General features: G+C 32.7%; 31 protein-coding genes, 3 long non-coding RNA genes and 2 pseudogenes across 57 annotated transcripts; 19 read left to right on the top strand and 17 right to left on the bottom strand.

The window, feature by feature from the left end:
• Positions 1-3,825: 3,825 nt before the first annotated feature.
• LOC123220817 (transcription factor MYB108) lies at positions 3,826-5,666 on the bottom strand. The gene is made up of 3 exons (XM_044643399.1): positions 5,348-5,666; positions 5,130-5,259; positions 3,826-5,049 (listed from the first exon to the last, which is right to left on the bottom strand). The coding sequence occupies exons 1-3, from the start codon at positions 5,559-5,561 to the stop codon at positions 4,449-4,451; spliced, it is 945 nt and encodes a 314-aa protein (XP_044499334.1). The 5' UTR covers positions 5,562-5,666; the 3' UTR covers positions 3,826-4,448.
• A 13,116-nt stretch (positions 5,667-18,782) lies between these two features.
• LOC123220836 (E3 ubiquitin-protein ligase UPL6) lies at positions 18,783-32,486 on the top strand. The gene is given in 27 exon segments (XM_044643429.1): positions 18,783-19,276; positions 19,863-19,960; positions 20,096-20,223; positions 20,589-20,700; positions 21,500-21,671; positions 21,794-21,976; positions 22,284-22,466; positions 23,821-23,893; positions 24,073-24,191; positions 24,282-24,574; positions 24,723-24,819; positions 25,124-25,267; positions 25,492-25,575; positions 25,658-25,744; positions 25,891-26,031; positions 26,139-26,264; positions 26,620-26,718; positions 27,705-27,772; positions 28,439-28,505; positions 28,900-29,002; positions 29,005-29,069; positions 29,155-29,244; positions 29,755-29,835; positions 30,465-30,538; positions 30,673-30,744; positions 30,863-30,952; positions 31,952-32,486. Coding segments are annotated over 27 exon segments (3,075 nt in total). The 5' UTR covers positions 18,783-19,117; the 3' UTR covers positions 32,019-32,486.
• A 1,245-nt stretch (positions 32,487-33,731) lies between these two features.
• On the top strand, positions 33,732-41,934 carry LOC123220749 (nuclear export mediator factor NEMF). Of its 3 annotated transcripts, XR_006503140.1 has the most exons (16): positions 33,732-34,186; positions 34,299-34,411; positions 34,633-34,729; positions 34,810-34,934; positions 35,238-35,775; positions 35,967-36,152; positions 36,748-37,041; positions 37,501-37,653; positions 37,892-38,046; positions 38,317-38,422; positions 38,550-39,470; positions 39,701-39,788; positions 40,015-40,377; positions 40,511-40,720; positions 41,101-41,193; positions 41,705-41,934. XR_006503140.1 is itself a non-coding variant. In XM_044643323.1 (15 exons), the coding sequence occupies exons 1-14, from the start codon at positions 34,082-34,084 to the stop codon at positions 40,705-40,707; spliced, it is 3,441 nt and encodes a 1,146-aa protein (XP_044499258.1). In that variant the 5' UTR covers positions 33,732-34,081; the 3' UTR covers positions 40,708-40,720; positions 41,101-41,560. The 3 variants fall into 3 exon arrangements, 2 of the variants coding, with proteins under 2 accessions (XP_044499258.1, XP_044499257.1); XM_044643323.1 differs by lacking the exon at positions 41,705-41,934 and having other exon boundaries at positions 41,101-41,560; XM_044643322.1 differs by lacking the exons at positions 41,101-41,193; positions 41,705-41,934 and having other exon boundaries at positions 40,511-40,919.
• Positions 41,935-45,651: 3,717 nt separating this feature from the next.
• Positions 45,652-47,465, top strand: LOC123220563 (galactinol synthase 2-like). Its single transcript, XM_044642821.1, has 4 exons — positions 45,652-46,044; positions 46,118-46,438; positions 46,515-46,652; positions 46,998-47,465. Exons 1-4 carry the CDS (start codon positions 45,721-45,723, stop codon positions 47,229-47,231), a joined length of 1,017 nt encoding a protein of 338 aa, XP_044498756.1. The 5' UTR covers positions 45,652-45,720; the 3' UTR covers positions 47,232-47,465.
• A 782-nt stretch (positions 47,466-48,247) lies between these two features.
• On the bottom strand, positions 48,248-48,734 carry LOC123221577 (annotated as a pseudogene).
• A 1,032-nt stretch (positions 48,735-49,766) lies between these two features.
• On the bottom strand, positions 49,767-50,466 carry LOC123221904 (pectinesterase inhibitor 2). The gene has a single exon (XM_044644878.1). It carries the CDS (start codon positions 50,430-50,432, stop codon positions 49,890-49,892), a length of 543 nt encoding a protein of 180 aa, XP_044500813.1. The 5' UTR covers positions 50,433-50,466; the 3' UTR covers positions 49,767-49,889.
• A 2,121-nt stretch (positions 50,467-52,587) lies between these two features.
• Positions 52,588-55,083, top strand: LOC123220054. 2 transcript variants are annotated; one of them, XM_044642049.1, is made up of 6 exons: positions 52,588-52,778; positions 53,209-53,256; positions 53,405-53,529; positions 53,618-53,812; positions 53,904-54,089; positions 54,469-55,083. In XM_044642049.1, exons 1-6 carry the CDS (start codon positions 52,742-52,744, stop codon positions 54,829-54,831), a joined length of 954 nt encoding a protein of 317 aa, XP_044497984.1. In that variant the 5' UTR covers positions 52,588-52,741; the 3' UTR covers positions 54,832-55,083. The 2 variants fall into 2 exon arrangements, with proteins under 2 accessions (XP_044497984.1, XP_044497985.1); XM_044642050.1 differs by lacking the exon at positions 53,209-53,256.
• Positions 55,084-55,932: 849 nt separating this feature from the next.
• On the bottom strand, positions 55,933-56,789 carry LOC123220529. The gene has a single exon (XM_044642777.1). The coding sequence runs from the start codon at positions 56,576-56,578 to the stop codon at positions 56,039-56,041; it is 540 nt and encodes a 179-aa protein (XP_044498712.1). The 5' UTR covers positions 56,579-56,789; the 3' UTR covers positions 55,933-56,038.
• Positions 56,790-57,498: 709 nt separating this feature from the next.
• LOC123220100 (4-hydroxybenzoate polyprenyltransferase, mitochondrial-like) lies at positions 57,499-61,142 on the top strand. Its single transcript, XM_044642112.1, is given in 8 exon segments — positions 57,499-58,178; positions 58,181-58,350; positions 58,544-58,665; positions 59,101-59,178; positions 59,267-59,408; positions 59,894-60,029; positions 60,105-60,201; positions 60,561-61,142. Coding segments are annotated over 8 exon segments (1,149 nt in total). The 5' UTR covers positions 57,499-57,844; the 3' UTR covers positions 60,631-61,142.
• An 831-nt stretch (positions 61,143-61,973) lies between these two features.
• LOC123221807 (F-box protein At5g49610) lies at positions 61,974-63,891 on the top strand. The gene is made up of 2 exons (XM_044644722.1): positions 61,974-63,384; positions 63,483-63,891. The coding sequence occupies exon 1, from the start codon at positions 62,318-62,320 to the stop codon at positions 63,377-63,379; it is 1,062 nt and encodes a 353-aa protein (XP_044500657.1). The 5' UTR covers positions 61,974-62,317; the 3' UTR covers positions 63,380-63,384; positions 63,483-63,891.
• Positions 63,892-65,032: 1,141 nt separating this feature from the next.
• Positions 65,033-65,913, bottom strand: LOC123221576 (polygalacturonase-like). Its single transcript, XM_044644400.1, has 3 exons — positions 65,671-65,913; positions 65,228-65,328; positions 65,033-65,156 (listed from the first exon to the last, which is right to left on the bottom strand). The coding sequence occupies exons 1-3, from the start codon at positions 65,911-65,913 to the stop codon at positions 65,033-65,035; spliced, it is 468 nt and encodes a 155-aa protein (XP_044500335.1).
• Positions 65,914-67,590: 1,677 nt separating this feature from the next.
• On the top strand, positions 67,591-73,186 carry LOC123221220. Of its 2 annotated transcripts, none has more exons than XR_006503240.1 (11): positions 67,591-67,767; positions 67,898-67,970; positions 68,961-69,858; positions 70,131-70,260; positions 70,341-70,786; positions 71,044-71,124; positions 71,224-71,322; positions 71,816-71,977; positions 72,162-72,271; positions 72,411-72,482; positions 72,694-72,709. XR_006503240.1 is itself a non-coding variant. In XM_044643991.1 (11 exons), the coding sequence occupies exons 3-11, from the start codon at positions 69,088-69,090 to the stop codon at positions 73,012-73,014; spliced, it is 2,169 nt and encodes a 722-aa protein (XP_044499926.1). In that variant the 5' UTR covers positions 67,597-67,767; positions 67,898-67,970; positions 68,961-69,087; the 3' UTR covers positions 73,015-73,186. The 2 variants fall into 2 exon arrangements, 1 of the variants encoding a protein (XP_044499926.1); XM_044643991.1 differs by having other exon boundaries at positions 67,597-67,767; positions 72,162-72,248; positions 72,694-73,186.
• A 1,940-nt stretch (positions 73,187-75,126) lies between these two features.
• LOC123220068 lies at positions 75,127-77,718 on the top strand. Its single transcript, XM_044642066.1, has 5 exons — positions 75,127-75,425; positions 75,874-75,928; positions 76,012-76,068; positions 76,414-76,491; positions 77,107-77,718. Exons 1-5 carry the CDS (start codon positions 75,159-75,161, stop codon positions 77,595-77,597), a joined length of 948 nt encoding a protein of 315 aa, XP_044498001.1. The 5' UTR covers positions 75,127-75,158; the 3' UTR covers positions 77,598-77,718.
• A 996-nt stretch (positions 77,719-78,714) lies between these two features.
• On the top strand, positions 78,715-80,037 carry LOC123221825 (desiccation-related protein PCC13-62-like). The gene is made up of 3 exons (XM_044644748.1): positions 78,715-79,034; positions 79,124-79,349; positions 79,451-80,037. Exons 1-3 carry the CDS (start codon positions 78,736-78,738, stop codon positions 79,838-79,840), a joined length of 915 nt encoding a protein of 304 aa, XP_044500683.1. The 5' UTR covers positions 78,715-78,735; the 3' UTR covers positions 79,841-80,037.
• A 1,996-nt stretch (positions 80,038-82,033) lies between these two features.
• On the top strand, positions 82,034-83,081 carry LOC123221575 (annotated as a pseudogene).
• A 670-nt stretch (positions 83,082-83,751) lies between these two features.
• LOC123220938 lies at positions 83,752-84,373 on the bottom strand. The gene is made up of 2 exons (XR_006503169.1): positions 84,290-84,373; positions 83,752-84,191 (listed from the first exon to the last, which is right to left on the bottom strand). It is a non-coding gene; the product is annotated as an uncharacterized LOC123220938 (long non-coding RNA).
• Positions 84,374-84,460: 87 nt separating this feature from the next.
• Positions 84,461-86,843, bottom strand: LOC123220936 (pentatricopeptide repeat-containing protein At3g48810). The gene has a single exon (XM_044643555.1). The coding sequence runs from the start codon at positions 86,658-86,660 to the stop codon at positions 84,654-84,656; it is 2,007 nt and encodes a 668-aa protein (XP_044499490.1). The 5' UTR covers positions 86,661-86,843; the 3' UTR covers positions 84,461-84,653.
• Positions 86,844-86,911: 68 nt separating this feature from the next.
• On the top strand, positions 86,912-90,369 carry LOC123220937 (ER membrane protein complex subunit 6). 2 transcript variants are annotated; one of them, XM_044643557.1, is made up of 5 exons: positions 86,913-87,051; positions 87,770-87,894; positions 88,741-88,936; positions 89,271-89,290; positions 90,081-90,369. In XM_044643557.1, exons 1-5 carry the CDS (start codon positions 86,947-86,949, stop codon positions 90,109-90,111), a joined length of 477 nt encoding a protein of 158 aa, XP_044499492.1. In that variant the 5' UTR covers positions 86,913-86,946; the 3' UTR covers positions 90,112-90,369. The 2 variants fall into 2 exon arrangements, with proteins under 2 accessions (XP_044499491.1, XP_044499492.1); XM_044643556.1 differs by lacking the exon at positions 89,271-89,290 and having other exon boundaries at positions 86,912-87,051; positions 90,055-90,369.
• A 660-nt stretch (positions 90,370-91,029) lies between these two features.
• On the bottom strand, positions 91,030-95,658 carry LOC123221726 (protein REDUCED WALL ACETYLATION 2). 2 transcript variants are annotated; one of them, XM_044644628.1, is made up of 16 exons: positions 95,431-95,658; positions 95,255-95,346; positions 95,026-95,172; positions 94,882-94,938; positions 94,687-94,759; positions 94,178-94,336; positions 93,688-93,837; positions 93,351-93,606; positions 93,158-93,273; positions 92,935-93,021; positions 92,741-92,829; positions 92,596-92,658; positions 92,408-92,464; positions 92,175-92,271; positions 91,920-92,078; positions 91,030-91,409 (listed from the first exon to the last, which is right to left on the bottom strand). In XM_044644628.1, the coding sequence occupies exons 1-16, from the start codon at positions 95,461-95,463 to the stop codon at positions 91,404-91,406; spliced, it is 1,641 nt and encodes a 546-aa protein (XP_044500563.1). In that variant the 5' UTR covers positions 95,464-95,658; the 3' UTR covers positions 91,030-91,403. The 2 variants fall into 2 exon arrangements, with proteins under 2 accessions (XP_044500563.1, XP_044500564.1); XM_044644629.1 differs by having other exon boundaries at positions 95,026-95,169.
• Positions 95,659-97,484: 1,826 nt separating this feature from the next.
• Positions 97,485-100,232, bottom strand: LOC123221342 (phosphopantothenoylcysteine decarboxylase subunit VHS3-like). Its single transcript, XM_044644182.1, has 2 exons — positions 99,661-100,232; positions 97,485-98,019 (listed from the first exon to the last, which is right to left on the bottom strand). Exons 1-2 carry the CDS (start codon positions 100,024-100,026, stop codon positions 97,780-97,782), a joined length of 606 nt encoding a protein of 201 aa, XP_044500117.1. The 5' UTR covers positions 100,027-100,232; the 3' UTR covers positions 97,485-97,779.
• Positions 100,233-103,945: 3,713 nt separating this feature from the next.
• Positions 103,946-104,384, top strand: LOC123221838. Its single transcript, XM_044644761.1, has one exon. It carries the CDS (start codon positions 104,038-104,040, stop codon positions 104,284-104,286), a length of 249 nt encoding a protein of 82 aa, XP_044500696.1. The 5' UTR covers positions 103,946-104,037; the 3' UTR covers positions 104,287-104,384.
• Positions 104,385-106,205: 1,821 nt separating this feature from the next.
• LOC123221837 (nuclear poly(A) polymerase 3) lies at positions 106,206-110,163 on the top strand. Of its 3 annotated transcripts, none has more exons than XM_044644757.1 (10): positions 106,207-106,675; positions 106,767-106,844; positions 106,954-107,061; positions 107,171-107,233; positions 107,323-107,484; positions 107,701-107,814; positions 107,991-108,068; positions 108,187-108,489; positions 108,814-108,978; positions 109,455-110,163. In XM_044644757.1, the coding sequence occupies exons 1-10, from the start codon at positions 106,469-106,471 to the stop codon at positions 109,845-109,847; spliced, it is 1,671 nt and encodes a 556-aa protein (XP_044500692.1). In that variant the 5' UTR covers positions 106,207-106,468; the 3' UTR covers positions 109,848-110,163. The 3 variants fall into 3 exon arrangements, with proteins under 3 accessions (XP_044500695.1, XP_044500692.1, XP_044500694.1); XM_044644759.1 differs by having other exon boundaries at positions 106,210-106,675; positions 108,006-108,068; XM_044644760.1 differs by lacking the exons at positions 106,767-106,844; positions 106,954-107,061 and having other exon boundaries at positions 106,206-106,675.
• A 4,604-nt stretch (positions 110,164-114,767) lies between these two features.
• On the top strand, positions 114,768-115,357 carry LOC123219933 (cell wall / vacuolar inhibitor of fructosidase 1-like). Its single transcript, XM_044641906.1, has one exon. It carries the CDS (start codon positions 114,790-114,792, stop codon positions 115,297-115,299), a length of 510 nt encoding a protein of 169 aa, XP_044497841.1. The 5' UTR covers positions 114,768-114,789; the 3' UTR covers positions 115,300-115,357.
• An 811-nt stretch (positions 115,358-116,168) lies between these two features.
• On the top strand, positions 116,169-116,793 carry LOC123221892 (cell wall / vacuolar inhibitor of fructosidase 1-like). The gene has a single exon (XM_044644862.1). It carries the CDS (start codon positions 116,210-116,212, stop codon positions 116,738-116,740), a length of 531 nt encoding a protein of 176 aa, XP_044500797.1. The 5' UTR covers positions 116,169-116,209; the 3' UTR covers positions 116,741-116,793.
• Positions 116,794-117,904: 1,111 nt separating this feature from the next.
• LOC123221574 (cell wall / vacuolar inhibitor of fructosidase 1-like) lies at positions 117,905-118,432 on the top strand. Its single transcript, XM_044644398.1, has 2 exons — positions 117,905-118,136; positions 118,236-118,432. The coding sequence occupies exons 1-2, from the start codon at positions 117,905-117,907 to the stop codon at positions 118,430-118,432; spliced, it is 429 nt and encodes a 142-aa protein (XP_044500333.1).
• Positions 118,433-122,929: 4,497 nt separating this feature from the next.
• LOC123221573 (cell wall / vacuolar inhibitor of fructosidase 1-like) lies at positions 122,930-123,454 on the top strand. Its single transcript, XM_044644397.1, has one exon. It carries the CDS (start codon positions 122,930-122,932, stop codon positions 123,452-123,454), a length of 525 nt encoding a protein of 174 aa, XP_044500332.1.
• Positions 123,455-125,571: 2,117 nt separating this feature from the next.
• LOC123220214 lies at positions 125,572-127,997 on the bottom strand. Of its 4 annotated transcripts, none has more exons than XM_044642286.1 (4): positions 126,746-127,997; positions 126,262-126,397; positions 126,019-126,123; positions 125,572-125,922 (listed from the first exon to the last, which is right to left on the bottom strand). In XM_044642286.1, exons 1-3 carry the CDS (start codon positions 127,251-127,253, stop codon positions 126,063-126,065), a joined length of 705 nt encoding a protein of 234 aa, XP_044498221.1. In that variant the 5' UTR covers positions 127,254-127,997; the 3' UTR covers positions 125,572-125,922; positions 126,019-126,062. The 4 variants fall into 4 exon arrangements, with proteins under 4 accessions (XP_044498221.1, XP_044498220.1, XP_044498219.1 ...); XM_044642285.1 differs by having other exon boundaries at positions 125,572-126,123; positions 126,746-127,606; positions 127,817-127,996; XM_044642284.1 differs by having other exon boundaries at positions 125,572-126,123; positions 126,746-127,606; positions 127,822-127,996.
• Positions 127,998-130,647: 2,650 nt separating this feature from the next.
• Positions 130,648-134,876, bottom strand: LOC123220204 (galactokinase). The gene is made up of 13 exons (XM_044642262.1): positions 134,327-134,876; positions 134,043-134,227; positions 133,912-133,958; positions 133,548-133,642; positions 133,332-133,414; positions 133,127-133,195; positions 132,763-132,948; positions 132,252-132,386; positions 131,953-132,087; positions 131,799-131,869; positions 131,374-131,451; positions 131,130-131,271; positions 130,648-131,048 (listed from the first exon to the last, which is right to left on the bottom strand). The coding sequence occupies exons 1-13, from the start codon at positions 134,535-134,537 to the stop codon at positions 130,938-130,940; spliced, it is 1,548 nt and encodes a 515-aa protein (XP_044498197.1). The 5' UTR covers positions 134,538-134,876; the 3' UTR covers positions 130,648-130,937.
• Positions 134,877-135,649: 773 nt separating this feature from the next.
• On the bottom strand, positions 135,650-145,229 carry LOC123220205 (GPN-loop GTPase QQT2). 9 transcript variants are annotated; one of them, XM_044642263.1, is made up of 8 exons: positions 144,906-145,229; positions 139,790-140,027; positions 139,141-139,301; positions 138,737-138,878; positions 138,381-138,607; positions 136,799-137,089; positions 136,154-136,359; positions 135,650-136,045 (listed from the first exon to the last, which is right to left on the bottom strand). In XM_044642263.1, exons 3-8 carry the CDS (start codon positions 139,234-139,236, stop codon positions 135,766-135,768), a joined length of 1,242 nt encoding a protein of 413 aa, XP_044498198.1. In that variant the 5' UTR covers positions 139,237-139,301; positions 139,790-140,027; positions 144,906-145,229; the 3' UTR covers positions 135,650-135,765. The 9 variants fall into 9 exon arrangements, with proteins under 9 accessions (XP_044498198.1, XP_044498200.1, XP_044498202.1 ...); XM_044642265.1 differs by having other exon boundaries at positions 139,141-139,297; XM_044642267.1 differs by having other exon boundaries at positions 139,141-139,262.
• Positions 145,230-146,362: 1,133 nt separating this feature from the next.
• Positions 146,363-156,732, top strand: LOC123220166 (flowering time control protein FCA). Of its 5 annotated transcripts, none has more exons than XM_044642203.1 (19): positions 146,363-146,993; positions 147,289-147,359; positions 147,769-147,847; positions 151,525-151,607; positions 151,686-151,737; positions 152,215-152,282; positions 152,398-152,464; positions 152,705-152,784; positions 152,899-152,963; positions 153,230-153,289; positions 153,394-153,556; positions 153,749-153,814; positions 153,904-154,458; positions 155,229-155,432; positions 155,554-155,748; positions 155,825-155,863; positions 156,097-156,162; positions 156,241-156,289; positions 156,387-156,732. In XM_044642203.1, exons 1-19 carry the CDS (start codon positions 146,642-146,644, stop codon positions 156,425-156,427), a joined length of 2,355 nt encoding a protein of 784 aa, XP_044498138.1. In that variant the 5' UTR covers positions 146,363-146,641; the 3' UTR covers positions 156,428-156,732. The 5 variants fall into 5 exon arrangements, with proteins under 5 accessions (XP_044498138.1, XP_044498137.1, XP_044498136.1 ...); XM_044642202.1 differs by having other exon boundaries at positions 146,385-146,993; positions 153,946-154,458; XM_044642201.1 differs by having other exon boundaries at positions 146,386-146,993; positions 156,244-156,289; positions 156,407-156,732.
• Positions 156,733-156,837: 105 nt separating this feature from the next.
• On the bottom strand, positions 156,838-158,586 carry LOC123220169 (peroxidase 40). Its single transcript, XM_044642206.1, has 4 exons — positions 157,839-158,586; positions 157,577-157,768; positions 157,332-157,497; positions 156,838-157,262 (listed from the first exon to the last, which is right to left on the bottom strand). The coding sequence occupies exons 1-4, from the start codon at positions 158,088-158,090 to the stop codon at positions 156,862-156,864; spliced, it is 1,011 nt and encodes a 336-aa protein (XP_044498141.1). The 5' UTR covers positions 158,091-158,586; the 3' UTR covers positions 156,838-156,861.
• Positions 158,587-161,575: 2,989 nt separating this feature from the next.
• On the bottom strand, positions 161,576-163,076 carry LOC123220168 (probable WRKY transcription factor 48). The gene is made up of 3 exons (XM_044642204.1): positions 162,545-163,076; positions 162,288-162,431; positions 161,576-162,207 (listed from the first exon to the last, which is right to left on the bottom strand). Exons 1-3 carry the CDS (start codon positions 162,982-162,984, stop codon positions 161,829-161,831), a joined length of 963 nt encoding a protein of 320 aa, XP_044498139.1. The 5' UTR covers positions 162,985-163,076; the 3' UTR covers positions 161,576-161,828.
• Positions 163,077-170,756: 7,680 nt separating this feature from the next.
• On the bottom strand, positions 170,757-175,296 carry LOC123220097. The gene is made up of 5 exons (XR_006502981.1): positions 174,959-175,296; positions 174,808-174,865; positions 173,889-173,959; positions 172,019-172,138; positions 170,757-171,928 (listed from the first exon to the last, which is right to left on the bottom strand). It is a non-coding gene; the product is annotated as an uncharacterized LOC123220097 (long non-coding RNA).
• A 9,251-nt stretch (positions 175,297-184,547) lies between these two features.
• Positions 184,548-185,641, bottom strand: LOC123220027 (transcription factor bHLH147). The gene is made up of 2 exons (XM_044642019.1): positions 185,484-185,641; positions 184,548-185,387 (listed from the first exon to the last, which is right to left on the bottom strand). Exon 2 carries the CDS (start codon positions 185,348-185,350, stop codon positions 184,682-184,684), a length of 669 nt encoding a protein of 222 aa, XP_044497954.1. The 5' UTR covers positions 185,351-185,387; positions 185,484-185,641; the 3' UTR covers positions 184,548-184,681.
• Positions 185,642-193,897: 8,256 nt separating this feature from the next.
• LOC123221873 lies at positions 193,898-195,711 on the bottom strand. The gene is made up of 4 exons (XM_044644836.1): positions 195,562-195,711; positions 195,366-195,476; positions 194,750-195,181; positions 193,898-194,103 (listed from the first exon to the last, which is right to left on the bottom strand). The coding sequence occupies exons 1-3, from the start codon at positions 195,646-195,648 to the stop codon at positions 194,765-194,767; spliced, it is 615 nt and encodes a 204-aa protein (XP_044500771.1). The 5' UTR covers positions 195,649-195,711; the 3' UTR covers positions 193,898-194,103; positions 194,750-194,764.
• Positions 195,712-213,555: 17,844 nt separating this feature from the next.
• Positions 213,556-214,233, top strand: LOC123219942. The gene is made up of 2 exons (XR_006502958.1): positions 213,556-213,637; positions 213,737-214,233. It is a non-coding gene; the product is annotated as an uncharacterized LOC123219942 (long non-coding RNA).
• The last annotated feature ends 9,880 nt before the right edge of the window (positions 214,234-224,113 follow it).

The raw sequence follows: 224,113 nt of genomic DNA, 5'->3' as shown, positions 1-224,113 counted from the left end.
TCAAATATAAAATATAAAACTTAATTCTTATATTAGAAAACATATATTTCTAGTGTGAGATTTATATCATTTTAGACTCTTTAATTTTAACAATTAGTTTTTACGGTATAGTTTTTCTATAATTCGTTTTATTTGTTATTAACATTAATGCATGACTGGCTTGTGTGAATGCTAGAATTGTAGAGTTTAATGATAACTTTATTACTTTGTAATTACTTTTTAATCAAGAGGTTTAATTGTTTTTTCTTTAGGATGAATTCCTAGTTGTTTGATTTGTGAAATTGTCAATTATTGATATTGGTATACAACCTAAAGCAATTAAACTATAATTCAATTCATGTGTTACGATCCTAATTGTTTGAATCATGCATATTCTTAATGATCGAACAACATGATCAATCCCTTTCAATGCCTAACCATGAATTAGCAGAGGTAGTTAGCACTAGTCCATACGACTTCACATCTAAACAAGGAGTCCCATGTTGGTGTTCATGCAATCTATTTACTCATTTTTACCCGAAAAGGTTATGGAGATTAGGAAGAAGAAACATCAAATAATACATCATCAACCAGATTCATGAATTCATATTCATATTATTGAGCTAGCTGGTATGATGGAGGAAATGGTGCATGTGCTTGACCCCAAATATTTTGGAGAATGCAAAGCCTTTATTAACTAATTTCTATTATTCAGCAGGAAAAAATATAATTTATATTGAAGATTTACATTAAAATGATAGATTTAAAATATACAAAGAAATTTCGCGATATTCTTAAATAATTATTTTATAACCTACAATAATTAGTTAAGGCATAAAATTTAAAGTCTGAATCTAAAAGATTATATTTGACTTTATACTTCTGAAAATAAACTTGAGTTTTGTATTTAAATAAAAGGACTTAGTGATAAATTGTTGGATTAGTCTCCTTATGAAATCTCACAACCTCACCTGAACCTTAGCAGTATTCTACAATTAAAATATAAATTTATGAACATGTATGCAAAGGATTCAAACAAAAGTGTTTCCACTTTCTTCGCGTGGATAAGCATGATCTAACGAATACAAAAAGGAATATGTAGTTGCTCATAGTGGAAGGCTAACATGAGCACTTATTTTATTTATTGCGGGTCCGAAAGATCTTCTATTCATTTTCGACCATGACCAAGAAGCTGAAAGAGAAGCAAATTGTGGATGATATTAAAGGCTTGAATGAAGAAGCCTGGTTAAAGACATGCACAATAAGGAAATCTCGCTTTCAATTACAAGTTACAACAACACTTCACGCAAGTGATAAGGATTATTATTTAAATGGTGGGCATTTCCACGTCAATCAATTTTGCTTCAGGTGGTAGTAAATAGAAAAGCTGAAAGAGCATCCGGCAGCTAATTAGGGTTTGGATTTACTATCAAATCACCAAAAAAACGTGTCATCATTATTATAATTTATTGATTTTGTATTAAAAATAATTAAATATCTAATTATCTAATAATATGCCAATTTATTTATATTTCTTAGTATTATCGACCTCAACAATATGAAGTAATATCCTCCTGTTTATACGTAACCATTTTAGCAAGCCCTTCGGTTTAGCTTCAATATTCAGGAGATTCTCTTAATTTATCATTTGGGTTTTTTTTTTTTTTTTTATACATACCAAGTTTTCCTTTTCATATGGTACAATATCCCTATTTATGCCCAGTTATGTGCTTACACACAGTCAAAAGCGCCAATTGGCCTCATTCACCGTGGAAAATTGTTGACCTAATTTATGTAAAATATTAATAAAATCTTTAATATTCATTTTAATTTTTTTATATCCAATATTTTTACTCATAGACCACCATATTTATTACAATCAGAGGACTATATCTCAAAAACTATCATTTGAGTTCAAAAATTTTTAAATCACATAAGACTAATATTATATGTATATATTTTTTAATATATAATTAAACATACATATATATATATATATATATATATATATATATATATATATAGAGAGAGAGAGAGAGAGAGAGAGAGAGAGAGAGAGAAATCGTTTTTCAATTCATTTCGGCCATGGAAGTAAAGACACATGCATTTCACAAATTAATTTTATTACAGCACGTGCACATCTTTGAGCCTGATAATCAAATAGATACATACAATGTAACAAACACAGCTGTTGTGTTGCCTTCTCATTGTGGAAACCCACTCGAACGAAGACAATGAAGATGACAACCGCTAGCCTTCCACTTTTCATCTAAATTTACGGGGGCCCAAATATCAAAAAAGTTCCCCCATAAATCCCGATCAGCCTAATAGAGCTTCAATTTGGTTATTGAGTTTCAGTTCACCGTTTTTGTCTTATAATAATATCGCTTATCTAAAAAATGATTTTTTTTAATTATATTATTTATTAGTTCAAATGAATTTGATCTGAGAGTCATATATTTGAATTAAATCAAATTGGTAAGTCAATATTTCTTTATAAAATTTTGCTAGTAGAACTCAAACCCCACCCACAATTCTATGTAGATAAAATTTTGCTAGTAGAACTCAAACCCCACCCACAATCTTCAATCTAAATATCATCCTTTTAAAAAATTATTAATTTCCGTAAAACAACAAATGTTAGTCAAATTTGGAAAATAGATATTATTATTTTATAGTATAAATGTATAAAAGATTTGTATGTATACGTAAGTCTTACGTGGAGTTCTTTCATACGGCTGATTCAAAAGTTGCGGCCGATGTGTTTGAGTCTAGGAAGCCTAACCAAAGCCATTTAAATATCAATATTTTATCTTTCATAGATGCCACCTGTCGTCATTTCAACACCTTACGACTTGGGACCACCTTGGTGGCTTCTCTTAAAGGCACGCGGCCTTTAAAGATTCTTCTCCGCCGCCGTACCCCTCTTTTTCTCTCAACTGTTCTGTCACATGCTTATTTATCCCTTTTAATTTTTTCCTCTTCGCACGTGAGAGCCTTCTCCCGAAAAGACTTTCAGTTCCCTTTAAGAACTTCCACAATCCCACCAACAAAAACACCATCGTAATTTAAAAATATATTTAAAAAAAAAACAAAGCATATTATATAAAAACTTAAATTATTTTTTTACACGAAAAAGCATGACATAGTCGAAATGGTATTGGACAGCTGTGATCCGGCAAAATCACACTTCTCTAAATATAATTCCAACAATTTTAATTATGGTTAAGAATAATATAATTATTTATTTTTTTGACATTATATCATACTTTCTTTTTCATTAATAAAATTAGGTTGTGAGTATTAATTTTCTTCACACCTTAGCTAGGAAATAATAATTTACTCTATTATAAAATGAATAGATGTATTATCGGTTATAAATAAATTGGATTTGAATTAATTTAAATTAAATCAAAAATTAAATTATTTTTTAAGTGATTTCAAATTTTAATTTAGTTATCATGAATAGGTTAAAAATTGAATTTTTTAATTTTTAATTAAATTTTATTTAAATTCAATTTACATCAAATCAATTTTTAAATACAAAATTTTACTTACGTGATCAGAATGACGTGAAAAAATTAGAGAAGGATGAGATAATAGCTTGCAACTTTTGTAAGATATAAGTTAAAATACATGAATCCTAGAACTCCACGTCTCAAAAAGCTAAATGAAATAATGTTCACTTTTTATGATCTAGAACGCTTTGGTACTTCAATCTCTAAGTTCATGCCCCATGGCCATGCTCAATTATATTAAATGGTGGAACCAATTATTCACATCTTATTATTATTTTGTTTTTTTTATATAAACATGATTGTACCATGTGAGTCACCAACATTAAAATGGCTAATTAGAAAGAGTCGATTTCTTCAATTTTCAAAGAATGAGATTAATAATAATCTCAAATTACAATTCACCCCCCAATATAAGAAAAATACATTTATAATCCACAATTAGACTTTTAACTGTCTAGCTCACTCTCATAGTTATTATTAAATTACTCTACACTGAATCTTTCTTTTGCTCCCTATGGACAAAAAAACAAAAAAAAGTAAAATGATAACAATATCTCGAGATGTTAAACTATTATCATTCTTCTATTGAAGGGACTAAATTTTATAATTTTTTTATTGAAGTGATTAATCTTTCAAATTTTCTAATAAAATAAATCGATCTTTTAATATTTTTTATTAAAAGTATTTAATAAATACATTATTAGTTTTGTTTTTGAAACAAGTTGATTAGTTTGATACATTTAATAAAAAATAATAAAATTTTATTTTTTTAATTGATAAATATGAAAATTTGAAACCTTCAACAAAAAAATTTAAAAAAATGAGTCCCTCAATAAAAGAAATGTTCAGTTCTTTAGAAAAAAATAATGTCATATTTCCATGCTTAAAATAAAAATATACCACTACAGCCTAGAAATTTTCACTTTCACCCCCTTTACTTCTGTTCATTTCTCACATGTTGCTGTTGAATTGTTGCTGTAAGGACCATATGTCCTTTACATTCCAGAAATTGTCCACCGGATCGACCTCGCCGTTGTCCAGCAATTGATAATCGGTTGGCTCCATCTCCTGGAATTCTATTCCGGGATTAAAGTAAGCCGACGGGCTAAAAAAAGACTCAGAATAATAATATTCCAGGTTAGGATTGTCACTGGCCGGAAAAGCGTAATAATCAGCCAAGTCCGAAATCGGGGTTCCGAACGACTCCGATGTGGCCGCTGTGCTTGAATTGTCGGGAGTGTAACTTGGTGTAATATTGTTGTGTCCGATACCTGCGGTCGCCGCCGCGGCAGCCATCGTGGTTGTGGTGTTGGGACCGGTGGAATTAGACCCGGTGGTGGCGGCAGCAGCAGCCGTCCTGTCTGTAGCATTATTTGTGGCTTGAATTCTTTCCATTAGCCTTGGCATCCATAAATAACGCATGGTGTCTTTGAATTGCTTGCTGTTGACGTCGCATTTAAGCTGCTTAGCCTGCTTCTGGACACGGGTTCTCCAGTAGTTTTTGATCTCGTTATCGGTTCTTCCGGGCAAGTGTTGGGCAATTTTTGACCATCTGTAAAGAAAATGATCGTCAGGGCTTAAACTTTAGGCTATAAATCGCGTAAAGAAAGAATAATTCAAGCAAATCTTCACCTGTTGCCCAAGTGAGAGTGAAGTTCAAGAATCAAAAGCTGTTCTTCAAGCGTGATGTTCCCACGTCTTACATCCGGGCGGAGATAGTTCAACCACCTTAATCTGCAACTTTTTCCGGTTCGTCTGAGACCTGTTTCATTGATTTTAATTTGGTAAAGTTGGGTTCAATTTGTCAACTTCTTCTTTGGCATAATAAAAAAATAAAGTAAAATGATTACCGGCAGAGCGAGCAAGAGAGTTCCATCGACCTTCACCATGATTAGCAATGTAATTGATGAGCTTGAAATCTTCTTCCACCATCCATGGACCTCTCCTCACGTCCAAAAGATCTTCATCAGTACAAGTTTGAAGGGTTGAAGAAGAAGAAGAAGATGATGAGGAGGTCTTGCTGTAATTATCAGCTGAAGAGCATCTAGTTCCTTTAACTTCCATTATTTTTCCTGAAATGGACGAACTGATTGATTGAAAACAGAAAGGGGTTTTGAGAAAGACACAGAAGAATGTGAAGATGAATGTAAGAGAGTTCAGATTTATATAGGGAACATAGACAAGGGTGGGTTATTAAGCATTAAATTCAGCTTCGGCTTGAAGAAATCAATTTTGAATTGGTGTTTTGAGTGTATAATTTAATTTAAAATAAAAAAAAAATTAATAAAAATATTTATTCTATTAATAATTTTTTAGTGATATTATATATAAATTAAAACAAAATTAAATTTAAATTCAAGGTTTATATTATAACTTTGATATGAGTTAAAACCGAACCTATTTTAAATTAGACTAGAATCAAATCAACCATATTCTTATGGATAGATAGATAGGTTTGAATATTTAGAGACAGCCGAGCCGCAATAGTAACTCATGGTTTCCATTTTAATTAATTAAGTTTTTGCTAGTAATTATGGCAACTTAGCGATAAGGGCTTTGAAGTTTGACTCATTGACTTTCTAACTCTTCTCCGTGTCTCTGCGAACCAGTTCACCGTCAAGTCCACTATGTATTTGGCTTTTTCCCCTCCGTGAAAGAGCTTCTCTTCTTTCTAATTTCCTTTTTTTTTTTTTTTTTTTTCATATTGACAATGTAATGAGGAGAGGATCCGACTAGGGATAGACTTAATTCGCTCGAATTGGTGTAGCTAGTTTTGGCTAGATTTGAATTTTTTTAGGTTAAATTTAAACTGAGTTTAAATTAAAAAAAATGATTCATTTTTTAAATTGAGTCAAACTCAAATTAAAAAGAATTCGATTTAATTCAACTTATAAATCAGATAGATAATTCAATTTGATTTAAGCATGATTTATAACTTAATTCGAGTCATTTCAAATAATTTTTAAAATTATGTTATTTTACCAATTATTTGAACTTATTTTCTCAATACCCCACAAATTTAAGTCATGAATACAAGTCAAATTTTGAACTTGGAACTAATGGATCAAGTTGACCTTGAGTTACTTTTAATTTTGACTCAATAAACTCAAATCAAACCATATCCACTCTTAGATCTAATCAAATCCACAACTCTACTCTAATAAATTGATTTAGAGTTGAAACTGTAACCCATATTGAAATCAACTCGTTTTTTAATTGATGATATTATTCATCTCATCAGTGATGTCGTTTATTCTTTTAACAATATTGTTCACTTCACTTGTAGTCTTACATTGGTATCTTGCACCAATTCGAACAAACTCAAATTTATGTTAAATATTTTGACTTGATTTGAGCTTCAATTAGTTCTATGCTCACTTGACTCATATCGAATTCACCCTAAATAGAAATGGATACAAACCAAATCAAGTACGAATACTTTTTTTCTCTAGTTTAGTTTGAATAAAACAATGGTTTGTCTTAAGTTTGTCTAAAATTTGTTAAGTCAAAATTAAATATTGCTCAAATTTGATTTAAATGAAAAATAGTTAAACTCAATTTGGTTTAAATTTAATTTAAACTCAAAGTTCGAATTTGTAACTTAAATTTATAGTTTGAGTTTTTCATTGCTTGCGTGGAATTTTCACTGTATTTTTAAGTATTTTTTGTTGGTGAATTTTTGCTATGAACACCATATATTTATCCTAGATGCATGTACCCTTACGAGCACGGTGACGCTAGGATGCCTTAATCAATTTTGAGAGCTAGGGGGGCCATTAAGCACCTAAATGAAGGGAAGTTGCGGCAAAATTTCCCCCAAACGAAGGCACTTTTAATTGAAAGTTGACTAGGTACACTTTGAACAATTCATGAATGTTGTTGCCGATTTTAAGAACATTTTGGATGAGCATTGTAATTGATTGTACTTGGTTTGTTTCAATTTCATTAATAAATTTGAAATATGAATCGGATTGGTTTTTCATGGCCTCGAAGCTATTTTTCCAAGCTCTTCATAGAAAAAATCTTTTTTTTTTTCATTTTCAAAAGTTCTATAAAAATCAACCGTTGTCAATATGAGTATAGAACATATTCGATCAGAATAGCTCATGCTAGTAATAGTCACTTGTTTTTTTTTTAATTATAGTTGTTGATTGTACACTCGAACTAATTTTGATAAAAACCGAATTAAGTTGGTTTGGTCTTAGTTTGATATTTGGTTTAAATAAATCAAACGTTAAATTGTAATACTTTATTATCATATTTTGAGTTGAACTAATTTAAATTGAATGTCTTTAATAAATTAAAAAAGTTATAATTTACTGTCAAATTAATCAAATACCATTGTTGAATGATAAGGTATTATCAATTTTATCATTAACCTTAAAAAAAAAAGTCTTGCAAAGGAAAAAAAATATAATTAATTTATATTGATCCAAATCCCCTCAACTCTGACTGATATTGGATGTTGACATCATCCATATGTGGCCATTTTTTAAAAACATGTTGCATGTCTTTCTCAAGTTTTAGAAATTAAATTGATCATAAATATTATTAATTATAAAATCCAAACTAGAGGCTGCGTGAAAAATGCTCACACGCTATGTGCAAAGTGTCACACTTAATATTATTTCTTTAATATCAGCATGTTGATAATTAACAAAGTGCAAAGTCTATTTTAATTATTTATTTTATACTTGTCGTGCCCAAAAATAAATAAATAAGTAATGTGTTTCTTGGATATCATCAATACTTCCAATTCGGTTATTGGGTGCTGGGGTCTACGAGAAATTGATATCTTTTTAATTTTGAACAATCCAAATTTAAAGTATAGTTTTATTTTATAAAATATTATATGAGTACATACTTTAATAAAGATGAAATTGATATTACTCAGTGCATGAAGATCACGTGTATGAAAAAAAAAAGAGTTTTTTATTAATTATAATATATTCTAATTAAATTAAATCGAGATTGAATAAATATCAATTTAAATTTGATTTGAATCTAAAAAATATAATGAAAATATTGATGAGATGGTTTAGTTTTTCAGAATATTTGGATGGTAATTTTTTATTATACCCTTGTTTTTTTTATACAAATATAATTTTTGGTTGCATGTGTAGAAGAAAAATATTTTTAAACTAAACTTTTGGTGAAAAAATATAATTTACTTTTTCTATAAGTATGCATATTCTAATAATGAGTATTAATTAAAAATTAATTGATCATATATTAATAGATTTTAATTAATACACAAATTAGTTTTCATTATTTTTTATAAATGTTTTTATTACCGTTTAAATTAGAAAATCCAAATCTTAAACTGGGGATTCCATTTTCTTATATTCAAAGAATAATTATGGAACCAAATGGAAGCTCTAAAGAGATCAATATTTGACACGTATCATAACACGAAACTCATCCTTGCTTGCGGGACTTAAACACCGCCCATCATCATTTATAATTAATTATAATTAACTAAGATCTAATCTCCACTTAATTATATATATGATTCTTTGACCATAGAGTAAAATTTGTGACAATATTTGGGGAAAAAGAAAGTAGTTAGCAAATGTAAACTTGGACAACTAAGTTGAAGTTGTATTCTACTGTATTTTTACTCATCAAAGAATATTTTAATTAATCAACTAATAACTAATTCAAATATAAAATTTTAAATATGTTGTTAGATAACTGTTGTTCAATTCTAGACTCTCTTAAATAGATTTTAGTGCATTAAATTAGTTTTTTTTTTTAATTATTAGTTTGATAATGAATAATAATCTTAAAGAAATAAATCATCGACAAACAGTTAAAAATTTATTAATTTTGTGGTAAACAATAACATTAAAGAAATCAATTTCTAAAATTAAGGTTCTAATTAATTTGGGTTCTAACTTAAAATGAGTATAAATTTGAACCAAACTAATTTTGACCATTTATATCATTGTTATTCATCTAAATCTCTTTTATCTTTGTTGTTGTTTTAACTTTGGCCTCTTTATATATTGAGAACATTCAAAAGCACCAAATTATTATATTTTTATTAATGAAATAATCCAACTTTGTCTTTTTCTATAAAAATATCGAATTTTATAATTTTTTTAAAATTAAAAACATTAATACGATGACTACAGAAGAAGAATCCGGGCTGCTGAGAGTGACAGTGCCAACTGTTTCCAAGCGTATTGTCAAAAGCTAGCCAGAAATGTAGGGCTCATGGGGCTGAAATTTTCCTTGGACGGTGTTCAACATGTCCATATGCAGGAACCTTTTCTCACTTTTACACAATTATAAGCTTAATTAATTAATATTAACACTGTTTATAACTATAATTAACTTTATTATTGATAGGCTCATAAATTAATCTTTCTCATCAATTTCACTCTGAAGCGTCTTTGACCCAAACTAGATCAAATGCTTTAAAGCTACATATTTTATATGTTATTCTCACCATTTTTTGACCTCTTTGAGGCATGCGTATATTTCTTTTTCCTGATATTTGAAATGTTGGGTATTAAAAAAATTTATCAATTGTTTGACTAGCGTATTTCCTATGAAGAACAAAGTCGACTCAAACTCAATTTAGTATTTGACTTTAATGAGTTCAAATTTGATTTTATTGAGTTATCAAAAAATTGTCAATTGGTTTATCTTTTTTGACGATTTTTCTTTGACAATTATAATAGATTAATATTTTCAGGTAATTTCTCTCTTTCATTATTTCTGATTGACAACTTATTCAATAACTTATTGCCAATTCGATTTAAAGCCAAGTTAACTTGATTTTTTGAATCGGCACATAAAGAAGTCAACAAATCTATATTTTCTATAATTTTTTATCTTCTCCATCAATATTTATTTCACAACAATGATAAATTTATATTCTCTAAAAATTCATCTTTTTCTTTAACTTTGATGACTTTCCAACAATTTATCTGTTAACTAATTGCTAGTTTTAAAAAAATGGACTTTTCGGATTAAAGTTAACTCTTGTTTAGTCTCGATATAACTTAAATCCACCCCTAATTATTGTAGTCAACGAAAAAGAAATGTTGCGCTAGCTATGATCTTCAGTGTATATATGGATAACCCATTGAATCTTACGTGGTATTTCTACATTCATAATCAAAACATTTCAATTGAGTTAGCTTAAAAAGTTTGTGAGAATGCCATGAAATAGACATCAATGACTTCGCATTTTATCAACTTGATTAACTGTACATCACCCCTCAATCTATACCGCCAACAGCAGAAAAACTGGTATCCCTAAGGTGAGTTGTATACCATAATAACACGTATATTTATTATAATAAATTATCTATTTAAAATATACAAAGAACAGGTTATTTTGATATGTATTTAAAAAATTTTAAACTTATATCCTCTTATTTGGGTACCCCGCCTTTATATCTCAAGCTAAACCTTAGGGTTGTTTTAGAGTTTCTGGCTTATGTAACCATGTACATATTATATTCCTGCACCATACATTATACATTTCTCATGTGATAACTTGTTCAAGAAAAGAAAACGATAAAATATTTATATTCCAAAAAAACGTTCATAATATTTTCTTAAAAGGGAATATTTTGAAGCTGGTTTTAATAACTTTATTATTTTATTAGGCGTCTTTTCTGTTTTTTTCAACTAATAGAGGTAAGTTAACAATGAAAAGATAATTAATCAATACTTATTTTATATAGAAAAAAATGATTATTTTCCACCCAATTTTTAGGCTATTTTTAAACTTATACTCACGGGAGATGAAAAACTCTTATTCTCATTTATGACCAAAATTCTGTTAATTTTTTCTGTTAAAAGGAGGGGTAAAATAGTCATTTTATTGTTTATATTAAAAAATTATAAATTTTATTACTCTTCACCCTCTAGGTTTTAGAAATTAACATTTCACCTTAAATTAAAGTTTTTAAACTTTAAAAAGTAACATTTTCACCCTCAAGCCAAAGGTTTCTATATTTTTTAAAACTCAATCGCCCCCTATATCTTTCAAAAATAGCAGTTTCACCCCCATTATTCAACTGCATCCTCTGACGTCATTTTCGACCTTCTTCTTCTCCTGGTGCAACAACGATGGTGTGATGAAGAGATCTTCATCTCCTATTCGCACAGTGTGATGAAGAGACGGAGATCTCTTTGTCACACGATGCGATGAAGAGGCAGAGATCTCTTCGTCGCACCACCGTGCGACAAAGAGGTCTCTCTTCGTCACTCCACCCAAACGACGAAGGATGAGGCTTCGTCGTCCTTCGTTGCTCCACCCAGACGACGAAGGACAATGTTTCGTTGTCCTTCATCGCTCGTCACGCCATCTATACGCGACGACGAGCGTTGTCCTTCGTCGTCCTTTGTAGTCAGAGATGAGAGATCGGTAAAATGCGTCAGCTGTCGGTGGTGGCTGGAGAAGGAGGCAAATCTTAGGAGTAAAATCTAAACTTTTCAAACTTTGAGGATGAATTGAGGTGTAGTTTTTAAAACCTGAAGGGGGGAAATAGTAAAATTTTAAAATTTTAAAGTGTATAGATAAAATAACGATTTTACCCTTATCCTTAACTGAAAATTTGGATCACAGCTTGATTATAGGTGGGAATGAAGGTTTTTCATCTCTCGTAGATATAGATTTGAGAATGACCTAAAAATTGGGTGAGAAATAGTCCTTTTTCCTTTTATATAAATCATTTATAATGTCTAATCATATCATTTATATGAATGAAAAACTATTTATCGTTCAATATAAATAAATAACAATTTGGCCAAATAATAGGAATGAAAATTCTTAATAATTTTGTTTATTTTTTACAACCTCTTAATTATACAATGATAATTAATATCTATTATCATATAATCAATTTCCATAAAACTTTAACTATGATTGAAAAACAATAAATTCTTATCAGAATTTGATTATACAATTACTCATATAACTTTATCTTTTATCCGGTAAATAAATAATCACAAAAACTTCAATGGCATTTTTTATTTATAAGTATACGTAGGTATGTTGGTTTCTAACTCTACAGCTTTCAGCTTTGATTCGTTTATTAACTAATCTCTAAGCGTCTTTGTTTAATGGGTTTTTATTATTTGTTTGTTAACTCAGTTGGACATTCTTAGTCAGAGTTCACACAATTGGTCAACCTCCCTATTTAGCTGGCTTAGACGACACCCCATACGGTGGATGATGTGGCGGTACCACGTGTTCGCTGACGGCTCGGCCTTTTGACACAGGGTCATCTTCGTCGGTGGTCTTGACAGGGACAAAATAAACAGCCGCACTTGGGGAATAATCGGTGACCTTCCAATGGATAGTTGCGGCTCTTTCTTTTCAAGATGCATTGAAATCATTCCTCTGGTTGGTTTTGAGTGGGGTCGACCCCAAACACAGGCTGGTTGAAATTTGCTTCCAATCCATTAAAGCTAATTTGATTCGAATTCATATAACATAAATTATATTATTGATAAGATAAATAATATCATTGATGAAATGATTTAAGTTAAATTTGAATTGAACTGTTGAACAAAAACTTTAACTTAAATTTAATTTAAATCGAATCAAAAACTAATTTGAATCAAACCTTTTTGATTAGAATCTATCTCTAAAATTCTTCGACAAAGCTTATTTTAAATAATAATAATAATAAAATTTAAAATATTTGTGTCATGTTTGAAGTTAAAAATATAAGAGTAATATTATTATGTATAAATATAAAATAATATAGATAATTATTTTATTTATATTTTAAAATAAAAATTTTATAAACGTTATAAATGAAATAAAAGCGATGAGAAAATATTGGTAAATTTGACGAATTTGACAACTTCGATGATAAGGATCGAAAAATAAAATTTAACTAATTGTGACAAAAAACATTGATGGGAACCAAAGGCGTTGTACTGTGTAAAGATTGTGATGTATACACGACAGAACAAAAATTAAAAGAAATTAGTGAGCTCTAGTCCAGATTCAATGGCGCACACATCTTATTAATATTAAGTCCAGTCTAGAAAACGACTTCTCCATTGATAACTAACAAGACATCCACTTCTGCCTTCTGCTTTTCTTGAATAAATTGTGTTACATATGAATTTGCTTAATTCTCCACCCCCCAATTATGCCATTTTTAGTCTCACGACCGTTATCCTATTTTTCTCTTATTATAAGATAAACACATATATTGGGATGATAACTTCATTAAAAATATCAAATCTTTTTATCTTTTAATAATTATTTAAAACAAATAAAAATAAAATAACGATAAAGACACAAATATTAACAAAGATAGACATATTTTAAGAGTATAATTTATAAAATTATACATACTTTTAATTATTTATCACAATGTTATACTACGATAATATTTAAGCAAAGAGATGAAGAGAAGACAAAAACTATAAGTGGATTATTCTCTACAGGTAAAGGATAAGGATTTTTTGCAATATTTATAAAGGGTGAGGGTTTGCCCACCATATAAGGACAAAGATGAGGATATCTATCCCTTCCTTGACATCCTTATCTCGTTTCATTGTTACTCCTACACATATACATACATTTGATTTTTATTTTTTTGATAAGAAACTCCATTTGGTGAAACTTGATTATCAAATTAATAAAACTTCAAATAGACTAATTTACTAATATACCATTTGATTTTTTAACTTCAATATAGATATTTTTAAAACACTCAAATTGATTTGTGGAAATAGAGATTTGGATCCACTTGCTTGTTTGGCTTTCAAAACATAAATTACCAAAAAGAAACACACTATTCTTTGTCAAAGTAAATTTCCATATAGTTTTGATCATCTAGACTTGATTAGGGTTAATTGTTAATCCTTATCTTACAAATTAAGTTGAACCATTGGACTTACCAAAAAGCAAACAAAGGTTGAATCATTGGGTTGGGACTCACAATGACTTCACAAAGTCAATAACAACCATAAAGAAACGCACAATATTCTTTGTCAAGCTCACTTGCCTTTCTTTCCACGTTGATCGTCAAGAGAAAATAAAGAAATTTCACATTTTTTATGGGCTTCTAGCTAGTACGATGATGAAAAATTTGACTTCATTTTGTTATTATTATGCATATTTTATATATCAATGTATACAATGTATCTATTGATGATTAAAAAAAAAAAATTCAATAAGAGGTATGTGAAATTGGGAGTGTAATTATTCCCATATAATAAAAAACACAATGAGATTTTATAAATAATTCAAGTTATAAATAAATAATCTATCGTCCAATATTATATTATTAGTGATATAGAGAAAATGTTTGATAGTAATAATATGAGATTAAGAAATATTATCATTTTATTTTTGTGTAATCTTATATTTATACGATAATACGAAGAGATAATAATATAATTACATTAACATATATACTTAATTATTATTACATTAATTTAGAAATCTAAATAAATTTATTAATTATACTATTTCGTAAAAATTATAAGATAATTGTTATCTTGTAAAAATATGAGATAAAGATGAGATTTGATTGAACAATAATAAAACAGTCATTATTCCCATTGTTTTCGAGCAAAATAATTTTTATTTGTATTTTGAGTCCACACGTATACGAAATGTTTATTCGTTACATGCTATTTACTCTACTAATTGTTGTTGGCTCTGTAATGACTACATACTTCTTTAATCAAATTGGCGTATATATTTTTTAAAAGGAAAAACTCTCATCACACATCAATCCTCATCTAAGTTTGCTCTCCTTTATTACTTTTGTTATCGATAAACAATTACAAAAAGGTGATTAAAAAAGAATTAAGAACCCTAAACAAAGCCTCGTCGTACAAACAAGTCGATCAATGCGTGCATGCACCTACACCTGCATCAATGGCAGCAGGAAACATTCTACATTTTCTAAGACTTTCAAGTTTCAGGAAGCTGAAACATATTCTCTTTTTTGTTCTTTTCACAGAGGCTTTTGAGACATATTGCTGGTTAAAGTCCCTGCATTATAATTTGATTATTATGGTAAATCAATCACCCAGCCCATCTCAGTGTGAACTCCACAAGGCATTATCCAACAACAATTATATTATATAGTTTTTATAATATAAAGAAGAAGGCTTTGCTCATTTTTTTTATTTATAGTGACCTAAAGTTTCAACACCTAGCTATCTTAGTCTAAAAATATAAAGCCATCGACAAAACCATTCATGCGCGCCTTGTTTATGTTTGTTCCTTCTTATTGCTTCGGTGACTCATATTTGTCTCAATTCAAATAATTAAAGTATTACCTAAATCATAGCAAACGTGTTACTTACAAAGTTTTCCACGGTTTTGATTACTATTAATGATAACGTATCGTTATGTAATTAAATATTACTTTATTTTCAATTCAAAATTATAAAATCATATAATAATATTCATTATTTGCATACAAATTAGTATTTATTGTTAGTATATATAATTTTTATTACAAAAATAAAATATAATGAAATGAGACTCGAGTGAAAGGATTTGGCCACTAGCAAAGAAGGTTAGCAAGTCAAAATAGAGAGTTTTGCTTAGGACAAATTTAAAACTGTAAGTAAATAGACATGAAGTCGAGAATGTGATGTTAGGGGTCAAAGGGTTAGAATAACAATAAAATATAAAGGGTTGGTTGTTCCTATTTAGAGCTTGATACATGCCCAATTGAGTTGAGTTTGAGAACAAAACTATTCAACTCGACTCAATAACATTAGGTCGAGCTCAAAAAAGTCAGCTTAAAATTAATTCAAATCTTAAAGAGTCGGTTCAAGATTGAGGAGTTGTGACTCAAACTCAATTAAGAACTACTTTAACTTTGAATTCAACTTCAAATGAATCAAACTTGACTTATATATGAAAATGACCCCAATCCTTAGTTTGACTTTGACTCATTGTGTCATAATTAAAATTTAAGTTTGAATAATCTAGATAGAATCCAATCTCATTATAGATTTCTCGCTCATTGAATTGGAATGAAACACTGAGATGATCAATGTGAATTGCAGTAACACCTAATCTCTTTTGACATTCAAATTTAAGGTGGATTTGCATCTAATTACTTAATTTAATGTCAAAGTTATGGATTTTTCAAATGATAAACAATGTGTAGGGTGCAGCATGATTTTTGTTGATTCATATTGATGGGCTCGGTTCACCTTCAGCTGGGTCACTCATGAACAATGGGCCTTTTGAATGCTATGGACTAGAGACAGACCCCTCTTTGTTCTGCACCCAATACTGGGCTTTGCTTGTTTCTCTTTTGCAACCAGTCTAATTCTCGGGCAAACCCTCCGTGAAAACTATGATGGAACTTGAGTTAAATTAAACAAAAATATAAATAAAATTGGCCTTAATTTGAATTCATAATAGTATGATCAAACTTGATTGGGTCAAAAATTGCATTAAAAAGTTTTTGGGGAAAACGACTATTTCCCACCCATCTTTTAGCCCATTCTCAAACTTATACCATAGGAGATCAAAAACTCTTTTTCCCACTTATGACCAAACTGCTGTCCATTTTTCCAGTTAGGGCAAAATCATCATTTTGCTATTTAAAACCTTAAAACTTTAAAATTTCACCATTTCCCCCCTCTAGTTTTAAAAACTAATAACTAACCCATCCTCAAAGTTTAAAAAGTTTAGATTTCACCCCAAGGGTTTGCTTCCTTCTCCAGCCACCACCGACAGCCGACACATTCGATCAATCTCCCATCTTCGACTACAAAGGATGATCTTTCGTCGCCCAGATCTGGATGACAAAGCATCGTCCAGATCTGGAAGAACAAACGAAGGATGACGCTTTATCGTCACGTCGTCCAAACGCGACGAGCAACGAATTGTTGTCCTTCGTCGTCTAGGTGGAGTGACGAAGAGATCTCTGTCTTTTCGTCGTATCGTGCGACGAGGAGATGAAGATCTCTTTATCGCACCAGGATAAGGAGGAGGTCGATGACGACATTGAAAGATGAAGTTGAAGAATGGGGATAAAACTACTAGTTTTGAAAGTTATGGGGGGGGACTGCGCTTTGAAAAATATGGAAACCCTAGGTTTGAGGGTGAAAATGTTAGTTTTCAAAGTTTAAAAACTTTAGGTAAAGGTGAAATGTTAGTTTCTAAAACCTAAGGGGGGTGAAAAGTAATAAATTTTATAACTTTTTAATATAAATAATAAAATAACGATTTTGCTCCTGTCCCTAACTGAAAAAATGGATGACAGTTTGGCCATGGGTGGGAAAAAAAAGTTTTTGATCTCTCGTGAGTATAAGTTTGAGAATGAGCTAAAAGATGGTGGGAAATAGTCATTTTCCCAAGTTTTTGATAGTAATGAGATAAATAATATCATTAAATGATGAAGTGTCATCATATGAGATAAATAATATTATCCGATAAATATATTGAGTTTAAATTTTAATTTCAATTCGATATGAATTAACCAAACATTAAGTCAAACCAAACTAGCTCGAATGAGATTAAACTCAAATGAAAACTTGATCCTTTAGATTGAAGTGATATTCATTGACTAGACCCCATTCCGATATAATATAAAACACAATAATCTACAAACATTGAAAGTGATTTCTACTAAATTCCATGATGATCCATTTCTTTTTTTTTTCAATTATGGAGAATATGTCTAAAGTTAATTCAATTTGAGATTGATTTGAATTAAAAAAAATTAATTTAATATGGATGAACTAATATTTTAATTATACTTGAAAATAATTTAATTTGTGTTGTATTCGGACTTAAATATTTATATCAATTTAAATTCAAATAATTAAATTTCAAATTCAATTTTGGTCAAGATAACCTTCATTGGAGAGGCCAATTTGTTTATATTTATTTATCAACTGAAATGATTTATCTTTATAATAAAAATGATAATCTCTTTCTGTCTTAATTGATAATAATTTTCTATTTAATAGATTTTAGAATTTTTTAAATCTAACAACAATTATCGTGTTAGTTTTTGCCAAGCTTGTACAAAGACAAATTCATTATATATATATAATTATATTTATGTATATTTACAAAGTTTTAATTATATTCCTTTATGCTATTATGCTATCCTTTCACTTTGAATTGATTCTTCAACTAGATCAATATATAATAGAATTTGAAAATATTAATTACTAGTAGAGATAAAGAAAGAAATGTTTGAGGGCAAATTTATGTATATTTATAATGCATATCATGTCATTTAAAATATCGATAATAATGTATCAATATATATTTTTTAAATATAGTATGAAACGGGGTTAACTTTGAATAATTGTCACGAAAGTCCACATTTACCAATTCCCTTTGGTTGCTTAGCAGTTTGGCTTTTTCCTCACCTTTTCCGTGGTTCAACCAGAAGAAAAAGCGCGAGAAAATAATCATCCTAACTTTCCTATCCTTCCCTTCCTTTCATCCGGAATTTTCTTTCCATCCAAACACATCACTCACCCACTCTCCCTGTGTCACGCGCGTGAATTTATCATTTAATTTTGTTTATTTGTAGGGCTAGAATATAACAGTTCTAGCAGTGCTTGTTTTTCAATAAAACGCGTGCGTTTTCAGCTAATTAGGGTTTCAATTGGCCAGAGTTGTCTAGTACGACATGTTTTTCTCCGGCGATCCAACCACTCGGAAGCGAGTCGATTTAGGAGGTAGGAGTTCCAAGGAGAGGGATAGACAGAAGCTTCTTGAACAGACGAGGTTAGAGCGTAATCGTCGCCTATATTTGCGGAAGCAGAACCAGGCGGCGATCAAAATTCAGGTCAGGTCAATTGCATGAGGACTCTTAAATAAACAATCTCGATCGCTTTTGAGTGTGATTTTGTGTTTGTACGTGGTCTTTCGGTGACTAGTTTAATACCTACATTGTCGTTTTAAACACAATATGCTGCGTTGTCGTTTAGTGAATTTGGTGTAATTATGTGAGTTAATTTTATAGCTGAAGTTAGTGATTGGTAGGCCTTAGGAAGATAGATGTTTTCATGGTAATTATTTTTAAGATATGAAATGTAAGGTCAATGTAGTGATTGTGTGTTGGTATTTAGAAAATTAGAAATAATTTATGCTGTAAAATGCAATTCTCAAAAGGAGAATGAATACATGGAAGGTTTCAGATGGTATATATTTACAAGGCTAAGTTTGTTTGCATTGTGAATTAAAGATTTTTCCCTCTTATTTTGAATAGTAAGAGTTAAAAAAAGTTGAATTAATGATAATCACAGTAAGTTGATTTCTCTTGGTGAAATTTGATCTAAATAATTTGCTGAGTGAAACTTTTCTTTGGAGAGGCAATTAAAAACTTTTCACCATACATTATTGCAAATTATTGACTTAAATACTAGCTACAGAAATGCTTCAGAGGGAGGAAAGCTATGGAAATTGAACATTCCAAGGTGCGAGAGCAGTTTTATTCAACCTTTGGGCGTTATCTCCAGAATGTGGACAGGTAGAACAGTAGACCCTTACATTTGATGTGGTGGCAAGTGTGGTATATATTATGGGGTTTTCATCATTTTATGAATGGGCTCTTTGTCTACCTATCTGTTGATTTTTTGGTCAAATTTTGTCTTTGTGGTTTCAGGAATTGTTTTGGTCCAGATTCAGGGTTCCTCCGTCAATTATTCTTTTTCTTTAATGCACGAAATGCCAACGATATTACTGTCCTTGTGGAAACATGTCGGTTACTTCAGCATTTTGTTCAAGATAGTGGTAATGTTGATCAGTGTTATTTATTAAGCATCTTATTATGAATTTTTTGTGGTTCATATCTTTTATGAACTGAAAGTATACTTTTTTTCTCCTGCTCTCCTGCCTCTTTCTTATCCTATTTTATTTTTCAACTCTCGTATTTGTTTCATGATCTTGTCAAGTCAAAAAATATTAATATTAATTAGAACAACAAATTATAGACTCCCATTGTAGGTAGGCGTGCTTAATTATTTCTATTTGTCTGCAAATAATCCAGTTTGAAAGTACGCCCATAATTGGGTGCATGTTTTGTTTAATTCAGTTTCTGTATTTCACTTTGTTCTTAGGATTTAGTTTTGTATTATTAACATTATATTTCTGCACAGGTAATATTGTGGGCCTCTTTGCTGGCATGGACTACTCATCCAAGTGTGCTTTGATAGATTACAGAGTTAAGAAATTCGCATTCGTCTGTATTCAGGCTGTACATCAGAATAGGCGAGTGAGCTGGAAACCCTTTTCTTTAGATCTTTTATTCTAGATATCATCACCAATTTGTTGTTGCATTCAGATTTGATGAATTTGATTGCTAGTTATTGTCCAAGCCTGTATGGTTAAGCTACTATATCTGGGAGGCATGCTATATTTTTTGTGGATTTTACTCTGTTTGAAAATATTACTATGTTATTTTTTTTCTTGACTTTGTCCTGCACCGTTTGTGCTACAATCATCTTTATGTTACCTTGTATGGTTCCAACTTTGGTTGCATTGCACTATGTAGTAAAGTAACCACAGTCTTCAGAGATTTAAAAGCTTCACTGGCTAGGAATGATTTTGTGATATCTTAATCTTATTCCTTGGAACTAAAATTTGATGAGCCTCTCAAACTGGGGTTTAATAAATGAGACTTTGGTGGAGAAACGTAATTATTAAGTAATTTTGTACCATTTTTTGTGCTAATGTTGACAATATATCATTACCAAGGCTTTAGGTTTGTTTGTTGTTTGTTACAGTAAAATATGTATTTCCAATGAAGGTTTTTTTTCTTCCCTGTTTGGGTTTCTGTTGATGCCTGTGCTGCTGGAATGGTTATCATAGTATGTTCTTTTGTGTAGTTGATGAAGCTTCTTTTCCTTTTATTGAGTTATTATTGTTGGACTGCTGGTCCACATTTTTTCTTATGCTTTTTGCACTAATAATGCTTTGTTTGTTTCTAATAAAAGATATTTTCAAAATTTTTTTTCCCCTTATCTTTACTTTAAAGCTATGGTTGCTTATTTAATCGTTCATTGGACAGAAATCAGCTAAAGGATAAACTTTTAGTGATTCCTGAAGACTCTGGCACTCTATTGCTTGAATCAGTAGTTTTGTTGATTGATCCTAAACTTCCATGGGTTTGTAAGATAGTTGGTTATCTCTTGCAAAGGAATGCGTTTACTCTGCTTAGGGATCTTGTTCATACGGTGAAGGTATTCATTTTCATCAGATCCTACAAACACAAATTAAACATAAATTAAGCACTTGGTACATTGCCTTTACTTGCTAGTGCTTCGACTCTCAAGCTTTTTGTTCAAATATTTGTGTGATACAGGAAAGTACAATGACTTTCGCTCTCAGTTCTAAAAATTTTTCATTGGAGCATGCGCTGATCCTTATGGTTCCTCACATTGGTCGAAGTCCATGTATTTGCCCAGATATTGATCCACGGTGGAGTTTCTCTTCGCAGATTCTCACGATACCATTCTTATGGCATCTTTTCCCCCACCTAAAAGAGGTAAAATTTCCTCCAACGCATCCTTTCTAAGTATAATATATCTTTTTAAGGTTATTTGAGAATCTAAACAGTGGTGTAATGAAGCATTCGATTAGGCTGGGAGCTATTCTTTTGAAGTTTACTATATGTGCTTTCTTTTAATATCTGTTAGTTAAACAAGTTGCACATTTTGCCAATGTCTTTTTGGCTATGCCACAGAGACATCAAGTTAACTTCATCCATTGTCAATTTTATATTTCAGTACTGTTGTCTTTCATTATTATGAAGGTTTGTCCATTTGTAATAGGTGTGATCTTTTGCTATTTAGGTTTTTGCAACTGGTGGAATGAGTGAACATTATGTACATCAGATGGCATTGTGTGTGCAAAATCATGCTAATGTACTTCCAAATGATAATTCAATTGAGTTACCTGGATATGCGTGTCTTCTTGGCAACATATTGGAAACTGCAGGAGTTGCTTTATCTCAGCCTGACTGTTCATTCGAAACGGTAAGTCATCAATTTAGATTTTAGTTTAGTAGACTGCCCTATTTTCTTATATTCATAACTGTTACCTTGTTATACTTTGTTAGATGAATATAGTCATGTTGTGCTCATAAGCTTCAAATTTAACCTTTTTGGTTAGATTGAATATTGTATTTCGTGTTCTATAGGTGCTTTAATTATATTTCAGATGTAACATATACGTAGCATGACATATGTAAGATGTGTTTGTCAGAGTGCGCTTACCGTTACTTTCCTCTTTAGTTTACATTTCTATCTTCATTATAACCATAATTTATGCCTTTTGTAATGTTAGTTTTATTTTTCTTGTGTTGGAGTTTCGTTGCTTTACATTTCGAAAAACATTGGGCTTACTGATGATGCTCAAGTACCGTAGGGCTGGACTCGCGCCGAGCCAGCTGGAGCTCGGCTTGGTCGAGCCCGAAACGAGCCGGGCTTGGCCGAGTTCGATAGCTTGATCGAGCTCGAGCTGGCTCGACAGATTTTTTATTAAATTTTTTTATATAAAACGACGTTGTTTTAACCAATATATATTAAAAACGATGTCGTTTTGATAACGAAAAATGAGCCGAGCCGAACTCGAGCCAGCCTTAGCCGAGCTCAGTTGAGCTCGAGCTCGAGCTCAAACTCGAGCTGCTCATATATGAACCGAGCCGAGCTCGGCTCGGCTCGAATCCAGCCCTAAAGTACCGTAGTTAAACATAATCCTTTATCTGCTATCAGCGTTTACATTAGTGCATAATTTATAAGCTTCTACTTTCACTGCCCTTGAAAGAGATTTAACCATAATCCTTTATCTGCTATCAGTGTTTACATTAGTGCATAATTTATAAGCTTCTACTCTCCACTGCCCTTGAATGAGATTTATTTCAATGGATAGACATGTTCATTGGTCGGGTTGTGCTGTGCCTTATTTGGTGCGGCTCACTAGGCTCACAGGTTGTGTTGGGCCAAGGCCCACGAAATTGTGGGCCTTATGAGCTGTGCCGGCCTGTCAAAAAGCAAGGTTTGAGGCATGGCCCATGGTCTCTTGAGCAGTGCCTCCGTGGGCTGGCCAGCTAGCCAAAAATCAAATTTTTATATACTTTAATTTTTTTATTTTTGCGGGCCGTGCTAGACCCGCCCACAGGCCATTCCTTCAGGCCCCGACACGACCCACAATTTTGTTTTAGCCCATGGGCTGGTGCGGTCTATTGGCATGTCTACTAATGGATGTTTCTTCTTCTTCTTTATTGGATTGTGAGACAATGTTTTTTTGTCATTCTATCTCCTCACTATACTTGTTTTTCTTGCCGTGGTTTAATCAGAAATCTAATCTTCAATTGTTTGAATTTAACAGGCAATTGATCTTGCTGCTGTTACAACAATCTTGATGGAGGCACTTCCTTCTATAAAGTCATCGGGCAAAGAGAGTATGCATCACCACGTTTTATGATGATATGATTTTTTAATTTCACTGATTTGTTTTCCTTGTTTCATTTGGTTATGTATTATACCATTTGATGTACTTGATTACTTGTTTTAGACTTTTGTCTCAATTTTCTTGTGAACTGCTTGAATGAAATGTATTCATGTGGCTATTCTGCTTCAGGTTCCTCAGTCAGTGAGGATGATATGATTTCTGGTGATGAATTGACGGAAATAGTTTTGAATAGGGATTTGGAGCAGCAGATAACCAATGCCATAGATTCACGTTTTCTTTTGCAATTGGTATGCTGTCTAAAACATTCTTGTTTGATGTGAAAGGTATATTTCCAAAATGTCAAAGCACAATTCATGATTTTCTTCTGTTTGGAGCAGACAAATGTATTATTCAAAGGGATGCTGTTGGTATCTGGTTCACATGATGAAGGACCAGATGATAAAGAGGTGGCTGCTGTTGGTGCTTCTTGTGCATTTTTGCATGTCACCTTCAACACTTTACCTTTGGAGCGAATTATGACTGTCCTGGCTTACAGAACTGAACTTGTTTCTTTACTTTGGAATTATATGAAGCGGTGTCATCAGATAAAAAAGTGGCCACCCTTGGCGTATCCCTCAGGAGATGCACCTGGTTGGCTAGTACCTCTGGCTGTTTTTTGTCCAGTGTACAAGTGAGACTACTACTTTGTTCAATTTCTGTTTTTCTCTATACGTGGTTCTTCTATGATATGAATTGTTGTTGCTATAACTTAATGAAAAATTTTGAATTTGTTTGTGTTGGGTAGATATAATTAATCTAATAATGTTTTGGTTGATCAGGCACATGCTGATGATAGTTGATAATGAGGAGTTCTATGAGCAGGAGAAACCATTGTCATTGAAGGATATCAGACATCTAATTATCATTTTGAGAGAGGTATGGTTTGGGGATAAATTTATAGCTAAGTATCTGCGAAAGGAGATGCTAAGCATTCCATAAATTTTTTTTCATGGAAGACATCTTAAATTGCATGATATTGTTAGATTTTTGAAGGGTATGTTAAGTGTCCTTAAACCAAATGCTGGCATTGGTTGTTTGCAGCTAATGTGTAGTACTAAAATTTATTGTCATTAGCATGGGCTGGCAACCATTTACTTGTAGAGGCCAGCTATTTGCACGTATGTGGTCTTTGGCAATACCGAATACAGTCCAATTGATGGTGTTTTGATTCTTTATGCAGGCCTTATGGCAGCTCTTATGGGTGAATCCTACATCGCACACTAATGTAGGAAGATCTGTCTCCAACCCCTCTGCTCTTAAAAAGTTACCATATGAAGTCATTCAACACAGGGTCAGCATTGTGGCCTCTGAGGTCCTTTCACAGGTACATAGCAAACATGAGTTGTTGAGTTTTAGGGTATTGTTCAGTGAATTCATTCTGCCCTTGTAAAATCACATATTTTGTGATTTTGCATGCTGTTTCAATTATGTTTTTTGTGCTATTGCTGGTGGTCTTCTCTGTGAATGGAGATTTCCAGATGCTTGTTAATTGATTGATGTTTTCTGTCTGGTTTCTTCATCTAATTTAACATCCAATTATTTCTGTAGTTGCTAGATTGGAACAATAGACAACAGTTTACACCTCCAAGTGACTTCCATGCTGATGGTGTCAATGACATTTTCATCTCTCAGGTGATCGCTTCCTCAATTGCATGTTTAGGTTACAGAACTAAAAGTGTCCTTGTTGCTTGCTATAACATCATTATATTTCCAGGCTGTAACAGAAGGTACCAGAGCTTCTGAAATATTGAAGCAAGCTCCTTTCTTGATTCCATTTACAAGCAGGGTCAAAATATTTCATGTTAGTGATGATCAAATTTTGCTTTTACTATCCAAATATTTTAATGGAATATCCTTTTTCTTGGGGTACTTAATTGAACATGTTGAAATTCTCTTTGCTGTTTTTTCTGAACTTGATTGCAACTAATTTATAATTCTATTTACCAGTCCCAGTTAGCAGCTGTTAGGCAAAGGCATGGCTCTCATGGTGTTTTTACAAGAAATCGCTTCAGAATCCGCAGGGATCGTATTCTGGAAGATGCTTATAGTCAGATGAGTGCATTGTCTGAAGAGGATCTCCGAGCAGCAGTATGTCTATAAACATTTCTTTGCTCTCTTGGGGTTTTGTAGAAGTAAGTACATCTTTTTATCTTTTACCTGAAATTTTTTTCCCTCTCTTTTGATGTTCACTGCAGGTTCGTGTAACATTTGTTAATGAACTTGGTGTTGAGGAGGCTGGTATTGATGGCGGTGGAATTTTCAAAGACTTTATGGAGAATATAACTCGTGCAGCTTTTGATGTGCAGTATGGGTTATTCAAGGTCTCTCTCTTCAACAAACAAATACATCCAATTCTATATGTTCTGATATAAACTCTGCTAGTTGACTCCTGAAACTATTTAGGTCTTTGGATAGTCGGATAAGCTTATTATAGGGTGGTGTTTTCATAATCCTATCTTTCAGTATGTATTGTATATGCTTCTATTGTCATTATTTTTTGAATGATTTAGGTTAAAGATAAAAAGCTTGGGCTTATAATTTCATATTAAAACGTGGGATCTTTCTTATTATTTAGTGATAATACATCCCAATTTACCAATCTTATACTGATTTGCATGCTTATAGTGTGCCTGTACCTCATGTTATATTGGCTTTCTGCTGTTATGGTATATCTAGGAAACAGCTGATCACCTACTCTACCCAAATCCTGGATCAGGAATGATACATGAGCAGCACCTCCAGTTTTTTCATTTTCTTGGAACTCTTCTTGGGAAGGTAAGATTTGATATCTTACTATCTGATCTTTTTGTTCAAGTGCATTGCGTGTTTCTGGTTGAAGTTGAAGAGCATCACCCTGCTATGATTTGATGCTTTATCATTTTATCTTTGTACAAATCAAGGAGCGCATTATTCTATTTTTATTCTTTTGAGAAGAAACATAGAGAATACCTATGGTTTATAAAATAAATTATGAACAGTAGGCAAGCAATCCACAGAGGGCATGATTCATATAAGGATCTCAAGAAGAGCTATATCCAATAGGTGTTGAATGTGACCATATTCAGTTTTCTGCAATGCTGGAGCACACTTGCTATATACCAACCATCTAGTCTTTTCTTAGTCTGAGATTTCAACCTGATAGTAATAGAAGACTGAAGGATGGAGGCTTTTTTTTATTTAGTGTTTGCTGTCAGATTCATTCTAGTGACAATTGAATTTTAAAAGGTACACATGGTAAATATTTCATTCATAAGGGAAATACTGCTTATTCTGGTATGTGCAATAATATTAAGCTTTTATGAACTCGTGTTTGAGGATTCTTGGCAAAGTATTTGAGAGCAATTGCTTCTGCTGTAAAAGTACTTATTGTGTGAGTTGGCATCATATTTTGATGAAGTTTTTTTGGTTTTTGGAAAGTTATCCACTAATAAATCCTGAATTTGAGCTATATTGCAATTGTTGTTATTTTTTTTTTCTACTCTCCTTTTTGCACTTCCCCTGGAGAGCTCTTGCTTTCCTTGTTACCTCTCCCATTTGCTACAATCTTTATTGTGGCCCAGTTTTTTATTACCTTTGTTATTGGAATCTACACGTGCATATGTAAAATTTGCTTCATAGTCAATTTATTTTTGTACTTGCGTTTCTGAACATGCACATGTTGAGTGAATTTATTTATTTATCTTTTTTATTGTCTCAACTTGCCATCTGAATATCATCTTTTGTGCTTTTGATGGGATAGCTTGTTGCTTTTCTTCTTGCAGGCCATGTTTGAAGGGATCCTTGTTGATATACCATTTGCAACTTTCTTCTTGAGCAAGTTAAAACAAAAGTAAGGTTTTGTATGACTATAGCCACTATAAACTGTTGGGAAAATTGTTCTAATTGAACAAACAAATTTTTGGCTGTGGTGTTGGCAAATGCTTGGTGCATTTTGTAGTGTTAAAATATTTAGCTATATATATAGACATTGTAATGTTAGGCAAGGATCTGTGTTTTCTAGCAGGCATTAGATTACAGTGATTACTTGGTCATATCTGCCCTAGCTGTGGTTATCTGTACTGAAGAAATTGTAAGACATATCATCTTGATTATCTGTAAATGAAGTGAAGTTATACGCATAGCTGATAGTTGTAGACTGAGGGTATTGCATGTGAGTTAATAAATCAAAGGCCTCTGGGTTTAATAATTCCTGCATTTTAAATGTTTGTTCATGGGGAACACCAAGAGTGGTTAAATAAATGTGATCCCTGCTGACCTGCTCTGCCTTCATTAATGCTCTTGATTCTGGTTTCTGTGTTGGTTTGTGTCATTAACCACAGTTTGTATCTTTATAAACGAAGAGATATTCTTTGAGAAAATAAAAATAAAGAATCAAGAGATGGTAGTACAATCATATGTATAACGAGCATGCCAATAATGTTGTGTAACACTTGAATGACATATTTGACACCTTCATTGCGATTTTTTATTACTAATGTGTTCCTTTGGTTTCTAGGTACAACTATTTGAATGACTTGCCCTCATTGGACCCTGAATTGTATCGCCACCTTATTTTCTTGAAGGTGATACTTATATCTTTTTTTATACAATTTACATTGTTGGTTTTAACTTGTGCTTTTGGCTATTTGATTCAAATTGGAACTATGTTTCCTTTAGTATTTAGATCAATATAGGACCGGAGCCTAGATTTTATTTTTTTTTTAATTTTGGAACCATTTGAAAATAGTCCAATCATACCCTATGGTTGGGAGTTTTGTTTCTTTCTTTCAACTTATCTCAATGTGCATCAATTTTCTCTGGGTTCAGGTGGTTGAGTGGAGGGTTGGGTTTTAGTTTTCATCAGTAAATTAAAAAAAAATGAATGCTTTTGTTCATAGACATTTTGTCCTCCATTGGCACTTATCATATTATTGTGGTTCTCACTTTTCTTTTCTATCTTATTGCTATGATCTACAGCATTTTGAAGGTGACATTTCAGAGTTAGAACTCTACTTTGTTATTGTAAATAATGAATATGGAGAGCAAACAGAGGAAGAGCTACTTCCAGGAGGGAGAAATATCATGTTACTAATGAGAATGTGATTACTTTCATTCATCTCATCTCCAATCACCGCTTGAATTTTCAGGTATGTAACCCGCTTTCAGTCAGTCATATTGCATCTTGAATTACATTTCTGCAATGATGATAACATGTAATTGTATCTCTTTCAGATACGTCAACAGAGTTCTCATTTCTTGAGGGGTTTCCAGCAGCTTATACAGAAAGATTGGATTGATATGTTTAATGAGCACGAACTTCAGGTGTGGCATATTTTTAGCATTTGCAATTATTGTGCTTCTGCAATTCCATTTTTTGAATTGATTTATATAAAGTAATTAATCCGTAATTACTGTGGATTCTGGACTCCTTTTGAAGTTGTGGTTGCTATCTTTAAGTTTGTTGAATTATTCTTAATGTTTTTAAATCTCAGCAGTAACACTCTCTTAATGTAAACTAGCAATTCTTGGTTGAAATGTTTATCATTTGCTTGTAAAGAAGGAAATAATTGTTTTCTTATTTCATAATGCGAAAAAAATCAATTACAATATTTACACATGATTACAATAAATTTAACTGAGAAACAAATGATAATGAAAGAAAGAAAAAGGAAAGAAATAATTAGAGAAAGAAAAAAAGGAAAAAAAATAATAAAATCCAATTCAATCCTAGAAACGAGAAAATGAATTCTAGAATATCTCCTTAGAGAAAAAGGGATTCTGCAGCTTCGTTTTGTAAAATTCCATTTTTTTGATGTGTTTGTCTGTTTACAGCTTCTAGTATCAGGTTCACTTGACAGCTTGGATTTTGATGACCTAAGACAGCACACCAATTATGCTGGTGGCTATCATGGTGTAAGTGTTTCTACTTGTCTGTTTTTTGATTGGTACAGGGTGCAATTGGAAATGTTTTACTATATTATTACTGTTTTCATTATTGAACATCTTTCAGATGTATGCCTCATCACCTGCAATCGGCCATGAGATTTTTTCTCTCCCCTTCAGCAACTTAAGTCTTAGATGTACCTTCTACCCACCTCATTAAAGCCTTAAATTAAAGGCCTGAAGACACCATGTCATTTTATTCATTATTGAATGCGTGCTTTTTCAAATGGGTTGCGGTGACTTCAAATATTTTGATCCTAATGTACACTTTCTTTATATTTTTAAAATGGGGCAAAACGTGCTTTGCCTCAGTGATATGTACTGTAATGAAAACTTTAAATTTTGCTGCCACTTCTGACTGGTAACTGGACAACTGGATTTATGAATGAAGTGAATACTGAATTCTCATTATGAGTTACAATGGGCTTTGAATATTCTTTGTTTTACTCTGATGGGGAAGGGAGATAACTCTTACAAATTTCTTACATGGTATGCTAATGTGATGGCCACTAACTGTATTTGCACTGCGATTGAATTTTTTTGTTCATATTATTTTTGCACTGCGAATGAATTTTTTTGTTCATATTATTTTTTGACAGGAACACTATGTCATTGAGATGTTTTGGCAAGTTCTCAAAAGCTTTTCATTGGAAAACCAGAAGAAATTTTTGAAGTGAGTTGCATTAACTGTCTTGGCCTTTTTGTCTATCCATTTTTATTTTGGCTCCATAGATATTTGTGGCTAATTTAATTTCAGAAGATAATGTACACTAAGAAAGGATACTGACGAGAGGTTTTGTACTCTAGGTTTGTGACTGGCTGTTCTCGAGGACCGCTTCTGGGATTTAGGTATCTTGAACCTTTATTTTGCATACAAAGGTAAAGTTTATTTCAAATAATGTGACAAGGCACAAGATATTTGTTAGTAGTTTAGTGGATGAAAGTTCTTGACTTGACTTTTTCGCTATACTGATAATTGAAAGTAACATTCATGCAGAGCTGCAGGTGATGCTTCTGAAGAAGCTCTTGACCGCTTACCAACATCAGCTACCTGTATGAATCTTCTAAAGCTTCCCCCATACAGGAGGTTTGTACCATCTTACCATACTTTGACTGGACAAAGCAAGATTTCTTTAAAAGTTTCTGAACTATCCTGGAAGAAGGCACATTACCATTAGTGAAGTGTAAATGTATAAGCAAAGTTAGAGCTGAATGACATGAGCTTTGATGTTTGTGACATCGCAAACTGTTAGGATCCCAACAAACTCTACAAACAACTAATACTAAATTGTTAGGTACCAACAAATAAGAAGCAAATAAATTTTTGGAAGAAGAGATTAACAGTAGAAATAAGTGAGAATAGACAATGCATATGCAATAATTCAACCAATTTTACAATGTATAAGAGTGCTATTCCTTTACACACAAAATAGCAACAAAAGGAGAATGAACGATAAACAATTTTCCCTTTCTGGTCTGGCTTTTGAGAGGTCATATTATTTCCCAAATTTGTCTAGCTATTCAAGAGGCTAAACTCTCTCTACTTCAACTAGCTTTCGAGAGGCTAGTTCTCTCTCTCAATCAGTCAAAGGCTGACTAAACAAAACCTAATTTTCTTCTCTCTTCTTTCCTCTATCATTTTTATGCTTGCTCATTCTATAATTATCTGTGTATGTTTTTGCCATGTTCCATATTTCCTTTTCGCTTACTTTAATCTCACTCATATTCTTTCCATGTTGCCATGTTTTCATAACTGCCGAAAACTGTTCATGCTTTCATGACTGCCCTTGTGTGCTACCAGTGTTTCTATTCCCTTCTTCTGCAGGTCATCTAAATCCTTGGCTCTAACACAGACCCTAATTAGGGGCATAATTTAGTACTCAGAATGAATTTAGCTGTGGCTCATTTAGTTCATATTTCTGACTTTCTTGTTATTGTTGAGCAGTAGCTTGTGTCGCTGTTAGACAACAACACAGTGATATCTTCTGTGTTCTCTGTGGCTTGTTCATGTTAATTTCTCTTTTCCATCTTTCCAAAATAAGCTTTTGAAGACTCATATTTCCCGTGTCAAATGTCTGTTATGCAGCAAAGAGCAAATGGTGACAAAACTACTATATGCCATAAATGCAGAAGCTGGCTTTGATTTGAGCTGATGGGCCTTGTGCTTCCTGAACATCAATTTTATGCTACCACATCAAGTAGACAGAACTCCAAAGTTATTGTACAAATCAATGTGCAGCCATTGCATTCCGATAGTGCTGGTGCAACTGGCTGCAAAGATGGCGAAGCACGGTGAAAACAAGTAAGTAGGGTTGATATACAAAGACAAGACCAGCCTTCTGATTGTGTTTACATGCGCATAAATGGAGACATCTCCAATAATTTTCAAAGGTTGAGCTTTATACGTGCTGGAATCTGCTATAAATATTTGGACCCAATTGCAAGTGGGTTCTTGTGAAGGCAATCATCTTGCAAACTTACTTCCCCAAATAATGTGTGCTATAATAATGTAAATTGTGAGTAATAGCCTATTATTGTAAGTAGTCGTTTGCACTTTGTAATTGTAGATGCTAAGTATATTTGTAGATGAAAACAAACAAACAAAAAGGCTTTCTTCTCTATCGACTTTTAGCCATTTTCATTATTAGTAACAGTGGGAATGGGGACTTGTTCCTCGACCTCTGAAGTTCTTTAAAATCAAATCCATTTCAAAGAACAAACAACGTTTCTTTCTTATGTAACAACGGTGTTACCCTGTTAACAACGTTTCCAGATTTGGGTTAAGTATTGGCTTAGTGAAGGGGTTCTGAATTACTAAAAACTATAAATTGAGGTTTAACCTCCCCTTTTGCATGTACACGAATTTATTCACAATTTTAGGTCCCTCTACAATTTGGGTTAGATTTGATCTGGGTTGAATTAGAATTTGGTTCAATTCAAATTGATTCCAATTTAAAAGTGAGTCATTTGAAAACAATTCAACTAGCTCAATGGGGCAGATAAAAATGACAAGCAATATGATTTGCCGTTGGGAAAAGGACTATTTCCCACCTAACTTTTAGCCCAATTGCAAACTCTCACACCCACTGAAAACCCAAAACTACTACCCATGATCAAACTGCTGTCCAAATTTTCAGTTAAGGATATGGATAAAATTGTCATTTTATCTATAAACTTTAAAACTTTAAAAATTCACTATTTCCCCCTCTAGGTTTTAAAAACTAACACCTCAACCCATCCTCAAAGTTTGAAAAGTTTAGATTTCATCCCTAATTTCTCCGATCACCATCGATGGTTGACGCATTCTACCGATCTCCCATCTCTGACTACAAAGGATGATTGTCGTCCAGATTTAGAAGAACAGACGAAGGATGACACGACGAGCGATGAAAAAAGATGAAGCGTTATTCTTCGTCGTTTGGGTGGAGCAATGAAAGATCTTTATTTCTTTGTTGCATTGTGCGACAAAGAGACAAAGATCTCTTCATCGCACTATGCGATGAGGAGATGAAGATCTCTTCATCACATCACCATCGTCGCATCAGGAGAAGGAGGAGATCAGAGACGATATCAAAAGATGAATTGAAGAATAAAGGTGAAACTGCTATTTTTGAAAGTTATGGGGGGTAGCTACATTTTGAAAAATATGAAAACCTTATGTTTGGGGATGAAAATGTTACTTTTTAAAGTTTAAAAACTTTAAATAAATGTGAAATATTAGTTTCTAAAATCTAAAAGGGTAAAAAGTAATAAACTTTATAACTTTTAATAAAAACAGTAAAATCCTTCCCTTTAACCGAACAAATTAACAAAAGTTTGTCTCTGGAATAATAGTTTTTCACCTCCCATTAATGTGGGTTTGAGAATACCCTAAAAGTTGGGTGAGAAATAGTCCCTTTCCCTTTGCCGTTTGCTTCTATGTTGCTACTCGCCGGGTCAGGGTGACGGTCTTTGTCTTCACCATATTGTGAAAATTAAAGTATATAATATATAAATAAATAAATATAATTAGGCAGACAAGTATAGCGAAGAGGCCGCCAATTGCTGCCACCGTCCGTGTATCACAACTTCGAATAACGACGAGAAGAAGAATCTGGAAGCTCCGCTGAGCACTTTGTGTCTCTGTTTGTGGCTAGTTCTTGTTAGAAGGAAATAATTTTCTCTATCCCTCTCCTCTTTTCCTGACAATTGAATCAACAACCGAAGCCAAAACGACATGGTGAAGGTGCGTATGAACACGGCCGACGTGGCCGCCGAAGTCAAGTGTTTGCGGAGTTTAATCGGCATGCGTTGCTCTAATGTCTACGATCTCTCTCCCAAGGTCTCACACTAATTCAATTCGATCCTATCAAATCCTCATTTTCTTCTTTTTTGATTTATTACTATTTATATATTTACAGAATAACAGATATATATTCTTCTATTTCTCGCAGACTTATGTATTCAAGCTTATGAATAGTAGTGGAGTCACTGAGTCCGGAGAGAGCGAGAAGGTTCTTCTGTTAATGGAAAGCGGTGTTCGTTTACATACTACTGCTTATACAAGGTATTCTTCATCATTTTTTTTTTTTAAATAATACCTTTTATTATTTTAAATTTATGAAATGTTTTTGATGTTGAATTCAGAAATTATTATTTCCAGAATTACAAATTATAGAAAACTTGAAAACAAGTTTATTTTTTTGTTTTGTTTTTGTTTTTGTTTTTCCATTGATTTCTGTATTCAAATTCTATTATTGTTTTAGCTTCATTGTTAAATGCTTATAGGGATAAGAAAAATACTCCGTCCGGCTTTACTTTAAAATTGAGGAAGCATATACGTACTAGAAGGCTTGAGGATGTGCGCCAACTTGGATATGATAGGGTATTGTTTTTTTATGCTCTGTGAGAGTTTGTTTAGTTTTTTGTTTATTGTTTGTCTAATGTCTCGAATTTTTTTGTTAGATCATTTTGTTTCAATTTGGATTGGGTGCGAATGCGCATTATGTTATATTGGAGCTGTATGCGCAAGGAAATATCCTGCTTACGGATTCTGAATTTACTGTCTTGACTCTGCTTCGGTCCCACAGGTTTGTAATTTTGCTCAATCTATTGTTCATTTGGTTTGACTTGAAAATGGGCAAAAACACATGCATACATCAGCCAATTATTCGAACATATGGAATGAATGTTTAGTAGTATCTCAAAGATGGGTGCTGTAAGGATGAAGCTCATTAATATGTAGTTTTATTTGCTAGATTTGAATGCATCTCATTTGTTTGTGGAGAAAAAGAATGAATCTAATCTGTTTGTTATGTAGAAAACTGCACATGGTTTTTCTATTGTTCATTCAAGAACTTTGACCATGAATGGTATAAATTCATTGATAACAGGGATGATGATAAAGGAGTTTCCATCATGTCGCGCCATCGTTATCCAACAGAGATTTGTCGGGTTTTTGAGCGAACTACAACATCAAAGTTGCATGAGGCCCTTACATCTTCCAAGGATCTTGACAATGATGAATTCGATAAGGCTAATCAAGATGGAAAAAATGCATCTGATGCACCTCAAGGAAAGCAGAGTGACAAAAAGGGTGGGAAGTCTTCTGAGCCTAGTAAAAATACTAGTGATAGTTCTCATGTCAAACAAGCCTTATTGAAGACTGTTCTTGGGGAGGCATTGGGTTATGGGCCTGCTCTCTCTGAGCATATCATTTTAGATGCTGGTTTGGTTCCAAATACTAAAGTCTCCAAAGATAAGAAGTTAGATGATGATGCAATTCAAGTTTTGGCCACATCTGTTTCAAAGTTTGAGGACTGGCTGCAGGATGTTATATCAGGTGATAAAATTCCTGAAGGATACATCTTAATGCAGAAAAAAACCTTGGGGAAGGACTGCTCTACTTCTGAGCCTGGAAGTTCTAGTCAGGTTATTACTTCTTTGCTTCATGTGTTTTTGAATGTGTTGTGGAACATAGTGCATTATCCTTTCTTTTTTTCTGTTCTCTTGTTTGATTATGTTAAGAAGCAAACATGGAGCAGAACTGTATAAGTTACTTAACTGGTTACCAATTGAATAGCGAATATTGGTTTTGATATTTTGTATGTTATTCCTTGCAGATCTATGATGAATTCTGCCCCCTATTGTTGAATCAGTTCAAGTCAAGGGAATTTGTGAAGTTTGAAACGTTTGATGCAGCTTTGGATGAGTTTTACAGCAAAATCGAAAGTCAAAGGTCAGATCAACAGCAGAAGGCAAAAGAAAGTGCTGCCTTTCAGAAACTAAATAAAATCCGTAAGGACCAGGTCAGCATTATTAGCTTGATATTTCATATCTAGTGCAAAGAATAATTAAATACTGTTGTGGTTATTGAATGACCTGAATATTAATGGATCTCTTTCTTGCGTGTCTTTCACACTTTTTTTTTTTAAATTTGTTGAGGTGGGAATGGGGTGTATGAAGTTGTGGGTTCTGTTGTCCCAGTTTACTTATTATGTATTTGTATATATGAATACCAACCTATCTTGACTGCCATGCCAGGGTTCTTTTTATATAAATATGACTCTGGGAGCCAGAAACATTGCCTTTGATTGTTCAGAATACAAGCAGAGAGATGGATCATATATTCTCTTTAAGTTTATCTATCACTTATTTCAGTTTTCTAGAAATTCTTTGGGACAAAAAAGATCAAGTCATATAACATGAAAGCAATTAGTGATGCAGAAATATTGAGACTTGTCAGTTATATCGTGTGTCAGGGTATGCTTAAGTTTTTTCAGTTGATTATATCTTAGCTTTATTTTGATGATAGGAGATTTAAGTTTTTAGGGCTATTTGTATGAAAATAATTATTTTATACTTGTTTATTTACATGTTTTCCTGTGTAACTTTTACATACAGGAAAATCGTGTCCAGACACTGAAGAAAGAAGTTGACCGTAGTGTAAAAATGGCAGAGTTGATAGAGTACAATTTAGAAGATGTTGATGCTGCTATATTAGCTGTTCGCATGGCTCTTGCAAATCGCATGAGTTGGGAAGATCTTGCCCGAATGGTGAAGGAAGAGAAGAAATCTGGGAACCCTGTGGCTGGCCTGATTGACAAGCTCCATCTTGAGAGGAATTGCATGACTTTACTGTTAAGCAACAATCTTGATGAAATGGATGATGATGAGAAGACACTCCCTGTGGAAAAGGTGCTACTACTCGCTGAACTAGATTTATAGTTTTGGGAAGCTCCTTCTACTATTTAAACAATTAATTCCACATAGCATTGCCACCTTTCCTCATTGATTAATATGCCTGTAGTTGGCTTGCTTGGTCCTGAAAATATGTTGGTTTTTATTTGTTTCCTTAGTCTCCGTTATTTTGGTGATATGTGTGTCTTAGATTATGAACAATTATGGTAGGAATGTGGAAAAGTTATTGATTATAGGACCATTAAACATCTTATGTCTTTATCGGATGTAGAGAATACTTTCTTATTGTCGATAGGAATGTTATATACTCATTATCATCTTCGTTTTTCTTCCATCTGTAACTTCTCTTTTGGTTAGAAAACTTATTTTCTTTTTGTGAGTACAGAAAGAAATTACATCAACAAATTTGGAATATAAACGAACCCTAATTACTTATTTTTATGCTTCCATATTTAGGTTGAAGTTGATTTGGCACTTTCAGCTCATGCCAATGCTAGGCGGTGGTATGAACTGAAGAAAAAACAGGGGAGCAAACAGGAAAAGACCATTACAGCCCATGAAAAAGCTTTTAAAGCAGCTGAGAAGAAGACTCGTCTCCAGGTTCTGCAGGTAGCTTTATATTGCTGTGATATTTTCCTTAACATAGTGCATTTTACTAGTTTCTTTTATTCATGATTCTCAGCACTGGTGAGTTCCTCTGTTCAGGTATCTGTGCTGTACTAGTTTCTTTTATTGATAAATGACAATGCATTTCAGTGATTTAGTTTTATATTATTAATTACAGCTCTGTTGAGTTCATCCTTTCATCTTTCTAACTTAAAGTCTCCCTCCCCACCCCACTGTGCAGGAAAAAACTGTTGCCACAATTTCACATATGCGCAAGGTTCACTGGTTTGAGAAATTTAATTGGTTCATCAGCAGTGAGAACTACTTGGTTATTAGTGGACGTGATGCCCAGCAAAATGAGATGATAGTCAAGCGTTATATGTCAAAAGGAGATATGTAAGTATCTGTCTGATAAATATAGATGCACGTATACTTATGTGTACTAGAGAGGAATAACAGTTGATTTATTCTGAAGCTAAATGCCCCCTCTTAAGCTGTGTAATCCTATGGATAAGAAATTTTAGTAAAAGTTGAATTTATTTAGTAATTTCAGCTTTTAAAAACAAATATGCTGATGTCTTTGATTGTTAGCTTCAACTTCTTGGCTGACTTTTCCAAATTTTGCTTCCGACGTTGACTTAAATAAATTATTACTGAATGTAACAGTTATGTCCATGCTGATCTACATGGGGCTTCTAGTACTGTAATCAAGAATCATAGGCCTGAACAACCTGTATCTCCACTTACTTTAAACCAAGCTGGATGCTTCACGGTTTGTCTCTTCTCACATCATGTTAATGTCAAAATTTTTTTTTTTTTCTTTTGTATACAATAGAGTAATTATAATAGATGCAGTGTGGTTCATCACTGCAAGTTAATAATAGAATCTTGTGATGTAGGTTTGTCACAGCCAAGCATGGGATTCAAAGATGGTCACTAGTGCTTGGTGGGTTTATCCTCATCAGGTTAGTAAAACTGCACCTACAGGGGAATATCTTACAGTTGGGAGCTTCATGATTCGTGGGAAGAAGAACTTTCTTCCTCCACAGCCTCTTATTATGGGCTTTGGATTGCTTTTCCGCTTGGATGAGAGTTCTTTAGGATCACATTTTAATGAGAGGAGGGTTCGAGGAGAGGAGGAAGGGATGGATGCTGCTGAAGAAAGTGGATCTGTTAATGAAATTTCCGAGTCTGAATCAGAGAAAGACGCCATGAATGAAGAACTGGCTTTAGAAGGTGTTTCAGTGGCTGATTCTGCTCATACTGGATCAACTGATTCAAATGCAAGAGCTACATCTTCTCATGAGTCTCCTGTTGAAGACAAATCAATCCAAAATGGTGTTGAGAAGGAGGTTTCTGATGCTGCTAGAACTGGTGTTCTACCAGTTACTCCACAGCTTGAAGATCTTATTGATAGAGCTCTTGGTCTTGGATCTACTTCTGTATCAACTACAAAGTATGGCCTGGAAACAACTCATGTTGATTTGGCTGAGGAAGATAACCATGAAGAGAAGAAAGCTATAGTTCGAGATAAACCATATATTTCAAAAGCTGAAAGAAGAAAGCTCAAGAAAGTTCAGGACAGTATAGTTCCAGATGCAGAGGCTGACCAGGAAAAGAAAAAACCAGAGGCTGACCAGGAAAAGAAAAAAGGAAAAGGAAATGATAAATCTGCTTCCCAGACTGAAGCAAGTGTTAAAAGTAAAAAGCCTGATGGTGGAAAAATCATTCGTGGGCAGAAAGGTAAACTCAAGAAGATTAAGGAGAAGTATGCTGATCAAGATGAGGAAGAGAGGAAAATTCGGATGACATTACTAGCTGTGAGTACAAAAACTTCAACTATCTTACATTTACTATCTAGAAGGGCTGAAGTATATATATATTCAGCTCTTAGATCATATTTGATGTTATTGTTCACTTTTGATCTCTTAATTTTGTTGTTCATATTTCCCTGGTTCTGGGTCTTGATGCCTTGTATCGTATTGATTAAAGCATATTGTAATGTTGTACCGATCCACTAATAGAAGTGACGATTTATGAGAATTTGCAGTCTGCTGGCCAAGTTCAAAAAGATGATGGGGAGTTGAAAAATGGAAATAGAGATGCAACTATAGATGAAGTGATGAAACCTGTTGCTGGTATGTTTCCAATTATAAAGCTTTTTATTTGTAATTTTTTTATTTGGTTATACATTTGGTACTACAACACTACTACTTGATTATTTTGCTTTTGCAAGACTCATTACTGAATGGTTAAGTATCTCATACATGGACCAAAATGACACATTCTAATTTCAAATATTTAACTGTTATTAATGGGCCTTTATCGTCTCTGGTTTTTTTTTTTTTTTTCTAAAACTTGCAGGTTCTGAAGATGCTCCAACAAAAGTATGCTACAAATGTAAAAAAGTTGGTCACTTGTCTCGGGATTGTAAAGAACATCCAGTAGATGCCTCAAATGGTCGTGCAAATAGTGGAGTTGAACTCAATTCCCATGTAGGTACTGATGATACCACTGAGACAGACAGAGTGGCCATGGAGGAGGATGATATTCATGAGATAGGAGAAGAAGAAAAAGGGAGATTAAATGACGTGGATTACCTCACTGGTAGTCCTCTGCCTAATGATATTCTTTTATATGCTGTGCCTGTTTGTGGCCCTTACAGTGCAGTGCAGTCATACAAATACCGTGTGAAGATAATTCCTGGCACAGCAAAGAAAGGGAAAGGTATCCATATGTTTAAATTGCTTATGGTTAATGCCTTTTTAAGCAAGTCCTGTTTTGCACCAGAAAAATAATATCTGTTCTGTGCTCAGTGCTGTATCTTGAGTCTGACTCTTCTTTTTATATATTTTTATAGCTGCAAAGACTGCCATGAATTTGTTTGCCCACATGCCAGAAGCGACACAGAGAGAGAAGGAATTGATGAAAGCATGTACAGATCCTGAGTTGGTTGCTGCAATTATTGGAAATGTTAAGGTCACTGCTGCCGGCCTTACTCAATTGAAGCAAAAGCAGAAAAAGGGCAAGAAGAACAACAGCAAAGAGAAAAGTTGACAAGCTGTGAAAGGTATGATAATTACCAGAGAAGAAAAACTTTCATGGATAATATTTAATTTTTCAGAAGAGATATTGTCAAGATCATACCAAAATGAATATTTTCTAGATGCTATATTGTAGAAAAAGTAGAAACGACATGGGCTTTCTGAAAATTACAATTTTGAGGATATTTAAGGAATATACTGCTATGCAATTCGCTGTTGTATTAAGATACAGAGTCTCATTGGATAATATGTTTAGATGAAGCTGCAGCTGATAAAATTTATTTAGAAGAGAATACTTAAGTTACATATTTAGCTCAAAGGTGATTGCACCAATTTTTACATAGGAAACTTGTGACTAGGATTACAAAAGTGGTTAACGCTGTATATATTATGAATCTTCCGCCAGTGGAACTTCGCTCATGTCTAAGCCCTCTGCTGGCAAGTCGGATTGGAGTGGACCCAGAATTCCATCAGAGCTGAGAGTTATAGAAATAGACAGGTGAGTTCTCTACTCTTGGCAACACATTTTTACTATCCTTTTAGTTCCTTTGGAGTAGCTATAGAAACAATAAGAGAATCAGAAGCCAATACCTAAGGCTGGAATCTAAGCATGTCTTGACGAGCCATAGCTTCTGCTAGAGCAAGTCTCTGCAATCTCCTCAACCTGTTAACAGAACATAAATAGGATTATATCAATGGCTTTAGTTAAGACTACAATCGAGCCAATACTTGGCTTGTCTCGATTGTAATTAGACAAAGTTTGAGCTTAATTAGTTAAAAGGTTGCAGGTTTAAGCTTGAGATAAAAACAGTTTAACTCTAGCTCGAATAAAAAATTACAATAAAACCCTATCAATTACCCTGATATATTCAAAACCACAGAGTAAAATTTTAGAAATGTAAGTTGATTTGAATTTAAATTTTCGGATTGGTTTAAATTCGGTTTATTTTATAAAAACGAGTTTAATGGTTAACCTGAACTCTGCTTGTATAATACGAGTTAAAATTCAGATTCCAGGGGCTCTATCCAATTGAGCCTTTAAGCAAATTGGGTGAGAAAACCAATCGAAGGTAGCGGTAAGAAGAATAAAAATCCACGGGGGCCCTCCACCTCAGCAACCACTTTCGCACTAACAATATGAGCGTTTATTCCACTATGGCAGCGAAAAAAGTGATATTAATTGTATTTATTTTTAATATATAATTTAAATATATAGATGATTGATTATTAAATGATTATATATTATTTTATTTTTAATTTAAAATTATTTAATTATACAATAATATATTAGTTATGTATATGAATTATATACTAAAAATGAGTAAATATAGTTTTATTATCTGAAAAAAAATGGTAAAAAATTGGTAAAGAGTAATATTATATGTACACATTTTTAATACACAAATGTGTATGTATAAAAATATGTCATTATATAATTAAGTGTTATTTTATCATTAATTCAAAATTATTCAATCACATTAGAACATATTTATATGTGTATATATTTGTATACTAAAAATGTATATATCTAATTTTATTGATTACAAAACTTCGTTCATGCATGATTAAAAATAATTTAATTTTAAATTTGATTCAAATTTATATGTGAATAACTAAGATGGTATTCAATTCCATGTGAAACTGTCATAGATACTATAATATGATATTGATGTTGTTACTCTCCTAAATTTCATCTAACAATTTAGGAATTTTAGTCCGGTAGACTAATTAATTATGTGTAATTGTTTATCAATTCTTGAGGTGTATAATATGAATAAGGGGCACCGGATCAGTGATGTAAATATATCATAATATAAAATTTAAAATAAGTTTAGTTACAACAATGTCATACTGATATTTGAACTTTATTAACCTAATGTATGATCCGCTCATCAATCAACCGATTTAATGATTAGAATAAATTTTAACTATAATTTAAATCAAATTTGTTGACGGCTTTTATCTTACTCCAAAGTTAGGAATAAACAATAATTTTATTTTTAATAAAATTATGTATATATATTTTGAATATAAAATTAAATATTTATATAATATGATATTATATGATTGAAAATTTTTAAATTAAAAATAAAATAATTTTTAATTATATAATGATATTATATATATATATATTTATATTTATATATTTAAAAGTATATATATATTTTTATTTCTATCACTCAGTTGTGCATAAAAAAAAAAAAAAGACATATTTTAAATATGAAGAAACTGTTGGCAACAAGTAAATTCAGCCATACTATAATTATTTTCTTGTTTTGCCTTCTCAGGTTTCATTTTTATTATATTCTTTCAAAAGATGGAATACAGATATCATCCTGCTGGATTCCAATTCTTTAATTGTGACCACTATTCTTTTTACACATGTTTTCTTCATTTATACGACTAGTATATACGTGAACAAACTTCATTCGAATAGGAATATTTAAATTTGAAAATGACTTTCACTTTTTCTCTTGTCGATAAACTCTCTTCTTGCGAAGAACTTTTAACATTTTATAGAAAGGAGACCTGTTACATCAAATTAGTAAATCACTCTAAGATTAACCTGATAATTAAAGATGGATTTGATTTAAAAGGTTTAATTCAAATAAATTGATCATGATCTAAAGTTTTAATTTAATAATTTAGATAAGGTTAGTTTATTTGTCTATTTAATTATATTATTCATTTCATCTATAGACAATATTTTAGTAATTTGCTTATCATTTTGAATGAATTTAAATTTAAATCGAATATATTTTTATCAACAACTGATTATCAAAATTCTTAAAATCTCACTTTAATATGAGTGTATCAAAATATGTTAATAAATATAAGTTTATTTATAAAAATATAAAGTCAAATTTGAATTTTGTAACTCTGTAATTAAGATTTAATACTTGAATAGAAGGTTGATGTTTGTAGTTTTGAAGTATTCATTTCGTATAAAAAAATTCCTGTTGATATTGATTTATACAAATCGTTTTATTCATGTGGCTTGTCATCTTGTGTCGTTTCGGGTCTTTGTAGAAATAGTATTTATGTAACACAGGTGATAGTGCGTGCATGAGGTGTATCAAACGACATGGAACGTCTCCATCTGATGTACTGCAAGAATTCTTCCGATTCAATCAACAATGTACGTACTCAATTTAATGGCCAATTGATTGAACGACAATTGTATGCAATTTCGAATTGAAGGCATCCTCTACAATTCTAGTGTTTGACCCGTATGGTGAACAATCTTTTTATCCGATTTTATTTATATATATATATATATATATATATATATATATATATATATATATATATATATATATATATATATATATTATGCTATCCAACTTCCTTTCAGTCATCTCTATGCAGTTAGTGTACAGTTTTTTTTTGTATAAATTTTTCTACTCTATCTAGAAATAGCTCTCGACAATTTCGATTGTTTTATAATTATGAAATGACATTTCATCTTTCTCTACCGAGTTACAGAATTACTATTTATTTCAACTGGATAATTAATCAATAATTTCTATAGTTAGATTTAATATAATAATATTTAAATATATATTATTATATAATTAATATAATATTATATATGACAGAAGGACAATAATTTATAATCTCTTATTCTCAACTTATTATAACTAATAGACCAAATCAATTTAAAATTATCCTATTCATCATAATTTTTTACAAAAGATTACACCTTGATCTTATGTCTTTCTCATCCGTAAAATTTTTATCATCAACAAATGTATATAATTATTCCATTCTTTTGGATTGGATTTCTAATAAGAGACACCATCTCAACTTTATTCTCATTCTATCTTGTGTAAACTTTTGAACAACTCTTCTAGTTGACACATAATCTAAGTGACATACTCAAACTAAATATATATAGTTTAAGGGTTTGACACATCATTATTAAAATTTAAATTGATTTTAGTAAATGATATTATACATAAACATGATGGTTAGGTTAACCTATCATGATGATTCAATTATTATTATATATTATTTATCTAACCTTAACCAATCTAATTCTACAACTAAGTGAGATTTTAATATGATTCAAGTAAGATTTGACATCAAATTTCAATCAAACTGATAGATTCGAGACTACTAAAATGCATGTCAAATGTAAATGTATAGTTAAAACTGCCTTCTAGTTAACTTAATCATCATATCTACTCCGAAGAAAGGCAAAAAGATTTGCCTACAAAGATCTTGCCATATGTCTTCGATAACATGAGCTCATTGTTCTATTCTATTTACTTTCATTACTTTTTTAGGTCATTACTAATTTTTATCTTCTCATGAGTTATCTACAGCACCTATTAGCGATGGGTCAAATTCAATCAAAATCAAATTTAGAGTGACTAAAACTTATTGAAATTGAATTGATGATATCTTATTTATATTTGAACTTATTTAAATTGTGTCAATAGAAGATCATTGACTATATGAACATATTATCGATAAAATTTTCAAAATGGTAAATAATAGATAAATGAGCCGAATTTGATTTGAATTGTCAAACTGTAGTTCTAACTTTTATCAATGGTAATCTATAACACCTATTTTTTAGGTCTTATTCAAATTGAACGATATATTCAAATCAAGCCAATTCAGATAGAACCACCCCTACTACCAACTAGCATACAAAGTTGATAAGGATCACATACAAAACTCCATCACAGCCCTACCTTGATCAAATCAGAAAATTTGCATGAATGTATTATCTCTAGTTCTCAAAAAGGAAACCGGCCACCTTTCTTATGTGTTTTGCCATGAAACTGGCAAGTGTAACATCTTCACATGAATAACACTTATCATTGACATGCCACGTTTATAATTTTTGAAAGCAGGTTCACAAAATTATACAATTCCCCACAAATCTTCTTCTCACCAGTTTCAATACCCTTTCTTTCAATCTCTATATAAAGGAGTTGAATACTTCTCATATTTCATCACAGAAATTAATAACCTTGCACTTCTTTCGTTTGCTTTCTTCACTCTTGTGTTAATCATGTCTCCTTCTGAGATAACGACCGCCAACGCCACCATAGAGTTGATAGAGATGCCGAAGAAGAGGGCTTATGTTACTTTCTTGGCCGGCAATGGAGATTATGTGAAAGGTGTTGTGGGTTTAGCCAAGGGATTAAGAAAGGCTAAATCTGTCTACCCCCTTGTTGTTGCTATTTTGCCTGATGTCCCCGAGGACCACCGCCAAATCCTCAAGTCTCAAGGCTGTATTGTTCGTGAGATTGAGCCGGTTTGTCCTCCTGAGAACCAGACAGATTTCGCCATGGCATATTATGTCATCAACTACTCAAAACTTCGTATTTGGGAGGTAAATAAAAGCATCAACTTTAAACCCACTTCTTGGGGCCTTTAAAATTAATGTTGTTGGTTTTGTTTTGTAGTTTGTGGAATACGAGAAGATGATATATTTGGACGGTGACATACAAGTTTTTGATAACATTGATCATCTTTTCGATGCACCCGACGGCTACTTTTATGCTGTTATGGACTGTTTCTGTGAGAAAACCTGGAGTGATTCAGCTCAGTACAAGATCGGATACTGTCAGCAGTGCCCAGAGAAGGTCCAGTGGCCGGAGGAGATGGGGTCTCCTCCTCCTCTCTACTTCAATGCCGGGATGTTTGTGTTTGAGCCTCATCTTTTGATTTACTTTGATCTCCTGGATACCCTCAAAGTCAGTCCTCCAACTTCATTTGCTGAGCAGGTAATTAATGAATTATTAATTAATCATGCTTAATAATTTTTTATCAACATATATAATTAATTATATATTCATGCAGGACTTTCTTAATATGTACTTCAGAGAAATTTACAAGCCAATCCCTCCCATCTACAACCTTATTTTGGCGATGCTATGGCGCCACCCTCAGAATGTAGACAATCTTGACCAAGTGAAAGTTGTCCACTACTGTGCTGCAGTGAGTGCTAAAAAAAGTATTATCCACACAAATAAAGACAATTACAAAAGATTATCTAATTATATGATAATATATTAACTTTTTGTATATATATTTATACTATTTGTTAGTGTATGTAGTATAAGATCAAACTTCAATAAGTATATTAAGTCACATAACAGGGTGAATATAACAATTTTAGACAAATATTATAACAATAAAGAACATGATAGATATTGAGTATATATGGATATTTAACTTTCTTTGTGAATATCTTAAAAGTGGGTTAAACTATTAGACAAATATGTTATATACAACATTACTAAAATCCTGTTTAATCAATATAATTTGTTAAAAATTCTGTAGGGATCGAAGCCATGGAGGTACACAGGAAAAGAAGAGAACATGGAAAGGGAAGACATAAAAATGCTTGTGAAAAAATGGTGGGATATTTATGAGGACGAGTCTCTTGATTACAAAAACGTTAATTGCAGTGCCATGGCCAACAATGAAAAGCTTGGAAGCTTGTTAATGGAAGCCCTGACGAAGGATGAAGAAGAGGATTTGGTTCACCAAAGGAGTGCACCATCAGCAGCCTAATTTATATATTGGTGTTAGTTATAATTAGCAACCAATAATACAATATAAATACAATATAGCTAACGTACTATACATATATATGTTTCCGTATGTTATAAGCTGGTAGTGCAAGGAATAAATCAAAGTACCAATATTTGGGTTTAATTTGTGGTTGAGTTTTTGTCTCAATTTCTGGGAAATTGTGGACTCAGAAAATTATATGTTTTATCTTTGAATTCAGTTCCAGAGTCCTCATGCTTGAATATTTAAGGTTTGAATTTATTTGAATTCAACTCATTTTATAAAAATAAATCCGATTCTGGGTTTAAACTTGACTTATTCAATAGAAACTCAAATTGTCAAATCAAATCCAACTTTAATTGCTAAAAATTTGTATTATTTGTTCAAAATGATCAATCAATTAATTCTTGGAAGTATTTACTAATTATACATATATGTACAATTCTAGTGTAAATTACTTTTGTTCAATTAATTAATCTTACATATTTGTTGGACAGTTTCTCCAATTATGAAAAAAAGAACAAATGGCTACTTTGAAGCTCTTATTATATATTGTCAATGTTATCTAAGATATGGGAGAAAAGTAAATTATAAATTCTTAGAATATTTTTAGACTATAAATTGAACTGTATATTATGAAGACGATGAGTATCCATATGCACTTACTTGCACTTTTGCTCTTCAAAAATTATTCATAGTTAAAACTGATTTTGATCCAATATGCTGTTAAGATGTTATCTTAAATATGGTCAACATATTGTACTCTTTCTTAGAATGATCATACTTCATAATCCTTACTGCTAAATGAATGACTAGGTGGATTCTGCACATAATGTTTTGTCAAAAAATTATACTTAGATACACCTACCCGTGTGACTAAAGCAATTGGTGTTATCTTAAAAAGATAGAAAAGATAAAATATTTGGAGTCAATTATTTTCATAAATTTTTATTGATAATTTGATTTCTTTTTTATTTTTATTTTTTTAAATTTGTTAGCAAAGCAACAAACTCATTTTATCGGGGCAGAAGGTCAGAAATAACCTAAATAATATGACAAATTTTACTTAGATCCTTGTTACCCTTCAGGATTGAAGGATCTGCTGGGAGCCCTTCTAATTCATCATCACAGTCACTGGCTTCGTCCATGCAAGCTGAAGCTACTGCACTGACACCCATCGAATCACCATTGTTGAGCATCAACAAAGTCACCAATAATATCATCATAATGCTCGGAGCAAGAGGCGTATGCCTCCTTAAGTTTAGTGTCGGTTGTTTTTAGGACAAATGATTTGATCAGCTTAAGAGAATTTGTAGCATTAGAACTTGCAAAGTTAGTGGTGATTTTGGCTAGTCCTGGAATATCTGCACTACTTACTCCAGGAATTTGATTAAGAAGCCCCAAGCAGAAAGAATGGTCATGCGTCTTGGAACAAATATCATTAACAACACCGGTTGTCACCTTCACATCCAGCCTTGCTAATGAAGGTGCCAAGAATAACATCACTATTAAATTGAAGCCTGAAAAAAATAGCATTTCAAAGAAACCATTTTGTGCTTTTTGTTTCTTCTTAAACCCTGTTATGGAGTCATTGCAATAATCTATACATAGTAATCCTATTTATGGTAAGATTAGTATTACTAAATTAGACCTATTTTACACGGAAGTGTAATTATATTTCTAGTTCTAAATAAGGGAAATCCATGCATTTATTGTATATAATTACAGTAATTAATGATATACCAATAGTAAACCTGGTTATGGTAAAATATAAAACAAAATATCTATAAAACCATCTTAATTTTATAATCATCGTTTATTCGTTATATGTTTTGAGAGACTAAAATATCTTTGGTATTTACTACAAAGTATATCTCGACTTTCAAGGTATGTGATGGTTGTTGCATGCTTATTAGCTTGAATTGTTGGATACCCAATCTTCGGTTCGAGGTAGGAACCAAAGCTAACCTATTTGATTAAATTGTGATTCCCATTCTTTGAAATTGATAGGTTGTGATTCTGATTCCAAACACTTAGAGAGCGATTATAAGAGAATCTGATTCTGGTTTTGATTTCAAACCTTTAAAAACTGATTGTAAGAGAATCTAGTTTGGGTGAGAATTGATTACAAGAGGATTCGGCTTCGGTTTCTGTTTTTAGAAACTGATCAGTTTCATTTTTGACTTTAGGTCATTGTTTTTTAATAGGATATCTGAAATTGTTCATCGACCTTTATCATATAACATCATCAAGAAGGTAGCTAAGATTCCCACGTAAACTCAAAAAAAAGTAACTAGCATGGTTTACAAGTGGCCAAATTGGCAAAAAGCAAGCATGTGCTATGGACATGGTTCATTACATATAGATTTCTTTTCGATAGACTCTTTGTTGTTGGTTCTTATTGGTTGTCAGGTTTACATCTTTGTATTTGATTCGAATTATTGGTTTCATATTTATTTAATGTGTTTTTAATAAAGATAGACTTGTGCTCCTTTTTAGGACGATGATGAATGGATAGTGGAGTGTGGACATAATTAATGTTGGATCAAAATCTGTGTATAAAATTAAAATCTAGACTTGGATAGAATAGCCACTGTAACTCAAGCAATTGGTACATTTGGAGTCGATTATTTCCAGTAATTTATCAATAATTTGATTTCATATATTTGATTTAGAAATAGCCAAAATAATATCACAAATCTTATTGAGATCCTGGTTGGCCTTGATGATTGAAGCATCTGCTGGGAGGTCGTTTATTTCATCATCACAATCACTGGCTTCATCCATGGCAGCTGAAACTGATAGATTGACACCATTTGAATCACCTTCTGTCAAGTTTTTTTTAGCATCATCAAGGTCACCAATGGCATCATCATAATGCTCAGAGCAAGAGGTGTATGCCTCCTTAAGTTGTCTCTCAGATGTTTTTGGGATCAATGATTTGATTCGTTGAAGAGTTTTTGTAGCATTAGAAGTTGCCAAGTTAATGGTGATATTGGCTAATCCTGGAAGATCCACACTACTTACTTGAGGAATTTTATTCAGAACCCCCAAGCAGAAAGAAGGATCCTGTGTCTTGAAACAACTATCTTTAACAACGCCGGTTGTCACCTTCACATCCAACCCTGCTAATGATGGTGCCACGACTAGCATCGCCATTAAGATTGAAGCCTCAAAAAAGTAGCATTTCAAAGAAACCATTTTTTGCTTTTTGTTTCTTCTTAATCTGCTTCCAGAGTTGATGCAATAGGCAGATTACTATTTAAAGTAGTTAATAATATAAACATAGTAACCCTATATTTATGGTAAAAAATAGGATCACCATATTTGACCTATACTTTCCATGTTTAATACAATCCACATGGAAGTGGTGTTTACACGCATACACATTGAAAGGAGGTTGGTTCATTTAATGCAACGTAAATAGTCTTATGTGTCCCAATCACTTTGTATTTAATGTGCGGTTGGAATGATACATATCTTTTTGCATTACATGTGCCACATCTAACATTTTCTTGCATAGATATATGATTATGAGTGAATAGTTAGAACATTTTCTTAGTCAGAAAAATTATTCTTTCTTGTTACATCGAGTGGAAATTCATATATTTGTTTATATATATAACTATATATGTAAATTAAGACAAAATTATCTACACGTTCTTAGTGTAAGTTATCTATGTTTATGTGATAAGGTGCTAGACAATCATCATGTATGTGCCACTTGGCAACTAGATACACAACTAGAAATACAAGACCCATAATCCAATGTATTTTACATAGAAAGTATAGGTTTAAAAAGCAATATATGCACAATGCATGAGAAATCTGAACATACCCACATCTGCAATTCATGACATCTCTCTCTCTAATTCATTTCACTGATCAATGGGAGGGGTGAAAACATTTCAATTTGATGCAGACAAATAGAAGGGGATAATATAAATGATATTAAAAAGATTTTTAAACTCTTCATGCACTGATGATGGTGCATTAGGCAGTGGCTCTTTCAACTCCCCTCTGCAACTATTGACTTTCTCACTGGCATGCCGTGCTTCGAGGCCAAGCTGATAAAAAACATTGGAGTTTAAAGCTTTCTGACCATTTTCAACTTCACCAATGGCCCTGTCAAAGTCTTCAGAACTTCCCTTAAATCAGGATCAGTTGTTTTCTTGATGAGTGAAGAGATTAGACTGAGAGTGGTGGTGGCCTTATTGTGAGCTAAATCTAGGGTTTTCAGGGCTAAAGTAGACTCAGGATTCAGCTTCAAAACCGCCAAACAGAAACTTTTATTGTTGGTTCTTGAGCAAAGCTCATTCAACAGATCAATTGTTACCTTACTTCTATAGACTGTCGCATGTGATTGTGAGGGAGCAAAGACGAGAAATGCTAGTAAAAAGCAACACACACGAAAGAGAAGATTGGCCAAAGAAACCCACCATTATTGTTCTTTTTTTTTCAATTTTTGGTTGAGTATTTGCATAGATTAGCATTCTTTATATGGTATAATTCATGGGGTTCATGCATTATATTTTTAGGGTTTTTTCAATGTTATAATCAAGATTTTAACTTCAAACACTAGATTTTGAGATTGGATTTTAATTGATTACTTGGTTATGGAATTTGGTTCATTCATACATATGTCCTAGTGATTGTTGAAGACTTACAAAAGTGATATTATATATAACTGATGTTTTTATAACCAGATTGAACATTGATTTAATTAAAATGTCGATCTTTATATCGATTATTTTAATTGATCGAACGAATTGATGATAATAATATGATGTATTTATAATTCAAAAATGGTTTTATTACTTAATATTGAACAATGAATGTTTCTAATATAATGATTCTTATGTTTAGTCATCATTCTGAACCAAGATTCAATTTGTATCTTTTATAATTAATACTATAAAAAACAGTAATAACTCAAAGATATTAGTTAGAATTGATACTCTCTCCAAATAAGTTGGAGTTTCTTCATCCTTAATATCAATTTAGAAGAAGAGTTTTATTAAGTTCATGACTCCAACACAATGGTTGAATTGGTTCAATATGATAGTTGAATCGAATTTGATAATTAAACCAAATTTTAATCATCGAACTAAAACCGGATTTATCATTGATTCCTTGGTAGATCAGTCGATGTGACGCATGACTTAAAACATTGGCAATAATTGAAACATTTATGTTTTCATTTGTATTATTCTATCAACTTACGCTAAATTTCATTGGAAAATAAAAAGAATATTTAGAAAGCTAATGTGAACCATTTATGTTTTATTGTATTGAAGATTGGGAAACTGCCAAAGCGTCCAGACCAGGCCCGGTCCATCGCGCATAAAAGGAATTTGGTTTATACGACGACGTTTAATTCAGAGCAGCTTCTGCGTTTCCCTCTCCCTGTTCTCCTTTTAGTTTTCAGTATCTCTCTAGGGTTCCTTCCTAATTCCAGTTCTTTTCAAATCCACTTGTCTTACTTTTATTTTCTAAAGGTTTTAATCTCGATGGCGGAAACCAAAAGCGGTGGAATCGATGTTTCAGGTGTTATTTTTTCTTCTTTCCTATCAAAATTCAAGTAATTTCATTTAATTTGAATTTGTATTGCCTTGTTCTTCATATTAACTGCTAGCGCTTCAAGTTTTTAATAAAGAAAGAAGATATAGGAATTCTTGTTTATGTATGACTATTGAGTAGATTTTTGAGATTAGGGATTTGGGATTAAGGCTTTAGGGTTTGACTGTTCAATGCTACCACTTGGAAAAATGTTCTGAGTTTGCTTGAATTCTTTATACGGGTTCGGGCGATTTTTTCCTTTTTCTTTTGGGGGGCGGATTAAAATGCTACCTGGATTGTCAGATAGATGGGACCTTAATTGGAAATTTGGTGGTCAAGATGGATTAGTCCATTCACTGGAAGTGTGCGTGCAATTTATGTTTTCCTGCAGTTGATCACGTGGACATTTGTGTTTCAGGCAATGTCGCTAGTGGTCGAAGCTTGGGGTCTCAACCTGAGGGTATTGGTGAGGATTTAGGACTTGCTGCTCTTCATTTTTTCTTCTTGTTCATTTGTTATGATGTCATAGTGTCCATATTTACCAAAGTTAATTTTTTAAATGAAGGATTATTGATGCAAAATAAAGGGGCTAATGTGTTCTTTTATTGTGGTAGAGTTGAAAACTCGAGTGGAAGCCATGTGGGAGCAAATGAATGGAGGGACTTCTAATAAGACGCTCAAAGCATTTTTTAACAGTCCTAGTTCAACTGTAAATAAAACTTCATCACAGATGTCCAATGTGAGGATTTTCTCATTATTTATTTTTAGTGGAGTTACCTTCAAAATTAGTTGGCTTTTTAAGTTTCAATCTTGATTTTATTTTACAGAGTTGGATTACATATCTAGGCTTGGCACAAAAGGGCACACCACAAGGTGGATCTATTGTTGAGCAAAATGGTACTAATAATTATGATAAGAAGATTGCTGCCATATGGGAGGAGATGAATAAAGGAGTACCTAAAAGGACATTCAAAACCAAGCCTAGTTTATCTGTGAATACAACTGTGCAGACAAAAACCAATGTGAGGTTTCCCCATTTTTTCTTTTTGCCGTGGAAATAATTTGGACAATGAACCTTAATTTTATTTGCTTTCCCTTGACTTTGCTCTGCAGAACTTTAAGCAATATTTGGGATTTGCATCAATGAAGAAACAATCCATTGAGCAAGATGTGCAGGATGGCATCTTGCCACAAACGAGATCTAGTGACATCAGTGATGACACCAAGAGAATTGCTGCTGCTGCTCTGTCAGCAGTCAGGGATGCTGCATCTGCTGCAGCAGGCAGGGGGAAAGTCGGGGTGATCGCAATTTTTCCTTTTTTCTTTTATCTCTTCAGAATTTAATGAGTTTCTAGTAATAAGAACGTTTTTCCTGGTATTGACAATGACCTTGTGGGGTATATGAACAAAAAGATGGTCTTTTGCATAGTAGGTTATTTTTTTCCCCTTATATTTTGGAATTGATTTTCAAGAATCATTTGAATATTGATGGGCAAGGGTTGTTTCCCCATTTATTCCTCCATAATCTAATGTTTAGGTCGTTTAATATTTATGTGAACTGTTTTTAGCCTTGAAGATAGATTTAAGTTCTTTTTAATCGGTTGGTGGTTTGAAAACCTGCAATGGCTTTCTTTGAACATTGTGCTCATAATGATTCACTGTTCTATTTTTTGTCCAGATAATTGAGGTACGGGAGTTTGCTGGTCAAGAAATTGAAGTTAAGAAGCTTGTTGATGCTGATTCAAAGGAGGCATCTGAAAAGGCCAAAGGTCCTGCAACTTCTGCTGTTGATGCTGTTCTCGAACAGATTAAGAAGAAACCAAAGCTGAGTGTGCTTGATAAGACGAAGAAGGATTGGGGAGAGTTTAAGGAAGAGAAGGGACTGGAGGAGGAGTTGGATGCTTATAAGAAGAGCTCAAATCAGTATCTGGATAAGGTTTCCTTTTTGCAAAGAGCTGATTACCGGGAATTTGAGAGGGAGAGGGATGCACGGTTGGCGCAACAGGCCAGGAGGAGGACAGATATGCGGGAGGAGCCATGATTTATTGGTTACTCATGAATTGTTCTTCACTAGATAATTCTTAAGATCATCGTATGAAAGTTTTCATAGTGGAAGACCCGCACCAAGCCACTAAGACTAAGTACAACAAAGCCTTGTTTTACCATAGTATCTTGTTCTTGGAATGCGATGGCTTTAAGTGTTAGTTGGGATATTCCAAATGTTTCGGGGATCCTTTTTCGGTATTTGTTAGAGCATTGATGAAGGAATGGGAAGATAATCTTAATTGTATAATAGCAATGTTAATTCTCCTTCCATACAAATTATATATACACTAATAATGAATACTAAGTTATGTATTAATAATGACGTATAACTATATGATTAAATGATTTAGAAATAGTTTTAAAATAACATTCAATGATATTGTGATATGTGATTATTAGTATAAAAATTAGTGATTATTATTAGTATACAAATTTTAGAGAAACAATTTAGATGTTATATCTTTAAATAAATTTCTTATTTCCAAATTTTGCCTTATAAAATGTATTAAAAATAAATAGAAAAAAGAAAAATTAGTGTTAAGGTTAAATTCAATCCATATTGAATCTTAAGTAAGGTTTATCTTAATATTGGTTTGAAACTTTTAATCCAAAAGAATCAATGAATTTGAAAATAATATTTGAATTTTTGAATAAGTTTGAATTCAATTCATTTATGAAAGTACTCTTATCTCGAGCGCAATGAATTTAACCCTATAAAATAAAGTACAATCAGTAAGAGTGGGCTGCATAGAATCTGTATGGAATTGGAATATGCTTGCTGGGTGTAAGTGTAAATAATATTAAAGAGAAAAGTGGTTTGTTTCTGGTAACCAGTTGGATTGTTTTCGTTTGGCCAATATTATTGGTTGCTGCATGAGCATGACAGCAACAGTTTCTCAAAGCTCCTGTGACCTGTACCTTTGGTTGCGTGGAAGACCGAAAGAAAATAGAGAACATAATTGCCATTAAAAAAGCATATTCCAACTGAACAAGCATTATTTTTCAGCATATTCTGCTTCTAATTAAGTACTTCCACTACTTCAAGGAAGGAACCAAGCCAACGTAATTAACCTTCCAAAACCATATAAACCTAGAATAAACATAAATTAAAATATTTTCAATATATTAAAATGCATACATTACAGTTGATGAACAATTTATTTGATAATTTTGTTATACAATTATCTTCAAGTGAAAAATATTTACAGTGCAAATATCCTCCTCTTCGAGTTCTTCACCTCCTTGAAATCATGGCTGCTTTGGAACAAAGACAAGGGAAAAGACTTGGACAAACCAGAAGGGGTCCTGAAGGTAATATTGGACCCATTTGGAGAATTGTTGTTAACATAAATTTCACGCAAAGAAATCCAAATCAGGAACTCTCTGGCCTTGACACCGGTGAGGTTCTTGATCCTGTTCTGTTCAAAATATGCAGTAACTTCAATGTCAAACACCACATCTACATTATCAAACTTCAGCTCTCTTTTCTCCTTGTGTTTGAGCCACACGAACCCTAATTCTTTCACATACCCGCATTCTTCAATGTCTTGATGATGAATCGTTAGGAGACCAAGGGGCAAACCATTGTCAGCTAACAACAGCATGAACTTATCTCTGCAAGTTTCAGCTCCGTAATAAACTTCAGCCTTGGCTTTCATCTCTTCTGTCACCAGAGACTTCTCCTTCATCGTCAGCCTGCTTGAAGTTGATTTAGTTGGCTGAAGAAGATTTGGAGACAACATGGGCGGGGAGGGAGGGACTCTTGAAGAAAATATGGATGGCTTGAAAAGTTTTGTGGTGCCTTAAAAAAATAACTTTTTATCATCAAGCGATGGTTTGGTTTAGAGTGTCCTATTTGTAGTCTCGTTTCGTTAACAAGGAATGAAGACAATATTATGGATTTTATTCATGGAACTATCAATGTTTTTAGAAACGGGTTGGCTCTTATCTCATCAAAGAGCCGTCTAACGATTTTATATCATATCGGTTGAAGAGATTGATAACATAAGTATGACAAAATTAAAAATTAAAAATATATTTATACCGAATGAATGGATATTGAATTATAATTATTTTTAGTTCAATTGTATTTATGCCTCCTTAATTATTAATCTTTTTATTCTTAGTTTTAAACAAATGATTAGCATCAAAGTTTGATCAAATTGATTTGATAGTTAAATCATAAACAAGTTTTAGTTTTGACACATATTGAATTAATTATTAGTTACTGATTAAATGAATTAATTATTAGTTACTGATTAAATGAATCAATTTAGTTTAAGTTTTAAAACATTAAGTATAATATGCAATGAAAATACGAGGATTATATTGACAAGTCACGAGGTATTATTATAATTAAATTATATTTTTATTTGATTGAATATTATTTTAATATTTATTTATTATATCATTAGTTTAACCACTTATTAAGATTTAGATTAATCTCTTGATTGATTGGGTTAAAAACCAATCTAGATATAAAAATATTATAACTTCAACTTTTTTTACAAAAAAATCAAATTTCTTTAAAATTTACAAAATTATATATATATATATATATATATATATATATATAATAACAAATATTGATTGAGTAATTTTAAATTAAAAATAAATTAATATTATCGCATTGAACACTTTATAGTTTGATCAAACTTTTCTATACCTAAATGTTTACAAAATTTTATAGTTTGAGCAAAATTTAAAATTAAAAAAAATGCAGGTTCCTTTTTATCGAAGTTCATGTTTTAATTTAATCTGTGATATGTCAAACAAGTGTTGGTTTTTTATACTTCATCTTCTTTGCTTCTTTTTCCTTCTGTAACCTGATGATAATGCTTAATTTAGTAGGTTCTTTTCCTTTTGACATCAAAATATTTGTTTTAATTTGCAATTCTAATTTATTTTCAACGCCGCTCTTTATTCTTTGAATCCATTCTTTCGCAAGATCCATCAGACACAGGCACCACCTCAAGAACAAAGAGGCCCCAGTTAAACAGTTCATCAAAATGGCGAATTTTTTACTTTCTCGAGCTTCACGTTTCAGACTATTAAAACCCTCTTTGTCTCTCTTGGCCAACACGGCTAAATCAACAGTTATCTCTCACGCTCATCCCGTATTAAACCCTAATTTAAACCCATTTCGTCCTTTTCAACGTTGGACTCCGAATCTCGAAGAAAGTCTTAGATTCGTCTCCATTGCTAGAATTTATACTACACATACAGGTATAGCCAAGAAAGGAGAGAAAGAAAGTGGTAGTAATAGCAATGACATTTCATGGATTGACTTGTTTCTACCCAGAACAGCCAGGCCTTATGCGAAGCTTGCCCGCCTCGATAAGCCATTGGGACTTGGCTGTTGGCTTGGCCTTGTATGTGGTCAATTACAATGGCGGCAGCCCCTGGACACCTCCCTGATTTGAAGATGTTGACTCTATTTGGCTGTGGCTCTCTGCTTTTAAGGGGTGCTGGATGTACTGTTAATGATCTCCTTGATAGAGGCATTGATACAAAGGTAATTACTTTTGCATTCCAACTGAAATTATACAAATTACATGTTCTTATTGTTATTGTTGTCAGGAACTTATAGAAGACTTGTTTTGATTTTTAAATTATTTTGTGAAACCATTAGGAACATGTAGTAATAAGTTGAATGGTTTTGTGTTGCACTCTGGGGGCTTGATTAGATTAGATCATTCTGAATGCAGGTGGAACGTACAAAGTTGAGGCCCGTTGCTAGCGGTCTTTTGACACATTTTCAAGGACTTTGTTTTCTTGGATTTCAATTGCTTTTGGGTCTTGGGATTCTCCTTCAATTGAATAATTATAGGTTGGTGTTGCATTAACTTAACAATATACGTGCTTTTGTGATTATGAACGTCTGCAACATTTTTCTAATCTTATTTCAAATATATATCGTTACTTTCTTGCAAATGAGATCCCACTTAAAGAATGAATGGAATTTATTGCTTACTTTTAATCAGATATATGATTTCTTTTTTATATGCATTGAATTACAAAGCTACAATCAGCTAAGATAAGCTACGTGAATATATGCAAATCTAACCCCTGGAATTAATAGGTAGTGTCACAGTTACTTTTCCATGGTAAAATTATAACACTATATTCTGATAGAATGTTTCTGCTGCATAGTTTTCCTTTTCTTTCAGCTGTTTTAGTTTGCTGATCTTGTTAAATCAGTGGCAACTGCATTTCTATGAAGTCTGTGATCCTTAGAGCTCATAATCAATCTTTTCTCTAACAGCCGTATTTTGGGGGCGTCATCCTTGTTGCTAGTCTTCTCTTACCCCCTCATGAAGAGGTTCACCTTTTGGGTAATGGTGTTTATATACCTTTGTTGTTCAATGAACAGTCTGCCGAGGTTTGACTAATGTATTTGTAAAATAAAACTATTCTTGTTCAGCCTCAAGCGTATTGGGCTTGACCTTTAATTGGGGAGCCTTGTTAGGGTGGGCTGCAGTAAAAGGGAGTTTAGATCCGGCTGTTGTGTTTCCAATGTACATATCAGGAGTTTTTTGGACACTTGTGTATGATACAATATATGCACATCAGGTATAACAATAATACATTTAATGAAGCTTATGGTTACTTTGGGCTGCACTAATGCTTTGTAGCCTTTTGTGGAATTAGACTATTAATCTGTCGGAAATTTTTTGCAATGGAAGATTCATGGGTTATAAAATATCATTTCTCTTTTATCATCTGTTTACTTAAGGGGGAAAAAAAAAAATAAAGACTTTGAGGGAAATTACAGAATGTTTTAAGAAATCTTTGCAATATTTTTAACTAACTTGAAGTTCACAATTTTATTGATTTGGGTTTCTATACACCCTTATTTTCACAGGGTTTATCCATTCTCAATTTATGCTATGTTTATTGTTAAATATATTTGTGCATTAGGTTTTGCAATTTACATCAATTTATGCAGTTTTATTGTTTAAAGATTTCATGGTTGCAAGATCAAATGGGATGAGGAAAAACCTTTACATCACTCTTGGCTTGGTATAAAATAAAAGATCTTGATGCCTTTGATACAGGATAAAGAAGATGATCTGAAAGTTGGTGTGAAGTCTACTGCTTTAAGATTTGGGGATTCAACCAAGAAGTGGATTTCTGGGTTTGGAATTGCTTGTGTTAGTGGTCTTGCCCTCAGCGGATTCAATGCTGATATTGGTATGTACTTGCTTTTTGTTTGTCATGTTACTAATAAACTTCTCTTTTAATCTTTTGAACTCTATTGTGGGGCAGGGTGGCCATATTATGCATTTTTGGCAGCAGCATCCGGGCATTTAGGTCGGCAAATATGGACAGTTGACCTTTCAAGCCGTGCTGACTGCAATAGAAAGTGCGTATTTGCTTTAATCACATATGCAGTTTTCCCAACCATAGAGTTAACATCTTTCTTTCTGCGAAGATGAAGATTTTTTCTATCTTAATTAGCCTCTAGAGGAAATACTCATTCAACCATCTTACTCCTTCTAGTAGTTGAAACAGCTTAAAAAAGATATATATACGTATGTGCATATATATATATATATAGAGCACTTTTCTTTTGGAAACATGGTGGAAGCAGCCCTTACGTTGAAAATGACTTAATAAAGAAATTGGGTTTTACTTATCTGAGTCTCGTATGTTTTCAAGTTTGTTCTTCTGTAGATATCAATTGGCTAACTCCATTCAATGTTTGTATTTTTCGGATCGCAGATTTGTGTCCAACAAATGGTTCGGTGCTCTTGTTTGTGGTGGGATTCTATTCGGAAGATTTGTACAATAACGGTAGAGGTCCTTCTGACATGATAGAATTGATAACAGAATTGAATAAATTTCCTGATTCAACAATAGGTACTCTTTGTTATGGTTGCTTGATGATATGCTGATGCCGTCGATTGATCAGTCGATTAGGACAATCTAAACTCATTATTTCGTGTGTTCTGGAGCAGTCATCTTCCTTTGTGGTATTGTTGCATAAGCTAGTACTTGTTGGTGCTTCAGAATACATTTTCATTGATAGGCTTGTGCTAGGTAATTTAAACGTTTCTCGGCAGCCTTGGCTCCGTGGCTCGATTGTTAACAACAGTAATGGGGAGATTCAGTGGTGGTTTGGGTTTTAGGGGTGTAAATGCAAGTTTCGAAACCTATTAAAAGGCAAAACTGCAAGTTTTCTAAAGGATGTATTGTAGATTAGGACATTTAGAGAGTCAAGATCATCTTTGAATGCCAAGTGAATTGATGTTGGTTACAAAGAAAAATATTTGGAACTTCTTTAATATCATTTTTGTTTAGCCTTATGGTACCCTGAAAGAAAATGCATGATAAAAAACTTTTTCATATCTCTTATATTGGCATAATCATATAATTTAAAATCAACAAAACTATGTATACCTAATTTTGAGTGTTCCGATAATGTATCATTATGTGATTTGATAATTTTAAAATAAAAATAAAATAATATTTAATAAAATAATGATGTATTATCTAAATATCTAATTAGATATTCATTCATATCATCAGACATCGTCAAAATGATTTATATTGCTGTACTGCTGCCTTAACCTTTCATTTGGTAAGTGCATGAATTCACTAACGATGGTTAATCAAAACCAAAATATTGACAGGGTACAGCAAAGGAGTATCCAAGGTTTTTAAAGTTTGGAACAGCTGATCTAACCGGTCGATCTGTCATCTGTTAAGCAAAATGACAACCATTTACAGAATAAGCATTTTAGCAATTGGATTGCTTGATTGCACTCTGACTTGAACCAAACATTTCATCCACTAATTTAAAGTGTATACGCAATCAAATTATGTTTATTTTTAGGTAAAATTAATTTAAATCTTATATTTAATAATTAATAATATAAAATTAATTTTAATATTTATTTAAGCAGTCCATTGATTTAACCACCGGTTAATCGGTCCGTGTAAATGTTGAGCCGGACTGCCTTCCTACTGGGTTGATGTTTGGACTTTGAATATCAATAGGCTTAAATCCACTCCCATTTGGCAATTTGTCAACATGGGCTGAACTAATTTTTGTGTGGCCCAGCATTCAAATTGGCATGGGCCCTTGATCTTATTCCACAAACTAATAATAGCCGTTGATATTATCCTCCGAAATTGCTAAACCGATCTCTTTCCCATCGTCAAAATTTACAGAATTTAATCTCTTGCAAATCCCTGATCGGCGATCGCTCTTCGCTAAACCTCACAAACGCCCATCTTCATTTGCTCAAAATTAGCTTCACAATCCCTCCTCGTTTCGATCCTTGATCTATAAACTACAGAAAAATCCATTTTAATCTCTAAAAAATGATGTCTTTTATAGCCAAAACATTTTTAGAAAAAAAAAAAGAACTTTCATCGAACGCCCATCTCGAAATCTTCATAAGGTAAACAAATCTGAGTCTTTTTTTTAATTTTCTTAACTGGGTATTTGAGATTCTGAGTGATGAATTGAAAAGATGAGTCCTTTTCCCGATGAAGTTTTACTACAAATTCTTGCGAGATTGCCAGTTAAGTCCCTTTTTAGGACAAAAACAGTGTGCAAACTTTGGTATCGATTAGCTTCTGACAAGTATTTTGTTCAACTGTACAATGAAGTGTCTTCCAAGAATCCAATGTTATTAGTTGAGATCTCAGATTCAACTGAATTAAATTCTAGTCTTATATGTGTTGATAATTTAAGGGGCGTCTCTGAATTTTCCTTGGATTTTTTACATGATAGAGTTAAGGTCAGAGCTTCATGTAATGGCTTGTTGTGTTGCTCTAGTGTCCCTGATAAGGGTGTTTATTATGTATGCAATCCTATGACTAGAGAGTTGAAGTTGCTCCCCAAGAGTAGAGAAAGGCCTGTGACTCGATTTCATCCAGATGGTGAGGCCACTTTGATTGGTTTAGCTTGTGATTTAACTATGAATAAGTTTAGTGTTGTGTTAGCTGGTTATCACCGAACGTTTGGTCATAGACCTGATGGGACTTTCATATGTTTGGTTTATGATTCTGAATTGAATAAATGGAGAAAGTTTGTTTCATTTCAAGATGACCAATTTAGTCACATGAACAGAAATCAGGTTGTGTTTGTGAATGGTGCTCTTCATTGGTTGACTGGTAGTTCTTGTATACTTGCACTTGATTTGGATTGTGATGTTTGGAGGAAGATTACATTGCCGGACGAGGTCTGTTATGGGTCTGGGAATAGGTTTTATTTGTTGGAATCAGATGGATGCTTGTCTGTGATTCAAATTTCTGATGTGTGGATGAAAACTTGGGTGTTGAGGGATTACTACAGAGAAAAATGGCATACAGTTGATAGGGTGAGTCTTAGGTGTATAAGGGGAATGATTCCAAGCATTTTTCCAATTAGTCAAACTGATGAATATGTCTTCTTAGCATCTCATAAGCAGGTATTAGTGTATCATCGGAAGAGCAGATTGTGGAAAGAGATGTATTCTGTCAAGAACAACTCTACCTTCCCATTGTGGTTCTTGGCACATGCATTCCGGAGTACAATTTTCTCTGTGTAAATAAGGTTTGTTCTTAAATTCTTATATGCATGTGCTGCTTATATGCATATTCTGCTTATACGGATGATCATACATTTTGTTTTATTATTTGACATGTCCGCAGATTAAGTTGAATTGAAATGGAGTTGCTGTTTTACATATTAAGCTTGGTAATTTTCATGCGATGTGACCTTGGTCATGCGCTGAGCTTGTTATTGAATTCAAATTTTATTGCTCTGGAGTTGATTATTGTTACTTGCACCACAGTAAACTTCTAATACAGACACTATTGCCTCAAGCTTGTTATCAAATTTAGATTTTAGAAGATGTTTATGAGTTGTAGGTCCTTTATATTGCATACAATTCATTTAATCTTGATTTGTATGGTATGATAGAAACTTTAGTCCTGGTATGCAGTTTTTCAATTTGCAAGTATTGGTTCAATTGTACTTATTGACTGTAAATCTGCTGTGAATCAAATTATGAATAAACCCTTTTCTATTTCTTAAAGAAAAGGAAATCATCTTTGGCAACTAGCAACACTACATGCACTAACAATAGGTACAAACGCTGATGGGTGTTTTATATCCATTGTTAGTGCATGAAATATTATTGTTTGAGAATATGTTCCCTATTATATTTCAGCAAATATCAGTTCATGTGAAAGATTACAGTTTATCATTGTTGCTTTTGTAAGAATTTTGTTAAAGTAGTACATGTGGTTTTGAATGAAATTTTTTTATTAGTCAGTAAACATGTATCATATCATGAAAGAGCTTAATCTGTGCTACTTTTAGGAGGGCTCAATAGCAAAAAAATTCTGGCATAATAGATTAGAATGCAATCTTTTATAAACTTCCAAGGATGAACTAAACATAGATTAGAATGCTAGTGAGTTGTAGCATCAAAGATTTATTTTCTCAAGAGTAATACCACCATAGAGAAGCAGTTCTCCAATAATTCAGTGTTTCAGAAAGTTCCATTTTTCTCATGGTAAGATCGGCTGCTAAATTTCTTCTAAAAAAATTCTTAAGAGTGGTTCGAATGTTCATATGGACTTGTTTACAAAAATGAGTTCAATCTTTCAAATTGAACTTAGCTTATTTGATATAGGCTTTAACAATGCAGATCGAATCAAAGACCTACTAAGTCGGGATAGTATTAAAACTTGATTGTAATACATAAAGGGGATAAATAGAAAAAACCTACAAACTAACAAAGCTAAACACCAACTCTAAGCTAAAAAATTAACCTACAAATAAATGAATATAAAAGTGCTCATGCTAGACAGCTCGGGGGCATGAGTATGAAGCCACTACTTGTTCCCTCAATGTTGTTGCATGAAGATTTCGAGTTTTCATTCTTGTAAGTAAGGTTGATATCTCGCAAATGGATTCTTTTGCATGGATTACTGCGACTGCACTCAAATGTCACAGAATTTTTATTAGCTGAAGTTCCTTGTATGTTTCTGTATGTCACTTCACTGATCTTCACACCCGAAGCCTGATACGGTTAATGGTGGAAAAATTAAAAAAAAAATCAAAATCACCTTTGAAATCTCCATGTCATCATGTACCTGATAAGGGCATCCAAGCTTGTGGGGGCAATAATTTTGATCTATTATAATGGGGTTCTTCACGTTCTCCATTAAGATGTTTTCGAAGACAACATTTCTCACAAAACCAGTGCTAGGCCTTCCCCATGACTTGATTCGAACTCCGAGGCTGTGAAAACTGCATCTGTCAGTCTCACGTTTTCGACTCCATCTTCTTTGAAGCTCCTTGCAAGACTGCCAATGCTGTTAAAACCAAACAGCAATGTTAGCATAATAATAACATAAGCATGTAATTTTGTTCAAGTTTTTAGTACCTTACACCATGTCCAGGGGCCACAGTTGATGTTGCTGATGAGCAAGTTCCTGGTACCTGGACCGATTGATATACAGTCATCTCCGGTATGGAAGGTGCTGCCTGTGATTAAAATGTGGAGGAGGACTGAATATGAATGCCATCTGTGTTGGGACTATCAGCCGGTGCAATAAGTTTCACATTTTGGACTAACACATTGCTGCAACTATTGATCACGAGGTGAGCCAGCTGACTGTTGATTGATGTCAAGTCCCTTATTTCAATATTTTTCACCCAGTTTAATGTTATTGACTGCATCCGATAAATTAAATCTGATGATCAAGGTTGAATAAAAATAAAGGAACATATATTTAACTGAAAAATCAAAAAAAGAGGGGCAGATGACCCCCTGGGTCAGGCACTGCTTTTATGAATAAAATCAACCAGTGCACTTCAAGAACTCACTCTAGCACCAACTTGGCAATATATCTGTCCAGATTCCCTGGTAACCTTGGCATCAAGCCGGCCACCGTGGATATTAAGATTATCAACTTTTCTAAACAAAATCCAATTCTTCAAGTTTCTGAGCGCACGGCCGTGATCTGAAGGAGCTACAATGGTTCCATTTATCTGAACTGTAATTCTATTCATGCATGGTCCTCTAAACTCCACTGCCCTGATCAAATACCTTCCTCTAGGGATAAACATTGTGGAGGAGGCCTCAGCTGAGCCACATGCAGCCCTTTATTCGTCAAGGAAAGACTGAGTTGAGTCTGTTCTGCCATCTGGTATTGCACCATAAGTGATCACATTAATGTGAGCGGCACCTGTTAATTGAATAAAGAAAATGATAAAGAGAGAGATTACAGAAGAGCCAATAATCTCGGTCGCCATGTGCTAGCAGACACTAGTAACTTTTCATTTCTTCAAGATCATTAGACTCTTATTATATAGATGTAAATTTGGGTTGAGTCATTTGCATGACACCAAATTCTTCAATGAAAATCTCCATTACTAGGATTAACTTATTGATAATTAGCCATTGATATAATTATAATTTATGAGACTAATTATAAAAGCATTACATAAATTTATACTTAAAAATTCTATTATTCTACACGAGATTGTTGGATGAAAATATTTATTAATAAATACATGGATTAACTTATTGATAATTACAATTAATATGATTAATTATAAAATGGAAAGATTAATGTCCATTATTCATGAAAAATTGCGTGCCCTTGAAATATACAGTCCAACCTGTTTATATTAGATATCCATAACATAAATAAATGTGAAATTATAAGATAGAGATAAATAATAATTATTATTATTATAAGATAAAGCTAATAAAAATATTATCTAAAACTTTAATGGGTCAAACTATGAAGCCCATGTGAAAATCACTTCCAAAACATTTTAACTGGGCCTGTCATGAGATTGAGAAGTGTCATTTGAAGCCCACCTTCATAGGTTGGGGCATTGGACATTATTCTTTATTAATTTGAGGGCTTAATTATGTTTAAGGTTGGACACAATTAATATGTTCAAATTTGAATTCGAGTTTGGATCGAATAAATTGAGTTTGAGTCAATAATCAAACTTATTTTATGAGCTCAAATCAAATAATCGAGTTTGAATCAAATATGAGATTTGCTTTCATAAAACAAGTTGAGTTTAAAGTGAAACAAACATTTAAATTTAAATTTACTTAGAGCAAATTAACAATTGAATTATTTTCTAATCAAACTTAAACCTCGACTCATTATTCTTGAATTGAATTCAATTAAAACTGTTTGAATTCAAATTGATATTTATTAAACCTTATTGAGACAAACTCAAATATAATCCAACCCTATTTGTTTTTCTACAAATTTAATTTTATCATTGTGCTTCATTAGTGATATAGATTTGGAGAAAGATAATTTTTGAAAAAAGATTTGATAAGCTTTCGTAAGATTAGATTTGAATTGAATTAACTTAAATTCAAATAAAATTAACTCATATTCAAATTTATTTAAGTTAAATTTGAGTTAAATTCGAATTAAAATATCAACTTATTTTTTGAAAATAAGATAAACTTGAGAGCTCAACTTAATTTGGATTAGGGTAGGGTAAATAACTTAAATCAATTTAGATTTAATTCGTGATTTAGTTTAAATTATATTAAACAATTATTAAAACGACATCATTTTATTTATTAAATAAAACAATATCAACTTTTTAATGAGTTGTGAATTCAAATAACAAATCCAACCAAAATCAAGCCATCCCATTTTTCATTTGATCTGAACATGAGCTAAACGGGTGTTAGGGATGAGTTCGGTTTGTATCAATCAAGGCCTATCATTGTGTATATGTTTGCATTGCATGGGACCAATGAGGGAGAATCCTAAACCAAACTAGCACAGGGCATTCCTAGGCAGCCGATAGAATATAGCAATATCCAGGTCAACCAAACAGTCCGCAACAACTAACTCACAACGCAACTTCGATCAGCTTTCTTCCTGATAGTCTGTCTTTGCCTTGCCTTGCCTAGCCTTGTTGGCAGTCTCAAATGTATATATATATATTTTTTATATCTAAACTTTTCAGTTTTGACATGCTCTCTTTTCTTTTACAACAGAATCAGTTCAAGAACACTTTTTTATTTGGCCCTTTTTTAATGCTCTAAAACACCTTGTTTCAGGGCTTTTTTTTCTGCTTAGCGTTCAAACTCTTCTTGCTATCTCACAAAGTGCCAGCGCTTGGCTTTACTTGAGGTATGTCTGTCTGTGGAATGAATTGCTTATTTATTTTTTTATGTTTATGGTTTTATTTTATCAATCATTGAATTTTACTTCCTTTTTTTTTTTTCAATTTTGTGTGTTAGACTGAATTTGATTTCTAAATTTTCTGAGGATAGTTAAAATTTTTTTTTATTTTTATTTTTTTTAAAGATTATGAGGTTTGGTTCTGAAATGGGTTTGCCTTGGTTTTATCGCCAAGGCGAGTTCATGTCATACGAGTCAAGGATTTTATTAGATATTTCTATTTGGTTGAAAATTTGATACTTCAGCCTATACTTGACATGGGTATTTTCTTATTTTGTATTACTTAATTATTTTTTGCTGGCTTCATATTATTCAGTTTGAGTTAAATAATTATGCTTCAACTTGTATATCAGCATAATCTATAGTTGCAAGTGCATTTCCTTGCTGCAAAGTTTAGCTTGTAGTGATGTAGAAATAATTTTGTGTGTTTGTTGTGTTGATAATAGAAGTGAAATTGTTTTGATGATATGGAATCTATATGATTTTTTTTTTTGGGAGAAATTAAAAGATTTATAGAAAAATTGTTGATTTATATGGAATCTATATGATGCATCTTACTGATAGCTATTTAACATCAAGTAGCTTGAGCATTTTCAGTATTTGGTTTCAATGATCTCTATGGGAAAGGTTTCTTTCAAGTATCATTTGAGTTCATTTCTAAGTTTTCAATTCAAGGGAGAATTTGGGTGAAGTATTTGTGGTTCTGCCACTATTAGGTCAAACAGTTTCTGGTTATGTAGATTTCAAGTTTTATCTTACCTCCATAAATGGTTGTTCTTCATCAAGTAATTTTTTCCGTCCTGTATCATCAGTGTACGCAAGATCAGAAAACAACTGTTTAGGGATGACTTTCCTTGTTTATGAGAAATTTTCTGGCTGCTTTTTCAGTATTAAGTATCCCTATGAAATATACAGACCGATTGAATTTTCTGTTTACAGATTGTATTCAAGTGTTGGAAAAGTTTGTTTCTTGTGGAATCCATCTTGCCTGGCGTAGCTTCAGTGATGGCTTAAAATGGATTGAATTGTCATCTTCTGTAAACAATTTCTTGATAAATATTGTTTCATGGCTCGGAAGAGTAATCAGCAAAAGAATGGCTTGGATCATCAAGCATCAAGCCACAGAAAAAAGGGTTCAAAATTGAGGTCTGCTGTCCCTGATAAGACAGGATGTGGTAGAGACAACATGGTGAAGGTTTTTCCTCCTGAGGATCTCCCAGATGGTAACCATCAAGGCATTCCTTTTGTGGATGGTGCAAGTAGGGCATCTACCAGAAAAGAGAAGCAAACAACAGATCTGCGGGATTCTGACCAATCAGTTTCTTCCAAGGGCAATTCTGGTAGTGATACTGAAAATATTGCTTCACTGCGAACTCCTAATATAAGAGAAGCAATTGCTCGCCGTGGTAGAAAACATGGAAAGAGTGGCCTTCGTTGCTTGCTGAATGTATTGCATGTTAAAAATGCAATGGAGAATGTTAAGTTTTCCAATAATGCACTGGTTAGAAGCTTAAGGGTGCATGTTTCATCCAAGTTGAAGGCAGCACTTGAGTTGTTGGAGAGACAGAAGCCATTGTTTGTTTCTCTAACAACAAACTTTTATAATGCCTGTGATTATGTTAGAATGAAGTTTCAGAAAGTTTATGCTGCTGTTTTAGTTTTTTTCAAACATTTGGCAATCATACTACTCCATTTATCAATGGTTTGGTTGGACTGTGCTCTTAGGGGCATTGATTCTTTTCTGCGGATGGGGATGACATGTTTCTTTTCAGTTATATGGTGCAGCATTCTCTCTGTAGTTGCAATTGTTGGGATTGCAAAGTTTCTAATGGTCCTGGTAAGCATTGGTGCTTTCTCTTAACTAAATTCTTGATACTTTTGTTGTTGAAATTATTATCAAGATTTGGTTGTATACATGACCAGATGTACTTTTAGTCTGCCATATTTTCAGTTTTTTTGTTCTTTTTCTCTCTTTTTATAGTTGTGGCTATAATCCTTACATGTGATAGAAGCTTATTTTGTCAGCTAGTGAAGCACCCCTAGATCTTTTAAAATAGCTGCTGGTTTACATGGTTTCTTATGTAGTTGAACAAAACTTTGCATCCTCAGGTTATAGCTGCTTTGGTCGCTTTTTTTATTGGGTTCACCGTTGCAATCATAGTAGTTGCTCTTTCAGGAGCTGTTTTCCTATGGTTTTATGGAAGTTTTTGGACTACAGTGTTTATTATCTTCCTTGGAGGTGATCATTTTTCCCTTTTCCTGATTGTGTGTTGTTTATTTTACTGATCTTCCAAGGTTTAATACCTACTAATATTTCAGGATTGGCATTCAAGTTGAACCATGAGAGTCTTGCACTATTAATTACAACTGTATACTCAATATATTGTGCCTGGACTTATGTTGGATGGCTTGGTTTGCTGTTGGCACTGAATTTGTCTTTCATCTCAAGTGATGCTCTGATATACTTCCTAAAGAATAACATAAATCAACAAAGAACTGATGGACCCCATGAGCAAACCTCTGGGATGCAAGGTGGACCAGGCGACAATAGTGAGTCAGGGCACACTTCATCCTCTGAAAATGCCCCAGGGTTATCTGCTGATCGTAGTGCAGGAGTGCCTTCAACCAGTGGGGCAGACTCTGAGATGACTTCTGAAGATGAAGTAGCTCGGTTGTTAAACTGTACTGATCACTATTCAGCTTTGGGCTTGTCACGATATGAGAATGTTGATGTTTCTTTAGTGAAGCGAGAGTATAAAAAAAGGGTATGTCACATCTTTATTATTAATTGGAACTTGATTTCTCCACTTGCTGTATACCTGCTGGCTCTGTTAATGAAAGTCAGTCATGCAGATCTACCAAAAAATGTTTTGATAGTTTTAGTGGCCAAATTATGGTCTTATAGCTATCAGGACTTCTTTACTCTTAGATATGCATTATTATTTGCTATTTTGCACTCTTCCTGCCAAGGATAAAAGATAAAAATTTATGTATTCATAATATAGCTTTTCAAATATCATAGGCTATGTTGGTCCATCCTGATAAGAACATGGGTAATGAGAAAGCTGAAGAAGCATTTAAGAAACTTCAGAATGCTTATGAGGTAATCTTTTTTTGGTTTCTTCTAAAATTAACATGTTAAAGAATCATTTTCATGTTCTATAAACTTTGTTTTAATTAATGTTCAATTAAAATTTTATAGGTTCTCCTTGATTCACTAAAGCGAAAAGCATATGACGATGAATTGAGGAGGGAGGAGCTGCTAAACTATTTCCGTAGTTTCCAAAATGTTTCTCAGAAGGTTTGAATTCTTGTTCCTGTTCTTTTCCCAGCTTTTTCTTTGTTATTAAATTTGAACTTTCTTGCCCTTCTCTTTGTTTTTCACCCTACCATTTTCTTTTGTCAAGAAGAAGTCCCTAACTTATTTCACTCAATAAGCATTTGTAATCTGATGAAAAGCAATTTTAAAAAAAAAAAAGCAAAAAGTGAGCCTGAGTAATGTTATACTTTGAAGATCAAAATTTGTAGTGGCTTGACATGCTGCATTCCTTAAATTTTTCTTCAGAGAAAATTTCATCTGTTTAAATGGGAATGATTAGAACCATATTTTTCTGATTGCTATCATATTCCAAGTTTCTGCCAAAAGTAGCAACTGTCAATGCTGCAAGTAGCCTAGTCAGCATTTGTCATTTATTATTTCTATGTGACTTCAAGTCTTCAATTGTTGGTCTTTTTTTATGTTATTTATTACTATGGCTGTCATACTTGGCTTTTAATTTTGATTGATTTGCCAGAATGGCAGGCATGGTTTTTTCTTTGCACCTGGATCTGCAAGGTCAGAGGCTGATACTGAGGACCCCATTGGAGATTCTCGGCTAATAGCCTGCAAAAAGTGCAACAACTTTCATGTGTGGATTGAGACCAAGAAATCAAAATCTCGAGCAAGATGGTGCCAGGTTTCCCCTTTTGCTTTCTGAACTTTGCATGTTTTTTGATGCCATCCTTTAATGAATATTGGCACTGAACATATTAACAGTATAAGATGGATCCAGTTTTCTGTAATCATGGTGCACCTTGTTGCTGCCAATAAGAGAATTTTGTTCCTGGTGCTTATATTTCCCCCTTGGTTACCTTTTGAAGGAATGCAAAGATTATCATCTAGCAAAAGATGGAGATGGATGGGTTGAACAATCTTCCCACCCCTTAATTTTCGGATTACTGCAGAAGGCAAGAATTTCTTATATGCACAGGTTTTTTTTGGGCTTTTATCATAGTTAGCCACTTATCTAAAGTTCGTGCCATAAATTTAGTGAATAAGACATAAGCTGTAACTTTTATCAAGTAAGACATAATTTTGGGATGTGGCTGTGCTTTTTCTTAAATGTGCAGGTAGATTTGCCTTCTGCATATGTTTGTGCAGATAGCAAGGTTTATAATGCTAATGAATGGTATATTTGTCAGGTTAGTCATTTCATTTCTTCCTCTCTTCACGAATCAGTACTCGTATCAAGTTAAACACCTTGAAAATGAAGCATAGTTTATTGTCATTGTGGATTATAAATTTTGATGATTGGGGAGATTGATATAGAGTGGACCTTTCATTGAACACCTGCATAAAAATCTGTAAACACCCCTCTACACACAAAATGATGGGATTTTTTTTTTTTTGCAGGGAATGAGATGTCCGGCCAACACGCATAAGCCAAGTTTTCATGTGAACACTAGTTTAACCTCCAAGCATGGTCCCAGCAAGGGAACAAGTTCTGGACAAAGGGGTGGTTGGATGCCACCGACTAACCTGGATGAACCCATGACTGAGGAGGAATTTGTGGAGTGGTTTCAGAATGCAGTGCAGTCCGGGCTGTTTGATAATATTGGTGCTAGCACCTCCTCTGAAAGCCGAACTGCCAACGCTGCATCAGGCTTCAAGGGCAGTGGTGCCAGTACTAGCAGTGGCAACAAGAGAAAGAAAAAGGGAAAGAAGCAATGGTGATTTCTTCTTTATTCTATTCCCTCTTGATAAACTTGTAAGCTTTTAATGAGCCCTGAAAATATATGGCTCTGAATCTGATGGGAGATATTTTGTCTGCACCAAATTGTATGCCAGCAAGAGTAGAAAAAGCCTTTGAGGCGCCAATATGCAAAGCTTGCATAGCTTTTTACCATCTTTCTTCATCCTCTTCCCTTGATCTGAAAATCAGTTTAAGATGTTTTACTGGCTTTAAAATTGTACACCTCAAACTTCAAGATGGTGAGGAATTCGCATGGAGGGTCAAACTAGGTAACCTAAGATTGTCAAAAATGGAAGACAGAAGGAACCTTGAATTTTGTCCATGTTGTACAAAATGCTTGCCTTAATAATGGGGTAATAATAGGGGTGGATTAGAGTTAGAGTCCAATTAGAACAAGGGTTAACTTGTATTTGGTTTTAACCTATAATGAATAGTTTGAGATTAAGTTTAAATAAAAGTTAGTTTGAATCTACAATTATTAGTTTGAGATCAAATTTGATTTGTTCAAACTGATCATTAAGTGATTAAAAAAATTATTTTAAAAAAAAAAAAGAGAATTGTAAATTAGGTAAACTTAGATACAATGACATCAAATAGACAACAATCTTAAACTAAGTTTAAGATTATTTATATGAAGTTTTAGTTCATCTTAAGCTAAATAATTTAAGAAAGTTTTTTTCATTTAGAGAATTTCTTTTATATTTCTGCAAAATTATATTAGTAAATAGTAGAAAAGTGGATCGGAAACTATACTAGTGAAGATTAGTAATATATATTTTGTATTTTATATATTTTTGTATTTGTTAGAAATATAAGATATATAAAATTAAAATTGTAAATTGTAAATATACAAAAGTATTGAAATAATTTTTTTATAATTTTTATTTTTTAGTCTATGTGATTAAAAAATAAAAGATATATATACTTCAAAAATAAAAAAAAAAGATGAATGCTGAAAGGTAAAATACTTGAGAAATTTGTATTTTTAATCGAACTCAAATAAAGATTAGTTTAAATTTTACTCGAGATCACTATATAGACAATAATATTGATGAGGTAACAATCATATGTTCAAGAAATAAACAATAACACAAGAAAATTTATAATTGATAAACCTTCAAACTCTAATCAAACTATTAAGTTGGAGGTCTGACTCACTCTAGTCCACCACTCAGTTTGCAATGGTAAAAATAGGTAAAACTCAAAAAATAAATTTTCATATGTCCACTTTGTTATGACCTCAAATCCCGCATCACTCCCATATTGTCTATTGAGTTTGTATATAAGCAGAGGTCTGAAGCCTTTAACTTGAATGACACGTAATAAAACCGTGAACCCTTGAAGTGGCAAAGCAGACAATATCACTCAGTGGTGGCCCTGCAGGCTTCGAACTCGAACGACGCGTTTTAAAGCCGTGAGGGCTTGAAGCTCAAAGTAGACAATATCGGTCGAATTGTTTATAACACGTTATCAGTACGATAGCGATGAGGGGGTGTGTTGTGACCTAAAGTCCCACATCGCTTCCGTACTGTCTACTGAGCTTATATATAAGCAGGGTCTGAAACCTTTAACTCGAACGACGCGTTTTAAAGCAGTGAGGGCCTGAAGCCCAAAGCGGATAATATCTGTCGAGCTGTTTATAACACGTTATCAGCACGATAACGATAAAAGGATGTGTTGTAACCTGAAGTCTCATATCGCTCTCGTACTGTCTACTAAGCTTGTATATAAGTAGGGGTCTGAAACCCTTAACTCGAATGATGCGTAATAAAACCGTGAGCCCTTGAAGTGGCAAAACGGACAATATCGCTCAGTGGTGACCTTGCAGGTTTCGAACCTGAACGACACTTTTTAAAGCCATGAGAGCCTGAAACCTAAAACGGATAATACCAGTCGAACTGTTTGTAACACACTTAACTTAGACACGGCTATGAGCTGTGCCGAGCTAACTTAGAAAATGTCTCTCCGTAGACTTTTAACAGATCAGTCCGTATTAATTTATCAGTTTGAATTAACTCATGAACAGCCCCGATAATCCCTAGTATGACCCGCATAACCCACGGGCCCGGCACAAAACTGTCCAAAGCGTAAAACACTCCGTCTTAAATCTGTTCTCTTATTATGGATGTCACTCTGGAGCATTCCCAATTTGCCATCTAAAAAAATGGACTCACTCCTACACACTTCCTCTGCAATTTATCAGGCTACAAAACTCCCTAAAGCGAGTCTTGATAAACGAAACAACTCTTTCCCGTCGTTCCCTAGAAAATCAGTTATAGTAGGCGCCAAAAAGAGCGGCAAGAAAAATCCCAACAAGGAAGACACTCACAGCTTCTTTGCCAAAACTGGAGAGGACTCTCTTTTCTTCCCTGAAGCTGTTCTCCTCAAAGAGGTTTTTTTTTTTTTTTAAAGCTTCTTTTGCATATCAATTTTATTTATTTCACTGGGTTTCTTTTTCGTTTTCTTTTTGTTTCGACTATTGTAGTCACTGGTATTAGTTTGTGGATCAAGTTGTTATCTTTTAGTCAGTACTGAACAGGGTTTTGTGGTTGGCCTTCAGAATTTGATTAGAGTTTCTTTATTTATTGAATTTGTGGTTGATTTTGTGAATGGGTTTTTTTTTTCTTTTCAGCTTCTTTTGTTGCTCCATTTCATTTACTTTATTGGGGTTTATATTATATTTTTTACTATTGTGGTAACCAGTTATGGATAAAGTCGTTATCTTGTAGTCAGTACGGTTTAGAGTTCTGCTTAGGGTGCTGGAATTTAGTAGCAGGTTTTACTTTTAGTTCAATTTGCGGTTGATTTTGTGATGTGGGTTTGTTTTAATTGGGTTGCAGAAAAAAGTTCAGGAAGATGGTAGAGTTCTTCCTGAGTTCGCTGATGCTGAACAGGGTAAGTGATTATACTTCTAGTTTTAATTTTTTTGGGTTGTACAGTGTTTTTTGTACTGATTGTGATGTTTTGAATATCTGCAGAAGAGTTCTATGAATTTCTTAACCTCCAGCTGCAAAGTGAAGTGCCTGTGGATAGAAGTGAGTAATGTTGCTGGGTTTTGTCTCTCTTTTTGAATGACTGGTTACTGAAAAAGGCCCCAGAAAATTTAACTGTTGTTTAAAACATTTTTCAAGGTTTTTGTAGACTGAGTAAGTGCAGTTTGAGCTATTGTGTATGGTGAAAACATGGAATCTGAAGTGTTGTGACTGTTTTGCATTAAATATATGGATAACTTGAATTGGCTGAGCAATGCTTTTTCTGTATTTTGTCAAAAATCTTCAAAGGAAAGGTGGTGGGAGGAAATTTTTAACTAGCTTGTAAGTTGAATTTTTCATATGCTTTAGGATACATGATATCATCTATTGTTTCCCTTGTTTGTGCAGTGCGCCACTATGAAGTGGTTTATTTAATTCATGAGAAGCATGCAGAAGGGGTTGGAAGTGTCAATGAGAAAGTTCAAGGTGATTTTTGGACTCTGGATATTTTTAACGCAATTATTTGGTTGATTGTCTAATGTTATGTGCTGCATGGTTTTGAATTATTGTCTTTTTCATTGAGAATGAAATGTGTCCTTAATTGTAATTTTGAGACTGGCAGAAAAAGTCTCTCCTTTTGGATTTCTTTGTGCATTTTTCATTTTGCTACCCCTTTGTAAACCAGTAAATGTAGTTCATGAAGCTGCTACTACTGTGGGTGTGATGAGCATCTCAATCTTCAACCTGCCATTTCTGGGGAAGACTGGGCAAATTAGGGTACATTGGGATGGTCTTTAAGCATGAAAACTTAGCTAATCATTGAAATATCTTTTAGTGCCTTTCTTTCAGAATTGTACGGAAAGCAGGTCTAAACTTTCAATTTTTCCCAGCCTCTGAAATTTTCCTATTCAACTTCACACAAAAGAATCTTAGAATCTTGGTTCCATTCAACTATTTCTGGAGCATACTGCATGTTATGCGCGAAACAAGGGTCCTCTGATTTATAAACTTGACAGAATTTTAATAGAATATATTCATTTTAGAAGTTTGCTTTTTTATTTCTTGATCAAGTTCCATATAATCATGAAATACTTATTGCAGATTTTTTAAGGGAGAAGAAAGGCAAGGTATGGAGATTTAATGACTGGGGTCTCCGAAGACTGGCATACAAAATACAGAAAGCCAAGAATGCCCACTACTTCTTGATGAACTTTGAGTTAGAAGCCAAATATATTAATGAGTTTAAGACCATGCTAGACAAAGATGAAAGAGTCATTCGGCACCTTGTGATAAAGAGGGACAATGCTATTACTAAGGATTGCCCTCCGCCCCCTGAGTTCCACACCTTGCGTGCAGATATGCAAGGTTATGACGGTGATGAGGACTTGGATTATGATGATGCCTACGACAATGAAGATTTTGATGAAATGTGGGATGGCGAAGGTGAAGAGGTGGATGGCTATGACGAAGCTGAAGATGGTTTTGTTATTGTCAACATAGATAATGATAATGAAAAAGAAAATAATAATAAATCAACTAATGCAAGTACCATAGGGAGAAGAAATCTTAAAGCTGAGAAAGTGATTAGATAATAGACTATTGTTGTTTTAGTTTTTGGCTATATTGATATTATCTATTGTAGATGAACAATTACAGTCTGTTGCTATGTATAAGTGTGCATGAGAATTGAATTATAGCTGTTGAATTTATGCATTTTGATCTCTAAATCTACTGGTTGTATCGAATCAGTTGTTTCCCAAGGAAAATGATTTGTGTTATTTTCTGGATTTTGCTGACATTTATATAAGCTGTATATGATGAGCAAATCCTCAGGAACCGGACAAACAAATTGATTTGAAAATATAAGATTATCACTTCTTGCACCCAAAGCCAATCCATTTTTATAAAAATTTTCATGTATCTTACCATCTTCTCATGCATCATACTCAAAACTTGTACTGTGAATTGGTATAAAATATTATGGACACGTTATATTTGGTACATGGTAATGACATACATTATTAGTTTTCTATTTGATTTTAGATGGATTCAAGTCCAAACAAGGATTAGCTTAAGCTTAGATTAGAATTTATAACAGTGAATTTGAGTTGACTTGACTGATAAATATTATTATCCGAAAAAATGACAAATTGTTGAAAAAGGAAAAAAAAAAAAAAAAGGCTACAAAAGAAGAATCCATGTGAAGAATTGTCCCGATCGCTCCAACTATTACATTTCAGCTATAAAGAAATATTATATTCGTGCAATCTTTTTCTCTGCATTTACTTTCATTTTTTCTCCTTTAATCTTTGCCCTATATTCTGTTTCATTCAGTGCTCACATCAAGAAGATATGGCTAAAATTTAGCTTCCCTTATGATCACATTTCTTTAGTACAAACTGAGTCAATACTAACATTTATTCATCGATCAAATGAAGACAAATTTGGTTCTACCTTTTCGATATTTCTAACTTACCATGCAAAGACTATGCCCACTTAATGACACAATTCTGAGCTACCCTATTAATTCTCCTCTTCTTTAGAAGCTGTAACTGATCAGATTGTATCAAACCCACGTGGCACTTTCAAGTTCTGACCAAACATTTTCATCTTCCAACGTGTCACTCTACACTTTCTTTTCTCTACTTCACTCTTCGAGCTCTATATAAACAGTACTTTGCACAGGAAACAGCACAATCACACAAATCTTTTAACATTAAGCCAGTGGCAATGTCTAGTTCTTTCACTCTTTCAGCAATGGCCATTTTGGCCTTGTCTCTTGTTCCAGGCTCATATTCAACCACTTCAGTGCCAGAATCTGATGTTGATCTCCTTGAGTTTCCATTGAATTTAGAGTATTTAGAAGCTGAGTTTTTCTTGAATGCTGCTTTGGGTTTTGGCTTGGACAAGGTTGCTCCTAACTTAACCATGGGAGGTCCTCCCCCCACTGGTGCCCAAATGGCCAAGCTTGACCCTTTCACTAAAAATCTAATCTTGCAATTTGCATGGCAAGAAGTTGGACACTTGCGGTTAGTATATATATTTTTATAATGCTTTTGTTTTATGCCATCTGTTTAATGTTCTTCATGTTTCAATTTGACTCTTATTTTTTATGCAGGGCTATTAAGAATACAGTAAAAGGATTTCCAAGGCCATTGTTAGATTTAAGTCCAAAATCATTTGCAAAAGTGATCAACAATGCTTTTGGAAAGCCTTTGAATCCTCCTTTTGATCCTTATTGTAGTAGCACCAACTATCTCATTGCATCTTATCTGATTCCTTATGTTGGTCTCACTGGCTATGTCGGTACAAATCCTAAACTCCAAGGAGCTGTTTCAAAAAGGGTAAGTCCAAAATTCACATACTTGACCACTATCAATAAAAATGACACTTTCCATTACAAAACTTTGGCTAATTTTTTTGTACGTTGTGTGGCTTCTCTCAGCTTGTTGCAGGGCTTTTAGGTGTTGAATCTGGGCAAGATGCAGTTATTAGAGCATTGTTGTATGAAAAAGCATTGGAGAAGGTGCATCCCTATGATATAACAGTAGCTGAATTCACAAACAGAATTTCAGAACTGAGAAATAAGCTTGGAAGGTCAGGATCAAAAGATGAAGGGCTTATTGTTGCAAAGTACATGGGTGCTGAAAGGAAAATTAGAGGTAATGTGCTGGCTGGTGATGAATTTTCAGTTTCATATGACAGAACTCCGGAGGAAATTCTGAGAATTGTATATGGTAGTGGTGATGAAAGTTCCCCTGGAGGCTTCTTTCCAGAGGGTGGCAATGGACATATAGCTGAAGCTTATTTACACAGCAGGCCACTTAAAGAATAGGAGCATAGAAACAGTGTTTTTGGAAATAATAAGCATGGTTGAATTTTGCTCTTTTTTAACGCTAATGTAAAGTGCTTATTGTTCCAATCAAATAAGATTAGAGTAAGTTGTGTCCTCTTTTGGGTATTTTGAAATGTCTTTGTACAAGGTGGATTCAAACCGAGCTCGATTATCAACACGACTTGTTTGAGTTTAAAATAAGTGACTATGGGTCAAGGTTGAACCATAAAGGTGTTTGGCTCAATAGGTTTACAAGTGTCTCACATATATAAATAAAGTAACGTCGTTTTGACCAATAAAAAAAGGACGTTATTTTGACCTAGTGTTAAATTATGTAAGCAACGCAAAATGATATTGTTATGCTATATAATTTAGAGTTAAAACAATGTTGTTTTCTTAAGTTCATCGAGCTTGATTCATGGGCTTGAGCTCATAACGATAAGTGCGAATCTATGCAAACCAAGTTCAAGCATCACCAGTCATATTGAGTTTGAGCTTGGATTCATGTCTTTCGAAGCTCATTGAGTTCAAACTTAGGCTCAAGCTTAGTCCAAATCTACCCCTAAAGTTATGGGATTGAAACCATTTAAAACACATTAAATTTGAGCATCTCAAAATGTTATTCAAGACATCATAATTTTAACGAATCAAAATAAAGAGTAGCTTGAGTTCAGCTTGAATGAAATTGGTCACCCAACATCTCTCTCGTGCTTTGTCGATGTGAGATTTGCCTAAAAGTATCACATATGACCCCCCCTCCCCCCCAACCCCTTCTTATGGGACTCAAAGTCCTCACTGATGTTTGCCCATATCACTCAAAAGAACATATGGAACGACTTTTTCACTCAAGAGGATACACGAAGCAACTCTCCTACTATTTATAACATCTTTAGTCTGATAATCCGATCTACTGTTACTATATTATCCAGTTTGAACACATAGTCCATCATAATTTTGCTTTTGAATTTTGCAACAAATAAAGTGTCTTGATAGTTTAAGAAGCTTACAAACTATTTAACCAATTCAATCTTCTCATCCCCAAGCAATGTGGAATATACAAACAAATTCAACATTTCTCTCTTGCTTTGCCAATGTGAGATTTGCTCAAGGATGTCACACAACCCAAGTTTGGCTTAAGTTTATAGTTCAAACTTGTAACTTGAATTTATGACTTATTGACAAAATAATGTTGTTTTACCAATAATAGACAAAACGATATCGTTTAAACAATTGTTTAACATAACCTGAATTAAGTCATTAACCAATGTTTAAACCAAATTGAACCACCCCTCCGCTTGCAAGTTGGACCAAACTAGGGTTGGATTAGAGTCGAGCCGAGCTCGGCTCGCAGCCAGCTCAAGCTTGGCTCGGTTCATATATGGGTGGCTCGAGTTCGGCTCGAGCTTGACTCGAGCTTGGCTAAGGCCAGCTCGTTTCGGGTTCCAGTTCGGCTCGGCTCAGCTCAGCTCGGTTCGTTTTTCGTTATAAAAACGACATCGTTTTTAATATATATTGGTCAAAACGACGTCGTTTTGTATAAAAAAAATTTTAAAAAAATCTACCAAGCCAGCTCGAGCTCGGCCAAGCTTAGCTCGTTTCGGGCTCAACCAAGCCGAGCTCGAGCTGGCTCGGCTCGAGTCCAGCCCTAGACCAAACCAAACTCCTTTTAACTCGATTTTAACCTAGTCTAAAAGATAAGCCAACTCTTTTAGCTTAAATTCAAGTTGAACTAAAACTGAATTGAATCATCTTTCAAGACTAAACTGATTTGGTTCGTATCCAACCATATATATAGTGACACTCAAATATGAAATTGAGATATATCTTGTTGTAATTAGCATTACTCTACATTTTTTATTCGGTTTTTCATAAATCAAAGAACTCTTGAGTCTACTCGTTAGAAACATATCACAAAAATGAAAGATAAACTTGCTGCATTTTGTTTTATTCCGTACATAAACAATTATTGGTAATATCATTAATTATTGTAATTAAATGCGATGCCTGGATTCTCCTGCATTTAAAAATATAAAGCACTTTCCATGTAAACTGTGATATCCATAATCTAGAGACATAAAACCAAATCCATCTTCATAAATAAGGTCCCTCCTGATCTATTATATAAAGGTCTGCCTATCGCAGTAACTGAATAACTCTCCAAACAGTTCAATAAGAAACAAAAAGATTAAGGCAATGTCTAGTTCTTTCACTCTTTTGGCAATGGCCATTTTGGCCTTGTTTCTTGTTCCAGGCTCATATTCATCCACTTCAGTGCCAGAATCTGATGTTGATCTCCTTAAGTTTCCGCTGAATTTAGAGTGTTTAGAAGCTGAATTTTTCTTGTATGCTGCTTTGGGTTATGGCTTGGACAAGGTTGCTCCAAACTTAACTATGGGAGGTCCTCCACCCACTGGTGCCCAAATGGCCAATCTTGACCCTTTCACTCTAGATGTAATGTTGCAATTTGCATGGCAAGAAGTTGGACACTTGAGGTTGTTATACACTTTTCTTAATGCTTTTGTTTTATGCCTTCTGTTTGATGTTCTTCATGTTTATATTTGAGTGTTATTTTTTCTGCAGGGCTATTAAGAAGACAGTAAAAGGATTTCCAAGGCCATTGTTGGATTCAAGTCCAAAATCATTTGCAAAAGTGATAGACAATGCTTTTGGAAAGCCTTTGAATCCTCCTTTTGATCCTTATAGTAACAGCACCAATTGTCTCATTGCATCTTAAATGATTCCTTATGTTGGTCTCACTGGATATGTTGGTGCAATTCCTAAACTCCAAGGGGCTGATTCCAAAAGGGCAAAGTCCAAAATTCACATTCTTGGCCACCTTCAATAAGAACTACACTTTGGCTTAGTTCTTTTTCAACTTTGTGTGGTTTCTGTTCAGCTTGTTGCAGGGCTTTTATGTGTTGAATCTGGGCAAAATGCAGTCATTAGAGCATTGTTGTATGAACATGCAACAGAGAAGGTGCATCCATATGGTATAACAGTAGCTGAATCAGAAACAGAATTTCAGAATATTGCAACAAAGTCCCAGGGTGATCTAGGGAAACTTACAGGCAATGTGCTAGCTGGTGATGAATTTTACGTTGCATTCCACAGAACTCCAGAGGAAATTCTGAGAATTGTATATGGAAGTAGTGATGAAAGTTCCCCTGGAGGCTTCTTTCCAAAGGGTGGAAATGGACGTATAGCAAAATCTCATTTACGCACCAAACTACTTGAAGAATAAAAGCATAGAAGAAGTGTTTTTTGGAAAAAATAAGCATGGAATCTGTTCACTTTGGTTCATTTTTTCTCTTTTTTATGCTAATGTCAGTGCTAATTTGCCAATGAAGTAAGACTGAAGAAATTTGCGTCCTCCTGTGAGTATTTGTACTCTGAGATGTCTCTCCGTAAAGTTGGCTCATCTTGTTTGAACCTGAATCAAGCTCGAGTCATGGGTATGTAACACTATTGAGCTCAAACTCGAGCCATGGAAGTGTTTGGCTCAATAGATTCACAAACAAATTACATAAATAAATAAAACATTATTTTGATCAATTTAAAACATCATATTGTCTATGTTACATTATGTAAACAAAATGAAACTACGACATTTTAATATCAAGCTTGGCTTACATGAGCTCGAGCTTATATCTACAGTATTGAACCCATGTGAGCCATGCTCAAGCACCATCCAACATATTGAGCTCGTGCTTGAGTTTATATTCTTCAAAACTCATTAAGCGCGGCTCAAATCCACTCTAACATTTTTGGGTTTGAAGCCTTTTAAAAAGGCATTAAATTGGAGCATCTCAAAAAGTTGAACAAGACGTCATAATTTTAACATAAATTAACTCTATATTAATAATAATACCTTACTTACCGAGAAAAAAGAAAAAAAGCAATGCAGGATCATTTTAAGAAATTGCTAATCTCTTACTGATCATAACAATAGACCACATAAAATGCGGGAGAATCTATTCTGTGATTCTTTGCTGCAGGATTTTTAAATCAATGAGGTCCATCTTCATAGAGTTCCAAGGCACACAACTACAAAGTTGAAATTGTGCATTAAACCAGACAATGAATGGCGACAACAACTGAGCTATAATTTATGTTACAATTCCTACACACAAATGTAGACAATCTTTTAGGGCGGGCAGCCTATCAGACTGTTACAAACTGCTATAGCAAATCAGAATGAACCTATTCTTGAGATTTAATTTTAAACAACAGAATCTGTGCCTGTTAACCATGCCGCAGATCACAAGGTGGTTGTGAATCATTGAACTGGCTGCATGCAAGAAATGGGACGAGTTCACCCAGAATCATAGAAGATCTCTTAACATTACGATTTCTTCAATTCAGTGGAGCGTATGTGATTAAGTCATTAAACTGATGAAATAATCAGAGATCAGCAAGGGAAAAGGTTTAAATTGACAATCTGGCACACACCTGATCCATGTAGCTTGTTTGGAATCATAGCAATTAAGAGCTAGCAAATGCGTGTGCCCTCTCTACTTCACACACGGTTTTGTCTGCAACATAAAAATTAGAAGAAAGAGATTACAAGTCTGAAGAGGATTTGTGTTTGAATATAAAAATTCTTGCTATATAATTGCTTGCCATGTATCAGACTAGAACTGCGTGATGTTGTTTCTCTGCCTTCTCTATAATGGTCGTGCCAATTGTAAGCCCAACAACAAGACCTCTCAGAAATCCAACATGCAACAAAAAATACAAACATCTGTTGCATTTTACTAATAGTGGCCGATCTATCTGTTTGACTGCTGCACTTCTGGAGGAACAATGAAGTGTCTTACTGGTGAGCCATAATATCATCCAGAATATAAAATGGCACCAAATGACCTAAGTTGCTAAACAAACACCTAACCAACACATTCCATGTGGCAATGTTAGGACAGACCCCTTCATGTAACATCTTCTGAAGATAAATGAAGGCCTCATCTATACCAGCCCAATTACAGATTCCCCATAAGACACTAGTGTATGAGATTATGTCTGGATTCCACTCTCGTTGAGCTTTAATTTCATCCAAAAGTTGAATAGCAGCCCCAACCTTACCCTGCCTGCAGTAGGCATAAATCAATATGTTAAATGTGATAGCATCTGGTTTTACCCCTCCTACCAGCATTTTCCCCACAAACTTGAAAGCCTCATCCAGCATACCAGCATGGCAAAACCCATGCAATATGGTATTATAAGACACAATATTAAGCTCAATCCCACTTTCTTCTATGTCCATGACAAGTTCAAAAGCTTCTCTTAATCTGTTTGCTTTTAGAAGACCATCCAGCAGTTCATTATAAGTTGTGATATTAGGCGAACACCCATATTGTTTCATTTGATCAAGGATTTCCATTGCCCACTCTTCTCTTCCACAGCCACATAATCCTTTGATAAATGAATTGAAAGTTATTGTATTAGGAGGACAATTTTCCAGAGCCATTTTTTCAATTAGAGAATGAGCTTGGTTAAACATATAATTATGACAAAGTATGCCCACCATGCAGGTATATGCCACAACATTAGGAGAGCAACCATTACTTATCATCCTGTTCCATGTTTCAGATGCAGCAACCAAATTTCCAGCTTTTGCAAATCCATCAATTAGAGCACTATATGTAGTCACATTTGGGGGGCAGCCCTTTCCCTCCATCTCATAGGACACGGATACAGCCTCATCCATATTCCCATTGGTGCATAGACCATGTATTAGGGTATTATAAGCAACAACATTAGGCACAAATCCTTCTCTAGCCATTCGCTTCCACAAGTCAAGAGCTTCATACAATCTTCTTCCAAGTAAATAGCCCTTCAGCAAGGAAGTAAAGCTATGGATATTAGGACTACACCCTCTCACAAACATCCGACCTATTACAGCAAGAGACAGTTCAACATTCCCAATATCAGACAAAGAATTGATAATTGTTGAATATGTGATGACATTTGGATCAAGTCCCCTTCCCACCATCTCATCTAACAGTAAAAAGGCCTCCTTAATTTTGCATTCTTTACAGAACCCATTAACCAAAGCATTATAAACACTCACAATAGGCTCAAATTTCAATGCAAGCTCCCTTGCTTCCTCCAGCTTACAAGCCTTACACATTGAGGACACTATAGTAGTAAAACTCACCGCATCAGGCAAACACCCCTTGTTCGCCATCTCAGCAAGCAATTTACAAGCACCATCAATCCTATTATTCTTACACAACGCCTTCAAAAGAATATTATACGTAAACACATTCGGCTCCATCTTATCTCTTTTCATATTATTATATATCGGATTAATCATCAAAAACCTATTCTCACAAAGTAATGCATCCAAAATATGATTATAAATCTTAACACTCGGCTTGCACCCAAATTCCTTTATCCTATAAAACATCTTCAACGCTTGCTCAGCCAACCCCAATCGCCGATAACAACTTATAACACTAATAAAAGTATCCTCAGAGCAGCTAATTCCTTCTAGCTTCATCTGTTGCAAAAGATACTGAACTGCATCTATTTCACACTTTTGGCCAAGTTTCTCAATCATAAGTTGGTACGTTAAAGGGGTGTGCTTGAATGAGTTTGAGTTAGCAACTGATTTGAAGTAGTTTAAAGCTAGTGCAATGTTGGGTTCTTGTTTTAATCTGTTGATCACTTGAAATTCTTCAACATGGGTTTGCTTTTTCTGGGTTTGGTCATCATTTTTGTTAATATCATTAGGGTTCAGAATTGGGTTTGTGTTTAGTACAAAAGGAATTGAAGGTTTATGAACTTTTAACAGTAAAGAACACCCTTCCTTCAAGTACATTATTTATTTAAAGAAACAAAAAACATTTAAAGCTCAGAACTTGAATTCAAGAACTCCTAAGCTAAACCGAAGGATTGCGTACCTCATGAATCAAATCCTTTCAAGACACACTGCGAGGACTCAATTGAGAAGAAGAAGAGGAAAGCGTTGGACGCCGACGACGGCGACCCCTTTTAATCCAAACAAATAATGCACCTATTTGGCCCATTGTAGTATTTTCACGATATGGGCCAAAATGGAAACCAAGCACAATGGATCTTAATCAAAAGGCCCAAGCTCGTATGCGATGGTTACAATACACACACATACACACATATATATATATTATATTTCTAACACGGAGAGTCTGTTTTCAGTAGCAAGTCTCGTTTCGTCTTCTCCGATTGTTTGGGTAAAGATTTGTTTGTTTGTTTATTATGAATTATGATCTTATTATCTTTTTGCATATTTTATTTTGTTGTTTCTGTTTTTTCTGAGCTGATTTGCTTTTCACTGAATCTAAAATTTTAAAACTTTCAGATCTATTTCATAGTTTATGTTTGAATAATCGGTTGAACTTTGTTGCAAGTAAGAAATTCGGAGTGCTTTGGCCAAGTTTAGGTTTTAAAGTGCGTTAGCTGTGCCTTTTGCATGTCGTTTTGATGTGCTTTAGATTTTTTTCCTATGGTGCTTTGATTGATTCACAGGTTCAGCGGGCTCTGAAATTTATCTGTGATTCGCTTTTGTGTTTAATGTTTGGACTTTAGAGCTGTAATGGTGATATAACAATTGTGCTCTGGTTTTGTGTTGCTTTTGAATTTAAATTTTGAGTGAGCTTTTCATGTTATGATTGATGCATCTGTAATGAGGTTTACTGAATTATGATTGCTGTTGTTCTGACGTGTTTCTTGTATGCACAAGTTTAATCTAAGGCTTTTCTTTATCCAGAGTTCTTCCCTTCAGCTTTTTTTATTATACATTTAGGGTTAAGGGTTTCTCTTATGTATGAATTTTTTATTTGAAGTGGAACTTTTGTAAACTGTGAATCTACGTTATGATAGTAATTTACATATAGTTTATAGATGGTTTGTTCACTTAATTTTTCTCTCACTTTTTTGGTTATCAACTAGGTGGAAAACATGGCGGGGCATGGTGATTCGGGTGCATCCGGAAAGAAATCAAGTGAGGCTGCTAATGAGTTGCACACTTTCAATGCTGAGAATATGCAGAGTAACATGAAAATCATATATTACAGGTTTGTTTTGTATCCTTGAAATGATATAGAGTCATTCACAGGGTTGTGACAATGTGACCATATACCAAACCTATAGAATTATTCAATTATGCACAAATGGTGTTTAACACCCTTCAAAGTTTCAGGCTTATTTGAAGATTTTCGCTAAAGCAATTCAAATTTAGCGGTTAGTAACATTTTCCTTGCGGAAATTAAAATTATGTATGGGATATGTATGTAGGGAAGTGATATAAAACTTTAGAGAACTACACCCAAAAAGCTAACTATTTATATTTGGAGTTTAAAGCTATATAAACCTACACCAGAAGTTCATATTTTCTGATGTTGGATCTAAGTTTCATACCTTATTGGGATTCCACACTCGCAACCTTGGCTCCCACACAAATTGGTTGGCTATGAGCTAGCTCACTGCTAGCCCCAAAAAAATGTCGTAATGTTGACATCACCACCCGTGTTGCATAATTACAGTTGGGAGACGTGATAGTGGTTGTGGTCCCAAATTATATGAATTTTGAGAGAGTCACACTCCAAAAATTAACTATTGAAATTGAATAGCCCAAATCATATAAACCCCACACCAAAACCTTATACTTTTTGATGTGAAATCCAAATCTCATAGCTTGCACTTGAGATCATATCAGAAAGAGAGATTAAAATTCTTTAAAATTGGCTTTAACACAATGGGAAGTTATCTTAATAAATGTTCAAACTGGATCATGGGCCTCATGGCTATTGATTGAGTTAGTGATTACTGTATCAGGGTATTAAAAGATTTGCTGTGCATATTTTGCAGCACATCATCTATGTTGGTGCTGAAACATAACCATGTTTTTCTCTTCATTGCAGTCGGACATTTTTATCTATAATTGGTGGGGCCATCGCTGGAATCTTGGGATTCACTGGCCTCACTGGATTCATTTTTTATTTTCTTATCATGGCAATGGCTTCTATTGGACTCATAACCAAGGCAAAATTTTCAGTTCATTTATACTTTGACAGCTGGAACCGGATTCTACTTGATGGCTTCACCGGTGGCCTTATGGTACACTTCTCTACCTTCTACTAATTTTTTTTTCCTTTTGAAATGAAAGATCTAAAAGAATTTACACTTGTTTGTGTAGCTTTCTCCCCTTTAATAGCAATTCTCTGTATAGTAGAATAGTTTACTTTCAGAACTCACTGCTTTTTGTTTTATGTTGTTCATTCCATATCTGAATGAATGTGTTTAGGATAAATTGAAATGTTCCTTTCTCTTATATGTTCCTGGAACAATGATTGACCAAAATAAACTGTTTTGCATGTTTCCTCTCATAAATCCTTTTATCATATTGTTCAATGATCATGGCGATTAACTTTCTGTTTATATATTTTTGCAGTCGTTCGTACTGTTCTGGACGTATCCTTTCAAATAATTAAAACAGCTAATAGCAAAAACCTAAATTATTTAGGATAGGGGTTTACACAATATTAAATTGGTAGGTTGCATGGCTTTCCTTGAATTATGTTTTCAAGAGCTTTCTCATATCTTTCTTCTTGTTTAATCCTTTGTTTGAGAGGAAACCCAGTTCATTCTTGGAAGAAGCCTTTCAATTTGCGGCATTTGTATCTCATTATGTTTATTATCTTGTCGCATCCAATGTCTTAATACCTGAACCATACATTGACATGGTCAAAGGCCCAGTCCAAGTCTTCACCAGTCTGACTGGTGATGTTAGTGTGGTGTCAGTGAACGAACTTGATCTGATGGTATGACACATACCTCCAAATTGTCAAAGACTTAGGTTTGAGGCTTAATATGGTGTATGTCTTCCCAACTATTGCAATTGCAAAGTTTTATGTGGATAATCGGTATGATGTCGTTGTAATAGTTTGATCCAAGGTCAAACCGTGGTACGGTTCAACTGTTAGACCATGGCACAATTCACCTGGTTCAACTGATGGTTCAAACTGGTCCAGTGCCTTAAATCAATTTAAAACTTAGCCCAGATAGGGTTGGCCACTGGATCAGACTCGTTGAAGTGGTTGGTTCAGGTTTTAAAACAATGGTTGCATCCTCATTTTAGTTGCATAACCAAAGGTGTTTGAAGAGTGAAGTAATATGTAATGAATCTTAAAATATTGACTTGATTTATTTGTTCTTTCCCCTGAATTTTCGTTCAGCTGTTTCTCCTTAACACAAAAACTAGATTTGCTTACGACATTGTGCATATATTCTGAAGAAAGGGGATGCTCTGCTGCTGCAGCTCATGGTGCCATATCCCCATAGCCTGGAGTTTGAAAGTGGCATGTCATTTGTACCCAATTATAAACTCGTCTTTTATCCTAAGTTTTTTAGCTGTAGAATGGACACATTTTGGGCGACTTTATACTGTTACTACCGTGTAGGGGTGCAAATGTGTCGAGTTATTCAATTATTGTTGAGCTGAATTTGAATTTGAGTCTATTGGTCAATTCAATGAATTTGCAAGTTTAGTATTCACGGTTTAATTTAATAAAATATCAAGAAATTTTAAAAAATTTCAAATCTTGTGCATCTTATTCTTAAATATATAAATTATAAAGTTTAAATAGGTTTTTGGCACGGCCTTATTACACCCTTACCAAACTAATTCTCATCATCAATACATGCCCAGAGCAAAAGTAATGGTATGATTAAATTTGATTTAGACTAGTTGAATTCAAATTTGAATTTGAAACTTTGAATCATTGAATTTGAATCAAAGATTAAACTCTGTTCTCATAAAATAAATTGTGAGTCTAAATATTGAATTTAAAATAAAATTATTTTTTAATACAATTCAAGTTTTAATTCGTTGATGCCAGAATGATTTCAAGCCAACTCTTAGATTTGAACTAATCACAAACTAAGTTTTATTCAAACTTAACCAGATCGAATTCAACCTCAATGAGGTGAAGCAAACTTTTCTCATGCTGCAATCTCTTTTGATAAATTATTGGCCTGCACACCAATTTCTCAGTTGCATTTCTAGTTTCGAAAATTGCCATCAACAGCATTAAAATTTTTCACCCAAATAGAAATTATAGATGTAACGTATCAAGACTTTTAGATCGCTGAGTAACCGACAGTAGAAACAAAAAACAAAATGCTTAATTCAAGACTACAAGGATCAATCATTTGAGGTGGACATTGCTGTTACATTTTTATTTTTTACTCTTATCAATTCAACAGCTACATTCTTATGGATGCAGATTAAAAAAATAAATCTCAATGCTATTATATATCATAGTTTTGATCACTTTAAGTGTTACAAGAATCATGACAAGAACCCCTCACAATTTGAGGAGTTTATATCAAACTTCTTCCTCTACTATAGACGTCTGTCTCAATTTCGATCACCATGTAAGGCTTCATCAACTTTTCCATTATCAACCTGGTGACTCACTAATGACTCCATTTTGCAGTTTGGTTTCTCCAACTTACCTGGAAATGTAGTCGTTCCATCAACTCATAGTGCAGAATCTTGCACCCTTGTATTTCCACACTATTCTCACACCTGTTTAAAAAAAAAAAAATAGAATCAGCAAAACAGCAGTCCTCAGTGATAAACCATGCCTAAAATAGAACTCTGAAAATGAAGCTTCCAGCTTCTAAGTAAATCTATCACTTTGGAATATCCATGCTCAACTATTGTGCTTATTTTATATATTAGCATGATAATAAAATTGTGTTTCATATCATGCATCAAAGATCTAATTTACCATACTGTACATACATATCATATCATAGAATACACCTTTTTAAAAATAATAATAACAAAACTTCTAAGTATCATATCATCATCTTAGAAAATATCAAAAACATCTTCAAAATTCTAAAAATTCTAGACTGCACCCCTTCCACATCATCACTTTTTTTAAAAAGATATATCAGTCCGTTTAGTAAATTGGTATGTATTAGTAATTTTACCAAACAAACCAATATATATTAGGCAAATATATTTAACACCGAGCTGAAAACTTAAAAAAAGAACAGCAGTTAAAAAATTTTGAAGAATAAATCTTACCAACATCTGGGGGATTCTCAAGAATACAAAAGACAAGGAATATAAAACAGTGGCAATTATAACAGCTGTAACCAAGTTGTAGAGAAGGCGCTTGTCATCTTTACTGGGCACAAATGCTATTTTTAACGTATTTGTCAGCTCAAATAATCTGTAAGAAACCTGAAACAGGAGCAAAAACGAAAATAAAAATCAATACAAAAGGGATGCTATTGCTACAGATTTTCAAGGTACTAAACTACAGCTTTGTTCACTTACAGCAACATATACAGCACTTGTAAGCATAAAGTTCAGCATTGGGTAATCAGGGATCAGTGAAAGCAACAATTTAGGTTGTCCATTAGGAACTGTTGATCTGCAAGTCATTGGAAATTATAATTAGGAAACAAAATCTATAAATCAAATACATAAAAGGTAAATTCATTGCATCAATTAACAATGGAAAACCCATTAATATAATAGCAACCATTTACAAGCCAGCTTCAGCATACCTTAACCAGATATGGAATTGTGAGATGTAGGTCTCCAGTGTTACCTTTCCAAGCCATCTAGTAAAGAAAAGGCAATATAACAAACAAAAAAGGTCATTCAAAGGTAGTTATATCAGAATGACATAGCTTCTATATAAGTGAAAAGAAAATGGATATAATATAGCATGCATAACATAAAGGTCACTTACGCAAAAAGAGTCAAGCTGTAGCTACGGAAAGACTGTGTGATGTTTCGCAAACAAATATAGACACTGATCAAATGAACAATGAAACATGATTAAATATTGTTCGTCTTTTGAATATTTGATATACACAGAGATGGATGTGACATACGTTATGGGAATCCATGAGGTATAAGGATGATACTTGTTGTAAGTAATCTTATCCAGTTTGTATACATACTCAAACCAGATGAATCCAACCTAGAAATATGATAACAACTGTTTGCATCAACAATGGAAATTGAAAAAAGATAAAAACAAAAAATTTAAAAATAATATCTTAATAAAAATAGAGAATTACAATACCGTTAAGGCTACAAGTCCAACAGCTGCTTTAATTGATAGTCGGTGCTTCACATCTGTTTCCTCTAGTTTCTCCATCCACCTTTCAACCTATAATAACATTGAATAATATTTAGGCCTTGACACAGATAGATAAATCCAGAGAGATATTTCAAGCAACCCTCATTTTGCATTAACTTGATTTTTTTCCTTTTTCTATATTACAGAGAATTTCACCAAGACTTACTGTTGGATGATAGTATGCATATATCATCCCAACTATCCATATGTAACGATCAAGCCCAGAGCGGAAATGCCACTCATGCAAGACGGGCAATGTTGGCTTGGCTGGGTCAGTATAACCTGCATCAATTGAAGACATTAAGTTTAGTTTTATCCCAATGTTTTAACTAGGAAAAAAGTAAGGGAGCATTACTAACCAACAATGAAAGTAAATGGGCTCCACAGCAATTCAAACACTCCAGGTACTTCCCAGACTAGAATAACCACCAAGAAGCAGGCAATTATTTTTACAGCAATGACTGATCCAATCTCATTATACTTGTTCAGAATACCAAGTGCACAGTAAACCATAAGAGTAAACAGAGTGTGCATTGGGCAAATGTAATACAGCGTGTAACTATTGTCAAGGACGACACAGCAAAATAAGACCAGGAAATTAAGCCTCCACATCATCTGCTCAACAAATTAGATTTGAAGCACTTTAACAATAGACATAACTAAAACAAGCAATCTTAGAGCTTTAAAGCTACATACCTGTGCAAACCTTGCAAGACTGAAATCTTTGCGTACATAATAATACGAGAAGTTACCAAATCCAGTCATCCACACATAAGCAGCAATAAATATCCGGATTGCATTGTAAATTTCTGTAGCAGCAAAGTAATGGTACATCAAAAACAACACCTGTAAGACAAGTAGAAAGTGTAAGACCACCTACAAATGGTTGGGAAACACAATATGTTAGAAGCATGTGCCCCTTTTACACATTTGGATTTGAATAACTCTTTTTGTTCTGTTTTCACATTAGAATTCATAGGATCAAGCAAAGTAATCCATGCAAATTACAAAAGTTGAAAGAGTGCTTCAGCAATGAGTGTTACAGCTGATAACAAATATTGAACATTATGCCCAAAGAAACTGGTCAAGGATACAACTGAAGTATTCCCACCAAGAATGAAGCATATCAAATAAATCATCCAAAATAAATAGATAAGCATAAGCAAACATGTGTGATGTGACAAACCTGCATCCAACCCTTCCACTCCTCAGTTTGATGTCTATTCAAATAGAGTATGGATTTCCCCGAGAATGGTGACTTATCATGATGTATCTTGAAAGAAGTTATTGCAGAGACTATGATGAGAAGGAAGTAGAGAAATAAGAAAAGATCCCGATTGTAACTCTGCACAGACAGATGATGGCTTAGGTTAAGGAAAGAATGTAAAATAAAAATTAAAAAAAAAATAAAAGGAATAAAATAAATCCAAAAGGTGACTGGCTAATAATTGTGAAGTACTCAAAATTTCATATAAACACAAATTCAAACACATCTAACAGAGTTACTACATTGAATTGAAAAGATCATGTTGATTATTCTTGTTGAGTGTTTAAAACTTAACATTTATATTGATTCACAACTTCATATTCCTCAGATAACTAAAATTTTCCAATCACAAGAACTAACAACAACTATTGAACTCTCACGCTAAAGATTGGGACAAAAAAATGATAAGTTAAACTCTTCAAAGTTACCTTTTTTGCTGACCCAAAGACATCAGTCCGGTCACAGATGTAAAAGTAAGCCAAAAGCAAACCAAATTCAGATCTGTTACAGAGAAACAACGAAAAGAAAGGTGAATCACAATCTAATTGCTAGCACTTACTATAAACAACTGCAAGAAAACAATAAAAAAAATTAAATGTAACTCAGTGAACTAACCAACTTACATAGCTCTAAGCGTGAGACGATTTTCAATCAAGAATGCCTCTTCCATCAGAAGAAATCTAAACAAATACAATCTACATAAGCTAAAAATAAACTAATAATCAATCAAGCACGTGAAGAATCCACGCTATTAAAACAATAAAAACCTGAAGATAGGAGAAGATGCAGACAAACTCCGAGCTTTCGGAGACGCTGACTGCAATCCTCCGCCCTCTAGAAGAACTGCTTTGTCATCTTCCTTCACCGTCCCATCTCCAACTCCCAATTCATCCAAACTGACATCAGAGTGTCTACTAACAGAACTCATAAATTCAGTAAAAAATACAAAAAAGACAACGTTTATTTCAATTAAACGATCCAAACTGTTGAACTTACACTTTGCTCGGCAATAAATTCTTTTTGTACTCCAAATATTCTGAATAAACCCATGCTGCAAACACGGAGACTGTTCCAATGAAAAACGAGACCTGCAATTCATTAAACAGATGTTTAACTGTAATTGAGTGAGATCTGGAAGCAAAACGAAGCACAAAACGGCGACGCATTGGCACCTGGCCGGGAGTGACAGGACTAGAGATCGTCATTTTTTGGCAAATCAAAAGAACACTACTAAACCGACGTGCATTTCACTGACACTTCTTCGAATTCTGATCAGATCTGATCCAAATCTGAGTAAATGAATCGACGGGCGAGATTTGATCAGAGTCTATCAATAACTGCTCTTAATGCAAAGATTTTGGTTGGGAAAGACGTGTGTTTGTTACCATTTATGAAAAGTGGCGCTCCTGCTAACTTTGATTATGAAATTTTTTTATTAGTTGGGTCCCAGATGCTTTTACGGCGTTGGATTGAGATTTCAGGGGCGTGATTGTGGATGAGAATGATACGGATGCGTGGCATGGAATAATGGTTTTTGGTTTGATAATTTGTTGTGAGGGGTAGATGTGAGATAATGACGTGGCAGCCTACCGGCTTCAATGTCTCTTTCCCTCTCTTTCTTTGGTTTTTATTCTAAAGCTTTATTATGATTGAAGTAGTTGTGAACCAAAATGATAAGTCTACCTGTGAAGAGGCGTTTTGCTCCGATCGATGAATTAGTCTGGAGATTGACTGGTTCAACAAATAGTTGAATTGTGTCAAATACAATTTATTTGGTTTAATACAAAATTAATTGGTTATGGTGATTAAAATAGAACTTAATTATGATTCAAATCAAATTTGTTAATGATTCCCAATCAGATAGAATGATCTGATCCTGTTGTTGAAACATTGTTTTAATTGGTAGCATTTATATCAATTCCTTGTAAGACTAATGAGATGAGCTTTGAATTTGTGACATAGTCATCAATACTAAGTAGAGGTTTTAAGTCATTGTTTTTTATTTAGACAAACAAGGATAGATAGCGGAAGGATAAGGTATGTGCGAGCATAGGGAATGACCATCAATGGGGTGATGAGACACGCGTCACGAGATCCTGGCCAATGAGCTGTCGTCAATATTTGCAGCGCGTCTTGCATTGCTGAATCTCACCGACACCGGTGTTTCCAATGCCAATGAAATTCCAAATCCAACCCTCCATACGCAGCACTCTATCCTTGCATTATTCTTTCAGAGTTTTTTCAGATTAAATTCAAATTCAATTAAATCTAAACAGATTACTCAGCTTAACAATGAAGTTCAATTTGCTTTGACTCGAACTCAAATTAAAATTATTTTTTTTACTGAAACTCCGTCTCATTTGAATCTAACACCAAGTCAAGTCTCAGCTGCCTTTGCTAATCCACTAATATCCTTGATGCAGTGATGCTTGTTAACTATCCATGTTAATTGTAACATCCTTGTGTTGGGGGTGAAGTGATTAGAGCAAGGCCTTGAACAATTTCATATGGCATAAAAATTGGATCTCTCTCTTGGTTCAACTATGTTCTGAAACTGGCCCAGATTAATTGCTATTGCCCAGGCACGACCAGCCTGTGCGACGAGTCAACGTCTGTCATTTTCTTTTCCTCACCAAAACTGCCCAGAAAATGCCACCTGTTAAGCGATGAACGGAAGACCTGGTTAGTATGATATCACGACACTATTGCGGTAAGTGGAGGCTATATAAAAGAATACAAATAAATACATGCACTGACGAGAGCCTCGACTATAAAGAATATCATGCCGTCAATGCCATTACAAGGGCAATATGGTAATACAATGCACCGAAATGTCAAAAATCAAAGCATCTGCATTGACGGGACCCATTACCCGCTGGAAGCAATTAACGGGGACAAAACGATAAAAATAATTTCCGCTTTATTCTTCACGTATGTAGCATTATTTTACGTTTCGCAAAACAGGGAAAATGCTTTTCGTACTGCCACCGTTCAAATTTTTGGCAAATTTTGTTCTTGCTTGTTAAATTACTGCCATAATAACGGGCTCATTCAACAGTCCAAACTTGGAGCCCGTAACCCATTCTAGCCGCAAGAGCTGGCGGGTAAGGCAACGAAGATTTTACATCCTAAATAAAATAAATAATTATACCATCTAATGATATAATGGCAGATCATCCTATAGCATATGAGAATTTATAGGAAGTTAAAAAGCACAAAAATCCCATCTAGAAATCTGCAGTAAACCTAATAGAAAATTTTTAAGAGTGTACAACTTATCTAAGAACCATAACTTACACAAATTCTAAACCAGATGTATCAAATAGTTTTCAGAAACCGCAACATAACTATGCATTACCCAGATGAACATATAACCTAAACAGTAATCAAGATGATAATACAGGACCGAAAATCACAATCCTATCCTTCTTTCTACAGAGAGGAAGATGGTTTTAAGATAGAGGGACAGAGATTGACCTATATGTCAATGGTCAGTCCTCAAACCACAACGGGGCCAAGCCCTATCGCTTGGATGGTCTCTCATCATCCTCTCCACCATCATCGTCATCATTGTCCGAATCATCCCTATCTGTTCGTTTCCTTTTAGGTGGAGCCTCAACCTTTCCGGCACCCTCATCATCCTCATCTTCTTCATTGATTTCTTCATCATCACCGTTCTCTTCTGGTTCAAAATCACTGGCATCTTCCTCATCTTCAGCACGACCTACTGGCCGGACAAGGTATTCGGTTCCCAGATCCTCCTACATATAGATATATACTTATAGGTAAATTGACACTAAACATGCGGACAGATTCAATCATAACACAAGCATTAACAAGTTAATGATCAATATATTAGGCTCAATATTATCATCAGAGTGACAGCAACCTCAAAAGCTTGAATCAGTTGGGAATGCAAATGAAATTGAATTCAAACATAAATATACATGTGTGTATCTTCTTAGAATACGATAATAAATAACACCAAATAAATCCATAGATGAAATTAAAAAAAAAAAAAACAGTTACAAGGGACATGCATAAGTAAGTAATGAATAAATATAAAAGCTGAAAATTTCTTTGAAAATAAACCTGATTTACAGTAAAATTTTGAAAGGAAAACCAACTTGTAATGTGTATACAACAAAGGCGGTAAACCCTAATCATTGAATAACACCAACAGAAAACCAGATCCAACCTTACAGAAAGCTTAAAAGAAGAATATATGTGTAGGTATCTTGTAGGAACAGGATCCATGGATGAAATAAGATAAACCACTTATAAGGGACCATGCAAAAAAAAAAAATTGATAAATAAATATAAAACTAAAAATTTCTTTGAAAATAAATCTGATTCACGGTAAAATTTCTGAAGGAAAAACAACTTGTAATTTTAATACAATAAAAAGCATTAAACCGTAACCATTGAACAACATGAACAGAAGACTGAATTCGACCTTAAAGAAAGGTTAAAAGAAGAGTATACTTGTATGTATCTTATAAGAACGGATTATTAAATAATGTCAAACAAATCCATGGATGAAATGAGAAAAACCAGCCATACGGGACAATACAAAAAAATAATGGAGAAAAAAAAACTAAAATTTTCTTTGAAAGTAAATCTGATTTACAGTCAAATTTCTAAAGGAAAACCATCTTGCAATTTAACACGAACAGAAGACAGAATCCAACCTGACGGAAGGCTTAAAATAAGAATATACCTGTATGTATCCTACAAAAAGGGGTTAATAAATAATGTCCAATAAATCCATGGATAAAATAAGAAGAACCAGATACAAGGGACCATGCATAAAAAATAATGAAGAAAAATAAAAAATGAAAATTTCTTTGAAAATAAATCTGATTTACAGTAAAATTTCTGAAGGAAAAACGACTTGTAACGCGAATACAATAAAAAGCCTTAAGCCCTTATAATTGAATAACAAGACCCTGCAACTAAAGGTCAAAAGAAGAATATGAAGGAACCCAACTGCCTTCGTATAGACTATAACTAAAGCACTAAAAAATTAGGCAATAAAGTTGTCCATTCAATTTATCCATCATACCCTGCAACTACTAACATAATACAAAGAAAAATCAAGCCGCTGACTTTCAAACTTACAGACACAACAATCAGGACAACTGTTATTTTTACAGATCTCTAGATCTGATCATATTTCTTAATTACATCTCATGAATCATACAGGCAGGCCAAAAATATACAGATCTGAAACTGCAATATGTATAAAATAGAGATCATTCAATTTTTTGGTCATATTTACCACAAAATCAAGGTATAATCAAGCAGATCTGATATATTTACACAAGCAAATCTCCAAAAATATTAATCAAAAAATAAACTAAGCATAGATTAAGCACAAAATTTAAGCAGATTTTTTATACCTCTTCTTCACCGTCTTCATCATCATCGTCGTCATCGTCATCGTCGTCGTCGTCTCCCTCACCGTCATCATCCTCGTCGTCATCATCATCGTCATCGTCTTCCTCATCGTCAGCTGAATGAACCGGCGGTCCACTAGTTGAGTGCAAAACCTGCACTTCATCGTCGTCATCTACTTCCTCTTCGTCTTCTCCATCGTCGTCGTCATCATCATCGTCGCCATCTTCGTCGTCATCGTTATCTCCGTCTTCTTCTTCCTCTGCACCGTCCTTTGTCTCTGTCTCAGCATCTTCTTCACTTCCTTCACTCGAAAGAATTATATCTTCCTTTTCTTCAGTTTCGAGTTGAATTTTCTTCTCTTCCTCCATGTCGAAAGCTTGAACAAACTTTCTCGAGAAAATTTTAAATTTTTTCTAGGAAAAATTTTGCAAAACAGGGGAAGAGAGGCGAGGATAGGAGCTTGTTCGTTCGTTGTACCAGTAGTTTCTGCAACTGTGATCTGAGCCGCTGAAACGCAGGGTTCACGCGGATTGATGACGTGTCAAGAGATTGGACGGCTAGGATGAAATAATATGTATTTTGTAGTGATAGGATCATTGCGGCGCACCCTTTATTCGAGTTCTCGGTCAGCTGCATTTCACGTGCAATGGCAGGGGTGAGGAATCTAGGGTTAGGGTTTCGATTTTCCCGAATGTTCCACCTGGCCCATTCAATTTGAGTCTTCTGTACTGGACCGTTTTGCTCAAGGCCCATATGGCTAACTTATGGCTCATTTAAGGCCCATTATTATTACCTTTAATATTGTTCAAGCAGAGGAGAGGAGAATATACCGAGGAAGGGGACTGAATTTCATCTGAGTCCAGTCCAAGCATGGAGAGACTCGGGGTGATTTGTGAACAATTTTGTATATAAATAATGATATATTTTTATATAATTAAATATTATTTTATATTTAATTTAAAATTATTTAATCATATAATAATATCTCATTGTCTTTATATAAAATTATGCATATTATTTATGCGTATAATATTACTCATTTAAGGTTAGACTAAATACAAAAAAAAAAATTGAGATGGACAAGTTTATGTTTAAACTCGACTTTAAAACAATTTAACTTTTGATTATGTTTATACTACCGCAATCTTAAATGTTTAAGTCAATTTAAATTTGACTTATTTTATAAAAATAAAAATACAATATTTTAATTACTGGACTTGTATTTGACCTAATCTAATCTAATCGGTTAGAATAATGATGAACTCAAGAAATCAATATTCTTTAAATAAATTAATATATGTAACACTTCACAATGACATTAGTGGTACAACAACGTTACATTTTTTTTTATAAAATATTTAAATTTATGTTCTGAATTTTAGTTATGTGTTTATTGACGTTATATGATTGTGAATTGGCATAGTTTACTCAATTAGGTCATAAATTAACCTATAAATACCGATTCATCTAGTTTTCACGATCACGTAAATATAATTTTTAATTTCAATTCGATTCATTTGATGTAAAACTTTAACTCCAACACGTCTAATATGTCATAGTTGGAAAGCCGGGGTTGGATGCAACAATTGAAGGGAAGACGCCAATTTGACCCACCAAGTCTTGCGTGGGAATTTATATCTCCACATTATAAAAGGAAAATTGGTACGTCATTTTAGGGTGGTGAATATGACAGCTTTCATCTATTCCAAGCCTAGACAAGGACGATTTAAGATCACAAACAAGACACGAAAGTGACGAAAAGCTTAACATTGGATAAATTATTAATTTGGTGATACAATTGCTTGTAGAGTTTAATGACATCAAAGACTTCTAGAAAAAGAAAAATCTTTTGGACCGTTTTGTTTCAACCAAAACTCAAATTGAGAATTGGCTCAATTAAAATATTAGTCAATAGATCAATCCATCAGTTAAACTAATAAATGTTAATATAATATAATTAAAAAAATTATAATAAATTTTAATAATATGGTGTTAGCATATCAAGTAATCTGATTTAACTCAATAGTTTAATCGAAATTTAATACTCTTCATATAATAAGCAATAGTGTATATGTATATTTTTTTAGTAAATAAATATATACATATATGATCTGATATATACTGTTTATGTAATAAATAGTGTTATGTATATATATTTTTAATAATAAATAAATACACATATAATATAATATATCATCATATGATTATATATTACTTTATTATTAATTTAAAATCTCTCTAATAATACTCAACCATATAATATATATATATATATATATTATCCTCCTTTACTTTAAAATTTAATCAATTTAATCCCAATTGGACCAAAAGAGTCTTTGTCTTTAACCCAATGAAAGATGGTGAAAGTTGAAAGTCAACCCACATGAGAGCACAACAAACCTAAAGAATAATTAGTATACAATATATAATAATGCTTAAAAAAATTCTTTTATGGAATGGTAATTGAAAAGCTTAAGTGTGATCCTACAATGATCAATTAGTTAAAAAAGCATATATGGATGGGGTTATCCCTTAGGCCATGTGTCATGATTTAATTTTGTAACATTGTGTTAAAACTAAAGATCGACAAATGTTAATCATATACAAGATTTAGTGATTTTACTAAGCATTAAGTGAGATAAGACAATTAAAACATGAGATGTGTTTCTTCCTATTATAATAACAATTTTTCATGAAACTCTTTAAGTAAGAGACCTTATAGAGAAAAAATGTAAGATTGAGTCGAGAAGAGTTATATTATACTTGACAATAACGAAGAGATTATGTTATCTTTCTATAACAATATAAATTAATGGATCTATATGTTTAGGTTGACCCTATTATATATTGATATTAGAGTATTGCATGAGTCATCTCATTATGACACAACATGGTATTTCTCGATTTAGTGTTAATCAAATGTCCTTTAATGACAATTATAGTGTTAAATGAATATTATTACATAACTCAACTCAACAAGTAATGCCCTCATGTCATTAACAAAGAAGCTTGATTGTTTTCGTAGGTTAAACTTTTATGAATTACAAACGAATTATCTTTTAGAATTAGAGATCAAAATAAAAATGAATTACATTAGTTGAATTCTTAATAATAATATGAATAAATACTAAGAGTAACATTATGTATTTAAATAGTAGGTATTAACCGATATAAACCAATTAATATATTATCATATGATTAAGTGAACTGTATAATTTGTCTTACCTGATAAGACTTAATTGGTGTTACTAGTATTAGAGTACAAGTGGTTGGTGGTGAAGACAATGATAATTGTAATGAGAGCTCTTACTTTGCTTCATGTCTACTCAATATCAATTTGTAGTTGCAAGTCACAATTGGTAAAATAGAAACTATTTTTTTTTAGTAAATCAAAATCAATTTAGTACTTTTTCTCTTTCGTACCATTTTTAAGTAAGAGACTTTTTAGTCAAAGAAAAAATGATTTATATTAAATGATTTTTGCAGATGAAATGAATCGTTAATTAACCATTATACAAAATAGAATAGGAGGGTCAAGCCACTCAAACAAAAAGAAAAGCCAAGGTGGTTTGTTCTTACTTTTAATAATCAGTTTATTTTATATGATAATATCAATGAAGTATTATTGATTAAAAAAAAAAAATGACAATAAGGGTGCGTTTGGTTGGGAGAATTTATTATTACCTTGGTAATCTATCTTTTATTCCCTTGTTTGGTTTGTCAGTAATAAAAAATTACAGTAATCTTCTATTATCAATGCTGACGTGACAGGTAATATAGGTGGTAATCTGATTACCACCTTCACCTTACGTATTTAAAGATTACTGGGGTAATCTTGAGTTTATTATAGAAAAATTATTATTTATTAATTTTTTGAGATAAAAATAAATTTATTTTTAATTAATATGACAAATAATATAAAAAATATTTAAAAATAATTATATTTAAGGACATTTAAGTAAAATAATTTACTAGTAATCTTTTATTACCTTTAACCAAACACAATAATTATTTATACCTATCAAATTTTATCAAACATAGTAATCATTCATACCTAGTAATCTTATAAGTAATCTATCTTCAAGGTAATATTTCTATTTTAGTAATCAAACATTACCCAAACCAAACGCCCCCTAAGTGATGACAACAAAAAAAATGGGGTCAATTTTGTAAATTCCAAAATATCTGCGAACTTTTTAGAATTTTTTGATATATCATCGGCTAATTGATCAAGTCAGTCTTAACCGTGACACGTGGACTTAAACAAAGCCCAATAACACGCAGACAAAAAAATCCCACTTGGAATTGTTCGTCTGGTAAATGCTAGAAAAAGCCTTGAAGGCTAAGCGACAGAGAATCTCAGAGAAGCTCCCAGAGATATGTGTGCAAGGTGGTCGGCGTCTTATTTCCGGTTGCCGGAGTTCGAATTTTCCTTTTCCTCGTGGTTTTTTCGGTGGCCCGAGTTCGATTTTTCTTATTTCAGAAGCGGGTGGAATTTGCATCAGAGTTTCAGATGGTTCGATTTCTCCATTGATGACTTCTTGTGGACCTTTGTTACCGTGTTCGAGTCTTTTCTTTTAGTTTCCATGCTTTGTTACTTCTTCTTGTTCTGTGGCTGTACGCTTTGACAAAAAAGATATAGTTTCTCTTTTCATTTGAAGATCTCATGTGTAAATTATTTAGACCCAGTATAATTTGCTGGCATCTAACAACTTGTTTGGTGACTGATTGGATTTTTCTTTCGAGTTTTTGAATTATCCATACAAATTGTATGTGATTGGGTGATGTGTGATTGTTTCCTTTTCAATATCTAATCACATATTGAATAGACAAGTTAATAAGAAATGTTTGATTTCGATTTTTTTTTCTTTTTGTGAATATGAGTTTGTTTCTGGGTTTAGACATGGAGAATCATGGTGGGTTGCATTGTGTTGATTGGGAAATGTGAGGTGGGATTGAGTTTGAAATGGGAAATGAGAGAGTTTGAAGTCAATGGTGAATTTGGCCTTGGAAGAAACTACAGACAACAGGAAAATCAAATGCATTTTTACGGTTGAAGCTGCAAAGTGTTTTGAAAAGCTTAACAAATTTGGGGGATCTCTTTACAGGTACAGTCAATTTCATGAGCATTTACTGTTTTAAGAACACTTTTCATTATAAAGTCATAAATCATCTTCTGATTGGCAATTGTTCATCATTGGATGCCAATCTTTATGTTCCATCTTACCTGCCACTATGTTTTGGCCTAATGATGCCTTCTCCACATCCTAGTTCAATAATCTTTTGTGTTTGGTTATGAATTTCACCTTTATGGGATGGGCAATGTTTTCAGAATTGGCCCCGATAAGCTTGAGTACCAAAGGAACGGATTCCAATTATAAGAGAGCAAAAACTTCAAATCTCCTTGTACATTTCAAAATTAAAGTAATAGATTGTATTTTTGAATATCGAAAACATTAGTATAAGGATTGGATTGGTTGGATTGATTGATCATAGGTTCCGGGTATAACTGGTTCCACCAAAATTGTTAGCCGATTTCCAATTTGTGGGTTGTGAGGAATACAGTCTAAGATGCTTGTTTCATGTTTGTGATCATCATATTTCAACCAAGGTTTTCAGTTTCAAACTTGAATCCACAAAATATGTTCCAGAGATGTTTGTGTTTGTCTGTCACTCATATTTGGATATGAGCAAACAATTTCTTTACCTACAAACCTGGAAAATTTATACATACAAAAATGCACTCGAAATTTGGTATGTGTAGAAATATCGAGCCAGCTTCCTGTATAGAAGTGAGCGGCCTTTGGTCACATGCACTAAAAGAGCATACATGAGAATGGAAAAACATTTTCTTTTTGGGCCTTTTTATGTAGAGTTGGATTTCGTCCTAGTTGTTGGAAGTCTAAGAATTCAATTGGTTTTTGTAAAAAGTTAAAATTGGAGTTTGCTTGCATGCATTTTAAAATTAAATTATTTCTTAATCAAATTCAAATTAAGGTTTATTGATATTGAATTGATTTTTTAAAATATTAATAGATCTTGAAATGGGTCATACTCAACCTTAATCTGAATTGAGCATGCACTTTTTGCCACTTACTTGATAACAACATCATTCTTGTCTCACACTACTACTTACATTCAATTTTAATTATTTAATTGATTTGTTAATAATATATCTTATAATTGAATTTTAACTTATTCATAATACAAAATTAACTATTATAACTGATAAGATTATATCATTTAGTACCCAATTTGATAGAAAAAGAACAAAGATGTGCTACGAATAAATTATACAATAAATATCTGTGTGATCAAATATATACATACAATTTTATTAATAAGAAATGTTATGTATATTAATAAAAATAATATTATATATATTTATTTTAAATATATAAATTTATATATATTATTATATAATTAAATATTATTTTATCTTTAATTTAAAATTATTTAACTATATATTACATAATAATAATAATACATGTAAGTACAGTAAATTTAGTTTTATTGATACTAACAAATCTTGCTCTTGTTTTCATATGAATTGAATCATGATTCAATTATTGATAGTTGAGTTTGTACCAATAATTTGGTAAGATTTGTTTTTATATCTCGGTCCCCTGTACACCGTTATTGATAGCCAAGGAAAGGGCAGAAACGGGAACGATCGAAACAGAGTCTTGTTATTTTCTGTTTTCATTTTTTGAAAATAGAGAAAATTTTGGAAACGCAGTACTTGTTATTTTCATTTTTGTTTTGAAAAAAAAAAAGAAAAGAAAAAAGAAAGAAAGAAAAAGGTTTTGTATGGCAGCTTATGCTTACATTGACAATCAAATTAATTTCGTGGACTTTCGGCCCTTAACCCCGAGCTCCAGCGGCGGCCCCCCTAGTTTTGATCAAGTTTTTCTTTCGTACAATCCTTTACTCTTTGTTGTTCCTCATTTCAGTGTTCCTTTGAACCCTTCTCTTTTGATTCAAATGGACGAGGAAAGATCGCTGTCACTTCTTCAGGTAATTTCTTTGTTTTCTTTTTTTATTAGAGAAAAACAGAACTCTTTTTTAATGATTTTTTTATTTGCTTGTTACTGTTGGGTGGGTTCAGTTAATAGCTAATGAAGGACTCGTGCCGGCAAGAGAAGAAGAAGAGAAGAGAAAAAGTGTGATTAAAAAGCTTAAACAGGTTTTCTTTCAGTTATTTTATCTATTTCTTTCGTTTCTTTTTGTTTCAATGTAAATGGGTAATTAAGACCCTTTTTAATATGGGATTGCTGAAAGATTTAATTTTGCAGATAGTGTTGTCCTGGGCTAAGAAGGTTGCTTGGCAACGTCGACTTCCTAAAGAACAAATTGCACAAACTCATGCAACGATATTGACTTACGGTTCCTATGGCCTTGGTGTAAGTTTTAGCCCTTTTTCTTTTCTTCCTATTTTACTTTCTTACTTTGTTGGGAGTTTTCTTGGTGAATTCTATTTCTTTTTAATTGATGCCATTTTGGTTTCTTCAGGTTCACGGTTCAGAGTCGGATATTGATGCTTTATGCGTTGGCCCTCAATTTGCTACAATGGCAGTAAGTTTATCTATTTTAATGATCTTTCTTCTTATGGCTTGAAGTGGAAGAGTCACGGTTTTAAACTTTGACAAGTTTAATTTGTACAGGAGGATTTTTTCATTGTTTTGCGCAACATGCTTAAGAGCAGATCAGAAGTTACGGAGATCCACTGTGTGAAGGATGCAAAAGTTCCCCTGATGCGGTTTAAATTTGATGGGGTCTTGATTGATCTTCCATATGCACAGCTTAGAGTATTATCTGTTCCTGATGTAAGTTTAGAATTTTTGTTATTAGGAAAATCTCTCGCAATTAATGGTTATGGCCTTTTTAGTTGTGCTGATGTTTTATAAAATTAATTTCTCCTGTATACTACTGAGCATTACTTGCATGATTTTAGTAACGTGATTGCAGTAAGTTCTTTCATAATCACTTCCATCACTGTGGGATTGAGGTGAGTATTGGCATGGTGTGACTATAAATTTCAGGATGTGGATGTACTCAGTCCATTCTTTGTAAGGGATATTGATGAAACTAGTTGGAAAAGCTTGTCTGGAGTACGTGCAAATCAGCGTATTATTCAGCTTGTTCCGGACTTGGAGGTAATTTTTGAGTCTTCGCATGGCCTCCAATTCTACTTACTAAGCAATGCATGATTGATTTGATTGTTACTTGTAGATTGATAGCCAAACTGTGCAGTTTGAAACTGTTCTAATTGATTCTCACAAAATTTCCTTAATTTTCACTTGTCAAACTAGTTTTTTTTACATGTCATTAGTTACTGATGTTCCAGAAATTCCAATCAGTGCTGCGATGTGTCAAATTATGGGCAAAGAGGCGAGGAGTGTATGGTAATGTGAGTAGAACATGCTTGGCTCCACATTCATTTTAAGCTTCAACACTAATTGAGGCACTTTATAAACACCTGTTTTCTGTTGAATAGCAAATTGAAAGTTATTCTTATTATAATGCAGTTAAATGGGTTTCTTGGAGGAGTCCATCTGGCAATTCTTCTGGCATTTGTTTGTCAAAATTTTCCAAAAGGCAGTATAAGTGCTCTGATTACAAACTTCTTTAAGACGTTTGCCTTTTGGCCTTGGCCTACACCAGTCATGCTGCAGGATACAATGTCACCATCTGGATACCCATCTGAGACACGGTCTTTGATGCCTATCAGCTTACCTTGTAGTTCACACGAGTATTGCCATACCAATATCACTAGAAGCACATTTTACAAAATCCGAGCTGAGTTTCTACGAGCACATAATTTGACTAGGGTATGTACTATTTACATGTTATCATTATTGTTTGTATAGCTGTCTCTATTGCATGCCAAATTACAGGTGCAGTAAAGGAACAAATCAAGGGAAATGAGAGGATTCAAAATGTAGAATTTACTGCAGAATCCTTTCCTTGTGTAACCCTTTCACTACATTTGTGTTCTCTTTTGAGCAGGGGAGACTCGTGGATCCAATATAGAACCCAGTCTTTCCATGTTACTTAATTAAAACCAAATTGGCAAGAGAGCCTTTAGTTTTTCCATTGTTTCCCTTTCATTTCTACTGCCTTTCTTTAGCTGAACTTTTTTCTGGGCATTGCAGGATATCTTGAGGCCAGATTTTGATTGGCACACCCTTTTCGAGCCTTTTCCATTTTCAAAGAAGTATGCTCGATTTGTCAAAGTTTATCTTTCGGCTTCTAATCATGATGATCTGGGAGATTGGGTGGGTTGGGTGAAGTCACGTTTTCGAGGTCTCCTTGTCAAGGTAATTGTCCTTATAATACTGTCAAACTAATTTATGTTAAATCAGATCATGGTGGTTTAGTTGTGAATTGGGAAATAATATATAGAACAAGAGAACTGGCTTATGAGAGGAATATACAGATAGTCGCCCAATAAAAGTAAAATTTTACCTCATTTGTGGTCCCTAGCTAAGTTGTCCAGAGTCCACCCTATACATTGTATTACCTATGGCTTTTTTGGTGTCATCGACTGCAGTCACATTGATGACAGTTTCTGGCATAAATGTCTTTCTGGGTGTCCATTTGTCCATTGAACCTTGTTTTCTACTCCAGTATACCCTTTAAAACTTTATTCTGTTACTGTTAAATGCATCTTCCATAGCATTAGGACATGATTCAGATCAATTTCATATGCACTGATGATCATCCCTACATTCATATCATAGTTTTGGCATCTTTGCAATTTTATTGATGCTTGATGAGGTTTTATTTGCCGCAGCTGGAGGAGGTGCAAGGCCTATGTGACCCTAACCCCACAGAATATGCTGATGCTGATGCTGCAGAGCCAAACGTTGTTTTCTACTGGGGCTTGCAACCTGGTAGAACTCATTTCTTGGATATAGAGTCTGTTCAAAAAGATTTCTGGAAAAATATCACCAATGGCTATCAAGGCTACATCGGACGAATGAAATTATCCATCGTGCAAGCTTCTCAACTGGTGAGGAATTCACAGTTTGACTCCGGAAGTGGGAAAAGAACAAAAGCTTGTTGGAAGATTATTGACTACAATCTGGCGAGTGTCCCTACTTACTCACAGCATATGCCGAACTACTTTGTTGGGTATATGGCAGCCAACGAGGGTACCACTAAGCACCCAAGTGGCGGGGGTTAAAATTTTACAATGTCTGCCCTTCCGTTCTAGCTTCAATTTTGTTTTGCTTCTTGCAGATTTCAGTCTTCATGATTTCCTGTATGCTAACGGATTTTCTTAAGAAAGGATGCTGTAGGAGTTACTGAGTAAACAGGATAGATAGAACTACAAGCTGGAAATTAGAGCGAGGAGGAAGAAATTGAGATTGGATTTGTAGATATGGGGTTATAACCTCTCCCTCTCTTTTTTTCCTTTTCACTACTTTTGTGCTTTTACCTCTGTAAAACCATATACATACTCTACCAGAATATAAAAATCATTCTTAAACATTGCTGAATCTTTATAATGATGAGCCTGAAATTCATTTCTTGTAATACAGCAACATTAATAATATAGGAATCGTCACAACACATTATAAGAATTGTTAAAAAAAAAAGGGAAGAATTATCGATGAGATGACATTGGTAATACTTTAATCCTGAGCTGAACGCCTGTAATGCCAACTGGTACAGTCAGTATCTTTATAACTCAAACTTAATTTGGTAATACATTATTGAATCTACCCAAGTATAGATAATAAATTTTACTCTTATTAGAATTCATTATCTTACCATAGATACACAAAATTTTCTTACCGTACATTTGTCATACTGAACCACTATATATATATATGTTCACAACTTGAAATATATCAAACCATATTTTCTTCAACAATTTTTCTTCCAAAAATGAAGAGCTTCACACCTTCAAAGCTGATCGTTGTTGTTTATGTTGCTTTGTTTATGATCTCCGTGTTAATACTATACAATCGGACCACAGAAGTGTCAAAGCTGACATTAAAGGATTGTTGCAAATTTTAGCGAGGGAACTTACTGATCAAGGGTCGGGTACTTGGAAGAAAATTCATCAAATGTATCAGAAGATCACAGATCCAAGGTTACAGAAGCTCTACGTGACTTGCCTTGCAGCATACTCCACCATAACAGAGGATATAAGCTATGCCTATAGAGGGTTAATTTATGATAATCATAGACAAATCATAGATGGTCTGTCTCTCTGATGTACCTAAACAAGCTGAAACATGTGATATGAGCTTTACAAATTCACCATTTACAAGTGAAAATAAGCTTGTACCTGATCTTGTTGAGATTATTATATCTATTGTCGAAACATTTCTGTTAAAATGAGGTACTCAAAATCCGCAGAAGGAGAATAATTTTATTAAGAGTTCTTTTGTTTATTTTTTATAAAATGAATTGAAAAAAAAAAAAAACAAAGGAAATTAAGAAATTATTTCACTTCGTACTTAAATTTCTGTTAAGATAAATAATCCTTTTGTTTTACGTTGCTTTAGAAGCAATATGTCAACTCTTGAATAATAATATTTTATATATTAAAAATTGATGTAAATATAATACAAATATTATCATATTAATTTTATAATTAAATAATTTTAAATTAAAATAACATCTTATCATATAATAAAATAATAAATATCTATAGTTGAAACATTTATGTGAAGTTGAGGTACTAAAATCTGCAATATAAAAGAAATTTTTAAGGGGTTATAATTTTCACTCGGATGGGATGAAGAATAATAATAAGAAGAGTGACGATAGTAATCTATTCATTTGGTAAAAGATCTTAACCGTCCAAATTCTGCTGGCCAACGAAAGTATGTCACTTGTAAAGTCAAAAAATTATGAATAATGTTATTATAAGAAAGATATCATGAATATCCTCTCTAATTAAAATTGTTTAGAGATAATCATAATCTACAAAAATATTTATACCAATTTAGAGTTTAATCACAATTACAAATGAAATTCATAAAAGTTTACAGAGAAATGAATTAAAATTACTAAAGAAATAGTTAAAATTTAGGTTATAACTTCAAATCCAATTGATAAAATCAAAATTCAATGGTCTAAATTAAAGATCCATACGCCTTTTGCATATGGATTAAAAAATTAAATTGAATATTATACCTAGAGTTCTTCCTCAGATTGAAGTAGCATGTAGGGCGGCACCTCACTATGATCTGTGTGTTAGGACTCTGCAATCGGACCCCAGAAGTGTCAGAGTTGACGTTAAAGGATTGTTGCGAATTTTTTTCAGGGAACTGACGAATCAGGCAGGCGCTACTTTGAACAAAATTAATGAATTTGTTACGGGAGATCCAAGGTTGCAGGCAGCCTACATGCCTTGCCGTACATCATTCACCAGCATATTAACTCAGGATGTGAGCAATGCCGAAAGAGGGTTATTTTATGATGATTTTGGACAGATCATACAAGGAATGTCTGATGTGCCTATACAAGCTGACAATTGTGAAAAGAGCTATAGAATCTCACGATTTATAAAAGATCAAACTAAGTTTGTAACCGATCTTGCTGAGATAGTTCTACCTATTGTCGATAAATTTCTCATAAAATGAGCTACTCAAAATCTGCAGTGAGAAGAAAATTCAATAAGAATGAGTTTCTTTAAATGGCTTTTGTTTTCTATTTTGATGAAATGAATGAGAATAAGAAACTGTTGTGCTCAATGCCAAGCTAATACTTTTGCACTAAGTTGCTATCGATCTGACATATTAATTCTTTAAACAATTATGGCCAAAGGAGAAGTTCCCACCCAAGGTTTAATGAAAGGACAAATTTCCTTCTATTAACTTATCCACCCATTTATTGTAATGAATAGGGGTATAATTGTTATTTAATTAAAAAAATTTAAAAAATAAAATACCATTACGTTTTTTCCCCACTCAAGGTTTGAAAAATTGCAATTTCCTCCCTAGGGTTTCATTCATTCTCCAATGACATTCTCCGACCGACCTTCCGTCTATCGGCACTCCCTCTAGCCTCCATGACGAAGACGCATTAATGAAAAGGCCACAAAGATGATAACTGGAAGCGACATTGTCAAAGATCCGTCGCACAATGAATCGTCTGGAAGTAACGTCTAACACCAACGATCTTTGACCAAGATTTAGGGTTTTAGACCAAGAGGAAGAAAAAAGTTGAAAGAGAGAGAGAACGCGATTAGAGACAACGAACTTTGTTGTCTCTGGTGATACTTTTAAAACCATAGGGGGAAATGTGATTTTTTAAACTTTTATGGGAGGAAATAAATTTATAAACTTAGGGGGAAATAAATTATTTTTAAATTTTTATAAAATGACAACTTTACCCCTATTCATAACAGTAAATAGATGGGTATTTAGGTTTTTTAAAGTCAATGGGTGGAAATTTGTCCTTTCTTAATCCTTGGGTGGGAAATTGTCGTTTGGCCAACAATCATACTTCATGCATTATACGAAAACTTCGGTAGTATGATGTATTTAACATCTTAATTCTTTTTTTCTTGGATATACATTGCATATATGTCTTTCTTTCATGAAAATATGCATCTAGAATTTTAATTCGTATTTTGAAATTCAATTTATGTAAAACCGTAACACATTAACAATACGTTATTTATTATAGATCCCAAATAGAAGAATTATTGTCAAAAATAAAAGAAAATTACCAATGAGGTAGTCCTGGTCACGGTTCATGAACCGACGGTTTTGGTTCGAAACCGCCAGTTTACGGTTCAAAAAATTAAGGATCCTGAACCAAAACCGTCATAGAACGGTTCGTTTACGGTTCGAAACCGACGATTCCGGTTTATGACCCCCGTTCGGAACCGACGGTTCCGGTTTGAAACTAACATTGAACCGTCAATTCTAATATATGATCTTGATTTAATTTTTAAATTATTAATTACAATAATTAAAAATTAAAAGAAAGGTTTGGACTTAATTTTCAATTAAACTTCTTACGTATCTTCTTGGGGTTTAGAAGAATCAAAGTCTACGTAGTTCTCTTACCTTTGATATATGTGAATATTGACCAAATCTTCTATTACCGGAAGAATTTCCACTACTTACCATTTTTTGATAATAAATAAAATTAATCATATGATTAATTATGAAAGATAATAAAATAATAATAAATAAAATTAATTATAGAAATAAAATTTATAATTAATTATGAATTGTATAATAAAAATAGAAATTGAAATTAATAAAAAATTAAGAAAGAATTTAATTAAATTTAAGAGAATTTGATTGAATTGAAAGAGTATTAAGAGTTGAAAGAATGAGAATGAGAGTTTGAAGGATTGAGTGAGAGAGTGGAAAGATTGAAATTTGAATGGGTATATATATATAGGAAATTTTTTTTTTTTAAAAAATTAAAAAATAGGGGGGTGAAATGTGATTTTAAAATTTGTAGGGGAGAGCTCAGAAAGTTGCAGGGTGAAAATTGCTGGGGTCCCCTATAGTTTTCTTTTCAAAGCCAACGGTCCCTACACAGGAACCGTTGGCTCTTTAATAAATTAAAAAAAAAAACAATTCAAAATTTTTCAGTTCAGCACAGTAAATCACCGGTTTACATGTCGATTCATAAACCGGGTGTGAACCGACAGTTTACGGTTCAAAATTAAGCAAACTGAAACCGAACCACTAAATTTCGGTTTCGGTTCTGATTCAGTCCGGTTCTGGGTTTGTCGATTCTGGTTCCAGTTTCATCCGGGCAGGTTTAGGTCCGGTTCATGGGCCAAATCGGCACGTGGCTAGGTCTACAATGAGGTGATATCGACAATACCTCAATCTCTAATTGAACACCTATAATCTCAAATGATAAATGATTTCTATTACAATGATACAATTAGCATTTTTATTTAGTACTTACATTATTATTATTATTATTTTGGGTAAGTTTGGCACTTACATTATTCAACCCACCCAAGTATAGCAAATGAAGTTTTACTCTTTTCAGATTTCATTATCTTACCATGCATATATAGATTTTCTTACCATATATTTATCATATTGCACCTCTCTTTCTCTATATATATTTGTTCTCTACAAATTGAAATGTATCCAACCATATTCTCTTCCACAGTCTTTCATGTAAAAATGAAAAGCTTCGTACCTTCAAAGCCTATCATTATTGTTGTTTATGTTGCTTTGTTTTCTGCAAATTTTCTAACAAACACATATGCAGCACCTAAACTAATAGAAAAAACATGTAAAGCAACATCTCACTATGATCTCTGTGTCAAGACTCTACAATCGGAGCCCGGAAGTTCGAGAGCTGACGTTAAAGGGCTGGCGTATATTGCAGCCAGGGCACTTTTTAATCAAGGGATGGCTACTTGGCATAAAATTTATGAAATGGTTCAGAAGACCAAAGATCTGGACACTTGCCTGAAAGCATACACCACCATAACAGTTGATGATATGAACCAAGCCTTTTCAGGTTTAACTACAGGAAATCCCAAAAAGGCCATAAATGGTTTCTCTGATGTACCTGAACAGACTGAAAAATGTGAAAAGAGCTTTAGAAAATCACCATTTACAAGTGACAATAAGCTTGTAAATGATCTCGCTGAGGTGGTTATAGCTATTGTCAAAAATTTCCTGTAAAACTGAGGTATTCAAAATTTGCAGCAGGAAAGAAATTTAATTAGAAGGAATTTTTCAAGGGGTTTTCTTGGTCTCTGTTTTGATTATTTGAGTGAAAAATAAACTAAAATATTGTTTCACTCAATACTTAAATTTCTACGAAGACAATACTTTTGCGCTACGTTGTTGTAGAAGCAACATATCAGCTCTTGAAACAATAATGCATAAATAATGGTTTTTAATTAAAGGCATATTTAATCATATGATGAATTTCTTATATTGATTTTTCTTATTATTAAAAAATAATAAAAATAATTAAATTCATATGAATTGACATCCATTTTAATGCGAATTTGGGGAAAAAAAATAGTAATTGATAAAAAGTTAAAAAAATAATTTGAAAATTGAGATTTCGATTAAGAAATTGAGAGATTAAAAGAAGTGAGACGAAGATATTGAGATTAAACAGTTAACTAGTGTGTAGAATTCGTGCATTTGGGAGGTAGGTATTTATAAGAAAGCTAAAAAATATATAATATAAAAAAATCCAATAGCCATTTGGTAATCTACAAGCCTTAACAGGCCTGTTAAATGGTAAGATATACCATTTTCTGAGAGGTTGAGTCAGCCCAGAAGCCAACCCAATCTTTTGAAGTCTCTAATCAAATGATAAATTATTTTTATTACAGTGATAAAATCAGCATATTTATCTCTAACTCAACTTAATTTGGTATTTACTTTATATTGCCAGGTAATTGACCTAACCATCATTAACACTCTACCCAAATATATAAAACAAATAATGTTTCACAGTTTTCAGAATTCATTATCTTACCATACATTTATCATATTGAACTACCATATATATATATATATATCATGACCTGAAATTTATCAAACCCTGTTCTCGATAACACCTTTTCTTGTAAAAATGAAGAGCTTCACACCTTCAAAGCTTATCATTGTTGTCTATGTTGCTTTGTTCATGGCAAAATTTCCAGGAAGCACATATTCAGCATCTGATCTAATAGAAAGAACTTGTAAAGCAACACCTTACTATGATCTCTGTGTTAAGACTCTAAAATCAAACCCCAATAGTTCTGGAGCTGACGTTAAAGGGCTGGCGTCTATTGCAGCTACCGGAACTCTGAAAGAAGCGATGGGTACTTTGAAGAAAATTTATCAAGTGTTTAGGGAGGCCAAAGATCCAGTATGGAAGAAGTCCGTGCAGACTTGCCTTGAAGCATACTCCATCATAACAAAAATAGATTTGAACCAAGTCTCTTTAGGTATAACTGAAGGTAATTATCAAAGGGCCATAGATTGTGCCTCTGATCTACCTAAACAAACTGAAAAATGTCAAAACAGCTTTGAAAAATCACCATTTACTGGTGAAAATCTGGTTGTACATATGCTTGCTGAAGTGGTTATATCTATTGTCAAAACATTTCTGCAAAATTGAGGTACTCAATATTTGCAATAAGAAGGAAATTTAATAGGAAGGAATTTTTTAAAGGGTTCTTGTTCTCTGTTTTGATGAAATGAATTAATAAAAAAAGAAAGAGAAAAAGAAAATAAGACGTTTTATCCAACGCTTAAATTTCTGCCAAGATAACTATTTTTGCACCATGTTGTTATGGAAGTAATATATCAATTCTTGAATTAATAATATTTCATGAATTAGTTATAAATATGGCTAAATACATTAATATATTATTATGTAATTAGATGTTGTTTAATTAGAATAACATCTAATCAAAATAATTAAATTCATTTGAATTGTGATTTATTTTAATACAAATTTAAAGAAAGAAAATATGATAATTGAAAAAATATTAAAAAGAAATAAAAATAAAATAATTTGAAAATCGAGATTTCCATTGAGAAAGGTGCCAACTTGAAATTTGAGATTGAATAAGTTGACTAGTGTTAAAATTTTGTTCATTTGGAAGGTCGGTATTTATAGAGAAGTTAAAGAAACATAAAAAATATAGAACACCCAGATAGCCATGGGGTGATCCAATGGCTACATGACCGTAGAGTGACCCATCAATTATAAACGAGGAATTTTTTTTTTTTCAATTTTTTTTAATTTTTAAATTTTAAGAATGATGTTAGGTTGATCTGTGAATCGTATTTGTAAGTTTCAGTATAGTTTATTTTACTTATAAATTTTAACAAACTTGTTAAATTATAAATTGTATCATTTTATAAAAATTTGGATTAATTTATAGGTCGATCTAATTCTTTAATATTTTTAATTAAATAATAAAATATATTTATTAGAATGATTAAATCAATATTTATATCTTTTAACTCATAGTAATTTAGTATTTGTGTTATTGAACTCTTTTTGCTAGATAATTAACCAAACCATCATTGACACCCTACTCGATTATGGCAAATAAAGCTTAGCAGTCTTCAGAATTCATTATCCTACTCTGTATATACATATATATATATATATATATATATGTTTAACAGTTTTCAGAATTCTTTATCTTACCAGACATGTATAGATTTTCTTACCATGCATTTATCATACTGAACCACTGTATACATATATATTTGCTCATAACTTGAAATGTATCAAACCCTATTCTGTTCACCACTTTTTCTTGTAAAAATGAAGAGCTTCACACCTTTAAAGCTGATCATTGTTGTTTATGGTGCTTTGTTCATGGGAAATTTTCCAGGAAGCACATATTCAGCACCTACACTAATAGAAACAACATGTAAAAGAACACCTCACTATGATCTTTGTATTAAGACTCGACGATCAGACCCCAAAAGTTCGAGAGCCGACGTTAAAGGGCTGGCGTATATTGCAGCCATGGGAATTCTGAATGAAGGGATGGGTACCTGGAGGAAAATTAATTAAATGCTTAAGAAGCCCACGATTCCAGAGTGGGAGAAGCCCTTGCAGACTTGCCTTGAAGTATACTTCACCGTAACAGCTAATGATATGGACCAAGTCTTTTTAGGTATAACCAAAGGAAATCCTAGAAGGGCCATAGATGGTGCCTCTAATATACCTAATCAGACTGGAAAATGCGAAAAAAGCTTTGCAAAATCACCATTGACAAGTGACAATCAGCTCGTAAATGATCTTGTTGAGGTGGTTGTATCTATTGTCAAAACATTGAGGTACTGAAAATATGCAATAAGATGGAAGTTTATTAGGGTTTTTATTTTCTATTTTGATGAAATGAAAGAAAATAAGAAGAAAATAAGCAACCGTTTCATTCAATGCTTAAATTTCTGTCACGATAATACTTTTGCTCTCCCTTATTCAAAAAGCAATGTATCAATTCTTTGCAATTAATTATAGATACAAATATGGGTACAAACAATAACATATTATTGGGTGAAAAGGGGTTACAAAATTATTAGTTATAAATGACAATCAACTTGTGCATGATCTTGTCAAGATGGATGTATCTATTGTTGAAACATTTATATGAAATTGAGGTACTGAAAATTTTCAATAAGAGAGAAAATTTTAAGGGTTTTCTATGAAATGCATGGAAAGAAGAAAAAACTGGGTACTTGGAAGAAGATCTTAACCGTCCAAATTATGCTACCAAACGAAAGTTTGTCTCTTTTGTAAACTTAAAAAAGATAAGTAATGTTATTATAAGAAAGATATTAAGAAAGTCCTCCCATTCAAATTGACTTTTTTCTTATTATCTCCTTAGATTTTGTTTTTTGTTTTTAAATTATGGATCTTCAAATTAAATCTTATTTAGAGTGGTAATTTATCCACTAACATAACACGATTTGATACAAAAATACTCAGGTTATGATTGAGTTTTTTACATAAAATTTAATTTGGGTAACCTAACACAACTAAAAACTAAATCAAGTTATATTCAGTTTGACACAAAATCAATCTGAATAGACTTAAAATTTTAGAAAATGTTAATATAGTAAATTTTGTTAAGAGTGAATTGAAGAAATGTTAATAAATAAAATCCTTTCATATTGCATATATAGTTATATCTCTTATAGTTGTATTTATTTCAATTATTCTTTATTTTTATTTAAAAGTTTTATTTTATTTTTTAATAGTAAAAATGAGATTTGATTATTGAGGTTATTAATGTGTTTTAAAGAGTAGTGATACATAATTTTTTGAGTTATTTCTAAATAAGACAAAGTATTATATTGTATGGTTTGTTAATAGTTGATTGAAAAATTTGAGAAAGAAATTGAAACACTAAAAATAGTGAATGATTTTGAATCAATTTCGGTCATGTTATATTAACCAAAATATAATTTAGATTGGGTTAGAATTAAAAGATTTCAATACTATTATAATTCGGGTTAGATTATAGTTAAAAGTTTTTAATTGAAACTTAAACTAATACAATACAAATACAATCAGATGACTCAGACGTTAGCCTGACATAACCCACTGATGGACAAGTATAGTGTCGATGAATCTATAATTTTTTTGTTGGAATTCCTTACACCAAATTATAAACTAATAGTATTATGATCCAAAAAGTGGCCTAAAACAGTCATCAAGATAATGGTACTTAAATTTTCATAAAACGATATTGTCTTATAATTTTAAGGTGTTAAAACAAGATCATTGTGTTTATGTGAAAATGTCTGATGATAAATTTGCAATTCTATCTCTTTATGTGGATGATGTGCTGATAGCTGTGAGTGATTTGGAATATGTGATGATCATTAAAAATTGGTTATCCGTAAATTTTGACATGAAAGATATGAGTGAAGCAGATTATATTTTAGATATAAAAATCAAAAGGGATCATTCAAAGAGACTTTTGGCTCTGTCACAAGAGCGTTATATCCAAAAAATTCTAGAACGATTCAACATGGGAAACTACAAGCCCGTAGATAATCCTGTGTCAAAAGGCAATTTATTGAGCCAATATTTGTGTCCAAAGACTCAAAACGAAAGAAATGAAATGTCTCTAGTACCTTATTCAAATGCGGTTGGAAGTCTTATGTATGTAATGATGTGTACTCGTCCAGATATATGGTTTGTTGTCGGATTGGTTAGTCGATATCAATCAAATCTAGAAAGGGAACACTGGAAGGCTGTTAAGAGGATATTGAGATATCTGAAAAGCACTGTGGATTATTGTTTATGCTACCAAGGAAAGGATTTGCGTATCGTTGGCTATTTGGATGCTGACTGGGGTGGTGATTTGGACCAACGCAAATCAACTTCAGGTTATGCTTTCTTACTCCAAAATGGCGTCATATCTTGGAGCAGTAAGAAACAAACGTGCATAGCCTTATCCACAATGGAAGCAGAATTTGTAGCATGTTCTGCTGCTGTGCAAGAAGTTGTTTGGTTGAAAAGATTTTTTGAGAATTTGGATGTAAAGATTTTTTGAGAATTTGGATGTATTAGACGCAGCAATTGGTCATATAGTTATGCATTGTGATAATCAAGCTGCGATAGCTTTCACAAAGGATCTCAAATTCCACAATAGAACCAAACATATCGACATTAGATATAACTTTGTCAGAGACATTATTTCAAAGAAGGAAGTGATGGTACAATATATTTCTACGCGTAACATGATTGTTGATCCTCTAACTAAACCAATCTCAAGAGATGTATATCTTGCACATGTTAGGTCTCTTAGCTTGCTTAGAATATGATAGATGACCTGTTGAGTATTTATTGTACTTGTAACACAACGTTAGAACATCAAAGAATTTGAATTTATTTTATGTGTTTGAATTCATGGGGTTTATGGATATACACATTGTTTTTTGAAAACTCAACGAGATGATAATGTCACAAAAGTTTGATTGGCTCTCTCACACAAGCAATCGCCTTTGACGCTGAGGAGAGCGTGTAAAAATAAGACATGTTTCTTGAGATTGATGCTACTAAAAGAGCGCACTTAAAAAATAAGAATTGCTTAAGAAATGAGTTATTTGATATGTCGCCTTGATGATTAATCAAGATGAGGTCATTACTTGATAGATTTGAAAATGACCAATTTGGATTTCCCACATCCAAATAACTTGTGAATGCCAGATGTGAGTTCTTAATAGATAAAGATATCTACAAGATTGGAGAGATGATTAAGAACTCAGGTTAGGCGCTGAGTGCGGCGACTAAATTAAGATTTGTACAATGTTGGTAATGATATTTGGAAAAGATACACATTGTAGCACATGATTCATACCATGTGTGCATGAATAAGACGACCGTTTAAAGTAATGGAATGATGAATCTCTGCTCCTTCACTGTATGAGACTTTGTGAGGATTACCTTATGATGGTACCCTTTGACTCTTTGTTATTATTTGATGTTTATTCTTAGTGTTGCTATCTTAGCTTGGAACTTATGGCCATTAATGATTTAGTCTATGGAACATGACTAGAAAAACAACTAAGTTTAAATTGAGAATTTCGAATAGAAGAGGAAGACTTATATATTATGTGTGTCCATTGGCCGACTGGTCATGTCACTCATACAGGAGATTGGACTTGATCATTGATACATAAGAATATAACACAATAATAAATGAGGGATTAAAGGGAGCTAGTGTTATCGAGTAAGTCTGGGGTGCTGCGAGACTAACGTTTTATTTTTATTTTAGATTGAAACGACTATGTTATTCTTAATAGATGCATAGTAAATTAGCTCCCAAGTGCAGAGTACTCGCAAGGTCGCATGACACATTTGCTAGTATGAATTGTTCTGTTCTGTAAGATTTCTGTAGAAGAGTATTATGATTCGGATCACCCTCATCATGTGTGAGTGGGAGATATTGGATCCGGTCCACCCATGATGGGTTGACTCGATCCATTAGGGTTACAAATTCAATAGTAACCCATGATATGTAATATTCCAATTTTGCCCTTGACAATTACTAAAGATAACTGTCACTCTCCCTCTTATTTAATAAACCGTAACTTCCATTGGGAGCAGAGAAAACACTTACGCTAAAAACACAAAAGGAATACAAAACTCTTTCTATTCAATTCTCTGGAAGAATTCTTGCAGAAACGAGGAAGCAAATCAGCAAAGTGTGTTGTGGATACTCCCAGGAGTGCATCGAATCACCAAATCATCATCAATTGTCAGATTCAGTAAATCGGGTTTGCTTTCTGTGATCCTGGAATTAGTATTATTTATGTTTACACTATCAAAAACAGATAGCACATCCATATCACTGTAATCAAAATCATAATTCACAGCATCAATTACAATTCAATAGTCGAACTCATCATCATTGATCCTAAATATATGCATATCATTCGTAACTACATAATAATCAAGCATTTACTCACAGTACAATCATTTATTCGAATAATATGTTTTGTACTGGAAATTGGAATTCTCGTCCCTATCTATCAATCCATATACACACAATTCACGACCAAAATAAATCTCTTATTTACTTGGACAGCGGCAATACCTCACTCTCTAGCCGAACACCCTTTATCGCAAATGATGAGTTATTTTTATTACAAATCTCTCTTAATTTAGTATATACATTATTGTACCTACGCAAGTATAGCAAATAATCTTAACATACCCATATAGATTTTCTTACCATACATTCATCATATTGTACCACTTTATATATTTGTTCATAACTTTGAAATGTATCAAACCCTATTCTGTCCAACACATTTTCTTGTAAAAATGAAGAGCTTCACACCTTCAAAGCTGATCATTGTTGTCTATGTTGCTTTGTTTATGGCAAAATTTCCAGGAAACACATATTCAGCACCTAAACTAATAGAAACAACATGTAAAGCAACATCTCACTATGATCTCTGTGTTAAGACTCTACAATCGGACCCTGGAAGTTCGAGAGCTGACGTTAAAGGATTGGCGAATATTGCAGCCAGGGGACTTTTTAATCAAGGGATGGCTACTTGGAATAAAATTTATGAAATGCTTCAGAAGACCAAAGATCTAGAGTTGAAGAAGCCCTTCCTGACTTGCTTGAAAGCATACTCCACCATAACAGTTGATGATATGAACCAAGCCTTTTCAAGTTTAACCAGAGGTAATCCGAAAGAGGCCATAAGTGGCTTCTCTGATGTACTTAAACAGACAGAAAAATGTGAAAAGAGCTTTAGAAAATCACCATTTACAAGTGACAATAAGCTTGTTAATGATCTTGCAGAGGTGGTTATATCTATTGCCAAAAATTTCCTATAAAACTGAGGTAAAACAATAATATTTCATGCATTAGCAATTGATACAAATATAAGTATAAACAAACACTATTGTATTATTTTTGAGATTGGATGGTTTTTAATTAAGAGGATTAAATTCATGTGAATTGTGATACAAATTTTGAGGAAGAAAATATAATAATGACAAAATATATGAAAACAAAATAATTTGGAAGTTGAGAGAGTTCGATCGAGAGATTGAGAAAACTGAGATGAAGAGATTGAAACAGAAAGAGTTAGCTAGTGTAAAGACATATTGAAGAAAATATGTAAATATTTGTTCATAACTTGAAATGTATCGAACCCACCCTATTCTCTTCTCTTCTCTTCAACACTTTTTCTTGTAAAAATGAAGAGCTTCACACCTTCAAAGCTTATCATTCTTGTTTATGGCAAAATTTCCAGGAAACACATATTCAATACCGATCTAATAGAAACAACATGTAAAGCAACACCTTGCCATGATCTTTGTGTTAAGATTCTACAATCGGACCCCAAAAGTTTCGGAGCAGTGGCGAAAATTAATCAAATGCTTGAGAAGCATACTCCACCATAACAAGTGTAGATTTGAACCAAAGGGCCACAGATGGCGCCTCTGATGTACCTAATCAGGCTGAAAAATGTGAAAAGAGCTTTGCAAAATCACCATTTACAAGTGACAATCAGATTCTAAATGATCTTGCTGCGGTGGTTATCTATTATCAAAATAGTACTTTTGCACTGAATTATGTAGAAGCAATATATCAATTAATGAAATAATAATACTTTATGCATTAAAAATGTATATAAATATGGATACAAACATTTTTGTGATTAAGTGGTTTTAATTAGAATAACATTTAATAACATGATGAGTTTTCAATGAAATATTGATTTTTTTTTATTATCAAAATAATCAAAGAAATTAATTCATTTGAATCCACATTCATTTTGACACTATTTTGAGAAAGAAAATATAATAATCCATAATATATTAAAAAGAAATGAAAACAAAATAATTTGGAAATTGAGAGTTCAATTGAGATTCAAAGAGTTAATTAATTAGCATGAAGAGTTTGTGAATTTGAAAGATAAGTATTTATAGGAAAGTTAAATAAACCAAAAATTATAAAATAATCAAGTAGCCATTGGGTGACCTAAAAATGGTTATAAAGAGGTAAAGTTCCTCCTTTTTTTTTTTTAAAAAAATTTTTAATTTCAAGCCAAACGCCTCTAATCCCAAACAATAAGTTATCTTTATTATGGTGTTAGTCAACATCTTATCTCTAACATAATTTTACTAACTTTTGTGCACTTTTATTAGCTAGAAAGATTAGGACACAAGTTTATAATAACTTTTAACCTCTCATTGTTCACAAGTTTTTGAGTCTAGCTTAACTTGAACTGTAAAAGAACTTTGTTATAAGTGTGTTATCATCTTTTTTGTCGGAGCACTCTGCTTTCTGTCCATATTTTATTTATTTGAATGTGTTGGTGCTTTTCCCATAAAATAAATAAATCTAGTACTTCAGCTCACGTGAATGCATGTGCAAGCTCAGGCTTAACCGCAGAATTAAAAGGATCTGCGCCGCAGGTGTTTAAACTTGCATTGAATGAGGAAGAGAACAATCTGGTTTTAGGGATGATAATTCCACCCTCAAAATTAGGTCCAAATAAGAAAGGGATTCCAACGAAAATTAAAATTAATATATTTATCGTCCGTAGTCTCCCCTCCTGTCCTCTCTATAGTATATATTTTAAAATCTTTAAAATTTTTGAATTATTATGAATATCTTTAACATTTAATACAAATTCTTTTGTTTCTTTACGGGATGAGAAAGAGAAAGGGAGAGGAATTTCTCCACACAAATGGAAAGGGAACAAAAAGGTAAATTTTTCCTACAAGTAAAAGATGAAGATTTCTCGTCATCCCTGTATCAAGGGTAAGGTAGAATGAGATAGAGATTGGGGCATTTGGCCCCACCTTGTCCTGTTGTTATCCCTAGCTGGCTCCGGAAGACTTTCTCAGTCACCTGCCATTGTCCTCTCATATCCAAATTCTAACCCGTCAAAACACGACCAACACTAAGCATGGACAATATTCATTCACAGTAGCATATATTGCAGATAATAATAACTATTACTATTCTCATTGATAGCAAATATTTTCATTTACAAAGAAGGCATGCTAAATTTTTCATATCCTCAGTATCCCATGTTTCCAAACCAAGATAAACACCAATATGGCTGCATAGTGTTGTGGTGCTCAAAATCTTAGGCCACCATCTTAACAGTGAGTTTCTCTAGTACTCCTATGAACATAATAACCAACACAACATGTCTCTTTGCATAGTTGCCCAGGAGGCAACTGACAGGACATTCGTGGCATGACCTAATGAACGAAGCAAACCCTTCAATTTTATGTGATATTTAACTCACCCCCCCATTTTAAATAAATGGGGGATTAATTACCTGGCAAAATTTCAACTTCAGATGTCCATGTGTATCAAAAGTGCAATGGCTTGCAAGAGAAACTGCAAGAACTACTAGTGAGTTTATTTATCTTACATAGCCTTGAAGACAACTTTATCATACTTTGTGATATTCCGATTTCATCCAGTAGCTATATTTATGCTTTGATATGGATCTGAACCCGCAGCCTGCCCCACAGAACTGCAATTTCAACAAAAATCAGAGTTCGTTTTTATTAGATTTCCCTGATGCTGTTTTCATTAATTTTCAAAACTTTCGAACCATTGGAGGGAAAGGCACATAATATAACTTTCATAGCCAATATCAACAGTAACTTACTTGGGAAATCCAGGCCCATTTGCATTACTTGCAGCTAGGTTTCCAGTTAACTGAACAGAAATTAAACCACCCTCTGTCGATCCTGTTGAGACAGGAGATCCCTCAAAGTTTATCTTTGAAGCTCCGGATGACAATCCTGCAAGGGGAATTTCAAGAAAAGGAGAACAAGAAGTTACAAGGCTTGAATAAAAACAGAAAGAAAAATCACTATGCAATTAGCAAGACCTATAGAATTCTTCAAAAAACCCAAATAGGCCATAAAATTATACTAAACTAGGAAAGTTCATAAATCAAAACTAAAACATGCTTCAGCCCCTTCTCAAAAATTTCAAAATCCATCAAGAACTAAGAAAAAGCTCTCATCCAAACTAAATAGAGTATGGAACCCAATTCTAAGGTTAAGTCACATGGATATAAACACTAAACAGTTATGCATTTCTCAATTTCACATGTCAAACTCAAATTAATTAACACTAGATGTTACCTTGAAAAATAATCACAAGAAAAAAGAGAACAGTGAACACCATAGCTAATATGTTGCTATTCGGTGACGACTGTTTTGCAGCTTTCATCTTCTTCAAAGCTTTCATCCTCTCAATCCTAGCACGTTTCAACATGGCAATTTCAGTAATCTCTTTGATCAGCTTCAGGTCAGCAGAATCCAATGATGGACCTCTTGGCGGTTTGGGAGGTTTTGAGGCCTTCTTATTGCTTGACTTTTTTGGCTTCTCTTTCACCTCTTTCTTTCCCTCTTCATCTTTACTCACTCCCTTCAGAACACCATCAGTACTCGACACATTGCTACATAAACTCGCCTTATCTTCACCTTTCATTGACCCATCCATAAACCGACTACAGACTTTAGCTTGCAACATCTTCACCTGTTTTTTAAGACTGGATATAGTGTCTTCCCTTGAACCACCTTCACTAACCGCGAAACCACTTTCAAGATCAATTAAATATTTTTTCTCTACTGGAACAATATGATCCATAGCACCCCCTACAAGCCTAACTTGATTTTACCTTCTCACACGCAAAATAGTCAAGGCCCTAAAACTTTCAAAGCCTCACAAAAGGTTCAATATTTGTAGCCAACCCACAAACACTATATAGCTGTTTTACATAATACAATACCATTTATAACCAAAAGCCTCAATCACCGTATCCCACTCAAGAAGCAAAAGCGAATTTCCAATTTTAAATCAGAAATAGGAAATAAAATGTCATTTAAAAAATCAGCAATTTAGCTTCACTTACACGCCTATGCCACCACCTTCACATCAATAAATTAACTTCTCCCTTAAATTCAGTCTTCTCAAAATAATTCTAAAAATGAACAAAAACCCTGCATTTATCAATACAACAGTAAGAACAACGAAAGAATCTTAAAAAATACAATGTGGTTTCAAACTTCGTGAAAAAAGTAACCTTGTAAAAAAAGCAAGAAAAAAGTCTTCATTTTTGACCCATATCAAAAGCAAAACGCAAAAACCAATCAAACTGAAACCCGTAAAAAGCTAGCAAATTACACAAACAAAAAACTGAAAAAATAAACCTTACAATAGAAGCTAGGAATTCCCCAGATCCGACGCAACAAAAACTCATAAACAGAGGGAGTAATGGAAAGGATAGTCTGAGTTTTGATGGATAAAGGGAGAGGAAGAAAGATTCAGGAAGGAGCGAGTTATAAGGAGAGGAGTCGAGGAGACAGCTCTTGTTTTTAAGAATGAGTCAAAAGAATTCGCTGTGTATTATAATTAAATGTTAATAATAATTAATGCATTAACTATGATTAATTCAACGTCGTCGTTTTGAGTTTTGTCGCACATTGCCGCGCGGGGACAGTGAAAGCATCACCACCGACACATTTTGATTTAATTTTTTTATAAGATTAATTTTACAATTAATAATGGTTTATAAGGTTGTCGAATTTGGTTAAGTGTCTGTTTCCCCATCCTTTCTTAACGAGAGCTTGAATTGGCACAATTCAAATTAAACTCAATTCATCTAAGTTAAATAAAATTAATAATATAAAATTAAACTAATTTAAATGATATATTGATATTAGTATAATATTATATGATATTATATAATTAAATTTTTAATTATATTATAATAATATTATCGGTTTAACCAATTGATCAAATTGATGAACTTGTAAACTAATCTTTCGATCAGATTATCATCTAACCTAAAAAACAATGTTATAAAAAAAAAAAAACTAAATTATAAATCAAATTATTGTTGTGAAAGTTTAAATCAATAAGAAATACATTAAATTTTGATGGATTTAGTGTAAAATATTTAAAAAATATATAATTTAGTGTGTTGGGTCGGTTTTTAATATAGTTAGAGTGAAAATTTTAAAAGCTTATATCTACAAAAATGTTATTATACAGTGTTTGTAATACATCTATACTTAATATAACACTACCACAGACATAGAGTTTTGGACTTTTCAATTGAATTATGATAAAAACCGATTTTTTTATTTTTATATTTATCATTTTATATTTTTGCACTTGTTTTCACCCAGATTGATATTTTATAATATTAAACAAATAAAATTACTAACAAATTTTATATCTAATGTATTTGTATGTTAGTGGCACGACACTATTCTCTCTTGGCTTTTTTATTTTCTATCTAGTTAGATGTTTTTGTTTGTCTTTTTTTTTTTTTTAATTTATTGTAATAAGATTGACTTTATATATTAAAATTGGGTCTTAAGTCTTAACTATATCTAATATTTAAAATTTTATGTGAACGGATTCCGTTCTTGACCATTATGATTATTTTTTTATGAATTTTTTATTATATGGTTGAAACAAGTAATATATGTTTTCACATCTAATTTCCCATGTGCTCTTAAACTTTGATAAGGCTCTAACCTTGTGAAAGACTTAGTTTGCAAGTCAACCAAACAAAATATAATTAATTATATTTATTAAACAACTTAAAACCAGATTTAATTCATGTCATTTACAAATATTAATGTAAATTAAAAAAAAAAAAGGCTTTCCAAATAATGAATTAAATTTAAACGGATTACAGTGATCAAACAGCTAATAACCCAAACGTACATTCATAAAACTCTTATTTCGATTCTGGGATTGGGGTTGAGGTGTCACAAAAAGCAAAAATGTGGCACTTTCTTCTAATAAAAACAGTGAAATTCGATTTTAGATTTTGAATTTTGAGCAGAAAAACATAAGTACGTGTGTAGGCCCTCAAAGTCCCATCATTCCTACAGATTTTGAGCCTTTTATAATGAATTCAGTCACATTTAAATTTAAGTGAGAGCATTCAATGATCTTTTGGTAGGTAGGCCACTCTTGCTCTAAATAATTCAATTTTCTGTAGCTCATATAGTTTCATGAAAACTTTTAATTCTAGCTACCCCATAAAAATAAATACAAATATCTATGTGTTATTATATAATTAAAAATTATTTTATATTTAATTTAAAATAATTTAATTATATAATAATATATTTATATTTATATTTATATCCGTTGGTATATTATTATTGTTATTATTATTATAAAAAAGGAAAACGGAATATGGATCACGAGATTGTACCTTTCATGAAAATATCATTCATTGGAAAATCTTTGAGAACCCAATAGGCAGGCATGATGATCACAACATAAGATCGGTGGGACATCAACCGATATTGTTTCCAGGAACTTAGATTTCCTCTTCAAAATTCATTATAATTATAATAATTTCACCTAAAATTTTTAAAAAATAAATATTATTATCTACGTTGTTAACTTTGATTCCAATTCAGGTTAAAAAATTAAAATTTTCCAACTCAAACACGATTCATTTAAATTTAATTTAATTTATAACACAAAATTGAACTATTTGACTAGTGAGCTAGTTCAGATTCTAAACTTTAACTATGAGATGAATTAACAAAAAGAGAAAATAAAACATGCATGTCCTACCACGTGGCTTTATCTAGATAGTAAGGAATGCATCCTTATGACGGTGCATGGACACATGCACTTGCATAGATTTTCTCAATTCTAAAGACATACCATTAGTTTAGTAACATCATATTAATTTTTGATGTAACTAATTTGATCATTCAGACAAAAAAATATTTCAATTTAATATTTAATTTTGTGAATTCTTAATTAAAATGGAAACTTGTTTTGGTGGCATTGAGGTGCAAGATATATGGTCGGCCGATCCACTCTAATCTCAATGGTCTTAAAGCCCATTGTGAACCGCCAGTTATGATACACATGGATAGGGGCAGATTCAATCCAAGCCTAAACAAATGCCAGCTTGAACCCGCTCAAATCCAGAATGGTCATCATAAGATCAAGTTCAACTCACGCGATTGATGATAAGTTTGTTAGAGAAGTCATCAGAGACGAAAAAAATGAATCCACCGACAACTTTCTCACAACTCAATCAAGTCAAGTTAGGGCCACCCTTGCTCAAACTTAGATCATTCTATCAGAGTCGTGATCCAAACCCAAGCCAGCACAGATCGCATCCAGCCCTACCCGTGGATTATTTTCAAAATATCCTTTGCTGTGATTCTTAAATTCAAGATTTTGGATCACATTCGCAGCAGTACCTGACAACCTATAAATTATACAGGGTGAATAAACAAGCTTGAAAAATCATGCCTGTTTGGGATTATTTGAGGAAGAATACTAAAACTTGAAAATAGCGGCACCGCTTGATGGCTTGGAAGCAAAAACATAAAGCCCAAGATCATTCTTGCCGATCAAACCCTCGTCGATTCTTGCCTGGTAGAATTTTTCCTGATAGATAAAACCAGTGTTGTTAGAATGCCATTTTTTAAAGGATAGTAACCACAAAAATTCAATCAAATATTAGGGTACCTTCAGATTGAGGATGAACTGTGGAACAATTCCCTCTTTCACCAGAGCAACTGCACAACCACCCCATCCAGCCCCTGTCAGCCTCGCCCCTAAAGCGCCGTTTTCACGGCACACTTCTACCAGTTCTTCCAACTCTGGGCAGCTGGTAAACGAATATGGAAAACAATATAATGTAATGTTTATAGAAGATTGGAAGGCTAACAGAGCTGATTTATGCTACAGGAAGATAGATGCAATTGTGTACCTGCACTCATATAGAACACTACAACTGTGATGGCTGTCATTCATAAGGTCACCAAGCTTCTTCAGCTTGTCTTCTTCACTGCAAAATACCACTTCAAAGGTCAAATTTTGACAAACTAAGGCTTAGCCACATAGATCCTACAGATCCCATTGAAAGATATGCAAGAAACTGAAAATATAAATAAAATCTTCATTGCCAGTTATGACTAGCTTGTAAAAAAAATTGATACAAACATATGTATAATTTTTTTAATCTTATGAATAAAAGAGCTAATATAGAAATATAAGTAAATACATAAATAAAGAGTTAATATGAATAAAGAAAATGAAGTTGTTGACTTTCACATTTGACAAACACTCCCTAAAATTTATGCCAAAATTTACAAATCATACAAAGAATAGCTAATATCTAATGATAAAGCCCACCTTAAATTTGAGGATACAGTGTCCCTGAAAGCATATACCCTCTTAGCTTCAGAGTACACATGAGCAGCTCTCTGGGAGACAAATAAAACTTTGAGGAGCCGAGCAATGATTGAATAAACAGCCAATTCTAAACACATTAAATTCATGAAGATACCTGATGCAACTTGAAGTTCATGGCAGCTATTAGCACGTCCAAAGAAGTAGGACTATTTGCAAAGACAGATGACAGTTTTTCTCCAATGATCTTTTCAATATCCTCAGCAGTGTATGGTTCCTCATGCAAAAGTTCCTTTGTGAAGACAATAGATTATTAGTTGACAACAATTCGAATTCCATAATTACTATGAAGTCATACAACCAAAAACCAAAAATCCAGATACCGTGCAAAATGGGGAATTTCTACAGTTTAGAATAAAAAACACATGAAAACATTAAAATTCAATCAATAAATACCTTAACAGCAAGGACAGGATCAGAAGATCCATGTTTACCAGCATATGCTACACATAATCCCTCAACATCAGAAAGAGTTTTCACTTTAGATACTGCCTCGGTTGGCTGCATGCCCAGTTTTATACCAAGAACAATCTGAAATTCCCAAAAGCACATTTTGGGCCCAAAGACATGAAAATTAAAAGTCAATTTGAGGATATAATATAAAAGTCACTAAAAATTTATGCCTAAGTACCAGTTCTAGATATGATAAACCCTACTTTAAATTAGAAAGCAGGATATATTGTATGAGTTATTAAAAGAGTTCAATAAGATCTTACCAGAACTTTAGTTCAGGATATCTAAGTTTTGATTTATATAACACCAAAATTTTACATAAGCATAATGGGGAGAAATAAGAGTTATAAGAACCAAGGCAGGGATCCTCAAAGAAAATTAATTATGAGCTGTGCTTAAGCATACATTGTAATAACAAGAAAAAGTATTTTACTTTCAGTGTTGTAAAACTTACCGAAGCCAATCGACATTCAACTACTCTGTTATTGTAATTTGTAGCGGCAGTAACAGCTTTCTGAGATACGGCCAAAGAATGGGCTATCACAAAAGTTCCACCAGCAGGAAGTTGTACATCAGTTGCACAAATAGGGTTAAAGTCAATCAGTTCAGCAAACCCAGCTTTGGCCATTATAGAGATTGCCTGCCAAGGGCAACAAGATAAGGACCGATTATGGAAAATTTTGTGCACTCAGAATAATATTAGCCACTAATCGTGTATAAGAAATTCCTTCAAATTTAACTCATGGAATGGATGATCCTAAATAATCCTTCACAAAAAGAGAATGAAATCCCCAATTAAAGCGAAAGTCATCTCTAACCTGGTCCATCCCACCAGACTGTGTTCCAATGTGTCGTTCACATTCACATGTAAGTTGTGCAAGCTCTTTCTGTCAAAAAAGGAAATAAGTTAAAACTCAGAATCGTAAAAATCCCACCTGACATCATTCTCAAAAAAAAACTTTCAGAGAAAGAAATCAGGTGACGTAGACTATATTCTTGAAGTGTTTTGGAAGTTTTGTACACCTTTGAGATACTGACATCAAAAGCAGCCATAATGGCAATGGTAGAAGAACAAACAAAAGCTGCAGAGCTCGATAGACCAGAACCTAGATTAAAGAAAAATGTCTCAGGCTTGGCAAAAATATGCAACAAAGAAAGTGACTCTATAGTACAACAATAATAATTACTAACTAATCAACTTTCATATAATAAACCACAGTAAAATTATCGATAAATCACCTGTAGGAACTATCCCATCCACTAAAATATCAAGTCCAAGCAGTGGTTCAACTTCCAGTCCTTTAGCTTTTGCATATTCATAATAGCCTTTGTATCTGGATCAGGAAACCAATTTAAATTCATTATACATGACCTACTCTATAAATCATTGATTTTAAAATTAAACCAAAAACAGGTCAAAACCAAATTATTTAAACAAACTGAAAAACTCACCAGTCCCTTTAACTTCAAATTTTCACAATAATACAATTATTCATTTTTATCCTTAAAACTAGAACAGTGAAATCAATTCAATTATAGGCAATTCATAAGAATAATTTTTAAAATAATAAAAAAAACTACAAGAAATAATTTAATGTCTTACGCGCAAATGAAATAATGGCCCCATTTAAGGTCCTTCAAATCAATTTCCTGCAAAAATATAAAACCTAAACATATGAGCGGTTCATAAAAACAGAAGCTCGCTAGCCTTTAAGTAAAGCTCTAGTTACTTACCTGGTTAGGATCAGCAGGATAAGTACGAAAAGTGTACTTGTCGTTAACATTAGCGATTCGCAGAAGCTTTTCAGCCTCTCCAGACTCATGTTTTCTTATCGCCACGATCGTGTCTTGGCGAATTGCCATTGGCAACACCGAGTATCCTTCATAGTCAATATGTTCTCCAATCAAGTTAACTCTCCCTGCATCAACAGTTAATAATTACAAAAAAAAACAATTTCTATTTTTTCTTTACATATATTTTTCTAGGCAACCAAACAGACAGATAATCAATAGTTTACCTGGAGATCGAGCGAAGACATCAGGCTGATGACCGAACACTAGAAGAAACTTAGACTTCAATGTATCAAAACGAAGTTGAGCCTCTTCGAGTTGAGATCCTCCTCCGTACACCGGCTCAAGTGATGCGTAAATCGGTAGCGGCAAATCTTCGTGCGACGCCGTTTTCTCCACCGATACTAGCGATTCTTCTTCGTGTACGTTCATCTTCATCGCCAGCCACTGCCAATTCTTCTTCGTGTTTCAACAACTCTCAACTTGAATTTATTAACCGTCACAGAAACCCAAAGACAAAAGTACTACAGCGGACAAATAAAGCTTTTTTAACATAAGTTTTACTTTCCTGTGTAGAGTTTGGTTAAATTTTAATTTCGAAATTTGTGATTTTGGATAAAGTTGGCTTTGTAAAGAAAGAAAAAGATTATCCACTAATCTCATGGATAATCACTTACAAATTTAACTAAATTATCATTCTCGCCCAATGTTTTGGGAAATTAGAGTGTCTACTTCTTGAATTTCTTCCATCAAAGTTTGGGTGGGAACTTTTTATGTTTACAATAAATTTAAACTTGTTAATTAACCAAGAATCATGGGCAGGCAATATTCAATAAATCATTATATATACTGTTTAATATTACATGCCAATTCAACGTCAGAAAAAAATAATAATAATAATTTGGTACAATTAAACGGCTACCTGGCTGGGTCCTAATTTCAAGTTAAAAAGGGAGTTCAGCAAGTTTGAGTGGCAAAAACGTACAAGACAAATGGATGCCAAATTTGTGGATAAAAACTGGACATGGGCAATTTCTCTACACGGAATGTAACTGGCATTTTCTGTATTTATATCGGAGTAAGATTTTATGGCCACTAAAATGCGTATGCAAAAGCATCTATAACCTTTTGGCACTTTCCACCGACTGCCTTTGTTATTACATACAGGTGTCACTCATGTGAATCTGAACTCCAAAAATTAAAATCAAACAGAATTACTTCATAATAAATTTTGTCACAAGAATTCCACTTGGACTAAAACTTCAACTCTAACTTATATACAATTTAATTTTAGATTTAATCTAAACTGATTCCTTGAACTCAAATGTTTAAATTACCTCAAACTCGGTTTATTTATTAAAAATAAATAAATCAACTTTTAACTTCAACTTTACTAGTTCAATCAGAATTTGAATTCAAACTCTAGTAACTCAAATAAAATCTAGCCCTAATCATATCCGAAAAATAAAATTTGATTTTCACAATAATAGAAGTTGAGCCAACTTGATGCCGATCCAATGAAGTTCCGAGGGAGATTTTTCACACAGGAATGTGCAAAGTGCATCCTTGAAGAAAAATCTTGAGAAACAAACACTATGTGTTAAGGCAATGTTAAAGGTCTCATACAGAGAGTTCTGTTTCAGTTTTTGTTCCAACAAAACTTCCATTAAACAGAAAATTTAGAAACCTCTTCATCTTCATCTTCATCTATAGCATCGTCTTCTTCAGTAAATATCTCATAATCATCCTCCTCATCTAAATCTTCTTCTTCATCTTCATCGACCATCATATCCCTACTTTTGGCTTTGCTGTCCTTCAAACCAGTACTCAAGATGATGGTTTCTCCTCTGGATTTTTCCATATCCTTCCTCAGCTTATCCATGCTCTCCTTCCTACGCTCTTCCTCCAACCGTTGCTTTTCTGCCCGTCTCTTGTCAAGATCAGCCCTAGACATAAAAAATTTATAAGTGGAACAAATATGATAAATCTGAGGCTTTGACTAATCATAAGGATCTGAAACAATACGAAAATATTTGTCCAGGTTCAGACAATACTTGTATGTTTCCATATACTCCTCGGCACTTGCTTCGATGGCCTTAAAGAAGGCATCCATTCCAGTACCAGAAACTGCAGATACTCCAACAGATTTTAAATTTCTATAAAATTCATCCAGTGCAAGGGAGAGACTGTGTGTTAAAGTTGATGTGTATGAGTGATCAGAATTCACTGCCGCTTGAAATGCTTCGAAGTCTTGCATCCACTGCACGGACAACATTCAGAGCAATGACATATAAAAAATGTAAGACCCGATGTTACATATAGCTTGATGTGAAATCAAAGACTGAACAGAACTTGGAAAACTCATAAGAAACAGATACATCCAGAATGGTCCAGCCTTACTTTATTTTTAATTTTATTTTTTGGCAAGAAACTGTGATAAGAAAATTTACATATGGAAAGAATGATATTCAAGGAAGAAAACAAGACACATGCTTGACAAGCAGGGATATACAATCAATAAAGATGCTTGAAATCTCTGGCCAATCAAGAAGATCTCTCAAGAAAGTCTTAACCCAAACCCAAAACAAATAGTATTTGATACAAAATTTATCTGTATTCGAGAAGCCCACAAATAAATAAGAAGACTAAGAAGCGGAAGGATCCCAACAGAAGTCATCCGAACACAGAATGAAATATACCTCAAGAGCAAATTCATGCTGAGCCACATCGGTCTTGTTAAATGCCAACACGAGAGGCAAACGTGTCTTGTAGAGGATGCTACAAGCATAAAGCATATTGCTCATAAAGGTTATTGGGCTTGCTGAACGAGGTGTATCAACTACGTAAGTGATCACAGTTGGAAATGTTGAAGCAAAAGCTTCTGTGATGATGGCTCCTGAAGCAGACCAAGTGAATATCTCAATCTGACCAGGAGTATCCACAAGAACATAATCAAGCTGATCTGCGCGCCTCTCAATCAACGAAACAACCTGAAACCAAGATACTACCTTAGAAGTACTAGATGCATAATGAAAAATGGCATGATACTGAGCGACCATTTAGAAATAGGCCGAAAGACTTATTCCTACACAAGTTTTGATACGTTTCCAAAGTCACACTAATAGGGTTAAAAAAACCCAAAATCCCACACATAAACCAACTGCTATTAAAAATTTCTATTAGGACTAAAGGTAAAATCGTCAATTTATCAATAATATTAAAAAATATATAATTTTATCCCATTCCCCCTCCCCCCAGATTTTGAAAACTTACAATTCACCCCAACCTCAACTTTGAAAAATAAATTCCCCCCCACATTCGCTGCAAACTCCAATGACAACAACCTTTAGCCTGACAGAGTAGGAAGACGATTGACGGAGACAAAAACTTGGTCTCCGTCGACAAAGAAAAGACGGAGACGAATGCTTCTCATCTTTCCATCGAGGAAAAGATGGAGACGATTCGTCTCTTTGTCGACGGAGACAAAAGAAAACCTTCATCGACGAAGAGATGGAGAAGAATTCGTCTCATCTCTCCAGAGAGACAAGACAAGCATTGACGTTGTCGACCATCTCCCTTCTCTGTCGGGCTAAAGGTGGAGTTGGTGGTAGCTATTGTTGCCGTTGCGGGGATTTTGCAGCAAATCATAGGGTTTTTTTTTTTCTGGGTGGGAGGGAGAGTTATTTTTTAAAGTTGAGGCTAAGGGGTAAAATAAGAGTTTTTCAAAATCCAAGGGAAAAATTATATAAAATTATATATATTTTAATATTATTGATAAAATGAAGATTTTACCTTTAGTCCTAACAGAAAATTTTTACAACAGTTGGTCCATAAGTGGGACTTTGGGTTTTTCAAACCCTGTAAGTATGTATTTGTCTTTGCATTAAAACTTAGGTGAGAAATAGTCTTTTGGCCTTAGAAAAACAATAAACTAATAACTTGGGTGGGAAATAGTCCTTTGGCCTTAGAAATACAATAAACTAATAACTTGGGTGGGAAATAGTCCTTTGGCCTTAGAAATACAATAAACTGATAGTTTGGCTGAAGCAAAAAGAGTTGCGTGCAAAACTAGCCACCAATCGAATCAACTGACTGATTTAGTTATTATTTTGTCAGTGATTGTTATGCTTGAAGAATGGACGTAAAATATAAGAGATAAATATAACCATTCAACAAATGTCAGAACCAATGCAAATTTTGTTGATAGAAGAATCAAGGTTGGATTAAAGTCAACAATTCAACAAGATATCAACTTCTAAATTTTAAACAATAAAGTTTTACCTCATCAAACTTCGTTGCAAACAAATTAAGTGATGTCATAATTCCTCCATTAGGCCCAAGATTAAACTGCTTCATTACTTCCTTATACCGAACTGTATCTCTTATATCAATGTTTGCTCCAAATGGAAGAGTCATAACAGCAGGGTCAAGGTTCATCACATAACCACGAATGTTAGAAGCTTGTGTGTGGCAAACCAATCTATGAAGAAATGTTGTTTTCCCACTCCCTAACCATAAATAATTTCAGGTCATCATTCTCATATTTTAGCAGTAAAATTGTGGGACACATATCCATTAAAAAAAACACCCCCGAAACAAACAGAAGAGCCAAAAATAGTCAGGAATTATTACATTACCTGCCATTCCCACAACAATAATTATAACTGGTTTTCTCTTGAAGTTAGTAGATGAAGACCCTGCCAGTCCAGATGGTGATTCCTCAATATGTAGTTTGTCCATTGACTTGGCAAGCTCCTCTCTTTCTTTACCATTGTCCTTTTGGATCATAACCAAATTAATTCCAATCAATGATGAGAACCAATAAACAAAATCAAGCATACTGTTTCATACGGCCGTGAGAGAAGTTAATAAAAGGAAATCCTATCTGTAAAGCAAATAGATTTAGTTTGGTCATAACTTAGGGCTCAGAAAATCAAAACACTGCAGTCACTAAACACTACAGTGAACATATAAGTATTATTAGCAACAGTATGAAGATATATATAAAAAATTAAAATAAAGTACAAGAACATAAGAGTACCTTCACTTCTGAAGAATCCATAGGGTCCGTTTGAGTTGATGCAACTACCTCCGCCGATTCGATATTGAAATTTTTGAAGTCAGAATCAATATCCATTTTGCAAATTCTAGTACAATTCTTGACTAGCAATGCAGATCAAACTTCAAGTTTAAACTCTCTTGCTAAAATTAAAAGAAACAAATTCACAAGTTTGTAGCAGCATAGAAGTAATAGTCTATAGAAATGAACCAAAATTTCACAATTCCTTACATCCTTACAAAAACAAATAACAATAATTATCAATTCTCAGTTTAGGTTTAGGGTTTAGGAGCCACATCACAGAACAGAACAACCATCACAATTAAATGAACCCACACAAGCAGTAGGACAAAATAACGGCACATAAAAATAAAAAACAACCACAAAAGTACATGAAACACCACATATTCAGAACCACAACCACACAATATATAGAGCGGCAAATGGGTGAGGATGATGGGGTATGGCTTTTAGGGTTTTTAAAATAAAGGGTTTAAATCAATATTAAATATCTAAGAAAAAACTGAGAGCGGGCAAGAGGCAAAGTTTACTTGAGTTCCATTTCTATCTATGAACAGCAAAACAAAGCGCATAGCTTCATTACTGGAACTAAACAGCAAGCGGCTCTTACCTTGATTATCGAGAACGGGTTCTAAGGACGACGTGAATGTCTTCTTGAGAGGGGCTTCTTTAAGTGTCGCACCTGCCTGTCTTGGGTACTTTGCTATTGTACTGTGCTTGAAGTTATGGCTGATGGAGTCCGATGCTCTTAAACAGAGTAAACATGGAATAAAAATAGCCAGGGTCACAGAAAGGATAATCCCTTTGCAGGCCTCAAGGTTTGAGAAAAGTACAACGCACTCAAAATGCTTCAAAAAGTGACAAATACGTAAAAAATTAATTACTTTATCATACATTGACTAATACTGGGTGTAGGACAGATGTCCAGTCAGCTCATACTTGAGTTAATATTCTATTTGAATGATTTAAATTTAAATTGAAGCTTAAATATTTAGTTTGATAGTTGGACTTGAGTTCGAATGTTCATTGACATTATCACATCAAAATTCTTTTTTTTTAGTAATTCTTCTTCTTTTCTGATAACTCTGTCTTTTTTTCTAGTATCATTGTTTATTAACAAATCAAGTAAAACTCTAATTAAAGCTAACTGTTCTAAATTTGGATCTATATTGAATTGATACTTATTCAAACTCGATTCAATTCAATTCAATTTCATCCTTACATAAGAGTTGATTGTAATCCAAAATATAAAGGTTGCCTTACATTCAATTCTATAGCCGAAACAAATGGGCAGAAAACTCTCTGCCCTTACAGATGGAAGTAGAACTGATATTTTACGTTGCTCATATGCAAGTACATAATTTAATTAAGTTTATCCTTTGATTAAATTTATGGTAATAATTTAATAATTTATTTTAATTATAATTTTATATGTATTCAACTAACAAATATTACTATTTAAATAATTAAAATAAAAGTGTTAAAAAAGAAAAAAAATATATAATTAGACAAAAAAATATTATAATCTTTGTACATAACAAAATAAAATTTTTGGATGTATTTACCACTTTACGGAACCCTAGGGTTCGTAATTTGCTGGGAGGAAAAGGTTAAACTCTTGCTTTGTTTGCATAAGTTCTAGACAAAAATGGGTTTGTGGTTTGAAAAAATTTCAATCACAGTTTAGATTTCAAAACAAACCAAATTAAAAAAATACGATTTAATATAATTTAAATTATAGTTTGAACTAGAAGAATGCACGATTCGATTTAATATAGTTTAAGACCTTTTGAAACTAAACTTAAAAAACAGTTTAAAAAATTTTAAATCAAACTGAAAAATACGATTTCATCTGATTTAATTTACGGTTTAAACCAAATAAAAATAATTTATTTCTAATATTTTGCATTAAAAAAAAAAAGAATTATAATTACTAGACATGAAACATAATATTTTACTTGTATTTATCGACGCACACGTTAATAATATCTCTTTTTATGTGAAAGTATTAGTTAAACAAAACATGGTTAATTTATAGTAATTGCATCACAAACACGCATGCATAAGAAAGAAGAGAAAGCCAACGAAGTTACGAAGAAAGGAAGGTCTGGACCATTCTAAACTATTTATTACTTTTATAAAAGGGAAACTATTAATGTAATTAAATCATGCGAGCATTTAGATTAAAAAATTCATATGTATGTTGGCTTCAACAACTTTTCTTCAATCTTTAAAGGGATCTTCTATTATCAATTCCATATATTTGTCTTCTTCTATTCTTCTATGGATAATGTACTCAAATTGATGATCAACTGATAATTTTTTTGTAAAGTAACATTTAAGCAACCAGAGAAAGATTACCATGAAAATGAATCATGTTTTGCCGTTTTTTCTGTTCGTTTATTGGATGGTTTAGGTTGCTTGAGTAAAATAAAGTCTGATGCAGTTGAATTCAGTCAACAAGTTGGGACATCTGTCCCTTGAATATATATACAGAAGAAATGCAAATCTTTTCAATGGAATATTTTTTTCCAGATACAAATTTGTAGCTTTCTTGCAATTTTCTTTAAGAATAAAAACAAAAAAGTTAATAGATTTCATTAGAATAGAAATGATGATTCACTAAAACCCACCTTTCATCGACTTCTTTTTCATTTCACAATTAATCCAGCTTCACCTGTCTTTTTGTCCAGTGGATCGAAAATGTTGTGCAACTCAAAAAGAAGTAGAATTCATCAAGTAGTAATTTTCTATTGCCTCATGACTCATCAAGGAAAAAGTAAATATTATTTTACAAAGTGGTGGATTAGTTCAAGTGACAGTTCACCGGAAACTGAATAAGAAGATGAATATTTTCAAGAACAAAATAGATACCCACTTCCAGCATTAAATAGTGGAATCAGTAGCATAGGATTATCGAGAAGAAAAATGACTTACCGGCGACGACGAGTTGAGCGACCACTGAGACGAGTCTGATGACAGTGAGTTGATTAACGCCTGAGATAATAACTGAGATTAGAATGATGACAGAGCTATGATAATTATCCGTCAAGAAAGAACGAAGGTCGGCTATTCTGTGACTGCGCAACTGTTAAGGGGAGATAGAGATTGCGTGGGAGAAGGAGATGGGTTTAGCGGGAAAACGAATTGAAACGAGAAGAAATTGGAAAAATTTAATTCTGAACAGTGATGGAGACGAGAGGAAAAGAAGTCTCTGCAAAGCCAAAAGATAGATTAATTTTTATTATATAAAACCCCTAATTGTTATAAAATTAATTTAACCAAAGAAGATGAATGACAATGGAAAGAAGTGAGGCAGAATTGAGAGAGTAATTTTCTATTGAATCCGGATGAAGTAAGAGAAGAGAAAAATTGTGAAAATTGATAGAGAAAGGGGGGGTTTATATTGCAGTTTGCCGCCTCCCTTCTTACCCAACACATTGACTAACAGCCCTTTTCTTTGCTTCTTCTGCGTCAGCCTCAACATTTTCTTCTTGCTATAAATGATTTCCCACCGTTTCCCACCGTCTTTTTTGACTTGCTTTGGTGGGAAGCCACTTGGCTTTGTAACACTAATTACATATATTTTTCTTTTTATACAGACTGAGCAAAGTTAGACCCTTCTTAACATTATAAACTTCTGCATCATCACCAATGTTTGTAGAGTTTACATTTTCATCCCAACATGCCCCATTAAGCTGGACTCCCTTCAATTTTGCTTATTGGTTTGGAATCTGTCTTGAGCTTACATCTCCTGATTATCTTGATTCTGAGCATTCATGAATTCTCTTGGTGAGCATTCTGACTTCCTCTATTGGTCTGATTTTATTTTAATTCTGAACATTCTTGTATCCTCTTTGATCATATTTTCCTTCTCTCACTTTTTTTCTTTTTATATATATATTTTTCTTATCATTATTGTCTCTCCATATATGTTTTCCTCTCTCACCTTTTCTTTTTCTTCTTCTTCTTCTTCTTTTTTTTTAAATTTATTTATTTCCTTTTTTTTATTTTCCTCCCTTTTTTTAAAATTTTCTTCTTTTGTTTTTGTTTTTGTTTTTTAATTTTCCTCTCTCTCTTTTTTTCTTTTTCTTTTTTTTTTATTTTGCATTTCCTGTCATTGAAACAATTTCTTTATGAATATAAAGGACAAAAAATACAATAACAATAAAGAAAATTGATAAACCAGGACTTGCGTTCTGCTCCTTCTGTAATCTTGTAGACTGCTGTGATTGATTTTCTGGAATGATCACAAAATGAACCAGGATGGACTACTTGTTACCTGTTCCTTTTGTGTTCTCGTTGTCTGCTGTTATCTTGTCAGTGGTAGAGTTGCTTGATCAAGTTGCACAGAGTTTTCATATTTGCTCCCTTTCTCCATTTTTTTTTTTAATTACTCTGTCTGCTGTTAACTGTGGTCACCATGTCCTGAAGTGACCCCTAAAACTTGCCTCTCTCTCCATTTTGCTGCTTCTTTTTTTTTTTTTTTTTTAAATTCTTCTACTTTTCCCCTTATTTTCCTTTTTTCTCTTTTTTAAAAAAAAAAAAATTAGTTGTTACTCTTCTTTTTCTTTCCTATTTTTTCATTTTTTCCTTCGTTTTCTTTGTTTTTCTGTCCCATTTATGTGAAAGAAATGCTATGTTAACATGAATAACATGATTTATCTCATTTATATGATAAAAATATTATGTTAACATGATTCAAAAGGACAACACAATTGGTAACAAAACATCGACCAAATAACCATTGTTTGACACTAACTATGCAAGTTTAAGTAAACACATTTATCCAAAGAAAGATAAATAAAAGACAATTACATAATGTTAAATCTTTTGTGAGTCTCCTCTAGAGTTTTAACCTTGTTGTAATTGAAAATCAGATCCAGCAATCTCTTGATGTTAAATTGAGATAATTTTCAACTTAAATAATAAAAAAACAATATAAGCAAAAGTTTTCATGAAAATGGTCTAGCTATAAGTTTCTCATCTGTATTTGCAGGCTCCGTGAAATGAACTACACAAGTCACCGAAAATCATTATGCCCATCAACTAATGTACCTTAAGCAACACTAATAAAATCAAACAAAGATGACAACACACCTACCACCCAGCCCATAATCATCTTCACATGCATAAACAAGAAATTAACTCCAAAGAGACACTTAGCATGACACAGAAGTAAATGAGAAGAAGGGAACACCAAAGGTACAATGGAAAAATAATAGAATAAACTACTCTTCAGAACAAAGATAACTAAACAAGTTAACAAATAATATTTAAGTCATCTTTTCACTATAATTCTAAGAATAGTCAAAAAGATGAATCAATATAACCAAATTATATACACATTGCTTAAAATTGCAAACTTTCTATTACTAAAAGTTTCAAATCTTACAATAAATACACCCTAAGGGAATGTCTCCAAAAAGATTCATAATCAAACAAAGATTAATTGAATAAACTAGGTATGGACTGCAACAATTATTTCTCTAGAATTGGATGCAACAGTGGTCGAAATCCTATCAGCACAAAAACATACGCTTAGCATAACGATTAAAGTAAATCCATCATCAAGCCCTACCCCTGTGGCTTATAACAGTAGCTACAGATTGAACCTCATCTGCCACATGTAATGGCAGTGCATAGTTTTTCCATTCAACTACACAACCCAAACGATTCACAAATGAAAAACAAATCGAGAAAAAAAAGGAAGAAGAAAGACTTACCGGCGAGTTGATTGACGACGGCACAGCTACAAGCCGGTTGGATGACGAGTCGAATGACCGTTGAAACCACAAAGACGAGGAAGGTAACAGAGCTATGGTTATTTTCTTTGGCAGGAAACAACGATGTCGAGTTCAGAGTTGACGGGAAGAAACGAAATTGACTGAGAACTGGAGGACAGGACAGATAGTTCAGAATCGACAGGAAGAAGATGGAAGCAAAAATGGACGACTGGACAACCTGTTCAAAGCTGGCGGCTGTGGACGTCTAGATAGAGACAGACAGGTCGTGACGAAGACGATAAAATATGCCCTGCGATTTTTTCTTTGGCCAAAGGACTATTTCCCACCCAAGTTTTAATGTAAATTTATACACTCCCACAGAGTTTAAATAACCTAAACATTCACCTATAAGACAGTTTCCGTTAAAATTTTAAGTTAGAGTGAAGACAACCTGGGATTTGAAAGCTGAAGTTGAAGAGTGGGGTTGAGATTGCTGTTTTTGAAAGTTTTAGGGGATGACTGTAATTTAAAAAATACAAAAACCCTAAGTTTAGGATAAAAATATTACTTTTCAAAGTTTAAAAACTTTAAATAAAGATGAAATATTAATTTTTATAATCTGAAAAAAAAATTAATATAAATAATAAAATAATTATTTTACTCCTCATTTAATAAAAAAAAGTTAATAAAAGTTGTGCTATAAATAAAAGTTTGGGTTTTTTCAACAAAGTTACTTTTAAATTTCACCTAAAATTGGGTGGAAAATAGGATTTTGCCCCGTCCTTCGGCCTTTTATCTTTTGCATTTGGGCTTTAAAGTGAAAGGTAATCTTATATTTTAAATGCATAGATACACTTTTAAATAAATCCCATATATATATAAATATAGAAAAATAATTATATATATTTTTTAAAAATACTGTTTATGTTTTGGTTGGTTTTGAAATTTTCTAAAACTTAACCCAGTCTATAAACTTTTTCTTCAATTTATCAATATAAATAAAACTGTTTTATAAATCAAATCAAACAAAACTACAATTTTTATATAGTTTAATCTAAATTTATTATTTAAATCAAATTATATATACCTCCCATTGGAACAAGTTCTCTTGGCTGGTCTCATGCAAAAACCCAACTAGGGAAGGAATGGAGTTGACTTGACCCATCTTCCAATAAATTGAATTTAATTTGAGGTTAAGAGTTTGATGATTCATTTTTTTTAATGTTATTGTTATCTCATTGATATCATTATTTATCAATTTAAATTTGTCCAAATTAAACTTTACCCACCCAAAACCTATGTCATTTGTGATTGAATATTGGATTCGACCATTCATCTCTTTTATATTATTTAATTTTTCTAAAATTACTATTCAGTTGGTATGTATGTAATTGAATATTGGGTCTGGGTAATGAAATTAGATAGCCCATTAAATTGGGCTTTTCAAAAAGGCCCAATATAATAATTACCGCGTCACTTCTCCCTGCACCTCGCTCGCACCTCTTGCAGCACTTCACTGCATAATTTCTTTATTCTCTTTCAAAATTCTAGGGTTAGGGTTTAATAACAATCAGTTAGCAAAGCTGGATAGACACAGAGGAGACCGTTATTATGGCGGCAACAACAACAACGGAAACAGCGGCAGCTACTACAATTACGACAACTACAACAATAATGATGACCAGGACTCTCACTACAGCCGTCACAATCGTCCCTCTCGCTTTTCTGATGGTCCTATGAGTCGCTACAACAGCAATAATAACAGTAATAATCAAGAATCTTATCAATATAGCAGCAGCCGCCGCCGTAGCCCTAACGATTTTCGAGGAAGTGGTGGAGGTGGAGGTGGAGGTGGAGGAGGAGGAGGAGGAGGGGGTCACCGTGCTTTTGAAAGCCCTCCGCGTTATCCTTCGGTCGGTGGCGGTGGAGGAGGATTCAGACCAATGGGTGGTGGTGGTGGCGGTGGCGGAGGTGGAGGTTTCCGGCCGATGGGCGGAGGGTTCGGGTCGAACTATCCAGTGGCACCGCCACTGTTGCCGCAAGTTTTGGGACAGAAAAGAGGTTTTTCTGGCCGAGGGTCTTCTCCTGGTTAGCTTGCTTCAATTATTAGTAATTGAATTTCGTTTATATTTTGTATGTTTTGTATAAGTTATTCTATTTCAAAACTGTAGTTAATTATGTTCCTACCATGCACTTGTTTTGGGTGCGTTGACATGCCAATGATCCTGTTGAATAAATTGCTAATTATTAATTCCTTCACTTTGCTACTTGAAAATTAGCTCCACTTTTCCCCTTGGAGCATATGTTGCTTCATGAATCTCAGTCCCGATTTGATTTCTTTTTCTTCTTATTTAGATACTGATTGGTTCCTATTTCCTTGCAGATCGATTTGATGGTGGCAGTTTTGCAAAACTTTTTGTTGGCTCTGTTCCAAAAACAGCCACTGAAGAGGATGTGAGTCAATTGATTCTCAATCATGTTGAATTCAAATATATTGATCATGAAAAGATACCGTGTTAGAAGTAATTTTCATTTATTATCTGTTTATTTTTTAAGTAACCCTTTCACGTTACATGAAATGCACTGCCGTAGGTTTATGATATGTTACTGAGTCAGAATTGACACAATCTTTCTCAATCATGCAGTTATGGTTCTCATTAATATTCTGGCATGGGTATATTAGTAATAGTATATTTAAGGAATTAATGTGTTTGCTATTATGCATCCTTTTTGTTTCGTAGAGATATTGTAGAACCCATTGGTAAAGGTTTGGTCCTTGTAGTTATATCCTATAATCGTGCTCTGTGTTTTTGCTTTGTTAAGATTCTTGTTATTTTGCTGAAAATTGCTTATTTGATGTCAGATTCGCCCTTTGTTTGAAGAACATGGACGTGTGATAGAGGTTGCTCTGATCAAAGACAAGAGGACTGGACAACAACAAGGTATGTGTGGATATTAATCTTCATAACTTTGATTTATACATATCTTATTTCAGGTCTCCTGAGAGGCTGATGGGAGCAAACATAAGCTCATCTTTTGTCTCAGTTAGTTTTTGCAACAAGTTTCGGGCTTGTTGGTTTTGGTTGCGACCTTTTTTAATTTTTCGGTCCTGTTATACAAGAAGAGCGATGCGAACATAGTAAAAACCAATTGTGGTGTGTTGTATGGCAGATAGATGTTTAAAGAGAAATAGATGACTGGGTTGAAACATTTGTGGTTGAGGTGGTAGGGTTTTTATCTAACAAGTCATTTGTAATGGGAGAGCCTCCAGCTGAAATAACTGTAACCTGTTACACTAAATTCTTGGATTATTTTCTTTTTCATGGGTGGTAATTGCCTTGTATTTTGGGGTTTTTTTATTGACATCTTAATATCTAATGAACCTGCGAGTTCTGTTATTTGGATGCTTGGAGTGAATACATAATATATTTTACTTTTTAATATCGATGATATGAGATGGATTTGGAGTTAGATTACATATTAGAATTGGATGGCGATTGGATTATATGAGTTTTAAATGTTGCTATACCACCATTGCAGTGATGTTGACATTTTTTGGATTTAGATGGCTATGAGTGTGACACCATTCTGTGGTTGTTGCCTTTACATGCTTGAGCTAGTTAGATGAATTCTTTTGCTTCTATCAGTAATAAAGCCTATTATTGATGGTGTGGTCACAGGATGGTTAATGTTTGTTTAATGAGCCCATTAGTTGGCTTTTCTGATGTTGACATTATGTTGATGTAAATTTGGAAATTGATCCCCTTGTTATTTTTTGTGCAATAGGTGGTAGTGTTAATCTTTCCGTGGCATTTGAAATCAGACCATGGATTGTAGTCTTAGTTTTTATTTATCAAAAAGCCTATCTCATGAGCTGTTTTGAGGCATTTTTTGTCATATTATTGAAATAGTTGAGGTTATGGGCCTTTATCCAATGTTTGTTTTGTTTCAAATCACGGATGGCATTGTTAGTCTTTCTGTGTTAGTCGCTCTCAGATCATGGATGGCAGTGTTATTCTGTCTGTGTTATTTGTAATCGGATCATCAATTCTGTGATAATTTTCATTTATTCAAAAGCCCATCTCATGAGCTATTCTGAGTAATTTTCCGTCATGTTATCTAAATAGTTGAATGTTTGGACTTTTTTCCAATTTTTGTTTTGTTTCATATGCTCTTAAGGACTCAAGCTAATACAGGGAAGCGCTGTAGCATGGCTTTGTTTGGTCTACTACCAATTTTAGCATATAACAGGGAAGCGCTGTTGGTTGCTTGCAATTTTCTTTAAATACTTTTTGCTGATGGTCTTTTTTCTTGTGGTGAATGGTAGTCACTGGTGCTCCCAAATGTGAATGTTGATAGGATAATCCGTTGATGTTGTATTTCGATAAAATTTGCAGCTGCATTTTGTACGCTAAAATATTTAATGTAAATTTCTTACTAATTTGTTTACATCTTGCCATGTTTGTTTGTGTACAAGCAAATGAATGAGTTTATATTGAGAACTTGCAGATTTTCTGTTATCTGGAGGGTTTTGTTTTTGGTTGAGTTGCTCTATTATGCAGTGAAAGTTTGTAGTTGGGATTCTGAGTTAGTTCCACAATCTAGTAAATTGTTATTTGGGCTTCCAGACAACTTTTGTACTGTGATAATTAAAGTTACATGGCTATTTTGTGTCCCTTTATTGATGACACTAGTACACACTTGTTCTGGCACAGTGGTAATGTCGTCAATGCTATCTCTTTGATATCTTTATCACCCTTTTTTCTTCCTGTAGTGGTTCTGCAGAGTGATGTGTTTTTCTTATACTATCAATGATACATTATGGTCTTATTGTTGGTAGCCTTGTGAAGGAATGGTTTTGTGGCCTGTAATGTGTATTTAAATAAATATTTAGAAATCCATGATTTTGGACAACTAGCTTATGGGCAACCACATCTGTATGCCTAAGTTTTGATTATGGAGGTAACAATGGCAGGTTGCTTAGTGGTTAAATCATGAGTTTGACAGTGGTGGTAGCATGGCAGGTTGCTTTGTGGTTTAATCAATTAAGTGCAAATCCCCAATATCAAAAGTGATGGCCAATTAATTACTATCTTATATGCATGGAAAATGCATTGTGGAGTAAGTGTGTATTTTTTTGGTTCTAAATAGTCGGTGGCTAATAATCGTTAATTTGTATGGTTTACTTTTTTGTTTCTCTTCTCTGATGTAGATGGTTGGCTTTAGCCATTCTGACGATGGAGGCTAGCATGGCATGATTGCTTTTTGTTTGGAAGTGTTGTTTACATTGAGTTGGATGATTGGATTTTTCCCTGTCAAAAGCATTGTTTCTTGTTTAAGCTCTCTTCTACTACTATTTTCTGTCTGCATATCGGTATTCACTGTAATTTACTTTTCTAATTGCTTTATTGTTTGAAATTAGGATTAACATATATGGGGAAGACTGTAAGTAGTTTCCTTATCCTCAGTTACATGTACATCTGAACTGGATGCCTTATGATTAATTGAGGCAAACAAACTGAAGGAAGAATGTAGTGATTGGGTTTGTGTTTATTTTAGCTTTTTATTCATGGAATGGAACTTATTCTCTTTCCTTTTTTTTTTGGATAGAAAATTGAATTATCAAGTTCTCGAATTTGCCAACATTTAAACTTGTGGAATTGTAACCAAAATTTGACTATCAGCATGTGCTCTATTGTTATCTCTTCTTGTAAATGACTGCATCGGATTTGAATGGATGTTTAGTGGGCTTGACAATCACGGAAATACCGTATTGAGTGTAGCAAATATTTAGCTCTAAATTCCGTTTGCCCTTCATTGATTATTGAGACTGCACATAAATGAACCATGGTGTGTGATATGTTGCTATTGCTAGTTGCATGTTCTTTTTCGATGCAAAATTTGAGGGAGAGACTCTGATTATTGATTTATAATTATTAATATTGGTAGTGGCAGTTGTAATGGTACCAGTAGCAACAGCAGTAGCTGTGGTAGTTTTAGAGTTATAGGTTGCTTTCTGCTTGTTTGTCCTTTCTTGTCTTAAACTACTTTGCCAAGGGGCTACAATATATAAGTGAATATGTATAGGTCAAGAACTCTGAAATAAACCTGTTTCACCCTTATTTTTTTCTGTATCCTCCTGTTCCCCCTACTGTATCAAATTGGCCTGTTACTCTCGTAGAGCCACATTTTTTTGGGATGACAAATATATTGTACTGTCATACAATTAATGCTTAATGTCAATATACCAAGGGTTTCATGCAAGTTGGGGCCATGGATGTGGCCTTTTTTTAGATAGATATAATTAATTAGAGGCATCTGTCATTTTTTATTTTGGTCTCATCTATTAGCTATATTTGTTTTTTCCCCTCTTTTTGATCTTTATTACACCGAATGAAAGTTGTTGATCTGTTTGTTTAAATTTCCTTGGATGATTGGACCTTGAAGAATTGCAAAATTTATTTAAGTCCACAATTTTCTCTCCTCCCTCTCTCTTTTCCCCATTGTTAACAATGGTATTCACATGTATGTATGTTACTGTCTTTTGCCGATGTATACTGTCATTGAGGGGGAGCCATTAACCTATTGAAATCAGGATAAAAATTCTTTGGTGGTTCAGGTTGTTGTTTTATAAAATATGCGACATCAGAAGAAGCTGATAGGGCCATTAGAGCCTTGCACAATCAACATACTTTGTCTGGGGTAATTTTTCTACCTGCTCTTAATTTTCAAATACTAAGGCAACTATGGCAGTTTGACCCATAACTATGCGTTTTATAGGGAATGGGTCCTATCCAAGTTCGATATGCAGATGGGGAGCGGGAACGTCTTGGTAATTGTGCATCAATTTTTATTTCTTTTTTCATCGTGGTTTTTTTTCAAATTTGCCTGTGTTTATGCTAATTCTGGAGTAAGATGTCTGCAAATTTGTGTCATTTGACATGTATTGGCATGCTGTTGTTGATTTAAGATTTTGCATATCCTTGTTTCTGGTAAAATCCTCACTTGAGTATCTATCTCTTATTCAAAGGATGAACTTTAATAGAAGCTCAAGAATAACATTGACTCTCTTCTGGTAAAATAAATGGCACCACCTATGTGGCTCTTTATGGTGGTAAATGAGAATAGTGCCTACATGAGAATATTCTTTCACAGCTTGAAATTGGCATGCTTTATTGGAGAATGGTTTTCATGGAAAATTTTTCAGAAACTTAGTGTACTAACAGATTGATTTGCTATATACTTGTGTGTGTGATTTCTGCTCCTGTGTAATTGTTTTATGTAACCCCAAAGTTGTTTTCTATGACAGGTGCAGTTGAATACAAATTGTTCGTGGGCTCACTGAACAAACAAGCTACTGAAAAAGAAGTTGAAGAAGTGAGTCAGACATCAATTTCTAGTGTTTAATTTTTCTGTTTTTGTTTAAGTACTTTTCTAGCTAAAAAAATTGTTCACTCAGTTTGTAACTGGTGTATGCTGTCTTGTTTGACAGGTTTTTTCACCATATGGTAGAGTTGAAGATGTTTACCTCATGCGTGATGAATTTAAGCAGAGTCGTGGTATGTCTTCAACCTCCAATTTTAGATCATTTTTATGCTGATAAAGTAACTTGAGAGTGAAGTTTCCAAAACTTTTCTGAGATGATTGATATCATCTTAAATCAGGTTGCTTGTCCACTAGGGATTGTTGATTTTTTTACTGTTCTGACATTGATATTTCCTTTTGCTTATATGAAAGCTCATACCATCATGTTTTTATTGACCCATTCCTGATATGTTTTTTGGAATTCTTTTATAAAGGATGTGGATTTGTTAAATACTCTAACAGAGAGATGGCTCTGGCCGCCATTAATGCTCTGAATGGAATTTACACCATGAGAGTAAGCATTATTTGTTACATGAGTGATCTTGGGCCCGGTTTCATACTTTAGTATTCTTCTGTAATAAGCTATGTTGTTGAAGGATATTTACTTATTGTATTTTATGCATCTCAGGGATGTGATCAGCCATTAACTGTCCGGTTTGCTGATCCTAAGAGGCCGAGGCCTGGAGACTCAAGGTTTTTTTTCCTTAAGGCAGTTTATTTATGATCATATTTGGGGAGCAACTGCTTTGATATTTTGATTTCAGTATATATTTGATTTGTTTTCTCTTTTCTGGGTTAGGGAGGAGAGTAAATCTTTAAACACTGGAGTAGACATTTTATTTTGTCATTTTTATCTATATTCATTAAATATGAACATAGTTCCAAGCTTTCTGTTTATTGCATGGGCTTCCTATCTATATCTCTGATATATGTGAACTTTGTATTTCATTCTTTTTTAGGACTTCTCCAGCATTTGGAGGTCCTGGTTTTGGTCCTCGGTTTCCACCAACAGGGCCTAGGTACCCACTTTCCCAACAAATTTAGTGAATTTTAATACTTCGTCATTTTTCTATCTTCTAGTTCATTTTTACTTCCATGTACATATCTTTTCATGTTCCTTCAGACCAGCACCCAATTTTGGTGACCCTATGGCTGATCGAGTTCCTCAGAATGCTTGGCGTCCAATGAGTCCCCAAAACATGGGACTATCTCCAAATCCCAGCATCCGTGGTTTTGGGAATCAGTTGCTTCCTAGGTCTGGTGATCTAGGGATGCCTTTAAATCCAGTAAGAACTGATTTGATGGTTCTTCTAAACATACTTTCAGTATTATTCTTTATGATAGTAGCACTAACGTGTGAAATGTAAAGCCATCTATAGCAGCTTGTGTTCAGTTATGGTGTTCCTATTACATGTAAATTCTCGTTTGTTTATGTTTGCTTATTATTTATTTTCTTACCTGTGCTTGTAATATTTTAGGGTGGCCCTACTGATGGTCCTCTTCCAGGAGTTCCTGTTCCATCAACTTCATCTGCTTCACAACAGGTATTAAAATTTGTATATGTTTATTGTGCTTTCATGCTCTTACCTGGTTGTTCCAGAAGTAGTGAGAAAATTTGTTCTCACTTTCTCAGAGTTTTAACCAAGCTTTATCACAACTACCACCCCTTGGTCAGCAAATATCGCCATTACAGAAGCCTCTTCAATCCCCTCAGCATATGCCTCCACTTAAACTACATCCTTCAGCTCAATCTTCTTACCCGCAGACTCAGGCCTCCCATGTTGGTCAGCTACAGGTTCCTAGTCAGACACCTTTCAGCCAAGCAATGCCATCACAGCATTTACATGGCTTGAGTGGACAGTTGACTGGTTCTCAACCTCAAGTTCAGCAGATAGGTTCATCTGCTCCACTACAAACTCCTCAAAATCTGAATGTGCAATCCAATCCACTGTCCAATGCTACAAATCAGCAGCAGTTGACTGCTCCTGTTCAGCAGCAAATGCTTCAACCTTTTCAGCAATCCCCTTCTCAGTTAGCTCAGATGCTGTCACAGCAGACTCAAACTCTGCAAGCGACCTTTCAATCATCCCAGCAAGCATTCTCTCAACTGCAGCAGCAATTGCAGTTGATGCAGCCATCTAATCAAAATCTATCAACGCAACAAGGTTCTCAGTCTACAAAACAACAGGTATGACTGGATTGTAGGAATTATGGTGTTTGGCATGTCAATTGGATTTCTTAAACTTATTATAAATGGATCAATTTCATCAATTTTTTGGTTTAAAAAAAAAAAAAAGTTTGTAAAAGAAATTAAGTAGAAGTAAAAATGATCAGAGCAAGATTTGATGTGTAGTAATTGTTTAATATTCATCAAGTTTATTCTTAAGTGAATCTTGTAATACTTGCTAGCAATAGATCTTGGTTTTCCTCATGCAATTCATGTACCTGGATGTCAGTACATCGTTTACTGGGTAAATATATTTTGCTAGTTTTTTGCAGTAGGATGGCTAGATTAGAGTGAAAATGAGTGGGACCTTCAAATGAAAAAGGGCACACACATTAAAATAGTAAGGCTTTTGCTTTGTTGAAAAGAATTCGAGGGAATTTTTTGCTCAGATTGATTTGGTTGATAAATTGTTGAGGTTGAGTTTTTGTTGTTTATTATTTACCTGTAAATGAGTTTTTATTATATAATGTTGTATGTATAATATGATACAATATAATATATATACTAGTTCGAGCTATCAAATGGAACTACATTTTTCTTGAATGAATAAATGGACCATAAATCATTATTGAGCTTCGTTTCATTTTTGTTAGGAAAGCTTGAGTGAGTACATAACAGTTTCCATTTCTATCCTATTACTATTCAGTTTGTTTATCTTGGATCCTCATTCTACCATTTGGTAAATTTGCTGCAACATTTAAATTATTTGCGTATATTACTTGGTCCTGCAGTCTCAATGGGCTGGGATTGCACCACAGACTGTTGCCAGCACTCCTGGTTCCACGGCAGCCATAGATGCACCCCCATCAACATCGGCTGCCCCTGCTGTATCTGTAACAACCCAAACTGTACCTCCTGGAAAATGTAATTGGACAGAACATACCTCCCCAGATGGATACAAGTACTATTATAATGGCATAACTGGTGAAAGCAAGGTGAGAAAAATTGACCCCCCACCCCACCCAACCACCACCGCCACCATCACACACGCATATTGACTTTCTGCCATTTTCTTCCTATCTACTTATTTAACAATTGTTTGCTGTGAACTTGTAGTGGGAGAAACCTGAAGAGTTAATATTATTTGAACAACAGCAGCAGCTGCAACAAAAACTACCAATTCAACAGCCTCCAACTCAGTCAAACCCCCAAGTTTTGCCTGCACAGCAAGTTCCTCAGGTACAACTGGTGCAACTTCAACCACAGCTCCGTCAACAACAACAGCAGTTGCAGCAACCTTTTTCTCTATCGGTCAGTATTGATCATAGTATTTACAATATTCATAAGATATAATTCTTATTGTTTACTCTGTTGTGGAAAAATCCAGTATCCAGCTTCTGGAGTTAGAGGCCAACATAGTGCTCAGGTAAATGTCGTTTTCTTAAAGTTATTATATATTTATACTTTTGCAGTCAATGCCTTCTTCAAAAACTATGAAATTCAATCAAACTGTTCATGTTTGTGATGGAATTATGCTGCAGTTATTTCATATATCTGCCTTCCTTTACAAATGTTACTTTTAAGAATCTATCCTCTATAATAAGCTTCCATGTTTTGCTTTAGCTTGGGTTTCTCTCTCACAATCTTTTTTCCTAGCAGGAACATCGGTATCCTCAATTACCTGCTGCAGCTGGCTCAGTCAATGATCCAACTCGCTTCCAACAGGTACCAATTATTGTCATTTTGATAATCACATATTCCCTCTGTTTCAGCATTTTATTCTTATATTCTTGTGTGCTGCAGCAGGGGCTTCAGGCTGCTCAGGAGTGGATGTGGAAGAATAAGCCATCAGGTTATCTATCTCTCCCCCAGCCCTTTAGAGAATAAGTACAACTTGCGATATATATATATATATATTTTATGCATGTTTATTATTTTCATCCACTCAGAGAGCCTAATCTCTCTGCAGGGACTTGAAGTGGAAAGGTAATATTGGAAAGGGCAAAGGGGCACAACTACATGTTTAAAGAATGCCAAAGCCAGAGACTTTGTATCGAACTTTTGTCCGAGGTGGGCTAGACACCTGCTTGTAATTTGAATGCGAGACCAGAGTTAAATCTTTTTCACATCAATTATTGTCCCATTTTCTGCCCCAAAGTTATTGGCTTTGATGAAATAATGATAATCCCCTCTGCTGTTTAACATCGAGGCATTCAATGCCTTTGTAATACAGTTTTTATGCCATTTGTAACATAATACTAGATTGTTATTATAACAGTAATGTGGAGTTGCTGAGCTCTGTGTACATCTGAAGCAAATTTATGTATAGGCGTTAAAATCATATACTTTGTTTAAATCTGGAAACTGATATTGAAATTAGGATTGAAAGTGGTAGCGATAAAAGCATTATTATCAGGCAAGAGTTCAATTAGCAGCACGGCAATTCCTACGAATTTCCCCATTTTCTCCTGTAAGGGGTGCCAGTCTCCCCATTTTCAACATAGAGTTCTTGAAGTCTTCAAAGAAGATCAATGGGTCTTCAACATAGGATTCAACAATCTGGCGTGTTTGATCGTTGCCGGTGACAAGAGCTTGATCAGACTGAAGCAATCCCTCACTAGAAAGAAGGTTAATATAATACTGGTTATCAAACGTTGCGGGCGTCACAAGATCAAGTTGTGCCAGCGCTGTGTTCCCAGGTTCAGAGCACAGCTGCTGCAGAGATTGAAGGAAGTCCACATTGACATCTGGACCATCTGAGTTGCTGAGATCCTGTAACCGGGAGCTGAAAGTTGAGCATCGAGCCATTCCCATCGTGTGTGCACCTGCACAGTAATCTCGATCAGGAAGCTTGAACCCCAAACAAAGTTTAAAAAACCACATTAAGTTCATACCAGAAAGGGCAACCATGTCTTGGAGTGTGAGGCCAACATTCTGGAACTTGGCCGCAAGATTTGCCACTGTTGAATTTGGAGCTGGGATATTGATTGTTGCAGCTGCTTTGCTAGCACTGAAACTGTCTCTTCTACCCATTTGCACTTCCCAACTTGGACCACCAGACTGCCAAATGCCAATTACATTTCATGTTAGCAAGTTTCTCAGTATGAGGCTTAAGAGTTACTGATATAACATCGCATACTAGAACAACTGAGTCTCTAGCAGCAATTGCCAGAATATCGGCACAGGAGACTGTCTCAGGACAAACAGATTCAAGTTCAGATTTTATTGAATCGATCACTTCAAACCCCCGCAACGAATTCAGATTAGGTGGTGCTGCTTTTTCTCCAACAAAGCTACCAGAGTCATCTAATAGCACTGAAGCATCACAACCCTGCAACCAAAACTCAAGTAAGATAAAAAATGAGAATGAATGAAAACATGTATCTGTCAAGACTACTTGCATTGACAAAGCAATCATGGAAATGAAGACGAAGCAGTGAAGCCGCCATCCTTGAATCTTGGGAGACGGCATTTTCAACTCCAGAGAAGATGATGGCTTCAGCCTCTGGACAGCTATTTCTGTATAAATCAATTTGCAAATCAAAACCAGTGTCACCACCAAGACATGTTTCATTCAAAGACTTGTGCTGCTGGGAAGCCAATGTGGTTGCTATCTTAACCATGAGAAAAAGCAAAGCCAACAAGTTAGCCATTTTCCAAGTGAAGTGAGTTGGGATGGTGAAAGTTGCTTCTTATATATATAACAATAAAAGCTGCACGACCGTGTTGTGACAATGGCAGATTGTGCAGAGATGTCATGCAGCAGAGTGGTTAAGTGAAGACACATTCAAGCCATGGAAGAGGTCAAGTCAAGCTGTACTTCACATTTGGTAACCTAATGCCATGTGATTCTTCAAGAAATTCAGGGCAGATTCTCTTGAACTGTTGGATTAACAGAAATGGAAAGCTTCATCCATTTTGCCAAGAAACAAACAGATGCAGCCGTTTGTCTGATGCGTTTATGTGGTTTTAGCCCTTAAGAAAATTAAAACTTTGCTAGTCTTTATTAGGGTTAGATGCGAACTGAACTAGTTTAATAGATTGACTAGAGTTCAGTTTGAATCTTCTACCAACTTTACTTTTTATTTTATTGATAATATTATTTATTTTATCGATGACACTATGATTCTAATATACAAAATTTCAATGGCATCTTTGATTAATTCAAACGAGCTTAAGTTTGAAATTATGAATTCAAATAGAGCTCAAGCCAGTGTACATTTAGGCTTGGCTTAGCTTAAATTCTAAGTCGAGTTCAAATCAATTCGAACAATTAAGTTTGAAATAATTTAGATTGAATTTAAAGTTAAATTATTTTTTAGTCTTAATTTGTCGATTTTAAACCAATTTGAACTAACAATAAAATTGTGTGTATACATGTTTAAGTATATAATTAGATATATAGGTGATGTGACATTATATGATTAAATGATTTTGAATTATGCATAAAATAATATTAATTATATGATAATACATTATTTGTACACTTGATTGTATATTTAAAAGTGTGTATACTTGTTATTACTCTTTGAACTAACTTGTTTAGATTTAAGTTAATCTCAAGCTAGTCCTCTTGTAGGCCCAACTCAAATTGAATTCAGCCGTATGATCTTCCAATCATATGTTATTTCACTACTATGAACAACTGCCAAACTAGTGAATGGGTATATGGTCCATATTCTTGGAAGCTTCATAGTAAATCACGTTGAAGCTCACCTTATTGTACGCTTTAGGCCCATCAAAAGCATGGTGAGCAGAAGCCTATCAAGGACAGTTTGGATTCAATTCGAGTTTGAATTTGAATTTGAACTGAATAATTAAGTCTAGGTTCAAGTCTAGAAGTGGAATTGTTTTCAAAAAATAAATCAAGTTAGACCGATATGAACATTAAAGTTCAAGTTGGTATGCATTCAATCTGAATTAAAATTGTTTTCGAGCCATGTTTAAAATTTCAACTCATTGATCTAAACTTAAATCTTGTAAAATTGAATCAGTCCTGAATTGAGTCTTATTTAGACTTGACTTGACATTGTTGGAATCCAACACTAAAATCATCTAATTCCATATATTTTCCAATTATGAATGTTTGATTATAAAAAGAAGCCTAGTGATTCTTCTAATGCTATGCATACAGAGCAGCCTTATTCTGTTGGTGGATTCTCTTCCCTTTTCTATATTTTATTATTAGGGTTTTTTCGTTTTAAAATCATAAAATGCTAAAATTGTAGCCACCATTAAATTACCCCACCCAATATTGTATACAAGCATAATTATCTTGTCTGATACGTGACATATAATATATCATTAATTAGGTAATAGAGTTACATTCGAATTGATTTGAGTTTAAAAAAACTCAATTTGAATTCGATTTATATTAAAAAAATTTAGTTTAAGATTAACAAATTAAGTTCTTGAAAACAATTTTACTTCAGATTGATTTGAACTAATTGAAACTTTGCTCGTTTTAGGAAAACGGGTTATATCTTTAATTCAAACTCAAATCGAATTTAATCTTAATATTAAAATCCCAACACAATGTCAAGGCTATGGTAGTCAGATAGCTTATATTATATATTAAAAACCTAATCTTTTGAATTGTATTATATGATGCATCTTTTTAAAATAATAAAAATTTTAGACTATCATGTTATTATTTTGATTGAATACACCCTTAATTCCTTTACCGATCTGCCTAATGGGATTACAACATAATTGAACAAGTGCAACATTTCTAAGAGTATTATATACTCATAAATTAACTATAATATATACAAATGATGGATACTAACAAATACAAATAAATTATGGTATTATCTTGTATTAAGTGTTAACATTTATTTATGGCTTTTGATAGTGTTTTATACGACTATACATGCAAGTATAGAAGTATATAATTTCCAAGAAGTTGCATCGGAATAGTTTCAACACGTCTAACACGATTTGGAGATTGAGAAAGTTGAGGAGACGGTGTGATTAGACATTTTTTGGGACAGAGAGATGATGACACTGATTCTCCAGAACATATTTATATTCTTTTGGCAAGTTAGTCAATGTGAATCCTTGAAGCTTTCCATCTATTTGAGGCTGCAGCATATCATGGGTTAAAACTGAAGTAATCTTTCTCTGTGATTAGATTTCTACAGCTCATGCCCACTTTTTGGAAAGGAGCTTTTATAGATTATGTCGTGATTCTTTTAACATAACTATGTGCATATATGTGATACGTAGTAGTGTGCAAAGATAGCATTTGAAATGCAACTTAGGGCTTGGTTTGAATAAAGTCGATTTTGAGTTTAAGTTTTAATTTGATTTGAAATTGACTCATTCAATATTGTTTATTTCTTTGATGATCTTATTTTCTTATTGATGATTTTCTGATGATATTGTATACTAACTTTATTGAGTTCAAGCTTGTATTGGGCATTAGACTTGGCTCTACTCAGAACAAGTCCACCGCTAGGCTGCATTTCTACGGGTAGTATGATAATCAAAGTGACTGAAATTTCCACACGAAAGGCAGAGAACTATGAACAAAGACTAAGAAATCGCATAGATACCATCAGCAATGCGTAAAGCAACCACAACCTATCCTAATTTTTTTTTTTTTTAATATCACTCACCATCCTGTATTATTTTACACATTTGAGCTAATACAGTCAATAACAAGGAAACCGTTAACACTAAATAAGATAAAACCTAAGTGTAATAATACCTATAACATGTTACAAATAAGAGTTTAATCTTATATGCCTCTAATAAATTTCATACTCTGACCCTTTTGGTTGGGAGTCCCTACCTTACCTCCCCACAGGAGATATATATATATATATATATAGTTTGAAAATCCATGCATGTTCCAAGATGTCGCATTTAACGCGTTTAAACCATTTCTACTTTTAGGGTTTCACACCATCGTAGTATCAAGTTCCTAAGTTCATATCCTTAGATTCTTCTCTTTTTTCCCATAAAGTAATCCGAAGGATTTTACACAGAGAAAAATATAACAATTTTAAACCGACTTTTCTCAATACTAGCAAACCCTAACCCTAATTCTGATTATCATATCGGTTTTTCTGGCCAACGAAGGTGAATATTAAGAAAGTATTGAAGAGCTGAACGAAGAACACAAGACAAGAGATAATAATAATAACTAATGATAATAGTTAAAATAGGCAAAATGAGGAAAACTTACTAACTCCATGACTGGATATGTAGCTAGTCTCATATCTCTAGATACAAAGAAAGAATAAACATAGACATTCACCAGTACAAATTAACCAGTCCTCCATGGACTAGTCATTTCCCAAGAGACACAATCTGAAATGGTGAAGGGGGTTACGTTAGAGAAATACATACCAGTAAAATAAGATCAGATCAATGAATACATAACACTAATTATTCTCATTTGGCCCATTGCGCATCTGCGATGGCACCATGTCCTGAAGAAGGCCGTGGTCTCTGAGCAACGAAGCCGGTGGAGTAGTAGTAGTAGTAGAGGTAATGTTAAGAGAAGGTGAGGAGGTATATATAAAGGGATGATGTTGATGATTTAGAAGAAATTGAGGCTGTGGAACAAGGAAACATGAGGCAGAAGTAGCAGCAAAAGGAGTTGAATCTGAAGCCAAAATTCCAATGTTTCCTCTAGGCGTTATTGGCCTTGGGTGTGTGTGTTGGCCTTCATAAGTTGTCACAACTATGGCTTGATCATCAGATAATCTCTCTACTCGCTTTTTCACACCACATCCTGTACTGGTGCAACGATAGTAGCTTCTGTTCCAAGCAAAAAAGGAACAGAATTTAAGCTATCAAATCAAAAAGGAACATGGACCAGGTGGGTAAAAATTTGGTACCTTGGGTGAGGACTGTTTTTCACTGCTTTTTGGCCGTACTTTCTCCATCTGTATCCGTCGTCTAATTGATCAACCTCGCTCTTCGTCATGAACGCAAATCTAGGCTCTCTCTTCCTTTTTGGGTTCTTCTTTTTGGGTTTCAACCTACCGCATGAAAACACGAACTTTCACTCAATAAATCACAACACAAACACTTATGCATCCTCAAAATTTTTCCCTCAATAGAGCGTACGCACATGAAATGAAAGATCACTTACTGTTTCTTAGTCTTATCTTGTTCCTGCTCTTCTTCATCCCCACCTTTATTATTATTACCTTCATTTGAAGAAGAAGAGATCGATGAAGAGTTTGGAGTAGTTGGATTGTTCAAAACCTCTGAAGATTCAGGTACAGTGGAGGAGGCCGGAGAAGGGAGTGGCTGCTGCTGCTGGAGATGTTGTTGGTCTTGTAGTGGCTGCAAATTAATCGGTGGGTATTGTAAAGAATCGAATAAAGAAACCCCTTCACTACCCCCGCCAAAATCTTGAAGCAAATCCAAGAACCCAAAAGAAGAGGACCCCCACTTATAATCTCCCTCACAAGACAACGTGTCAAAGATGTTTGGTAAAACAAAACCACTTGCCGCAGGATTCTCATCGGAAAATGTCGAATTCGCCATCGTCGTCACAGTACGATTTTCATCACCTTTCTTCTCCATTCAACTTTCATAAACCAAACCCAGATATTCTTCTTCTTCTTCAAGCTCTCTTGTTTTTGCAGTTTTTAAGAGTGTGAATTAAGACTTGGGCTTTGTATTTGGAAAACAGCTCGGATTTGGAAGTTTTCCCATTTGTAGTTGACCGCCACTTGCCGGTTATTAACGTGGGCGGTGTTGGCATTAATTGCTCAAGAGGCCGTCATTGGGTCCACAACTGCGTACGCGGATAGTTTTTCCGGTTTAACCGGTTGTCTGTGTGTGTGGACTGGACTGGACTGGACGAACTCGTGTGTCCACGTGACCTCCTGTGCGTGTGAAGCTTAACGAAGAAGTTCTTACTCTTTAATTAACTGATGTCAAATGACTTATATGCCCCTTCTCGGTGTTTTTGTTGTCCAGTTTGCGCTTTTGCATTTAAGAGACAAATTTTCATTCTATGCGATGCCGTTTTAAGACATTAAGATAAATTACAATTTAATAATTATGATTATGTTATTTAATAATTATGATTATGTTATTTATACCATAAAAACTTTAATTAGTTAAAAATAATACCATCATGTCATCAAATTCAATATAGTTTGTATTTGGTATGCTAATATTCATTTACATCGAAGCGATTCAACATAATTCTTAGGGTTGGTTTAAATCCAAATAAACCCTATTTCGAAATTAATAAACTAAAATTTAAATTGAATGTGAAAACAATTACTCCATCTCCCAATAACAAAATGGATAGCAAAAGAATCCAACATCCAATCAAATCAAGCACAGATGAGGATGAGCAAATTGAAGCTGACCCTTTTGTTGCAAATACTAGTAAAAACAAAAGCTTTACTTAATTGATGCCCACGAAACTCAAGCTAGCTAGCAATAAGATATGTATGTATATATATATATGTATCACGAAAATGGGACGTAAATGTAATATAATTATTTGTTGTATTATTGTAATCTGAATTCTGTGGTTAATGGTGGAGAGTTAGACATAGATCAATCCATTTACTCAACTTTTTTAGTCAGTTTATTTACTGTAACTTTTATATTGTAACAACTACGGTAATTCTCCTTTGATCACGTTGTAAGTATGTTAAAGAAGCTTCAACTCATTTGTAAACCTCAAGATGGATCTCCGATCATAAAGGGTATCAACTAAAACAAATTCAACTTGACTTTGATAAAACAAGAAGCCATATCTGTCTAATGTTTTCGAATTGGGTATGAACTCAACTTGGGTAACTGGAGTCTTGTTTATTAGCCTGTTGACGAAATTAACAATAAACGGAAAGTGATATATGGAATATTTGGTGAACCATGTTTGCTACGTAACACGCATACAGAGTTGGTGTGGGACCGATCTTAAAAGAAAGTAATGGGCACACACGTGTAAGATTATGTTAATTTTCCTCGTGCCAAAAGGTTTTGTCAGTCTGACATGTTAAATCAGACGGCCGTAGTTTCTTAATCGACTTTCAGAACAACGCGGCTTTAGTTTATATTTATTCCTTGGGTTTTGTTTCAAAGCAACGCGGGTCGGCTAGCTTTTGTTTTATATTTCTTCTCTTTCTTCATCTGTGATCCATTCAATATTTCTGTACCGTAGGGACGGGTAAATTTGAATAGAATCTGCTCAGATTTAAATTTAAATTCGATTTAAATGAGTTTAAAATAAATTAAATTTAAACTTAAAAATTTAATATTTTTAAACTTAAATTTTAGAGTATTTAAATCATCAAATTTATAAATTAAAATTTTTGATATAAAACGATATTATTTTAATCAATTTATATTAAAATAATGAGTTAGTTAAAAGTTTGATTTGAACTGAATTCGTACTTGACTTTTTTAAAACTAGTCAAGCTTGATGAATCAGAGCTCAAACTTAAACTCAATTATATATAAATTGAACTGAATTTGAGTTTGAGTTTGATTTAGTTCAATTCTAATCTAATTTTATTTGTGAATGATTGGACTGAAGATTCAATCTGACCTGAAATTTAAATTAATAATATCTCATAAATTAATATAATATAATCTATTAATAAAATAAATAATATTATTGTTAAAATATATAATAATATTAAAAAAGTGACCTATATTATAAAAAAGACATACAAATTAAATTGTAAAAATACTATTGGACTTTCTTTTGCTTGCATGCTTCTTCTTCGTAGCAGCTCATGTTAAATCTGAACGAGATCAGAATCACCCTTTATTCCCACGCCAACATCAATCAAGATCACAATAACAAAGCTTCAAATTTTCAATTCATAAATCAACAAAAATATGAATAAGATTAGTTAGGCGTAAGATTGATGTCTCACTGCCGATTTTTTTTTTTTAAATTTTTTTAAGTGATATTATTCATTAATAAAAGGAATTGAAGTTTATGTCAAACTAATTATTCTAAATTTAAGTGGATTTAAAATTAAGTCTTATTCAAACCTGACTGGAATCCATGTAGCATTACTTAGATAATTGTTCAATGAATTTAAATGTAGTTGAAGAGTATAAATCGCCATAAATTTTTACCCTTGGTAATTTGTTCTTCTGCTCTTGAAAATAATGTAAAAGATAATTAATATTATATAGAAACGTGAGAAACGAACCTTAAATTTCTTAATACATAATTAAGCTGGCAATATCGTACTGGTCATATTATATTCCTTTTGAAGAGTAGCCATTCAAAGATTAGGTTTCCTATTATATATTCCATTTGAAGAAAGATTCGACATAACGAATTCTTGCTAAACTTTGATATTCTACCCAATGGTAAAATAATGGTCTATATTTTTTTAATTGTTATACATGTCGTCATCCATATATTTTGTCTTGGTAACAAGTAAAACTTAGGCAATAAGGAATTATAATTTCATAGCTACTAAGCAAGATACATTTATTCATTTACAAAATTACTTCTAAGATTATACGTTATTCCTGTTCGTTGTTTGGCGGCCAAGTTCTCTTCTTCTTGTTATTTTTTTTTAATTTTTATTTTTTGCGATGCTTACTTCGTCGTTATTTTCTAGATCTTCCCCTAGTATGGGATGAGAATTGACGCATAATCCAAAATTTACCCACTAATTAAGAAAATTTAATAGGCCAAAGGACTATTTTCCATCCAAACTATGTTGAATTCTCAAAGTTCCCTCTGTTAACTTTGAAAATACCATTTACCCACCTATGATCGGTTAAATTTAATGAAACTCTCCCCCTTAAAAATTTAAAAACTAACATTTTATTCTCTAAGTCAAGTTTGAAAAGATTGTATTTCTCAAAAGAAGTCTCTTAGCACCGATTGGGTTGGGGTGGAGTTGGCACGGGTCGTCGGTGGAAGAGAAACCGTCGGGGAAAGAGACGGCCGGCGATGGCACCAGAGAAAGTGAATGAGTTTTGAAACTAAACCCTAGGGGAGGAAATATGATATTTTCAAACTTGGCTTAGGAGAGAAAAGTTAGTTTTTTAAATTTAGGGGGGGGGGAGAATGAAATCATATTTAAGTTTATTTTTAATATTAAATATAAAATAATGATTTTACCCTTAAAATTAATAGATTTAAACGATTATAGGTAGATAAATGATATTTTCAAAGCTAACAGAAAAAAATTTTTGAAGTTCAACATAGTTTGGGTGAGAAATAGTCCTTTGGCCAATTTAATATCTAATTATATATTAATGGTAATTGACAAACAAAGGTTTGGTTTTTAGTCAATTTTTTTTGGGATCTAAAATTCTGAAAATGCAGTAGTCAAAAGTCAAAGGTTTGAATAATGTTTGTTCAACGAAACAAACATTAATCAATTTAGGGTTTTGTTCATTTATTTATTTCTTCTCAAGTTGATAAGTCTTGACTCTTGCACATGGCTGTCCACAAGTTCACATGCTATCAAGTTTATTCAAATATTATTTTGATCTTCTTAGAAAAAAAAAAAAACACTACAGGTTGATTTCAACCGGTCAATTCAAATTTAATACTAATTTAAAAATTCTTAATTCAAACTGATTAAAAGGTTGTTAATGAGATGAATAATAATATCAATAAGATAAATATAATTGAAAAATAAACAATATTATTAAAAAAGTAAACGAACCGAATTTAAACTAAATGATTGAACTAAAACTCTAAATCAAGTTCGGTTTAATTTAAATTCACCTATATTTATTAAATTATACATAAAATATGTTACCAATTGATCAAATACAATTAATTGTTTAATATTCTTGAGGTATATGCTTTCGATCATATAAACATAAGAATTACAAATGAGGCGCATAATCCGGGAGCATAATTTACCTATTTTTATAATAAAAGTGGTTCAATTGATATACCAAGTCAAAAGTTGCAACAGAATTACGAATTTTTATGACAATATATAATTAAAGATTAAACTTCCTTGTTTTTTCTCTTTAATTGTTAGATTGAACAATGATCTAAGCTAAGTTCAATTTTAATTTAAAAAGCCCAATTTATATCCAAACTTGTTTGAGATGGAGATGAATTGTAATAAGAGAAAATAGATGTGTCATCGTTACTAATGAAAAGTAATAAGAGAATTGTAATTTTCCGAAGATTTGATGAAATCAAGTTGACTCGATTTAAATTCGAGTTAGAATACCCTAATGATTTGACTCAAATCCAATCTTAATCAATGGGTTAACCTTGAAAAATCCTTATAATTTGACCTCAAGGGAATCAGCCCTGAACGTGGCTTACAAATCAATGTTGGCTTACCAAAGGACTAACCCTTGTGAGGTTTCAGTTAATGAATTCTCAATACATTTTCCATTTGAATTTTGATGCAAAGGTTTGCGTCACCTTCATGATTTGTTCTTGCAGTAACATCATACTGAATAAGATATAGAAGATTCCCTGTTACATGATTATAATTAAGAATACATAAATAAAAAAATAATTAGGGTTTACCTATTACTTATTGTATGGCTAGTTGTGTTGTCTAGGCATGCGGTGATCAGAATATATTTATAAACAATCTCCAACTGCTTAAACATTTGAAATTGAAACCGTATGTATTATTATATATGGTGGATGGCTGGCAGGGAATAAATCAGAAGGCATAGCTAGAATCTTTGTTGTTCCCTTATATATCTATATATATAGAGCTAATTTATTTCAGATCAATATTCTATAACCGGCCATTTCAAACAGAATAATGCTGGTAACATAATCAACAATTCAACAATATTACTATCATAATTAATTTATAAAAATACTTCCACTTGTCTCACCTTCACAATCTGAAAGCATAATTATGTGCAGACTACGATCATTCTATATTGCTAAGAGCTTACTCGATCCTCTACACGTCATGCCCAGGGTATTGTTGATTTTTATCCTCACTGTAATCATAAAATGCAGGTGGTAACATTAAAATTGCAGTGTTCGTCTAAGATTGATATTCATTCAACTTGGTCATTAAAATACAGCATGTAAAGAAATAATGTGGAGCTTTCGAAGAATATTGTAGGGCTAAACTTTCGATAAATGAGCGAGATCCTCTCATGAAATGTCACAGTTGACTTGGTGATTCCTTTTCTAGATTAACGTTGACATCATCCATCAGTGCCAGTTTTAAACTAATAAAAAGTTCCTGCATCGTGATTACAAATTCATAGACAAAGTTAGATTCCAGAGAAACCAATATATATTCCGTCTCTCGTTATATTCTAGAGATCCTTGCTAGATTTTCCCTTGAAAATATATACAGTCATATCCTTTGACACCTTGACTTATAGGCTTAATATTTTAAAAATTAGGACATTTTTTTTTTCCCTCTATCTCTATATTCCAATCAGTCTCTAACTCTTAATTGACTAGGGGTGGATCTTATTTAAGTTAATTGGTTTCAAATTCATGATTTGATTTGAACAAGTCAATCTTGAACTATAGCTCCAATTCAACAATTCGAATCAAAATCATCTTATTTTTTATTTGATGATATTATTTATCTTGTTAATGATATTATCTCTTATAATATTGTTTACCTCATCGGTAATCTTTCAATGATATATTACATTTGCCCGAGATTTAGCTCTAATCACTACAAAAAATACTAATTTTAGTGAGAGAAACAATAATGAGGGAATCATTTCTCATCGTTATAAATATTTTTTTTATAATTTTAGTGATTAATTATTTATACTTATTAAAATAAAAAAAATTATGTCTTTAATAATAAAAAAATAATTATTAAAAATCTATATTTTATGCTTAAAAAGTTTTAACGACGAAAAAATATCATTATCGATTGTCATTATATTTTTCACTATTAAAACTTATTAGTACCCTTTTTTATTTTTAGTGGACAATATCAAATCCACCATTGTATGTGATTACAGACTTAGTAATAGTCAACCTAACAACTCCAATTAGACATAAATGGGGGTCCTGAATAAGACTTATAAATGTATAACATTTTCTATTGAAAGGGACATAGTTAATTGAGACTCAGTCAACTACGGTTAATTTGGAGCACATATATAAATATATTTTTTGTGTTTGTGCATGAAGTGAAAGTGATGATGATTGCCAAAACTTGCTGCAAGTTTCTATTTAGAAAGAAGATAGATTGCTTCAAATCGCATTAGATAAAATTGGATTTGATTAAAAGAAAGTTTAACAAAAGGCTCAATTCAAAATTTAAAAAAATTAGTTTGAAATAAATTTAAAAAAAACTCAAATTTAATTCAAAAATAAAATAATTTTGAATTCAAAACTATCTAACACTCAAATATTAAACTTCCCGTTTGTTTTTGAAAAGGAACCCACTTAAAACCAATCCCTTGACCTGTCCAATTCTTTTAGTTTGATGAATGGGAACACTACCGATGATTGCGGCAAATTTAAGTTACTGAAAGGTTATTTTGGGAATTTTAATTTTTTGAAGTTAGATAGGATAGGATAGGATCTTGGCCGCACATTGTTAGTAAAAGTTGAAAAAAACAAATGATGATTGTATTATAAAAATGTGTAAGGCGAAAACGCGTCGTATTAAAAAATACACAAGGGGCAGTGAAGACAAATCAGCCTCGTCTTACGTGCACGTCTCTCTCTCTCTCTCTCTCTCATCCTTCACTTTTTCCAAGTTTTTATTCCATGCTATTCACAGCTGCCAGTCCCCCTCCTCCGTCCTAAGATGATGAATCAAAATTTGAACTTCATTTTAAATAATTTTATTTTAATTTAAATTAGTTGAATATAATTTTGGAAATTAAGGCTATAATAATAATGACGTTTAAATTTAGTTGAAATTTCATGTTCTAGATTAGTTAACACTACACCTAAACACAAGGGAATTGGTGTAGATTTTACTAGTCATGAATGCAGCTTTCCATGCACTTAAATATTGAGATAAATTCAAATGGAATTAACTTAAATTCAAATTCAAATTCAAATGAGCCAAATTAAAGATAAAATGCTAATTTAGCAATTTCACTCAAATTTTGCTTATTTGTCTCTCACACAACATTTTTCATTTTGTCATCAATATTGTTTTTTGATTGATAATCTATCAACAATACTATACACAACTTCATCAAATACATATTCAAACTAAATATTATAGATTCAAATTGAGTTTGAGTATATCTTTATTTGAATTCAACTCAATTCGAATCTACCCTTAGTTTCACACACACATGATTAAATTTTATTAAAAAAGAAATCCATCAAGCCCTAGAAAGGGTAATGTGAAAATAATTAAATTACAAAGAAAGAAACAATCTAGAATGTCGACAGCAGAAGAGGAAGGCAATGAAGAAAGGAAGATGTTTGTATTTGACTAACCAAAATGTCTAAGCTACATGACACAGATTTGGGAACGCCATTTAATAAATTGGGTCTATTCTGGTCAACAGAGGGAAGATAAATTGGTAAGGATTAACGACAAGCGTCATTGACTTGACTTAAACATTAGCCCTCGACCAGACCAAATTAGACATACAAAAGTCAGACTGACCCGCGACATGACCTAAACGGCCTTTTGTTGACAGCACTGACACCACTCAGGCCAAATTACGGGCCGTGCAAGAGAGTAAAAACTGTTAGCCAGCTTATTTAAAAATAACAAAAATGTTAGTCAACCCACTAAGCCCGCGAAAGTGTGATCCAAAGGCTCTTGGTAAGATGCGGCCTATTGTAATGACAGGCCACACTGGCTTTGGCCCGACATGGCCAACCACCGTATCTCCGCCAGACAAAGCACCTAACTTCACATTGAAGCTTATTTGGGTCCCAACATGTCTTCCACTAGCCCAAGATTTCAGAATCTTACAACTTTGAAATTTAAACTTCATGTTACCCCACCAAGAAGAAGTCCATGTCAAAGTAACCGTGAATAAAAATACACATAAATCAGAAGAAATTGAACAAGCGATAAATGATAAAGTTCTGCACAACACAAAACCCCCTTGAAAAAATTCTGGAACTTTAGTGTTGATGGGAAGAGAACCAAGAAAGTATAATCTAAATCAACCCAAAATACAACGACCAGCCAATTGCCCAACTTATGCAACAAGAGAGGCTAGAGATTTTTTGTTTCATGAATCTTTAGCTGCAGTGGTGGCTTGTCGAACTCTACGCTGGTGAACATCCCAATTATAAACACGGGCAACAGTGATCTGCCTAATGGTATATTAGTCAAGAATTACAACTAGTCCACGAAAAGGAAGGAAACTGAAAAAGATTTAAGTACATAGATTCTCCAGTGAGAAAAAAAATGTTGCAGTTTTAGGACCTCTTTGGGCTCCACCAGGCATTTGCACGACGCCTTGACTCATTCATTCATCACTTGGAAATGAGAAAGATTTTGACACACCTACAATACCTGAGTTATAGTAATTGATCCCTCAAGAATCGCAAATCGGCAATAAGAACTTCTAAACTTGCTTTAGTATTATCCAAATTCTTCTGCAAAAGAGAAGTGGCCTGCATTGCAAGTCAGAAAAAATTATGCTATCCATTTTGAAGCAGGAAAAGAGAATTTAAAAAGCATCAGAATAGAAGAGAAGGATTGACCTCTCCATATGAATATTCTAACATGACATTTGCTCCCAGCCATAAACAGACTCAGTCAGTAACCCGAATGTGTGCACGTGAATATATGCCTTCAGACACTTCAAAATCAGCAAGAAGATCCTGTATCCATAACACAAAATTCTTTTAGCATAAAAACTGATATCCAGTGTACATGCACATGCTATTAAATTAGAGCTCCTAATCCCGCAGATGATATTCCAAGCACCACAACTAGATAATTCCAGAAGCCATGACTGCAGCAGATGCCATTACAGCTTATTACTGTGTTTAGGTCCCACATAATTTCAACACTACCTTTGTCCATGATTAGAAAGACATGAACTCAGTCACTGTGATAAAAGTTTAAATAACAGAACAGAAACCTCTTTTTTCCGTATTTGGGACCAAAGGCCTAGGTTCAGGTGTATTTCTAGCCACCTTAGCGAAAGACTTGAGTAAATAATTTAAAAAGAAAAGGTCCCTGAATTGCATCAGAAGAATACAAATGTTTTAGTTTTCTAAACCACACAGATGAAAACAGTAAAGACCATCAAACTGAATGCTAAAACCATGACCAAAGTTCTCTACAAAGCAGTAGCCCATCATGGGAAGATCAGAAGTCAAAACGGCAACCCAAGATACATATTCTTCTCAGCTTTAACGTAACCTCAGTCTCAACTGATGGAATAGGAAAAATCTCATATTGTCAAAACAACCATATGCATTAAATACAGGAAGATGCAAAGTTAAAAAGGAAAAAAAAAAGATGAAATTCTGATGTGAAATATATGCCTAAAAAACTATGTATCTAATACAGGAAGAGGCAAAGTTAAAGGGGGAAAGAGATGACAGTTGTGTGCATAAAAGATTACGTACAACTTGCAAGTAAGACGGATTAGATATATGTCTAAAATATTAATGCTTAGCATGAGCTAATTCGGGGATAATTTCTTCTGTAAGTGTATAACAAACAGAGCACAACCCTATCAGCACATGATCAATGTCTGAAACTTACAATCAATAAGTGACTACCAACAGAGTAACTTAGAAATTTTTAACATCAATATTAATGTGAATTGTCAGGGGGTAGAGAGAGGGTTATAAAATAGGTTCAAACTTCAATAAAGAGAAAGGTTCCACACAATATCACAGATTTTAGGTTAACAACACATGGTCGAGACAGACCAATCTGAAATGAAGGGAGGAAATTTACGTAAGATGAGATGCATGCAGAACCAACAACGATTAATAATCATGCAATGACATGAACAAAAGCAATTTTATAAAAAATAGATGATAATGTCATAAATGGGTGGAAACCAAAGCAGGCTATATAGGCTCTAGCTGATGGCTCAAGAAGAAAGAATGAACCCACTATTGATACAGAAGTTAGGTAGAACTGTTGAAGGCACTAGTTCAGGAATCAGGCACTTTTTAAGAAGTCCAACAGAAAACAATTGACAATGCTTGGAGCAAACAAGTACCAAAGGACAACATGACATAATGGTTGTTGGCTGAATCATATTAAGACAGCAACTCAGAAGAGTCAGAGATACCTGTCACATTAAGGATGATAATGCATGTTTCAAGACCTGTTATTCCATTCAATACAATTGCTCACACAATTACCCCTCAAACGAATGTGTGAGTAAATTTAATCTATTACCAGATTTTATCCATCTACTTACAAAATAAATAAAAAATTGAATTGCAATATGACAAATAAACAACCATCCCAGGTGTCCACTACCAGAAAACATGAGGATGAGAATTCAGATGTCCTAGACTTCTTAAAAATAAAACATTCAATTACCACTAATTCAAACTGTAATTCATAATATCCCAAAAAATAAATAAATAAATAATGAACCTCACTAGTGCTGATCTTAGCTTGTAAAGTTGCAACTACATCTAAGCACTTCTCAATTCAGGGATCTTCACCTGGCAACCATAATAACAAATGTGGGTTACTAAAAATTGTAAGAAGTACTAGAAAAATAATTGATGTTGAGCACCAATTTGTTCAGTAAACTTTGTCTTCCAGAATAGATAGTAAAAAACTAACTAAAACAATACAGAGTGCAGAAAAGAAAGCAGTTAGAGATTTAGATATTAAGAATCAGTGACGAGTGAAAGAAAAATACAAATGTGATTATGTTGCAACATAGAACCATAAAATGCGTATATATGTTATGAATTCAACATTTTTCAAAAAAACATTTTCAGCTTCCATCATTTACGAAGATGGAAATGAGAATTACAACAAAAAATTCTATAGGGATACAAGTCCATGCTCAACCTCTTTAAACAGTCAAAGATTATGCTTCTCAGAAACAGACAAACCAAATCTCACAATGACATTTACAGTATTATTTGAATCAAATCCACAAACAGGTAAAAAGATTTCCCAACTCTTGGACCTATCATGTCAGAAGCTTCTTATCAGCCTAGGGCTGACATTGAGCTTCAAGTATTCTTTGCATTCTGTTATACAGAAGGACAAGTCCAAACAAATCAACACCACAACTACAAGGTTTCATATGTACAACAAATCAATACAGAAGACACATGTTAATTAGTTCAAGCTTGAGTCAGATATTCTCGCAATGTTGTTCACTAAAAATCTATACCTAATTCTTGAAACACAAAATGCAAATATATAAACATATAGATAGACCTTAACATAATCTAAATTCAAAACAGTTACCACTAAGCTTCATATACAGAAATTTGAAACAAATATTGCAGAATTTACTGGAATAAAAAGTAAAACATGAAAATAAGGACACCTGATGGTCCCTTTGTTGAGCCAGAAGTTTCATCTCAACCAACTTATATTGCTGAAGTCTGCAAAAACAGTAAAGTACTGAACTTTATAGAGAAACAACATTTTTAAACATAAAGATTTCATTTTTTACAGAACCCAATTGAGATTGAGACCTTTCTTGGAGAAAGGCAAGAGCAGAGTTCACATCGAGACCCAGTTGAGAGAGATAAGTTGGTACATCTTCCACAAATTGAGCTCCAGCTATTCCTCTTCTCTCTGTTTGACTAGATGAAGATGACGATGTCGTTTCTATTGAAGTTAATGCTATTTATTCTTAAATAGCAACAGAGACTAGAGAGGTTTCTTGTGGGTTTTTTAGTTTTGGGCAATTGATCTTCACTGAGGTTTCGACTGGACTTGTAGCTGTTCTTCTTCGTCAGTTTACGGCGTCGTTTTGGCTTTTGCATAAATTGTTGGGACTTTTGGACTGGATTTGTTTCACTGCTTTTAATTCACAATTTCAATTAAGATGTAATTTTTTTATTATTATTGAATATTAGAAATATATATATATATATTTTAGAGTTCAGTCAATTCGAAGTGTCTCATAGAACCTCTTGTTTAGTAAAGTTTTAATCAATTTTAACATGTTTCATTGACAATTTTGGCGGTTGACTTGTTGTCACTGTATAGCTTCGTTGGAGTGGAGAAAGGGGTTTGAAAATCCTTCATCAATCTTCTGGCCATGCAACTTCATTTATCTAGTTCTAAACTTAGCCTTTACATTATTGTGTGCAACCACTGATTGTTTTCTGTTTCTCCAAGTGACTAAGTTGTCTCATTACTTAGTACAATACATGATGATGATCTGTCGTCTTCAATTGAACCTGCCATGTCTGCATCCCTGCCTTGTCTGCATCAAGCCATCAACAAATCCCACAATTTCTCTCTCTTCACTTTTCTTGAATAAGAGGCCTTTACATGGTATCGGCTTCAAATATCTCATGATAGAGTCCCTTGTATTGAGATGTCTATTAGTAGGAGAACGCATAAACTTACAATACTTATAGCATGTCTAATGTATAGCCAAGTGAAAGATAAATATATGAGTTACCTACTACCGGTTAATATCCTCCTTTATTCAATTGTGAGTTGCTTTGATCTTTTTTTCTATTTCAACCTTTCTTTCATGGTGTATAAGTGGATTTGTCTTAATCTTACTAAATTTCTCAAAATGTTAAAAATATATTTTTCTTAAATAAAATACATTCATATTATCTCCCTTCATAGGAAATGTCTTAGTTTCTTGAATCTTTAACTTCAATTTCTTCTTGAGATATTTTATTTATCTACTATCATCACTGATTATCATGATGTTATTTAAATATACAATCAATATTTTTTTTTCTCATCTTGCCCTTGCCTTGTGAGTAAAGTATGTTACTATTCACCTTCTCAATATTAATATTCACTAGTTTGAGCTAATTATTATAGATTTCATATGAGTTTAAACTAATATTTATTTGAATTATGTTCAACTCAAATTCACTTTTGTCGTTAAATACCTTATCATAGGTAACATGAAAATGTACGACATCTTAACATTCTAGCCATTAGGTGGTGGCTTGCAATTGAAAAGATGGAATTTCTATGGGCTTTTTTCTTTTTATTTTTAAACAAATATGAGATATATATATGCCATTGACATTCTATTATTATCATAAGACTTGCATTTTCAGTTCTATCTTAAGCCCGTGTCTTATGACTGCTGTTTTAATATGGGCCATGGAGCGGATCCATGGCCATGGCCATGGTTCAAAAAGACTAGCAGCTTTAATATAGGCCCACCTCATTCATTGGCAACTTTTCTTTGATTTCTCCAACAGAGTTTCCAGCTTCACTATGTTTTAATTATAACGTAAACAAGGAATGATAGAGGTAACCCATGTGTAAGGGAAGAATTGAGATGAGCTAAATTTGAATAAGACTCAACTCAAATTTAAACTCAGCTAGTTCAAGTTTTTATACAATAATATTAAAAAAGGTGAATAGTAATATTAGAGAAAAAAGAAAAAAATATTTAAAACAAATAAAATTACCGGTAAAATGAACTTTGACACAAACATTGATTATAAGCATAATTTTGGCACAAACATTGATTAAAAACCAAACTTAGTGAGCTAATATTGCTTTAGTTCGAGTTTGATTGATTTGAGTGAAAAACGATATGCTTGAGCTAATGAAACCAGCTCGACATAACATGCATCTTGCGTAATTTGATCCAACACGAATGTCAAGTCATGGAGAAAGAAAGAAACAAATCATGTGCCCTTTTTAGAAAAGCTTGAAAGTCATTTCATGTCATATTCAAAACCAAGGAATTATTCTCCTTAATTTCAATTAAATACAATGTCAAATCTTGACAAATTAATATATATATATATATATATATATATATATATATATATATATATATATATACGCATGCATCTAAGTAGCCTCACATTTTTCTTGAATCCCATAAAAAAAAAAAGGGCAAAATATGAAAAATGATGGGCGGACAGAGGATTAAATCAACAATAATATTACGGGCAAAAAATTGTAAGGCAAAATAAATTATCTCCTCATAACACCCACCCACCGACCCACCCATATAAATTATCTCCTCATATCACCCACCCATCCACGCACCCACCAATATGGATAGGAATATTTATAATAATGTTACCAATAAAATTTATAATATTTAGTTTGAGTTATTACATAATATTATTAGAAAATTATTTATAGAATAAATAATATTATCAATAAAATAAATAATATTTTTATAAAAGTGATAATATCATTGAAAAGATAAACAAATTAAATTTAAGTAAAACTGACTTAGATTGAATCTACTATTACATTTGGGTAACATATCAAAATGTAGCTTTAATTTCTCATTATGTAATAATTTTCTAAGATTAGGGTATAGTCTTTATAAAAAGCCTGCTTCAGGAGAAGAAAATTTGTCCCTTGAGACCTCACATGGCTGGCATGCTATGAAGATAAGCGAGGGATTAATTTACACTTAATTTTGGAATATATGGGAACAATTTTAATAAAAATTTAATCTCATTGGCAGACCATCCGATACTTTTAAAATCAAAAGCATATCAACTACTTTGCTTTTAATTAATACGAATATTAATTAGCGTGATACCCTACTCTACCTTCTTTTGCTATTAATTGTTAATCCTGCTCATTATCATCAAGCTTTATTAAAGAAGTGATTAGTCATACGGTAATCAAGCAAAAATTAGACGTGTCACTTTTATGTAAGTTAATATAAAGTATAGATGAAGACTCTTTTATCTGGAAATAACAAAAAAATTGATTCTTAATTATTTCAACCGTTTTTATAATCTCAAAATTATCATGTCTATTTTATTATTTACTTTACAAGATCAAATAATTATCTATTATTTTAGGGGAGTAATGCGATCAACTAATTTTCTTAGATGACTAGATTCATTGCACTAGAATGTAAGTGTAAATTATTTCTATGGTGTCATTCTACCAAATTTTCTTTTGATAATTTGATAAAACATTGGATTTCGAGTAAAGGATCAAACCATTTTAAAAACTTTGTCGTTCTTTATTATTCTCTTGCATAAAATTATACCTTAAACCCATGTATTTCATTAGGATTCTGAATTACACATGGTACAGCAATGGACAAAAACACATATTTGATTTTTGGTAATGCAGAAGAGGCAGGCAGGCGGGCGGCCCTCATCTTTAGGATGAAAAGGACAAGAAATGGATGCGATGCAATGCAATGAATGCATATAAAAAGGTGAAAATAGTTGAACTACAGGGATTGATCTCATCTGCAATTACGAATTTCAAAAGCATTTCGGTTGTTCAGAGTGGGGCTTCTAGTTTGGCACAAAGCTCCATCTAATTCTCCATCGTGTGCTGTAGTTCTTGGCCCCCATGTTGAATTCAAACTCATTCATTTATCAATATATAGTACTACCTCGATCCTTGTTTTCAGTTTTAGAATGTATTGACGACAATATCTTGGTTCAATAATTCAATCTTCAAGCAATGTATCGTCCGTTTTAGATGTATATAATATGTTATGGTTTTATATTTGAGTTTTGCCTATTTGACAAACAAAAAAAATTATTTTAACCATTTATGAGATCATATCTTAGGTGTTTATGAGAGATTTGTCTAGTTCAACATTAGGTTTGCCTCACTTGTGTTTTGTTGATGTGAAATTTTTTTAAGAATATTACATTTATCCCATATGAAGCTCACCCACCATCCTCTTTGAAGTTTGTTTTACATGTACTCAATCAATGTGAGGTTTTTCTTATAATGTTTTTCTTATTCTTCTTCTTATTAGTGTTATATATTCAATGTACATTAACCAGAAACTGAATACTGCTCGTAACTAAAATTAACCCTAATTTAGCTTATGTTGAATAATCCTTTTCCTAATTTTGATTAGTGGTACTGCCATAACATATAAAAGTTTAAATATTTTCGGGTTTCACGTAAATACCCTAAAATTTTTTGAAGTCCTACCATTCAGCGGGCCAAAAATATGTAATATTTCTGAGAAACCCTAATGCATATTATTAATGTTGTTTCAATCTGTAGTTAATGGTCACTCAAAATGGCAATTTATTATTTGTTTTGGACTTTGTTAACCTCACAAATTTACCCTTAAAAGACATATCATGAGATAAAATAAGATAATAAATTTATATTGGTTCAAAGTTCTCAACTTTTGCTAGATATGAGAATTTTGACATTAACACAATCCTCAATCTAAGGGTTTGCGGAAAGTATTTAGAATTGTTTTCATAGATGACACTATTGTCGAGGTTGTGTTGATTTGTATATAGTATATCATTTAAAATTATTTTGAATTTTATTAACTTTCCGATTTTGCCCTGAAAAGATATAAGAGAGAGAGAGAAACAATCCATTTATAGTGGAGAGAACATAAACTTTCGATTATTATTTTATTATATTTTGAAAAAAAAATTATACTTTTGCTTGCATTTTAATGGAGCAAAGCAGGACCCCTCCATGTGAGGTATAGAGAATACTTTAAAGTTAATCATGAAAATAAATAAATAAATGAATGTCGTTTTCTTTTTTTTCTTGGTTTTTTTTGTATTCACATGGGTTCACGTCATATTATAAGAAATAAAGTTGGAAAAGACGGCTTCCCCTTCATCATTTTTCTTTCTTTCCATGATCCAATTCAATATCAACCCAGAAGAAGAAGAGAATGGAAGAGAGAAGAAGAGTGAGTGTTGGTTGCTTACACGGCAATATAAAGTTTGGTATTCCTGTAACATTATCCGTTACAATATATCAAATTATCACTTTTTTTTCTATAATCAAATTTTAAAATTTTTATTTAAAATGGATTAAATTTTTAATATTTTATAATAAAAAAAATTGAATATACATAAATAACATTGATTATTTTATTTTATTTTATTTTGGAAACATCATGATTATTTTGATAAATTTAATAGTAAATAGTGATAATTTAGTTTCTTCAATAGAAAATTTAAAAGTTTAATATATTTAATAACAATATTTAAAAGTTTAATTCATTTAATAAAATATAAAATTAAATCATTTCATTAGAAAAAAGAATATGTTTTAATCTTTTTTTATATGTATAAATAGATTTTATAGACTTTTTTATACAATTGATATGGCAAAATATAATAAGGTAATACGATTATTTATTTTTGTTTTTTACTTAATTACATGTTTGGGCTGTGAGTTTCTTCTATGAAAATATTGTAAAATTTGGTACGCATATATTACTATTCTTTGGTGAAATTTCACTCCTGGCTCACTCATTTCAAATCAAGTTAGTTTCTGGATTGAGACTTGAGAATGGCAGATCCAAATCAATCGGTTTTCGGTTAGCTTTGGATCAAGATACATTACCACAAGTATGAAATCTGGATTTACTTCATTTTTCTTTTTTTTCTTAGAATAAAATATAAGAACTCTACGTATAGATGATTTGGATTTGGTTTTTGAGTTGCTTTCGAATCCTTAAAGGGTTAAAATTGAAATCAAAACCAGAATTAATCAATTCAAAGAATATAACCAAAACCTATTCAGGATAAGTTGGTTTCAAATAAGAACTAGAATTGAAACACCAAGTACTTGGAGATTTTAGTTCCCCCTATTGTCTTAGTTTATGTAAAATAAATTAATTCATTAGATCCCTTATATCAATGATACTTTACAAGTACTTCAATAATAACGTATCATTATATTAATTAAGGAATTTTAAATTAAAAAATAAATAAATAAATCATCTATTTATATAATAATATATTAATTCATTTGTACCTATTAATATTCATCATTTTTACATATTTGCGTTTCTATTAATTAGGACAATCGATCCATCTACCTAATTAAGTTATGTAGACAAATGATCTAATCTTTTATCTCTTAAGATTGAAGAAAAGAATCAAACTGGAATGCCAGTCCACTACATCTTCAATAGATGATGATAATGAATATGAATTACACACACTAATTGCATAAATTATTAATGTTTCAAAAGTTTAGTCCCATTTATCTAGTAAAAGAATAATATTATATGTATTAAAAATAAATATAAATAAAAGTACAAACGATAATATATTATTATATAATTAAATATTATTTTTTTAATTTAAAATTATCAATTATATGAAAATACGTTAATTTGTTTATATTTTTTAGTACCCGTAGTTTGTCCATGTAATATCATTAATATATAAATTACTCATTGTACTGTAATCAAATGATTTTATAATAGGAATGAAATAACGCTTATTCATATAATAACACATAAATATTTATATATATATTATTATATAATCATATAATGACATATTAGAGTATATCTAATACAAGTTGAATAAGTGATATATTTTATCTTTTTGTTGACATCATTCGTCATTTTAACAACGTTATTCATTCATTCGATAACCACTTGTCAAGTTCTTGGGATGTGAATTGTTGTTTTAGACTTGAACAAATCCAGATCCGCTAAGAAGGAATCCACCACTTTTAGCTTTTCAACCAAGGAATTTAACTTCTTGTTGTTAATTATTATGTTGAATAATTGGTTTGATTAACATGAATATAAGTAATTGATTAAATTAATTAAATTATTCAAAAAAGCACTGAAAATGAATTGATTGAGCACCAATTTTGGTGGTAAGTTATAATTACGTGTTGAATAGGAAGAAAAAAACGGTAAACGGAATTCAAACGGCACACGGAAAGAAAAAAGCTTGCATGCTTCGTTGCTTTTTTTCGTGGCTATACATGTGGGTTAGGGTTACTTTAGAATCAATTCCTTCTGTCACATATTTGAAACTAAAGCCACGTGTTCTCCTTAATTCATAATGGTAAACACCATTTTTTAATTTCTTAATTTGTAGGCTATACCGCTTGTGGTTGAAGACAATAAGATTTCCTAAGTCATACTAGCTCTTTATTAAGTAGTCAAGTTTAAATTAAAAATTGAAGTAATTTTTATAAACAAATTAAGTTTAAAACAATTCAAATATTTGAGTTCAAATTAATTTAAACAAAATATAAAGTTAAATTATTTTTTAATCGATTTTGAGACTCAATTAATCAATCTTAAGTTAGTTCTAAGAGTGGATATAATCTGAATTAACTTGTACCAACTTTATAACTCAACTCAAATGAGTTGATTTCGAGTTGTAGCTCTTACTTAATAGTTTGATTATAGATTGGTTCATTTGTCCATTTATCCATTTAATGGTATTGTTTATTCTATCCACAATATTGTTCACCTCTCCACAAAAACATTATTCATATCGCCAATAGCCCTACAGTGATATATTATGCCTTCAATCCAAACTTGAATTGATCCGAAGTTTAGCTTAGATTGAATCCAACCTTTGTTAGGTTTTTTGAATTTGAGTCGATTTCAAACTAAGTCTTATTTAGGTTTGGGCTTGATGAAATCTGATACTTCTTAGAAGAGGGATTAACTGATGGGTACTGGGAGAATATTGACAACTATTAAGTGACTGATTCTGCTCCATCTCTCAACTGTCTAAATAGTTGAAGCAAAACACAAGTAAGATATGGGTTTTTGCAAGAGAGTTGAATTTCATCAGTCAAAAGGATAGAAAAGATATGAAAGAAAGAAAGATAGAATTTTTAGTCACTGATCACTCATGTTAAAAGGGAAAATCATGAAGATATAGGATCTCTAGTCTAGATTGTCATTTTCTTTTTTAATGGGTAGTCTAGACACAGTTTGCATTTGAAACCTGAATTATCCACGTCAAATAAGAAAAAAATCCTAAATCTAAATAAATTGATCTTGATATGTCCGTGTCAGTTTTGAACTCTTATCTTGGGTGTCCACACTTTAGAGTATTGTCTACTGTTTTTGGTGCCGAAAAAAGAGGGAGAGCTATGAATAAAACGCACATGGGTGCATGTGTAAGTCAGAAATATGTATGCCCCAACAACATAATGAATGCAAATAGAAAGAGAGAAAGTGCTTCTTTGAGAAGCACTACTTTCACTTTTAATTTTGGTTCAAGTTTTTCATCAATCATCCGAAATGTGATAGTGCTGAAACTTCACTAACTCTTCGAGAAAAAAAAGCTAAGCTACCTCCACCGAAAATGACTGTAGAACTAGAAAGAAAGAAGTGACCAGTTGGTTTTGGCCTAAGGTCTCAAACTTAGAGACGACAAGAAGCTGAATAATGGTGAGAGTGACCTTTGACAAAGAAACTTGATTTCTATGGGTACTCTTTGAAGGGAGGGAATTTTAAGGGCAGGGCCTGGGATAAATTCGAGTTTAAATATAAGTAAATTTAAAAATAATCAATTAAAATTTATTTGAATGGATTGAAAATACTATTAAAAATAATAAATAATATTATTAATAAGATAAATAATATAATAAAAAATATAATTAAACTCAAATTAAATTACCAAAATAAAACCCTAATTTAAATCGAACAAAACGATTAAGTTAATTCCACTAGAATTCAACCTTAGGCATGTGCTGAAATAAAGGGCCTTCTATCATAGTGGGGACAACAACCCACATGATGTGGCCCAGATTTCCCATAAAATTTTGGCGTTTTCGCCAGTGGAGAGTTGGATATTCAAGGCATTTTGGTAACTCAGAAGATGTGACCAAATCCATCTCCCCCTATCTCTCTCTCTCTCTCTCTCTCTGGTAAGATTTCACTTCAATTCATGGTGGCTCATATCAAACATACCCAAAATAATTGACCCACCTACCTGCCAATCTCCTTTTGTCATTTTCTCTGTCTTCCTGAGATTTTCACATAATCTTTAGCCATTTACCCGGTAATACCATTTCGCTGATGATTAAGTTGAGGATTTTTTCCATCGCACAGAGTCAAACCCAAAACCAACTCAAACTCAAGTTAATGAAGAATATTATCGAACAATTATCGATGAAATAAACAATAATGCTTACAAATGATTTTATTAGAAAAAATAAGCCAAATTATCATCGAAATAAACATCAAAAGACAGACAAACCAAACTAAGATCGGCCAAATCCTCCTTTAGATGGGTAATATTTGCTTTAAAAATACGAATACCCTTTTGATACTCATCTTGAAAACCCTCTTGATGAAACACAAATTGAATCTATATACAGTATTGTTTATTTATTAATTAGCAAAAGCATACAACAATATTAAAGAAGAAATAAAAATTATGCAGTCAATTATTGTTAATATGAATTGGAAACAGAGGAAATATGTATTCCACAGGAAGAGAGGAGAAAGTGAAAGATATTAAAAAGGAAAAATACAAATGAAAATTTAACAATCAAGAGGTTGGAGGAGGGGCGGCTGAGCTAGAACTAGAACTAGAACTAGAACTAGAGCCGCCGCTACCGCTGCCGCTTATGCCAGAGAATAACTCAGCGATAGCTTTCATGGCTCGAACCTGCATCTCAAGCGCGGCTATATAATCAGAAGCTTCATCTAGAATAACGGGTAAAGGTTGTTTCCGGCAACCGGGGACCAACCGGCCAAGAACACGAACTTTCCTCTGCACAGTCGGCAAACTCTTATTTTTCAACCTTAAAACGCTAAATCTCGTCTTCTTTGACCTGCCACTCCCGGTTGCCAACAAAGAAGACGACGGGGCCGGCACTTTCTGCGGCTTTTTCTGCTTCCTGAACTTGAGTTTGAGTCTATTAGTCAAAATGGCACGGCTCCACCGGCTCCTCCCTTTGGCCGCCACGGCCAAGACGCGGTCAGCCGCTTCACGAACGGCCCGACCGCCGCGGGGGGCAGATGGGGAGGAGTTTTGGCTTATGGTGACTTGGTTTAAAGCTTGGATGAGTTTTGAAGAGTAGATTTGTTGCTGGGTTTCAGATTTCCATTTAACTATGGGGTTCTTTTGGTCTTTGGGTTGGGAAGATTTCTTCTTCTTTTTCCTCTTGGAGCGGTCAGAGCTGGTTACCGGATTGGATATCACAGTAGAGGACATGATGAATTCAAAAAAAATGGAAACGATAAATACTCTTCTGCAGAATCACAAAAACAAAGCAAATATTCTAAGACTGGTTATACTGAATGAATATTGATGATGATTTAAGAATATAAAGGGATAGGAATATTACCTTGAGAGGAAATAAAAGAGAGAGAAAGAGGAGAAGGGGAAAACGGGACGGAGCTTGGAGAGGCTTGGTGATGGTGGGAGATATCCAAGGGAAAAGAACGGAGAGGGGAAGGGTTATAATATAAAGGAATGAAAAGCGACCAGCTTGCTTTATGGTTCTGTAGGTTGGCCCAATGTTTTTTAATTTTACCTTGTGTGGGTGTGGGTAGGTGCACCTTTGCTTTAGCCATGGTGGGTTGGTTCATGTACTTTGCAATCAGAGGCAAGAGCGGATTCCAACTCGATTTGAATGAGTTCAAAACAAACTTAACATATATTAGTTTAAGCTCAAGTCTTAGGTTTTTTATTTTCAAACTTAAATTTTGGAGGTATTTGACTTGCTAAAATTATGAATTTAGAAAAGTTTAATTTTAATATACTAAAATAACATTATTTTGATCGATATATATCAAAATGATATTATTTTGATTGATTTTGGCCAAGCTTAACTCAATTTCGGCGAATTCGAGCTTGACTCCCTTCATGTTGAGCCAAGCTCAAGTTGCTTTAAGATGAACTCATTGAGCTCAAATCGAAGCTTGAACTTGACACCAACCGGAGAAAAACTTAAACTATCAAGCTTGAGTTCACTCCAAAATTAAGGGTCGATTTGGGATTTGATGATTAGAGTTTAAATTGATGTTTAATTTAAATAAATTAAATTTGAATTAAAGTTTTAGTTCAAAATTTTAATTCATTTATCTTACTGGTGGTACTTTCATTTTTCCAACAACAATATTTACTAACTAAAACAAGTTCAAAATATTAAATATTTAAATTAAATTGAACTAGTGTTTGTTCAAGTTCAGTTAGTCTTAAATCTACCCAGTCTGTCACTTGAATTAAGTTTGTGGCTCTTCACCGCTAAATCAAATTAGCTTGCTAGTCTAAGATCTAGTCTAAGATCATACACTTTTGTTAATGCTACGCACTAAAAAAGGGGTCCCTATCCCTAGTTTACCAAGACAAAAGGCATAAATCCATCATTATCAGATCATTTATAGTGTATTACAGGATACGTTTGAGTTATTACAAGCTGTTATGTAAGATACAGGCTATAAAGAGACTGCTTTATTTACTTTAATTGATAACCTTTTGTTTTTTCATAAAATTTACACACATTCTAGAAGGGGTCCTTATTTTTTAGAGGTCAAAAACGTTTCCACCCAATGGATAAGAAAATCTCAAAATTTTATTTTTTAATTTTTAAAAATTTAAATACTCACAAATAAATTAATTTATATTAAAAAACTTAATTAGAAATAGAAATAAAAATAAAAATTATTATTTTAATAATAATATTTAAAATAAATAATTTATTATATTTTTTTTCATAAGTTTAAAAAACTTAACAACTTTACATTTGTTAAAAATTTTTCGGTTTTAAAAAATTATATTTCTTTCTCAAAACATAGGGTTTTTCTTGTCGTAGTCATCTCTCTCTCATTTGGACGACAAATCTAACGTTTATACTATCATCGTCTCTCTCTCATATGGACGATGAATCCAACATTTATACCAACACTGTCCCTCTCTTGTTTGGACGACAAAGATGACACAATGAAATTGGAGCTGAGATGACAATGGGTTTGGAGGAGGCGTTGTTTGGAGTTGAGAACACTTTGTGGATGATGCTTTGTCGTTTTGTTTGGATGAAGGCACGTCCAGACAAGAGAGAGACGATGATGACAATAAAAAAAAAATTAAGTTTTGGGGGAAAATATCACTTTTTTAAAATTAAAAAACTTTAAACATGAATAAAGTTATTAATTTTTAAAACTTAGAGAAAAAATATAATAAATTATATATATTTTTAATAATATTATTAAAAAGATGATTTCTCTTCTAACCCTAACTGAGATTTTTAATATAAATTAATTTATAGATAAATATTTAAGTTTTTGAAAGTTGAATGATGAAACTTTGAGATTTTACTATACCTTAGATATGAATAAGTCTTTTAGGCTTTTTTAAATAATTAAATAATAATAAGAATCATTAAACTATAATATTATTAAATAACTTTAATTCAATAGCCCGACTTAAATTTATTATATTTTTTTTCATAAGTTTAAAAAACTTAACAACTTTACATTTGTTAAAAAATTTTCAGTTTTAAAAAATGATATTTCTCTCCCAAAACATAGGGTTTTTCTTGCTGCAGTCATCTCTCTCTCATTTGGACGACAGATCTAACGTTTATACTATCATCGTCTCTCTCTTATGAATCCAACATTTATACCACCATTGTCCCTCTCTTGTTTGGACGACAAAGATGACATAATGAAATCGGAGTTGAGATGACAATGGGTTTGGAGGAGGCGTTGTTTGGAGTTGAGAACACTTTGTGGATGATGCTTTGTCGTTTTGTTTGGACGAAGGCACGTCCAGACAAGAGAGAGATGATGATGACGATAAAAAAAAAATTAAGTTTTGGGGGCAAATGCACTTTTTTAAAATTAGAAAACTTTTAATATGAATAAAGTTATTAATTTTTAAAACTTAGAGAAAAAATATAATAAATTATATATATTTTTAATAATATTATTAAAAAGATGATTTTTCTTCTAACCCTAACTGAAAGTTTTATTAGAAATTAATTTATAGATAAATGTTTAAGTTTTTAAAAATTAAATGATGAAACTTTGAGATTTTACTATACCTTGGATATGAACAAGTCTTTTAGGCTTTTTTTAAATAATTAAATAATAATAAGAATCATTAAACTATAATATTATTAAATAATTTTAATTCAATAACTCAACTCAAATTTAGTTTAAATTCTCTTTTAATAATATTATTTATCTCATTAATAACTATTTATTATGCCAATACTACTATTAACTTTATTAATTATTTTTAAATTTTACTTAAATTCAATTTAAAATTATTGTAATAAATTTAAATTTAAAGCAACTGATTATCTGATTCAGCTTAGCTTGAATCCAGTCTCCCGATAACCCAAACAAAACAAACCTGGAAGGAAAAACAATCACCTCAATTCTGGAAAATGGAAAAAAATTAACCATGTGTACCCTATCAAAATTTCTATTCTATTGTACGCATTAAAAGGATGATCGGATGTTGGCAAAAGAAAGAAAAGCAGGCAGGCTTTAAATCGACGGTTCAAAAGTTAACCCACAACCAAAGCAAGTGAACACACTGTTTTTCACACTCTCATCCCGTCTCTAAAAATAAAAAGAACATAACAGAGAATGGGTTGGTGAGGTGTCAAAGTATAATTGGTTAGACATACTGTTGTCTACCAATAATTGACTGGGGATCTGGGACCCATAAAAAAATATTTGTTTTTAAGTCCGTGCAATGATCATTGGAGGTGAAATAAAAGATAAACAAAAGAAATGCATGTGCAATGTGGGTTGCTCCTTTCCCACTTCTCTGTCCTGGCTCTGCTTCGTATTTGTGGGAGGAGATTTGGAATTTTCTCCCTTTATGAGGAGTGGACATATGTGCTCCACATTTCATGCTATGGGTCCCTTCTCTTTCTTATATTCAATAATATTATTAGTGGCCATTAACACAATATCATAGCTAACACTCATCAAAATCTAATTAAAAAAATATACTGCTATGATTATGAGTTGGTTAATTTTTGTTAAAATAAATATAAAAAATAAAAAATAGAAAAATAATCATCTCAAATATAACAAGAAGTTAAGATATAAAATTTTAAACGTAAAATTAAGTCTCAGATTTAACTTTAAACTCTCATAATTAAATTTCAATATACACTAATATTTTATGATATTATCCATATTAATAAAATATCCTAATAATGAGTTATTATATTAGCCTCTCAAAGGTTTATTGGTTTGATGATTCAATTTCATCGAAAGAGAGTATTTGATTTGAGTAATGTTTTATTATCGAAATTAAAAGATTACCTTGAAAATAGATTACTTAAAAGATTACTGGGTATAAATAATTATTATATTTGATAAAATTTGATAAGTATAAATAATTATTATGTTTGATTAAATGAAATAAAAGATTACTAGTAAATTATTTTACTTAAATACTTTTGAATATAATTATTTTTAAATATTTTTATATTATTTGTTATATTAATTAAAAATAAATTTATTTTTGCCTTAAAAAACTAATAAATAATAATATAATTATAATAAAATCAAGATTATCTTGATAATTTTTAAATATCTAAAGTGAAGATGATAATCAGATTATCATTTATATTACTTATCACGTCAATATTGATAATAAAATATTATTATAATATTTTATTACTGATAAACTAAATAAGAGAATAAAAAATAAATTACTAAGATAATCTTCAAAAACTGAAACTAAATAACTCCAAAAAGTCATCAAACACCTCCGCTAAATAGGGTTCCTAACAAGAAAGATAAAATTAATGGTGACAATGATGAACCTAATCCTAATTCTCACCAAAATTATTGATCCATGTGTGGCAATGCACTTTTGTGCGCATAATACAGGGAAACCTTAAAATAATTTTTTTGAAAATCTAAAAACACTACAATGCATGATGATGCGCCAGTGAGTTTGCCTCCTTTGTGTGAGACACAATTAAACAGTGAGAGCCAAAAAGGGCGAAAACAATAAGCAGCACCAGAAGCTCATTAATTCACTCAAATGCTTGTGAGTGAATCCGTGATACTAATTCAGTGAAAGATTTAGGTAACCGGTAAAGATGTCGAGTTGAGTATTAGTGAGCTAAATTTAAATTTTTTATGCATCATGACACAAAATATTCTTCTATAAATTAACTAAATTCGAACTAAAGGAATATGACTTGTTTACTGTCACATTACCTTCATTTAACTAGTTAAAAAACATATCAGTTTGATTACTAATTGTAAAGAATAACCAATATGAAGAAATAGGTATATTGATTTTGATAAATAATAACAAATATTGTATAAATAGTTAGATATTAATTGATATAAATAAACCGATATATATCATGTTATTAGGTTTAGTTCATATTTGTTAATATTAACTATTTATACATAGTATTACTTATCATCCATAACTATTGAATTATGTGAAAAAAATAAATGTAGAAGCCGTATGACAGGTTCCCACATCAGAGCATGAATAGTGCATCGACGATTATGAATATCTACTGGGGTTTGACAAGCTCAAATAGACACATGCATTCATGCGCACATCATAGTGTAAAGTCAACTGTTCCAACACTAAAGGATATGAGCGCAAGTCCAAAATTTTGTTGAGCTGTAATGTCCTTTTGTCATTAGGGATGACAACAAGATGGGACAGGTAGAGTGCCCTAATCTTCAACCCAGTATCCGATCGAGAAAATTTTTGGGATATTGGACTTTTTTTTTTTTTTTAACCCTCTCTCTCTCTCTCTCTATATATATATATATATATATATAATCCATCTGAAATCTTAAATAAAAATATTATAATAATCATTTATTTTTTTAAAATATCTCTATTAATATAATTTATACAAAAAAAACATAAAAATAATCTTTTCTTTTTTATTTTGTCTAACGAGAAAATATACAACTAATAAAAAAAATTATTATAAAATATTCAATTTAGATTTATGATTTAATATTATTAAATTATTTAATATTATTGTATTGTTTAGTATTATTATAATATTATTATAATATTTATCGATGATTAAAAGATATGAAAATTTAAATCTGATAAAACCTAGACGAAAAACAGGTTGGTATTAACGCCAAACCTTAGCGTTGCCAACCCTTGGTGTTAACATCAACCTATTCTTTGTGTGGTTTTTAACCAGACCTAAATTTTCATATTTTTTAATCATTAATACAATATTAAACAACATTAAACAATACAAAACATGAAATTACAACATTAAATAATCTATCAACATGAAATCACGGATTTAAATTGAATCTCTTGTAATGACTTTCTCTTATCGGTTTTATTATTCAATCGCAAATGCCTTCTCTATTGAAGAATTATTTTTCGTGTTACAAAGTTCCTTCCCTTGGTAGAAGACTGAGTAAAAAGAGAAAGATTATTATTGTGTATTCTCTCATTCTATATGAATTACATTAATGAGATATTTTGGATAAATAGATTAATGTTATAATATTTTTATTTCGGATTTGAGATGAATGATATATATGTATATATGGTTAAAAAAAAGAGTAAAAAACTCAATATCCAAATTTTTTTTTACATTCTTGTCCTGTCCCTTACATAGGGAAGATATAAAATTTCCATCCTTCATTGCACGAAAAATTTTTGCCCTCTTTAGCCTCGTGGGGAGAACAATGAAATATATATTAGGTATAAGGATATATTTCTAATTATTCAAACCTTCGTAAGATAATTTAATTTCTAAAGGTATAGAAAATATGCAGAGGAAAGGACAAATTATTAATATATCTATTCAGATCTTTATTTTTATTAGAGAATTCTCTTTTTGTTCAAAAAGGACAATACAAAAACCCATTTAGAATACAGAATTGTCATCCCTATTTATCATTTCAATTCCAGCACCTTTAATCCAGTGTTTAAGTAGTCAAAAATGAATAAACAAGTACAGAAAATAGATGGAGAGACATGTGCTATGTAATTAAGAGGGTTTTCTACTTTCATCCCTATGGTATGTAATGAAGATAGTATGCTTTTAAAGTTCGAATTTCCTTATCCTAGAGAGTGAAATTCTGCAACAAACGCTAGAGACTAAACCAAAGAATTTCACTTTTATTGGACACCTAAAAATTAAACTTGATGGAAACCTTGCACACACCCAACCTAATAATTACGTTACAAACCTCATACATCTCTTTAATTATATTTAGGAAACACTGCTCTTAAGTACAATTAGCCAGCTCTCTCTCTCTCTCTCTCTCTCTCAGCTAAAGACTTTTACCATTATTAAAGAAGTGGATAATCTTTAATGGATTACACCAAATCTTTGCCTTTAAGCACAGCTAGCTCCCAAGTCTTATCATCATTCATAAACTAACAGAACCTTGAAGGATTGCACCACGCGATTATTTTTTAAGTGCAGGTCATCCAATCCCACCTAGCCAAAATCATCATTGCAGTTATAGGTAATTAATTCTCTTCTTACTAAGTTTCAGGCCCCTTTATTGACCTGTTAATCATGATCTAATTGTCAAATTAGTTCTTAATCGTCCCGTCATCCCCAATTCTTTCTCATCTCTTCCTGTGATTCATTTACTAATTTCACTATAACAGGATATCTTGGTTCCGTTGAGTGTTCTGTGTCATAATGCAAAACTAGTTCATAAAATACAAGAATAGAATCCGATGATACGACATAGATAAAGCTTCCAAATGTTTGTAATCAGAAAGACAATGTTGAAGTTGTCTTGATGGATTGCTCTTACACTAAATATAAGAACTAATTTCATCTTCTTCACTTGACTGGTTTACATCAATTTATTTCATTTGTCATTTTTTTTCAAACTACAAATTTGATATCCACAAGATAAACTATAAAAATTAACAATTTTAGACTTCCTGATCCCTTTGGTTTTTGACCTAGCGCTATAGATATAATTTCTCAGAAACTAAATTTAAAATACTGAACTCTTGCATTTTTATATAATCGTCACAGAAAATAAGAAATTCAACCTTTATCATCCTTAAAAATTAATCTTCCATCTGCATAACTTAATTCAATTTCCAATTCTGATAGATAACATGGCCTAAACCACCAGCAAAGAAAGTGGAGGAAGAGAGAACGCAAAGACATTACTCAATAGAACTTCAACATTCTAGATTGATAATGACCAAATAATACTGTCATGTTGATGCAAATGCGTGTTAACGAAAATCCTCAATAATTATTCTCAAGAATAAAAAGCACTTCATCTGTGTTTGCATATATATATATACATATACACACACACGTACACACATACATACATACATACATATGTATGTGTGTGCGTATTCGTGCACATGCACACGCAAGTGCAGGTGCATGTGCAAGAGTCATATATATGTATGTATGTATGTATGTGTATATGCAGTGCGAGAGATCCAACAATTAAGTGGGGTGTGAAACTTCTTTAGGTTTAATATTTTTAAAGATTGTCATAAATGGGCTTCAAGTTGGGCCCAAGTTGGACCACATAATTCGCACATGAGCCTACTACTATACTGAACAAAACAAAGAACAGGAATCTACGATGACACAATTATAGCACTAGATGCAGGAAAAACAAGGTGTGGCATCTGACGGAGAATAGCGCCATGCTAAAAGAAAGTCCAATTCAAGTTTAGGAAGATGTTAATAGCACAATGCCAGAGCAAATGAACAGTTAGCATAGATCATTTAGACAGGCAGAAAGACTTTCGTAGGAGAAATAAACAGCATTAGAATCGTGAAAATAGAAAAGGCATATCATTATGATTGTTAGCGTAAAACAAAATATCATAGTGGATGAAACATTGTAGTTAAAAACTGGTAACATTAATACAAATCTAAAGAGTGCCAATGGTTAGATCACAAACCTCAAATTTCATTTAAGCACAATCAAGGACAGCTACTCGCTCTAGCTCTCCCTAATCCCTCCAACTGAAAACTTCTGTTCGACAAACAGATAATCTCCTGTTGGTTAAACCAAATCTATGATAAAACTGGTTCATGAAACAAGGAATGGGATTATGTTACGGTTACACATGCAGTCACTTGATATTGTTAAACCTTGGTTCCTCAAAACTGTAGGTCTGACATATAAATACTAACGGTGTCGGGGTTGACTTTACGAGCTGAGTTTGAACAAGAGCAAACTCAAAATAGGTTTGAATTCAAGAGAGTTGTTTGAGATTGATGAGCTCAAACTCAAACTCAATTCAAAACAATTTTATTTTGAATTTGATTTGGACCAACTTGAACTTGAATGTTCACTTGGATATGGTTAAACCTTGGTTGCTTTAAACTGTAGGTCTGACATTTAAAGAGGAGTAACACTATGTTGAATGAAGGCTCAATTCAGTTTAGTAACACTGTGCCAGAGCAAGCTAAAGTCAAAGCGAACTAACAGATCATGCAAATAAGAATATTAGAAGCTCTATTTATCGAATATGAACCTAACAGCAGCATGTAATGGAAGCAACGAGGAAGAAGGCTATTTAATTACACTTTAGAAATTAATAACACGAATTTCCCTATTAGTCTAGATGCAGAGAACTACAGTCGTTTCACCTACTAAGCCAAACAAGGAACCTTACCTTACAGGCAATAGATCAAGTAGGCGGAGGTCCAATGGAAGATCTTCCAGAGCGTGAATTGCAGGAAAAAATCACAGACATTGCAATAATCCAAAACAAGAAACACAGCGAGACAATACGAGTTTTCATCAAAACAAGTTCAGTCAAACGGTCCTTCTCTTTAGGCACCGCGTAGAGCTCCTCTACAACGATCTTAACAAGTGCATCCAGAAGTCTCTTAGACCGAGCATCTGTATCAATCGAGTTTGAAACTTGATTCCGAGCTTGTTTGAGAAGATTCGCCAATACTTCTGCCTCCTGTGAAATGATCTCAGAACTAGTTGATATTTTTAAGTGATAATCATCCAATAAAAGATCGGACTCATTTTTGTTGATCTTGGTTGGAGATGTCAGAGGCAGATCGAACGGTTTCAACGAAGCTAGTGCAAAGCTCTAAAACAGAAGAAAAACAAATTTAGAACTAAGAAATTTGAAAAAAAATAAAAATCAAACTACAATATCGAACAGTCTTTTTAGGTAATATTGTGTATTTTTTTAACGGAAACGCAAATTAGAAACAAAAGGACAGCAAAAAATTACAGAAAACAAAAAATAGTACAATCGAGCTGAAACATACTTCGTCGGCGTCCGATATCTTAGAAATCGGAGAGAAATCTTCTTTGACTGTTTCCGTCAAAAGATCTTCATGAACTGAAGTGAACTCGGCGTTTAAATTCTTCTTCACAACCTGTGAAAGAAAGAAACAACAACAATTTTGACAACGAATTTGAATTTGAATTTGAACTGGAGATTTGCATTGTCATAACTATAACCTTCTTCGAATGAGACTCCTTAAATTTGCGATTCGGAAGATTGGACGGCCGCGATTGATCTTGCTGTGGAGTTTGATAACCTTTCATATTTGGTTTCGCTCTTTGAATCTGGCGGGATGTTTTCAAATCTTTTTTATTGTTTTGAAATGGGCCTATTTATTTTCTCTTTTTATTGCACTGAAAGATATTTCCTTGCACATCTCTCGCCTATCCCCACGTTATACTTCTCTAAATACACCCCACTGGATGAACAGATTCAGCAAGTTCCACTTCAACATCGTGGACTTTTTTGCTACAGTATTGCCGCTTAGGATAGGCTGTAAACGAGTGGGCTGCTGGCATGCAGCTCGCAGCCAAGCTCTAAGTCATTCGAACTTTACTCTTGAGTTTGTTGTTGATCGATATGGTGATACCGTGAGCTTATAATTCGACTCAAATAAAATATTAAAAATTTTAAAAAATTTTTAATTTTATACTTATATTTATAAAATTTTTATTTTCAAATTTAAAATATAAGATATAATTAATAAATATATAAGTTATAAAATTCAAAAATATTATAAAATTTTTTGTTATAAATTTAATTTTGTTTGGACAAACCCGAAATTGAATCTAACCTTAATTTTGTTAAATCTACGATGAACAAACTATTATAAATTTGTAATATCTTAGTAGATATCAGCAAGTTGGGAAAGGAAATAAGAACATGAGCAATTAAGACAGTTAATTTATTACTTATTAGTTAACTTTAATATTACCTTCTACTAATATTGTTTATGCACTGAACACAAACTATTGGACATGGCAATTAAACAAATAAATTAAAACCTGATTAGTGGTGAATAATAAAAGGTTGGTCACACAGGGGTTCGTCTATTCATGCATATATTTGACGTCATTTTCCTCCACAGTAATTCGTTCTTATCCATTCTTAATTAGGAATCCCATAATTAAAATGCCAACTTGATTAATTTGTAATCACTTTCTTCAACATATAGTCAAACATTTTATTCAGGTCTTTGAAATAATTATAAGGTTCAATAATTAAACATATAATATTAGTTAACAGTCAAGCCACGATAAGTTTCCTCCTACGTCTTCAAACTTGAACCGATGCTTGATCCGATTAATCAAAGGATCAATTTAGGTATATCCCGATCCAACCGTCAAGTTGTAAGTTGACCTGAAGGTTTAACCAGATTAATCTGACATTTGAATTATATACTAATGTGATTCATTTAATTCGATCACAAATTCATCTGATTTAATGATAAATACCTAAATAAAATTTGATCTAAATTGGATTGATTACCGAGTTTCAATTGAATCTGACCAGTTTGCGTTTTAAAACCATGGTTAGTTTTCTCACGAATTTTATATTCCCGACATGGATTTTTTGTAGTCTACCTTTGAAGAATAAAAGAAAAAACATTTAATTTTGATGCGCGAAATCTAAGCTGATGATGCCCTGACTATAACACCAAAAACATATAATATTAGTCTAATAATAATATTTAATATTGTTGTTTACGAAGTTGATTATTATTAAATTTAGGTTAATTAAAAATATTAAATTTCATCGAAAATTTTATTACATTAGAGTAACAATATTAATCAAGGAGATGAGTTGAATTATCGAATTGGAAAACTTAATGCCATGACTAATTATTAAAAAATTGAAGATCTACAAATGGAAAGTTAATGGCTTAATTATCAATCATAATCATAAATTCTTCATCTTCCCTCTCTCAATTATGTTGTGACATTGTGATACTCCCACTACACCATTGCCTTTTAAAGTGGCAACAGCCTGTTTCTAGTAATATTTCACTTGTGTGAATGAGTGACATTTTTGACACCCGTTTAATAATTTTGAGATTAAAAAAAAAAAAAACTATCATAAGTTAGTTAGTATAAATAACAAGTTTGTGAAAAATGTTTGAGTAATGTTATTTATACTTATAATAAGTATTAATAATGCATGTATAAATAAAAAGACAAAGAAACCTCCAATAAGAGGACTCGGGTACACCCTAAACACATCCAACCCACCGGATGGACAATAAGAAAACTCTGGATTAACATTGAAAACAAACCTCCAATAAGAGGTCTCATGATCCACACACATTCTTTTTCTAATTGCAAAGTGAAGCCGGTATTAATTGGCCATAACACTAGCCAGTTTCATTTCTCTTGCCTGAGTGAATTTTGTCTTCGCAATTATTTGAACATTTTATATGTGATTAAAATTAATTATTTTTTAATTACTTTATTGCAGGTTTAAAGCAATATGGCCATCAAGAAGACCTTACTAGTAGTTCTCTTTGTTGCCTTCTTGTTGGCCTCGGCGAGTATGCAAGATGATGCAAAAAACATCACTTCGGCGGAAAAGGGCAAGCTCAAAGTGGAGCAGCATCAACTCCAGAGTCTGACAACTGAATTATGTCCACAGAAGAGCGGAAACGAAAACGGTATGCACCATTGTTTTGGGGGTGACAAACCAGACGAAAATACTTCACAAAAGGGTATCGGGTTTTAAGGTCGCCATTATTAATATTACTAAGAACGATCATGCAGAGACCCTAAAATATAAAGCTTGGGAAATATATTGATATGGAGCTTACATATGTTTAATACTACAATGGTTGGTGAGCCTTTGTAATAATTTGAAACTAGCATGTTTCAAATTACTATAAATGTACAAAGAAATAATGTAATGAAAGGAAGGAGACCATGATTGAAAGTAATTCTCAAATTTAAACAGTTGGATAGCATACACACACACACACACACACACACAATGTGATCGCCGTTGCAAATGAGAAATGAATCGTATACATATTAAAAAATTAATTGCCGTTGCAATTATATATTCGAATCTATTTGAAATATATCGGCTAACCATGCAGAAGATTGGCTTGTGAGCAAGAGTTTTGTATCCGTGAATGTTTTCTTTGAGGTCCGTTTTGAACTTCAGGGGACCAACGTGATTTTATACTCGCTTATCCTTTTTCTCCACTTGTTCCTTTGTCGCCTCACCATACCTTAAAAAATAAAAAAAAGAGAATACATGATGTATCGTCGTTGCCTTCAACTGTTTGTGTTATTTGCTCAAGAGAATGACTAACTTTATTATGTTGCATTGAATAAACTTATAAAAATTGTTAATTTAATTCAGTCTATACATTCTTACAGTGCATGTAATTGAAGAAACATGCATGTAACCTGACATATGCAAAGTTGCACTGCCCATACCTTTCTATCGTCTGTTGCTGAATTTCCATCGCTCTGTGTACACTCAGCCTTTCAGTTTCAATCCTCTGAAATTTGACAACTAGGTAAATTTAAATTTGTTTCACTTAATAGGGGTTACTTGATTGATCATTAAGACATTACTTGTGCTCTTAATTTGTTGCCTTCTTGTTGGTCTTGGCAAGTCTGCAAGCTGATGCTGAGAGGCTATCGTCACTGATGCCAGTATTGAAAACCCATTTTGAAAACTAAGCATATCCTGCTCACAGTTCCTAGAAATCGCCATCATCATTAATTTTTGGCAGACTGATAACAACCCCGAAAGCAGAAGCCTGTGGAATATATATACATACATATAACTGAAAAGTGTAGATTAATCTGGGTTGATTCTAATCGAATTGATTTGAATTAGTCAATTTTGGATTGAAGTTTTAATTTGACAACTAGGTTCAAGATCAATTTATTTTTCTATTTGGAGATACTGCTTATCGCATAGATGATTCATGTTTCGAGGATATTATTTACCTCGTTAGTGGTTATTTAGTAATACTTGTATATCTATCAGTTCGAACAAATTTGAATTAAATATTATAAGTTGCCTTCAGACTAGGGCTAGCATGCCGTAATTGGCATACAACTACTAGTTGAAATAAAAGAATAACCATTGCCATCATCATGGGTGGAGATAAAATATACAGTGTTGATTTAATATTCATTTGTGATTTGTATCATTAGGAGTAGCAAACCCTAACTGAACGTATTTTGAGGCAGCAACTTATATCGACACCAAATTGTTGTTATTAATTCTATTAAAGAACATCAGGTTGGTAAAAATTAAAAATCACATACTATTGAAGCCATAAAATCACAAGGTAGAGTCATTCAGATCCAAGAGTGCTCTTGAAGAAAATAAGATCCACCATGACAAAGCATGAAAGCATATCGCCTCAAAATCAACTTTAAATTTTATATTAAAAAAAGACAATTTTATCTTTATTGCATCCATTTTTACTATCATTAGCTTTGGATGACGACTTTGTATAACTGTTTTAAAATGTTGGAAACTGCTATCCGAAGTTAACGAGTAGGACTTCTAGATAAATCACACATGACAGATATATTGGGTATATATCATGACTTTTTTACATTGTTTGAGGATGTTAATATAAAACTAGTTAATTAATATGTTAGCTTTTAAATTATGAAAATGCATTTTATATTTTAAACCCAAAAACAAAATTATTGTGATCAGAATATTATAAATAGCATCAGAGCCATTTTACACATTCGCTTGAGTGACAGTGGGACACTTGAAAATGCTAAGATAAGACTAATTACTAGTTTATAAACTTTTAAGCTATTAAGATACAGTTTAAAAAACCATGGTGAATTGTATATCTGAAGCAGACAATATTTTGAAAGTATGTTGGTCTATTAAACCAAAATGTTAGATGATAATTAAATATTTATATATGCACTCTTGCCCAATGAAGTCATAGATTTAACATTTTTATGATATATTCACACTCTTTGTCAAGCCTAATTATCAAATCATAATCTTGCAAGCCTCAACAAATCGTAGTGCAAGTTTGTGATATGCCACTACACCATTTGCTTTTTAAGTGCTTACACCTATCATCGAATTAATGCTTAATAATAGTTAGTTCTATTTGGTATTGTTGTTCTAATTACGGCCTATAAAGTTAGTTTATGTAGAAGATTAATTTATGAAAATATAGTATTAATTAGGACTTCTATTTTAATACATTATCAAAATGATTCACAAATATAGAAATTTATAAAAACTAAAATAGTATGAAAGATTATAAAAAAGAATGCGCACTTACTCGAAACAGGTACGTAAATGGCCTATATATTGCCATATCCTTCCATCTGATGATCTGCGCCCATTAATTTCCTCGTTGTAAGCTGGTAATTATTAACTTCCCATTTCTCTAGTTTTATTTCTCTAGCTAGTGTATTTGTAAATTCTCTTAGAAACAAAAAATTTTTTTGGTAGCTAGCTAGAATTAATTGTTTTACTTTACAGGGGTTGGGTTACGCAAGCAGCCAGCAGGTATATGATTTGATTGATCATGAAGACATTAATAGTATTCTTTGTTGCCTTCATGGTGGTGTTGGTTTGTGTGGATGCTGATGCAAACAGGCTTAGTCTGGATGAAAAGACTCAAAAGAGCAAGATGATTATTGAGCGTCAAGTTTCCCTGGGCGAGAACAAGGGATCTTGTGATAACAAGGGTCCTGGAATTGGAAACACTCATCATTGTTTTAATGGTACTAATCCCCCATAAAATAACTAAAGGTTTTCAATATTAATATATGTGTGTGTGTGTGTGTGTGTGTACATATTGATGGAGATTATTGTATAAACATGGTGAAGCTTGTAATAAAACTAGCATGTTAAGATCCTGAATATAAGTATGGCATCTGTTAATTCCACTATCAGGATCCGTGGTTGCTTTGTATATAGTGTGTGTGTATATATATATAGGACGACTATTATGTCTCTGAAATAAATAAAGTGTGCATGGTTGTGAGTATGTTTATTATATGCTTAAAGCTATCATGGTGGATGCAAAATCTAGTTTTGATTCTCATTTGTAACTGCATGATGTACAAATTGAGGAGAGCTTATAATTCTTTACTAATAATAGCAAAATAACTCCACATTTATCTTAAGTTATTCAACAAGAATAACTTCATATTAATTTAGTATAATTATGAAGTTCAATGATAATTTTATATATATATATATAAAATTAGTACACACACATATAGGGGGTGGTGGTGAACAGTTGAGACCAAAGATTTATCTATCATCATTCTTATCCTAGAAGTTGGTTGTTGAGATTAGAAATTCTAGATTATATAAACCCTACATTAGAAATCTATATTATTAAATGTGAGATTCAGTTTTCCAATATCAATGTTTAACTTATGGGGTGTTATTCTCTTAAGTTTTGAATTATCTAGTAATAGAGTGAGTCACTACTATGTCTCCCAATTATAATTGTGCAACACACGTGGTAACTCCAACATTTCAATGTTTGCCCAAGATAGCAAGGAGTTATTGTACATTCAACTTGTGTGCATGTTAGAGTTATTGAGCATGATGATATGTTATGATGTCAAGTGTAAAGTCTGAGACTTAAATTTTACATCGAAAAGTATTAACATCTAATGTAACTTTAGATTTTTCAATGTCAATAACAAACTTTACAATGATTCTCCCAAGTTTTATATTTGTTTTTAATTTAACTAATGTGTAAATTTCTTCTATTTTTGGGAGTAGAACTCATATGTTGGTGTTTTCCATATGGTAACTAAACCGCTCCCCTAAGTTACCACATAATGCAATTCTATATTAGCTCTATGATTAGGAATTATCAATGCTCTATCACTAATTTTACCAGTTCATTTAGTTAAATTTTGACACTTAATAAATGATTTTAAAGTTAGAAAAAAATAAACAATGATAACATTTAATCACATATTGGTATGCTAGTCAGTATGAATAAATTAGTAAAAATGTTTGGGCAATGTTATTTGTATTTTTAATAAATGTAAATTTGAGTAATAATGACAATATGACACATTATTGTTGGTATTCAAATTAGTATTTATTTTTACGACACATATCATTAATCAAAATGTTTATATATATATAATATTATTCTTTTTTTTTTTATTCACATCATGTGTATTATTAAATATATTAGATATTTTAGAAGCAAAATTTATGAAAATAAACTTTAATAAAACTCTCAATTCTCCTTAGGCCATGTGATGAGGATTTTCCTGAAAGGAATTCTTGATTTGTTTTTTAATATAGTTTCAAATATTAAATAGAGTACTGACTTTAACTCAAATAAAAGAGTGTTTAGATGATTGTAACATCAATAATACTTTATTTACTAACAATATGTATTAATATAAATATAAATATTGATGTGTTATAATATAATTGAATAATTTTAAATTACAAATAAAGTAGCCATACTTGGTTTTTCAACCGTTACCTAGGGTATCCCCCTTGTACTATATAGGTTTTATTGTTTATATAATTAACTTAAAAAAATTTAATCACATGATAATAAGTCAATGTTTTTTATCCGTATTTATATTTATTATTAGTATATGCAGTTTATTTCTGTAAAAATAATATCATATTTATTAGGAGAAGATACTAATATCAATAATGTTACACTTCTAAACAAATGCTTGGATGTGAATTGACAACATAAATTAGATCCTTAATCTATTTTCTTTTTTGAAAATTAATCTTTTACTTTTGTTTTTATTCATTTTATATCAGATTAATTTTTATTATATATCCAATACCTCTCATTACCGAATGAGCACATAATCAAAATAGGAACTTAAATCTCTCAAAACCCCTATAAATTACCACATCCTTCTATCTTTTATTGCAAACTGAAGCCGGTATTAATAAATTTGGTCTTAGCAGCTATTTGAACATTTTGTGATTATAAATTTATAATTGACTATTTTTAGTAATTACTTTACAGCAGGGTTAAGGCTTATAGCAGCAGCTAGCAATATGACGATCGCGAAGACCTTATTAGTAGTACTCTTTGTTGCCTTCTTGTTGGCCTCGGCGAGTCTGCAAGCTGATACAAAACGCCTCACTTCAGACGAAAATACTTCATAAAGGGCATCGATTTTTAAGTTCGCCATTGTTTTACTAAGAATGATCACGCAGAAACCCTAAAATATAAAGCTTGTGAAATATAGACTTTGTAATAATTTGAAACTAGCATGTTTCAAATTACTAAATGTACAAAGAAGTAATGTAATGAAACGAAGGAGACCATGAGTCCATGACTGCATGATTTTGCATGTTTAATATACTAAATAAATTACCTGGCGAAATTAAACTGTTGGGTATCATATATATACATATACAAACACACACATACAGTGATCGCAGGCGTAAACGAGAAATATATCGTATAATATATTAAAAATATTCATTACCAGGTATAGATGTCGGCAATTATATTTTGGCATCTATTTGAAACATATCAGTTAACAATGCAGAAGATTGGCTCGTGAAGAAGAGTTTTGTATTCATTACTATGTAAAGGACATACAGCTCTTTGTGACTTCCTGGAAGACATTTGTGAATGCATTCATTCAGCCCTAAGAATGCTAGCCAAAGCAACTACTTTTCGCTTTATTTTTTGTACATGGTTGATGAATTATATGTACTTTTTGCTTACTGGGCAGGCCTGGGTTATCTTTTCTTGTAAAGTAAGATTATATAGGATAGGTTGGATTCTCCTTTTGTTCATTTGCTGCTCACCTTACCTTAAAAAAAAAAATGAAAAGAATATACGTTGTAATGTCGTTGCCTTAAACTGTTTGTGTTATTTGCTCAAGAGAATGACTAGCTTTATTTTTTTGCATTGAATAAATTTATAAAAATATTTAATTTAATTCACCCTATACTTTCGTACCGTGCATGCAAATAATTATGAAACATGCATGTCATCTGATGTATGCAAAATTGCACTGCCCGTAGCCTTTCAATCATCTAATGCTTTCCATCGCTCCGTACACTCATTTCCTTGTCGCGGCTCTTAAAAGACCTGCGTCCATAACCTTTCAATCGTATGAAATTCGCCAACTAGCCAGACTTTAATTTGTTTCAGTTAATAGGGGTTATTTGATTGATCATTAAGACATTACTTCTGCTCTTAATTTGTTGCCTTGTTTGTCTTGGCAAGTCTGCAAGCTGATGCTGAGAGGCTCACTCCTGACTTAGACAAAATACATATTGTGATTGTAATACATTGCCAATGATGCCAGTATACGAAATCCATTTTGAAAACTACGCATATGTTCCTCCCAGTTCCTAGAAAACGCCATCACTTCCAAGAAAAAAAAGCCTCTGGAATACATATACACACACATACTGGCTGGTAGAGGTGAATTCGATCCTACCTAGTCCAGATCAAAACGGCTTGAGTTTAGTAATTTGGTTTGAAATTAATTCATTTATTAATTTAATAATATTGTTTATTTTGTTAATGATATTATTTATTCTACCGATGATATTGTTCATTCATCCGATGACATTATTAACCTTGATGGCAACCATTCAGTGACATTGTGTATCGGCTTGAATGAGCTCAAGCTTGAGATTGAGTTGAATATTATGACTTTGATTCAAACTTAAGTCGATCTCAAACTTAGTTTAACTTAGATCGAATTCACTCTTACTGGTTAGTTCATTGTAGTTGGCATACATCAACTACTTAAATTAAAAGAATAACCATTGCTATCAGGTTATTATTTCTATTAAAGAACATCAGGTGAACTGGGCTGAAGTTATATTGTCAGCCGATATTGTTGAATTGCATATACGTGCAAGAAACTAACCCAGCTTTATAAATCCCTAATAGTGGAAATGCAATTTAATTTGTTAAGCATATAAGCATCGTCCTGGTACGGTAAAAATTAAAAATCACGTACTATTGAAGCCATAAAGTAACAGGGATGGAAAATTACAAGTCATCCAAATCCAAGAGTGCGCTTGAAGAAGATAAGATCCACCATGACAAAACATGATAGCATCTCAAAACCAACTTTCATTTAAAAAAAAAAAAAGAAGAAGAAGACAATTTTATCTTAATTACATCCATTTTAACTATCATTTGCTTTGGATGACGATTTCATATATCTGTTTCAAACTATTGGAAACCATCATCCAAATTTAATCTGGCAAATCCCACATACGAGATATGTTGCATCATGAGTTTTCCATATTATTGCTGGGGCATATTAAGACAAAATTAGTGAAATAACATATGAGTTCTGAATTTGTTAAAAAGTGTTTTGAATTCCAAAACTAAAAAACAAAATCATTATATACTATATAATTAGAATGTTATAAATAGTATCAGAATCGTTTCATGTCCTCTTAAGTAATATTAAGATATTGAAAGGTATTAAGACGAAATCGATTAAATAGCTTATGAGTTCTCAAACTATCAAGACATAAACTAAAAAATTGTGATGGACTATATATTCAAAACAAACAATATCTTAAAAATGGATCAGATTGTTGAACCAAAACATTATATGATAATTAGTAAAATATTTATATATGCACTCTTTCCAATCAAGTCATAGATTCAACTTCATTATGATATATTCACACTCTTTGTCAAGCCTAATTATCAAATCCTAATCATGCAAAAGCCTCAACTAATCGCATTGCAAGTTTGTGATATACCACTACGCCATTTGCTTTGTAAGTGCTTACACCTATCATCGAATGCTTAATAATATAGTTAGTTCTATTTGGTATTGTTGTTCTAATTACAGCCTATAAAGTTAGTTTATATAGAAAATTAATTCATGAAATAGATTAATGCTTAGGACTTCTCTTATAACACATTATCAAAAAGATTTACAAATATTAAAAATTATAAATTTTAAAATAGTATGAGAGATTATATAAAAGAATGCGCACTCACTTGAAACAGTTAACTGGCCTATATATTGACACATCCTTCCTTCTCATGATTTGCGCCTATTAATTTCCTCATTGTAAACTGGTAATTAACTTCCCATTTCTCTAGTTTTATTCTCTTGCTGTTTATTTATAAATTCTCTCAGAAACAAATAGTAGTACTTTGATAACTAGAATTAATCGTTTTACTTTACAGGGGTCGGGTTACGCAAGCAGCCAGCAGGTATATGATTTGATTGATCATGAAGACCTTAATAGTATTCTTTGTTGCCTTCATGTCGGTGTTAGTTTGTCTGGATGCTGATGCAAAAAGGCTTAGTTTGGATGAAAAAAGCAACAAGATTATTGAGCATCAAGTGGCCCTGAGTGAGACCAAGGGAATGTGTCAAAGTAAGGGCAATGTTACTCCTCAAGATTTAACTTCAAAGAAGGATACTGCAACACCAGACGACGATGATAAGAACAAAGGTCAAGGTTCCTATGGAAACCCTAGTGGTTCGGGAGATCAAAGCAATGATCAACGTTGTTTTGATCATTCTGATCCCCCCACGAAACATAACTAAAGGTTTTCAAATACACGCACACACAGATATATATAGATGGAGATTATTATATAAACATTATGAAGCTTGCAATAAAACTAGCATGTTAAGATCATGGAATCTGTTAACTCAGTATCAGGATCCTGTGGAGGCTTTGTATATAGTATATATAGGACGACTATTATGTTTCTGAAATAAAGAGTGCATGGCTTTGAGTGTGTTTATTATATAATTAAAGCTATCATGGTGGGCAGATAATCTAGTGTTGATACTCATTTGTCACTGCATAATATAGTAATTGAGGAGAGCTTATGATTCTTTACTAATAATAGTAAAATAACTCCACATGTATCATAAACTATTCGTACAAGAACGACTTCATATTAATTATGTATGGTGTAATTAATTATGAAGTTCAGTGACGGGATAACATAGGTCAAGGAAAATTTTTTCTCCCTTTTCTCATAGAAAAATAATGAATATATTTATTAGATGTTAGAAGGTAGAGGCAAATCAGGGAGGCCAAATATACATTTATCATCGTCCTCATCTCAATAAGATTCGAAAATCCAAAATTATATAAATCCCATATTAGAAATCCATATTATTGAATGTGAAATATAGTTCTCCAAAATCAACATCTACTTTTTGGAGTGTGATTCTCTCAAGATTAATTTGTATAATTTGATATTAGATCACCATCTTGTCTTCTAATTGTAATTGTGCGATGAAGGGTAACTTCAACATTGCAATTTTCACTCGAGTTAGTAGGGACCTAGTGCACATCCAACTCATGTGGATGTAGGTGATTCCCCTCCACACCCCCCCCCCCCCCCCCCCCCCCCCCCCTTTTTCTGCTTGTAGTCATCAAATTGCTATGCTTTAGTGTGGTTTTGCTCTGAGGTCTGACTCTTGATATTGGCTTATTGATTTTAGGTTGAATTTTCAATAATATCATTTGGTTAGTTAATGGGATTTCAAGTCCACTTTTAGGGTGGATTTGAGCTTAGCCAAACCTAAGAAAAGGTTAGTTTGAACACATGAAAACAGAACAATTAACTTATACTCGACTTGCTCAAACTAGTAAACAATAACTTTGAAAAAAGGTGAACAAGAATATCAGAGAAGGAGAAGAATCATTGGGACAAACTCTAATACTAAAGTCAATCTCTAGTCAAACTAAAACTTTATGAAATGAAATGCTTTAATTTGAGTTAGACTTGTTTAAACTAAACAGTGAGTCAAATCTAAGCTAATTCAGCTCAGAAACACCCATTTCCACTTTTATTTAACCAAAGATAATAGGGAAAAACACAATAAATGTACACCATTTATTATTTTATTTTATTTTTGTTAACTTTAATCCTACAATATATGACCATAATTAATTATTCCAGGTGAGATTTCTTTTTTCACTTTTTTACATGACTAATTACCAAAGGGTCAAAACTAGAATGGGAAACACCATTCATGATCAATTATTAAGAATTTGAACATGACCATAAAGAAAATGGAAAATGCCGTAATTATCGATCATAATAATAATTTCTATCTTCGGTGGCCACAGCCTTTCCCCATTGGCCATTATTAGTCAGCTGCAAAAAAAAACTTTGTGATACCTCCACTGCGCCAGTAGTTTTCCTTCTCTCATGGCGCTTTCCTTCCATCTAGTCCTTAAAACAGAGAAGCAAACTCATTTTCTCGTTATCTAAATTGGTATTGCTCACAAACCTTGTTTATTTTTCAGTCATCATGCTTGGATAAGTTCTATTTGCATCTTTGCTAAAGTGAAACTAATTGTGTTTTCCTTTATAGGATTATACATAGCTGCTAAATTTCTGATCATGAGGGTATCGTTAGTGTTGTTTGTCGCCTTCTTATTGGTTTTGGCCAGTGTGGAAGTTGATGCAAAATGCCTTCCCTTAGAGGATAAGCACAGACTGATCATTGCTGAATGTCAGCTCCTAAGTGACACAAATACGGGTCCGAATAATGCCGACTCTGGAGCTACTACTATTGATGATGATGCTGCGAATTCAAACTATAACGAGCATGGCAATCCTTCCGGCTCAGGTTCTGAAATTCACCATAGATTTACTAGTGATCAGAAACCCACCAAGGTCTAACACTTCTATGTTATATTGAACGAGCTTGTGTGAAAACACATGTTAATCAGTTTCATAAAATTATAATATACTGATTTGTGTTCATATGTGGCTCCTCCTTTTTGCAGGCTTCTATATAAGCCCATTGTTGAAATTTAATACTTAAAATTACGATGAAATTAAGAGACAATGCAATGATGATCACTAGCATGCCTGGTTTTGTGTGTTCTTTTTTCACCAAGGATAAAAGTTTATGAACATTAATAAAGAGATATACTTATTAGCGATTTTGAGACTCTTTATTTACCAGCTTGATCTGGTTATGCTTTTACGAAGGGATATTTATTCTTTCTAACATGATAAAATGGTACAATTCTAGTCATCTCATATATATGAATATTATTTGTTAGAAAATTTTATGATACGAGTTAATATTAATTATAATTTTGATTCATTAGTGCAATAAAAGTTTATAGATGACTTGATGTGAACTTCGCAGGGTAGATGGTTCATTGTAAGTTTTTCAAGTTATTGGACCTTTCATCTACTATATATTGGCTCAATTTCTTTTTCAAAACCTGATATAATCCCTTTATCGGTTGAAAAATGTCAACTATCAGGAGAGGAAACTGTAGGTTAGTACTATCCTTTGTGTGTGTGCCATCTCCTTAATTAGCTCGTTACATGTTACTGCTAATTTCATATTGCTGTGCACACTTGGTAATTAAGGGATGGTAGAAAGTATGCAATTAAGTGGCATAATCTTCCATTTTTACTGTTTTCTTTTCCATATCTTCATAAATAAGATCATAAAAAAGAAAAATGCAGGACAGCTTTGTATAAATTATACAATTTTTCATTAATAATATATACAATTATTCACACTTGTATATATTGTACCTAGAGATTAATTATCAATATTTGAAAGATTAACGAATGGAAAATGCCCTAATAGTGTAAATGCAATTTAATTTGTTAAGCAGATAAGCATAGTCCTGTTGTAACTTACAGGTAAAATTACAGGTCATCCAAATCCAAGAGTGCTCTAGAAGAAGATGAGATCCACCATGACAAAACATGATGGCATATCATCTCAAAATCAACTTTAAAGTTTAATTAAAAGGAAAAAACTATTTTGTCTTAATTACATCCATTTTTACTACCATTATCTTTGGATTACAGCTATGTATAATTGTTTCAAAATATTGGAAACCGTCCAAAGTTAGTATGCAATACTCTCACGTTGACAAGTTAGGGAAGATATATTTGGCATGTGTCATGAGTTTTTTAAGACATATGTTAGATTATAAAATTCAAAAATAAAATCGTTGTAACTTACGTGATTAAAATGTTATAAATAGTTTTAAAGTTATTTCACGTATCTTCTTAAGTGATTGTAAAATATTTATGAATGTTAAAACAAGATTAATTAAATAACTTAAAGACTTTCAACTTATCAATAAATAATTAAAAAAAAACCATAATCTATTGTATATCTAAAATAGAAAATATTTTAATAATAGATTAAAATATTAGATCAGACTATTACATAACAATAGTAAAAAATTAATTTATGCACTCTTGTCCAATCAAGTCATTGATTCAGTTTTTTTTTTTAATGATATATTCACACTCTTTGTCAAGCCAGATTATCAAATTATAATCATGCCAAAACCTCAACTTATCGCATTGCAACTTTGTGATATACCACTAAACCATTTGCTTTTTTAGTGCACACACCTATCATTGAATGCATAATAATAGTTAGTTCTATTTGGCATTGTTGTTCGAATTACAGCCTATAAAGTTTGTTTATGTAGAAGATTAATTGAAAATAGAGCATTAATTAGGACTTTTGTCGTAATACATTGTCAAAATGATTTACAAATATAGAAAATCATATTTTTTAAAATAGTATGAGAGATTTGTTAGAAAATTTCTATAATAGGGCAAACATTAATCATATTTTAATTTAATAAAATCCATATAAATATATAGTGCATTGAGTTATTTTTATGGGTATATTAGAATTAGTTTTATTGTATGTCCAATACACTTCATGAATAAAATATGAATTATAAAAACGTATGAAAAGATGTCAAGTGTCCCTTCAAAATGTACATACGATAAAAACACTCCATTCCAAATATCGTAATTAAGTTTCTCTAATTCATTAATCTAGTAATTTTAATATCATATAACTTGTATGAATATGAATCAATATTAAGTGTGACGTTAGATTGATTGAATATATTGATAATTTTGCAAGAGTATTTGTAGTTTAATCCACCAAGATTAAGCATTAAAAGGTTTTATATTATTTCGTAAGGGAATGCGCACTTATTTGAAACAGGTACCTAAATGGCCTATATATTGCTACTTCCTTCCATCTCATGATCTGCGCCTATTAAGTTACTCATTGTAAACTGGTAATTAACTTTCCATTTTTCTCTAGTTTTATTTCTCTCGCTACTGTATTTGTAAATTCTCTTAGAAACAAAACAGTTCTGACATATAACGAGAATTAATTCTTTTACTTTACAGGGGTTGGGTTACGCAAGCTGCCAGCAGGAATTTGATTTGATTGATCATGAAGACCTTAACAATATTCTTTGTTGTCTTCATGTTGGTGTCGGTTTGTCTGTATGCTGACGCAAACAGGCTTAGTTTGGATGAAAAGAGCAAGATGATTACTGAGCGTCAAGTGGAACCGAGTGAGACCAAGGGATATTGTCATCCTAAGGGCACTGTTTCTCCCCGAGATTTAACTTTAAAGAAGGATACTGCAACATCTGACGACGATGAGAAGAACAAGGGTCAAGGTTCCTATGGAAACCCTGGTGGTTCTGGAGATCAAAGCGGTGATCACCGTTGTTTTGATGGTCCTAACCCCCCAGAACATAACTAAGGTTTTTCAAATATATACATAGATATATGTATGTATATACATATTGATGGAGATTTTTATATAAACATGGTAAAGCTTGTAATAAAACTAGCATGTTAAGGTCCTGAACACAAGTATGGCATCAGTTAATCCACTATCAGGGATCCTGTGGAGGCTTTGTATATGGTGTATATATATAGGACGACTATTATGTCTCTAAAATAAAGAGTGCATGGTTTTGAGTGTGTTTATTGTATACCTGAAGCTTTCATGGTGGACACAAAATCTAGTGTTGATACTTATTTGTCACTGCATAATATTCTAATCGAGGAGAGCTTATGACTCTACTAATAATAGCAAAATAACTTCAAATGTATCATACAAGAACAACTTCATATAATTAAGTATGGTACAATTATGAAATATATATATTAGGTGTCAGAGGTTAGGGGCAAACCGAAAAGACTAAAAATATATTTATTCATGTCACCACATAATGTAATTCTATAGTAAATCTTTTTCCCCCCTTTGTTCTATTTGTAGTAATAAAATCAATGCATTCCGGTATGGTTTTGTTTAGAGGTTCAACTTTTGGTCCAGGCTTATTAATTTTAGTTTGAATTTTCAATAACATCATCTTATTAATCTATGGGATATCAAGGCTACCTTTAGGGGGCGTTTGGTTTGGGTAATGTTTTATTACCAAAATAGAAAGATTACTTAGAAAATTACTAGGTATAAATGATTACTATGTTTAATAATATTTGGTAGGTATAAATAATTATTTTGTTTGATTAAAGGTAATAAAAGATTACTAATAAATTATTTTACTTAAATACCCTTAAATATAATTATTTTTAAATATTTTTTATATTATTTGTCATATTAATTAAAAATAAATTTATTTTTGTCTTAAAAAATTAATAAATAATAATATAATTATAATAAAATCAAGATTACCTTGGTAATCTTTAAATACCTAAGGTGAATATGGTAATCAGATTACCACCTATATTACCTGTCACGTCAATATTGGTAATAGAATATTACTGAAATATTTTATTACTAACAAACCAAACAAGGGAATAAAAAATAGATTACCAAGGTAATCTTCAAAAACTGAAACCAAACGCCTTTAGGGTGGATTTGAGCCTATCAAACTTGTTTAAATTTAGAATAGTAACTCATGTTTAACTTGTTTAAGTTAGTAAACAATAACATCAGAAAAGAAGAAGGATTGTCAGCTTAGCTAAAACTCAATGTATTGAAATTATTTTTGACTTATTCAAGCCAAACAGTGATCAAATTTAAGTTGTTCAATTCAAATACATGCTTTCCACCTTTTCTTAGCTAAAGATTAGGGAAAACACAGTGAATATTCATTTTCCTTTTTTATTTTTGTTAACTTTAATCATACAATATATGACCCAGTTTATAGTAAATTATTCCAGGTGAGATTTCTTTTTTCAATTTTTTGCATGACTAATTACCAAAAGGTCAAAACTAGAATGGGAAACATCATTCATGATCAATTATTAAGAATTTGAACATGACCATCAAGAAAATGGAAAATGCCGTAACTATCGATCAAAATAATAATTTCTATCTTCGGTGGCCACAACCTTTCCCCATTGGCCATCATTAGTCTGCTGCAAAAAAACATTGTGATACCACAACTGCACCAGCAGTTTTGCTTCTCTCTTGGCGCTTTCCTTCCATCTAATCCTTAAAACAGAGAAGCAAACTCATCTTCTCGTTTTCTAAAGTGGTATTGCTCATAAGCCTAGTTTATTTTTCATAAGTTATATATATATATATATATATATCTTAGCTAAAGTAGTGAACCTAATTCTGTTTTTATTTACAGGAATATATATAGCTGCTAAGTTACTGATCATGAGGGCATCGTCAGTGTTGTTTGTCGCCTTCTTGTGGGTTTTGGCCGGTGTGGAAGTTGATGCAAGATGCCTTCCCTTAGAGGATAAGCGCAGACTGATCATGGCTGAGCGTCAGCTCCTGAGTGAGATAAATACGGGTGCTTATAATGCTGATGCTGGAACCACTACTACTGATGATGATGCTGCAAATTCAAACTATAACAAGTATGGCAATCCTTCTGGCTCAGGTTCTGAAACTCACCATAGATTTACGAGTGATCAGAAACCTATCAAGATCTAATACCTCTATGTTATTTCGAATGAGCTTGCATGAAAACACATAAAAATTATAATGTACTGCTTTGTGTTCATATGAAGCTCCTCCTTGTTACAGGTTTCTATATAAGCCGGTTGTTATATGTAATAATTAAAATTATGATGAAATAAAGAGGCCATGAATTGATGATCGCTAGCATGGTTTTGTGTCTTCTTTTTTGGCCAAGGATATAATTTTATGAACCTTAACAAAAAGATACACTTATTAGCGATTTTGAGACTTTTTATTTACCAGCCTAATCTGGTTGTGCTTTTCCAAAGGAATATTAAACTCTACTCTCTCTAATATGATAAAAATGAGCAATTCTAGTCATCTTGTATATATGAATATTATTTCTTAGAAAATTGTATGACATGAGGTTATAGTTATAATTTTGAGTTAATTAAATCGAATAACTGAATTAGTGCAATGAAAGTTTATAAATGCATGCTGGATTTGATCCAAGGATTTAAAAACCGGACCGGACCGAACGGTTGGACCGGCTGGACCGTGAACCGGCACTGTAGCCGGTTGTTATTAAGCTCAGAACCGTTTTAAGATTAAAATCGGGTTGGACCGCGGTCGAACCGCCAGTTCACATCTGAACCGCGGTCCAACCCTGTCAAGGCGGTCCACTGGTTCAAAAGCTGCGTATGAGAAACAGTTTATATAAAACTTTCCTCCTATTACTTGCAGTGCACGCAGACGCAAAGGGATTTGCTGCAGCCGACGACTTGCTCCGACGTCACAAGTTGAAACGGTCGTCGATTCATCTGTTGCCGAGGACCGTTTAAAGACGCCTGCTGACGACGACGAAGCTGTCGAGGGCTGTTGGTTTGCAGGCTCACAAGACAGCAGCTTCATGACTATATTGCAACCTTTCACGGCGACTTCTCAGTCTCAGACGGCGGCCGACGACGACGAGTTCTGTTGCTATTGTGATCGGCGACTTCTCAGGCAATGACGGGAAGCTGGTGTGTTTCCTTCCAATGCTTTGAAACAGTTTTGAAAAAGTATTTACATATATAAACCATGCTTGATTGAAACAGTATATATTGAAAGTTTGGAATGCCTGGAAAAAAGTTTATTTTTTGAATTACTATTCAAACAGACTTCTGCGTGCATTGCAAGAATTTGAAAGTTTCATAAACGCAAGGAATAGATCCCTCTCAAATGGAGGTATAAACAATTTGAAACACTATTTACATAAACAATGCTTGGAAAAAAAGTTTGGAATTACTATTCAAATTAACTACTCTTTATTTTTTGAATTAGTATTCACCAATGTTTGGAAAAAACCCTAAAATCCTTGGAATAAATAATGTTTCGTTTGTTTGAATTAACAGTATATAAATTAAAAGTTTAAACAAATTAAAAAATATATAAATAATATGTCAATTTATATAAACAAATAACAATTCTTAATTTGAAAATATATAAATTAGTAAATATTAATTGATTTATTATTAATTTGTAATTTTATGTTACGAATTTGTAATTTTATTATGTATCTATATTGAATGTTTGGATTGAATGTATTTCATTCGTAACGTAGTTAGTTTCTAAGAATTTGAAAGTTGAATATCAATATTTTGTGATACCCTATTTACATATAATAACTCAATATATGACAATTTATAACGAATATTGAAATTCGGATTATGAATGTATGAAGTTATGTATTGTGCCCAAATTATGAATATTGTTATTTATAATGGATGTATGAAGTTGTGCATGTTGAAATTCCACAATTAATTGGTATTTTGATTTTATTGTTATTCTTATATGCAACAGATAAATAAAGTGAAAGTATGTCTTCATCTGGATCTGGGGTTTCTTCAACACCATGTCGAGTGAAAGGCGATATTACTTGGGCACATGTTTCTGAGAGTATAGATGATAATGGAAGGAAGATGTTGAAGTGTTTATATTGTGGTAAGACAACTAGAAGATGTGATATATATAGAATGAAGCAACATTTGGCTGGAAAAAAAAGGGATGTTGGTCCATGCACTAAAGTTCCTCATGATGTTAGATTTCAAATGGCAAATGCATTAGAAGAGATTGTAGCAAAAAATAAAGAAAAACAAGAATTTCGTAGACATGCAACTCCTTTTGGTGCTACTATACCTCTATTTGAGGGTGATATTACAGTTGAAGAATTTGAAGGGTTGTCTCATCCTATGAACATGACTGAAGGTAATACTGGTATTGGGTCTTCTAAAAAACAAATTAGACTCACAAATGATTCAAAAAGAAAAAGACCGATTGGGATTGGGGATTTTTTTACTCCAAGGACTACTAGTGGGGCTCAACCTTCAATAAAAAGTGTTTTGGCTGGAAAAGAAGCCAAATGGAAAGCTGACATGGTTGTTATGAGGTTCTTATATGATGTTTGCATCCCTCTTAATGCATTAAATTCTATTTATTTCCAACCTATGTTAGATGTCATTACTGCAATTGGGCCTGGATATAAGCAGCCAACATATTATGAAACACGAGTGAATTTGTTGAACGATTCAAAAAAGGAAGTGCAATTACTTATTGATAGTTACAAAAAAAATTAAGAAGAAGTTGGTTGTACACTTATGGCTGATGGTTGGACAGACATTTCTAGTAGATCGCTAATTAATTTTTTAGTATATTGTCCAAAAGGGATTTGTTTTATCAAATCAGTGGATGCATCTGGTGTTGTAAAGGGGGCAGACACATTATTTGGGTTGTTTGAGGAAATAGTATTATGGGTTGGGCCTAAGAGTATTGTCCATTTTGTGATTGATAATGGAGCTAATTATAAAACAGCTGGAGGATTATTGTCTGAAAAATATAAAAATATTACTTGGTCACCTTGTGCAGCACTTAATATCAATTTGATTTTGAAAGATATTGGTGAAATGGATCACATTATTAGAATTTCCAAATGTGCATCTCTTGTGACAAAGTTCATTTATAATCATATATTATTGATAGCTTGGTTGAGGAAGAGAAAAGGATGGAGAGAAATTATACGGCCTGGTGCAACCCGATTTGCTACGACTTTTATCACATTACAAAGTCTTTTTGAGCATACGCATGACTTACAAGCAATGGTCACTGACAAGTTTTTTATTGATTCTAGATATGCAAAGAGTAATCAAGGCAAAGAGGTTGTGATCATAATTCTGAATAATGCTTTTTGGAACGAAATATGTATAATTGTAAAAGTTGTGGAACCATTGATGCGTTTGCTTTGTATTGTAGATTCAGATGAAAGACCTTCATTGGGATATGTCTATGATGGAATATATAGAGCTAGGTTGGGGATAAAGAAGTTGTTTAAGAATAAAAAGAAATTCTACAAGCCTTATACTCAAATAATCAAGTTGAGGTGGGATAGGACATTGCGTCAAGGTATTCATGCAGCTGCATATTACTTGAATCCTGCATTTCAATATGATCGTGAATCTTTTTGCACAAAACCAGAGGTATTACAAGGTTTTCTGGATGTTGTTGAGAGTAAAACATGTATGTTTAATGTTAGTAAGACGAAACTAGTAGAAGAGAGTAGAATGTTTCGTGATTGTGAGGGGAGTTTTTCACGTCAGCTTGCTATTGAAACATACAAAACCACACGACCTGGCATGAATTTAATTTATATGTTTCTTATGTCTCGATTCTTTTTCTAATTTATAAAATTCTATTATATTATTATTTATATGTTATTTTGTATTAGATGAATGGTGGAGAACATATGGATACAGTACTCCCAATTTACAGAAGTTTGCAATTAAAATTCTTAGTCAAACTTCAACATCTTCAGGCTGTGAGCGTAATTGGAGTGTTTTTGAATGCATACATACTAAGAAGAGAAATAGATTGGAGCATCAACGTGTAAATGATCTTGTTTTTATTCATTATAACTTACGGTTGTAAAATAAATAAACACAATTATCAATTATTCATCATTACGTTTATAAATATTTTTATTTAAACTATTTTATCATTTTTAATGATTATTTCCAACTTTACATGTACCTTACTTAATGCTCAATCTTTACTTTTTATCATTTTGGTTATTTAGGTTATGTTACAAGAAGTCAAATTTTGATCCAATTGATTATGAAAGTATCGATAAAACAGACTTCTGGATAGTAGATGAGGAAGAAGAGTTTGGTGAACTTAATGCAGATGAATTGGATCAAATGCTTTATGGAGAGGGATCTATTCCTATCAATAATGATTCAATAAATTATGATTTGTCACATAATTTCTTAGGTAAAAACATTTTTTTAGTACTTACACAAATATTTACACATTTATATAAATAATTGATTTTTTAGAGTGAAAGAAAATAAAATTTGCAATTATAAATTTTGCAGATAATACTATTGAAGAAGATGGTGTAAAAGATGAACAATTGATAGAGGGTGCAACAGAAGTGATGACAAGATCTTTTATCATTAGTGATAATGAAGAATAACTAATTATTCATTTATTAAATTTTATGTTAAACAAATTATATTTTTGATATGTTTTGTTAAATGTTGAATTGAATATTATTTGTTTAATAATGGTTATGTTGATTGTTTGATTTTATATTTTATTTAATACATATATTAGATTTCTGATTTGTTTTAGTGTTCAATAATTAATAGTGCACGTGTTTGTAGAATTGAATTTGTTTTATGTATATGTTTTGTTTTGATGCAAAGTTAATTGTTATTACTTATTATATTTATGTTCAATAATGCATATATTTTGTTAATTGTGAAAATTGAAAAGTATGCACAATATAAAATTTATTGTGTAAAGCATATGTAATTACTAATTAAATATAATTTTTTAGGTTTTTACATAAAACCGGTCCAAACGGTCCAATCGACCGGTCCAAACGGTTCAACCAGTCCAATGAAACCGATACTTAAAACGGTTTTTATCCCGGTCCGGTTTTGAAAACCTTGATTTGATCAATAAAGATAAATTTAAACAATTAAACTTCATGGGGTAGACAGTTACTGTAAGTTTTTTATATTATTAGACTTTCCATCTATTGTATATTGATTAATTCTCCTCGCCAAAACCTAGTATAACAATTTTATCTAATGAAACCTTTCATTTAAAGAGGTTTCAAGAAAGAAAGCCGCAAGTCAGTACTATCCTTGCACTTTGTGTTTTTGCCTCTGCTTGGCTTACTACAGATTATTGCTAATTTCATATTACTATACATACTTGATAATTAAGGGATGATAGAAAGTATTCAATTAAGTAACAGAATCTCCCATTTTTAGTGTTTTGCATGTCTTCGGAATGAAAATCAGGGTCAACCACAAATAAGCAAAATGCGGAAGAAAGTTGTATAAATGGTACAATTCTTTCTTCATTGATCATGTATACAATTTTTTACACTTCTATATATAGAACCCTAGAGTAGGTAACATATTCCTTGATTAATTATTGAAATAAAGATTAACGAAATCTTAACAATAATTACACCTTTGGTGGCTCAGGGACATCTCCCAATTGTGCTGCAACATTGTGACACCCCAACATGCATTTTTAGATTACTTAGTGCTCGATCGCACGCTCCATCTAATCTTGAAACAGCTATCACAAATCGCCTATTAATAGGCCCATTCTTCAAAAACCCTAGTCTAGTTTCTTTTTCTAATTTCTTGTATAAATTATCTTTGAAATTACTAACCACTTTGATAACCAGTTAGAAATATGGTATTTCTTTACAGGGTTATAGCAGCTGTGCTAGTGATCGGTAACGAAGATGTTACTAGTACTTTTTGCTGCCTTCTTGATGGTCTTGGCAAGTTCGCCAGCTGAGGCGAAATGAAGGCCGATCGTCGTCAGCCATTAATTTGTCGGATCATGTACATGCAGGGTGCATACAGATGCGAAAGATGCAGAAAGGCTAACTGCAATTTCAGAAGATAATGATTCGAACCCAGCTTATAAGAACAATGGAAATCCTTCAGGCTCTTCTATGGAATCCATCTTATATATATCCAATTATATTATAACATGCCAACGTGTGTATATATGTTTGTATTGATTATTAGTGCACGTGGTATTACACGTACCAACTGCAACACCAAGATACTTACCAGCACAGCAACATTCGGTTACAACGAAGGCCTAACCCTAGTCATAAAAATTCTCATAACAGCAACAAACACAATCTGAATTACTAATTTTCAATGTCTGATTTCATTCCAACAGTTACCATCGCTTCCTCCTCTTCCTCTTCCAGCTCTTCAGTAGCACTACCTGAAGGAGATGAGGCTGCACAGCTCCACCACAAGGGCACCTTTTGAGAATACATATAAATTCTATGACCACTTGACCAGTATTTTTTCAAAAAAATTGTTCTTTTGATTTTCAAAATTAACAGCTTTGATAACGAAGACATAGAGATACATTGGGAACGGGAAATGATCTCTCTTGGCTCTCTTCAGTCTTTCTTGGTACCTTGCTTATTTCCTTTAGGGCAAACTTTATTTAGTCATCTTGGTAGCTTGCTTATTTTTTACTGATCTCCGTTAAATTTTTTGATTTTATTGGTTATTTTTTCCCCTTTTTTCCTTTGCAAGCATAATTATTCACTAATTTGAGTGAGTCAAACTCAAACTGAAACTCTAATTCAACCTTGTTTTGAATTTGATTTGGGTTGAATCCACTCATACAGTAATGATATGATACTAGAATAGGGAATATATTATCCATTTTCAATTATTAAAAGATTGAATATCCAAATAATCAAATGGAAAATCCTGTAATTATCGATCATAATCATAGTGGCCACAGCCTCTCCCAAATGATCTACAATATTACTTTCCACTGTTTTCTTTTTTAAGTGCTCAGACCTTCAGTTTAATCCCTAGATAGGAATTACGAAACTCGCCTATAAATATTGATCCATCCTTTCATGGCTCTGCACACTTCTTTTCTCCTTGGCTAAGTAAACTGCTGCTGCTCATAACCCTAGTTTTTTTTTAATTAATTCTCAAGATTGCATAAATATTCTTTGAATGTAATGAATCATAGTCGCAATTAAAACTACTTGTGCTTTACCTTACAGGGTTATAACAGCCATATCAGCGATCATGAAGACTTCAGTAGTTATCTTTGTGGCCTTCCTGTTGATCTTGGCAAGTCTGCGAGCCGATGCAAAAAGGCACACTTTGGAGGAACAACACAGCCTGATCATGGCCCATGAGCGTCAGCTCCTGAGCGAGACAAATAAAGGTTCAGAAAATGCTAACGCTGGAACTACTGATGATGATAACGAGCCTAACCCGACAAAAAATAACTATGGTAATCCCACTGGCTCAGGCTCCGATAGTCACCATCGTTATCCGACCGATCAGCCACCCAAAATCTAAAGCTCTTATTGTTCGAGTTTGTAAAAATATATGTATAGCTTACAATAATGTGAAACTAGCTAGCATGTCAGGCTTGTTTAGTTTCAGTTATGTTTGACGTTGTCAGGCTTGTAAGATGACGACTACTTTGTACCCAAGGATATATATTTTCCAAAAATATATGTATATTTTCTTGGTAGACGGATACAGTTGACGATAGTTTATGAATCCTTAAAAAGAACTGGCAAGAAAAATAACGAGAAGCCAAAGTTGTGTTATGATGCACTGTGCATAAGCCTAAGTTGATGCAAGATGCCTTCCCTTAGAGGATAAGCACAGACGGATCATGGCTGAGCGTCAGCTCCTGATTGAGACAAATACGGGTCCGAATAATGCCGATGCTGGTACTACTATTACTGATGATTATGCTGCGAATTCAAACTGTAACGAGTATGACAATCTTTCAGGCTCTGGTCTTAAAACTCACCATACATTTAGGAGTGATCAGAAACGTTCCAAAATCTAATACTTCAATGTTTATTGAAGGAGCTCAATTGTATGAAAACACATGTTTACTAGTTTCATATAATTATAATGTACTGCTTTGTGTTCATATGTGGCTCCTCCTTGTATAGGCTTCTATATAAGCCGATTGTAATATTAACAATTAAAATTACGATGAAATAAAGAGATTCATGAAGAGACCATGAATCGATGATCCCTAGCATGGTTTTCTGTGTTATTTTTTTTACAAGGATATATATGTTTACGAACCTAAACAAAGACATCTACTTTTTAGCCATTTTGAGATAAGTTATTTATGAGCCTGATTTGGTTGTGTTTTTTTGAAGGGATATTGATATGAACCTTGGAAAAATCACATATTTTGAGATTGGAGAGCCTAAAACTATATAAACCCCACATTAGAAGTTTATATTTTTTAATATGGGATTCAAACCTCATATCTTATACTTAAGATCCTAACATACCACCATGCTTTGTAGCTCTAGCTTCCACACAGATTGACTGTGCGCTAGCTCTACACTAACCTTAGGCAAACATTATAATGTTGGTGCCACCACTCGCGTCGCATGATTACAGCTGAGAGACGTGATAGTGGTTTTGATGCCAAATGATATGAATTTTGAGAGAATCATATCTTGAAAGCTAACTATTGATATTGAAGAGTTTAAGATCATATAAACCTTACATTAGAAACTTATACTTTTTAATTTAAGATCCAAATCTTATACCTTACACTTAAGATCCTAACAAATATTAAACTCTACTCTTTCTAACATGATGAAATGGTGCAATTCTAGTCATCTCATATATATGAATATTATTTGTTAGAAAATTTTATGGTATGGATTAATATTAATTATAATTTTGATTAATTAGTGCAATGAAAGTTTATAGATGACTTGATGTGATCAATAAAAATAAATCTAATAAATTTCACTAGGGTAGATGGTTCATTGTGAGTTTTTTGAGTTATTGGACCTTTCATCTATTATATATTGATTGAGTTCTCTCTTCAAAATCTACTGTAATGGTCATTCATATAGGTTTCAGAATAGGAAACCATGAGTCAGTACTATCCTTGCACTTTTTGTGTGTGCCTCCTCCTTAGCTTGCTACATATTAGTATATTACTGCTAATATCATATTACTATACACACTTGATTATTAAGGGATGGTGGAAAGTATGTAATTAAGTAGGAGAATCTCCCATTTTTAGTTTTTTCTTTTTTATATCTTCATAAAGAAAGTTGTATAAATTGTACATTTTTTCATTAATTATATATACAATTATTCACACTTCTACATATAGAACCATAGAGTAGGTAACATATTCCTCGATTAATTATGAACATTTGAAAGATTATCGAGTGCAAAATGCCCTAATATCATATAGTGGGAATGCAATTTAATTTGTTAAGCATATAAGCATCGTCTTGTTATGGGTAAAATTAAAAATCACATCCTATTGAAGCCATAAAGTAAAAAGGATGGAAAATTACAAGAGTCATCCAAATTTAAGAGTGCTCTTGAAGAAGATTATGATCCACCATGACAAAACACAATCGCATAAGACCTCAAAATCAACTTTAAATTTTAATAAAAGAAAGATAATTTTATTTTAATTACATCCATTTTTACCCTCATTTACTTCATATAATTATTTCAAAATATTGGAAATCGCTATCCAAAGTTAATGTGTAACACTTTTAGATAAATTTCATATTAACAAATATAGGAGATATATTAAATATATATTATAAGTTTTTTGCATCGTTTGAAGATGTTAAAACAAAATTTATTAAATAATATGTGAATTCTTAAACCATTAAGACATCTTTTGGATTGTAAATTCAAAAGAAAAATCATTATGCATTAGGTGATTAGGATGTTATAAATAGTATCAAAATCATTTTATGTGTCTTCTCTGGCAATGATGAGACACTTGGAGATGTTAAAACAAACTAATTAAATAGTCTATGAACTTTTAAATAGTTAAGACGCTATTTAAAAAAATCATGTAATGGATTGTATGTGCAAAATAGATTGTACTTTGGCAATAAACCTAGGTAATGTTGGACCAAAGTGTTATATAATAACAGTAAAAAATTTGTATCTGCACTTTGTCCAATCTAAGTCATAGATTCAACTTTATTATGATATATTGACAATCTTTGTCA

Source organism: Mangifera indica, chromosome 7 (genome assembly GCF_011075055.1).
Source record: "Mangifera indica cultivar Alphonso chromosome 7, CATAS_Mindica_2.1, whole genome shotgun sequence".
Taxonomy (NCBI): domain Eukaryota; kingdom Viridiplantae; phylum Streptophyta; class Magnoliopsida; order Sapindales; family Anacardiaceae; genus Mangifera; species Mangifera indica.
The sequence above is the reverse complement of the archived record's forward strand: the minus strand, read 5'-3'. Positions and strand labels throughout refer to the sequence as shown.

Coding starts and splice junctions, on each gene's coding strand:
- LOC123220168 (XM_044642204.1), bottom strand. CDS start 162,984: ATGGAGAAGAAAGGTGATGAAAATCGTACTGTGACGACGATGGCGAAT. Junction 162,432..162,544: donor CAAGATAAGACTAAGAAACA/GTAAGTGATCTT, acceptor TTCATGCGGTAG/GTTGAAACCCAAAAAGAAGA. Junction 162,208..162,287: donor AAAAACAGTCCTCACCCAAG/GTACCAAATTTT, acceptor TGCTTGGAACAG/AAGCTACTATCGTTGCACCA.
- LOC123221726 (XM_044644628.1), bottom strand. CDS start 95,463: ATGACGATCTCTAGTCCTGTCACTCCCGGCCAG. Junction 93,022..93,157: donor ATGCATACTATCATCCAACA/GTAAGTCTTGGT, acceptor ATGTTATTATAG/GTTGAAAGGTGGATGGAGAA. Junction 92,079..92,174: donor CAAGTGCTGTATATGTTGCT/GTAAGTGAACAA, acceptor CTCCTGTTTCAG/GTTTCTTACAGATTATTTGA.
- LOC123221904 (XM_044644878.1), bottom strand. CDS start 50,432: ATGGTTTCTTTGAAATGCTACTTTTTTGAGGCTTCAATCTTAATGGCG.
- LOC123221892 (XM_044644862.1), top strand. CDS start 116,210: ATGAAGAGCTTCACACCTTCAAAGCTTATCATTGTTGTCTATGTTGCT.
- LOC123221873 (XM_044644836.1), bottom strand. CDS start 195,648: ATGAAAGGTTATCAAACTCCACAGCAAGATCAATCGCGGCCGTCCAAT. Junction 195,477..195,561: donor AGGAGTCTCATTCGAAGAAG/GTTATAGTTATG, acceptor TTTCTTTCACAG/GTTGTGAAGAAGAATTTAAA. Junction 195,182..195,365: donor AGATATCGGACGCCGACGAA/GTATGTTTCAGC, acceptor CTTCTGTTTTAG/AGCTTTGCACTAGCTTCGTT.
- LOC123221838 (XM_044644761.1), top strand. CDS start 104,038: ATGTGTGCAAGGTGGTCGGCGTCTTATTTCCGGTTGCCGGAGTTCGAA.
- LOC123220205 (XM_044642263.1), bottom strand. CDS start 139,236: ATGGATATTGATTCTGACTTCAAAAATTTCAATATCGAATCGGCGGAG. Junction 138,879..139,140: donor TGGATTCTTCAGAAGTGAAG/GTACTCTTATGT, acceptor GTTATGATCCAA/AAGGACAATGGTAAAGAAAG. Junction 136,360..136,798: donor AGCATGAATTTGCTCTTGAG/GTATATTTCATT, acceptor TTGTCCGTGCAG/TGGATGCAAGACTTCGAAGC.
- LOC123219933 (XM_044641906.1), top strand. CDS start 114,790: ATGAAAAGCTTCGTACCTTCAAAGCCTATCATTATTGTTGTTTATGTT.
- LOC123221342 (XM_044644182.1), bottom strand. CDS start 100,026: ATGGAGGAAGAGAAGAAAATTCAACTCGAAACTGAAGAAAAGGAAGAT. Junction 98,020..99,660: donor ATGAAGACGGTGAAGAAGAG/GTATAAAAAATC, acceptor ATCTATATGTAG/GAGGATCTGGGAACCGAATA.
- LOC123220749 (XM_044643323.1), top strand. CDS start 34,082: ATGGTGAAGGTGCGTATGAACACGGCCGACGTGGCCGCCGAAGTCAAG. Junction 36,153..36,747: donor ATAAAATCCGTAAGGACCAG/GTCAGCATTATT, acceptor TTTTACATACAG/GAAAATCGTGTCCAGACACT. Junction 38,423..38,549: donor ACCAAGCTGGATGCTTCACG/GTTTGTCTCTTC, acceptor CTTGTGATGTAG/GTTTGTCACAGCCAAGCATG.
- LOC123220563 (XM_044642821.1), top strand. CDS start 45,721: ATGTCTCCTTCTGAGATAACGACCGCCAACGCCACCATAGAGTTGATA. Junction 46,045..46,117: donor CAAAACTTCGTATTTGGGAG/GTAAATAAAAGC, acceptor TTTGTTTTGTAG/TTTGTGGAATACGAGAAGAT. Junction 46,439..46,514: donor CAACTTCATTTGCTGAGCAG/GTAATTAATGAA, acceptor ATATTCATGCAG/GACTTTCTTAATATGTACTT.
- LOC123221807 (XM_044644722.1), top strand. CDS start 62,318: ATGAGTCCTTTTCCCGATGAAGTTTTACTACAAATTCTTGCGAGATTG.
- LOC123221574 (XM_044644398.1), top strand. CDS start 117,905: ATGAAGAGCTTCACACCTTTAAAGCTGATCATTGTTGTTTATGGTGCT. Junction 118,137..118,235: donor AATTCTGAATGAAGGGATGG/GTACCTGGAGGA, acceptor TCACCGTAACAG/CTAATGATATGGACCAAGTC.
- LOC123221837 (XM_044644757.1), top strand. CDS start 106,469: ATGGCAGCTTATGCTTACATTGACAATCAAATTAATTTCGTGGACTTT. Junction 106,845..106,953: donor TGATTAAAAAGCTTAAACAG/GTTTTCTTTCAG, acceptor TTAATTTTGCAG/ATAGTGTTGTCCTGGGCTAA. Junction 107,485..107,700: donor GAGTATTATCTGTTCCTGAT/GTAAGTTTAGAA, acceptor TATAAATTTCAG/GATGTGGATGTACTCAGTCC.
- LOC123220214 (XM_044642286.1), bottom strand. CDS start 127,253: ATGGATCATATTGTTCCAGTAGAGAAAAAATATTTAATTGATCTTGAA. Junction 126,398..126,745: donor TCTTGTGATTATTTTTCAAG/GTAACATCTAGT, acceptor TTCCCCTTGCAG/GATTGTCATCCGGAGCTTCA. Junction 126,124..126,261: donor AATGGGCCTGGATTTCCCAA/GTAAGTTACTGT, acceptor TTGAAATTGCAG/TTCTGTGGGGCAGGCTGCGG.
- LOC123220936 (XM_044643555.1), bottom strand. CDS start 86,660: ATGTACTTGAAGGAAGGGTGTTCTTTACTGTTAAAAGTTCATAAACCT.
- LOC123220068 (XM_044642066.1), top strand. CDS start 75,159: ATGTCACTCTGGAGCATTCCCAATTTGCCATCTAAAAAAATGGACTCA. Junction 75,929..76,011: donor GTTCGCTGATGCTGAACAGG/GTAAGTGATTAT, acceptor GAATATCTGCAG/AAGAGTTCTATGAATTTCTT. Junction 76,069..76,413: donor TGAAGTGCCTGTGGATAGAA/GTGAGTAATGTT, acceptor TTGTTTGTGCAG/TGCGCCACTATGAAGTGGTT.
- LOC123220817 (XM_044643399.1), bottom strand. CDS start 5,561: ATGGAAGTTAAAGGAACTAGATGCTCTTCAGCTGATAATTACAGCAAG. Junction 5,260..5,347: donor CTCTCTTGCTCGCTCTGCCG/GTAATCATTTTA, acceptor TCAATGAAACAG/GTCTCAGACGAACCGGAAAA. Junction 5,050..5,129: donor CACTCTCACTTGGGCAACAG/GTGAAGATTTGC, acceptor TTTTCTTTACAG/ATGGTCAAAAATTGCCCAAC.
- LOC123221825 (XM_044644748.1), top strand. CDS start 78,736: ATGTCTAGTTCTTTCACTCTTTCAGCAATGGCCATTTTGGCCTTGTCT. Junction 79,035..79,123: donor CAAGAAGTTGGACACTTGCG/GTTAGTATATAT, acceptor TTTTTTATGCAG/GGCTATTAAGAATACAGTAA. Junction 79,350..79,450: donor AAGGAGCTGTTTCAAAAAGG/GTAAGTCCAAAA, acceptor GGCTTCTCTCAG/CTTGTTGCAGGGCTTTTAGG.
- LOC123220169 (XM_044642206.1), bottom strand. CDS start 158,090: ATGGCTAACTTGTTGGCTTTGCTTTTTCTCATGGTTAAGATAGCAACC. Junction 157,498..157,576: donor CTAGAGACTCAGTTGTTCTA/GTATGCGATGTT, acceptor GGCATTTGGCAG/TCTGGTGGTCCAAGTTGGGA. Junction 157,263..157,331: donor AGACATGGTTGCCCTTTCTG/GTATGAACTTAA, acceptor ATTACTGTGCAG/GTGCACACACGATGGGAATG.
- LOC123220054 (XM_044642049.1), top strand. CDS start 52,742: ATGGCGGAAACCAAAAGCGGTGGAATCGATGTTTCAG. Junction 53,813..53,903: donor CTGTGCAGACAAAAACCAAT/GTGAGGTTTCCC, acceptor TTTGCTCTGCAG/AACTTTAAGCAATATTTGGG. Junction 54,090..54,468: donor CAGGCAGGGGGAAAGTCGGG/GTGATCGCAATT, acceptor TTTTTTGTCCAG/ATAATTGAGGTACGGGAGTT.
- LOC123220529 (XM_044642777.1), bottom strand. CDS start 56,578: ATGTTGTCTCCAAATCTTCTTCAGCCAACTAAATCAACTTCAAGCAGG.
- LOC123220027 (XM_044642019.1), bottom strand. CDS start 185,350: ATGTCCTCTACTGTGATATCCAATCCGGTAACCAGCTCTGACCGCTCC.
- LOC123220204 (XM_044642262.1), bottom strand. CDS start 134,537: ATGAAGATGAACGTACACGAAGAAGAATCGCTAGTATCGGTGGAGAAA. Junction 133,415..133,547: donor GGATGGGATAGTTCCTACAG/GTGATTTATCGA, acceptor TCTTTAATCTAG/GTTCTGGTCTATCGAGCTCT. Junction 132,387..132,762: donor TTGAATGTCGATTGGCTTCG/GTAAGTTTTACA, acceptor TGGGAATTTCAG/ATTGTTCTTGGTATAAAACT.
- LOC123220937 (XM_044643556.1), top strand. CDS start 86,947: ATGGTTACAATACACACACATACACACATATATATATATTATATTTCT. Junction 87,052..87,769: donor CGTCTTCTCCGATTGTTTGG/GTAAAGATTTGT, acceptor GTTATCAACTAG/GTGGAAAACATGGCGGGGCA. Junction 88,937..90,054: donor GCTTCACCGGTGGCCTTATG/GTACACTTCTCT, acceptor ATTTTCGTTCAG/CTGTTTCTCCTTAACACAAA.
- LOC123221573 (XM_044644397.1), top strand. CDS start 122,930: ATGAAGAGCTTCACACCTTCAAAGCTGATCATTGTTGTCTATGTTGCT.
- LOC123221220 (XM_044643991.1), top strand. CDS start 69,088: ATGGCTCGGAAGAGTAATCAGCAAAAGAATGGCTTGGATCATCAAGCA. Junction 70,261..70,340: donor GTTTATTATCTTCCTTGGAG/GTGATCATTTTT, acceptor CTAATATTTCAG/GATTGGCATTCAAGTTGAAC. Junction 72,249..72,410: donor TTTTCGGATTACTGCAGAAG/GCAAGAATTTCT, acceptor TTAAATGTGCAG/GTAGATTTGCCTTCTGCATA.
- LOC123221576 (XM_044644400.1), bottom strand. CDS start 65,913: ATGTTTATCCCTAGAGGAAGGTATTTGATCAGGGCAGTGGAGTTTAGA. Junction 65,329..65,670: donor ATTGCCAAGTTGGTGCTAGA/GTGAGTTCTTGA, acceptor TTTTAATCACAG/GCAGCACCTTCCATACCGGA. Junction 65,157..65,227: donor GCCCCTGGACATGGTGTAAG/GTACTAAAAACT, acceptor TGGTTTTAACAG/CATTGGCAGTCTTGCAAGGA.
- LOC123220166 (XM_044642203.1), top strand. CDS start 146,642: ATGAGTCGCTACAACAGCAATAATAACAGTAATAATCAAGAATCTTAT. Junction 147,848..151,524: donor GAGGACTGGACAACAACAAG/GTATGTGTGGAT, acceptor TTGGTGGTTCAG/GTTGTTGTTTTATAAAATAT. Junction 152,785..152,898: donor ATGGAATTTACACCATGAGA/GTAAGCATTATT, acceptor TATGCATCTCAG/GGATGTGATCAGCCATTAAC.